At 43.0% G+C, this 238,638-nt stretch overlaps 5 protein-coding genes and 2 long non-coding RNA genes across 12 annotated transcripts in view; 3 read left to right on the top strand and 4 right to left on the bottom strand.

Annotated features, from left to right (window-relative positions):
• LOC133223256 (putative neutral ceramidase C) overlaps positions 1-9,536 on the bottom strand; it is a 22,667-nt gene extending 13,131 nt beyond the window's left edge. The window contains exons 1-10 of the mRNA XM_061373794.1: positions 9,374-9,536; positions 7,537-7,715; positions 5,753-5,832; positions 5,206-5,355; positions 4,460-4,636; positions 3,970-4,097; positions 3,213-3,290; positions 2,045-2,165; positions 516-641; positions 33-119 (exon numbers count right to left, since the gene is read on the bottom strand). Coding sequence (XP_061229778.1) covers positions 33-119; positions 516-641; positions 2,045-2,165; positions 3,213-3,290; positions 3,970-4,097; positions 4,460-4,636; positions 5,206-5,355; positions 5,753-5,832; positions 7,537-7,705 — 1,116 coding nt within the window. The 5' untranslated portion in view covers positions 7,706-7,715; positions 9,374-9,536. The remainder of the gene's footprint in view (positions 1-32; positions 120-515; positions 642-2,044; positions 2,166-3,212; positions 3,291-3,969; positions 4,098-4,459; positions 4,637-5,205; positions 5,356-5,752; positions 5,833-7,536; positions 7,716-9,373) is intronic.
• A 9,998-nt stretch (positions 9,537-19,534) lies between these two features.
• Positions 19,535-122,688, bottom strand: SGMS1 (sphingomyelin synthase 1). Of its 5 annotated transcripts, XM_061373848.1 has the most exons (8): positions 122,567-122,669; positions 98,998-99,038; positions 54,694-54,996; positions 33,848-34,681; positions 28,634-28,751; positions 25,195-25,348; positions 24,277-24,443; positions 19,535-22,008 (listed from the first exon to the last, which is right to left on the bottom strand). In XM_061373848.1, exons 4-8 carry the CDS (start codon positions 34,462-34,464, stop codon positions 21,829-21,831), a joined length of 1,236 nt encoding a protein of 411 aa, XP_061229832.1. In that variant the 5' UTR covers positions 34,465-34,681; positions 54,694-54,996; positions 98,998-99,038; positions 122,567-122,669; the 3' UTR covers positions 19,535-21,828. The 5 variants fall into 5 exon arrangements, with proteins under 5 accessions (XP_061229832.1, XP_061229833.1, XP_061229834.1 ...); XM_061373849.1 differs by lacking the exon at positions 98,998-99,038 and having other exon boundaries at positions 122,567-122,688; XM_061373850.1 differs by lacking the exons at positions 98,998-99,038; positions 122,567-122,669 and adding an exon at positions 73,224-73,557.
• A 133-nt stretch (positions 122,689-122,821) lies between these two features.
• Positions 122,822-124,317, top strand: LOC133223298 (uncharacterized). The gene is made up of 2 exons (XR_009728517.1): positions 122,822-123,069; positions 123,382-124,317. It is a non-coding gene; the product is annotated as an uncharacterized LOC133223298 (long non-coding RNA).
• An 8,806-nt stretch (positions 124,318-133,123) lies between these two features.
• On the bottom strand, positions 133,124-144,360 carry LOC133223300 (uncharacterized). The gene is made up of 3 exons (XR_009728519.1): positions 144,048-144,360; positions 141,084-141,174; positions 133,124-133,878 (listed from the first exon to the last, which is right to left on the bottom strand). It is a non-coding gene; the product is annotated as an uncharacterized LOC133223300 (long non-coding RNA).
• Positions 144,361-145,953: 1,593 nt separating this feature from the next.
• MINPP1 (multiple inositol-polyphosphate phosphatase 1) lies at positions 145,954-167,560 on the top strand. Its single transcript, XM_061373804.1, has 5 exons — positions 145,954-146,564; positions 146,823-147,011; positions 147,907-148,004; positions 150,319-150,452; positions 164,016-167,560. Exons 1-5 carry the CDS (start codon positions 145,985-145,987, stop codon positions 164,413-164,415), a joined length of 1,401 nt encoding a protein of 466 aa, XP_061229788.1. The 5' UTR covers positions 145,954-145,984; the 3' UTR covers positions 164,416-167,560.
• Positions 167,561-182,098: 14,538 nt separating this feature from the next.
• Positions 182,099-211,265, top strand: PAPSS2 (3'-phosphoadenosine 5'-phosphosulfate synthase 2). 2 transcript variants are annotated; one of them, XM_061373803.1, is made up of 12 exons: positions 182,099-182,212; positions 196,606-196,711; positions 198,820-199,055; positions 199,800-199,938; positions 200,202-200,320; positions 200,444-200,557; positions 201,006-201,117; positions 204,482-204,687; positions 206,275-206,410; positions 207,218-207,486; positions 208,179-208,408; positions 208,645-211,265. In XM_061373803.1, the coding sequence occupies exons 1-12, from the start codon at positions 182,192-182,194 to the stop codon at positions 208,784-208,786; spliced, it is 1,830 nt and encodes a 609-aa protein (XP_061229787.1). In that variant the 5' UTR covers positions 182,099-182,191; the 3' UTR covers positions 208,787-211,265. The 2 variants fall into 2 exon arrangements, with proteins under 2 accessions (XP_061229787.1, XP_061229786.1); XM_061373802.1 differs by lacking the exon at positions 182,099-182,212 and adding an exon at positions 182,311-182,606.
• A 2,197-nt stretch (positions 211,266-213,462) lies between these two features.
• Positions 213,463-230,150, bottom strand: ATAD1 (ATPase family AAA domain containing 1). The gene is made up of 9 exons (XM_061373801.1): positions 229,975-230,150; positions 228,309-228,407; positions 227,910-228,030; positions 226,141-226,341; positions 224,874-224,980; positions 221,520-221,609; positions 218,441-218,491; positions 215,491-215,627; positions 213,463-214,966 (listed from the first exon to the last, which is right to left on the bottom strand). The coding sequence occupies exons 1-9, from the start codon at positions 230,134-230,136 to the stop codon at positions 214,846-214,848; spliced, it is 1,089 nt and encodes a 362-aa protein (XP_061229785.1). The 5' UTR covers positions 230,137-230,150; the 3' UTR covers positions 213,463-214,845.
• Positions 230,151-238,638: the final 8,488 nt, after the last annotated feature.

Below are 238,638 nucleotides of genomic sequence, written 5' to 3'. Positions count from 1 at the left end.
CATGTACACTTGTAAAGTAAAATATCACTTACCCTTGCTTTTGAGTAGATATTTTGCCCTATAATTCTTGTACTGTCAAACATGTCATTGCCAGGACCCATAGCCATGCACATCTTTGCCTGTTAAGAAATTTGTTTAAATGCTAGTGATCAGTTAACATGCAGAATATGTGGCACTGCAAAGTGGATGAGTTCACAAGTGATTGCCATACTGTGGGAACTAACTGCTTCTTGCTAGGCATCTCAAATTCGGGCACTGGGTTACTACACTAACCTTTGCAGGAAGATGAATTTATGTTTGGGCTGAATGACAAGGAAACAGGGTGAACGAAGACAAGACACGGTAAGCTCCTGAAAGAGGTGTCAAGGATAGTCAAAAAAAAAAGGTGATTTTTTTTTTTCTTGTGTCATCCTCATTCACAATGGTCCACCACATGGCTCTGTATTTGCTGTTCCGTCCCTTCCCAAGGTTTATCTGCATCGGAAGGTAATGTAGATCAGGTAGGACACACTTACCCCCCCCACAGGACAGGTGCTGTCTGGGTTATTGCACGATTCCCCCGTGTTTATGCAGAAAGGGCCTTTGGTGTTGGGTGACACATCTCCCAAGTTGGAGGATGCAAAAGCAGCAACAAAAGAGCCCTGCCAAAACCAGACACAGATGAATTTTAGTGCCTTACTGGGGTTGGAAATGTCTCCTGCAGCTTTCCCCAACAGTCAAGGCTGGCATTACAGCCAGTTGATTAGCATGTGATGCTGGGAAACATTTCTGAAGTGACTTGGAGAATTGGAATGGGAATTTAGAAGTGTCCTAAGAGCAAGGAAGAATAAGATACACAGGATGCCACTTCAGGGGTCACCCGCTTTGGTATCCAGACAGCATTTCTTCATCTACCTCTTCAATCTCAGTGGCAGCTTACCCAAACTCCATGTCTCCAGTTGCTCATGTTACTGATCAGACGTTAATGGGTCATTGTAGCACTTTGCACAGGATTCTTTTTTCCTGTCAGGCTTCATCATGATTGATTACATGGTGAGAGCTATTGGATTTGACTGCAGGAGTTAACACCAAGCAGTACTCATCAGAAACAAGGCTGGTTAAACACTGAGTGTTAGCTGAATTCAACTCTCAGATAATCTATTATTTTCCCCTAGTTATAGAGAAGAGATGCATCAACACAAGACATTTTGGTATTATGAACAACTCATAAGCCATTTTGTAGTGAGACTGCTGGGCATAGTTTGTAACTATGAAGCAAATATTGAATCCTGCAAATACTTCTTAGCTTTGCACAGATGTGAACTTTCACTGACTTGCACCCATAACTATGCACTAGAGTCAAGTATTGTTAAAAATGTTTAGATAATCCACTATAAAAAGAAACATTTGCAAGGAAGAATTAGGTAGAGTTCCTTTAGTTTCTGTCTTTGGCATGAACTGCACGTGTTCCTCTGCCCAGAGTATTAAAATAGGATTTGGGCACCAATTTCAAAGTTGGAGACACACACAGAACACCCTCTTGATCAACTCATACTCAAAGTACCTGTGAAACAGGTCCATGTCCATATTTACATTTCAGGTGAAATAATGCTTTTTAAAGGAGCTGTGCTTGCACTCCAAGGATGACAAATCTTTCAGATAGATGAAAATCAGAAGGCAGAACTGGCTGGAAGCCATAAGAAAGAAGTAGGGCTGACCACACACCTGATGCAACACTACAGCTGCAGTACATGGATCCCACACATCTTTCTAGCATTTCCAATAGTTAAATCAAAATAAATTTACTTTATTCCTAAAGTCTAAATAAATGCCACTGATTACTAGTTTGGAAAGACAAGAGCACACCTTGCAATTTATCTTCTCTGGAGGAAGTAAGTAAATAAATCAAACTGATCAACTTCTTCCTCATTCTTCTGTGTTTACCCAGCTGTCCTATTTCACTATGTGAAAGAACCTGCTTTGGCCCATAGAAAGCACCAACCACCCTCTTCCTGTTGTGGCATTTTTGTCCCCATTATTTGCAGTAGTCTGAAAACACTCCCACCTCTCCTGGAAGCATCCCCTCGTTCTTCTCCTGTTCGAACAAGTAAGATGCATAGCCCATGTTGTCGCTGTTCACAAGACGGTTTGTGTTGTTCATGCTGACCGGGTGTACAGCAAACCAGCTGAACAGGAGTCAGAAAACACACACAGGAAATGCACTGTTCAAGCTACATGTAAGCAATTGACGTGTTCAACCTTTATATTTCCCATTGACTTATGGGAATTTTCTTTGGGTCAATACAAACACAGACTGTTTGTAACAAGGGATGGATTAACAAGGGCAGAGTTATTCCCATCCTCTCCCTTCCTGGTGAGGAGGGCTCATGGATATGGTGGTACAGGTCTTTGGGCCAGGAATTTGGCACTATATCTAGTAGGGCCACCAAGAGCAATTTCAGACCTCAACTGACTTTTTTCTGAGTCCAGGAAATTCTATTTTGGGGGGATTTTTATTTTCTTGCTTCAAAGAAACAAGAAGTACTCGATGCAAAAAAAAAAAAAAGGAAAAAAGGAACTGTCATTCTTACAAAACAGAAAACCCTCCTCTTCCTCTTAGCATAGTCAGACTTTTGCTTGTGACTTCTAACTGAGGAAAACACAATTATGACTTTGTTACTGCACATTACTTCATCTGCCTGGCCTTGAGGTCTGAACTTCATGCAGCTGAACAGTGCCCTGCAGATCTGTTTATAGGACAGGCACCATAAATGCTGCCTGTGGGAATGGCACACTTCCCATGGAACAGGAGGTGTTAAAGACAATAACTAGAACAAGAGAAGCTCAAAGACTCCTGAAGATGCTGGAGCTGGGATCTGCTTGGAGGGGCACAGCGAGACCCCCAGAGAAGGTATTTCTGCATTACTACAAGGGAAGACCAGCTATGGGCATCTTCCCCAGATGCCTTAGGGTCATGCCAAGACATGTGCCCAAGCTGTAGGTAGGCCAGGTGCTGCTGTATCTTCCAGAGTAGACAAGGGACGGTGACCTGGTTTATGCATTTATGGATTCTTGCTTACTTTTCCCTCAGAGCTCTTCTGGTGACTAGATGGGACCAGTGCTCTATGGGCAGTGGTCAGTGCTGAGAAACAGAGCTTGTGCAGGCAGAACTGCTACAGAATTGTGGTTTATGAGGATTTGCAGAAAAAACATGTTACTTCAGAGGCCTGTACCTGATAAGGCCTAGCTCCTGTCCATTCTCATCTACCATCTTCAGCATCACCATTTCTTTATCTGTGTTGGATGAATACCTGGATGAAAACGAAAAGGGGAAATCTCATTAACACCAGAGTTCTAGTCACACTCTGCATTGTTCAGTGCATTGTTCTGCATTGTTAAACCTCCACCAGGTTGAGTAAGGAAATGAAGAGGTTATTACAGATATTATCAGAACACAGTGAGACTTCAGAGGAGTATCCGAAAATAGCTGTGAAGATAAAGGAAAAGTTAAGGTTGTTGCTGACCTCAGGCACTGTTTCTCCAGGGAATGAAGAGGGGAGCCCTCTCTGGGTACAAATTTGTGCACCAAGGATGAGACTTCAATACCATCTGACTCAAGTGCTAACTTCTACTAAAGAATACTCTTTCATAAAATAAAATAAAAACCCCACCACCAACAACAAAAGAAACAAACAGCAAACGGACAACAAAGCATAAAAGTCACAAAAAAAGTCTCAACTTTAACCAATGCCTCACACGCCTGGATGGGGCAACCACAACTTTCAAGTCCAATCTTGCAACTAATTTTTGGGGACACGAACACCCAAGAGTCCAAGATGGCAACAGTGTCATTCTGCCACAGTCTTGGCTCCACATATTCAACCACACCATAAATGACCAAAGCCACCATCTGCAAGACGTCTGGGTCACAGTCCCAATCAAAAGGTCCTCTTGAGGGCTCTGCTTCTCTCCCACTTGAGGAGATTTTACCTGCTTCGTTCAGACTCTGGATTCTCAAGATAGGAGAAAGGGCTTCGGTTGATCTGGCTGTTTTCTACAGTGCCTTTGTTTATAAAAAGCCTTCCTCTCTTCATGTTCTGATGTGCTATATCAATGCTCTGAAAAGCAAGAAGACAGGGAACATTAGCCAAGCACATAAGGCATATGTGAGCCCTGTCCTGCAACCCTTGCTTAGAAATTTGGGGCACTTTTTGTTAAGTAGTCTAAAATTCCAGAAAATTGTAAAACATTGTGAAGCCACCCACAATTGACTTTTCCTAAAGAAAGACTTCAAAACTTCTGTGTTTTGATCTGATTTCACTGGTAAGCATAAACCCACCTTGAATTGTGCTTTAAGACTGGAATATTCAGAGGTGCTACCATGAGCACCACAGCAAGATCTCCGGTAGTCACAAACATATCTCCCCCCACCTTTTCTGTGCTTATGGGCTCTCATGTCAACAAACTGGAAAACACTGACCTTTATGATGCCATTCACAACAGCATTGAGGGATGGCCTGATTAGTCCTTTGCTAGTGATCCAGAAGAGGGTGTACTGGAAGTAGCCACCAGGCCCCGAGTGCGTGTGGGTGCCACTGAGGATGACGTTGTCGTGTCGGTACAGCCCACCGTACTTGCTCTTCAACTGCCTGAGCACCTAAAAGGAAGGGGGTGATCTTTAAAAAAACATTTTCACACCCAAAGTCTACAGAGGTTTGTATCAGCCCTTGCAGAAAAAAACAGCCATTCATTTTCCTCCTTGTTCTTTTTCTGCCCAATACTCCCATACTGGTAGATTATAGCTTGACTTGGCAAGAGACTTAAAATAATGAAATATTGTAAGTGAAGACCTCTATGACCAATTTACAGTGAAGCCCAGATTACCCAGAGGTACCCTATTTCTCCAGCGTCTTTTTCCCTCCTCTGTGGTGCTGGAGATTCAGCATTACACAAGCAGCAAGTCAATGTATTTATGATTCAGCTGTATGTGTGATATTTTTTTTCTCTTAGGAAAGCGTTGTCAAAATTCATTTGATTCTTCAGCAAAGTCATTTGCTAAGAAATCAAAAGCTCTCCTTCAGAGGAGACACATTTCTTCAAGATCATACTGCAAAGCAAATGGCCAATGTGCTGCCATGTGTGGCATTATTTAGCGATGACTACAACCCTAACGCTAACACCATTGACAACCTAAACTGTGACATTCTTTTCTTTCCAGCCACATACCTCCAGCCTCACTCTCTGAGACACCATTCCTATGTCAGCGCTGACAAACACTACTCGTCTGGAGTCATCAAGTTCTGCCACGATGAAGGCTCGGCTGTAGAGGCGCATGAGAAGCCCACCACCCACCTGGTCCAGCTTGGCATATCCCATCTGAAAGGAAAGAGCTCCATCAAGACCACACAGCCAAAATATGGAGCAACATATTCATTTGTATGTATTTTTCTATGTAGATTTGCCAGAGGGTGAGAGGACACATACAACATATGAACACTCAGAGCTGCAACCATCTTGCCCTGTGATTGCAAGAATCATTGAATCATAGAATGGGTTGGGTTGGAAGGAATCTTAAAGGTCATCCAGTTCCAACCCTCCCTGCCATGAGCAGGAACACTTTCCGCTAGACCAGGTTGGTCAAAGCCTCAAAGAAATTTCACATAATGGTTGAAGGCAACAACCATTAGGTAAGGCAGAGCCTCTAAGCCAGAAGCCCTGCAAAAAACACTCTGAGATTATTTTGCCAACCCCATGTTCAATTCCCCCAGCTTACCAGAGGAATTTCTGCCACAGGTCCCGTGCAGTCTGCTCTACCTACACCCAGTAAGTAGTTTGCTCTTACTTTGTGGAAATCTATTGTAAGAATAAATAGTAGATTAGTGGACACATGAGAAAGAAGAACTAGGGACAGAAGAGACAACCCAGCCTTTTTAAATGCCTGAAACCTGCTTGATATCCCCAGAGGCCTCATCAGGCCTGTGGATAAGGGGATCCAGCTGATACTGTCTGCTTGGGTTTCCAATGGTCTGTCAGCATGGTCAAAGCATGATGAGGCTCATAAGGCATTCAGGGTGGTAAGAGCAGGTATGAAGAACTGCAGAGGGATCTCACAAAACAGGGTCACTGAACTGTGTAAAATAGGTTGTGAGTCACAGCAAGGGGGAGGAAAAAAGCCCAGCTTCACGGATTAAGCTGTCCAAGCCCACCACTACCATGCAGGAAACAGATCTGAGTGTGTAAGAGCTGTTTTCACGCAAAAATATTCAGCTCAAAAGCAGTGAGAAAAATATGATGGAATGTCAGAGATACTGGGAAAGCGCTAGAGAAGAATATGTCACCCTGCTGCCTCCAATATGTCCCATGTCCAGCACTGGTGCTCTGGTCTCAAAAATAATCACAGCAGAGCCAGCAGAAGTTTGAAGAAGGAAAGAGCAGCACTGGGCAATGACCTCCAGGCAAGTGGTGAGGAAAAGGACTCTTGAATGAGTTCATATCCCATCCCAGGCACCACGAAGGTGCAGAAGTTCTGCAGAACAGACAAAGCACCTAGGCAAACTCACAGAAGAAAATCCACTGAGGGCCATTAAATGAAAAATAAACATTAAAAAAAATATCTGTGTCTCAGGAAATCCAAGAGCCACAAATCACTGGAGGCTGAGATAACACTGTGGGAAAATATTTCTATGTGCTGGATCTATTCTCACAGCCTTCCCCAGCCAGCCGCTGCCGCTCAAGGCAGGGCATCAGGATAAGTGGACACATGGTCTTTCCAGTCTGGTCTTTTCCAGGCTGTCACTTAAACCAGAGAAGTGAAACACACTGGATACAGACTGACAACAGGATGCTCGTTTCATTAAAATGACATGAGTGAACTGGGCTACCACCCATTAAAGCTACTGTTCCACATTCTCCAAGAGTTATGACACAGAGAAAAATTGTTTCTACTAAACTCTTAGGTGTTACAACCTAAAAGCATGAAGAAAGCGCGAACTACATCCAATTTGAGACAACAGTCTGGAAATTGGGAGGTCCCATTGCTGACATGTTAGATGATACCGCATCCAAGGCAGGGGAGAGCCCTGGCTCTGGGAACAGGTTCCTGTCCTCTGGAAACACCTACCGTTTTCCAATTTTTTCTTTCTCCATGAGACTTTTTCCCTCCAGAGGACAAGCATGGGGTGCATTAGAAGTGAATTGAGAGTTAACTTCAGGCAGTTCCTGACACCAACGCGCCTCATGCCTGGTCACGGGCTTGGAGGTGTAAAAGGGCTATAATGATATTGCAACAGCTGTGAAGCCCTTTGGTGCAGTGCCAGGAGCAAAGAGCTCCTGGGAAAGGGGTTGTCTGGGTCCCTGGAGCCAGCCTCACCCACCAACCCTAAGGCTATGCATCTACACCCCGAGGGATGCTTGCACTGGCTTTGAACACAATGCTCCTGCTACAGAGGACAGCAACAGCACTGTGTGAGCAGACCACGTGCAGAGAAGATTCTTAAAGCTTGGCAGTGGCCCTCTACCTGTATCCGTTTAATTTAAATTACTGCACTGGACACACACTTGAGCAGGGTGTGATGGCGGGACTGAAATATCTCAACTTGCCGTTGCTCTCTTTGGCAAGAAAGTGGAGGACGAGAAGCACCACTGTCACCACTATCATCAGCACCAGGCAAACGATGAGGATCACCTCCAGGCGGGAGAAGCAGCACCTGGTCCTCTTCCAACACATGGTGGAGGCACTGTGAAAGCAGAAAGCAGCTCATGGGGAATGCCGGCAGGACAGCCCAGGTGCTGGGCACTTCCACTCAGAGCAGCACATTACACCCTCAAAGAGCTGGTGACGGCTTGTGTTCCCCACCCCAGTGGCAGCAGCAGTGATAAGGATGGGAAGTGGAGACTTATTTTTCAATCTGCTTAAGACTGCAAAACTGTACCTCCTGTGAGCAGTGATCAATCCCTGCCATGGGGCCCAATAGGGCAGGGTGAGCGGCCTTGAACTACCAATCCCACATTTCCTAGGACACTTCGCTCGCTCTTTTGAAGAAGTCTTCCACCAATACATTCGTTGAGCGGACAAGGGGGGTGCTGCTGTCTGAAGACCCACAGCTTTTCTGTTGCTTGCATGCTCAGAGCACATCAGAAATGAATACTGTCACCATAATAAAGGTCAATTTGGGAAACTCAGAGTGAAAAAAAGCACACTCCACTGCATGCTCAAGTGCAGTTCTCTCCTGCCTGGAAAAAGAAGTGGCTGTGACAGCTTTCCAAAATAAGACCTGTGTATAGATGCCAGCTTTCTTCATCATATACAGAGAGCTCATTAGGTTTGCTTTTTGAATATTGTCCTTCCTCCTAGAATGGAGGTTTATTTTGGGTTAAAGATTAACAAGAAACATTATTCAAAACATGGCTGTGGTAAAATATGCTATTTTGTCCTCTAACAATAGCTCTGGTGACCTCTGATTTGTCCTGCTCTGGCAACCAAGGCTCACATCAAGGGCTTCAGTTTTGCCTGGTGGGAAGTGGCACTTGCAGCAAAGATGTGTCTTTTGCCCTTCTTGTAAGCATCTGTACAGGGTAGAAATAAGCCTTTAAAATAACTTTGGACATTTCCATGTGTGTTTAGAGGTGTCAGTAGATAAAACTTACTGCAGATCCCATTTCTCTGCCTGTGACTAACCACATATCATCTGCCCTGTTTAGAGCAGGTCAGGAGTCTCCATCCTTGGGAATACTCCTGACTCACTTGGAAATGACCCCAGTAAGTCTGCTGCAGCTGCGGCATTGGCCCTGCTGGAGCCAAGCTGTCATGGGAGTGAAGATGGGAAAGGATGGACTTGTAATTAGAAAGAGTGAGGCAGAGCCTGTAATCTTCTTGGAGGTAACATTTGCCTTATGGTGAGTCTGGCATGGGGCTTGCTAAAGCTCATGCCTGGACTATTCCCTGAAGGTGATATGCCCTGGAAACAGATAACCTGCAGAAAACAACTGCTGAAATAAGCATTTATGGGTTTGGAAAGGCTGCAACATTGAACATCACAAGAGAGCTGAGTGGTCACCCAGGCTTGCTATAGGTGACCTTCCTTATTGACTGCTTTTGCTATGGTAGCCTACAGCAGTCATGATAATTGCTGAATTTCACCAATATATTCTAGTGGCTACAAATCTAACATTACAGGTTTCCTTCCTCCCCTTTTTTACTCTCAAAGCATGGCATTGGCAGCTGCAAAACACTGCATCCTGTCCAGAAAACCGACATTACAGCACCAGCCTTAAGCACGCCTGCACAACACACTATTACAGCTTTGTTTTCCCAACTGATTAAAATGCTGAAGGCATACTAACAGAAGCGAACATGAGTCTTACGAAATTCGAGTGAAGCCTCATGCAAACTTACCTGAGATCCCTCTTGCGTCCCACTGTCAAGAGGAACTTCTTCAGCTCGAGACCTGTTTCAAGCTGAAAAGTGCAGCTTGAAAATTATTGCTGTTATAGCCCTGTGAGTCAAGCACTGCACAAGATAAGAAGAATCAATAATTTATACTGCATAAGGAGGTGATAGGGTTTTTTTTCCCAGTGTGTTTGCTTTAAGTTATGAACTGTGCCTACCTCTCTACAATAACTTTTGGGGATTGAACTGATCAGCTCTGGTGCAGCTCGATCTGCTTGTGTGACAGCTGCTGCTTCCCGCTGGGCCATGACTCCTAATCCTCATGGAAGATTAGTCATCAGGGTTTCCAAACTCTACTAGAGGAAGAACTTCAACACAAGTTTGTATTTTAAGATGCAAAATATATCTTACTAATGTGTTTTTATTTGTTAAAAAAGTTTATTTATTGGAAAGCATCTTTTTCCATCTGTTTTCCTAGGCGTTGCAACATCCATAAATTCACCAGCTGCTAAAGTATTCTTTATGTGAAGGGTTTTGACAGTTTACTCTTTCCAAACAGGACAGGACCCATCACATTTCCTCAGAGGGAAACTGCTTGCCCTTCTGGCAGGAAAGATGAAAGCCCTCACTAGCAATACCTCTTTGCTTCCACCACCAAACTTATACTGTGGTGGGATTTAAGGCTGGAACCACCTCCAACATTTTCCCTCTCACTCAGCTTCCAAAGGCAGACATCTCAGAAGGTTCAGGCTTTGTCTTTCATCACTGTTTCTTTCATGCACCCGAATCCAAGGGTTAATATTCCAGCTAGCACCAAGCACATGCAGTCTGAGTCATCACTTCAAGGTCACGTTCAGTATTGCCTTTTGACTCGGTGATTTTTGGACCAGCTTGTGGGGAGAAGCAAGATTTATCTCCTCGCTGCAACACCGGAGGAACGCGCTTGCCCTTGCCGCTGGTGGAGAAACAACCTGTGGGTTGACAGGTACCAGTGGTCACCTCTGTGTTGCTGGGAACACCCTGTCTCGGGTTGCAAGGTAGCCCCAAACTCTGCATTGGCCCTGGAGGTAACTGAAGAGTCTCATTTGACAAAGCCATGAGCAGTCAATTACTCTGCTGAGAGGGGAGAGGTCCTGGGACAGAAACGAGCCAGAAATAAGGTGTGCATTGGCAGGAAAAGCAAGGGCTCTTCCTGAAGGTGCTATATTTGCTGGATTGCCTTGAAAACTTAAGAAATTGAATTATGAGGAGTTGGTATAGTGATAGTGTGTCCTGCCAGTCTCACCCCATGATATGCAAAGAACTGAGGAAAAGACCTCACCATGTCTCTGTGACTCCAGAAAGGACAAGTTAGCTGTTGCTGGGGCTGGAAGAGGAAAGCAGCTTGGTAGCAGCTCAAAACAAGTTTTGGGGAATATCTGAAACATTTTTCCTTTTAAAAAGGCTGCTTGATGAGGTTACGGGGAGCTGTGGGTCCCCATCTCCCCTGGGTGGCATGGCCGCATCCATCTGTCCTGGCCCAGGACTGCAGAAGCAACAAGATTTTTGGTACAGAAAAGGGACTTCCTGGACTGCAAAGACTTCAGCTGAAGCACTAAGAACTTGGTAAATACCCTTGAACTTCTTCCTTCTTGGGGAAACACAACTCTGTGTCTCCAAAGAAGGTGAATTACGAAGATGGTATCCTGGAGAGTGCTTACTGAGTACACAGAGGTCATCACATGGCAGTGCAACAGGTACCGTGAAACACCTCAGAGCCACCGTCAATCTAGTGAGAAACAATTAACTGGCTCAAAAGAGAAGCCCTGGAATTGTTTCCAGCACTTCTCAGGAGAAACCATCCCTACTGGCATCTGCACCCTCACATCCACTTCCTCAGACAGGTTTTCAGCACAGCTTCCACAAGGGAGGACTGTGGTCCCACTGGAGGCATGATGCTTACCCCCAGTGCCGCCACACTGGAGCACCTAGCCTGAAAAATAAACCCCCCTGGAAAAAGCTGTCCTGTCAGGGGTAGGATGCTCATGGACCTACTCATTAACCACTGATTGTTGAGATCAGCAACTCTGCAAGATGCAGGCTGGAAGGAAACCAGAGCCCAGGAAGCAACAGTAGTCATGGTTGGAGGGGTCAGGACATCCCTAAAGTTATATTCCATGCTGGAGGTGGGAGAAAACATGGGATTCGAAAGCAGGCACATGTGAAATGCATGCAGGCTCAGGAAATTTCCTCTGGGAGGTAATTTTCCAGCACTGTCTGGATAGCCTGGGACTACACATCAGTCTGGGCTGGTATCAGGTCATAACATGTCACAAGATGAAATTCTCATATAGATATGTATATGCGAAAGATATATCTCAAAGATAATATTCTCATAAGAAGAAAAGGTTTGCACAGATCATCATCTTCCCCAAGACCGAGAGTCTTCCAACTTCTTCCCCTTCTCATTTTGTGCTAAATGAGACCAAAGAAAGTTGTATTTTATTTATAATATTTATCCTACTAAAACCATGGCTTTTACGCGTAACTGCTATCACACAATAGCAATTTGTACCCTTCCCAGATACACCCAGTAGCTGCAAACAGCACAGGATTTTCATTCTCAACATAACACAAATGCTGCAGAGAACTATGAGACAAGCCAGCAAAGCCCTACCAGGCCTACTTGGTTTGATGCCACCACCCAGCCACTCCTGGAAACACTCAGCTGTCTTGACTTTCATGGTGGATGCTCTTGGTTTCTCATATGACACCAGGTACCAGGTTTTAATCACTTGATGATATTTGACAAGGAGCATTCAGGAGATTGTGGATCCTCTTAGTGGGATTAAACGACACTGGTTTAGAACAGCTTTGTAGGTAAACCATGTAAAAGAGACCTCAGAGGACAAAATGATGCTCTTTTTTCTGTCTTAAAAAACTTTTCATACATTTGGAAATTCAGAAAGATAAAATATTTTAACGTACCCTTACAGAAAAAAAGAACTTCTAAAGCCACTCATGAACAATGGATCCATTGATGCAGTAAAGCAAGAGAAGAGGAAACCCAGTAAACAATCTGCAAACGTGCATTTCCTTATACAGCAAAGATTGTGCTTCTAAATAATTACAAAAGGGAATTCAAAGCACATCCATATTTTAACTTCTAGGGAAGAAAGAAAAAAAGAAAAAAAAAAAAAGAGGAAAATTTTCTTTAAAAATACAAACCAGGGACGCGCTTGCTTCCCCTTCTGCTCCTTATTTTGTAGTTTCTCACCACTCCAAATCATTTCAGAGAACTGACACTTTCCTCCAGCATCCACATTTCACTTCAAACCCAGCCTGCGTAAAACCATCACTTCCTGGTCAAAGCCATCAAAGCTGAGACCATATGAAACACAGTTTTTGCCATACAAATGCATAGGAGACCACAACCTTCTCAGAAAACCTTCTGAAAGTGGATTCCTCCATCCTGGTCTTCCAACATCAGTGTGCAGGAATGGTGACAGGGAAAATCACCAGAGATAAAGAGGGAAGGTACACGTGGGACACCAAGGACGTCCAACATGCCCTGGGTCTTCCAGGTGCTCTTCCCATGAAAAACTTAAATTTAAGTAAAAGTCTCAGAAGTAAATAGAGTACTTATTCATCTCTTTTGCCCCTTTGCTTTCCTTCCTTTTCTTTCCATCATCATTTCAACCCTGAATTTATCAGAGCACTGGCTTTCCCACAGACTGTGAAAGGGAAGGATGTAACACCCCATCAGTGGTGCTTCACTGTTGCCCACCCCACTCAAGAGAAACAGCCTAGAGTCTGGCTGTTTATCTCTTCCTCCCCTCTCATTTTCATGGTCCTTCAAGTGGTCCTACAGCAGTTTGTTCCAGCTTTAATACTTGCTCTTGTCTGAGCTCCTTCCAAATGGGGGCTCAAAGTGGCTTCACTTGAATTTGGCAAGCAGTAGACATTCATTCAAAGCTGCAATGCTTCTTGCAACAAGCATTTTTGGATAACCCACAGAGGTGCACGAGGTTTCCATGGGCCAGCCAGGAATGCAGGATGCAATCACAACAGGAGGCAATTTGTCCCCACCAGGAACAGGGCTATTTGCCATGTCCTATCTAAGCCAAACAAGCAGAAAATACCTCATCTGTAAAAACTGTAAATAAAAGTAACGCTTTAAGCAGTGAGGCTCAAAGGAATGGCTGCCTTTGCTACAGAAGGAGAACAAAACCTTCCTCTAAAGCTTCTCTGCTTTTCTGAGATGGCTTATCATACTGGGACAGCAACCCAACCATCCCATTTTCCCACTCTCAAGTGAGTTTTGGTTGACAGACAGAAGACGTCTCATAGTGGCCCAAAGTAAAAACTCACGTTCTTTTGTATTTTAACAGAAACTTATTTCCTACCTGTAAGTGCAGCCCCATGTTTGGGGTGAAACACCCACTGCCTCATACAACTATCTGCTGGATGAGGTGTGGGGTTCTTGAACATCCTCAAAAGGCCCTCCTGGAGATTCATACCAGTTCTACCGCCTTTCTGTTAAACTCATTATAAAAGAAGTCCAGAAGAGACCCACCTGCTGGTATCACTCACCTCATACACAGAGCTGGGAAGAGGACAGATCTGCTGCATAATCTGGATGAAGTTTTGTTTGCCTCTGCTGGAGCGTATCAAAAAACAAAGAAATAGCACTGTTTTGCCAGGCTTTTCTATATTACACTCTAACATTCTGCACCACCTTCTACAGAACCAGAATTCCAGCAGGGTATCTGCTGCCACTGCATTGATCCAGTGTCTTTCTAGGGTGCAAATCTTTTTTTGCCCTGGGAAGCCATTTCAAATACCCCATAACAGTGAGCAATTCTCCAGTGAGGTCAGACATGCTGCAGGCCTCGTCACTTGGAGGACAGAAACCTTGATTCAAGCCTATTTGCTAAATACTTGCTTCCTAAGCAGAAAATTGAAACCACCATCATCTAAACATGGGCATGTTACTTGTACGGACCCACAGTGTTCAGTAAAGCTGTGATCCTGGATCCTGTGGCCTCTTAGATAATGTTGTTTATTTTATGAAGAATGGCCAAAGTCCTTTTTACGTGGACACAGGAGGATACTGATGGCAGAAGATAACGTTTCTGCACAGAGCTGTCAGCAAAAAGCTGCTCAGGCTTTGGCAGGGACACAACAGGAGTTGATCGGGAAGCTATTCATGAATATCCTTCTCCACCTTTCCTGGTTAAAACACTCACACACCTGCTCCAAGCAGCAGCAGGTACCTCTGTCGGCTGAAGGGCTGAAGTCACAAACATGACATGAACATGCTGGCCATGCTTGAGTCCAACCCCATGACCAGGCTGGCACACAGACTGATCCAGAAGCACCAAGCAGTAGCACCAGATCTCTTCTCAAACTCTGGTTGGTTGCCCAACACTTGGGTCAGTGGTTTCTTTCTGGAACATCTTGTGCCTCCAGTGGCTAATGCAGAAATCGAGGTGTTTCACCAAGATATCAGCTATTCAAGTATTTGTTTTGTGAATGGCTCCAATGGCTTCATTAAACCTCTAGTTCTTCTGGTAAAGTCAAATCTGCCACCCCCATTGGGAGAGCTCATCCCATTGGGTTCAACAAGAGCTTCAGACATGCACAAGAGTTTTGCCTGCTCACAGAAGCTGTTTGAGCTTGGGCTTCAGTGACACAAGGGAACATAGCTAAAACCAGTTCTAAACACATCACTGAGGCTCAGAACCATTTTCTGTGGGTACAGGTAGAACCTGAAACTTCAATGGAAAACCAAGAGGAGGACAAAAGTGATGCCAAAGAGAAAGAAGACCAGAGCAGGCCCATAAAGAGCTGCACAACAAAAACATGCTGCAGACCCAGCACTGGGCTCCCTGGCATCCCTTGAGGTTTTCAAGCACTGGCCCTTGCACATGTGCTAAACAGTTGTTGGGGACAGTGAAGGTATTTTCCAGGAAAGACACCAACAGCTCTGTGGGATGTGGCATGTGGGTACTTGCAGCTTACTGGGAGACAGCACCCCATGTTGTGGAATCACCGCGGGTCCATGGCATGGCTGAAAGATGCTCCTAGTAGCAGAATCAGACCTGTTTGTGGTGATAAACGGTGATTTTCCTGCTAGACAACATGGCTGGGAGCATGCACAGGAAGTTTAGGAAGGGCAGGCTGAATGGGGAGAAGGCCTTTTGCTAAGGTAGTAAAACTGGAACAATTACAGTTTCTGAACTCAAGTCATGTGCAGACCACTTGACGATAGCCGACCCAAAAGGGGTATCTACCCAACATTACTAAAATCCTGTCCTGGGATGTGGTATGAGTAAGGACCTTCTACCCTTCCAGACAACCAAGTCCTGGCAATGGTCTGCTGCTGTCTCATACTTGGTTGATGTTCAGACGTGGAAACACCCAAAAGCTCCCCAGATCATATGCCTTAAATCCAACGGGTTAAAGCTTCACCACAAATGAGAAATATTTTGCCATCAATCACCTGAAGCAGCAGCAAAAGGCCAAACACACATTCCTTGTCTCATACATAATGTTACTGCTTTCAAAGCTGAAGTACCTCCCTTACTGCTCCCCTAGCCTGGCTGAGGTTTCCCACAGGTTAAAGTGCAGAATGACCTCATGAAGAGGCCATGTGACAAAGCATGGGTCAGTCATTCCTTCCATGGGAATAATATGGGGTAGAAATGGACAGATGTGGAAAAGCACCAGGTTTTCATTTCCCTGAACAGCAGTACAAACCAAATGACAAGGAGGGCACTGAAGCAAGTATCAGAGTCTGTGACAAAAAAAAAAGGTAATTGTGGATTTAACAAAAAGTAACCTGGCTGCCAGATGCAATGGGAAGGTATGTTTCAGTCACCCTGTCAAAATGCAGGCAAAGCATGGAAGTACACCAATGGGCTAAAAAATAATGAACCAGAGCATCTTTCAGTGCTGGAAGGTAGAGACCTGCATCTTCCAGCCAAGGGGGAGACATCAGTGCAGGGAAACAGGTGATGGCCTGAGCTCTTTGCCTACTGCGCTCTCTTTAAGACTATAAAATATTAAGTGGAAAAGGAAAAACAATCACCTTGTGGGCTCACTCACCCAGCAGAGGGCTGCCTCGGCCAACATTCCAAATGCAAATCCTCACTTTGCACTCAAGACTCGCAGCTCAGACTCGTCACACCCAACCTGCTCTGTCTGCAAGAAGCTGAAATGAACCAAAACCCCCAGAGGGCTGCTCAAATCACTTGTCTGGCAGCGTATCTTTCTCCCAGGGAAAATGAAAATCAGCAGTTATGAAATTCTACACTGTGACTGGTGTGTGTTGCAGCTGCAGGTAAACAGTGGAGAAGCCTGAGCAGAAGCAATTATTAGAGTCATGGAGTATGCTGGCCAAAGTCACACAGTGCATCATAAATGGACCCAAAGGAGAGACCCTTTGTCACTGCAGATGCTCTGCAAAGCCTGGGCAGGGAGATGCATTAAAACATTACATGGGCAAAAGCAGAGCTTGAATGGTTTTGACCCTTCCAGGGAGTGAAGGTACCCTGCGGGAAAGCTCTTGCAGCAAGTTGTCCCCATCATGTTAAAGGGGATGGAACCAGCCCCAAAGCAGCTGGACCCCACAGTAATACCTGGAGGATCATCCTCATCACCAGGAAGGGGTGCTCAAGAGAGACATTGTTTTGACAGAGGTCTTTTGAGAGCAAAATTGTCTCAGATTTCTATGTTTAAACTGGCAGCACTTTCAGTGCTCAGGACTGTATGAGATACCAGAAGAAAGACTACAGAAGCCAACTTTGGCTTCAGACCACCATTTCCTGGCCAAAGCACATTCCCCTAAGCTAACCCATTCCCCCTTTCCCCTTTCACCAACCTGCAACAAGATCAATTGGCAGCAGGACACATTTAGAAGTATTTGTTGGAAATGCTTTGGTGGCATTAACTTAATTCACACCCAAAGCTGCATTTATCAGAGCCAGTCCCAGGCCCTGGGTGGATGTTTTGCTCAAAAACACACAGCATCAGCCTCAGCCTCAGCCTCAGCCTCACAGGCACAGCACTTACCTGAGATGTGGGAGAGCATGGGGAAAACATCGCTCAGAAGAAGAGCCGAGGAAGAGCCAAGCAGCATGTGCAAAGCAGAAGAGCTCTGGCACAAGACACAGAAAACCTTCTTACTCCCTGGGCCCAGAGACTGAAAAAGAGCAAAGCAGAACTGGGCTGATCCTTTCCAAAATAACTCCCACTGGCTTTTTCTGGGAAAACTCAGGCATAAAATGAACAAGGTGGGCTGCTCTATGCCCACCTATGCCTACATGCCAACCATCTGCCAGCAAGAGTAACTAGCAGGGCTGAGACACTGCTGCTGAAAACCACCTGCAGTCAAGTTGGGGGATTCCCACCTCCTCCCAAACTTCACTAGTGACGTGCTTACTACTGAAAGAAGGCTGCACAAGGGATGTGCAGAGTGTCATGGCCAAATCTTGGTGCTCACCAGCATTCCCTGCCAAGCCTACGACATACACAAATAACCAGTGATATAAATTACATTAAGATGCACCAGTGCTAGAAAATTTATGTTAATTTTCTATAAGGAAAACATGTATTCCTGTCAGGTTACAGGAGATGCATGGGAACACTATGCTGCATGACGCAGTGTTCATCTCTATTTTGGGCACATGGTTGTGGAAAGAGTCCTTATGAAATGGTCAAAACTCAGCCATAAATCCTTCAGAAAACATTTGCTTCCAGTACCTGCTAAATTTGATAGTAAAAGTTGACAAAACAGGAACTGTAGTGGCTTGTCTTAGGGGAGCAGTCTGATAGCCCAGCACCAGAACAAGGATAAGCCAAAGGGCAACTGAGCTGTCTTGAATAAAGGAGGGAGGAGGTTGATAGGGATTAAGTAATCTTTTCAGAGTACAGAAAAACAAAGGGATCATGACCCTTGCTTAGCTTGTGCTCCTCAAAAACTTCCCACCCTTGTAGATTAAGCATCTTGAAACTTTCTCCATCTGGAAGGACTAAAAGCTAAACTAGGTGGATCTCAGCAACATCAAAGTCCACCCTCCTTGCAAAAGTCTTGGTTTCTGTTTGTCCAGGACCCAAGACAGTTGCCAGGCCCTTCTCTACTTCAAGCAGTCATTTTCCATCATTCTCTGGTGGAGGTCCCTCTTTCAAACTTCAGCCTCCTGGAATCTGCACAGGACATGTTAAGGTTTACCCCTCCACACACAAAATAGGCTCCTATCATCCTACAAATGACCTTAAACTAAACAATTCGATGTTCAATTACAATGTCAAGAGAAGGTGGCTTTACCAGCACAATGTGGAAAAAGCCATTAGCTGTTTGCTTTGATCGAGGCAGCACACAACCAGACGTCAGCTCTTTTACTGACTTCTTGCTCTACACTAGCCCGAATCTGCCATGCTCACTTCTCTGATGGGGATCAATAGCAAAGGTCCATGTGTGCCCAAACAGCACAAGCTTGACTTATCAAGGTAGATGCGCACTATGCACTCATGCACCAGTGCAGTGAATGATGTACGTGGTGGTTCAGCCTCTAATTGTAAATAGGATTATCCCTGGAAGTTGCCCAATGATCTCACCCCAGAAACACAAAGTTCAAAGGCAAGCACAGGTGTTCAAAGCCTCCAGAAGACCTCCATCACCCATGGCTATGCTCTTCCAGAAAGCAAAGGCTGAAGAATCACTGTACACGCACCACACCTGAGTGGCTTGCGGAAAATGCTGCTGAAGCGCTCAGCGGTGGGAAATTTGAGATCCCCAACCATTAGCACCATGCTAAACAATGAGCAGTTGCACTCCACGCACTGATCCCTGCAGCACTGGTGCCATCACAAGCCATTACCCATCTTAAAAAGCTGGTGCTGGTGAGCAGGTACTCACAGGGGAGGAAATCAAGGCAGCACAAGCACCACAGTCTTGAGTTAACACTGATGCGCAACGATTTTGTCTCATATATATTGCCTTGGTCCCCTCCTCAGATCAGGCTGCACTCAAAGCAATGCCACACTGCTGAGCTCCATGTCCCTGCTTGCCCAGTTATTTCTCAAGATAGCATGCTTTACCAAAGCACAGCTCTGCTGTGAAAAAAACATGAAACCACGTTTAGCAAGTAAGTCATGCAGTAAGTCAGACACTACAATGCAGAATTCAGCAGATTCCATTTAATATCATGTGCATATATCCATACATTTACTTATGTCAATGGTTTTGATGTGCGTGATGCCAGGTCTTGAAAAATCTACTAGCTCATTTACTTCTGGGAGCATGAATTCTCTCTTGGGGGGTTTGCTTTCTATTTTAAATCTACTTTCAACCATAGAGTTGCCAAGATAATACCATCAACTGAAGGTAAAGTGTGCAGAGCTGATCCCTGGAATTTGCAGGCAGCTCTGCAAATACTGTTGCAAAGGGTTTTGCCAAGAAACATGTCCCCTCCCTCCTAGAGAGAGAACTGATAAGAAATGGGTTAGTCTTGTTTAGCATCCCACGCAACAGTGAGACAAAGCAGCAGAAGTAACACCCCATAAATTCTCCAAGGAAGTTTTTGGCCATGACTGAGGAACAGTGCAAAGAAGTGGAGATAAACCCAACCCCCCTCCAAAAAAAGAACTGGCACTTTCACTTCTTTTTTTTTCCTTTCTGTCATTTAAGTGACAGGACCAGTAGATCCTACAGTCATGGATGTTTACCCTGCAACATGCTCCGTCCCAGCAGTTTCACAGTAGATTTTTCAAGCCCTGGTGATGGCTCCCAGGAAAGCTTCTCCCATCTGCTCCCGGCCCCCACACGATCAGAATCTATTGCATAGCATTTATTTCAGATAAGGCACTGTTTTGCCCAACGCGAACAGCAATTCAAAACCAATGCAGTTTCCATACAGTCCAAATTTGATGGCCTACAGTGCAATAACACATAAAATTAAAGGCAAGGTTTGGAAGAATAAACCCAGCTTTCAATTTAAACTTAATATTAAAAAGATAAAGGAAACTACATTTTTCAAAAGCCTCTTTATTTTCCTTCACCATTGTTGTTTTACAATACAAATATCACCTTGTGAATACACAAAAACCCTACAGAAGATAACTCTGCTTCACGTAAAATACAGAATGGATATATATATATTTATATATATATATTTTCTCTTCTTCATTCTTTAAAAAAAACTATTTTGCTCTGCACATTGGCAAGTTTAGGATAGAATTCTTCCCCAAACATACAGTATGTATGGTAGGAGTGAAACTTATAATTACATGCAGTTTCTGCACAAGTATTTTAAAGAAATAGAATATCTTTGTTGTTTTTCAACAACATTTCAATACGGGATGGAGAAACCATTTGTAGTTCACTCAGTGATCATTTGTAAAGTTCTTAAAAAACCGGAATTCATGGCTGTTTTTCTTTTTAAAATACAGCTACCAAGTAGACAATAAAGTGATACCTTTTAGTGTGACCTGCCCACAATGTGTGAGCAAGATCGGACCCTTTTTATTTGTTTTTTTCCCCTATACATGGCATTTTCAACATTATAAGCAAATTTCCAGTTTAATTTAGCTATAAATGCAAAAATTAGTAATTATACAGTATATATAATTCTGCTTTCATGGAATATTTTATATTAAATAAAAACATTTAAGACTGCCTACTGACCATACAATCAAGACAAGAAAGGCACTAGAAACATAGACAAATCTCTCTCTCCCAAGAAGCATTTTCTTTAAATTTTAACTCTCTATCCTCTGACATGTAAAAATCTTTTTAAATTTAATTTTCATACACATTTTGAAAAATAAAGTTAGGAAATACTTAGAAAACCACTTTACAACTTTTTTTTCTCTTTTTTTTTTTTTTTTGCACTTTTTGACACAGTCACTGCAGATTCTACAAAATCAAGATTACCAAACCTTCCTGTGTCTATCACCTTATTCATAGCGTGGTGCAACAGGTAGAAAGATTTCTTGATTTTTACCCAAGGCAGGTATTTAGAAACCTTCACATAGTCATTTGTTAGAAAATGGCTTACAGCCCAATCTTTGGGGCAAGAGATATGAAAAGTATGTTTTCCCAAGAAAATAATATGCTTTATTTCCAGACATGACTGGAAAGACCAGAACTTATGATATAAAAGCTTTCATTTATGCCGTCGCATCATATACAAAGGAACATGGTGATGGGTAAATGTAAATCCCAAATCTATTAACAAGAAATGTATAGCAGTGCATGATAAGTCAAATTTTCTTTATTGTTGTCCAACGCAGATCCTTTGGAAAGAAAAAAAGATCACAGTGCTTACCAGGTAACTGAATAGGTTAAGTCAAGGGAACCGTTGAAAGAAAGGGTTAGGGAGCAGTTGATTTTTTTTTTTTTATGGCATCTTCTCATATGGAGTTCTTAGCACTTGGGACAGGTCCTTTCCCCCCCGCTTTTGTCTGTCGACATGCTGTTATGTGTCATTCACCAAGCGGCTGTACTTCACCTGCCTGCCCCGGTGCAGCACCGGCCAGGGGAAGGGCCAGTGGTAGGAGCGAGGTACAATTCCTTGGACATTCTTTTCAAAGTACTGGAAGGGCTTGTACCACCAGACCCTTGCAAGGAGGTTAGTTTGGGAAGCTTCTTTTAGCACCTGCACAAAGATAATCAGAAAAAAGAGAATTACAAAAGAGCACATGACTTACTTGCGCAACTTCATTGCACATCACTTGCAATCAGTTCATCAGTGGCGTCTTGCTTACAGCTGCTTCCAAAAATCTCTTAATATCTAGACATACCTCTCAAACAGACCTGCAGGGACAAAGACCAAGAGAAGCCAAGCTACTTTTTCCACAGCCTCCCTGTGCTCACAAGGGAGGCTCACCCTTGTTTCTAAGACCTCAGCTGTTCAATGGTTCCATAAGAAAAGAACCAACAGCCCAAAGGATTGGGGTCTCCTTTCCTTTGGGAATGAAAAAACACCAACCCAACCCAATCCAAAGCACAGCTGTTTGCATAGGTATCTCTGAAATTACATGTAGCTCAAGCATACCTTTGGAGCCTAGCCGTGTGCCTACAGAGCTATGAGCAACGCATGCCTCAGCCCATTTGGAGGAGGTAATGAACCCTGCCCTGCCCTGCACATACTCTCAAATGGTCCCAATCCACCCTTTCACTTCTCCTAGTTATGCGCAAGCCATAGCTGAAACACAAGGAGTGGGCAGGCACCAAGGGAGTTATCCAGCTACCCAGCTGCACATTTTCAATGTCAGAGCAGGGAAGCATTGTATCAGCGCGCCAGAAAGCACATGCATGGGGTTTGTATGCTAAGCTTTCTTTCCATGTCATGAGCTCACATGTAAAATAAGTTAACTTTAGCCCTAGTGGGGTGTCAGACACAGGCCACAGCCACCTGCAAATGGAGCGGCATCAGGAAAAAAAACATCACACAAACGTGCTCAGGTAAGGATCCACGGTTCAGCATTTCCCAACATCTCAGCAGCTTACGGGAGCAATGTTGAGCAATCTTCTAAGTCACACCATGCAGTAAAACAGGTACATTTCCATACAGTAAGGCAAAGGGCTTTTCTGAAGCAAGTCCTCATTAGCATTCAAGGCAATCCTGACTTTAATTGTTTCCAGCTTGGATGTTCAGCCACTTAGCACCATTGTTTTGAAAGAGCCCAGAAGCAAATGCAAAGTGCAGAAGTCAGTCTGATGGTGTATGACAAGAGTCTGGGCACAGACTGATATCAAACATAGTGGTTCCCAAACTGACTGAGCAACAGAGTGCATTCCTTGCAATTAGGCATTTGGTGGTAAAAATGTACCACAGGGTCTGACTGTAGCTTACTGCTTCAAGTAGCATCAAAACCACTGGAATAATATGACATAGTAGCTAGAAGACCTTGATATGATCTAAAACTCTGCACCATCATATTATTAATTAATTTCCTACCATCATACTGGGTCTTTCTTAAACATAATTAACTGGAGTCATAGACAACAGATAAGCAAAGTATCTTTTTCCAGAAAATATTTAGAAACCAATTTGCTGTTACAGACCTAAGTTTCTCTTAACTCATTAGGTCTTTCCCATGGATAACAGACTTGTGCATTTTCTCTCACATTCCTCAGCACTGTAACCTCATTTCTTATTGATCTAGTTCACCGGCAGGAAAGTAAGAACTGACAGGAGACCTCATTGAGACTTCTTCATATGACCTCTGAATCGTTTACCATTGCTCCCTGGTTGATTATTACAAATCAAGTGCTGCCCCTTCCTAAGCAGCTCCTTGCTCTCAGTATTTCCCTCATCACCCTATTTTCCATGCCTTCCCAGACTTAGGCCTTAGGACAGGAACAGCCTGTTCTCTGCTGCAAAAGCAAAACATTTCTCTTGGTCAAGGGATCTTACTGCCACTTGGAAACACTTTGGAAAACTGGTTCATTTGTAGTGAGGCCTTATAATATTCTTCAGGAGATATGCCATCTAACTAAAGTATACAAACCACGGAATTCCAGGAAAACCCAGCTGGCTTCAACAAAACAAAGACAAAATAAACACCAAGGCACAAAAAAACCCCCCACTATATCTAAATGGTTTGTTCTGCTATCACAAAACTGGCCAACTGGTGCAGATTCAGAAGGACTTCAGAAACTGAGGTTACACAGCAAAAGCAGAGAGGCCTGCCTGTGGGAAGACCTTCAGATATTTTTTCAGGCATAACTCAAGATGAACCCAGCTGATGACGCCTTTTTGTTTCCCGCAAACCCTATGTGAAGTGGGAATAGAGGAATGTTCCACAAGACACGGGTGAGCCCACTCCTACTCCTGCAGAAAGTCTCAAAGTGTGGAAATTCATCCACCACCACGCTATGGCAAGTGGAACCACTCAGCTCCAAAGACTGAGAAACTCACTTGCTGGTTGGCCATTGTGTGATACCACCAGAAAAGTCTTGTAGTGATGTAGTAAGCCACCACCACGTCCACAGTGTAGTGGTCATGAGCAAGGAGGATGCAGAACATCCCAACCATGCTGAGCGCCCAGCAAAGCCAGTGATACCACCAGAGTCGCCGTGGGGAATCTGGAAAGAAGCACAAGCAATGATTATTTCAAAAAGTGATGTTATTGACATGCAAGACTACTGCTGTAATTAGCAGAGGATGCAGACTGCAATCCTGGGTGGGTAATGCAATGCCTGCATTAAAAGTAGGAATGATGAGATCACAAAATAAGTATCATTCTCTTAAGGTGTAACTTAAAAGTTGTGCTCAGGGGTAATCAGGTCCTTGGGAAATAGAAACATTATTAAATCTTTGAGAAACAAGCCCAATACATACATGATAAACCTAGGTCAGTAAAAATTAACTTATTTCTATTTCAGTACTGATTCTACATAGAGAGCAATCCTTTCCTTTTGCCTTTCATAAAAAATAAATGCATATACTAAGGCTTGACTCTTGCAAAATGAGAAACCTTGCATTGAGCATGGCATTCATCTGGAGTCTTGAGAGACTAGGAAATACACAGCTGAAATACCATTCATCAGGCAGGGTGCAATGAAGGTTTCAATTATATTCTAAACGATTTTGGTTTGGTTGTGGGTTCGTTTTTTTTTTTTAATAAGATGCTTAATTCAGTCATCTACATGGTAATGTATGCTAACTTGTTTCCAAGGTTTTCTTTTCAGTAAGCCCTGTATCTTCAAAGCACTATTATTTTTATTTAATTTGAAAAGCATGCACTTTTACCTTAATTGTATTTTCCAACAATAATTCATCAATTAGCAAAGACTTATACAACAGGAAATTCCACATGAACATTAACGAACTTACACTCTTTGATAAATAAGTATGTAAGAGTTAATATGACGGTGTGACCGCTGTACAGATAGTCACCGCACATGTTGTGGGATCCTGTGATGGACAATCCTCCGCCAGCAATCAATTTCATTATCCTTCGCAGATGAGATTCCCAGTCTCCAAAAAGCTGGTAGAAGAGTAAAACATAAAAGCACAGTATGTTGTTTATAAGTACTTATTGCTCACACTATGTAAAGGCATAATCTTTCTCCTAGGTCTTCTCAGCAACCTTTGTTAATGTTCATGGCTGTGCAGGAAAAATATCTCTACCAGGAATCTCCAAGCACAGCTAATGGGTTCAGATCTGGCTTTATTCATTATATTCTTCCACTGGGATATACAATGGGCATGTGTATATATATATATAACTCACATATATACAGTGAGGTTTAGAATAATGACTCTTGGAAAACCTACAAATTCTGTAATACAGTCTCAAAAATCCAGCCTCACCAATAAAAAGGAATTAAAAAGTATTTCCAGCTATAGCTAGAATTTTGTCATGTTCTCTAAACATCTGTTTTTCCTTCTGTTCAAGAGGCAATGCACTCCAAAATAAATCAAGCTTAATTTAATGCATCTTGTTTGTAACAGTACAGGCCCTAGAGATGATAATCCAACAGTAAAGAGGATGAACTGCCCAAGCTGTACAGCCAGCTGCCGAAACCTAGATCCAACACACAGAAGAAGAGAGTATCTCATTCCAAACTCTAAGGCCTCCCACCACTCTGCTTTGGAAAGTCTTCAAATTGTTTCCATCCACTTCACATTTCAAAAGAGACATATATAGTGTTTGTCAGAGGACAGTGCCAAACTTTAGTGTACAAAACTTGGAGTACTGCGTACAGTTCTGGTGTCCTCAACATAAAAAGGACATGGAACTGTTGGAACAAGTCCAGAGGAGGGCCACGAGGATGATCAGGGGACTGGAGCATCTCCCGTATGAAGACAGGTTGAGAAAGTTGGGGCTGTTCAGCCTGGAGAAGTGAAGGCTGCGTGGAGACCTCATAGCAGCTTTCCAGTATCTGAAGGGGGCATATAGGGATGCTGGGGAGGGACTCTTCATCAGGAGTTGTAGTGACAAGGGGCAACGGGCTAAAACTTAAACGGGAAGTTTAGACTGGACATAAGGAAGAACTTCTTTACTATAAGGGTGGTGAGGCACTGGAATGGGTTGCCCAGGGAAGTTCTGAATGCTCCATCCTTGGCGGTGCTCAAGGCCAGGTTGGACAGAGCCTTGGGTGATACAGTTTAGCGTGATGTGTCCATGCCCATGGCAGGGGGCTTGGAACTAGATGATCTTAAGGCCCTTTCCAACCCTAACTATTCTATGATCCTGCACTGGCTTTATCTCACACAGTGCATATGAACAACAGGTACATTCCTGTACACCTGACGGATTTGCTCTGACCCACCTCCAACCCATGACAAGTATACACTCAGAGGGTATTGCTGAAAAAACTTCAATTTGCCTTAAGACAGCTAAATCAAAGTAAACCAAGTCCTTCTGGTGAAGATGCCTCTCTCCCTCCTCCCAGCTGACCAAAGGGCAGCTGATACTTTCCCAAAAATTTACTTTTGCTGCTCTCAGCTCAAAACCAAGCCCAGGTGTTAAATCCACAAAGAAAATGTACATCATGGGACGAGCACAGCCAGGACATACTGAGCATCTCTGGGACCCAATGGGAAGCAGGAACCACATGAGCTCAAAGGAGCAGGGCTAAAAGATCAACGCATGTGATTACATGTGCTGCATCCTTACATTATTTGATGAAGTTTTAAAATCCATGCTAACCTTTTAACAGTCAGAAGGAAACACAGATTCACATGGCTGGCTATTACAGGCATGTTCGTTTCTGTTAAAGCTCGGTCTTGCTTTAAGAAGTAGAAATCATTAATTTCTGATTGATTTACACAGGGCCTTTGCAGCAATTTAACATTTCCTGCTAGCAGTTCCTTATACAACATTAAAATGCTCCTCAGAGCCTACTCCTCACAATGATATATATAACTCATAAGGTGTTAAGAGGTTATTTTTCCCACCGGTATATTTATAGCTTTCAAGAAAGCCCAGCTAATCCTTAATCTTACTGGGTCAACGGAAGAGCACAACATAGGGTTGCCTTTACTTATAAATGAATAATGAGACAGATTTACCAACACCGTAAATTTCAAAAAATGGCAGATTTACTCATTTAAACCCATAAATACCTGTGTTTTCTTTAATTTCATAAATTCATAAATAATTCTTTAATGTCAAATACCATGTTGACTCCTCTCTCTTGCTTCTCTTTGCAAAAGACCTCAGTCTCAGCCACGAGGCATGGCAAACGTTCTGCCTTGTCAGACAACTGGTGTAGTACATTCATTGGCTTTATTTCCTGAGGAACTGAGGCATTTTGGCTTTGTACTTACCAGCAACCCTTACCAAAACAGCAACAGCAGGTGTACCAAGTTGAGTCAGTATTTTACTACCTGTAAATCAGTGATTTTACTACCTGTCATCTAACTCCTGGCTGTGCACACAAAACTGTTGAACTGTGTGTATAGTTAGCGCGGAGCAGATAGTTCTTCCCCCCCCCCTCCTGCTTAAATCAAGCTAGAGGACAAACAACTCCAGGAGGGGCAGGGAGACAAACTGCTATGGAGAAAGAGCACTAGTGTCTAATACATGCAACTTGTTCCATACTCTAGAAGCCCAGTTTGTATTAGACTGGATTTCCCTACCACAAACAGCACACTGCAGTAAGGACCACAGTTAAACTAATGTTTACATATAAAGAGATGGATGCAACAACACAATCCCTGTCCCATCTCCACCCTGAGCATGTGAATTACCCTTCAAGGCTGACTACAGTAGAGTCTTGCCTAAGCATCTCTGTTGTAGTAGCTTGGTTTCAGCCACGGCTTTTGCAAGCCTAACAAACAGAAATCAGTGCTAGACTGGGGAGGAGGTGGCAAGCCTTTGTGCTAACACAACTGCAAAAACCATATATAGGGACAGACAGCTACAAAGGAGACAGTTTTACCAGCCTTAACCAGTCTCCTTGGGCCATTTTCAAACGGAAATCATACATGGATTTGACACCCTGAAGTGTTTAGAAATAAATGATTCACACATGCACCTCCGCAGATTGCACATGCTGACTGTGCAAATTAATTGAAAGGGCTACAGAAATTGCATAGATTAGCACTTTGAAAAGGGTGGGAACACCTGCACTGCCCCAAAGCAACCATCAACACCTTCACCAAGAGGGAAGAAGATCTGCAGACAGACGTCCCCATCATGCCAAACTGGTATTTCCAAATTAGTAACAATTACTGAGAAAGTGTTGCTCATATTTGTGGTAACAGCAGGACAAGGGGAAAACATACAGATTAAAACATGGAAAGACAGCCAGAAAAAGTTTACCTTTGGAGAACACTTGAAATGCATGCCAGGTACTGGGAGTGTCGTCACATACATTGTAATACACCGATACAGGTATAGTGTGCCAACTATACAGAAAAATCTTCTGCTAATTATAGACCTAGAAGGGAAGAGAAAAAAAAAAGAGGAAAAAATAAGGATGTCACTGAATGCAAACAAAACATAAGAAGGTAAATAAACTACCAACTGTTCTCTTCTGGATGCTTTTGAAACTTGTGATAGTATCATCTTACACCTGAATACTGAAATACTTTATAAATATTCTCACACTTTAAAGGTGAGAAACACAAGAGCAACTCAACTAACATTACACACGAAGGCGATTACAGGAAATGTAAGGATTAGAATACAAAAGACTGTGCAGATTTAGTGTTGAACACATTAAAAGGGATTCCACGCCCCACACCCCACTCCATTAGCACTGAGCACTTGCTAATTTCTGATTCAAGGCAGGGGATAAAGTTACAGTATTTTCATTATTAGATGAAAAGGAGTAAGTCTATTTCAGCTGACACACACATTTAGTACTTACAAAGGGCTGCTTGAGAAGAAATAGCTTGTATGACCCAAACAACTAAAACCACATCTTTTCCTGAGCAGCATTAAAGAGGAATCAATTCACAACAGCAGCAAAACCTTCAAAATACAAATTCAGAACTGCTCTGGCTACAGGACAGGGCATTTTCATGGGAAGCCAAGCACAGCAAGCAGCCACAGCTGCAAAGAGATTTATTCATTGAGGCCTGACAGCAAATCTCTTGATGTAACAGAGGTGGCAGAAGCAATTTTGGGGTACCATGATGCAGTTCTGCAAACCAGCAAGAACACCTGGGGTAAAGAGCCACAGATCAGACTCAGGAGTAATAGCCAGCCCCAAAACTGGCCTGTTGAGTTTCACTGCTACATAACAGCTAACAACATCACAAGGAAAGAGCTACAACAACTAAACACCTTTGGAACATCCATGAGGGTGGAAACAACCTCTATTTGAGCTGGCCCAGAGTTCAGCAAAGAGGAATCACTACCAGCATTACAAACATCAACGGCAAATCCGGTTACAGCAGGTTCATAACCTTAACCACATCAATGCTTTGCATCCTGCGAGTTACAGCCCCGTTGGTTTCAGTTCATTTTAAATCATTGTCATTTACAATTATGGTCATTTGGGAAATGCAAGGGTTATAACACAACCTGCAAGTTCTGGCATTCATCTGTTGCTATTTTGAAGTATTCACTTTGAAATAAAAAAGTATGTCTATCAAGCTGAGCTCTTACAAAGCAAAAAAATGGCCATCTTTTTTATTTTTAATAGCTTTTGGCAGAATTATTAAGCTGTAGTGCTCCTCTCTCAGAGTATGACTTTACAGTGCCAGATCAACAACAACTTGAGAGTCTGCATTTATCAGAAAAGCTTCTACTATGACAGTGCAAATGCATTCGCACGCCAGTACTTACTGCTATTGAAACACAGTATTTTGTATTTTTTCCCCCTCTTGATGTAAACATGGACAAAACTGGGAGTCAGAAGTTATACTTCATTAACTTAGCTCCATGGATGGAAATTTAAGAGTGTAAGGCACCTCGCCATTGGGGCAGTGGTTTTCCTGTGTTTTGTATTTCTCTCTTAGAAGGGTGATGCAATAAAGATCTCAAACTTGGGCCTGGCTTTAAAACCAGACATAAACTTGCTTTTATTTAAAACATGGTTTGAAGATAAATGGGGGCTAGGGATTAAGGACTGAGCAGCGCTGTATTTTGAGGCTGAAGAAGCAGCAGTGGTTTATAAGCACAGAACTTTCTTTTTTTTTTAATTAAAATTCCCCATGACCCTACTTGGTATAACTGGATTTAGCACATTTTAGCTTAGGAAAGTCTGAAAGTGCTCTGTACTAGAACATGTATTTTTTAAAAAATAAAAAGCCTCATATTTTCCCTTCTCAAAAGGATTTGTGTGGGTGTATGATTACAAGCCAGCTACAAAGTATAACTTCTAAGCTTATTATGGCCAAGACAATGCCTATAAAACAACTCTACAGACCTCACTAACATGAGGAGCCAGCACGCTGCTTTTTCAATCCCATGAGCGTGCAGACTGAATTAGATATCAAATATGGCCAAACCCCAGCATTGTACTTGTCCCAAAACATCTGGGAATGCTTCCCAGAGAAGTTAATTCTGCCTTGGCAGGTTGCCTGAACTTCTCAAGGTCCCCATGGTATCTGTGGAAAAAGGCCTGGGCAGCCTGGAGCCCCCAGCAAAGATCTGCACAGCCACCCTCCTCCTGCTTTCTGGTGGGAAACCAGTGCAATGCCATGGGCAGTATTCTATATGGAAACTCAAAGAAAATTGTCACTAATTTTCTTGCACTAAATGCAGTACCTTGCCCAAAAGCCAGCCAAAAACTCCAGTCTCTACCTGAAGGTAAAATGAATTTTCAGGCAAGAGAGCAATAACAAGAGCCAAAGGGAAACCCTGCACTGTGGTTAGCCGGACAGACAATGCCTCCTTCTATTTTGGCCCAAACTTTGCCGTTCAACACAGAAGACACATAGATCCATCATATTTAACATCATCATCCAATCCCTGGGCTAAACAAGACGACCTGAGTGATCAGTATTATGAATGACGACACTACTGTACGTCACTGCTTCAGAGAACAGCAGGCTTAGACTGGATGAAATCAGGTTACTGGGAAATAATGACCTGGTAGGATAAGCAATAGGAATGTCACTGCTTGGCAAGGAAAAGTGTTTCAAAAAGTTTGCCTCCTTCAGCCAAAGGTTCAACCCAGGCACTGCCTGCAATTCAGCTCATGGGTAACAATGCAGGCTCGTTCACTGGTGACCCTGAGCTTGCACTTGGAAACATCCATGAACAGCACCTCTGTCACCTGAGTAAGCAAGAAACGATGCTCATCCTGCCCAGCAATCACCTGGTTTCACATCTTCAGATCTCAAATGTAGTGTGGCAATGATACCATCAGAGAACACAGAAGTGAGGAAGGTCTAGCTGGCATAACCTCTCTATTCTTGTTTCAAAGGGAGATGATAACCCATGACATAAAAGTAATTCCATTCTTTTTATAGCACTTAGTGGTTCACTATCCAAAGCCATGAGAATGAGGTCTTCCAGATAAATCCACCTCACTGGGCTCCTTTTCCCACAAGCATCTCTCCTGTTCTTCCCTTTCTGCAGCTTACAAACAGATTGGGCCTCTCAGACACTGATACCTCTGTTGACATAGAAGACAAATTTTGGTCTCCAAAGCATTACATGACCATTACATGCACCGACCAGCACTGACCAGCTGACACCAGAAAGAAACCTTGTAAAGCAAGTAGAAAATGAACACATCAAACCAAATGGTGACAGGGTAAGAGGGTACAAGGGGGAATCTTCACATCTATCAACATTACCAAACTACTTTATCATCAACCAATGTCTCAATGCTTTGAAATCTCCAAGGACTTAATGGATTCTGCTGTTCTTAATCTAAAAACTGCTCAGTTCCATTATAGGGCATCTGATCCTTCATACTGCCCTATTAACCTGCTATCCTATTCTTGAGAGCAATCTCATACCACCTCCTCTACGTGCTTCCCTCAGTTTTGAACATTTACGCTCAGAGACCCACGAAAGTTAATGTTCTCCCACATTCACTATAGGGAGCAGGAGCAGTGGGGAAAGAAGCGGGAGCGCAGCGGGAGCGCTGCCAGCACAAGAGGAGAGTGATACTGAAGCTTACAACCATAAATAAAACAAAGAGGCCAAGCTAGGGGTAAATCCTTTCTCCTATACATACATGCACATAAAAAATAAAAACAAAAAGGGCAATTCCACAGTTTTTGCAGCCCTAGAATTAACTATAAATTACCCATTCTAGAAACACTCCTCTAAGGAATGCCATCTCAGAAGAAATGTAAAACAGTTTTAGAATTTTACCTGATAAAATTCATTAAGTAGTACAAAACCATCAGGAAAGATGAATAAACCATCATCTCAGTCTTGTGAGTTACTTAAACATCTGTCACATTCCTATGGAAATGCACAGCTGTACTGCACTAGGGCGTCCTGCCCCAGCTTAGCAATTCTCTTTTCAAGCTGCCTGTACCTTATGAATTGGGTGAACCACATGCTTACTTTTAAGTTTTAATGTTTTTCTCCACTATAAGGGTGAGCGATCCACTGGACTCTTATCTCTCCTTTTACAAAAAAGGGGTAAATCTGTAATTCTAAGGTCATTAGAAAGTCCTGTGAACTGAAAGATCTTCTATTTCATACAGTGGGGCTAAATTACATTCCTTCCTCAGCTTCCTACACAGGAGTCACAAGAGTCAGTGCACAGATAAAGAAGGAGGAAACCCACTTTGGACTGGGCAGCTGTGGGGACATGATTGTGCCTAGGCTTTGAAAGGAAAGGTGATATGCCAGCTCACAGTAATTAATGCCACTTGATTCTCAACACTTTATTCACAGCCATGGCAGCACAAGGCCTTATATCAGAAACTTACTATAAGACAGCTCAAGGGATGGATTTACAGCAGTATAAATACCCTGAATTAAGCATCTGCACACACTCTGTAGAGGGTACGCAGCAGATTATTTCCATTGGCTGACAAATTCACCCTTGCAGTTCTGACTAGTATGAGCAAGGAAGCAAACAACCACCAAGACTGTGAAAATTCATTATATATCAATACTTCTGCATACTTTATGATTAGCTTGACATATTTTGTGTCTGACATTACCTGTCCCATCTAATCTCAAGCAAAAAACATACTTCAACACTTTTTCATGAAGCACTGTTTAGGTACATGAACTAAGCCACTGTCTGCTGGTTTTATCCACCATATCGTAGTCTTTGGGTAGGTTTTTACATCAGGCAAACTACAGAGACACTAACTGATCCCAAGTTGGTTTGCAGTTCGCAACAGCGTGAGCTGTGCCTCCTCTGAACAGTCAACTGAGCTAAGAACACTGTTACATCTAATTCATGGCTTTTCACACATGAAGAGGGTTCAAGTCAATTCTGCAGGCAAACAAGACCAGGGCTATTTCTTAGTTTCTTAGGTGACTGTTGAACTTCTCAATTTTGGAAAATAAAATCAGAAAGATTCACAAGAAGCTTCATTTTATTTGGATGCAAACTAGTATTTGACCTCCCTAGCACTTACATTTTCAAAAGGTTTTACTTACTTGTATTTTAAGAGCAGCCACTGAACAAACCACAGTCCTACAAGGATCATGCCATTGATTTCACAAATAGAAAAAGCCCATTGCACTCGATCAAAACGATCAAAAAATGCATCTGGTAGGGGAGGCTGCACCTCCTTGGGAGGCACTCGTTCATGAACGACTGAGATAGTCACTGTAGTAAAGATGAAACAAGAAAGTGCATAAATAAAAGCCAGGAAAGTCTTGCCCCATTCCATAGGATACTGTGAGCGCTCTGGCTCTGGCATGGGGATCTTTATCATCTCCTTCTTAAACCCATTTGGCATCCCGTTCAGCTTCATTTTACTGCTAAAGCCATTCTCGCGTGTGGTGTTGCTGATGTGGATGTGCCCATTGACGTGCCCATTTTTGTGAGCCTCCATGTGGTGAGCCATTTTTAAAGTTTCAATCATGTGCAAAAGCCGCTGTCCGCTGTCAGAAGACACCCGAGAGAGAGGCGTCTTCTTAAAATCTTCCTCTGTGAGGTTGATCAAATCCTGCCCAGTGAAGCTTTTCAATGGCTCACAATACTCCGGCACAGCATTTTCCGTTAGCCAATTCGTCACCTCCTCGGGTGACCACAACACCACTTCTTTCATCTCGCCAGGCAGCTGTGGCACAGTCTGACATCGATTTTAAATTGGGCAGCAGCCACTGTGTCTCCAGTGCGCTGGAAAGCTCCTCCTTGGCATCATCTTGTCCTGTGAAGCAGTTTGGTGAGAGGCAAGTCCCTGTCTCTAACCATCTGATATGAGCATCCACGCACTGTGGCAAGCATAGAAAATGGTTCACTTCATATTCGTGTTGGCATTCTTCCTGGGGAGGAGAAAAACCCAAAACCAGTCATTAAGACAGCATTTACAAATAGTTTGCAATTCATGTTTAAAGAAGAGATTGCTGCAAAAGAATAGCTGGACTCTAGCATGGAAAAGACTAACTGATTTGAGCTCTAGCCTTGTATGCATAGCACTGTCCTTTCTGAGCTCACTACCGATTTTCTCAAGAGCTTTAACAGTTTTGTATTTTAAACACCACTTCACAGCTGTGGGAAGGACTCCTCCTGCTCTATATTTGTTAAATTTTCTATTACCATGCAGCTCCAGTCCATAACCAGTACTCAACCCGTATTTAAGGATCTACAGAGCAAATGTTTATTTAGTGTTATTGATGTCAGAAACCTTTTCTCCCCCTTATCGAGTATCTTAATGCAATCTGTTGCAGTTACTTATTGAATAGGAAGCCTGATTATTGTTCTGCAAGGCAAAAATACCTAGTGTACCACAAAAAAATGCTTTTCTACAGGTCAATGACAACAAAAAGACGTAGGTAAGCAGGATTATACTCTATGGGCCAAAGCACCAGCAGGAAAGATCAGTGTCCAAACAGGTTAGCTTGAAAATAAACTGAAGCATTTAGGTTTGCAAGATTCCAGTGGATGTTTAGCAGCTCTTCAAGATAGGTTTACTGTTTCCATGGTATACTGCTACAATTCAGATAAGTTTGTCATCAGCTAAAAAACAGGAGAAAAATTAAAGTGAAATTTTTTATTTTTGAAAAAAGGAACTATGTCATGAACTTAAATATCACATTAATTACAAAAAGCTGTTCACTTCCAATACAAAAATTACTGGAAAACAGGTATTACTAGCTGGAAGCTCTTCCTGCATTTCTGAGACAGGAGCAGCATGAGAAGGTGATCATGTGGCAGTGAATGCCACTAGCAAAGTCCCAGGTTTGAGATGTTTATTAAACGAACAAAGAAAACACAGTTGTGGCCCAGAGCAGAGAGAGGAAAACAGCAAGAACCCCTGTCTCCAGCCTGCAACCTGAGACCAAGCATCTCCTTCAGGAAGCTGCAGTATCGTAAACACAAACTGACCTGAAGAAAATAATAGCATGGGAAAAAACGCTTCATATTTTCAGAAGTCTTATCATGCCTTCATCAGCTTAAAGAATATATTAAGCCTCTCACAAGCTACCAGATGTTTGTGTTTCATCACAGGGAGCAAGTTACCACTAACAAAAACCAAAATAATCTACACTACTGGCATGATTTAAGCAGAAGCTGTATAAAACAGATACAGAGGTATGCTTCTACGCGAAACGTGACTGTGCTGCACATAAATATGTTCTTTGAGCCGTTACCTCTAAACTGAGCAAGAAACACAAGGTGCAGGTTTTAATCTGTTTCTCTGTGGAATGAACCAGGTCTGATGATTGAGAAAAGAAAAAGCTTTGGACAAAGGACTCTCAGCACTTCGCGTACACCACCTCTCACTTGCTGGGCATACCACGCATACATACACATTTAAATCCATGCGGCAAACAGCGGTGAAGATGAATATTCTCTCTTGTGAATATCCATGCTATTTCAGAACAGCAGAAGAGAGGATGGAGCTCTATTTTCTTTCTTTCTTTTTTTTTTTTCAGTGGGATTATATGTACTGAGGAAGGCTTTTAGCCAATGATCGCTTCATTATTCAAGTTGTGTTTAGCAAATTGGTATTTAGTTACACAGCTCTGAACATGGTGGGCGGAGGGAGAGAAAAAATTGATTGAATTATACATGTTAACCCACATTAGAAACTCCTACCACACTTGACTGAAGGAGAGCAGCTCAGCTCTTCACCACGCTGGTCTCAACTGTAGTCACTGTAGTCACATTATCACAGGAGCACCTGAAACCCAGAGTCTGGCACCAGCCACAGCACAAAGCTCAAGCATGAACCCTGCATCCTTACTGCATGCCAGTGACACTCTATGCCAAGGAGAGTTGGTGTCACCAGCAGTTATGGGAAGATGTTTTGCCATCAGGTCCCTGTCACCTGGGCATTAAGGGTGATGTCAGCTTTCAGCTACCTCAAGCCTGTGGCTTGACTTGGTCACTGCAGACCAACAAGGTGGAAACACCATCACCTTCGTGATGTCCACAGTATTTCAGTCTCAAGCAGTGCACCAGTAATTCACAACCCAAAGATCCATATCTGTGTGAAGAAAACCCAACACACTCTCACACTTGTCTTCGGGTCGACATTCAGGTTGTAATCCATGAGATGCAGCACCAAAAACTGCATGGCATCAAATTCACAACTAATACTAATGGACCTCTATGGCCTTGCTGTTTCCCAGGGTAGCACCTTATAATCTTGATAAAGCCTACATTATTCTTTTAATCCTGTTACAACACCTGGGCTCTTTTGTCTGCAGCAGGACCTAATTTCCTCATGCCATTTAACAGCTACATCAGCTGCCTCTCCAAGTTTTGCTTTACACATTCAGCATGGATTTGGGGTTGCTGCAACACTGTGTACACCACAAGGTAGGGCAATATTAAACCTTTGCAATTTTAAATGCTGGAATCATTGAATCACTTCCTGCCAAACCACTCAAAGGAGGAAAGCGGACCTTACACTGTTACCCTCCTGACATACCAGCTTTTTTGACCTGATAATTCACCACAAGCCTCCTGCGTGTTTAAGGATTCAAGATCCCAAAAGACACAGTGCAAAGGAGACCGTAGCCAAGCTTCAAACTACATCTCCATTGCCAAGGGAGGTTTAGATTGGATTTTCAGAAACAATTCTTCACCGAAAGGGTTGTCAAGCATTGGAACAGGCTTCCCAGGGAAGTGGTGGAGTCACTATCCCTGGAAGTATTTAAAAGACCTGTAGATGTGGCACTTAGGACATGGTTTAGTGCTGGGTTTATGGTTGGACCTGATGACCTTAGAGGTCTTTTCCAACCTAAAAATGATTCTACGATCCCTTACCATGCAATATAACATGTCCTCTTTTGCAGCTAAGCTAGTAAGTTTTAAGATGAGCTCTCTGGGGAGCCTAAATGAACAAAAATTGGTTGGCAGCTGCAAACTCTACTCCACTACTGGCACACATGTCATAATAGGCTGGTGGAACCTCATGATGCCTGGCCTTGGCAGCATTATGAGAAATAGCAAATGTGTGTGTCTTCAAGCAAGTGTGTGTCCAATCCCAGCCTACTGCTATCATATCACCAGTGTGTAAATCACTATTGAGTACCTTTTGTAAAAGTACAGTAACTGATACTCATAGGAGGAAACCTTAGAGGAAGATAATACTCTGCCAAAGATGCAGGCCATGCAGCTGTTTTTGCTGAGAGTTAAAACAAACACACATACCGTGCAGAACTCTATTTCACAACCTGTCTAATGGGAGAGGTATAGGAAAAAAAAGCCACTTTACTAACACCTTCAGCTTGTCACATTAAAAATATCTTGTTTTCTATCAAAGCTTGATCAGGTAAGGTTGTCAGAAACTCATGGGAGTTTATGGGAGACTGAACAGACTCTGTTAAGGAGACTCTGGTCCCCTTGCTTCCACAACAGTCATCTTTTGTCCGCAAAAGCTGAGGAGAGGAGGCAAAGATGGGCATCAGCTACTGCCAGGCCACATCCCATTGCCCCAGCAAGGGCACAGGGATGGGCAGGAGGATGGGTGCACACCCAAGCCTCCCCAGCTCTCATATGGGTTGTCAGCCTGGGCCAGGCAACTAAACCACTCCATCTACAGCTGATCTGCTTCATTAAGGAGCCTTTATCTGATACTGATTAAAAGTAACAATGTGATTATCAGAATAATACAACTGCATTATGAAAACAATGCCATGTAGAACTGGTATCTCAAAATACCCATACACCACAAACCAAGCTTGATGAAGTAACTTCAGCAAGGGCTCTAGTCCCCACCTCCCCATGTTTCCATGACTTTGCTTCCCCTGTTACCAACAAACATTAAAGTGCTAACTGAAAACTTCCAGATCCTTTTTCACTTTCCCAACAAGAAGCATTTCCCTCCACCACCACTACAATCTGCCTATATAAGGGTGTCGTGGTTTAACTCACAGCCAGACAGCTCGTCTGCTAAACCCAGGACAAAGGGTTGTTAAACAAGTATTTGAGAGTGCACTATACAGCCTTGCATGTCAAGATCTGTTCTCTTTTGCATCGCTTTTTCAAAATGTGGTTATGCATAAGGACTGAGCATGGGAGCAGTCATCTTTCTGATTAAAGGACAAGATAATCAGCAATAAAATCATCAGCTGACTGCACCTTCACACTTGATTTAATGACCAAGGTGCAGAAAATTTTACAGTTTTCTGTTTCTAGGTCTGCTTGAGGGTAACTAAGCATTCATACTGGACACCACTGTTTAAGATTTCGTTTCTCAAATTCCATGGGCTGGACATCCCCAGGCAGGCAGTGTGATTTGTCTGGCATGGTTGCCGGGTCCATGCAGCAGTAACTTCCCTCCATGACACCAGCACTGGTTTACAGGTTAACATGCTGTTCCCCATTACTTCTAAATTTACAAGCAGAAAGCAGTACATCTTACAATTAACACTGAGGAGATAAGCACACATACACCTAAAACAGCAAAAAGAGACACCCCCCCCAAACCAGTTTGTTCATTTCCAGTTTCCTCCTAAAGCACCCTGAAACCAAAACAAAGAAAACCTAAGTCTTCCCCAATCAAATCATGCCTTCCTCATGTTTGTACAGTGCTTTTATTCTCTAAATGAGGACCTTTGCTGCCAAGGCAACAGTCACTATAGAAATAAGTTAAACAACCAACCATTTCAGAAACCGCACTGAGTTCCTCACCAGCAGCCAAGGAGATTTTCAAATCCTTTCCGAGGCGGTGGGTGTGTTTGAGTTACAACACTGAGCATCCTTCCCAAACACCCCCGAAAATTTGATATGACAAACGTATTAGTAAAAAAACAGTGTTAAAATGAGCAAGGACGAGGGAAACCACAGTCTGAAGACATCATAGTGACATTTTCCTCCCCTTTGGAAAGCAAATGCTTAGATTCACCCCAATTATGTGTGCACACATGTAAGCAAGAAAAAAAAATCACCTACTGTAAGGATTGAAATTTTAATGCTTGAAAACCAACCCACAAGTGAATTCCCCAAGCCCCTGGTAAGCAGACATTACACAAAGACCGAATACTCCGGATGAAAGCTGGAAGCTCTCATCCTGCATTTTTACAGCACAAAACAAATTGTAACAGCAGGGTCTGAGTCACCACTAGAGTCACCTCCTCTACAAGCATTTTATCATAACTAACAATAACGCTCCGGCACCTCAATAACTGGACATCCTGTACTTGCAAGGAATCTCTGCACACCAATTTGTGAGGAAAAGGCAATGCCTGACACAAATTATGTGCTGGACCTCACTAACACTAACAAGCTCTCAAGCAATGTACCAAACTGCTTCACTCCAGGATAACTTTGCCTTGAAACCAGAGACAGCCCCTTGCAAAAGGCTGCACCGCTAGCAAACAAGAGATTGTTGCCATTTTATAACATTACAATAAAGCTGGGTTTGTGCTGCACATACAAAATATCTGTAAGTATAAAATCAAGGTACAGATGAGCTCAAAAGTTTCACAGAGCTCCAAGATAAGTTTCCAAGGTGGTAAACATGATGCTAAACATTGTCCTGTGAACAGAAAGTCAGAGCAAGTAGAATTACCATTATGAAAAGAGGATGAAGTAAGCATGTGAAGCAACACCCACATACTCAGAGTAGCTACTTACACAGCTTCAGAGAGAGAAAAAAGATTGCCTGCACACTACATAAATCCCAGAGCAGCCTGTTTTTTGTAAATTACTCTATAGGAAGAGAAAAACAAATCCAATAAAAACCACACCTAAACCCCTCCCTGCCCCCCCAAAAAAATAAAAAAAAAATAAAAAAAAAAAAAAACAAACCAAAAGACAGATCATAAGTCTCCTATCCGAGTTTAACAAGAAAAGAAGGAATGGCAATCCACTCACAGGCAGAGATCTCTCAGTGTGACAGCTCTGAACCCAAGCCCAGAGTTCAGTGGCAGATTTCAAAACGAAAGTACTTGCATCATATCTGAATAAACAAACAGCTCATCTTCAGATGGGAAACACTGCTAGTAAATATCTCTGCTACAAAAATTCACCATCTATACTGCATGCATAGGTAAGTGCATGCACACGTTCTGTGCTAGGTAATAAAGACACTTTTTCCCTCCAAACCTGATGAAGCCTCATCCCTTTGCTTCTTTGTAGCCCTACATCTTTCTGCTCAACTTTCTTCCTTCCCTTTCTTCTTCCTTGCACTTTAAAGTAGTTATGGAAACCAGCAAGCACTCATGAGAAGGCTTCACCCAACCAGCAATCTCATCACGGGAACACCTGCTAAGCAGAGCTTTTGTTTTGACACTATGGAAATCCTGCTTTGAGTGATCTGGGGGTGGAAAGGATGGGGTGTGAAGGGGAGGGCAGGTCCTGCCCTTAGACAACTATTTCAACCTGAAAAGTCTCCTCAAACACAGGAGGGAGGGCCAGGTGCCAGGACCCCAGCTGGCTCCTGCAGGAACAGGTATGAGCTTTCCACCTAGGCCAGGGATAACCCAAGTGCACATCTCATTTTGTAATGCACACCAAAATCCTAGTGTCTAAATTCTAAAGTAATGTAACACCTGCAACATAAGTGGGATGAATATTAGCCTGTTTCTGAATGGCTGCAATAGGAAACCCACCTTCCAACTTGCCACCCAAAATGCTCTTAGTTCTGTGCAAGAAAGATGCAAGTAACACCACAAAGTTAATTTGCAGAGGGGGAAGGAATGAACCAGACAAAAAACACAACAAAACACACCAAACCCACAACAAAGAAAAGACCAACCAACCAAAAAAAGCCCCAACAAAACCCACAACTATACTCAACTACTAAAATATTATCTTTGATAGAAAACCGGTTTGCACTATTTCAGCCCTTCACCCACAAATAGGTGCATGAAAATATTAACAGATCCTCACAAATCCTTACACAGAGATAATTTCAACACCAGGATCATTAATTGGGCAGCAGACTTCTACAGCAGGACCCAACCCACCCATGTCACTTTACCACATACAAACAACCCTCCATGGACACCCCAACACACACTGTGCTCAAACCTTGCACATCTCATTTCTGGAATGAAGCAAACTCAAGGTGGTTTTGGGCTCTGAGCTCAGGTAGCAGCAAACTGTGGCCATCATCTCCAACACAGCAAAACACACACGGGTGTGGGATCTGGGTCAGCCAAAGATAGGGCAGAGCTAGAAATAGATCCTTGTGTCCTCATGCAACCCCTGAGCTAACTGTTACTAAAGAGCATGAAATGACAGTTGCCCTCCTCTTGACACTATCTAAACCTCCTGGTATTTATAAACAAACAACAGAAAACCTCCAACGGAAAATAGATGAAACACTGAAAACAAGCCAAAAAAGTGGTTCGCCCCCTACAAGGCACAGAAATGGGGAGAGGATGGGATAGGGCAGAAGGACAGAAACAAAAAAATAAGGGGAACAAAAGATTTGTTACATACTCTGTGTTTTAACTTATTTTAACCAAGTGCAGGTGTTTTGGGTTTGGGTGATTTTTTTTTGTGTTCTTGGGGTTTTGGGTTCCTTCTTGTTTGTTTTGTTTGGGTTTTTTTTTAATTACCTACATTAAATACCTAGAAGTCATTTACTATTAGAAACTCGAACTTGTGGTGACCCTCTGGGAATGCAAGTAGAATGAAGAATAAAAACAAGAAAAAAGAAAGAAATAAAAAAAAGAAAAACAGAATTAGGGAAGTTTTGCTTAAGGAAAGTGAGGGCAATCTTGTGACTAATGGTTAACGCTGATCTAAAATACATACTACGGCATGTTTTGCCAAATCAGCCATACACATTGGGTAAAAGAAAGCTAGCAGAAACTACAGTGAAAACAGAGCCTCACTGAAGGCTTAAATCAATCAATTGGTTTGGATTTTTTTGGATTAAAAATTATTTCTGGTGTAAATAGTGCTAATTCAGTTCTCGAACACATAATCTTCCTCTTTCCAGCAATACCTGTTCAGAGTTGTACCATAAATCAAATATTTAGGTTTGGAAGATACATATCTGTATGAAGGGAGGGAAAGACTCATTGAACAGTCAGCCTAGAAACCAGAAAGCCACAGAATGCTAGAAGAAAAAGAAAACAATAAAAATAAACAGCCACAAACACATTTCTGATTGCTAGTGAGTTACAGGTGTACGATCTCCATGATTGGAACTTACCATACTAGAGCCAGATCTACTGAAAATTCAGATGAACTGCCCTGGCATCTTCCTTTTGTGATTAACTCTACAAGCAAGAAAAAACATCTCGGCTTTCTAAACTGCAGCCACCTTCTTTACTCTCTTCACTGCCAGTTGCATAGATGCCAAATCTCACTGTTTGCAGTGGAGATCTGCCACTGTTGGCATTGACACTTCATGGCAAAAACATGCTCATGTTCATTCAGCAAAATCCACTGTGGCTGAAAGGACAAATCCTCCCCACTGCCCACTCCGTTCATTTTGCATCTCCTTCTTTGAAAACCACAGTGCCAGAAAGGGACAGCAATTCAGTCCAGCTCTGTTCCCCTGTTCTAAGGGTCCCTATTTTTTTGCCTTTTCTAGGTAATTTCATGATTATCGCTTGGTGTTTCAGGACTGATGCTGCTGCCACCAAATAGAGAGATAAGGAAAGATATAAAACGTGTATCTTGCTGTCTGTTCTTGAAATTATGAGTATTTCAACAACCAACTGAAAGCCTCAGTACTAAGTTCCTCCTGCAGACATCCAATTACCTTACATTTTTTTTCTAGTGGTACATTTGATGTATATGACATGTGCCTGCATCATGCTGTCCTAAGATCTTTATGGAAATGTCCATTAGCCACCCAGCAACTCTGGTTATGATTCCAGGGAGTATCTCAGGCAGGGTGTCTCTCAGCCATCCTTTCTTCTGCAGGTAGTGACTGTAGTGACTCCACTATTTGGCACACCAAACATGAAAGACTGGATGAATGCATAACAGATTCACATGCTGAACTGGTAGGTTTTGAACACATCAATTAAATCAGTTCAGAAAGTAACCTGTAATTCCAGCCAAACAAGAGAATCTCAACTCCAGGTACTGGGTAAGTACAACTAGCATGTATTCATATCATGGAAATTAGGTTTGGAAATACGTGCTACCTCCTCTTCCGCCACAGAAGAGATGGAGGAATCAGATCCAGCCTGTTACCATCAGCACGACTGCCCAGCTTCTAGCACAAGTGTGCAGCCTCTAGCAAACTCTGCTTACTAGTCTAAGCATTTTCTTTTAACTAGAAGGCAGCAAACCAAGCTGTACATTACAAACTGTAGGATGCACTTCCCAAAATCTGTTTCCTTTCATTAAATTGTACATTAGGCAGAAGGAGTTAAAGGTTTATAGCACAGTGACAGACATAATACCACTTCCATGATCCACCCCAACATAAGTGTCCAAGGCCTACGTCACAGCGCATATGCTTTATTGAGCACATAACTGTAGCTCCCTGTGACAAACCATCCACACACTGCTCGCAGCACACAAATCAAAGTGCTTTAGATGATTTTAGTTGGTTTAGAAAAGCTGCATCCAACTTCAAAAAAAAAAAAAACAAAAAAACCCAAAGCAAACCAGCATTCCGTACCAGAAAGTAGAATTAACCATTGAACCAATTAAGGGATGCCTGTTGCTCCAAAAGGATCACTGAGCTGCTCACCTGCAAAAAAACAAGACTGGGCCTCATAGCCCAGGAGGACAAGCCCTGCTTGTTTACAGCTTTTGCAGCAGTGAGAAACTGCAGAAACCTGGTGCCACTATTCTTGTTCCAGCTACATAAAGAGGAATCAAAATAAACTGCAGGACAGGAAAAAAAAGAGGGAGAAGGAGAAGGATTTAAATCTGTGATCACATGCACACCAAAGCTTACTGCAAGCAGATGGGTGAAACCCAGATTAGTAAGGTATTAACAAAAGCAAGGCAGTAATGCCAATGAGATGCAGCTTGAAAATAGCTGAACTCTGACCTGCCTTACTGAGTGGAACGCAGGTCTCCTCTTCCAGACAGATTGGCGTCAGCCATGAAGACATGGCTCTGCTGACTGACAGGAGCTCAGAAGAGAAGAGCATGCTGGAAAAAGCTGCTGAGGCTGAAGCTAAATGATGAATGGCAAAGTAGATAACGAAGCAGCAGCCACACAGGAGAGTGCAATATACTCCTTTAAATCAACCTCCAGAAGCAACATGCAAAAGGTTCACTGCAAATAAGCCCTTCCTGTAGGTAAATACTGAGAAGATGCACTCTCTAGAGATGTCTAGCAGGATGCAATTTCCATGTTGCATGCCTGTGCAAGCAAGCAAAACAAGGGAATAACAATTACACTGATATTCCTGTACAGGGGCTTATCTGAGCAGAAGAGGGCTTCAGATGCTATGGTACTGCAGAAACTCATCTGATGAGGAGCCCTTGAGAGCTGGACACTGGTAAAACCCCATCCAGCCACCTCATAACAGGCTCCGTAACTACACAGCACTCCCCTCAAGGCCTGGGAAATGTATGAACGACTCCTGAACGCATTAGTAAAGAGAATATTCTAAGAGTGCAAAACCAGTAAGGGTCAACCTGACATAGCTGCTGCTTTACCTACCCATCCCATAGTCAGACTTGCTCTACAGGACTATCCTTGAGGTGCACTTTGACATTCATTTTTGGAGTAAATCCCAACACCTCCAGATTGATAAAACACAGCATTTTAATAAGAGGCCATTAAAAAAAAAAAAGTAATAGTCTTCTATGTAGAAAGATCATGAAAATTCACCATCAGTCCTCTGGTAACACCAGTGCTGCTTCTGCAAGCAGTACAGAGCTGCTGAAATGACTGCTGACAGGAAAAAAGTACTATTTTTGGAAACAATGAAGTACTGCAAAGTGTTCATATCAAAAGATGTTAAACAGTCACAGTACTCTGTGTTTGAGGTTTGTTGGGTTTTTTGTTTGGAGGTTTTTTTGCTTGGGTGGTTTCTGTGTGGGTGAGGGTGGGGCTGCATTACCAGAGACTGCACAGAGCACCAATAACACATGAAATTTGATTTTAAAAGCATCATTTATCTGTCCTTAGGCATTCCCAAAACTTTTCACTGGGTCTGAAAACACCTACATTCACAAATATCTAATGTGGGCAAGGGGATAACAGTACTATGCCAGAAATCCCAATGAAATACACAGCTCACCCTATGTAACACCACAATAGCACTGAAAATGAGTGTATTATTACAGGTTTTATTTATTAGTCATTAGTGTAACAATGTATGGACTTGATTTAATTTGATCCTGAAAAAAACTTTTACTGCGTTGAACTGGTCTTTGGCAGCCAAATTCTAAAAGCCTGACCTTACAGGAACAGCCCAGGAACTGCCATAAGGTACAGGCAAACAGCAAACACAACGGCTGGCACATGAACCAGTCCAGTCCAGATGCAGCACACACATGCACATGGGTAATGTGTTCCCAGCTGAAATGCAAGACATGCCACATGCGGCATCATGTGAATTAAGATTTAAAGGGGAAAACACAAAAGCCAGTAGCTACAGCACAGCACAAGGATACCACATCCCTACGTGTCATGGGAATTTCTCGCTCTCCCCAGAAGGCACAACATGATCTGCAGGAGACAGGTTATCAACAGCAGGGCTGAAAGCTCTCCTCACTTTCTGGAGGAGTAAGGAAGAAGAAACAATACTTAGAAAGACCCTGAGAAAACATGGTACAGCCACAGGGGAGGGGAGCACCAAAGACAGCAACAGCCCAAAAAATCAGGAAACGTGCACTTCCTTAGTTTGCTAAAAGCCAGTTTTTGCCAAGTAACCAATTTCTGTACACTCTTCATTAAATAAAATATGAAGGGCAGGCAGAGATGTAAAATATAAATGCATTCACTTCCATAAGCAACAGGCCCTATTATTGTACGTGCTGCATAAATCTTTAAGGACAATGGGACTTATGTCCCCTAATGGAGGGCACAGAATTCAAGGTCAGTTAGCAGGCAAGGAACTTTCACATTAACAAGTGTTGCATTTATATTTGTGATCCACGCTGCCTAGAAATGGCAGAAACCACTTCAGTTTGTGTATTATTTAGTTAGGCCAAACAGGTAAAAGGCAGACTCAAACCTCAAGAGAAACATCATGTGATTTTGGTGTGGATCTCCACCAAATATAACTTGCAATGGGATGGCAGGACACTCACCAGTTTGGTAATTAAGGCAGAATGGCTGAAATGATCCTTCCAACAGACTTCTCTGCAAAGCTGCCCGAAGCAATGGGAGTAGTTATGAACTGCCCTATTGAAACTGGTTGCTGTATCTGTTTTCCTGCACTTTACCATGCATGTGAGCGCAAACACAATGTCTTTACAATTTCAAGTGTTAGCAGGTGGAAGTATTGCTTTGTCAAATTTCCCTGGGGAAGAGTAATAGCTACCTATAGAAGACTTGCCTCTAATCACCGCCTTTTCTTAGTATTTTTTATTTCAGGCAACTGACTGACATACTATTGCAGTGCTCCTGTTTACAATGCACAACATCTTTCTCTTTTTGTATTCGCAACATCTGATTCAAAAAGCACAGCAGCTTCCAAACAACTGGTGGCTGGCTCCTCAAAGTTCAACTGTGAAAACTGTATCCAGCTGAAAACCACCTTTCACCCTGAAAATTAGATATGTCATCTAAAATACTTTCAGACTACCTTTTTACTGCTCCGTGTGTACAAAGTGGACTTGAGGTGGCCTTCAACTTGCAGCCAGATGAATGAATTCAGGGTGAAGACTGCGCTTAGCTGTACAAGCAGCTTCTCTAAGGACAGGACATGGCAACCTTTCACGCTACTCTTTTCTACCATACAGGCCTATGAAGCTCAACGGGTCCCTGCTGAAGCTCCAGAAATAGCAGGTCTGCCTCAAGCATGGGGAAAACCCAAAGCTCATGGCTGCCTTCTCCTCTGATTATTCAGAGGTTCATAGAATCATAGCATAGTCAGGGTTAGAAAGGACCTTAAGATCATCTAGTTTCAGCCCCCCTGCCACAGGCAGAGACATCTGGCACTAAACCATGTCACCCAAGGCTCTGTCCAGCACAGACTGAACTGAACAGAACTGAAAGTCATCTTCATACCCAAAGTGATTTCTGAGTATAAAATCCCTTTTGCTTATTTTGAAAGGTACTTACAGACAGAAGCTACTCCCTATTTCAAAGCTCTGCTGGATTTATTGATGCAGACCCATGATTCATCAGTACAGCAAGCTGTAGGAGATTAACTGTATTATGCTAGAATCTATTAAAATCAGGAAGAAAAAAAAATAAAAATCAGGAGTATTCATCCCAAACTGACACCTAGGCCAAAAAAAAAGTGAGTGTCCATGACCTCCAGCTTTTTTTCTTACTTTTCTTTACACCAGCAGTAGCATCTTTCTTCCCTCCATTCCCCCATCCCCTGCAGCTTGTGTTTCAGCCCTTCATGTCAGACCCTCCCCAGCCAAGCTGCACATGCTCCAGATTAAAGGTCAACCCGGTTAGGAGAAAATTGGAGCTGCTGCTAAAAGCAGGGCAGTGTGAAACCATCACCCGGAACAGAGGGCAGAGTATTTCAGATAACTGTGACAGGCAGCAAAGCTGGCAGCCCAGTGAGCCCCAGCAGCTTCCTTGTCCTCCTCCCCTTCGAAGGGTTTTTAAAAGGAGAATCAGTCTGAAGGGATGGAGAGAACTGTAAATAAATTATGGCCCTGCTCATCAGTTAGATCAGCTGCACTGAAATGAAAGCCACAGCAGGCTTAGTAATCACTCAAAATAAACTCCTCTGACCAATCACTCCTGTGCTGATGGCTCAATTACGCCTGGGAAGACCATTACAGAACATTAAACATTAACAAAAGCCTGAGCCTGTATTACATCTCTCCCAGATAAATCTAAATCAGTAACTGAGTGCTTTTAGCTTAAGTAATCCTGAATTACTGGATCAATTCTTTTCCCACCTTTTCCTCACAAGTTGCAAAAGCCAGACCACCACATACATGGAAAATGCTTGCAACTAGCCCCTTTGCTAGACAGTTACATTTTTATTATACTGGGAGAATATTTTCACCATTTTAAAATATATATGGTTTGGGAGAGGGTTGTTTATGTAAATACAGTAGCTCAAATCAAAACAGGGGCCAACTGTTCTCCTGGCTTTATGAGGGTTTACTTTAACCTCCCTAGAAGTACTTCTTCATTTCTCTAACAATCCAGCCCCTTAGCAAACAGTTGCACCACGTATTTCTTCTGCAAAAAGAACCATGAAGACAAAAACACTCTTAACATAGCTGAGATTTGCTTTCATTTCTCATTTTGCTTTTGCAATACATTGTTTGCTTTTCCTAGCTTCAAGTTTAATAGGACTAGAGACACCCTTGCTACCTGAAGCGTCTCTTCATTATCTCTGTAACAGTACTAAAACAAAAATAATGTTTCTCAAGGCTTGCCCAGGTCAGACCTTTGCTGTTCTAACCAAGATACACAAACACATTGCCGAAGTCTCAACAATGCCAGGATTTCACTGCGGATTTAGGTAGGGTGTGACTAGTTTAGAACAGATAAACCAAGTCCCCAAAGAAAAGCACGTGGCTGAGATTAAAAGAGAAAATTCAAAACACAAAAAGGCTCAGAAATAATAAGGAAAAATACCAAAGAGCTGGGGACAGTAGGAAACTAAAATTAAAGATGTACCAAAATAACAAGCTGGTGGTCTTCTTACCAAGTCCTCCTCATCCTCAATGCTTAATACTCACCAGTTGCAAAGCACTGGCTTCCCAGTATAAATAAACTGGATTTAACTGAGTTCAACATTTCAGTTTTTAAAGATGAATACAGTATAACAGTGTCAGCATTCCTACAGGTGGAAAATTTGCTTGACTACTTAAGTGCTCTTTTACATTTATACATATCACTGGGACCAACAAATTTTTACTCCAGGTAATATGAAAAGCAGCCTAGTAACAAGGGACAAAGCATGTTGAAACATTTTGAAACTTAGCTGAATAAAACAGGCTGCTTGTCTACAGAATTTTAGTCCAGAGGCTGAAAGAGTAACTTCAATTCTTAAATTAACTTCTAGAAGACAGTAATTCCAGTTTCACAAACAGAGAGGTAAAATTTGACTTTATACCAAGCTCTCAATATGCTTTCATCTACAGCCTCTTGAAAAGAATAAATGCTGTTTGTATTCAAGTTATTTGCTCAGGTAAAGTATTACGTTACAGGTTTTCTGAAATAAGTATTAGATAGCTAAGTATTATTTAGCTATGTTTAAGTAACTGCTATTTTCCCTCCACCATGTCCTGTGTAAGGAATTCCCTATACACATCCTGTGGTACAGTGCACTTACTGGTTTTTAGGGTCCATCTAGGGTGGGTATCTGAGGTATCTGAAATGCCCCTGGATATTTCCTTCTTCATCTGGCACTGAACTGGACTGTTCACTGGTTACTGACATGTGGCTAAACCAAGAGGAGCTCACCTGAACCAAGGAGCAACTTGAGAAATCACAATGTTCTCAAGACTGACAAAGAATTAAAAAAAAATGAAAGCAAACAAAAATACACCCGGGCCCCAAAACCAAAGACAAAAAAAAGAATCAGGAAACAAACTTTCTAGTAAAGAAAATAATGGTTTCCTTAACTGGCTTTTGCCCTTACTTTAAGAAAGGCAACAGAAAACATATCCAGACCAGTTACAAGGACCAGTGATAACCACAAGGAATAGCAATAAACACTGAGTGAAGAGTTGCTGACAAAGCACTGCATAATGGCCACTTCCTAAAAGCAACTCTTAAAAAGCCTGCTGCTTGCAAAGCACACAATATATTTATCTTTGGCTTGTCTGTTGATTACCTTTCTCCTGACACTTTACATGCTTACTGCAAAATAGTCTAAGACTGCAATATTATGACCAAGCAACACATTTACATTTACTAAGTGAAATTATAGCCCCAGTACTTTTTATGTGGGGCTGTTTTTTTTCCCAACTACTCAAACTCTCCCCATAAGCTATCATAATATGAACAAACAGCGAAGTAAAACTCCTTTGCTCTTAACTTGGGTAGACTAACCTGAATTAGCTCAGCCCCAGCTAGAAGTGGCAGCATGCATGCTGTAGCTGTGATTTTTAAAGCCAAGCTGAGCACACAGGAGAACTGACATACAAAGTGCTAAGCTGCTTACCTGAATTCAGCTCCAACTCCTGTGCACCTGAACTTGGGTTGCTTGCACCAGCAGAGTTCAACAAGCCTTTTCTTGGAAGTATCCCTTCCCTTCTGTCTTGTATCCCCACCCTCCTCCCCTGTGCTTGCGTGACTGCATGGGAAAAATTGCTTTTCCTGGTTTTCGTCTGGGTTGTGTGGACAAAGCAGCTGGCTGCGCAGTCACAAGAACATAAGCAAGTCCTTTCCCTTTCGGTGGCAGCAGCGAGTTGTCAGAGCAGCTTGGCTGTATGTTGAAACCCTACCTCGTTTCTTAATCTGCCTTTCTATTATTAACCAGTCATTTCCCCCACCTTCTTTGCCATGCAGACAGCTGCAGAAAGCAGCTGGAGACAACCGAGTACTCCATCAGGCTAATTTTCCTGGCAAAAAAAACCCAAACCCATCCACAGGCCAGTGGTAAGTGCACAAGGGGCAGCAGAGAGAGTCTCAAACACTATCCTGAACCGCTAGCACAAAGTACGTGAGAATGAACAGAACTGTATTCCTTTTCCCTGTCCCTCATGGCTTGGCGACCTGGTTGTCCGAAGGGCTGCTGCTGTCCAGGCTGGCTCTCCTAGGAGAGAGACGCCTTCTGCAAGCCAGCATTACCACGTGATACAGCATTTGAGAGCACTTGCTCCACTACAGAGACCTCCAACAAACTCACGCATCTCTTGGGGAAACATCTGGATTTATATTCTCCTCCAGGTTTGGGTATCTCCTCCAGGTACTTGGTACTAGATGTAACACAGACATGCAGCAAACCCTGAATTCTCTCCTCACATGGTAGAACAGCTTTATAAAGCTCAGCTTTTAAAAGATGATATGCAGCCACCCTGTAAAGTTAGCCAAGCAAAAAGGGCACTTTCCCGAGCAACAAGAGCAGTTTTGAGCTTTCACCAGCACATGGAAACATGGGGCTGTGCAAAGCACTGAGCCATGTGGAATAGCACAAAGCAGGCTTTTGGCTTTGGGATGTGTTGTTTTATTTTTTCTTTGTGTTTCTTTTTTGTTGTTGTGGTTGGTTTGTTGTGGGGGGGGTTGTGTTTGTTGGTGTTATTTTGGGTTTTCTTAGTGTGAGGTCCAGGTTTCAAGACTGTGCTCTCAAGACTTACAGGACCAGCTATACTCAGGAAGAAAACCGAAAATCTCCTTGTAGGACCTTTGGCATCAGACAGCCAGGCTGAGAACTTGGCACCTAAAACAACACAGCTTAGGGAATGCAAAGCCTAACTCCAAGGTCAATTTAGGGAGCTTAAGAATTTAGCTGGAAGTTTTGAGTCATGGGCTTGGATGCAGACAATAAGAACAGCTTAAGCCCTTCTTGAGCTAAGTCCGTTCTCTTTTTTTCAAGCAACAACTTTAAGTACTGCAAATGAGGCTACTGTTGCTGTTCTCCATGATGTGTTTTCATATGCTACATATTTTCTGTATTTTGAGTTACCTGCACATATTTTCTGTACTTCAACTTACTTGCACAAAATAGGCTTACTGCAAACGCAGACAGGCCTTTACATATTATAAGTATCAAATGCCTTGGAGAAATCCATTTCCTACATGCCTACAGAAACAAGTGTCAGGCAAAACAGAAGTCTAGTGTAGAATTAAGCACAGCTAGACCGACAGCAAATCTTCCAAGCTCAAACAGGTTTGAATCCCAGGAAAAAACGATGCTGAGCAAAACAGCCTATTAGCCCTAAACCCATTTAAAATTAAGTTTCATTAAATGAGTTGCAGCATTTACAGGTAGGCATGTGGCAGAAACTGATGTGATTCAGCAACTGCTATGCTGCTGCTGTGGCCAGGGGAGAGAAACCCCACCATGAACACAACGGCCCATATCCACACTCAGCACAGGTGGCAGATAGGTATAAAAACCTGTTCCTCACTACGCACACTAGCAATGGCCCAGGAAAGTACACTGCTCTTGTCAGTTTGTGGATAACCACACATCTTAGTCGCTGGTTTCTGCAAAAATATTCCTGGCCTCAAGTTACTTTAATGAAGAGCTGAATACTGATTCCCACCTCAAGCTGCTTCACAGAACAAGCTTCTTGCTCACATGAAATAAAAGCATCATCTACCTATGGTTTCTCCAGCACAACAACAATGCATGAGCTGATCCCACCAAGCAGCCTGGCATGCTGGGTTCTTTCCCTCTGCCTTAGCTGTACCTGTTCTCTTAGGAAAATATTCTTTACGCATGGGGAGGTGGTCCTCTCCTGTTCTTAATCCACTGAACTAAATTGCTTGATTAACCAGTACAGAAATCACAACAGCAGCAAATACCCGCACATGAAACAAGATCTGCAAGTAACTTGACTTCTCACCTCTGGAAAAAGGGAGTTTCAGAGGTCAAAAGCCTCTTTAGCAGCCTTTACAAGAACTGTGACCATGTGCTAATGATTTACCAGACAGTACTCTAAGCAGGTATTTCATAAGAGTGTGTTTTGTTATGGTCTGCTTTCCTGCCTTCATTTGCACAACCAAATCAACATGCCTACTTCACAAAGGAAGTAGGCATGGTATTACTTAACAGGAAAAGAGGAATTTAATGCTCCTCTAAGCTTGCTTACCCCATCCTGCTTTAGAAAACAACTTTTTTTATATATATACACATACACAGACTAAAAAACAATGCCTGCATAAACACAAACACAGATACACAAAAATACACAAAGAGATGAGCTACTACATGCACAGGGGTTTTAATTTCTTGCCCAAAAGTTGAATAAAAAAAACCAAAACTCAGATTAAAGCATTCAGTTCAGAAGAGATTCACAGTGAGGAGAAAAGGCATCTATGCCAGAAGCACACAAATAGGATCACATACCATGGAGACACCCAGATGTGTACCTAAGAGCTTAATGATAAAGTCATATTCCTCCACCTGAAGCACATTCAGCTCATCAAAAGGATTTCTGTGTTTCCCCATGACTACTTACTGTGTTCCTCTACACGCCCAGGGCCACCCTCCTCTAAAAGCAAAGTATTCACATTTGGGGGCAGTGGGTAACACACATGCGTATCATCACAGTTGCTTTGTACAGCTGCTAAAAAAAAACCAAAACAGTTTCTTGCTCTTACTGTTACTCTCTGTTGCACTCACTGCAATTGCCCTGGGGATACTGGCAGCAATTAAGGAGGGGTTGGGAGATGTGCCCAAGATGGCAAAAGGAACAGCAGCTTGTCCCTGAATTCTGTTTCTGCAAGCAAGCACCACTGCCACACCACATAACTCTGATTACCTCGTACTGGTATGTTGCAAAAAAAAAAATCTCAAAACCCAGAAACCATGGAGAGACTTTACCATGCCTCAATGTCCAGCCACAGTGAGATATGAACCTACTTGACAGAGACATGCGGGACCCTGGACATAATTTGGGGAACAAGACTGGGGTACTTACCAGCCATGTAACTGCTGCCCTGGGTGCTGGCAGCGTGGCTGGCTTTAAGGGGGAAGTGAGGGGACGGAGGACAACCACAAGCTTGAGCGTCACCTTTAAAAATAAATAAATAAATAAATAAAATGCCCAAAAGCCGTATTTTAGATCTTACTGTTGTATGCCAGTCCTCCTGCTTGCTTCCAACCTAGCGCTTCACGAGCAGTTAAACATGCCTCTTAACTAAAATGAGATCATCCAGAGCCAGAGAGATACTCACCTATGGAAATCACGCAGCAGGTAACAGCAGCCAACTTTTCCCAGCTACCAGCCAGACACGATGTTTATGGCAAGAGGAAAGGGAGACAGCAGCGAGGCCTCTGCAAGCTGAAGCGTTTTACGACCCCTCCGCTGCTTCAGCAGAGCGACTCCCGGACCTGAGGCTCCCGCTGGCGTCTCCTTCGTGAGCCGAACTTCCTTCAAATTAAAAGTTGCCTTTCAACTTTCCCGGCACAGGCAGTGTCACACCAGGCTCCGCAAGTACTCCTGTCCTCCCTGCTCCCCAGTCCCGCACAGGAAGCGCCTGGAAACGAAAAGCACGAGAGGTAAGCGGACCAGCACCGGCCACGAAGCAAACGCCCTCCCGCTGCCGCCGCTCCCTCCCCGGCCATAGTGTCTCACCCCGCCGAGTGCGTCAGCAGCGGGCGAGAGGAGGAGACAGAGGAGGAGGACGGACGGGAGCACCAGCCCCGCTGGAGGGCTGCAGTTTCCTACAGCTGACGGCGCAACGCCTCCCAGGAGCTCTGGGTTTTACCAGCAATGTAACAGCTGAAACATGAGGAAATCAAATCATCACATACATTCAGGTCTAATGATTCTTAATGTGTGCAAGTGACCCAAAGCAAAGCCTTGTATTAGTATTACTTTTGAAAGCCTCAAGATGACATTGTGAATCTGTGTCAGTGCAAGGAGAAAGTATTCAGTTTTCCAATATATATAAACACGAGATGTTAAGTCCCACCCTATCCGTAAATAAATAAACTCTACAACAAAACACCACACTAAAACTAAGCAAAATAACAAATGAAGTTTTTGGGCACATCCCACTTTGCAATGAAGTTTTTGGCCACATCCCACTGCTACCAGCAGCGGCAGAGTCCCTGATTGGGCAGCATCACTTGTCCCTGGGGGCATGTACTCAGCCTTTATCCCAAAGATGAACAAAGGACTAGAAACGTATAGGACCAAGAAAGCTACCCCCTGGCAGAGATGAGCTGGAAAGGAAGATGTGAAGCATCCCCAGTGAGCATGACAGGGAGTGGAGGATGTCTACTGGCTGCTCCCCTTGGGACAGCAGGGAAGTCCACATTGAGTCAAAACCACAGTACAAAGCAGACTGAAGCCACATATTGGAAAGACTGATGATCTGAGCAGCACTAGCAGAGTGTTTTTCAGCAGCTTACATGAGAGCAAGGACTCTATGCAGTTCACTGGCTGCTGCATGAGATACTGTCCAGAAGTGAACTCAAGAGGCATATAAAGTGGCCTGTTTCCACTCCAGAGATGAAATAGGGTGGAGGGGGGAGGAGGAAACAGACACTGGTATTAACACATAGTACACCTGAACATCCCTAGAGAGGCAACCTGTTGTCAGTAACACTGAGGAATCTGCAGGGCCACATGGAAGAAATATAGGGTGGAAAAGTCTTTTCTGAAGCCACACAGAGAAATCCTTACATACCAATCTTGTCATACAGAAAAGAAAAAAACAAATGCTTTTAAGGAGCAGTTGGTCTGGGTTTGTGGTTTTGTTGTGGGTGTTTTTTTTAACATATACAATGCCCCCTGAGTATGGCCCACCAGTCCTTGTTCCTAAGACATGTAGACAGCTACGTATCAAATGCAACATGTTCATGAGCAGCTCCTCCACAAAACCAAGAAGCCAAAACAGTCCATGGGTTTGTCAGTAACCTTCAAATACTGGTGAGGACATGGGTGAGGAGCAGGTTTTGATAAAGGACTCTGAACATCAAGTTGTATGTCTGCAAGCACCAATTCAAGGGGAACAGTCAGCATTCTGTTAGTCAGAGTACCCACCCAGTTCGATTGCCTTTTATTAATTTTCTAAGCCTTTTGTTTTAAAGATCAACAAAAAAGCAGTTTGTTTAAACGTCCAACTTGTTCCTTTCTCAAATACTTTCTTTCCTAATTAAGAGTTAAAAACCATAGACTCATTCTCCTCCTGCAGATCACCATTAATATGGGAGATGGCAGACTCCAGCTGAAGTGAACCAACCATTGGACTTCCTTTTTCATAGCTCTTTTAGGAAGGATCTTAACTGTTAAACTGTACCTCCAGAAAGCCAGAGACAAGTCCAACTCAGCCCACTTTATTTAAAAGCCGAGGAGGAAATGCTGATGAGGCACTAGTGAGCTCCCTATGCCTTTCCCCCCCCCCCAACAGTTTTAAAGTAATTGAGCTCTGTAACGCAAAACAGATGCATCTGCCCAACCTCGTCCTACTTTCTAGGAGGGATTCTGGAGCTGAACTGGTAATTACTCAGTACCTAAAGATTTCTTACATGTAATTCAATTGGTATCAATTCTGTAAATTCCTTCCACTGAGCATATATATGAGGAATTAAAGGTTTAATTAGGAGACACAGTACAGGCGTGTACGTGTGCAGGTGACACTTATGTCTACTTTGGACCATTACAGACGTCATGGGACAGCAGAAGTCACCTGGTAAGGACAGAGGCTAACTTAACTACTTACTTCTGACAATAAATGCATTCCTATTTTACAAAAATGCCCTTTTATTAATCCAGCAGATCTTATCTTGCATTTCCCCCACACACACTCCCCATACAGTGATCCACAACTGTATGGGTTAAGTGACCTCAAGGCATGTAATGAAGCCAGCCCTGTTTTCCCACAAGTAAGGTGGGGCCAGAAGGGAGAAGAGATGACAGTTTGACAAGTATTACAGGTACTTAAAAGTGAGCTTTGGGAACAGCTTTTCAACATGTTTAATCATTATGCATTTAAATATTGTATGTGTCCAGACAGATACAACTTAATGCCTGATAAAGTCCTAAGCAAATAAAAAGAAATATACTTAAATTCTTCCAAAGTACATGCAAAGGATTTTTTTCTTCTACACAATTTGACCAGGACATATTTAGCCTAAGGGCTAAAATGGAGAACAGCCTGAACTGATTACATCATTGTCTTTCTATAGGTCTGAACATCTGGGAATGCTGCTCTCAGTTTCATGGCTGCTGTTCTGCTTCATCTCCATCTTCCCATATCATGCTTCAATGTGAGGATGACTATCCACATAAAAATGCCTAAAGAAGAGAGATGACCACCAAGTGTTGACCTGCTTGCTTCATTACTGATGAGAACATGAGCTATGTTACATAACAGTAGATTTAAGATCGACTGCTGGCACCTAACAGAAATAGCTTCTACCAAGCTTCAGTGCCAACGTTTCTTGGTAATTCAAGAGACGCAGGTACTGTCAAGAGAGCAGCCTTCCAGCACCTAAAAGTACAACTGATACACAGAGAGTGGCTTTACCTTCTCCCGTCACTGGAGCAAGAAACATCGTAAACCAGTGACAACTTCTAAAGCAATGCATTTCTTTCTCCTTAAATTAGTAAGCAGCTGTCCCTCCAGTGCAAGGCTTTAAGGAAGGAATACATGCTTGCCTTTTCAGGAGGCATTTCTGCAGGACTCAGCAAGGAGGTATATGGCTTGCTGGCTCCTGAGGATCACTACCAGCACAAAAGCGGGTACAAGTTCAAAGACCAATTACCAATTCTTAGGATCAACACCTATCAGAGAAGACACATTCATATTGCTTCACATGAGCATTATAAATCCATACATCCACCACACATATCCCAAGAACCTTTTAAGCTGTTTGTTTGTTTGTTTGTTTGGGGGGGGGGAATTGTTCATTTGTTTGGGGCTTTTTTGTGTTTTGTTCCTTCAAGTAACTTGATTCTGGTCACTGATATAACAGGGGAAATAAGTGCTACAGCAGCATTAAAAAGCTACTTTAACCGTCATTTGTTTCAAAACACTTTAAAATACTACATTCAACAACAACAAGGACAAATTTTTAAAAATTATAAAAACCAGATAGCCAATTCCCTTCACAGTGAAGCTATTTGGTCTTAACTACAATGCTCATTTGAGAGGATACATTAGCAATTGCACTGTTTGCTATAAGCATCAAACCTTCTACTTAGGCTTTAGAATCACAATATGCTGAACAATCCATGCCATTCTAAAATTGCTGCTTATTACTCTTTCAGCACTTTCACCCCACAAAACAAGTGACCTAGTTTATAGCAAACTCACTGTGCAATCTGTTACACAGATTTATCCAGAGATGCTGTGAATGTAACAAATCCTGTTGCTTATTATTTATATCAAGTTTCTTACTCCTTCCAGCTCCAAGCTGGGATTTTTTAACCACCTTTCTTAAGCTGAAATGTCTTCACAAACAAAATCTTCACACAGAAAACTGAGGACATTGCTATGTTTTGAACAGCTCTGGCAGAGACCTTCCAGCACATCTGCTTTTTGATCCAAAAATGAAGCCCTTTTTATTAAAGATGCAAAAATCAGTCATTCCTAAAACAAACCTGTTCTGGCCATCAAGGCTCCACCATATCTTTTGCAGGTTTTCAACCAGCAAATATATATTTTCCTGTTTGATATAACACATCATCTTGAAGGCCAGAAGCTTAAAAAAAGGCACAGTGGACACTCCCCCACTCTACTACCTTTCCTACTGAGAAATGACCTGAAATTTGATTACATCTATGGTATAATAATAATTTATTATTACTACATCTGTATTACAGCACTAACAGCCATTGCAACTTCTTATGTGCAAGGCTGTTAAGAATGGGCAGTTGCTTTTCAAACTGAAAAAAATGTCATTAAATTTCCTGTAATGGGCTTCTGATATATACTCGAAATACTAAAAGGTTGAGTTTAAAATCTATGAAGTATTAATAAAAAAATTTCTAGAAATGCCAGGTTAAGTGTTTAGGTGTATCAAGCACAAAGGGTGGTTCCAGGGTGCAGATGTACTCATCAGCTCCAGCAATTAAGCTTCCATGGAAAATGCTGTGTCATGTAACTTGTGACTCGTGGAGCAATGTCTGGAGGAAACCATACTTCTCTTTCTTTTCCTATAGAAAGCTCAACCTGCTTTTGATTTGAACCGTATTACCTGAACAAAAAATCTTTCCTCCGACAAAGAAGCTAATTTCATCATCGCTTGTGTGAGCATGCGTACAAGGACAAAGGTGTGTTTTAAATCACTTGCAAAGAGGATGATCATGCAACTTGGTAGCAAACCACTGTCTTCTGGAAACATCCCCTGCTCCTCCTTCAGAAGTGAATTAAGAAACGTGTCACGTTTTATTTTAACGCATGTTTGTACTTTGACCTCAAGTCAGTTTTGCAACCTCCCAATGCTTTGGCTCGCTAACCGACTCCTAGGCAGCTCCCAGTTCACTCCCCTTCTGCATATGACCCTGGGCACAGTCACAGGACTGCACCATGTTGCAACAGCTCTAATGGGTCACACATACACATGCATTCCTGTGCACTCACTGTGACTAAAATCCATAAAAAGGATGGCAGAAATATCAGTGGGATCCCTGGAGGTTCACCAGGACATGAGACCTTTTGCTACTGATGAAGCGATCGATCCTCCATGCCACTTGTGTTGTCCAAGCCACGGAAGCAGCTTAAATCTCTGGGGTTGTTGTCTAATCGGCATCATCTTTCTAAATGGATAAAAATCATTTTGCTCATCATATGTGCTTCCCTGGGCTACAAGGTGTGTACACCCTTATCCTGGTTAAACACCATTGGCTGCCCTTTAGATAGAGAAGAACTAAGATCTTCTCATTAGCAGCTTTGCCATTAGAAGCTAAGGCTGCCCTAAAAAGTCAAGCTCCCAGCATCTCTTCAGAAACAAGAGAAAAAAAAGGTAGCACACTGTTACGGCAATTCACTTTCATACAGGAGATGTGCAATCAGATACCAAGTTGAAAACAGGTGTTTAATACCACTGGGATCACATTTTAACCTAGAAGAGTGAAGCTTTCCATAAAAGAGAAAAATATAAACAATACACCCTTTTCAAACTCACCACCTCAACTGGAAGTGCATTTTGCACACAGCAGGGCGTTATTCACACGTGACTATATGTCGCATCCAGCTACAGCACTCCCAGCTTGTGAAGTGCCACTCCTATTCTCTGTTCCACTTATTTTTAAGTCTCATTATCCAGCTGTGTCAAAATGCTCTGGTTAAAGTCACTGCCTCAGAACATCAATTTGGTTGTATTTCTTCCAAACCCCAAATTGCAACCCAAGGGCCTCTGTTTACAGAAAGGCAACAAATACCGTAATGGGACACACAGGTAGCACCATTGATTTTTCCATCATAGGTAGCACCACTGACTTTTCCATCAAAGAGTTAATTCCTTTGTTATTTGTCCCATATCTTGCTACAATGTTACTGGTTTTGTATACCAGTACTTTGGCACCTATCAGCTGCTCTGGCTTCTTTAAAGCTTTTGACAGATCCAGTTGGCCTTATCCAGAAACATGGCATGTAGTGATGGATGCCAGTTGCTGCTGTCATCCAAGAATCAATCAAGAACCTTTCAGGAAAATACCCTTGCTCATTTTAAGTATGGCTGGCTGGATATAGCAAGTCACTAATTTATTATGCATAAAGGGAGCCAAAATACCCATACTTGGGTACTGCAGTCACTGCAAGCAAAATACTTCTCCTTTCATGAAAAAAAAAATAAAAGGAAAAGAAAAAAAGGAGTTTATACTGAATTCACATTTCATGAACTCACGGTACCACCGGTTTGTAGGCCTGCCCAACAATCCCTATATTAAATGGTTTAATATTGTATACAAGGTTTAATATCACACTAATACTGATCTTTATGCCATGAAGGAGCAGAGATAGAAGATCTGGTGATTTTCTCCCCATTTCCTCTATTTTGCAGCAGCAGCACTGTGCCCTTCTTCAAATACCAACTTCATGCTCTGCTGATGCTATCTCTTGCTCTTCAAAGAAGGACCTAAAAGAAGCCAACACCTTCCAGCACAATTAGAAGCTTCTTACAAAAAACCCAAAACTGAGGAAAAAAAAACCCAAACCACCCCCCCTCCACAAAAAAAAACCGAAGAAACAAAAAACCCAAAGGACACCTCCCCAAAACAAACAAAATCACACACACACACAAAAAAAACCCACACAAACAAAAATAAAACTCCAAACAAACAAAAAACCAAGCAACCAACAACAACAAAACCGTGAGTTAATAGGTGGCCATGTTTCATGCTAAAAATCAACAACAGGTCTCCTGGGTGTGGAGGGCTTTTTTTTCCTGTTAAACATAAACTAACCCAGTCTCCACACCCTGAGTATTTCTTTGCACACCGTGAAGACTCACACAAAATACAAGCCAGAGAGAAATCCAACTCCTTAATTTGCAGTATACTTTTGCAGCACCTCAGTAGGACATTTCATTATCCCAAACACACAACCTGTACCTGCTGCTCATGCAATGACCATTTTCTTTCCAGGACCCAGTTAGGAAATCCAGAACAACATATATGCTACTCAAAGACTTTGAAGATAAAACACAAGCCAGTTATCAAATAATCACTGCTTCTGTCTCCCTTCCCTCCCCCCCAAATAACTGAGAGTATTCACAGGTTAAACTGCACTGATTCAGACATATTCACCTATCCAATACCTTATTAATAAGCATGATGTGGATTAATACTGCAAATTAGGGCTTCAAATATATACTTTCTTCATCCCATGGGCAAAAGGAACAACACTAAAGAGACAATAAGGAGCTATCTCTGAGGACCACAGGGTGTTTCATTCCCAACATCCTGTGTCAGTGCAATGGGTGTTATCACCGCTTTACACATGGGTGAGCCCTGCGATCCCTTCATTGCAACACACATCCTCCTCTTGTTACATAGTGAGTGCTACAAGTTTACCTGGGTTCAAAGGATGACCAGATGAATTCGGAGCAGTAAAGGAGAAATGACGCTCAGGAAGCCTGAGCCATTCATCACTAGAGGCTCAAAGAGCTTACTGGGAAGTGTGTTTATATATACCTCTTTAGGCCCCTCCCAACAAGAAAGGGGAACATACAGCAGTGCCAACACAGGCGCAAGCTGGTTTTGGAATTAACTCAAAATCTAACTGTACTTACATGATCCAACTGTGATAAAAATGTTCCCAAACCCTATTTTCAGGCACTGGCCCATTACACCTTGTTTTTATAACCTTAGCCTCTTTGATGTATATGAGAAACAAGAAAGGATAAAGACCAAAGTGCTCCCTGCTTAGCACAGGTTTTGTGCTCCAGGCCCACAAGGCTTGGCTGTCCCATAGGGCAAGCATGTAATGCTTCTGGTGGGAAGCATCACTTGGAGAAGCAAAGGGACAGAACACAAAACATGGCAAGGTAAAAAAAAAAAAAAACGAAAATATTAGAGACTGTTACAAAACACCAGCACTATCTTCCACTTCCATCTGCTTGTTTCAAGATGGGACCTTTGATTCATTTATGGGTTTTCCCTCTGGTGAACACACCAGACTGGGAAGTAACTTCCTCTAGCTCAATTTATTCCTAAAGGAAGTACAAGCATCAGCTCTCCATAAGCATTAAAAATGACAGACTGGTATTTCCACCAGGACCATTAAAACTCTGCTTCCTTGCATGTGTATGCCCCCAAAAGATCAGTATTTACTGAAATCCCAATTCACGGCACTTCTTACATGTCCACTTTCCTACAAGCACCTGCATTTGTGTCTGACTACAATGGCAAGCACCAGCTTGAACACGGACTTGAAAGAACTTCATCCTGTTCCCACCAAAGCCAAGTCTCAGCAACCACAAAAGGCATTGCGCATCCAAGGCAGAAGCTGAAGCCCATTTTCTGGCACATCTTGAGTTCTGCTTAGGTGCAGCATGTACCTGCATAGGATGAGGCTTGATGCATATCAATTTCTCAGTCTCTTTGGGAGTTATGTACTTTAGAAGAAAAAAAACACAGAGATTTAATTTGCAAGTAAGCAGCAGATTTCATGTCAACTCACTTTCTACTGATACGGTTAGCTTTAATGACCAAGGATATGTCCACAGCCTATATATAGCCTTACTAGAGAAACTACTAGGTGTTCTCTCAATACTAAAAATCCCTATATTTACAATGTAAAATGCTGCAGCATACACAGAGCAGCAACTGCTGAATCAAGCCATGGCCAAATACCTTCTCCCTGGCATTCATAAAACATATTTTGGCTGGCATTTACTGTGTTTACACTTGCATTTCTTTTCTTTAGACCAGTCACAACAAAAAAGGCTACATACATCTTTTCAAAACCTACACAGGAGACCAACACAGCACTGAACCTAATTAGTACCCATCCTGCAAGTCCCTGTATGATCAAAGCATAAACGATACCCTGCTGCCTCTTGTTTATTCCCAAAGGATTATGCAAACTCAGAAATAACTGGAGCTGACTCTGTGCAAACTGGGTGGAGTAGATGGGTGTATCTAATTGTAGACACCACCATCCTTCCTGTGCTCTCAGAATCCTGAGTCAAAGAAACCGCTCGTTTCTTTTTAAAGACCTTTCTTAACTACTCCCAAAGGATGACGTTGGATTTTAATTGTGTTGCACGCTATGATTTCCTAGAGTAAGGAATTAGTTTCTTCCCAATCCACACATAAGAGAACTAATCCAGAATAGTATTTCCACAGACCTTCCGCTGACTGTTTAATGTTCTGTTTCATAAAAATCCATCAGAGGTTTTACCCCTGCAGTTACAGTTCACAAAAACGCAACTCTGCAATGAGTTTAAAATATCTAACAGGGACTACAAAAGAGCAAAGGTAAATACTTGAGCTTTCTAGAGAGGTGGCCTTGCTTCCTTTCCTGTTTATTTATGCAGTAACTGTTAGATTTGCTTGGTGATTGGCATACCTGCAAAAACACAGCGCTCACACATGCTCAGCTTCACACTATGCCCTCAAAAAACCTCAAGCCTTGAAGTAGTGCTACTTTCTGTATCTTTTACAGCTCACAAGTAGCAATAAGTAGCAAAGGAAGCTTCAGACCTCAGAAAACTGACGCTTAAACCAAACAGGCCTTATTTTGCAAACCATCTTACAAGCAGAATATAGATTACTCAACCTACATCTTGACAAAACTATCATCCAAATTCATTTTTTTAGATTTAAACTGAGCACATCTCGTGGTTTAAGCCCAGCTGGTAACCCAGAACCACGCAACTGCTTGCTCACTCCCCCCCTTTCCTCCCCCTGCTCCCAGAGGGATGTCCTGCTGAACCCAGGACAGTACAATAAAAACAAAGTCTTGGTAAGGTTTTGAGAAGCCAGACCTCCGAATTGCTTAGAAAGCCCAAGATGAGTTGAAACTCAATTTTACCATACTGAATGTAGTGCAGTAACAATATTTGGAGGGTGAGAAGAAAAAGCCTGTCTGCATCACCTATGTAAATCGCTGTAATTTTAACTTTGCAGCAGTACCTTTCAAATGTGTGTGAGGGGGGATGCGCAGTCCCTGAGCACTGATGCTGTGCATGCAAGCACTGATGAGATCCACCCTTGCTGGATTATCAAAGAACCATTGTCTTCAAACCTAAAAGTGTTCATCAATTTGTTTCACAGGTCCTACCTAAAATACTAACCCAGTGTTTAACACCTCTGCCCCCAACACAACACTGTAATTAGAACTCCCAGTTTTGTGTGGCTGTTTGTCACTAGGTTCAACAGAAAAAGGCCTCTTTCCTTCACAGGCTTCCTGTCCTTCCCAGGTGATAATTTTCTATCACTCTTTACAACCCCTCTCCCCTTCTCACTAAGAGGAGAAGAACACCACCTTGTGTATTTGGTTTTGGTTTGGCTAAGAGATTGCTTCCAAAGTGAACACTCCTGCAACATCACAGGGTATATATATATAGACACAGGGCAGGAGGAGAATTAAAAAAATACAGCCCTTCTGTAGGTACTCAGTTACATTACAAAAGATGCAAGTAGGGGAAAGTCTCAAAAGTCTTGATTTTTCTAAAGCCACATGCACAATGTTGACTCAGACACTAAAGCCAGGTTTAACAACCCAACGAAAAAATTGCATCCATCCAATAACAGGAAGTTTCTCACATATGCCTGGCTTTTGCCAGAAGACATGATATTTCTGCTTGGCAAAGGCTGCCAACCTGGCAGCTCATACACATTTTTGCATGTCCAACTAAACTTCAGGAAAGCCACTTTTGATATCTGCTGAAGAAACAACACAGCATGGCAGAAGTTGGTTGATATTCAAGGACCACCTACTACAAGCTCAGGAGTGTTGCATCCCAACCAGAAGGACGTGCAGCAGGAGGGCCAGGAGACCTACTTGGATGGATAAGGAGCTGCTGAGGAAACTCTGAAGCAAAAAAGAGGCTTATAAAAGCTGGAAACAAGGACAGGCAGCCTGGGAAGAATACAGGGACATTGTCTGTGAAGCTACAGACCAGGTTAGGAAAGCTAAGGCCCAGTTAGAATTAAACTTGGCTAGGGATGTTAAGGACAACAGGAAGGGATTCTAGAGGTACGTAGTGAATAAAAGACAGACTAGGGACAACACAGGCCCCCTCCAGAAGATATCAGGAGAACTGGCTACCCTGGATTTGAAGAAGGCTGTAGGAGGTTCTTAATGGCTTCTTTACCTCAGTCTTCACTGTCAAATGCTCTGACTGCACCACCCAAGTCTTGGAAGGCAGACGCAGGGACTGTGAGAATGAAGACCTTGGGCCCACCATAGGACAGGATTTGGTTCAAGACCATCTTAAGAACCATCCAGAGGGACCTTGACACACCTGTTAGGTGGGCTGATGGCAACCTTATGAGGTTTAACCATGACAAGTGCAAGGTTCTAGACCTGGGTCAGAGCAATCCCAGACACAGCTACAGGCTGGGCAGAGAAGAGATTGAGAGCAGCCCTGTGGAGAAGGACTTTGGGGTGCTGGTCGATGAGAAAATGAACATGAGCCAGCTTCAGTGTGCACTCACAGCCCAGAAAGCCAACTGTATCCTGGGCTGCATCAAAAGCAGCGTGACCAGCAGGTCGAAGGAGGTGATCCTGCCCCTCTACTCTGCTCTCCTGAGACCTCATTTGGAGTACTGTGTGCAGCTCTGGTGTCCTCAACATAAAAAGGACATGGAACTGTTGGAACAAGTCCAGAGGAGGGCCACGAGGATGATCAGGGGACTGGAGCACCTCCTGTATGAAGACAGGCTGAGAAAGTTGGGGCTGTTAAGTCTGAAGAAGAGAAGGCTGCGTGGAGACCTCATAGCAGCCTTCCAGTATCTGAAGGGGGGCTATAGGGATGCTGGGGATAGACTATTCATTAGGAACTGTATTGACAGGACAAGGGGTAATGGCTCCAAATGTAAACAGGGGAAGTTTAGACTGGATATAAGGAAGAAGTTCTTTACTGTGAGGGTGGTGAGGCACTGGAATGGGTTGCCCAGGGAAGTTGTGAATGCTCCATCCCTGGCAGTGTTCAAGGCCAGGCTGGACAGCCTTGGGCGACATGGTTTAGTGTGAGGAGTCCCTGCCCATGAGAGGGGGGCTGGAACTCAATGATCTTAAGGTCCTTTCCAACCCTAACTATTCTATGATTCTATGATTCTACTCTAAGTAATCAGAGAGGTTTCTGGAGTGCACTGGTGACAAAGACATTTTCCTAACAAATGGTTCAGGGAGCCAACCAGGAGAGGTGCTCTGCTGGACCTCACACTTACAAACAAGAACTGATCAAAGATGTGAAGGTCACGGCATCGACCATGAGATGGTGGAGTTCAGGACACAGAGAGGAAGGAGCCGGGGAAAAAAACTCTGTCACAGCCCTGGACTTCAGGAGAGCATACTTCAGCATCTTCACGGATGTGCTTGAAGAATCAAATGGGATACAGCCTTGCAGAGGAGTCCAGAAGAGCTGGTTGATATTAATGGATCATCTCCTCCAAACTGAAGAAGACCTCATCCCAACAAGCAGGTAATCAAGCTGAGGAGGCCTACACGGAGGAGCAAAGAGCTCCTGATCAAACCCGAGTGCAAACAAAGTGCAGCAGCAGGGACAGGTGACCCAGGAGCAATCTGGGAACACTGGTCATGCAAGGATGGGGTTAAGAGAGGCAAAGCCCATCTGGAGTTGAATCTGGCAAGGGATGTGAAGGGTGAATGTAAGATTGACCTTCAGGAATTGCAGGCCCCTGAGACCACAGGGGAAGCCCAGAGCAAGAACCCTTACTTACCCTTCTACTTACCCTTAGTAGAAGAGGAACAAGTTAGGGAACAGCAGACTGGACATACATCATTCCATGGGACCCAACAGGATGGACCCATGAGTGCTAAGGGATCTGTCTGATGACAGTGAGAGGGCACACTTGATTATCTTTGAATAGTCAATGCCAACTGGGAGACGTTCCAGATGACTGGAGGAAAACAAATGTCACTCCTGTCTTCAGTAAGGGCAAGGAAATGGATCTGAGGAACTACAGGTCAGTAAGCCTCACTTTGTCCCTGAGAAAGAGCAGCTAATGCTAGAAAACAGTTCCAGGCACTTTGAAGGACAAGAGGGTGATCAGGAACAGTCAGCATGGATTTATGAAGAGGAAGGAGCAGAGAAATCATGCTTGACCAGCCTGACCTCCTCTTACAACCAAACAACTGGCTTGGTGGATGAGAGGAGTGCAGATGATGTTGCCTATCTTGACTTCAGCAAGACTTACAACACCAGATCTTATTCTCAGACAAGCTGGAAAAGTATAGACTAGGCAACTGGACACTGAGGTGGACTGAAAACTGGCTGAATGGTCAGGCTCAGAGGGTTGTGATCAGTGGCACAAAGTCCAGCTGAAGGCAAGACACTAGTGGCATAGCAAGGGTTTGATAGGAGAGCCAATATTGTTTAACCTCTTCATTAATGACCTGGATGACTTACAGAATGTACTCTCAGTGAGTTTGCCGATGACAAAACTGGGAGGAGCAGCCAGTACACCAGACGGTCGCATTGCCACTTGGATGAACTTTGACAAGCTGGAATAAAGGGCAGACAGGAACCTCATGGTGTTCAAATAAAAGAAAGGCAAAGTTCTTCACCTTTGGAAGAATGACCCCAAGCACCAGTATAGGTTAGAGGTTGACAGACTGTAAAGCAGCTTTGCAAAGAAGGACCTGTGGTTCTGGATGACAAGGTACCACAAGCTAGCAATGTATCCTCACAGCAAAGAAGGCCACCAGCATCCTGGGCTGCATTAAGAAGAGTGTTGCCAGCAGATCAAGTAAGGCGATCCTTTCCCTCTGCTCAGCACTGGTGAGACACACCTAAAGTTCTGAGCCCAGTTCTGCAGTCCTCAGCGCAAAACAGCCATGGGCATACTGGAGAGAGTTTGGCAAAGGGCCACTAAAATGACTAAGGGACTATGAGGAAAGGCTGAGATTACTGAGACTATTCAACTGGGAGAAGGCTCAGGAGGGATTTTAATCAATGTATACAAATGCCTGAAGGGAGGGTGCAAAGAGGAAAGAGCCAGGCTCTTCCCAGTGGTGCTCAGCGGCAGGACAAGATGGCAAAAACTGAAAGACATTGGACCATAGCAAAAAAAAAAAAAAGAAATTGTTTTACTGTGAGAGTGGCTGAACACTGCACCGGGTTGCCCAGAGAGGTTCTGGAGCCTACATCCTTGGAGATATTAAAAAACCGACTGGGCATAGTCCTGAGCAATCAGCTCTAGATAACCCTGATTGATGAGGGCAAGCTGGTCAAGATGACCTCGAGAGGTCCCTGCCAGCCTGAACCTGATTCTGTGATCATTTTGCCTGTCCGTTTGCACACCCACCACTTACAATAAACACAAGCATTCAGAAGCAGCATCTCAGTCCTGTCTAAGGTACCACCAATGGCAGAAACCCACAATATCACAGTGTTGACTTGACAGATCTCACACCAGCTCAGCAGAAAATAACTAAAATGTGCTGTATCTCTCTCCCTCTTGAGGTTGAGGTTCAGTTTCCCATAGCTGCTAGCTCACCATTGCTATGGTTTGGCTCAAATTCTACTTTCTCAATGCAACAGAGGGGTCAGAGACTGGAAACATTAACAGGCCATTAGGTGTTTCAGACTGCCTGGTATTATCAGATTCCCTAAAGCTCTCTTACAGTCTTCATCTCCTTCAAGCTTTGCTTTAAAACAACCCCTCAGCTCTGCCAATGCTCCGTATCACCTCTAAAAAACAGAGGATGACTCTCCTCTTTTGTAACAAAGCAAGAAATCAGACACTCTAGGTTTACTAGCTAAAATCTTCATTGACTTGGCAGGTACCTACTTACTGCTGGTGTAAGAGAACAGAAGTCCTAAAGATTTTTATTTTAAGGCCAAGAGATAAAGTAAAGTTGTAATTTCTTTAGGTCTCCAACATATCCTGTTTCCACAGCTGGAGGTGGTGTGGCAAAAAGGGGCCACTGGAAGTTACCAGTGATGGAGGGAAGTACAAAACCAATCCTATCTACTAAGGTTTCACCCTAAAAGAAGTTCAAGAACAAGAAGTCTCCATGTGCCATTTAGGTTTTTGTCCAAAAGCTCAAGATAAAACATGTTTCTGTCCAACCACTGTCCAACATTTGTCTTGACTGGTTCTTAGTTTAGCACACTTCCTCCTCTTTTACCTCTCTTTGCTGAGGTGAGCATGCTGGAGGGCTGAGCAGGCTGAGAATGAGAGCACAGCTGAGATCTACCATGACAGCTGTCACATTTGTGGCCAGAGCATTTGTGGTCTCTCCACACGGCAAAAAACAACAACACTACAATTTTAAATTGACCTAGTGCATGCATCTGCTTCACAGGGATTTAAAGGGCATCCACAATCCTGGCTTCTTGCCATGGGTATTTTTCAACTTTCACCTTGTGTCATCAAGTCTAGTGCTGAGATCCACAGAACATGCCAGGTCACAAGGGACTTCTGGAGGTCAGCTAGACCAGCCCCTGCTCCAAGCTGGGCTAGCTCTGCAGCTAGGTCAAAGGTACATTTTCCGGTAGGGTCAATGGTTCTGCGTTTCACACTGGAGCTAGGGAAGGTTTTTATGGACTATCTAATTTGTAGCTGCCATGCCAGATTTTAGTGTGGCACAATATATGGACAAAGAGACAGCCCTGCAACAACATAAATTCGCTGCACTGATCTCCTGGTCCTAATAGGGGCTTAGATTCCCACCTCACTTACAGTTTTGTCTTTAAAAATCCCACAGCTGTGAAAATGGAAATTAGACCAGCATCTAAAAACACAAAAGCAACTCTTCCTAATGAGGCTAAAGAGTTAGTTTCTTTACACTTGCAGCACTCCTAGCACACAGGAAATCCCATGTAGATGGTACTTATATCTTGGGTGGTATAAGCTACTCTTTCTTACTGAATTAAAGCCAGTAACACAGAACCAACTAAACACAGAAATAACTACAGAACCCTCCCTGGATTTGCAAGGAAAAGAGACAATGCTAATTACAGCCTAAATCATCTCCTCACTGCTATAAAAGCATTAGCAACCCTGTCTTTATAATATACATTGGCACTGGGGTTTTATTAAATTGGAGATTTTGTTTCTCATGAAAGGAGCTGGAGTGGTAGCAACCCCAAACTCTCTCTCCCCTGAGAAAGAGTGAAGATAGGTTGTTCTCCATAACCAAACCATTCTTGATTACTCCAAGGCAATTAATCTGTCACTTTATCTCACCACTAGCAGCCACCAACACTAGGAAGCCATCCAACTTAGGCTGTAGACAATGGTGACAAGCCTGAGCGGGACTGCTATTTATATCTAGTATTTCCATAAGCTACTTTAATGAACAGTGTATTTTCTTGCCTGAAGGCTAGTAACAAGGAGCATCTACATTTGCTTCATCTTTTCTATACTCTTGCCATTCTATTTAGGTAAAAAGGAACTCAGAGTATTCCCAGGGAACACCATGCAGCAGGTGTCAGGGCTATTTACTGATTAAAGGACACACTTGGGTCCAGACACATTAACCTGCATGCAAAGTCAGCTGCCTTCCATAGTAACAGAGGGGCTCCTCTATAAGAGTCACATTCAAGTTGTGAGACAAGAGACTGCATCTGGCATTCCAGCAGTGGCTGCTGCAAAACTGAGTGGGATATTAGAATGTCCAGGACATTACTGGTTTGTTAAGTCCACCCATCAAAGCAGGCTGTGCTGCTGTTGCTAGTACACAATAATGAATGTTTTCCTGAAATTTCAGGGGTATCTGAGGAAAAAAAAAGGAAAGAAAACAACACAACCACAAAAACAAAGCATGAGCGGTAAGGGAGCCAGGACTCTGGCTACAACCTGCCCCCCATGTGTATCTTCTGAGTGGTCCTGAATCAGAAAAGCATAAACTCATGCCCAAGGAGCATCCGTATTACCAACACACAGTCCATGAATGGTGAACAACATAAACCCAACATAGCACAGACAGCCTTTTCATTATAGGCTCACCCAACAGGAACCTCACTATAGTTCTGGATCATTCACCTAGAGACAAAAATAACTGCGTTACTTCCTTAAATACACTGTGAAACAGGACAGCATGACTAAGACAAACACAGTAGCTTTTCCTCCTGGTAAGAAAGACTTTCTGTGATCAATGATGTTATAAACTCAAGATGATTTTGGCAGAAAAGACCTACATTATTTATTAATTTCTTGCAATATCAAGATGTTCACCTCTGACTCACTGCACTGCTTAGTTGCTCTTCCTGTTAAGAGTGAAGGAAAATTCTTCCTGAGTGAAGGAAAATTCAAGTTTCAGAGCCATTATGCATCTCTAAAATAAAATGGTAAAAAAAGAGCAAAAACCTAACAAGTTCTGCTAGACTCCCCAGTGCCACACTGAAGAGCTGTGCTTACTTGGTTTGTCTCCAGCATTCAGAGATGGACCACAGCCTTCCAGTGCTAAATGAAAGCTGACTGCAGAAAATCCATTGTTAAATGATTATTAGTGGTTGCCACTCTAATTTTAAGCCAACAAAAAAATAAGACCAAAACCCATGAGACCATAAAATCCATGCAGGGATTCTCTCCTACCTATGCTATTTCAAAAGTCATTTTGAGATTCAGGAATATTTTTTTTTTCACTTTTTTTTTTCCCTTAAATCACTGTTTAACTTCCTGTTAATGCTTGGAAGCATTAAATTACACTATAGCCTCAGACCAGACTGCAAGAAAGCAAACCTCTTAGAAAGGAAGGAGACATGGAACCCTATGGGAAATAACAGTTTCCAACACAAATATTTCACCAATATTATAATCCACACTGGGGAGCAGAAATCCAAGTTTCTTTGCATTTCTGTGTTGAAAGGGATTCTAGGAATACAGAGGAGTACCCACACCACTGTATGCTGTATAAGTCTTTCTTCAGGCTCATATGGGCTCTGTCAGTCCCTGCAAAGCTGTTTCACTCATCTAGCCTTTCCAGAAGGGTTCAAAAAAAAACCCCAAAACTCCAAACTTCTCCTCAAGCCTTAATTGCATCTTCACACATCAAAACCAGACACACTATCATGGTTCAACAATAATTTTCCTGTCCAGGCCCACTCCTTCCACTTCTACCAGCAGAAGATCATAAGAACCTTAACACAGGCAACAGCTCAAGCCTACCTTGTGCAGGCCAGACTGCTCACCTATCAGAAGCTCCAGGACAGACTTGTGCAGCTGATATTACACGCAGATGCTCATCATGGTGGTACATGAGGTCATACCATAGACTAGAACTATTCCAAGATCTCCAGGTAGAAGCACAGATGCAGATCTTCTGGACAGCAGATGTGTTCTTCCTTATTTTTTTTCCATAAAGTTAATTTCTTAGGTGCAACCCAGACACCCAGTGGTGTGTTCTGGTAGTTAGGAGGCCAACAGGAAAGAGAAGAAAAAGAGAACAACAAAAAAATCCAGTCTCTGGGGCAAGCAGCTGCCTGCAAGGATAAACTTCACCTGCGGAGGAGTCCCCTGCTGTTGCCAGGAAAGGATTTCCCCAATAATTATGACCATGTCCAAAAAAAGCAGTGAGAGCAGTATTTCTGGGTCTCTTAGCTCTGGCACTCTTGGCTGTACTATAGCCTACAGTCTTCTCTCCTTCCAAACTATTATTAGTCCAAGTAATAAAACTATTATTAGTCCAAGTAATTTAGCTTCCCTCTTGACCCTACAAGCTCACCACAGACTGATGGGAGTCCCATAATTGGAATGATCTGTCCTTCTATACTTTCTGAAGTCAGACTCTTCAATTTAAGCCAGATATGCTGCCTGTTACACGAGCTCCTACTTGTTTTGTTCTATCTGCTATGTGAACAAGCATTTCCTTGTAAAATAAAAGCTAAAGTCCCCCACTGCAAGTCTGCAGGGTGTGCATAAGGGCAAAGCAATGGCAGATAATGCCTTTCCCCTTGACCTGCTCAGAAGAAGGGAGTAGAGTTTCTTGAGTTTCTGAGTTTCTTGATTTCAGAAAAGGGATTATCTTTGTGGAACTCATCCCTGCCTGTATGAGTCCAAAGAAGTCCTCGCCTCATCTCACTACTCCAAAAGGTGACAGGTAGCCCTCTGCCTTTCTCATCCAGGTGCCCTGCACCACCTCTTCCCTGGATATCCTCAAGGCCTTGAATAAGGCACAGGGACAGTATAAGAAGTATGGGAACCTACAGATCCTTATGGGATCTCTACACTGCCATTTTGCAGCTAGACTCAACTACAGCAACACCACAGATGTACTCAGGGGCAGATCTACTGGACTCAGTGGAAGAATACAGTGGTACCTGCGACTTGGACATCTCTAAACCCAAAAGCACTGCACACTATTCCCAATTTCACAGCTGCTCCCAGCACCCAGAGTGGCACTACCATAGGAAACCATCTAACAAGATGATAATGCTGGGACTAACAGAACTGACCGCTCCACTCCAGGATTTCCCTCTGACACAGTACTTCTTTAAAAAGGGAAGAGACCATACTTTCCCCCAGAGAATGTTAGCACAGGATGAGCTGCTGAGGACATACTTTGCTTGGTTTTGAAGGCCCTTTCCCCCCTTGTTTTTATTTTTAACCATAAACACATGTACCCATATCTCCGAAAATAAAAAGCTATGTCAGACAAAAACCTTCACAACACAGCAAAAACTTAAGTACATCATCAATACAAAAGTACTTTCTCACCCAATAATTCAAAACCTCAGCAGTACCAATGAAGTGAATTAATAAAATCTTTAAATGAGCCTAGGTCGTTAGATGAAATACCAGTTCAAAGTTACCTACATGACAAGTTACAGGCACTTGTTGGGGAAAAAAAAAAAAGAGTGCCCACTGCTCTCAACTTTTCCTCAGTTAATACAGGGATCTTAAATTTAACTTGACACATGTCACAGCCCTCCTCTCCCCAACTCCAACTTTTCTAACTATCACTGTCACCTCCGGTTTCCTCAGGTTGTTTCTGTACAACAGGTCTAAGACTTCTTAGCAGTGGCGTAAGTATTTTGCATAAGATTATACAGAGGAAATAGTTTACTGTTAACCATTTCAAGATTGACTCAGAGTCAGCTGTTTAGAATGTAAAAGCAATCACAGGCAGCTTACAAAATAGCTGGTAATTGTGAGCAGTGAGAAATACTGGAGGTAAAAGGCACAGAGGAGTCAGGCTTTTGTTGGGAAAAAGAAGCAATGATTTACAAGGCGGCTGATAGGTTTTGACCTTATCTAGATGAAAGTATAATCCAATTATTTACCTATTAAATATTCCACACTTAAAATTATTAAAATGGCAAACATCTGGTTACAGAGTAGTAGTCCTCTTACATCTAACCTATGAACACACAAATATTCCCATATTCAAAGGACATTAAACCACCTGCCTCTGATTTTCTGTCCTGAAAGGCAAGCTTGCTATTATTTGCTTTAATAATCTTTAGTTGTGGACTTTAAACTCCTCACCTTTCTTCTAACACTTGTTTTTGTTTCCAACAGAGTCACAAGCTGCATACACTTAATATTTGCATTACAGCAGCTTGCCACATCATACTTGTATTATGTTGATTTCTTTATCAGGATTCCTTCTGCTTCTTCCTGCTGCTGCAAAAGCCTGGCCTGTTTGGGAAGGGCTCCTGAACTCTCTGCTTCCAACTAGCAGCTGCAAGGTCAACCGTATTATCCAAATGAGAACAAAAAAACAAACCAAAAAGCATTAGATTATTTTTTGGTACTGACCACGCTAGAAAGCTACCACCAGCAGGTTCTACTGAATGAATCCTTAATTCTACTTTTTTTATTGAAGTATTTCATAAATGTTTGCTCAGGAGACACCCTCACAGACATGCACAAATGTACTCTCAAACAGTTCTCTCATACACAGTCATCCTCAAAGGTACAGCATTTCTTCATACCACTAGTCAAAGCTACTGTAATCAGTAACTAAAAGACAGGCCAAGTGCTTTTTCTGCCTAAGCAATTTATGCTTAAATCATCATAATCTATGCAGAAAATGCAGAGGGGAAAAAGTAAAATATGACTTAATAAACTTTTGCTGATTTCTGCTGCAAACAGGCTTGCTTTTTCCTGCAATTACAGAAGAGGGATTTTTTTTTCCCCCACCACCACTTTCAGTTGCCACAAGCAGCCCATTGTTTGGATTTAACCATGCAGCACTCTGATGCAAACCCACAGCTCATGCTAGCACCATGAACTGCACATAACTAAAAATTAAACAGAAGGCAATTCAGTCCCATTACAATAAGAACAGTGCTTTGTACTAAATACTTATTCAGAGCAAACAGAGATACATACCCTACTTGTGCACAGCTAGAGAAGACAGAGCCAGCCCCATGCATACCAGAGAAGCCTTTCAATACTTCCAAATATCCAGGTGCCTTTAGGTATGTTGTATATCAACTGAGAGTTTAGTAGTCTCTCAAGAGCAAACATCAAGCAGATCAATTGCCCCAAATCCAGGAAGCCAAAAATTGGTCAAGATATCATCTTTATGCCTGCCCCCCACACACAAACACCACAGTCACATCCTCTTTCATCCAAAAACTGATTCCAAATCCATTGGACACACCAAAATTCGTCATCCCTGTGCACTGGTACCTTAACTCTGAAAACTTCTGGCTCATCCCTCCACTGAGGGAACCGAAATGACATAAGCTCACTTGTAGCTGCAGCAACAGCAAATGGAAATCCTGCCACATTGCAGAACTTTACCAGTCTCCTCTCCAGCACATGTGAACTACCTGTGAGCAAAACTACTTTTTTTTTTCTCCCCAAGCATAAATTTGGTTTCTGAAAGCTGTTGCCTACTCTAACGCAAAAATAAAATCAGCAGGGCAAAATTTAGCCAGACTTACAATGCTTCAGCAGGATTTGCACCAGCTGTGCTTTAAGGCACTTAGGAAATGTACTCAAAAGAGTTTGGAAACAGTGCAAGAAATTCCAGGTGTCTCGTGTACAACTGCAAAGACTATACCCACTGTTCAAATTGGGTGAGGAGCTACTGTATTTGCACCCTTGAGTTTCAGGATGACCAGATCATGCCACTACTCTTTTAATATAATAAAGTCAGCTGTGTATATTTAGGGTTTAAGTGACACTTTTTTTTTTTTTAATAATCAGAAATCTAAAGAATATCAGCATATCTGAATGCAAAACCTAGAGCTTTTCTTGGGAGATATGTCAGATATTTCTAATTAAGATGCATCCAGTACCTGCATATAACAATCACAGGTTAAAAAAACAGCTGATGGAAGGGAGGGAAGAGGAGAGAAAGAAATAAGTTTCATCACCTAGCAAGTTTCTAGCAGCAAAGCCTGTGTGAGCTGTAAGACCTGAAAGGCAAATTTAGCTTTGGTGAGAGTTTTACCTCTAACACATGCTTGCAGGATATTTACATGTAGTCTGCAAAAACTTTGCAGATGAGCTTCAATATTCTGAATGGCAAACAAAGAGTAAAAGCCCCAGTCGATGCTTCCTGCATGTTAAGAAGGTTAGGGTAGGGAGTTTCAAGTTTTCTGGGTGTGGTGGGGGTGTCAGTTTTGTATCAGAGTGGGGGCCGTTTGCTTATTTTGGGGGTTATTTTAAAGTGTAGTTTATACTAAGGTGTAAATAATTTAGAGACTGAAAACACTGCAATCTAACCTTCACCTACATATGAGCAAAGCAAGTCTAATCCCACTGTCAGGTTATTCTATCTGGTAGCAAAGCAAATGAGTTAAAAAAACTAAGAAAACGGAGAGTTACCATGGGATACCAAGATGCGTCACTTCTCTTGGCTCTTTTTGCACCACGTGACATCTCAGCCATGAGTGAAGAACTCAGCAGATGGGATAGAAAATAAATAAATTTAAAAAGGTCTCTAGATTATAGCAAAGTTTAGGCTTTTAAATCCATTTTGCAAACTGCTTATGACTACAGAAATACAGGCAAACAATATTTATCTATAAACCAAACCATCTGTAAATCTTTTGCCACTTGTGCAATAAATACATGCTTTCCTTTCCAACAGTTATCATCTACACTTTTCAGTTCCTTACGGTAAATTTAGTCCAAGCACATTCAGAAATACTGCCCTTGCCATCTTCAGTAAGAACTATCACTTGCCTTCCTGAGAAAGCAAAGCAGGTCCATAGTTTCAACCTTGCTCATAAACGCAGAAGCAGCCACTTCACAGCAACAGACACTGCACGGCAACAGACACAAGCAGTCAGAGTTCAAGAGAGATCAGAAGAGCGATAAATCACTATGAGTTTACTCTCAGCATTATCACACAGGTCATTAAATCCACACCTACAGATGGAGCCCACTGAATAAAGACTCTTAATTTTCAAGGTACCACTGTTTGGCAACACACCACTGCAAAGGTGCCACGTGCGTGTGCAGCATGTGAGCTGACCCCACCACATCCTTACCTATACCTTGATTTTCACCCCACTCAGTATAAATTTTTAAACATCTCCCATACAAGTCTTGCTTCAAAATCATACAGTAGTTCAATGTTTGGTATTTTTTTCCTCCCCTTTTACTTTTAGCTGCCAATTTCTTTCCAGCACATCAAAACAGCTCTGATTCAAAGGACGTGATTCCACCTCCACCCTCCTACACCTCCTAAAGCCTCTTAATACCCACATGCTGCTGAGCACCAAATTCTCCTTGGAAATTTGGTCCTTTCATACAGCAGCCAAGCAAACCTTCTCTGTAGTAAAAGCAATGTACAGTGTTAAGAAATCTTCACTCCCGAAGCCACCCCAGTGACTTCAATGGTGCAATCCCAGAGTTTCAGCTGCACTCAAATATTACATCATGCTGAAAATAGAGCTTCCAGGGAAATACTGAAGCCTGTCTGCCTTCAGTGCATCACAATAACCCAATCAATACTCCAGGCACCAGTTGGCAAGCTGCCACTCCAACTCACCCAGCTATTAGCTCTCTCCTATTAGCTCCAGACTGCAAAATTTGGTGAAGTGACACAGCACATTACCCAAGACAACTGCTGCTACAATCTGCTCTGAAACATCAACTTTTTATTACCCGAATGACTTGCTAATATGTGCCTGTTTCCCACTAGCTACCAAAACCAAGCAAGAAATCCCACATTTAATTTGCTACTCCAACCTGTAGCCCCTGCAGCAGCATGCATCTACCTGATGTGGCATTTGAAATCAGCTGAGCATTATTTATTGCCTACTTACAACATGAAATTTCGTATTTCTGGAGCAAGTTTAACACAGATGGTGTTCCCTTCTTCAAATCACTGCTTTAATAACTGGTCCCTGATGCAGGAGATAGTGCCTTTAATAAGCCATGGCTAGGTTTTATCCAGGCTCCCTTGAGCCTCTTAACCTTTCAGCAACATCCTGCAGCAGGGAAAACCACAGCATAACTGTGCACCACCCAAAGAAAAGCATTATCTAAAGAAAAACTTTCCCTTGTTATAAGCTTGTTGCTTCCTTCTTTTATTTGACACTATTTTTTTGAAGGAGGAAGACCTGGGTACAGTCATCCTCTGCTCACACTTTGCATGACATTCCTCTTCTCACTTCCTCCCCTCACAATCATCTCTCCTCTACACTGTAGAGTCAAAGTTTATTTACCTCCTTTTATACAACAGCTGCTCCATGCCTTTGATTACCTTCATCATCCTTTCCTGAACCTTTATCCAGAAAGGAGATGCAGGACCAGCTGGCATTCAAGACACAGGGAATCATGGAGAAGAGAGGGTGGGGTTGACCAGTTGGTTTTTTACAGTAGCTTGCTATTCTGTTCTCTATCCCTTCACAAATAACATTAATTCATTTACTACTTTGACTTTAAAGTTATTTTCAGTGTTTGGATCTCCAATTTAAGAAAAAAATAAAAATCCTCCCAAGTGCAGAACAAAACAAAAAACTATTTTTGCATCCTACCAGTGCTGCACAAACAAGCATTACATTTCAGAGACAGGGAAGGGCCTGAAAAATATAGTAATCTCTTAATCTCTCACAGTGGCTGTTTCCAAAACTTCATTTCAACCAGAGCAGCACAGCAATGCATTAATCACATCCCCGTCTGTGCATGAAGAAGCCTTTCTCCATCTTCTGGTTTCCCTCTAGTAAGGCACTCCTCTTCTGCTGCTCAGGCAGTGTGGGAACCACCCATTTCTTTTACATGTTCCAACCCAGTGTTCTCCACATCTTTACAAAGCACCCCAACCCAATGGGCACCCAATTCTTCTTCCATGACCAGAGAACCAGATAAGCATTCCCCCCTCATCACATGTATTGCTGACCCCTACTCTGCACTACTATGCTCAGACTTACAGACACGTAATGTGTCTGCTGACAGCTCAAGCAAGCCATGGAGGACAAGGAGCAAAAGCATCAGTGCTTCACAGGTGCCAAACCCAAAAGAACAGGGAGGATGGCAGCAGTGGGAAGGTAGAAGCATAGATCTCTGGTTCAGAGCAGACAAACCTGAATTCAGAGCCCATGGGCTCCATATAAAACAACAGGATGCACATCTTGAGCTGCTTGTGCTTTGTATTTATTATTTCCAGATTCAGTACCTGCAAAACTACCCCTACTGAGGCCCATGGGGAGGAACAAACACCTGCTTTTTTATTAGTAACCAATTGCTGCTTTACAGTTTCACTGACCATGCATCACATACCATATTCCTTGCCTCACCTATGCTGGACACATGCTTGTTTTCTCCTTTCATGTGGAAACAGAATATCCCATATTTTTTGTGTCATTAACAATCATAGTACACCAAGGGGCAGAGCTGTATCCTGAAACTTCTGCCCGCTACACAGATTTTTTCCCCCCAGTTTTCAGCACCTCAAACTCCTCCCAACATAGGATGACAATACATATTTGCTTTAAAGTGACCATTTTCACTCCACCCAAAATTACCACAGAGAAGCAGATAATGGCTGAATATAAGAAATTTCCAGCTAAAACTAAAGAATCTGTAGAAACATAAAAAAAAAAAGAAGAAACAAACCCTTAGGCAGGCAGTTTACTGATAAAAAATGGGCTTATGAATGCACAGATAACAAATTTCAGATTTAGCATGCCTTTTTGCAGACAATGCATCTTGCACCTGCAAGAAGCAGCAGGATGCAGCCGAAAATTTGCTGTTCATGTAAGTTCACTTACAGAAACAATTTTCTAAGTTTTCAGATCTTGCCCTTACAAGGGTGTGGGGTAAAAATGAAGCTCTACCTTGGAACAACCTGCCAGGTACTCCTACTGCACTGTTTTGGATGCTGGTTGCAACAGACAGGAAGGATGGGTTAATTTTGCTTGTGATGATAACTAGGCTTTCATTCAATTAAGCATCTAGCACCCCACCTTGAGAAGAAAAAGAATCAACAGGTCCAGGACAGACTTTCTTGGGTACACCACCTGGAATTGCAGGTTTCAAAAGAGTTCTCGTTTGTAGAATTCAAACTATATTATATGGTCTCTGAAACAGCACTCCTTTGATGGAGGCTACTCCTCAGGCACTCAGGCTGTTGTATGCTCTGTTCCCTTCTTTTTTCAGTGAGCCACTCTTCTCTAGATCACTTGTCCATTCAAACTTCACACTGTACAGTGACACCCTCTTGCCCATCCAGAATACATTCCTGAACAGAAACACATGCCCATTGGCATGAGATTTTGACAAACAGTTCTCCTTACAATAAGGTATCAAATCTTTCAATACCTGAATAACCTTGTCCCACTGTTCACCAAGTGGATCGCGATCCTGAAAGGTCTCGGCTGTTTCACTGATATCTAACATATATCCTTCAGTGTGTTTGTGCAGCCTCTTTCTGAACAGTAAGATTTCAGCTGTCAGAAGCATTTTTTTCGAACACCCACTTCTCATCCAGGTCAGATCAAGCAAAATGAGGGTGAAGGACATGAAAAGCGTATCAGGGTGGTTTGGCAAGATGGGTATTTAAATGACATGCAATGGCTCTCCAAAGCTATAGACAGAAAAGCCATGAATGGCCAGGTGTTATTGCACTGTCACTCACCCTCCACTCCTCCTTGAAACTCCCTTATCCTGAACTCTTCATGTGTATTCTTTCCGTGCCAAGCTCAGCTCTACTCACATTTTCATCTCAGCCTTTGGGTCTCCCTGATGCTATTCCAAAGACTCAAGACGACTACTGAAAATCCAGTAAAACCATACTGTGTTTGGTTTTCCCCTCCAAAGGGGGCAAAGTTGCAAAAAAATGAGCACTACCCTATAAACAGCAGAGAGGATCTCCCTTTCCTTACCTTAACCCTGATACACACAGTGCATGATGTCAGAGGAGAAAAAGGCTGATGGCTCCAATCCCAGACCAGCCAGAAGTACATCTCTCACACCATGCTCAGAGGGATGTACTTTCCATGAAACACCATTTTTAGGAGGAGCATACACCATGCCAAACTACACAGCACCCAAACGACACCAATTTAAGACTGCTGAATTCAGAGTGCTGCAGGTATCACAACATCATAGGCCAATCGACATCAGAGCTCTTGAATTAACAAGTTGCAACAGCAACCCAAACAATCTGCATTTGGTTTCTGTGGAATTTTAAGATGACAACCCCAGAAATCATTAATTTAAGTGCTAACATTTTGATTTGTGTCTGGACTAGTAGTTAGCAATGCTTACTGCATAAGAGGCTCAGAATAAAAAGTTTCCTAATTTAAGGCACTGCTTTACAGCAAAGTAATACAAACGACTATCTGCTGTTGCCCCTTGTCTTTTGGCTAGACAATTCTGTGTGCAAACAGTGATGCATTTCAGTTGTGAAGCTGAGTATGCAACATATTTCCCCCTACACACAGAAATGATCTCACTTTCATACTGGCTGCTTCAGCTGTGTAAATAAAAGCTAAAATACTGCCTTTTATATATATATTCTGTAAACTAAATCCTACAGAAAGCAGCCAAGTAAGAGTCACAGAATTTTTAAGCTCTTTATCCTTGTGGCATCCTCCTTTATTTCATAATTTTTATATAGCGTTCACTGAAGACAACTTCTAAAATTCAACAAAGGAGCAGGCTGTTCATTATAAAACTTTTCTTGACAGAATGCTTCAGGAAAACCTTGAAGAGGATGGGCATGAAATCAGTGTATTTTCATGCACCACTTGCAATTTTGTGACTAAGTATCTTAGGACACTGCACGCGATTTACTTGTTCAACTATTTCTCCAAAGCAAGTCAATGCAACTAAAGAATCCAGCCTCAGCTCCATGATGTTACCACATTGCTAATAAACCTGAAATCCAGCTGGCTGGTGATGCTTCTGAGCTAGCAGTGATTTAAGGACGGAGCTGTCCTTCTGCTTTGACAGACTTGCCCATAGCGTTAGTCCTTGGGGTTTATAAGTAGAGAGCTCACGTTGGCTTTGAGGAAACAGACATCCTCACAAAGCACAAAGACAACCTCATGCTGAATACTACTGGAGTATGAGAAAAATCATGCAGAGAAACAGCAGCTACAACATAGCCATTTGCCTTCTCTCCTTTCTAAACAGGTTTGAAACTGCCTAGTACAGCTATGATCAAGGAGCAGCTGGAGACGAGAAGAGACATCCTCATAACTGCTGACAGGTAAGCTTATTTGAGCTTCAGCACAAGTATTTAAAGATGAAGAGCACAACAAGGATACTGACAGACAACTGACAGCTTGAGGAATACACACCAGTTTTCAAATAATTTCTGTGATGTAGGGTAATGTTCATGATCACAGCATTCACTGGGAATTAGATCATCCATTAAGCAGCAGGTTTGCTAGATCAACTGTCTGGGGACTTTGAACAGGATCAGCAAAATCTGTAGAGCACTGCAAACTGGAGTCAGTGCCTTTGCATTCATGGTATTCAGCTGCCTTCCCAGAGGAACTTCACAAAAGACTAAAGCATTGGGGGGAGGAAAGTAGGGGAGGGGAAAACATCACAAGGAAGAGCAAACTGGGAAGTTGTAAATGCTCCATTCCTGGCAGTGTTCAAGGCCAGGCTGGGCAGAGCCTTGGGTGACATGGTTTAGTGGGAGGTGTCCCTGCCCATGGCAGGGGGGTTGAAGTCCTTTCCAACCCTAACTATTCTATGATTCTATGATACAATTACAGGATTCAGGAAAGTTGCATGTTGTCCATGTTGACTGCTATGCCCAGATCTGTTTAGTCTATCTCTGCCTTATGCCCAGATCTGTTTAGTCTATCTCTGCCTTACCTACAGTGCTCCATTTTGCATCTGCTGCTGGCTTCATTTAAATGCTTTGTCTGCAGAATTATTATTTCTGGAGCACGCAGTTTGACAAACCAGTACTATGGCAGGGCAGTTATGCTGTCAGATGTATACCATTTAAATCTTCAGCAGGGGCAGACACAAGTAGCTGCATTGGGCTGAGGAGGGCATCAGTTATTTTGCATCAGTGACAGCACTTATGAAGCATCTGAAGCGACCATGAAAGCACAGTTAAAATATCCTAATAATAAAACCAGCATTCCTGCATTCATTTTCACCTAGCTGTTTCAAAGCCCTGTGTATCTCCAAAGATGCTAAAAGGTGTCTATGTGCAGTTAGGACCTTGAAGGTCCTCTTGTGTTGCACTGTATGCTGCACTCATCTTTAAGTAACACCTGAACAAAACAAGGTGGAAAAAAGCTTTTGATATGGAAATGTCCCATAAAGCCTTATAGTGAGGTGAGTCATATCTGTTTTTTACAGGAGTTTTGGGGGAAAAAAACAGAAACTAACAAAAAACCCTAATAAAGCAACATTTTGAGTAGATGAGTTGTTCAAAGAGGAAGAACTTGGATGTTTTTCATAGTGAGACTATTGATACTAGTTCTTAAAGATTAGAAAGCTCTTTCTTAATAGGTATTGGCAAATGTTGATACATCTCTGTTGTCACCTAATAAAAAAATAATTGATTTTATTGTCACCTAACAAAAAATGAAATTTGAGCCATAGAGGAGAACATACCTTTCCTGTGTTACATGGAAGCTTTAAACTGTACTAGAGAAGTTTGTGCAATGTGGTTTTCCATATGCTGTTGAGACTTACAATTAACTTAAAATCTTTCCTTGTAGTTCAGAGTTAAGGGTCCTGTATGTTGTAGAATTTGTCAAGGAGGGTTTGTGTCGGTAATTTCTGGGGACTTCTTTATTTCTCACTAAAAATGGTCTGGATTTAGATGTTAAAGACCAGCCCTTTTGCCGAAACTCATTAGTCATTTTTATCTTGAACTTGAAAAATTGATGGTCAGGTTTGAGATCCTCAGGACAGTGAGAAGAGCATGCAGCAATCACAGTATCACAGTATGTTAGAGATTGGAAGGGACCTCAAAAGATCATCTAGTCCAATCCCCCTGCTGGAGCAGGAACACCTAGATAAGGTTACACAGGAACGTATCCAGGCGGGTTTTGAATGTCTCCAGAGAAGGAGACTCCACAACCTCCCTGGGCAGCCTGTTCCAGTGTTCCGTCACCCTCACTGAGTAGAAGTTTCTTCTCAAGTTTAAGTGGAACCTCTTGTGTTCCAGTTTGCACCCATTTCCCCTTGTCCTTTCATTGTTTGCCACTGAGAAGAGCCTGGCTCCATCCTCGTGACACTCCCCATTTATATATTTATATACACTAATAAGGTCACCCCAAAAAGTCTCACTGCCCTGGACTTCAAGCAGGCAGACTTTGCCCTCTTCAGGAACCTGCTTAGTAAGGTTCCATGGGATATAGCCCTACAGGGCAGGGGGGCCCAAGACTGTTGACCGATATTCAAGGATCACCTGCTACAATCTCAGGAGTGTTGCATCCCAACTAGAAGGAAGTGCAGCAGGAGGGCCAGGAGACCTCCTTGGATGGATAAGGAGCTGCTGAGGAGACTTTGGGGGAAAAAAGAGGCTTATAAAAGGTGGAAGCAAGGTCAGGTGGCGTGAGAAGAGTACAGGGATGTTGTCCCGGAAGCTAGGGACCAGGTTGGGAAAGCTAAGGCCCAGCTGGAATTAAACTTGGCTAGGAATGTTAAGGATAACAGGAAGGGATTCTACAGGTACATTGCAAATAAAAGACAGACTAGGGACAATGTGAGCCCTCTCTAGAAGCTGTCGGGAGAACTGGCGACCCTGGACATGGAAAAGGCTGATTTTCTTAATGACTTAATTGCCTCGGTTTTCATCCGCAAATGCTCTTGACCACACCACCCAAGTCTTGGAAGGCAGAGGCAGGTACTGTGAAAATGAAGAGCTTAGGCCCACTGTAGGAGAGGATCTGGTTCGAGAGCATCTTAAGAATCTGAACGTGCACAAGTCCATGGGACCTAATGAAATGCATGGGTCCTGAAGAAGCTGGCAAATGAACTTGCTAAGCCACGGTCCATCATATTTGAAAAATCACAGCAGCCAGGTGAAGTTCCCGACAGCTGGAAAAAGGGAAATATAACCCCCATTTTCAAGAAGGGGAAAATGGATGACCCGGGGAATTACACACCAGTCAGTCTCACCTCTGTGCCTGGCAAAATCTTGGAGCAGATTCTCCTGGAAGGCATGCTAAGGCACATGAAAAACAACAAGGGGCTTGGTGACAGCCAGCATGGCTTCACTAAGGGGAAATCCTGACTGACCAATTTGGTGACCTTCTATGATGGGGCTACAGAACTGATGGACAGGGGTAGAGCAGTTGATGTCATCTATCTGGACTTGTGCAAAGCATCTGACACTGTACCACAGGACATCCTTGTCTCTAAATTGGAGAGACATCAACTTGATAGGTGGACCACTCGGTGGATAAAGAACTGGCTGGATGGCTGCACACAAACAGGTCAATGTCTCAATGCCTGGCTGGAGACCAGTAACGAATGGTATCCCTTAGGGATCGGTGTTGGGACTAGTCTTGTTCAACATCTTCGTCACTGACATGGACAGTGGGATTGAGTGCGCCCTCAGCAAGTTTACCAATGACACCAAGCTGTGTGGTTCCGTTGATACGCTGGAGGGAAGGAATGCCATCCAGAGGGACCTTGACACGCTTGTGAGGTGGGCTGATGCCAGCCTTATGAAGTTTAACCATGCTAAGTGCAAGGTCCAACACCTGGGTTGGAGCAATCCCAGACACAGCTACAGGCTGAGCAGAGAAGAGATCCAGAGCAGCCCTGAGGAGAAGGACTTGGGGGTGCTGGTTGATGAGAAAATGAACATGAGCCAGCTTCAGTGTGTGCTTGCAGCTCAGAAAGCCAACCGTATCCTGGGCTGCATCAAAAGCAGTGTGAGCAGCAGGTTGAAGGAGGTGATCCTGCCCCTCTGCTCTGCTCTCCTAAGACCTCACTTGGAGTATTGTGTGCAGTTCTGGTGTCCTCAACATAAAAAGGACATGGATCTGTTGGAACAAGTCCAGAGGAGGCCACGAGGATGATCAGGGGACTGGAGCACCTCTTGTATGAAGACAGGCTGAGAAAGTTGGGGCTATTCAGCCTGGAGAAGAGAAGGCTGCGCAGAGACCTCATAGCAGCCTTCCAGTATCTGAAGGGGGCCTATAAGAATACTGGGGTGGGACTGTTCATTAGGGACTGTAGTGATAGGAGAAGGGGTCACAGGTTAGAACTTCAACAGGGGAAGTTTAGATTGAATATAAGGAAGAAGTTCTTTACTGTAAGAGTGGTGAGGAATTGGAATGGGTTGCCCAGGGAGCCTGGCAGTGTTCAAGGCCAGGTTGGACAGAGCCTTGGGTGCCCTGGTTTAGTGTGAGTTGTCCCTGCCTATGGCAGGGGGGTTGGAACTTGATGATCTTAAGGTCCTTTCCAACCCTAACTATTCTATGATTCTATGATTTGTGCAAAGTGCGTTCCTTACCTTTTCTGCCTCTCGCCTTTCACAGATACGGCATACAGCTCAGGGAGCTCCCAAGGCTATGTTTACACCAGCTTTCCAATAAACTATTAGTAAATCTTGAGGAATTTAGTGATGCGTCAGTGTCTGGAGATGGCTGCAGTGAAGCTCCACAATGCACAAAAGTGCAAAGAGGAACATAAAAGTAGGAGCCTGCTCTAGACAAGATGTTTAAGTCTGCCTAGATGAAGCTTGGATGGGTACATGATGTGAACAGCTGGGAAGAGTCACAGAGTACTTCAGTGACAGAGCAGACATCTTCCATTAGAATTACAAAAACTCTCAGCATTTTAATATCAAATAATCTATCCAATATTTGCTATATACTTACCACCATGGAGCAAAATATATTAGATATAACATTTTGTCTTCCTAGTTAGTACACAGAAACCTGTCAAAACAGTAGCTGACAGCATTTCAACTCTTCACTGGAAATGGAGACAGCAGAGGGAGGGGGAGCACAGGCGGGGTGTGGGAGCTAAAAAAAAATTAAAAACCCCATCAAATCAACAACTTTTTGTTTTAACCCATCTTGAAAACAAATCTATGAGAACAAAGAAAAACATTTAACGAATTAACTGAAACAAAGCATATTGTGCAAGAATCTCAGTAACTGTATAATCTGTGGAATAATAAAACTGCAAAACCATGGAGTAATTTAAAACAACTACATCTGTCATTCAAATAATGAACGAACTAGTCAGTACTTATCCAATAAAGAGAACGCTATTTAATAGGGTCTAACACAGGAACAGAGCCTGTTGGATCCATGTAATGACGCTGGGGGAAAAGAGCCCATTAATAACGCAGCTTCCCAAAAGCCACACAAAACAGAAGTATCGTAATCAGAGCCTACATCACCTGGGTCTAAGGGGATGCCCAGATTCATTAAATCCTTCAGCTCAGTGAATACAGGTTTGCTGAATGCAAAGAAACCAGACATAAACTAGAAAGCAAAACAAGATTAGAGATCAGCAAGATGGCATTCCCCATGTGAATACAAATAAGCAAGACATTTTGAACTACTTCCAGCATGACTTCAGCATGAAGTAACATTTGCGTTTCAGCGTAATAGCTGATCTTTCAACTGCATGATAAGAGCTACAGGGACAGACACACAGTAGCCCCAGAGCTTTAGATCAGCTACTCGGCCTTCAAAGGAGGCGAAGAGAGTTGCATGAGAGCTGTGCTGTATTTCAAAGCAGAAACTGCCTTTCAGATAAACACTAGATGTTTCTATGCACAGTTTTCAAGGACTTGAACCCTAAGTAGATTACACAGGCTGTTTCAGTATTTGCTAGGTGCCCTGTCCCATCCCCAGGCCTCTCAGGTAGATGTGACACTCTAAAGGAGTTGGGATGGCACTAGCCACCAAAGGCCAATGAAATCTCATGTACATTAATAGTAAGAATTACGCCAAAACAAAAACAAGCACAAGCAAACAAGATGCAAAGGAAGACAGAAAACCCCTTTTCTGCTTGAACACGTGTGAGACCTGGTGAGCACACCCTTAGAGGAAATCCTGTTACTTGGGTCTGCAAATTATGAATGAATCTCTAAGTCAGAGCCTCAGGAAAAAGGAAAGGTTATTTTCTGATTCAGTTAACAAATCTGGATATGCTCGTTCTGGCTGGGGTAGAGTTAATTTTCTTCACAGAAGCTGGTATAGGGCTATGGTTTGGAATCATAACACAGGGATGTTTTCCTTTTTGCTGAGCAGTGCTCACACAGAGTTAAGGCCTCTTCTGCCTCTCACCCCACCAGCAAATAGGCTGGGGGTACACAAGAAGCTGGGAGCAGAGACAGCTGGGACAGCTGATTCCAACTGATCAAAAGGATATTCCATGCATTATGGAGTCATGCTCAGTATATAAAGCTGGGGGAAGAAGCAAGAGGGGAGAGGAAGGGGGGAGAAGTTTGTAGTGATGGCATTTGTCTTCCCAAATAACAGTTACACACAATGAAGCCCTGCTGTCCTGGACATGGCTGAACACCTGCCTGCCCATGGGAAGTGGTGAACGGATTCCTTGGTTTGCTTTTCTTGTGTGGACAGCTTTTGCTTTCCCCGTAAACTGTCTTTGTCTCAACCCATGAGCTCCCTCATTTTTACCTGTCTGGTTCTCTCCCCCATCCCAACACAGGGAAAGTGAGTAAGCGGCTGCGTGGGGCTTTTGCCACTGGCTGGGGTTAAACCATGACACTGGAAAAGGAAGATTCTCTCCTTGGATTAAGGATTAATCAGCAGCATGTATGGCCTGTTTTCATTAACTGTGTTGTTTCCTGCTAGCACATCCTTTGCCTTTTCCAAGAAACAGGGAAGCAACTAGTGTCTAACGGCAAACGAATTAAGAGACAAGAGTGAAATTAACAGCAGCTACCTGCTTTATGCTACTTGCTTACAAAGATCCAGCCAAGCTATTTAATAAGCAGTAATGGCTAGGGAATCTACCAAAGTTGAATTTGATCGATCCAAACAAACTGAGCACAGGGCACATACAATATCTGCTCCAAAACTCAGTGTGGGGTAAGCACCCAAGATGTTAACAACATTGGTTCTCTACTTGGGACTACTCACTACTCTCTTGGTATAACAATGACATGGGAGGAGGCAGCAGCAGCACATGAGACCACAGCCCGGACCCAGGCACTGCCAGGGGACTGCACAAGTTCACTCTTCATCCTCCTCACTTTTAAAACATAACCTGCAGACTCTGCGTTTTTACCAAAACCACCCATCATTGGCAACTTCAAGCACAAGCATTCCTAGCAGCAAAGGTATTACTTAAAAAGTCAATGTCCCAAGGAACTTATGTCCTACAGAGGATACAGTAAAACTCTAAATCCACATTCAGTTACATAGGTGATTAATAAATTTCCCCAAAGGTGCTTTTACATGTACAAGACAACACCCAGAAACTAGTCACTGCATTTAATGGAGATTATCTCCTATGCATTTGACATTTCACAGGGTGGTGGTGTATTTTTGTTGGGGCTTGTTCGTGGGGTTTTGGAGGGGTGGGCAGGTTGCTTTGTTTAAAAACCAACACAATCACATCTGCCCTAGCCGACTTTTGCCCATTTAACTGGAAAATATGATGGCTGAAAATCTCCGTGCCTGTTAAATTAACAAGTAGTCTGCAAGTCTGCACTGGAATTTTAATATAACCATTCCAAGTTTCGCTGTTTTAATACATATTTTTATTTCTGAACACGCAACTTAAGTAAAAATATTTTCAAAATACACAAAACATGCTGAGGCTCTGTTCCCATGGAGTTAAATTTTGTGTATAAAAGCATACCTGACAGTAACAAGCTTACACAAGAATCATTAAGAGATGCAGAAATTGAGTTCCAGCCATAAACCACAGCCTTACACCGCACTGTCTGCTTTAAATAATCACTATTACATTGTCATTACACAGCAATCAGTGTGTTTGCTTTGCCTTCCGAGTCCAGACAGCTGCCATGGTCAGAACCATTAAGTGCTATAAAAAAGTAACACTCGGTTTCTCCTTTAAAGCCATTGAAGTTTAAATTTAAAGAGAATTCAAGCAGCTATTTAAAAGCACACAGAGTGCCAAGCCGGAGGATGAGTATATTTATATAACAAAAGGCTTCCTGGATTATTTTAAGGCTCTAGCTCTGTAAAGCTAACAATTGAGGAAAGGGAACTTTTCCCTTTGTTTAAAAAATAGCACTCAAACTAAAAAGAAAAAAAAGGGGGAGGGAAGCCATTGAAAAGACAACAGTATCTTGATAGTGTACTCAGATCCCTAGATCTCAGGAACAAGACATCCATGTGCTTTGTGACCTCACGAGTTTGGACATATGTTGCCATATACTGAGACAAGCACACAAAAAAATAGAGAGGTGTGAAGTACCAAAGCACCTGCAAGTAGTATATTTACATAAATTACAAAGTACGCCACACACCCAAGGGTATTCGGTTTGAATGATGTTCCATGGAGCAAAGCAGCCTTGTACCTCTTGTACCCGTTGGTGTTCAACCCCTATTAAACCTGCATTAAATTTTAAGTAAAAGATTACTACATTATTCATCATGTTTGTGTACTGGATCCAGGGAAAACAAAAGTTGAATCAATACAGTGACATGAGCTTGTGGTGTCTGGTAGAAGTGTCTTCCACTCTTAATATCCATACAGTTGAAGGAGCATACAGAAAATAGAATTTTTTCATGACTGTGCAGGGTTTGGCTGGAGTAGTTAATATTATTCATAGTAGCTGGTATGGGCTATGGTTTGGATTTGTGCTGCAAACAGTGTTCATAACAGAGGGATATCTTCCTTTTCACAGAGCAGTGCTTACACAGAATAAAACCGACTTCTGCCTCTCATTCCACCTCAGGTAGGCTGAGGGTGCACAAGGAGTTGGGAGGGATGCAGCTAGGACAGTGACCTCAACTGACCAAAGGGATATCCCATGCATTATGGAGTCATGCTCAGTATATAAAGCTGGGGGAAGAAGAAGGAGGTGGGGGAAGTCTATAGTGATGGCATTTGTCTTCCCCAAGTAACAGTTATACTTGATGGAGTCCTGCTGTCCTGGGCATGGCTGAACACCTGCCTACCCATAGAAAGTGGTGAACGAATTCCTTGGTTTGCTTTTCTTACATATATGGTTTTTGCTTCCCCTATTTAACTGTCTTTATCTCAACCCACAAGTTCTCTGACTTTTACCCTTCTGATTCTCTCCACCATCCCAACATGGGGAGATTGAGTGAGCAGCTGCACAGGGCTTATCTAGCACTTGGGGTTAAACTGTGACACAAGCTAAATACTACAGTTTGTCCAGAACAGCTATCACATAGATGCCAGCTTTCAGAAAGCAGCAACTGCAGAAAGCTAATCATAACAATTCACCTTACAAGGGACACAAAAATAAATAAATAAATAAATAAACCCATTCCCTAATTTTCAGCAGCATTGATACTTAGTCATGACTTTTTTCATTATTTTTAATTACTGATGGTATTTATTAAGAGTATCTGCAGAAGCACTACTAAACATCTTAACTGTACAACACAAGATTTAGAGGAATGCAGTACTGTGACATCTATAGGAGAGGGGCTAAAATCAACTTTCCAAAACCAAATTTGCCTGGGGCACCTGCAGGAAGAACTTCAACTGCATTTAAAGAATGACAACTGAAAGCTGCTTTTCTGGTCTGTCCCTTTTCCCAGCCTCTCAGAACAGCCAGTTCAGCCTCAATAATATTAAAGAATACTTTGAGAAAAAGGCAACAGCTTCCCCAGCTGGGACAGGAAGGCCTTGGTTTGTTCAGTGTGCTGGTCAAGCAGGTTACAAACAAATAAGTAATAGTTTTAAACACACACTCTTTCCTAGAACCTCTGTGCCCAACAGTTCCATTTTTATTCTCTGATTCTTACAACACCCCTCTAGCTCCTACATCAGTCATGAAGCTTTCAAAGCACAGAACAAACCCAACAAGACCAGGAAAATCTCCCACGACATCTTTCAGTAAATCCTTGCAGTTTCAAATGATTATTGAAAGACAAAAGCATAACTACAGGCAGCAAGAAAGGGCATATGCCCCATTCATTTTCTTTTTGCAGGTCATTCTCTACATCTAATGCAGAACTAGGAACAGAAACCAGGTATTCCAGCTGCCAGACTGGTTGTCTACCCTACGTATCACTCTAGCTTCTACAGCCAGAATGGCAAAGATTTACTAAGAAGTAAGGGGTTGGAAGCATCTACACACAAACTGCATCTTCTTTGCCCTAATTGTCCTTACCTGGAAGCAGGACTCAATTTGGTCCAGGGTACCACAGACCAGAAGTCATGTATTCACAAATTCATGGGAATCTCAGTGTTTCACTCTTGAAAGCCATACCCAGTTCCAGTGATATGCAGAGCACCTTTTATTTAACAAAAAGAGCGATCAGGCAGAACAATTCTTGAGATACACATTGCCACTGGAAGCATAAACTAAAGAAATAAATCTCAATGTTTTCTTTGAAGTGAGCTGATAAAAGTCACCCAGGCTCTAAACCAAGCAACACACAAGACAATAGGTTTTGCTGACAAATAAGCTGCAGGGGGAGCAGAGGAAGAAGTCTGAAAGCCTTTTCTGCTATTCTTCAAGATAATCAACATCATTTACAAGAGAGAGGAAGCGCCTGCACCAAAGCAAAAACAAAGTGTAAAAAAAAATCAAAATGCATTTGACCAAGATCCCCAAGTGGCAGCACGCAGGTAACAGGCTTCTCTTTATCCCTGTTACTCAGCTTTTGCACAGCCAAACATTAGAGTTGGCAGCAGTAGACAAACCACAGAGCCTTGTGGCTATGAAGCAGATACACTCTTCACCCAACCCTCCAGCTTTCAAGGGAGGCAAAACCAGGGGGGAAATTTGAAAGAGAACCAGCCGCCTTTTGCAAGGCTGTTTAAATTAACTTTTGGGCAAGAGAAAACCAGATGGTCTCCCTACTCCACTCACATTAGTTAGAAAACTGTGATTCATACACTTGCATTCAAATACTAGTTGGGGGATGGGGTAGGAAATCAAATTCTGCTTGCTGAAGCAAAACCAAATCCAAATAACTGACTGCTGGGAAGCAAGCAACCTTCATCATCACAATTCTGCTTTCTTGGACTCCTTTTTAGCTATATTTAGGATTATTTGGAAATTCTTGCCTCATCCTCAAGATTAATCCATCAGAGTGCTTCAAGGAGGGCGCCACGAAGCACCCCCTGCTAGAAACACCCCTCTGAGCACCCACCAGCCCAGACTCCAGTGGCCAGAAGATTCTTCTCTGCTTTTTGTTGATCCAGATGAAGCCATGGCACACTGCCAGCAACAAACCCTGCTACCCTGCCCTGTTTGCTGTAAGATTGCACTAATAAGAGCTAATGTCCACAAAATGAGTTATCCGTCCCATGAACACCTACCGGCACGTCTTCAGTAAGGAGGAAGGCCCTAGTTCCATAAGTAACTGTGCTATTATCTCCTAACAACAGCCACCCTCCCAAACACGTCATACTCCCTCTGCTCACAAAGCACTCACTCATCTTGCAAAGTTTTATGAAGTACAAGAAGCCGCCCATCTGCTGAGAGCAGCATCGGCATGAACAGCAAGAAAGCCAGCCTGGTGTCTCCCTCCCTGCATCCAGAGGGAAAGCTCCAGATTCTGCGTACCCACTCTTCTAGGAAAGATGGTGTCCCCTGTCATTCCCCCCCACCCCACCCTGATCCAAGACATGGTAAAGCATAAACTGGCTCTCAAACACAAACTCACATTTTAGTGTGAGGTGTTCCTGCCCATGGCAGGGGGGTTGGAACTTGATGATCTTAAGGTCCTTTCCAACCCTAACTATTCTATGATTCTGTGACTTTTGATGAGCAAATCATGAATCAGCATATGCTGCTGAACACTACAAGCACTCCCAAGATGTTTGACACTAGCTGTAGACTCTCACTCTCCTGTACAAACAGCTTTAAGGATGCCCCTTCTGCCACATACAGAATTATTTCTGAGGCAGTTAGAAAAAAGTTACACTGACAGCAGAACTGTATGGCAAGGTTTGATAAGAGCTCCTTCCTATCTTTCCTGTGGCACACATAGCGCTTCATTATTTTTTAAAAACGCTAACATTTTTTATATACTTCTCAGAAAAGATCCATCTTATCTAAATCAATTAGCACGTGAGCCAGACTCCTCCATCCTCTGCTCCTTCCCCCAGAGTAAGGCCCTTCTGCTCACACAGCAGTGGCTTTTGCCCTGCTGGAGTACAGACTGCCAAGTTCAGAGCCCAGTTTCCTTAAACTGCTTGCTACTATCTTTATGGAAGTAGTTCAGCTTCTCGCACTGCTAAGCAATACCAAGCCATAAGAGCACGAGAGAAGCTCACTTCTATTTTAGCATATAACATGACAACACTCAGCTCTGTCAGGTTTAAGAACCTGAATGTACACAAGTCCATGGGTCCTAATGAAATCTATCCACAGGTCCTGAAGGAGCTGGTAAATGACATTGCTAAGCCGCTGGCCATCATATTTGAAAAATCATGGCAGCCAGGTGAAGTCCCCAACAACTGGAAACAGGGAAATATAACCCCCATTTTCAAGAAAGGGAAAATGGATGACCCAGTGAATTACAGACCAGTCAGTCTCACCTCTGTGCCTGGCTAAATCTTGGAGCAGATTCTCCTGGAAGGCATGCTAAGGCACATGAAAAACAACAAGGTGCTTGGTGACAGCCAGCATGGCTTTACTAAGGGGAAATCCTGCCTCACCAATTTGGTGGCCTCCTATGATGGGGCTAAGGAACTGATGGACAGCGGTAGGGCGGTTGATGTCATCTACCTGGACTTGTGTAAAGCGGTCGACACTGCCCCACACAACATCCTTGTCTCTAAATTGGAGAGACATCAATTTGATGAATGGACCACTCGGTGGATAAAGAACTGGCTGGAGGGCCGCACACAAAGAGTTGTGGTCAATGGCTCAATGTCCATCTGGAGATCAGTAACGAGTGGTGCCCCTCAGGGATTGGTGTTGGGACCGCTCTTGTTCAACATCTCTGTCGGCGATGTGGACAGTGGGATTGAGTGCGCCCTCAGCAAGTTTGCCGATGACACCAAGCTGTGTGGTTTGGCTGATACGCTTGAGGGAAGGAATGCCATCCAGAGAGACCTTGACACGTTTGTGAGGTGGGCTGATTCCAACCTCATGAGATTTAACCATGCCAAGTGCAAGGTCCAACACCTGGGTCGGAACTGCTACAGGCACAGCTACAGGCTGGGCAGAGAAGAGATTCAGAGCAGCCCTGTGGAGAAGGACTTGGGGGGGTTGGTCGATGAGAAAATAAACATGAGCCAGCTTCAGTGTGTGCTCACAGCCCAGAAAGCCAACCGTATCCTGGGCGGCATCAAAAGCAGCGTGACCAGCAGGTCAAAGGAGGTGATCCTGCCCCTCGTGAGACCTCACTTGGAGTATTGTGTGCAGTTCTGGTGTCCTCAACATAAAAAGGACATGGAACTGTTGGAACAAGTCCAGAGGAGGGCCACAAGGATGATCAGAGGACTGGAGCACCTCCTGTATGAAGACAGGCTGAGAAAGTTGGGGCTGTTCAGCCTGGAGAAGAGAAGGATGCTTGGAGACCTCATAGCAGCCTGCCAGTATCTGAAGGGACCTACAAGGATGCTGGAGAGGGACTCTTTGCTAGGAACTGTAGTGATAGGATGAGGGGTAATGCTTAAATCTTAAACAAGGGAAGTTTAGATTAGATATAAGGAGGAAGTTCTTTACTGTGTGGGTGGTGAGGCACCGGCATGGGTTGCCCAGGGAGGCTGTGAATGCTCCATCCCTGGCGGTGTTCAAGGCCAGGTTGGACAGAGCCTTGGGTGACATGGTTTAGTGCAAGGTGTCCCTGCCCATGGCAGGGGGGTTGGAATGAGATGATTTTAAGGTCCTTTCCAATCCTAACTATTCTATGATTCTGTGTCTGTGATACCGCTTGCTCTAACATCTGCAGTGTTTCTTTCATGCAGAAGCACGAGCTGAGAACAATTCTGATGGTTTTGATGCCATTAATATTAACGTCTGCCAGTCTTGTTCTCCCTATCACAAGATGGCTAAGAAATACCAGTCATTGTCAATAGCACCCAAACATCCTGTACTGCATTGCTAGCTAACTCAGAATATATGCACCATTTTATAACACGTCATCTAATAAACCAGCAAAGCCTCAAGCTTAGGGCAGGCTTAGAGTAGAAGCTGCATCTCTGGTGAATCTATTTAAATAAATTACAGCTTGCAGAAACCTGCAGGATTTCCAGAAAGAGCACATTCCTTTTATTAATATTTAAATGTTTTTCAGATGAACACTAACATCCATGTCATCCCTGCAGAATTATAAGCTAACCAACCATCTGCACGATTTAGGAGAATATATATCCATATCTAAGGGCAACTTTTCGAGTCTTTACAGAATTAAAAATGTCTTGTCTGTCCATCAGCTGTGCCTGAAAAGCACAGACATGAAGCTGTTGAGGATTCTCCTCCACCTCTTTTCCTTTCCACTTAACACATATATACAAGTGGCACTGTTGTAAAACGAGGAAGTGTAGGCTGCTGTCTTACTTTCTTATCAAACATAAGCAGCAAGGATCAGGAATGTCTGCAAAGCCTGGGTTAACCAGCTACCAAACGTGGCACCTCATGATTACAGCGGCATTTTCATCTTACACCCTAGCACAGTAAGGCAGGCACATTTCACTGGCATCTTTGCTTCTCATTTGCCAGACACACCAAAGTACTTTTTAAAATACACTGGAGAAATTCAGCTTAAATAGATCACTTGCATGAGCTGGCCAACCCAGTATGCTTGTGGATTAAAGAAGCCAAATTAATTGATTAAAAGACAACGTAAGGGATTTTGAGAGAAAGTTTAGCCAATGTCTAAGATGTCATTTTAATCCTCCTCACAGTTAATTCTTCGAATTTAGGAAGCCAGTAAAATTTGTGATGCACTTCTGACACAGAAAACCTCTCCAAAGGCATGCTAATCATGAACTATTTTGCAAATTGCTCCTAATCTACAGTTGTTTGCCTGTGCACACTTCCTGCAGGGACAATAAAATCAGGCAGCAATAAGGTAGAGCTCACTCCCAGTGAAAGGGAACGACCCTGATTTGTTTTATGTAGAGCTGCAGTAGGGAACCATTACCCAAATACTTCCCTCTCCCACCCCAGCTTTTGCTGTTGTATTTTAGAGTAACTTCCATTTTACATTTTTTTGTCTTTAATTGTAAAAAAGCGTAATATTTTTAGATTCCATTTCTATTTGAGAAAGATTTAGAGATAATTCCCCCCTGCCAGACACACCGCATTGTTAACCAGTGCTTGGTGAAGCACTAAAGGAGGCAGCCCATTTCTTGTACGGAAAGATCGTAGCCAAATGCTGCAAACTCATTCCTAGTGTCCCAAAGACCTGAGAAAACTGTTATCACCGCTGACAGCAACATAATTACATTAATTCACAAGATTTATTTATGGGATTACCTTTGTGAGTTCTTCCAACATGTCATTGACTGAACAAGACTCTGTGAACAAAACAGAGGGGAGGAAGCTCAGACTTCAGTGACGTATGAACAAAACTGTTTGCAGCAAGCACACCTTCTTCACTATTAAAATTTGCACTTAGCACAGAAGTACATAACTGTGACCAGTCTCACATTTAAGACACCTGTGTACTTTCTGCACTAGACTGTAAAACACCAGCTTTGACTTTCATTTTATGGTGTAAATAGGGTGAAGTATAATTTTTAGAAGGGGGGAGGGGGAAACTGTATGAGCACCAGTTAAGATGACAACTTTTGAGTTCTCTTACTAAATAATTACAGGAGAGACAGGAGATATAACAAAGGAGGAAAGCCACTTCCAGTGAGAAACAAACAGATCCAAAACCCCCTTTTGCCTGTTGCCTGGATTTATTTTTAGGTCATGTCACTGGAGGTCTAGCACATGACTACACAACAAACAGCAATCCCATTTAAAGGAAAATGTCTCTTCCCCCCATTTCTAAAATAGTAATTCCCCTCCTCAGACCTCCTCACCACCTTGCAGTTCAGCCTTCCAAAAAAAAAAAAAAAAACCTCATAGGACACACACCTCTCCACAAATCTGACCCCAACGTTGCCGAGTCCCTTTACCACTTAGGGTCCCAGCTGCCCAGAGACACTTGGAATCTTTACAATAGATGAACACTAAGACACTGTGAAGTAACTTGGTAGACACCAACATTTTCAACTGCCCCTGCAGGGTGAGATGCTAAAAATTTCCAATACTCACCAGAAAATAATTTGAAGATAGATAGCTGAGATGAGTTAACTCTAAACCAAGCAAGCTATTATTAGGCTAGAAAACATTAATAAAATGAAACACACTGCAACTAACTCATAGTTAGGTCATTTTCAGGATATCAGCAGTCAGACCTATCTAGGTAATTTCCCCTGGTTATAAAAACCCTTGGTCTGGTTATTTAGACGGATAATACTTGCTGAATCATTATTTAGAAGGAAGTTTCCACTATTACATATAGCTCCCACTAGCAGTTTAATTAGTGCACATACACATATGTATGTATTATAAGGACTTTCTTGAAAGCCTCAGCTTTGTTCATAATCTCAAGGCATACTGTTACAACATTTTTCTGAATGCAATGCTGTCTGCTGCAATATTCGCTTCTGAAACACATGTTCCTTCCTTACTGGCAAATCCACCAAGGACTGCTTCAACCTGTAATCAGCAAACCTACTCATAAAAGGTCACATGCCTCTTCCCGAAAAGCAACTAGAAAATGACAAGCCTTCCCTTCAGCTGGTGACCTTTCGTACTATACCTTGTGAGCTCATTATGCAAACATGTCATTGATAAAGAATGCACAGTACAAACTGGGATACAGACCTCACTGTCAGTCTTGCAACAGATAGTAACAGGAGCAAAGTATCCTGTTTTCTGCCACCAATACGACCTACTTCAAATTGCTTACTATACTGCTTATTTTTACTGATCAAACTGGTGTTTGCCATCTCATGGATCATTTTCCATTGACTGGTAGCTATTGTGGCTTTACAGGAGCTGGAGGAGAATGGGATGAAAACAGAGGAGTCCATGACAAGCACAGCCTACATGCTTGTGCTAAGGGGACAGAGACAGAAATGGTTCACCTCAACCTGCAAGCAACATCATGTGTCATAATTCACACTATATTTAAATACATGACTTCACACACAAAAGCCTTCCTTGTCAAGTTATCTACTGACTCGGAAACTAACCACAGCAGTTTAAATTTAGCTCTTCCCATTTTGCAAGTGCTTTGAAACAAGAAGCCCTTGTTAGACATATTCCACCTTTCCAAGCATTTTTTAAAAGTAATAGCTGATATAAAGCTATTACAAAAAGAGGAATCCAAATAACTTTTTTGGTAAAAGGAGATGCACCCTTCATTGACCAGAGAGTTGAGAAATTGTTGGGATTTTTTTTCAGCCTCTAACATGTGAACAGTTACCATATGAGACTTCACTAGCTGGAATATGGTTCCTGCAGAGTAGTGGTGATGATGGTCTGGGAAGAATGGGAAAACTAAGATATATGCTGGTACGCGTACATGCAGATCTCAAAGGAAGGACAGGCAGAACGGAGAGACAAGGTCATTTACAGACTCTGCAGTCGGTAGAAATTAAGGCAAGTAAGCAGAGCACAAAACCAGATCTGTTGTGTGGTTTTTTTCAGCTCCGGCAGGGTTAAGAGCATTAGTTCAGATTTACTTCTGAAACTCGATACTCAGCTGGTGACTGAATGTCTCCTTTGTGCCCTGCATCAAAGGCAAATACCAGCTTACTCTGGTCTTGCAGCTCCTCCAAGGACATGTGGTGCATTGCGTGGCGTGCACCGAATTCCAGAAGCTGGTGCATTGCATGGAGTTCATCGAACTCCAGAAGCTTCAGTGGATGTTAATGGTTCTCCTGGGCAAGGTCAGGAGATACTTAGTAGGACAGCTGGAAACATGCTGACAAGTTTTGAGCCCATTGCTCAAGCTTTTCAAGCAAGCTAAAACCAACTGGCTTCATGAAGCACATTAAAACCTTCACTGGAGAAAAAAAAAACCAACAAACCACCACACAAAAACCAGTCAAACAAACAAAAAAACCTAAACACATTCTCCACTCATCTGGCAAATGCAACTCCAAATGTGCCCAAGCAGCTCACCCTACATTACATCAGCAGTTAAAAATATTTTGAGTACGTAAAAATGTGCTGTTAGCAACAATGACATTTATAAAGGATGTTTCTTTAAACCCTTTTAAGCTCTTAAAATATCATTTAGTACTTTGTATGTGGGTCTCTTCTACACAATTTACAAAATAATTATACTGCTCTTGTAACAACAAATTGCCTTGTATGCCCGCACGGGCAGCTGTCCCATGCTATTTTAACCTCCTTTTCAGTTCACCTTACTGTCCAGCAAAACTCAATCAAAGAAAGGCTGTGAAATGGAAAAACAGAAGATATCTTTCCCATAACACCTCTGGGCTGAAGCCAGAATATCCAAGTTCAGTGACCACCTTCCACAGAGATTCCCTTCAGCATTGTCATCACACAACTAAAACCTTGGCATTTGCTTCCACTATTACAACCCTCAAATTCAGTCACTCCAAGCTTCAGGGTTTTTAAGTTAACACCATCCCCATGCAACAAAAAATAAAAATCAAAGCTGCTCTGCTCCGTAAGTTGAATGAACATGTAAGAGCAGCTGAACAGCGTACCTGATGTCTGACAAGGCTCTCTCTGAGGCTTTGACTACCTTCAGCTCCAGGAGTTTCTTAAAACTGTATTGAGGTTTAAGGGGATGAATGCTTGGGAAACCTCTCATCCAAATACTTCTTCAGCTTCCCCACCCTCCCACACCAACTCACTTATCCCTGCTAAACTTTGCATCCATAACATTATCTGGCAAGGAGTCCAAACACATCCATTGCTGTGCAGAGAGGGGACTACATGCCATTTCCAACTCCTTGGGACTCCAGTTACTGCTGCATCCCATCTCCCACACAGATAAGGTGGAAAGAAATTCTTGTTTTTGGCTTCCAGGCTATTTACAGATTAAACAGGTATGTTTACACTGCTACCACCTAACTTCTAAATTGTCACAAGGGTTTTCTCCCTCAGCTCTTTCTCCTAAATATATGTCAGGTTACAAACCACAGATTGAAGACACTTCTCTGTAATAACATATGGGAGATGTTTTAGAAAACCTTTACTGTAAAATAACAAATACGAGAAATGTGCCTTTTCTGTGCAAGAAAAAATATACAAAAATAGACTTCATCTCAAGAGGCTTCTTCATGATTCCTAAGATGTCATATTAATATCTTCAAGTGGCAGAACAACTGATAGTTACATTCTTTCATGAATGTAAATCATCTCTGGTAAAGCATAAATATCTAAATATCAAAAAAGTTTGGCCTCTAATGCTGCTAGCAACATTCAACAAATGACAACAACATACTACATATTTTCTTTAGTATTTAAACAGCCTACAGAATAAAAGGACAGAACAGCAATTCTCCCAACAGGTGACAGAGCTGACCATGAATGACAAATGATAATGCCACTGGTTAACAGTGGGACAATACACATCTGCTAGTGTCAGTGCTAAACCATACCTACCAGATTCACTTTCCAATGCTTTTCTGCCACCACTTGAGGTCTATTTTTCTGCAGTGGAACCTGATAGAGCTGGTGTTAAGCCAGCACTCTGCAAATGCATTTCTAGTTGCTGCAACTTACTACGCAGCAATGTTCAGTGGCAATTCTGGTAAGAAAAACTACTGTGAACTGTTCTATAAATAAAAATTAATCTGGTTACAGATGCCAGTAATTTTTCATACTATAAATGGTTTGGAGTGTGATATGCTCATCAAAATTAACATTTACATACGACACTTTGCCCTGTGACATCCCAACCCTGGCCCTCAACTATGCAGAGGTCCTTGCTCACACTGCAACGTTCACAATGGCTGCATTCCACACTGTGGGTGAAGGTTGCCTTTAAGTGGTTTACACAGAAGGCACAATGCTTTTTTCTTTTTTTTTTTTTTTCCAAAACAATATTTTGGCTCCAAGAAATATTAAAGAAAAACACAGGTTTCATCATTAGCACAGTAAAGAGCTGCAACTGCTGCAGTTATTGCCAGGAAATTTATTCCTTAAGGCTTTAGAGCTATAAAAGACGATTTTGCTAAAGCAAAAAGCACAAACAAAAAGCAGAGTAGAATGCTCTTAACAGATGCTAAAGAGGGTCGTTATAACGTGGTTGAGAACAAGCAGAGGAGGAAGCAAGGGGACCATCTCACTCTGTGTTCAGAGCAGCCCACTGCATCATCAGCAGGAAAAAACTGATGTTGCAACAGAGTAATATAAAACTTAGGGGGTCTTCCCGAGTAAGCAGGCTATGGAAAACCACTATAAAAGTTTTCCCTGCAACCTGGTCTGCAATTTAACTTGCAGTAGTGAAATCCAGCTGGCCAGCAGATCTCTTATACTTAAGTCTTACAATTGTCATGCCCACCTTAAAAACAAAACTACCTAAAGCACATTAGTTAGGCTGCTATTTGAGACAAGAGGAATTAGCTACATATTGGTCACCAGAGACAAAAGCATAACAGTCGACAGAGAAGATTTTAAAACAATCACAATTCAGCACAACTCACTTATCCCAGGGGTAAAGAACTGGAAGACAGGCATATTAAGAACATTATCATTCAAAAGAGGCAAAGCATCTCCTTTTTTGCTCAGAAGTCACTCATTTAAAGACATGCTGTAGACATGCTCTCAACGTATTTGATTCCCGATTCTTGTTTTAGCAGAGGAGAAAAAGCTCAATCAGATGAGGTGTACCTTCTTGCTAAGGCCAGTACACCTAAGCTGGGGGGTAGGCAAAGGGAAAGAGGGATCAGGGGACAGTTATCTCCAGCACTGGTTCTGTAATAGTTATTTTTTAGTTTTTTCTATACTGTCTCCTTTTTTAACTCTGCAGGTTTGCCAGCCTAGAGCTCAGGTGCACGTTTTCCTTGGGTTGTGGTTTTGTTGTTTGACCCTGCCAGGGAATTCCCAACCACAAGCTGGTTCTGCACCAGTTCCTCACTTCCATAAACTGCCCAGTTAACCAATGAACTTCACTCAAGCTACATTACAAATGTAGCATTAACCAAATATAAACAGGGGAAAAGGGAAAGAAAAAAAAAAAAAGAAGAAAAAAACTTTTAAAACAGTGACCTGCGGGTAAGGAAATGTTTTCCTGCTCTGTTTAATTCCCTGTATGAACATTTACAACAAAGTAACACTACATATGTTACATTTTTATGTTTAAAAACACTAGGAGATTCTAAGCTGGGGTAGCAAAACGGCAAGTTACAAACAAATGTATGCACAGAAAAATATGCCCTATGGTTTGATAAGCCGTCTTGTACTACAGAAAGCGTGGACCTTCACATACGTCTTAATCATACTGCCTTAAAAGTTGCAATTCACCCGGTGTGGTCAGACCTTACACAAACAGGAACTGAAAGCAGTGAAACCCAGACAATCCAATACACCAAAAAAACCCCAAAAGAAATAAGTTTGAATAAACCTTGGTCGACTTGGTGCTTACCCTTTATGAGGTTAACTTCAGCCCCACAAGATTTGTTCGAGACTAGTCTTGCATAACACTTAAGTATAAAAATATTAGATGAGTCTCAAGCAAGAGCTAGCAAGTTTATTACAGGTTCCTGACGAGACCCTTGGCACTAGCATGCAGATTTTATGTGTGAACACAGATAATTTCAGTCTTGCTCCAAAAAGCAAAAAAAAAATAATGCATTATTGCTTAGTACTGAACAAGTTGCAAGATAATGAGCACATCACAACCATCACATGACAGTAAAACCAGACAGACTTCATTTTCCAGTTTTTTTTTCAGACACTGGAGACAAAAGTAGCTAACATCAGGCCTATTAAGAGCCAAAATTAGCTGGTTTGCTTAAATGCAACATACAAAACTATCGGCTGTACTTCCTGAGGTAGGAACACCAAAAGCAGCCAAGTCACACAAGATTTTCAAGTCCTAGTTAGGGGGAGGGGGAGAGAAAATAAAGAAAAGGGGGAAAGGAAAAAAAAAATAGAAAAAGAAAAAAAAAGGGGGGGGGAGAGAAAAACTATACTTCACCTCTGAAAGCACAGGAGAGGCAGAAAGGCAGGCTTCTCAGATACAAAAAGGATCACGCAGCAGCTCCAGGTTTTACAAGACAACTACAATCTTTAAAAATGAGATCTCATTCTCTTTCTCCACAGACACATGCTTACAAACCCACTGGGAGAGAAAGCCTAATTCTGAAACACATGGAAGTAGGCGTGCAAACAGCACCTTTGCTGTAGCAAGTGTCAAGTGTGTCAAACTAAAAGCCACAGAGATCTTACCAGTAAGCACAAAGAGCAACAGGCAAAGCTACCTTGTACCATTGAATTTACATGTCATGGATTGTAAAAGTGACCGTCAGCCTCCCTGTCCACTCAAATTCTTCTCTAAACATTTGGAAAAAGAACAGCTATCCTGGTTATTTCAATTAAGTCATCTGTCTACCACAGACAGACCAAATATTGCCAGTGACCTATCAGTGTTTTAAATCAATGGCATAACAGTTTATCACCACCTCACCAAGAGACCTTTCCCAGTCAATGCATAAGGATAGTGACACAGAAAACAAATCCATTCTCTTTCAGAGATCTACAAGGGTTATGCACACCTCAGAGAAATTATAACAACCTTCTGCCTTCTTCAATCTCCCCTTTCTATTTGGGGTTTGCATTAATTACAGGCCGAAGAGCAGATGAGCGTTAGCTCAGTCTCAGTTGCACAATGAATGGTCTGAATTACTCTGACCTAAACAGACTTCACTAACCAGAAGAAATCCTCTCGCACAGAGCGAACACTGGTCCAATGAAAGCTGAAATCTGTCATACCATCTCGTTTCCCATTCCCCCCACACAACACATTTTATTTTTAGGTTATAACATCTCATGCAGGAGGGAAAGAAAGGATGGGCACAGGCACAATAGCTGAAAACAAACTTTAAAACGCCAAACATTCCATTTCACATTTACTTACATCAGCTACATCTTCAACTCACATTCAGCATTTCTGGAGTCACAGTCGCAAGATTTATATTGTCACACTGATGTCACCCTCACGTGTGATTTCCCCATAGTCACAAGCCACTCACAAAGAGCCTGTCACCATCCTCATGAACTAGACTAAATGCTGCTTTTTTGCCTCTTGCTTAATAGGGTATCACAGTTTAACCCCAGCTGGCAGCTAAACCCCACACAACTGCTCACTCACACTCCCTACGTCGAGATGGGGGAGAGAATCAGAAAAGCTAAAGTGAGAAAACATGTGGGTTGAGTTTAAGACAGTTTAATAGGGAAAGCAAAAGACATATATGCATGAAAAGTACATGCAAGGAATTCATGCACTCTTTCCCATGGGCAGGCAGGTGTTCAGCCATCTCCAGGACAGTAGGGCTCCATTGTGTGTAACTGTTACTTGGAAACACAAACGCCATCACTACAAATTTCCCACACACACTTCTTCTTCCCCCAGGTTCATATGCTAAGCATGACACCAGAATGCATGGAATATCCCTTTGGTCAGTTGGGGTCATTGTCCCAGCTGTGTCCCTCTCAACTCCTTGCCCACCCAGAAGTGCAAGCAGAGCCTGACACACTGAAGCTCTGCTGCAGTTCCTTCTTCTCCTTTCACAGTGAGGCATTTTGGTTTGTTGGTTTTGGTTTGGTCTGGTCTGTTTTTTTTTAAACTTATCCAGCACATCTCACCAGCCTCTCATACTCAAAGTCTGAGATTAAGAGCAGCTGAAGTGAGACAGCACATCTGCTATTACACTAGCATTGTCTTACATGTTCCTTTTTGCTAATTCTATTGGTGCCACAGTTATCAATGAGAAGGAGGAATCTGGAAGGCGGCTCTGTTCACCAGAGCAGCATGATACAGGTAATGGCACAGTAATTCAATTCATACTTCCCCCTTGGGAGTATTAAATTCCATGGCTGGGTCTGCAGAGGAGCTTGGTGACCCAGCTGAGGTGCAGCCTGTTGCCAAGTCTCACAAATCATGACTGTTTGTTAGGTCTCTGAAGGCCAAGCAAGCAGAGGTCCTGCCATCTGTGTGCTGGAAGTGGTTTAATCCCTTGTGGCTGTAAAATACAGAAGTTCAGCAGCAACCCTTCTGACAATATGCCATGTTCAGAGGAGCCACAGTCCTCAAACTCCCAGCAAGGCTCTACTGTCATCTTCTATACACACCAAATTCAGCAGAAGCTTTTTTCTCCTGCGAAGTGAAGTTCTTTTCTTCTTTTGCTGCAGTGGCCAGAAAAGACACCTGCTTTTCTTCTTTTGTTGCAGCGGCCAGAAAAGACACCTGCGTATATATGAACTGCAGGAAAGAAACTCAAGATGGATTTGCACTTGACTAATTCACAGCAAGTAAAAACCAAAGTTACAAAGTGACACCTGGGTCTTTAATTAGCCTACAAAGCCGTGTATAAGAGTGGCTGATTAGCAACAGTCATCCTGTGTAGAAAATCAATACATCCCTAATCTGATGCAAATGATATCTAAATCTCAGTAACAGTGCTTTTTAAGTGGTCTGAACACACGCATTGACAAGCGGCAGATGACTTCCTAGGGGGCAGGGAGGAGTTGAGAGGTCACTGGAGGGCGGCACAAAGTGTCCATAAAGAAAGTAATTCAAGTTTCACAGCAACAAAGCACAGCAGAAATTTGTTTCTCATACTTAAAAGTTTTCTACCTTCTGTCTTGGCCTAAAAGCCATCGACTTGGAAAATGAATTTTCTGGACCACAGCCCTCTCAGGCTAGGGTAATTGGTTTTTAATCTTGCTGTTTCTGCGCATTAAAAAAGCATCTGCAGCAAAATCCCTCATATGCAGTTAAAAAAAAAAAAAAAAAAGGTAAGAACGGTTACTTCCCAGGCTTCTGTGAAACGACGACCGGTATTCATTCAGAAATTCCTTACAAAAGAGAGACACTTTCACAGTTTGCTTTTAAGAGCACTATGTTTGCTAAGCTTCTGCCTTCAAGGCAGAGCAAAGAGCCCTGTACGATAAGCAAACCCGGGCGGGGACCACAAAAGCAACGGAGAAAGACGCACTTTGAGGCTCCTGCACAGCTACTCGGCACCTCGCAAAGCCTCGGTTATTCCGCAGCAGCCTGAGAATCGCTACCAATGCAGTTAACGGATACATACCTTGAGTTCAAAAACCGGCTGAGAAAGTTGGGGCTGTTCAGCCTGGAGGAGAAGGCTGTGTGGAGGCCTCATAGCAGCCTTCCAGTATCTGAAGGGGGCATATAGGGATGCTGGGGAGGGACTCTTCATTAGGGACTGTAGTGGTAGGACAAGGGATAATAGGTTAAAACTTAAACAGGGAAAGTTTAGATTGGATACAAGGGGGAAATTCTTTGCTGTTAGGGTGGTGAGGCACTGGAATAGGTTGCCCAGGGAGGTTGTGAAGGCTCCATCCCTGGTGGTGTTCAAGGCCAGGTTGGACGAGGCCTTGGGTGATATGGTTTAGAGCAAGGTGGCCCTGCCCATGGCAGGAGGGTTGGAACTTGATGATCTTAAGGTCCTTTCCAACCCTAACTATTCTATGATTCTGACTTACCTTTTACCACTTCCAAAGAGGAGCCACAAAACAAAAGATCCCTCCACTGCACAAACCGAAGGTGCGGGTCTTAGGAAGGCACAGCCGTGGCGCTGACAGACACAGGGCAGCTCTTCGGGACGGAGGAACCACTGTGCCACCCTCTCGACACCACCACCATTACTTCAAAAGCCTCAGGCACCAAAGCCAGAAGTACAACCAACCTAGTTTTGACCTGCATGAGCAACTCACTCTCCTCAATGTCTCATCTGTTAGTCCTCACCCTCTCTCCATTTTCACTATGCAACCTCAATACTTTTACACTTTGAAGAGTTTTACTGTGGCTTTTACGAATTTAGCTCTTGCTGAAATATTTTTCCTCTGGCAGTTTCTGTGGTAAACTTAAGATACCACACCCAGTTACCAAACTGTGGTTTTTGAAAGACAAGTTCCCCGAAGAAACCAAAGTACTTCATTGGAGAGAGAGGAAGGAATTCCCTGCTCTGGTCTATTCCTGTTAAAAATACTAATAGCCTGAAAAAAATCAGCAGCCTGAAAACTGCATTTGCACAGAGGTGAGGGGTTTAGAATCTCTTCCAAACAGGTTTGTCAACAAGGAAAACATTAGCAGCTTTTGTATCACTTCCCTTTTTGAGAGGCCATCTCCTATAATGCACGTGTTACTCAAGTTTTCCGTTAGTTTTATAAACACCAAACAGCCTCTTCCAGTTTTAACAGTTAATCAAATTATTTATGAGAGGTGCAAACACACTAAATTGTCAGGAAAGAGAAAACCGGAGCTCCAGCAATGTATCTGCAAATTCGGCCAGGACAAAACAGCATGTTTTCTATTAAAAATCACAGAAAAGACAGAGGAAACTTGAACTACATCTTCCTCAAAAGGGAAAAGTGCTGCTAGGGCTACAGAGAAATTTTACGCTTGGGAACAAGGAGTCACTCTGGAGAAAGGATCTTCCCCTATATGAACAGAAGACCCCACGATGCCTTGTTCAAAAGGCAGAACAGTAATATAACACCAAAAAGAGCAGTGGTACCATAATAAATAAATAAATTAATAAATAATTAAAAATAATCACAACATTAAACAAAATCATCTGAAAATGGCTGTTCTTGACCATTCCTGTTGCACAGCCCAACATGATACTAACTCACCAGTTCTGCTTTACAGGATTTGATTTTGGATTTGCTTGCTCTCTGTTTTCAATTCAAGAAAAGAAAAAAGAAAACAACAATTATGTGCCAGGAGCACCCAGGTCCTTAGATCTATCAGTAGTACAACATTTTCCACTTCTCAGCAAAAGAAACCTTTATCCTGCAGATTTGCCTCGGATCTGACAAAAGCATGTTTTTTGCATCTACCTCCCCCCCAGCCACAGGCCCCAAAACTAGACACACCTCAGGGTCAGGAGAAGGAATCTGTTCCACCCTTCTAAAAGTCATCTGCAAAGTCCTGAGGCTTGCTAAAAAACTGCCAATTTCCCTTGATTGCTCGAATGGGATCATCCCCTCCACGGGGAGGGAGGAGAGGCAGCCCTGCACAACCAGAAATTGCAGCCATCTCTCTCTCCCCTGCCTTGCCGTACTCTGCCCTCGGGTGATGCTTATCCCTGACTCCAGCCTTACACATACGTTTGCTGGGAAAAGCAGATCTTGAAACTAAAAACTGTCATCCTGGTCGAGCTTCTGGATGTAAACATGCAGGCTGATCTCTCGCAGAGCAAGCACGGCACAAGTGGCACGTATGACCTGGGCGGGAACATAACTGGGATGCCTTCAGTGGTTAAGTTTTATTCTGGTTTATCACACGCAGCTTGGTGAAAATCCAAACACACACACTTGCAAGAAGCAGGATGAGGATCCTCCCTCTTTGCAGCTCTACACACTGCTTTTTGGTTGTTAAAAGAGGGGGCAGTAATCGTTGCAAAGCGTCCTCCCATGCTCCCCACAACTCCGTGCTTGGAGGGTGCTTGCTGAACAGCCTGACTGGGGGAAGGGTGAGAAATAACCTGAATGGCACAACAGAATTACTGTAATAAGTTTAACTGCTGAGCTGGTACCTGCAAAAGGGATATCTTAAGTCCCAAAAACACAAGCAGATTCTGCTCTCATCAGACACAGGCATGGGTGTTTCTATATAGGATTAAAGATGGATTGACACACACGGCAAAAGCAGTTTCAGTAAGGAAAAAAGGAAACATTCTCTATGAATAATATACAAGAAAAGCAACACATACCCTAAATTTCTTATGCTGACCTTACCAACACAGGTTTACTTTCCTGCTTTAACACCCATTCAAAAAAAACAGCCCACACTTTACACTTGATCAGCTATGGATTATTACCAGTTGTAACATTTTCATCCCCTCCCTGAAATTTTTAGGAAGTTAATTGCATGTGAGCATGAAAAGGGAATCTGAGCTTGGCAATGCGCTTGCCAGAACAATATTCCTACATTTGAGTATATAAACAACACACACAAACCTGGTGACTGATCCAGCAAAGGCAGCTGTTGATAACTATCAAGCTCTCATTCCCTTGTCATCTTATCAGAAGCCCCAAACACAAGGTCCCCATCAGCAAGTCAGGAGTCCTTGGTACCTACACCATGTGTTCCAGTGGGGCCATGACTAACCCCTTCTGAGCAAGAGCCAAGGCACTCTCCTTCCACAGCAGCAGATGCAACTCTGTGACTGGGCAGTGGGTTTCAATTTCCCCCATGCACTCAGCTGGGGCTCCCTCACAACCCACTGCTGTTCCTCCTCTTATGACAAGCAGTTGGAGAGACCAGGTTTGTGTTTCCTTCCACATGCCCCTCAGGTTAACAGCCACCTCTCAAGGATATCTGTGAGCCCAGGGGGAAGGTGGTGGCAGCACAGGTCTCACAGGACACGGCAGGGGCTCGAAAAGGTGTGAATGGACACGAGGAGGAGGAAGACACGCAGAAATCGTGAGACCAGCAGTCCAGGAAGGCCAGAAGGATACTCTAATAAGTGATTTGAAAGTATATGACTGTAGTCGCATTCCTGAGCCTTGTACAAACCTCTACCCACCTTGACGACAGAAACCACAACTGGCAGATTTAACTTGGGAATACTTGCAAAGTCATGCTGAGAATACTTTCATTAAAAGTTGTGCTTACAAACAAACACTCCACTCCTCTTCCTCCCTGCAGTTAAAACTAAGCCACTTGTCTAAGTGCACTTGCCTAAGCCACTGGAGGAACAGTGCTGCCCTCATCCTGTGAACGTAAATCATAGCAATAAAAGTGCCAATTAAAAATAAGGAAGGTACTTTGTTCAAGACAACCTAACATGGCCTGTACAAAACCATCTGTCTTTTAAGAGACTGACTTGAGATCCTAGTTTAAAAATAAGAACAGCACAAATAAAATATGTAGGTTATTATTAAGCATGCAGCCAAGTCACTTTATATAAATGACCACAGAATAATTCACCCCTGCTTTATAAAAAGTTAAATGTTTTTAAAGCAGTCCTTGAAAGGACACAAATCCTCAAATTCAGAAGAGACTAATACTGCCTCCAGAGAAAGCAATATAGAGATCACTCCTCTTTATATTTATTTTTATTTTCCACACACTTTTAAAGCTATAAATACAGAAACATCAACATTATCCACTCTTCAAATACTTAGTCATAGAATCATAGTATAGTCTGGGTTGGAAAAGACCTTCAAAGGTCCTTTCATCTACTCCAAGTCACCCTTAAAGATTCAACTAGGTAAGGTTGCCCAGAACCACATCCAGCCTGGCCTCAAATGTCTCCAGGGATGGCACATCCGACACCTCTCTGGGCAACCTGTGCCAGCATTTCACCACCCTGCTTCAGGCATTTCACTTTGAAGTGTCTGTGGAATTAAGAAGATGTCTTCTTTCTAATAGGTGAAGTTTATGTTGCCTCTTTTATCAACTATTAGCAACACTAAGAGCAAAGATGAAAGGATGCAAGAACTAAACCTGGAGCACATTTATACCGACTTCAGTTTAGTCTACTACAGACACACAATTGCCTCTCATGGTGTTTTCTCAAAAAAAAGGGGGGGGGAATAAACCACAACTCAAAACCACATCAGTCATAAAGAAAGTTTGTTGATGGAGTCAACACAGTCATTGCAGAAGTTATTCCACCTCAGTGATGCAGAGATTGCCGTTGATATTTTGCATGACACAGACCTGAAAGAAAAGTTAGTTACTACAGCGCTAATGAGAGCAGACAATGTGGGCATGATCCCACGTGCTGATATTCAGTGTGTTACTATTTCCCTCTTGATAAGGTCCTACTTTGCTAGGTAAACCACAACACACTTCTCCAAAACCTCGTGGGACACCCTTTAACACTGGCAACTGGGGAGCTGAGGAGAAGGGGGAGAGGAAAAAAAACCACAACCAACAACCAACCAGCTCCATGACAACCATGAATCAATTCAGCTCAGAAAGCTCACTTTGAACAGATCCACCTGAACCTTTGGGAATTGAACCTGCAGCCTTTCAACCTAAAAGAAGAGATTTAGTGATAGGGATCACAGCTTACAGCCCCAAGTCATTCATATCTCACCTAGGTCACTGAGTCAGGGAAGCCTCTGCCTACCACAAGCCACCCTGCCACCACCAGCCCAGAGTAATGCACCAAAGAAAACTAGACTCCCTCACTGTAGAAAATTCAAGCAGTTCATCTCCAGTGAACATCTGGACTTGATCCACATACTGAAAACATCAAAAAGATTTTCATTGCTACTTAAATGAAAACTCGCAATAAATCAGCTAGGATCCTTTAGAAACTAGCATGCCATCCTTATTAGCATTTGCATGCACATTAAACACCCTGCAGTTAGTCAAAGTCTTAATGATAACATCTGTGCATGAACTTACAAAACAGATAGGACCGAACTGTGTGCCCCATCTACGCCTGAGTAACCAGGACTATGAGGTGCAGTTACTTTTTCTGTTGTTCAAAAAGGGGTAAGGTGTATTTATTGGATTGTCCAGTTATATATTCAGCTACTTTGAAATTACTTCACCCTGTAAGGTCCAACTATGCACAACACAGCTGGAAACACAAGACAATTACAAGCAGTAGCACCTTACCTACAAAAGATATATAGGCTTCACCTTGACACAGGTCACAGAAAAAATGAATCCTTCTCACACAGTATAAAAATTGTCTTTCCAAACCTATTTGTGCTTTAAAGTATCCAGATATAGTTTATTAATTATATTTATTAAGCAGTCTAAAACTAGATTTAATTTTCTTGAAATCAGGTAAACAAACTCAAATGTCACTTGGATTTTCATAATTATCAAGCTGTTCTGGCTTTTTAATTCGCTATGATGAATTATGCACATGCTGAGAGACCTGACTTCCGAATCTTCACCTTGAAAAGGCTGGAGCTTCAGCATCCCCCCAGCTGCATGTGACAGAAACACATTAACAACCAACCCCATTCTCAACGTGTGCTGAAAAGCACAGCTAAACAGAGGCAGCAAAGCATTATCTGCTTCGCAATTTTGTAAAGCTTGTAGCAGAAGGGCCAAACCCTGACTGGGTTATTATCCAATCTTCAAATAAACACAAGTAATTAATTTAGTAGCATGGCATTGCATCTTGCAGGTTGAATTTCAACACATAGGTATTACAGTAGAACCACTTGAAGGAATAGAGCAATTCCTTATGATTTCTAGTGTATACTCTGCTTTCAGGCTACAGCTATGAAAAGAACAGAAAGGAAGTCCTGAACATGGAAACAAGATTCCCAGATCATTAATGAATAAAATACAAAACCATCTATAAAGCCAATAAACATTGTTTGTAGAGTGAACAACTATTTAAAATATTTGCTCATATCCAGCTACGAATGGACAGTATTAAAGCACTATTACCAGTGTGAGAGGGATTACAAAGTTAACGCAAACAATTCATTTTTAACCTCTTAAGTGCTTTGTGCAATATTAGCAAAGAAGTCTTCTAATGGGAATAATGATAAAAGGATTTTTAAGATTGGCAGGCACTCAATAAAATGGCTAAGGAAAGTTCCCTGTAGGCAGTTATAAAATTACTGTCAATTCACTTGTGCCATGATGAAATGAGAGTTAAGCAGCATCATTCAGAAGTCAAGATCTTTAAGGAGTGACTGGTAATCCACTGAGAATGTCAGCTCAGTTGGACAGGCACAGGGAAGAAAACAGCTAATGGCTTTTTCTACCAATTTATTTACATTTTGAAAAGGAGAAAAACTGAAATAGGAAATTGCATATGCACAAAACCAAAGGCAGTATCTGACAAGTCATTTTGTTAATTTGTGGCCAATTGCTCATTACTGCAAAATAAGGCTTTTGCACTATTTCAAGAAGAAACCCTAGCCCGTTACTAAATGTTGCTTTTGGCAAATGCAAACTTCTTCTAGGACAGCGAATCTCCATAAAAACCGTGTTTCCATTAAATGCATACGCTGGCATCCCAAAAGTACTGGTGGAAACAGAACAAGATGTTCTCTCAAGGCGTTTCGTTGGGACCTACATATGCTTTCATTCACCCTTTTTTTGCCTGTTCTTGTGTTGTTCACAGTGCTGCTCTGAACACCACCTACCCCCTACACTGCTTCTTCTCAGCACCCTGCCCCACAAATGACCAACTTCAGCATTCTGAGAAGAACACATATGTTCCTCTTCCTTCCTCCAAGTCTTGTTCACTTAACTATTAGAGTAACACTGTATTCCCTAGACACTCAAAATCCACAGAACATTGTCACTTTATTCATGCACCCTCTGTAAGTGGCAAATCTCACCCTGAGCTGCCTATTGCCTGACTCACCTTCTGGCACTGGATTTCCACTCCCATTTAAAGCAAGTGGATCTTGAGCCCTGATGCACCATCACTAGTCGAGCTGGCCAACAGCACATGCACTGAAAGGTGGCCATCTTGAAGTTACTACATCAGTGAACGGTGAGCACACTCTGAAAATTGTATGCAGTTAGCATAGCCAAGCAGGTATTTTTGCAGCAACTGCCCTCAAGGCACTTTCCAGGTCTTTTTCATCATTGTAACAGCAGGAATAATTTTTAAGCCTTCAAATACCCTTAATTTAACTTCCCTGACAAAGTTTTCCAGAGCAATATAATCTGACTACATATAACTCTGTGCAGAAGAGCAGGGGCACAAGGAAGACAAAGTACAGACTTCAGAGCAGAAGAGACACTATAGCTCGATCTAGATGGAGCTGTTTCATTAGTATGTAGATTTAAAGCCATTCCTATTCAGTTACTGAAGTGCTACCCAAGCCTTTCTAGCAAGCAAAAATGTATTCTGTGTACAAATAGGGCTTTTATAGCTTGGCACAGTGCTCAACTGCAGAGTCAAACTTTCAATGCCTGGTAAATTTTTTACTTGAAAGTGGCAGGAGAGCTCATGCCAGAAGCCCATGTGAAATGCAGCTTAGTGGCAGAAGGTCAAAGTGTGGTATCAAGAGATTTTATGAAAGTGTTTCAAGACAAACTTCTTAAAAGCATTATGCTATCTAGGGAGGCATAGACTTATACTACTAAGAAAGCCTAGTAAGAATCTTTATGACTCCTTCCAATAATGGGTAATATCTACCTTGTGCAGTAGGATCTCCTGTAGGTGGTGAGAGCTGTCTCTCTATCTAATCCTTGGTTCTTTTGCTTAAGTTATGAATGAATAAATAAAAAGTGTTAATGCCAGAGTTTTTTTTGTAGACTGTCTCCTAAAGAGAAAAAACAACAACAACAAAAAAAAAGAACAAACCAACAACAAACAAACAGACTTTCAGGTGCAAAGGGTGATACTTCATGCATTAAAAAAAAAAAAAATCTGGCCTGCAGACAACTAAAGAAAGCACAAAGGAGTTTAAGGACCAACAGCTTAAACGATTACCCTTTCTCCATTAGTACCTAAAACTACGGCTACAGAAGGATAAATTTAATTTGAACAGAGGAAGGCTCCATAATCTACCATTTTTATAAAAATATTTAAAGCCAGTGTTAACAATGACCCTGAACAGATGTCAAGCATGAAGACTTTCAACATACTGAATCTTGCCAGCTGTCACCACACCATAATAAAACAAAAAAAACAAATAGTAAAGCCCCACTGAAACCTAATCTGTCTGCTCAGCATCTCCCCATGAATCTGCACAAATGCACTGTTAGATTCACCTACAAGAGCAAATTCGCAAATGCTTATACACCCTCCCATTAAAGTATTTCAATTGTCTGAATCTGCCATTTTAACAATTCAGGTATAAGACTTTAAATTCAATTAGCAGAAGTCTCAGTGCTCCCAACATAAAATTTGCAAGTGACATTTAATGGCATTCAACACATACAAAGCTAAGCTAATACACTAATGGACCAGCAATGAAAATTGTAAGACACTCTGAAAGGCAATACTCTTTTTTTGGTCAAGGAAATTAAAGGTGTACACTGCACTGGACAGGAAAAGATGACAGCTATTAAAAATCCTTCTGAAACCAAGGCTGCAAAAGCACCACACAGCTATGGCTGCACATAATTTGAGAGCAAAGAAGTAAAGCAGCTGCTCTGTTCAGCAAGATCTCCTTCCAAAAGGCTAGGTTTTGGGGGTTATACACCTAATGTAAGGCTGTTTCAGTTCTTAAGATGGGAATTACAACCTCTTCTGCTGTTTTTACTTCTGATTCCTCCTACCTCTTTTTCTGATGAACGCTTAGGCAACACAGCCCCACTCACCACCATTCTGTAGTCCCACACTAACTGATGCCCACAGAAGCACTAAGTTTTCCAAGCCTTGTGTCCCAAATGGCTAAGGACACAACAGTAGACCTCAAGAAGCCAGCCCAACGAGCAGACCTGAGGAATTCTGCTACTGTGCCTCCCCACTGCACACCTGCACCTCACCAACTTGCCAAGAAAGCTGCAAGTTTTCACACAGCTATGCCTCCTGCATTAGAAAAACCTAAGATACTGGACTTTAGGGATCCCTTTAAGTCTTTTTTTACATGTGGCAATATGCTTCACCTTAATTCCATTTAAATAAAGCAGGCTACCTCCGAAGAGCTTCAAAAACTCAGGGAGACAGAAGGCAGATCACGCTGGGAAGTCTGAGAAAAAACCTCTAGAGTGATGATTAAGCAGAGGGAGATTTTTATATATTTTTTTATTTGCTTAAATATAAACAAATTAGCACAAGCAAAACCTATGGTTAGTGAAGATGCTTTTGCAATAAAGATTTATTTTAGTGTTCTTCTCTGAATATGGATGTGCAACTGGATACCAGGGCAGCACTCCACAGACCAATGAAAGAAGCATCAACAGGACGTTCTGCTTAACACAAATCTTGCTCCTGTGATTTGGATGAGTGAACTATAAAGACCAGCAACAGCAATAACTACATTTTAAAAGCTGCATTTCTTTAAGAGAGTTGTTGTAGTCTCTTAAATTCGACTTTTTTTTTTTTTTTTTTGACACTCTTGGTTAAGATCTGTAAGAACAAAGCTCAGGTGGTAGTTTCATGGATGTTTAAATATTCACTTATGTTAAGACCTATACAAAGGACAGGGAAACCAGTTACACCTAGTAGCTTATTAGGATATGTTCATTTCATCAACAAAAACCAAGCACAACTAACCTGACCCAAACACAGCCTCTGCCAAGTAGATTTTCAAAAGCATACAATATATTTGGGATGAAAGAGCCACAAGATGCCAGTAGGTTTCACACTTTCTCCAGTTTGCTGCATTTCCCCCAGCCTTCTGGGGAGCAAACGGGGCAAGACAAGGAAAACTTAATTATTAACTTGAATGATGCCACACACTTTGGGAATACAAAATGTATTAAAAGCCAGAGTTTCCAATCCACAGCACACGAGTCATGCAGTATCTCAGCCTTCGGAAGGCTGCCTGCCCCTATCTGTGTGCTGGTGTCCTGGGTGCAAAAAAGGCTCCAATAGCAACAAATCCTTCAGAAAATCATATGCTGGGCTGCAGCAAAAGAAGCATGACCAGCAGGTTGAGGGAGGGGATTCTGCCCCCCTACTCCACTCCTGTGAGACCCCACCTGCAGTGCCGTATCCAGCTCTGGGGCCCTTAACATAAGGAGGATATGGACCTGCTTGAGTGAGTCCAGAGGAGGCCACAAAGATGCTCCAAGGGCTGGAGACAGGGCTGAGAGAGCTGGGCTTGTTCAGCCTGAAGAAGAGAAGGCTCTGGGGACAAGACCTTACAGCAGCCTTCCCCAACTTGTAAGGGGGCCTTCACCTGGAGAGGGACTTTTTACAAGGGCCTGCAGGGATAGGACAAGGGGGAATGGCTCTGAACTGACAGAGGGGAGATTTAGATTAGATATTAGGCAGAAGTTCTTCCCTGTGAGGGTGGTGAGGCACTGACCCAGAGAAGCTGTAGCTGCCCCATCCCTGGCAGTGTTCAAGGCCAGGCTGGATGGGGATTTGAGCAACCTGATCTAGTGGAGGGTGTCCCTGCCTGTGGCAGGGGAGCTGGAACTGGATGAGCTCTAAGGTCCCTTGCCTTCCAAACCATTCTATGATCCTATGAAAACACTGACAGTACATGGGAGCTCAGTTCATGAACCTCTGATTGCTATTAAAAAAACAAACAAAAAAACAAAACAAAACACACACACAAAATCATACCACTAAAAACAAAACCCACCAAAACCCCACCTCTCAAAACCCAGAGTTTTGAGCTTATTTTAAGCTCACCTCTATTTTGGAGCACTTTTTCCATGTTCCATTGGCTTTGTTGTGCTGCACTTGAATCATTCAGGTGCTCTGATCTATTTCAACAGTGGATCTACCTCACTGTGAAGCCTTAAAAATCCTTCTTGCACAACATGTGTCTCTGTGAACCACACCACAAGGGAAGGATCTCATGTCACATTCAACAAAAATGACCATGTACAATTCTCTTAGTTTGGGGTTGGGTTTTTTTTGACAGTGTTACACCGCCTTTTTTTTAACTCCAAACAAGCTGGAGAACAAGGATCTGGATTATTTTTGTTTGAGCATTTTTTACAGGGTGCCCCATTGCCCCAGTTAAAAAGCCTGTAATTCATCAACCATTCCTTACAGCCAGGCTGGAATAGCTATTAAATCTAAGTCCCAGGCCACCCATTTTTAGCACACCAATTAACCAGCACTGAACAACACAGAGCAGCAGCAAACAGAAGATGGGAAGCATTTTTAAGTTGTCATCACCCACAGCCTATCTGTTTTTCCTCCGTATGTTCAGTTCAAGAGAACTCAATAATTATTTAATTAAAAGCAGCACCTATTCAAGCTGGACAGGTGTTGAGAGAAGCAATAATATACATGGAGAACAGGTCTGTAGAAGGTGCTATTAACAACCCACTGCCTTTTAAGGGTACCGTTAACTCTGAGTAGTCAAGTAGTATTCATTAATACCTCCAAGTCTTGAAAATGATCCACATACTTTGATTTATTTAATTTAGAAGTGTCACAAGTTTTCATTAAGAGGTAATGAAACATGTGGAGGCATGTTGCCTCTGGGTTGATATGTGAAAGACAAAAGAGTGAGAAATTATTTGGCAATCACTGTTTGTTAAAAATCAAACACAGTTTAAATGCATCTGAGCTAAATTTAATTCTGCTCCACATACACAAACCCTGAAAATCAAGGCAATCTCTCTGTATTTAAAGGAGTTTTATTACCTTTATTGTAAAGGTAGACTTTATCTTTTGTCTCCCACCATCCAGGGTTCAGTTTCTAAACTCTGAACAACTCCACAAAGCTAAAGCAATTCCAATACCCACCAAAATAATACACAAAATAAAACAGAAGCACACATTACCAGTGGAATATCCGCTCCTCAAACAAACATAGACAAACCCAAACCCACCAAGATCAACAGTAGAGCTTACACTGAATTCCACTGTCAGGCATCACAGGCATTTGTATTCTATACTGGTTTGCAAACAGGTATGAAAATCAACAGAAATCACATTCATGAAGTGGCAGACATGAAGTGGCAGAATGGAGTCTGAAGGAACTACTACAAAACCTGTCATCACATTACAATGTGTTGATACTACCGTTAGTGCAAGTGACACAAGAACATTCATGGACATCCCATTTCCATCTCTGCTAAGAAAGGTTCCATCCATCAGGAAGGCTCATCAGCATGACGTCAACATAGCAGAGCTCCCATTTTTACAAATAATATTCTCCTCTCTCTCTCCATCCTTGCCTCATGTATTTACAGTGCCTTCAGGCACCAAGGCCTTCTTTAATGAGGTTTTAACACAAGACAGAATAAATTAGAAACCCTGATCAAAACAGGGCCTCCAGCAGGAACACAATAAAAAGATCCAAGTAAAAAATCCAAGTAATGCAGTGCATCAATCAGAAGCAATTTCACAGTCAGCAAGCAGCTTCACAAACAGGGAGCACACCTGCCTGGCAGGTTGCCACTGATGGTGAGGCCTCTCTCACCCTTCATTCTGACTTCCAGCCTCTTCATCCCTGAGATACTCGAGCCTTGGTCACCCAGCAAGCCTCAAACCCAGGGTGGTGGTGCAGCCTTAATGCCACCACTGTAGCCCTTTAAGTCATCAGATAGGAAAGATCTCCCCACTCACTGTGGACTTCTCCAGCTTCTTCTGGAGTGAGAAGCAGTCTGCCTTTGCACCTCAGAGAAGTGAGGGTACCAGGCAAACCCTGGACTGAGGGGGGGGCCTACTTGAACTGAGCAGATCGGGTTCAGACCCACAGTCCCACCTAAGCTGAGAAGACCACATGTCCCCAGGGCCCTCTGGGGCTTAGGGGACTGGACCCTCCACTACAGACACCCTGAGGAAAGGAACAGACCTGACCATGCATCACAGCTGACGGGACCAGCGCTTCAGGGGGAGCAAGGAAGCTGAAGTCTCAGTCCCACCAGCTCAGGCGGCTGTAGCCCTCTCAGCCTCCGGGGCCCGGGAGGTCTCTGGTGGGGGAGCTGCAGTCCCCTCAGTGCTGAGGGGCCGAGATACCCCCAAGCTGAGGAGACCACACTTCTCCCAGGGCCCCCGTGCGGAGCGGACCCGAGCTCCCCAGAAGGGAGACCCCTGGGGCTGAGGGGGCCTGGACACCCTCCCGGGATCCTCCGGGGCTGCGGAGGCCTCCGCCAGGCTGAGCTGACAGGTACCCCCGAACCGCTGTCCGGCCTCGCCGCTATACGGCCCCGCCTCGGGCGGCCGCGGCCTCTTACCGCTGTCACCCGCTGCCCCGTCCTGCCACCACCCCCCGGCCTGTGTCCGACCTCCCTGCCCGGCCCCACGCTGAGGCGGCGGCGCGGGTCGCTGCTCACCGTGCGGCGCAAAGCCCCGCTGCGGAGCTGGTCGGGTCGAGCCGGCACGGCCGCCGAGCGGGCGGATCCCCTGGGCGGCGGCAGCGGCTGCTGCTGCCCTGTGTCCCGTGCGGCGGCGGCGGAGGCAGCGGGCGGGGCGGGCTGCACCGCGCGTCACGTGACCGCCGTGTCATCCCGCGGCGCCATCTTGTGCGCGGCGGGGGTGGGTGTTCTCTTACGGTCGGTGTTGTCGACAGACGTGTGTGTAGGGGGTGGTTATCAGCAAGCACAGTGCTCCTTATCGCCCGGGACACGGGTCGGGACGCTCGTCGCTGTCAGAGCTACTGGTTTTCCGTATAACGTTGTTCCTAGAAGCCTTCTGCAGGCATGTAACCGAATAACAAACCCCAGAACAGCCGGCATCAGCATCTTGCTGCGAGCAGATAAGGGGTGAAAAGTTCTCATGCTAAATCTGGCTGGCATCCTGACGGAGCTGGGCCAGGCGTAACCTTGACCACCAGGAGGTGAGGTTGCGCTTCACGCTGGCATGAACGGAGGTCGTAGTGAGGAGGGGTTTGGTCTCTTCACCCAAGTAATAAGTTACAGGACAAGAGGAAATGGCCTCAGGATGCACCGGGGGAAGGTTTAAACAGGAACAATTAGGAACAGTTTCTTCACCGAAAGGGTGATCAGGTATTGGAACAGGCTGCCCAGGGCAGTGGTTCAGTCACACTCAAAAACTGCAGATGAGGCCCTTACGACGTAGTTTAGTGGTGGACTTGATCATCTTACAGGTCTTTTCCAACCTACCTGATTCTGTGATTACCCTTCTGCAGGGAAAATGTGATGCAGAGCTGGAGTGCATGCATCCTGCCCTGAGAGCTGCAAGACCAGAGAGTGCAGTGTTGGTGCAAACTTGGACGTCTGCTTTTATTTCGCTATCCAGGGGCTCTTCTTGGGCATTGGTCTTCACATTCTTTGTTGTAATATCAAGAGTTCTGGAGATGTGAGAAGTCAGATGTTACTAATAAAATCTTAGTTAGAATAAGAGAACAATTCAGCTTGGAAGCAACCTGTGGACATCATCTTCTCAAGTTAGAAAGATTATAAAATTTAGTTTTATGAACCCTGTTGCCTCACACCCTATTTCATACCTCACATTTCACAAACTCTGCCTTGTTAATATGAGAACACTGGGGTTTTTCCATACTAAAAGGTCAAAAGCATTTTGTGGTGCCCACAGTGGCTGTGGGATACCTGTGTGCACTGAGTCTAATTTCCTGTGGGTCTGTTCCCCAGTGTGGGAAGATCTGCAAGGTCTGATTAAAGCTGTTCCCACATTTCAGGCATTCGTTATCTCCCCAAGGTGGGTGCTAGCCAGCAGATCAGGGAGATAGCAGAGCTGCACCGCATCCAGCTACCCTTCTCCCACACAGTAGGAGGATGAAAACACACCTGGGAGGGACTGGGTGTGCCAGTATGTCATAGCGACATCGAGCAAGAGACAGTTTTTGCCATGTAAACATATCAAAATCAAAAAAAAAAAAAAAACCAAAAAACTCATGACTTACCCTAATCAATGACTGATTGAAAACATTGCCCAAGCTAAAACAAAATTAAGCTTGGATAAACAGTAATTCATGCGCTGGAACAGGTGAAACACAAAGGTGTCCTGGTCCTCTATAAAGAAATACCAAATACTGCAGTTCCTTAAAATGTCGTTTAGCCCTTCAGAGGGAAAATTCCCCATGTAATAAAACTCAAGTTTAGAATCTGTGAAAGCTGCATTTGAGATCTGCCATGACCAGCAACTCTTTACACTTTTTCATCACTGATAATGAAGAGGGAATGAGTTTTGTTTGACTTCAGGATACAGGCAACAGCTTTCACATGTGCAAACCGCTTAGTGTTTAGGAGGGAAAATAAGAATGGAAGAGGATGGCTAGGAAAAGGGTGCTGAGGAAATCCAGCACAATATTTCACTAGACTTTTCTCCCAGGCAGATAATCCTCAATCTGTTGTTTCTTTTTCCAGCTAGTTGTCTGTGTGCAGCACTCATGGGTCAAATCCAAATGAGTCTTTTTCATCTGACAAGGAAACCAGAGTCTGAGTGTTGTATTGGCCACTATTTTACTACTCTTTGCTTGACATCTCCTCAAAGTCATAGTGGAAATTAAAAATGCAGGTGCCATGTTGGGTCTTTCATCAGTGCTGATCCAGTCATACAAGCAGAGAAGGTTTTCTCCAGGCAAATAGACAGGAGCAGAGTCCTCCTAAGCCAGAACTGCTTGATCTTCTCCCATAGTGCAAGAAAGTGCCTTGTAAACCATCTCAGCTAACAAAATGGTGCCTTAAACAAGTTTTCAGAGCAGCCAAACCCCATGTGTATCACTGGCACATCCTGGAAATGATTCTCCCCTCCTGCCTGCTTTGAGGCAGGTCCTTTCTTCTCCCTCGCTCTTGCTGCCAGGATTTTCATTTTGCCTTCATTTTGGGGGGGCAGGTTGTTGGCTGAAGACAACCCAGGCATCAATGGCTTAGATTCTTTCATCTCAGGAGGGATTTATTTGTAAGCTTTACTCTTTCCCAAACTGACCAAGCTTAAAATATTCTTCTTACAAAAGTTTTGCAAGACTGGCTTGCGTGAGTGTGGTTGCACCAAGAACAGTTTAGGAATATGGAACTGGGCCAGCTCACTGTTCTCTCCCTCATTTCTCTTTGAAAAACAGGAAAGCTGATGGCAAAGACAGAAGGGACCTGTTGGAAACAGTGCCAGCCTCCACCATTAGAGCAGGCACTGAGCATCCACCCAGCCATGCCAGAGATGAAAAGGCTTGTTGAGAGTCCTGATGCATCTTCTTTGGGGCAGTGGAAAGGGCTAGGGAGGACATGACAATCCTCATTATATGTACATTACGTCTTTCTATTTGCTCCCATTGTGTGATGCTATCAACACAGGGACATTCCTAATAGGGGCTCCTGCTTTTTGGCAGGGTCCTGTTTTCTCCGTATCATTTCTTGCAACCCTGTCCTACTAATTCTTTAATAGGATTAATGTTGCTGACACTTCCCCCAGGGTAATTGTATAATAAATTCCCATTTTCTAGGATTGTTCCAATAGTATGGGCATTTTCCAGCAAATAATATGAACTTGAAGGCTGTGCAAATTGATTCCCAGGGAGCCTGACCTCCCTTTTGGGAATGACAAAGGGCTGTCAAAAGGCTTAGCAATAGCTGTCCTTGGCCGCTGCATGGGCTTAATCCTGCTGAGCCAGTCTTGTTCCTGCAGGGCTACAACCAGTGTCCAAGCACTGAGAGTGGGAAAGATGCTGAGAGGGTGTGCCAGTACCAGGTAGCATCATTTTGGGGGCCTCCCTGTGGGTCAGTGGTGCCCTTGCAGGAGCAGGAGGGGACGACCCAGTGCTCTGCTCCACTGGGGGTTTCTTCTGATGGCACTCTGAGTAAATGGTTTAATCAAAATCAATGTACACATGAATGAATCAGCAGTAAAATGATAATAGATCACAATAATCATGAGGCATTGATCAATAATAAATAATTTGTTTCAAGATATAATTTTTTAGATGTAATAGACTTACTATTAGCACACTAATACTTTATTAATGAACTAATATTAAACTAACTTAAATAAAATGTCAATAACCTTCTTCATCCTACCACAGTCACTGTAAGTACATCTTTCAGTACAGCAACAACCATTTACATAGTAACTTCATTTATGACATCACTTGATACCATATGGCATCATTTACTCACTGATGGTATTTATGACATCACATCAGGTGACATCATTTATGTAGGTTGCATCATTTACTTAGTGGCTTTATGCGTGATACTGTTAAACGACAATATCATCTCAGTGCCATAGTGATATAATTTTTGTATCATTTTGACACCATATGACATCATTTATTCAGTGACTTTATGCTAACCCTGAAGTTAGATGGGGTTGCACTGACTGCGACACTTTTTAAAGCCTTAGAAATAGGATTGGCAGGAGTTGACATTACTCCAAATTTGTACAGCACATCACAGTCCCACAGGGCTTTGTCCTTGTCTCCTGATGGTGGCAAGTGGTGTTAAGGACAGCAGCAGCAGCAGCAGAGCGAAAAATAAGAATTTAGTGCATCATTAGTGGAGTCAAGCAAAGGGCACATTGCACTCACATGCCATAGTTTTAAGAAACTGCAGAGCAGAGCTCTTAACTGCAATATAAATGGTAAAAGAGACCAAAATATCGATTTCCAAAGGATGCAGTAGATTCCAATACAGTTATTTTATTATTCAAGCAAGAGATTAATGGTGAGGTGGCATCATCTTCTCAGATCAGCAATATTTTCCAGTGATCTGTTGCAGACAAACAGCATTATACATGCAAGATTGTAGTTTTCTCCTGTTTGTTTCAGATCATCAGAAAAATATGTAAACTAATTTATTTAATTGATCTGGTTTTAATGGCTGATTGCTCCTGATTAAAACAGCATGTGTCTTTGAGGGAAAATGCATCAAAATTTGAAATAAAAAGAGAAATGCTTAACAGAGGTAGGGCAATAGCAACCATGCAATAGCAGCCATTTAAACAGAAGAAGAAAGAAAAGTTAAAAAGAGGAGTGAAAGACAGTAAAAGAAGGAAGAAAAGACAGCTCAAAGGAGCCAACAGTTATAAAGAGAGGACCAGCCACCAGTTATAAAGAGAGGACCATCTTGGCACTGGGCTGTCATTGACTTGCCCAGGGCATCCCACATGCAAGCGGAGTGTTCCAGCCATCCTGGGCTGCTGCCTTCCCCAGGGTCTTGGGGATAGATGTGTCCGCGGGCTTCGGGATCAGAAATAGGAGAACCCATGGCAACACCATGGGTTTTTGACACTTCAGTGGATCTGTATGGCATTTCCTTAAGTGCCATGTTAGGCATTTCCCATCGGATAATGAAAGGGGTAGGTAACAAGAGATCCTGTAAAAATGGCTGGGGAGTAAAAGCTACAGCATAGACTTGTGGCCACACAGATGCATATGGGAGATAATGAGTAGCCATGGGGCTGAGAGTAGGACAGAGTCGATGGCACCATGTCTCCCGCAGTAGATATTGCTGCTCCCGGCACTTTCAGCCAGTGACTTGCTTCTCGCCAGCATCCTGAGGGGACCCCCATGCACAGCACACAACCACAGGCAGTTATTCTCTTCCCTATTTCTATCATTGCTAATGGTGTTTGCTGCTCTTCTTAGAGAAGAAACATTTTCTTTTCAGGCAGCAGCGTATTTCCTGAGAAGAGCAGTTCCCAGGCTTTTCATATCCATCACCGCCTTTTCCCCATTACCCTTGGTTCCAATGCTCTGTGCTCCCTCCTCTTTCAAAGAGTGAGCACCCAGTCCTGATAAGGCTTGTCAAAAACCCACATTGTGCATCACTCCTCACCAGAACAGTTCCCAGTGCCACCTTATGGGGCACATTGTTTTATCCATGCTTTTTGCCATGAGGATTTAAATGCTGGCACTGGCATGCATTTTTCTACCCTTTTGCTGAATCAAAAAGGAGGAGCACAGCTGATGGAGGGCACTGTGCTACCTTCTCTGTTGTCAGAGGGTAGCAAGTGATACAGGGCAACAGATGCAGCAGCATAATGACAGGAGCTCAACAGGGCCATTATCTCTGTTATCTTGCAGGCTGTGATAGGAGTTTTGATGTGATCTGCTTTCAGACTCTTATTGAAAACACCTCACATGCTGCAGCCCTTGTTTTTTCCCACAGTGCTAGTGCTTGTCATACAAAAAGTTTTGGGTTTTTTTGAGGGGGTAACCCTAACATATTTGCTAATATAATAAAACATTTATTTAACTGTAAATAAATAAACAACTGTAAAAGCAGATTTGAATTGTTGCTGTGCTGCATGTCTGCTTGCCCATTTCCTTTTAAAACCTGTGCTTATCCCTGAAAGGGTGAATTGCATTTTTCCTTGCATATACACACGAGTGGGACTCAGCTGAGACTGGACCAGAGCAGACCTGCTCTCAGCCAGCACCGCTGCGTCCTCCTCCCTGCAGACAATGCTTGTGTGCTCAGGCAGGTCTGGCAGCACAGAGCTGTATAGCAGCCCAAGAGCTATAGATTACAGGATGGTTAAAACTCAGTAAGTTCAACCAGACTGTTGGCAGGACTTAGAAGAAAACCTTGCTCCGCAAAAGCAGCAGCAGCACAAAGGTGGGATTTCCCAGGGGCAGTCACTGCAGTTGACTTGGGGAGCCCCAATTAGCTGCCAGCTTTCAGAACAGAAGATTAGCTTACGATGTTCCTTGTATTCACTCTGCCAGCAGGTTTATGCTGAGAGCAGCATGCTAAAATTGTGGAGGAAATGGCTTTGCAAGTGCTCAAGGCTAATTTGCAGCATGGCAGAGGCTGGGAAGAGGCATATTTCTTGGGGCAAAGTGGTATAACAGTTGCATTGATGAAAGAAGAACGGAGACTGAGTGTTTCACTCACAGATGCAGAAATGCTGCTCCTTCCTGCCATAGTCAATCAGAAATTTCCTGGATCCATCTGCTAGGAGTAGTTCCCTGGCCAGCACAGAGCTCTGTACTTTCCAGCAAGCTCTGGAGATGGCCACCTAGAAACTAATGTCCCACAGTGGGGTCAGATGTGCCAGGCTGGAGATACCCTGGGGTGGTAAATGTATAAATATATTGGTATTTTATATATTTATCAATATACAAAAGTAGAGAAATCTATAGAGTACCAGGTTCTCCGTGTGAGTATAAGCATCAAATGTTATTCCAGACTCAGTGCAATACAGTTTTTACTGTAACAGCCTCTAGATAGATACAATAATCTGATGCTGTCTTTAGGCAAGGGAGAAGCAAGGAAGAAAGGAGAGAAGCTGATGCTAAGGCTCTCATTTTGATAAGTATTTTGGTAACTTGAAGATTTAAAACCAAAATCCAAGTGGAGCTAGCATGCATTACTTGAACTACAAAAAAGTATAAACCATATAAAACTCAGAATCATATAACTTCCTCACTACTGCCAGAGTGGGAGAGAGAGTGTAACCCGTTTGGCATGGCTACAGAATTTTATTGGTTTTAAAAAAAGATTTATGCTTCTGCTAAAGAAAGAAAAGTTCATTTGTCCTATAGGTGGTTTAGGTATTACCATGGGTTGGACCTCTGTTGCTTGGGCTGTGAGTGCCTTTCAGAGGAGGTGATAGCAGAGGTTTTGCAGGAAGAATGCGGGAAGTAGAGCAGCTCCCATCAAATTCAACAGGAGTTTTGATGCGGAGCACCACTCAGACGTATCAATCCTATTAGTATTATTCACGGGTCACAGCACAAGGGCTGAGGGTTTAATGTGTTGGTTCTGCAAATTGGACTAACATTGTGAAGACCATAAAAGAGGGTATGTAGCAGGTTTGACCTCTTGCTGGTATCTAAGATCACAGCATATTACATTTCCTTGAAATTACATTAGTTCAGATCCAATTTTATGGTAACTTTCAGCTAGGAAAGACTTCAATTTCATTAATAATGGCCACCATCTTTTTAACATTTAATACATCATAGCAAATCATAGCAAAAAAATTTTTGATCTTGATTTGGTATGAGACAGCTGTAACAAGATTACATCTGAAGCCCCTCGAGCTGGCCAGGGCATGGGCGTGCTCCTGAAAGGTGCTGAACATCCAGGTAACATGGCAGCCAGCAAAGTGGCAAGCTGCACTGAGTTTTTGGATAAAAATGCAGATCATGGAGATAGCATCGCAAGAGGTTATCTAAAGCTCAGGTTAACATATCAGCCCTCTCCTAAAACAAGCTGTGAGTGGCTTAAATGCCACAAATTTCTACAGATTTTGAGCCAGAGACTGTCACATGGCTGTACCAAACACGATTACCAGTGTGTCAGCTTCGCTGTCAGACCTCTCTGTGATTGTTTTCTTTGCTGCACTCACTTTTACTGTGACAGAGCTGCCGTGACACACCCCAGTTGCACCTCTGTCCCTGGCTAGAATCAATTATCTCAGCAGCAGTAATTTGATTTCTATGTTTCACCATCATTGGGTGTGCCTACCACACATGCACCCTTGGTGCAGTAGGACATATTAGGCATGATGAATAGCACCAGCAAATAGCTCATCCAATGTCACCCACTGTCACACATCCCCCAGAGCTCAGCCTTGTACACCAAGTGTTGCAAATATCCTTTGAAACCTGCTTAAATAGACAGCAGTAATAGCACAGGGCTTATAATAACAGTAGTAAGATGAGCGCTAAAACATGGGGAAGCTGTTTTTTAACTACGTATTTTTGATGCAGGAAGGATGTTTGATGTAAATGTTGCAAGAATAATTCATATTAGGTATGTACATGAATATAGATGTGACTTGGATGGCACCACAGGATGTTTAGAAATGGAAATATCATTACCCTAGTAGTAATTCAAGGCTATTATGGGGAAACTTGGCATCTTTAATCAGTAAGACTGTATTAGCATAACAAAGGTAATTGCAATAAAGTAAAAGATACTGACTAAAGAACATTTTTCTCCACCTGAGACGTGCTACCTATTATATGCAAAAACTCAATGGGCCAAATCCTGCCTCTGATTTGCTGAAATCTTCCCCTTCTCTACAATTCAAATACAGAAAAGGTGGGTTTGTCTCCTGTAAGGCTGGCCCCCAAGCTGCATATTTTTGCCTCAGTGTCACAGGTGAAGGAACAAAGGCTGCTCTGCTTCCTGCTTCTGCTGGTGAAGTGCAAGTGCCCTGAGACCAGAGGCTAAAACGCTGGGTGAAAATGAGCAGCTCTTCTGCCTACTGTGACAAAACTCTGGCTGGAGAAAATAGGAGGGCTTGGCCCTGCTGTTACAGTGTTGTGCCCAGTCTCAGGAATAGCCTAGGTTAATACCTGCATGACTTCTTTTATGGAGCTGTAGGAATAGTGACATCTCATAGGGCAACTGTCCCTCCCAGTGACAAGGGCAAGGGAGGGAACAGCCCTGGGCCTGTAACTGAGACCACAGACACTCTTGTCCCTGCTAATTTTCTCCATCACAAACATACAATGCCACAAGCTTAAATTTGCAATGAGTTCTTCTTGAGCAGCTGTTACCACGGAGTATTCTTGATAAGGCATTTGGAAAAGTATCATTAGTGCTTGTCCTCTGCAAAGATAGATTACACATGTTGTAGTCAGGGCAGTGTTGCTTATATCCCTGCAAAATATCCAGGCATCAAACAACTCGTTCATTCTAGATTATTCAAGATTTGGACCAGAATTATGCAAGAAAACAGCTTTCATAGGATCAGTGTCACCACAATGCTGAACCTCTCAGGTTCCCCCCACTTGCAGCAGGAGTCACCTCCCATCTCATTTTGGATTGGGTACTTCAGACCCTGACCTGTTTGGCATGAGCAAAGCCAAGGACACATCCATTTCTGTTGGAAAACATTGTGTCCTTCCCCTTAAATATGGCACACTGGGTTTGTTCCCTTACAAAGGCACTTCTCTGGATTATTTTAAAACCCACTGATCCTGAGAAGCAACTCTCATTGTCTCCATGCCCTGGAGGCTGTTCGGCAAGAATTGTGGCTGAGATCAGCAAAAGGCTGTAAGTGAGAGAACCAAGTTCACCATTGCAGAGATTTCCTTCTAAACTAGGTACAAATAAAACTGCATCTATTCCTTGCTCAGAGTAGGAAACCTTGCTGGGAGCTCTACATGCTATTTTTTAACTTTTGTTGCCACTTGAATTCTTTCTTGGATGTTGCCTTCTCCATCTGATGCTCAGACCAGAACTGTGCTTAAGGATGCAGCTACCAAAGACATCTCAAAATAAATCTCTTTATTTAACTGTAATTTGTTCTGAAATTGTTGATTTGGGAAGATCATTGGCTTCACGCCTGGCTGGGTACTCCTGCGAGGTCTCTAGTCACAGTGCTCCCTCTCAGCTGACTCATCCAGTTCAGTATTAGATCGTCTCCTTGGAAAATGTGGCCTAATACGGTAATCTTTCTTCTGGCGATGACCACACATTTCTCAGGGTTAGTCTGCTTTGCCTTCAGTTTGGGTACAAAGACCTCAGTACTGGCTGTATCATCATGGGTCTAGCTATCCTCAGCTATTTCTGGGCTTTTCCACAAAACCTCCTGTATAACCTTTAAAAAACAGATTAGAATAGATCCCTTCCTCCACTGTATACAGGTATGGTGACCATCTCTGTGGAGAGCAGAGAACAAACAGAAGCAATTTTGCTGACTCCTAATTCTCCTTTCTGTCTCAAGAAATACCTCTTTTTCTTTGTTTCTAAATAATTTGAAAAGGGGTATTTAAAAAGGACTACTTATCTTCTCTGGGTGACACAAGGGCATCTAGTTCATATAGGAATAGACATACGGTATCAGACCTGAAATCCCATATGTCTCCATCAGCATGTAGGAGCACAAAATTGCTGCAGTGAGACTTTCCTGGTGCGTGCTCAGTGACACAGGGCTTCTCACAGTTTCTCTCTTTATGTTTAATAGCCCATGATTATTTTGAACTAAAAATAATGTGCTTTAAAGTCTTGGAAGAATTAGCTGGCTTTCCTACACCAAGAAGCACTGACTTTCTCTGTCAGTTCAAAGTTATTCTCAGTAATGAATTAGCCCTTGTTCAGACCATACGTACTTTAGTGGGCTCCTTGACTCTGCCTGCCTTGCTTATGGCTGCTTCAGAGGCCAAATGCCTGAGTGCATATTATATACTTGGGAGTCAAACACATAGTGCTTTCATCTGGGAAAAAAACTCTTATCAATCAACACTGCCAAATTATCCAAGAGGATAACTGGATGCAAGAGGACATCTCCAACCCTGGCTGGCATAACCAAAGCTTTTGTAAAATGTGTTTTTTCATGTGCAAAATGGGTAGGAGCTTAAAATCATAACATGGTAGTTTCAAATGCAACCCTAATTTCTTATTATTAAATAAATAACTCAGAAGAAAATACTTGTTCATTAGCAGGAAGGTTTATAGTGGCTACAGAAGCTACAAAAGGATATTCAGGCTGCCATCAGTAGCTTTGGTATGACCAGAAAAGCCTGGGTGGGATCTTTAAACTCACAGGCCACAAGTAGTTTGTTCTCTGTGTTCTTAAATCAGAGTAAAAATGCACTGGCTGAAGAGCAGGTTGACTTTAAAAATTTTCCACCAGATAAAAAACAGCTTTGCCTAAGTATAACCAACTGAATTCTGCCTTATGAAAAGTTCAAAGGTAGTTTTGGCATTCAGGGGTGATGTAAGGGTGGCACAAGTCACCATTTCAAATGAGCCTGCTTTGTAAACTTGCTCTGCAAAAATAGGCAACGTCTGTTTGTAGTAAGACCGTCTGAGTCAACCTCAACATTTAGCTGGAACTTCTCAGGCCAAAATTACAGGGAAGATAAACCAGAGGTTTTGTGAAAGGAACAAGTTGCAAACTTTTTTGTGGAACAGGGAATATTTTACAGACTCAAATCTGACCTTTTTTATTTTAATCTTATTCCAACCCTATGATTTTCCAAAAATAGATTCACTCACCAGGAATGTCATGTTCATCTTGATTCAGGTAATGATATTTATACTTTTATATGGGATGGGATTAACTTTCCTATCCTGTTAATGCAACATGTGATTAGTACACGTCTTTACTGCACACATAGATGTATATTATCTGTATCAGAAAGGAAAGCAACTGGCATTTTAAATTACTGAATGATAATTGTAGGTGTCTGCTTCTCATAAAGATTAAGGAATTCTTTTCAACATGATAAATAGTTATAAGACTCCCTTTTATACTAAATCAGTTCAAAAGTGAATGTATCCAGCAGTCATGGGTTGTGGGTCTATTGAAGAATTTTTTCCACCCCTCAAAGGCATGTATGTTAATGTAGTGCAAATATGTAGCCTCATATTATGGAGTAAAGGTACTGAAACGTCCCAAATTATGATTTTCGGTACTAACACCTTGTACAATTAATGCTACAGATCAGATCTAGCCAGATTTTAATAAGGCTTATTTCACATCCGCATCTAAAGAAGTGCAGTCAGTGCCTGAACAAAAGGGGATCATGACAAACACTGAAGCAAAGTATATTATTATCCTGGCATTTTAAGTAAAAAGTTTTACAAAGTCAATATGCAGCCATGCAACACTGACATATCAAATGCAAAAGTGAATTCCAACAGAGAAAATCTGCCAAAAAGAAAAGGTTTTACTCTGACATGAGTGATAGAAACACAGACATGCAATCAGGGTAAATGTCAGAAATCCAAAAGAAATAATAACTCCTATTCTGCACAGGATTATTTCCTCAATCATAAAACCAGTGACTTAAAAATGAGATTGTGATGCTTACAACACTCTGAAGTGTGACTTCAACCCTCCTGAATGGACCAGCTCATTGCCTTCAACAAAACCACAGCAGACCTCATAATCCCCCAAAGAAACCACAAAGACAAATGCTGGAGTTTGACCATGTTATCAAGCAGCATCCCTCAATGTACAGCTTGTTTCTGTACAAGAGCATGCACAAAGATTTGTTTCCTCAACCATATCAATAAGAACAAAGAACAACTTGTCTGGACTGCTATTTTTGCCTGGCATGCATTCTGAGGAATTTGAGTCAGACCCTCTCCTGTTTCATTTCGAAAGAAGCTTTCCCTTTCCTTACACACGGGGTCCCTCATTCATGGGCTGCTTCAGGAGTTTCCCTGACCCTGCGTAGGATGGAGACTGTTTTTCTGGGGACCTGTCCTAGCGCTGCTATCCATTCCGGGGGAAGGTGTATTATTCCCTGTGTGTTGCACCCCCTTTTGCTGCCAAAGAAGGTTTGACTGATCTCTCTGTAACCAAACAAACTGCAAATACCCAGGAATGTGAAGAGGGGTAAAACATCCCAAACATTTTCTAGATGAATCTTTCCTTCCTTTCTCTTTCTTTCTCTCTTCCTTTGTCTCTCTTTCTTTCTCTTTTTTTTTCTCTTTCTCTCTTTCTCTCTTTCTTTTTTCTTTCTTTTTTCTCTTTTTTCTTTCTCTCTATTTCTTTCTATCTCTTTTTCTTTTTTCTCTCTTTCTCCTTCCTTCCTTCCCTCCTTCCCTCCCTCCTTCCTTCCTTCCTTCCTTATTTATTTATTTTTCTCTTTCCTTCCTCCCTTCCTCCCTTCCTTCTTCCCTTCTTCCCTTCCTCCCTTCCTTCCTCCCTCCCTCCCTTCATTCCTCCCTTCTTTCTGGATTCTTCATACACATATAAAGAAAATAAGACGATTTTCACAGCCTTTCACTTTCAGCATGAGACTCAAAAGGCATTCCCAAAGCAGGACATGTTAGCACCATTTCTCTACCCTGCCTCTCTCCTAGGCCCATGCCCCAAACACTTCAACCCTGTATAAGAAGAGTAAATTAATTTCCTTAATGAATTGTAAATCCAACCTGCAACACCCTTTTCCTTTATCCAAGCTAAAAGCATTACTGACATGAACTGATTTTGAGGGGCAAGCAGACAAAAGTTTTTAATTTGTTACCAGACTTCAATGGGGAAGTTAAGGATTTTCTAGACAAAAGACTAAGACCCAGTTAACTCCAGCTGAATGACTCTTTCTTTTCATTTCCCTTTTGTGCTGCAATTGCTAATGGTGCTAAAAGAAAGACCCCAATGACTGACATGCTGGTTCATTCCCGTTACTGAAATCTGTGCTCTGAAACACAGCCAGGATCAGCTGAGCTGTGGGCAAAGCTGCAAAGCAAATCAGCATCTTTCCTCTGCAAAGCTCTGTTTGCCATCAACTCTGGTTTTGGGTGAAGCAAAACATTTCCAAAAGCACACATGGATTATACAGTTTGTTCACAGCCCATGCTGCCTGGAAAACATGAAAACAGCTAAATATGCAAGAGCTAAAGCTAAACTGTGAATGCAGAAAACTGATTTGCAGTCAGTTTGAGTGTGAGACATATTGACAGCTGGTATGGATTGCCCTTGCAACCATTATCGTGATGTACTTTTGACATGGCTGCAGACGTTGGGGAGGACAGAAATAACATGTCTTCATTTTAGCAGTAAAGGGATCTACGAGTTAATTCTTGATATTTGCTTCTCCTCTTGTGTCAGAGTATTGGCAAGTACAATGTCTGCAGCTTCCTAATGCCTCCCTATCTTTCAAATATAGATGAGAAGAAACCTAAGCTTCACAAAACAGGGCAGTGAAGAGCACACAGAGAAGAAAAGTGACCCAGCAGTGGGTTGTTACCTCCCGTGGAAATAAAAGAAAAAGTGATAAAGTTAACTAGTCCAGATAAGAAAGAAGCTTTAACTGGAACTTAAATTGCCCCCAACTTCTTGGAGTCCCTAAGAAGTATCTGTAAAACAGCCTGCTACATCCATTGGCAGATAAAAGTTGTCTAGGTGGTCTAGGTTTTTCTAATGATAATATGGGTGAAAAACACTTTCTTAAAGCAAAAAAAAAAAAAAAAAAAAAGAAAAAAAAAGAACAGCAGTAGAAAATGTCAAAGGAATTGAAAAGCAGTATCATAAGGATAACTTATAACTGACTGCCTTAGGATTGGAAGAAATGTTACTACACAACATTCTATTTACTGAATCTATTAAAAAGATTGCTTGGTCATGAAGAAAATCTGTCTTAGGTGAGTGTTTTAATTTTAGAAAGCTGCTGATCAGCCGTAGCTCTACAGCTGCTGAATAAATTGGCAAACTGCCCCCGTTTCCAGTTTTTCATTCCAAATGACTTAGCGAGATGTGGCTTTGTGTCCTGGTTTGAGCTGTAACAGTTACTTTTTCTTAGTAGCTCCTGCAGTGCTGTGTTTTAGCTTCAGTCTGAGAACAGCACTGATAACACACCACTGTTTTAGTTGTTGCCAAGTAGCGCTTACCCTGATCCAAGGACTTTTCAGTCTCATGCTCTGCTAGTGAGGAGGGGCACAAGAATCTGGGAGGAAGCAGAGACAGGACAGCATGTCGTGCACAGCATATAAACTGGGGGGAGTCACCCAGAAGGCCCAGATCGCTGCTCGGGTGGGGATGGGTATAGGTCAGCCGGTGATGAGCGGTGGTATTGTGCATCCCTTGTGTTTTCTGATCTTTCTTTTGTTGTTGTTGCTGTTCCCTATTATTCTCATCAATACTGTTATTGTCAGTATTATTTCTATTATCACTATATTGTACTTTAGTTTTAGTTATTAAACTGTTCTTATCTCAATCTGCAGGTTTTATATTCTTTCGATTCTTCTCCCCATCCCAGTCAGGTGAGCGAATGGCTGAGTGATACTCGGTTGCCAGCTGAGTTTAAAAAAGTCACTTTGCATGCAGTCTGATAGAGTTTGATTAATTTCACACCAACTCCTAAGGCTGACTTTTTCTGAAGTTCTTTCAGAGCTTTTCCATCCCTCTTTTCATGCTGGGATGGATGGCACTGGGCAGGGAAGGTCACACTCTTGGCACTGTCACAATAACATCCCTGTTTTGTTGGGCAAGAAGTTTGGTCATAAAAGTGCACCATAGGCTTGAACCTCTGGTCAGAAGCAGAGTAGGACAACAGGGCACAGGACTGAAGCATTGTGTCTCACCAAGCTCAGTATCTGCTATTAGAGGCAGATAAACCACCTCATTCTTCTCACCATGCTTGGTAAGTTTATCTTAAGGTCAGGTACGTCATTTCCTTCTGGAAGGCTGTTCCCAATGCTGCCCTTTCCAGATTAGAAACCTCCTAATGTTCAGCCCATATTTACTCACATCTGGTTTGCACTCATCTGCATGTCCTCTCGTAAGACACGTGTCACGCCAGCAGCACTTCTGTGCAATTCTGCACCTGAGTGAATGGGACTGTGGATGGCCAGCACTGTGTATGCAGCTTTCCAGATACAGCTGCAGCAATACACATGGTGGGTAGCATTAATCTTTCCTTATCTCTAGTGATAATGTCTATTCTGACTCATATTTGCCATAATGTGGCCATGCTCCATAGATGGCTCACAGTTGCCCAGAGATCAGTCAGACTGCTCGAGCCTTTCTCTCCCTTTGTTATTCTGAGCTGATGAATTTGGAGTAAAAATCACTGTCATTTGGTACAAGAGCACAATTTTTCACTGTTAATTTTCTGCCCATCTCTGGTTGTTTTCTGCATTGGATCACTGTCAAGCTTCGGGCTGTCAGCAGACCTCATTATTATGGCTTTCTTTTGGCCATCCAGGCCCAAACCCAGCTGACAGAAACATTTAAAAAAGGGTTGTCAGTGAATCAATTATTACATTTGCCAATTCTTTCATGATTCACTGTTGTAACTAGTCCCTTGCCTTGAGCATGTCACAATCTTTTGAGGTTTTTTTCCTACCTTTTATTTGGTGAAAATACAATGCAGAAATGTACCTTTTCCATATACAGAGCACACATTCATATTGTGTATTTTCTGTCCTCCTCTTACTTATCTGAAGAAGGAAACTGTTAGTATTTATTTTCACTCTTGGAAAACCCAGTTTGGCTGCATTTTGAGGTGTTCTGAGTTTATGTCTGCATTTTTCCAAGCCATTCCATGTCCTGACTGTGTTTGTTGTGTGTGATCATGCTGCTCAAGTACTGGAAGGGCTTGACATGCTTCAGAAAAACAAGCCACATAATTAAGGTGTCGACATGTTATGGAATTCCCCACACAGGGTGAAACCACACTGCAAGACTAGAAACTCTACTTGCAATGAGGTCAAACCACTTAGCATCCCCAAAGGTTCCTATATTTTCTGGGAGAACAAGCCATATGACACACAGCCTCATTACGACATAGCCATGCTGATCAAGTCATGCAAACAATACCATACCAGCAAGGAGACCATGTTACAGCACTCAGGGTTTCCGAAAGCACCGTGTTTCCCATACACCACCAAACATGCCTGATATTTCAACTGCTGGGTGGCTAACTGAAAAAGCAGAGTAGCAAAAGGCCGTGAGAACAGAGCATGTATGTAAGCATAGTTATGGAGATGCAGTTGTACCCAGGGTTAATCAAGGTAGCAAGCAGGTACTGGCTCCGCCGTAATTATACACCATTCAAACAAACCAGCCAGATGGAAAAGCAGGCCCTAAGGTGCTTGAGAAAGGACTTTGACCCAACCTCAAGGGAGTCACACTGAGCAGCTTTAGAGCAGCCACCCTTTGCAATGGGAGGGAGGGACCAGAAAGGTGATCTCCAGACCAAGCAGCCCAGTCCTAGACCTCTCATTTCCAACTGTTGGTAAGTCGCGGTGCGGCAATTCCCAAACTGGAATGACATGCAAGGCAGGTAGCAACCAAAAGTATTAGGAGTATCTCTCCATTAGGATAGACTGGACAAGATCTGAATTCAACCCTTTCTGTGAAAAGCAATAGTCATCAGTGGATGTACTGTTTCTTTTCCAGTTCTCTGTCTGCTAACCAAAATGTGGCATGAGCTAAGGAAAACACCATTACTTTACATATGAGCAACGAATGTGTTCCTGCTCCCTGCTTATATGTATAGAGGACAAAAGACTCCCCAAAAGAACAGAAAGTGCCTCTGAAAAGCCTAGGTGTCAAAAGGGAGCATTGAGGATCTGGCAGTGCCCCAAGATTAAAGTGATTTTGCAACTACAGTACAAAAACATCATCCAAAATGGGCGCCACTCTGCTGACATGGCTTTGCACTGGAAGGCAGAGATGTGATGCCAACTGACAGAGGATCAACAGCCTGGGTTTCTGGATGCCACTATCTAGCCCAGCAGCAGCAGCAGATCAGCTTTGCTTGCTGTGCACAAACACAATTGTGAGGCAATATTTTGCGAGCCAGTAAAGTTTGCAGGGAATAGGGTTAACCTCCCTGTGGGAAAAATGAAAGCAGTTATCATTGATGTTACAGAGTACACAAGAAACTCCCAAGCTCATGTGCTGGTGCATCGTCTCCAAGTGTGAAGACATGACCCAAAAGCAGGCTGAGTAGCTCCAAGCCCACACCCTTCACCTCCTCTGAGTCTCCACCATACCCTCTCATATTTCTGACCCTCTTTATGCCAGATCAAATCCACCATCAGGCTGTCTCTACTCTGCCTCATGCCATCTGCCCAGGCCAAGAGTCAGAACAGTAACACATGTTTATGTAGATCTTCATACCCGGGCTATTATCTGTGCTTTGGCCAGGCTGAGCCTAGCCCCAGCCTGCAGCCCTTCCACTGTTGCTGAAAGCCATCAACTTCATGTGTGAAGGGTTCATCCAGTTGAATAAGATGAAATTTGGTGGTCTGGAGCATGCAGTGCCTCTGGATATTGCTTTCTTTGCTTTCTGACTTCAAAAGTTGAAACTTGCTTGCTTACAGAGAATAACTAAACACCACATGAATAGAGGATATCCTTCTGCTCTGAGCTACCCCTGCTGAAGCTTTTCAGGTCTTATTCTGAAGATGACACACCACAGTGAGACCAGGATGTCCAAATACCACCATTCCTGTGTTTCTTACATTCCTGTTACTTTAGGACTGTGAAGCTCAAAGGCTGACAAAAACTTACCTTATTTCTTCTCTTAAAACCATAGCTGGCCATCAGATAACAAGGAATACTGCCAGTCAGCAGGAAGAGATCTGTGCTTGGAGATCTGTTCCTTGAAAGTAAAGAAAATGAAAGGACAGGTTGCATGAGAAAGTAAACTGAACAAAAATTAGAGGCCAACACTTTTTCCTCTCTGGACCATGTAATTACTATCACTGGTTTTAAAAATGTTATACAGAGAGCTGAAACCTAGAACCTTTTGTTGCTTCTACATCTACAGGCAGTGAATTTTGTACTATATAAATTATCTGAATGCTCAGATTGGAAACTGGAGCATTTATTTACTCCTGAAAAGACCAGCAAATAGCATACACTCAGCTGGGGACATATTAATATAATGTTTTCTCTGCCCTTTGACTGCTAAAGAAATGTATCATCATTAATTACAGGCCATCAAAGTACTGAGGAACAGGAAGGCTTTATAAGAAAAAAAGCGTTTTCAGAACAGGTTAGTGAACTGACTTTCTAAGTTGCATTTCAAATATAGCTTGGTTTGGAAATCAGTGCACCTCTAAGGAAAACCCATAGAAGAAGCATAAATAAGGAAATTATTCAGGACATTTCTTTGAAACTGATTTCACTGCACTCTAAGAGAATAAAAAAGTGCTAGTGAATGGAAATGTGACTTATGAATTAACCATCCCCCAGCATCACCATACTTGAGGATGGAAAGAAACAAAGATAAAGGAGAACCAAAGAGAGCAATTTGATATGGCTGCATTTGGAGCAGGCGTGTTTGTACCTTTTTTTTTTTTGGCCTCTAATTTAAACATAAAGAAGACACATCAAGGACCAAAACAGGACATCACAATACTTGCAGAGGGTGAAAATTACAATTTGCCTGCTATGTAAATGCTTTGTCCCGAGTTTTGGGGTATGAAGTGGAGCTGTTCTCCAGAGAAAAGGTAATGCTCTATGAGAGGAAAAGCTTTGAAGGGGATAAAATGATATTTTCAGCACCCAGAGGCTGCATTTGACTAAGCAGCATCAGGCAGGTTGGTATCTATCCAATTTTTAACACACTTGGCCTGTTTGTCTCTGTTGATCTGAGCAATCATGTTCACATACCTCAACTTAGGCTGCGTAGGCACTATGCATCTGAATCATCTGGTCTTTCTTTATTTCTGAAGGTGACAAACACGATGCACAGAAATTCTGAAAAGAGCCTGGATTCATGTGCAACCATTCAAACAAAGCAACATTTTCAGCTGAGAGCAGTGTTAAAAAATTTCCTGTGTAACCAGTGGCCACAAAGGCCTCTATGGACTCAGACTCCATCAAATATGAAACATGATGTAAAAGCAACTCTTTTTCTTGATGTTTTCAAATATTAGAATGGGAAATAGAGGAGATTCTTCACTGAACAATATGTGATGGATAACATTTTCTCCATCTTAATAGATACATAAAAAAAAATTTGTGAAAGCCATTCAAGATACATAGCTGAATGTGATATACTAAGATGTGGCAATTTAATATGATGTGATAGAGCAAGTAAGGGATCACAGTGGGGGGAGACTGCCTTCACTTGACAGTTCAGGACACAGAATTCCATAGAAACTGTGATCACAAATCAGTTTTTATTTAATTGCCTTTCAAAGTCACATTTTTAAAATCTAAATATTTATGATCTTTAATGAAAAACCGTATGAGTTATTTTACTCCCTCACACATATAAGCTCATGTACACACTGCTGTAACATGCCAAGTCATTTTCCTACTAAAACCAATTACAGATTTGTTACAGTGAATAATTATGCAGAAGATGGAATTTATATTTTTCTTAGTATTTTATAAAATACCCTTGATAGTTTTCAAAACAACTTAAAATAGTATTTTCTGAAAACTGCACTGTGCACTTTTGTGCTGCTTTTGTTATAAAAGATGATATGCTAGAAATTACATTAAATGGTTAGGTATGCCTAATGTAAATTAAAGAAGATCATATGAAATGACAATGGAGTATTTGCATTTTCCTCACTCTGAAATTGGGGAGAAAATTACTCCAAATTACTTAGCCACCAGGAAACATGACAATATAGTCTTGCACAATATCACTGGGAGAGACCTAAGTCACACCACCACAGAGAGCCCTTAACTTTGTCCAGAAACTTTTAAACACATACTTATACTTTTATTTCCCATTTCTCTCTCAGCTTTAGCTTTGACTACCCTGTTCGCACATTATCATATCATTACATTAACACCTTGTTTCAGTTTTTAATGAGGTGGAATAATAACAATTTTGTAAGAACAACTTACATCCAAAAGAGCTGTACTAGACAAATGATCACAATACTTTTGTTTGTCTCACTGGTTTTGAATTACCACTGGTTTAGAATAGACAATGTCCTATTTTATTAAACAATAACTACTTATTAGCCTCACCTTGTTGCACAAACTTGTATTTTTTATGTTTAACCTGAGCCCTTTCCAGCAGAGCTCCATAACCAGTGAAATGCATATGCAGTCATTAAGAGTTTATCTGCTTAATGGGTTAGCAATTAAAAAGAGGCAGGGTGGGTGTTCCACCTCTTCTGAATCATCATGGGATTGTCCCCCTTCCTTTCAGATCCTTTAAGGTAGCTTAAAGACAGCAGTAGGGTCTTGTAGGGTCTTGGACTGCCAAGTGCATCAGTTCCTGAGGAAGCTAGTAGATGCTGTCCAGGAGCATATTCCATATATCCAGAAATCCTTCCAGAATGCTGGTGTAAAATCACCTTGTGCATGAAAACACTTCTTGGAATATTTTAAATACAAAATAAAAGTCTAGGAACGGAAACACACTGGTTGGTTGTATGTGTTTGTTGTGTGTTGATATAGAATCAGGCTTTGATCCTCTTTCCTGAAGTTACTGATTAGAAGACTTATGTTACGAGTGCCAAACCTGTCTGCCTCTCAGCGCTGTATTTGCTTGGTACTTACCTACAACTGCCTCAAGATCCCAGCACAAGAAAAGCAACATGCTGTGGAAGGCTCAGATGAACAGGCCACAAAGGGCGACAGAAACAGTGAAGTGCTTGGCACTACACCCACTAAACCCCAGATGCAGCTCAAACACAAGTCCCAACAGAACAACTGAGTGCATTATCACTGAAGTGGAATTAATCAGTAGACAGCTAACATACTTGCTGCTAGGTATGAAGAGATCACAAATCCAGCCCCTTATTAGTTGCATCTCTACGAAACATACAGAATAAAATTCTCACTGCCAAATTTTTTGCTATATACCCTGAAAGTCTCCATTATACATGGTAAGACGTAACCTTTCACACAACAGAGGACCAAGCTAAAGCCTTCAGCGAGGCAGTTTAGTTTGCATACTGTACTGTTTCCTTTCCCAAAGCACTAGGAAATATGACAATGTAGTCATGCACAGTATCACTGGAGAGAGCTAAGTTACACCACCATAGAGAGACCTTAACTTTGTCCAGAAACTTTAAAACACATACTTATACTTTCATTTCCCCTTTCTCTCTCAGCTTTAAAGGTTTTGCTACCCTAACTGTTTGTACATTGTCATATCATTACCTTAACACCTTGTTTCGGTTTTTACTGAGGTGGAGACAGATTTTAGTTGACTAAATATATCATGAAAAACTTTATTCAATGAAAATTCTCAATTGTATGCACAATAGCCTGACTGTGTAGGCAGGGTGCAAATTAGCTGATCTTTCTGTATATAAAACATAGGTCTCATGAGGACATGCTATAGGTCAAAAGCCAAGCCCTCTTCCCAAGACTTGAGATGCTTTTGTTAACCTCAAGCCTTGGTTCTCTTACAAGTCACTCAGTTTCCTTAGCTACCTATTTAGTAGTGAGGGTTTTCTTTAAAATGGGTATCATCAGCACTGGGGATGGGGTTTTTTCTTGCCTTTGCTCAAAGTGTTTTATAACCATCACATCACTGGCAGGCTCAGGCTTTTCCACAGGATGCCTTTGCTTTTCTAAGCCTGTCTAAGCTTTTATGTATAGGCCATTACAATGCCATCACACTGTGCCACCGGTGATGTCAGTGGGAAGTGAGGATTATAAACAATACTGGTGTCTTTCTGGACATGACTCCTGATTGGAAGCATCCCTGGCTGCAAACTTCACCTCCCACATGTTCAACTTTGCCACAGCTCCCTATTTCCACATGAACTCACTCCTGCTGGGAACACATAAACCCTGTTACAAAACCCTGACATCCTGCACTGCCCTTGATCTGCAATGCCATCCCCAGCAGTAGTGACCCACAATCCTCCCCCCGGCTCAGTAATGCTCCCTAAACTGTTAACTGGAATTTGTCAGCTTTGGGGCAAAAAGAGAAAAAAAAATGCCCTCAAAAGCCCCTTCTTAGCTTTGCTTACCCAACTTATTGGCCAGTGTGGAGGATGATGCACCCCCTGTTGAAGGCCAAGCCCTGCCAAAGCAAGCACAAAGGGGTGTGTGTGTATGTGTGTGTGTGTGTGAATATTGGGGTCTTTAGCATCATGAGGGCCATAAATGGATCAAAAAGGCTTTTTTTTTTGCACTCTCACTCCTATGGGGAGCTACCATGACCTGAGGGAAGCCGCCACCTCCCCGTTGCCTCACGCCTCGTCTGGCTGCTGCCCACCCAAGGCAGGCAAAAGAGTGGGGGTGAGAATCGGGGTCTTTAGCATCCTGAGGATCCATAAACGAGTCATAAAGGCGGGATTTTAACACACAGGTACAGCCCTGAGAGACCGAGCCCGGCCGGAGGGTACCCGCCGCTCTATACGGGGCCCTCCCCCCCCATCCGGTTGCTAGCCCGCCCGGCTGAGGCGCGGCCCCTCAGGCGAAGGGGAGGAGGGCGGTGCATCTCCGCCTCTTCCTGCAGGAGCTGTGCAGTTGCCGCTATGGCGTCGCTGCGGGTGGGAGCTGCGTTCCTTTCTGCCGTTCTCCTTTTGCTGGCGGTGGCGAGCGCGGGATTGAACGGCTACTTCGGCACCAAGTCGCGCTACGAGGATGTAAACCCGTACCTGGTGCGCGACCCGCTGTCTCTGGGTCCCGCCGCGGTCGGGTCAGGGCTCCCGCCCTCCTGCGCTCCGCTGCAGCTCCGCGCCTTGCTCCGCCACGGCACCCGCTACCCCACGGCCGAGCAGATCCGCCGCCTGGGCGACCTGCACGCCCGCCTCCTCCGCCACCGCCCAGCCGCTGACGCAGGGTCTGCCGCAGGGTCTGCCGCAGCAGCCTGCCCCGTCGCTGCTGACCTAGCCGCCTGGCAGATGTGGTATAACGAGAGCCTCGACGGGAGGCTGGCGCCGCAGGGCCGGCGCGATATGGAGCACCTGGCCCGCCGCTTAGCCGCCCGCTTCCCCGCTCTCTTCGCCGCCCGCCGCCGCCTGGTGCTGGCCAGCAGCTCCAAGCACCGCTGCCTGCAGAGCGGCGCCGCCTTCCGCCGCGGGCTCGGGCCGTCCTTCGGGCTCGGCAGCGACGGTAAGACCGGGCGCACATCTGCCCCCCTGCCTTGAGCGAGCCTTGCTCCCTCCCTGACCGACCCCGGCTCTCGCTGAGGGAGCCCCCACGTCCTCCCCGCTGCCCCGGGGCTGAGGGAAGCCGTGAGGCCAGCCCCATGTCCCGCCTCCCCAGGCTGAGGGGGACCCCGCTTTCCCCCTATAGGAACACCGCTGTGGAGGGTGGACTGCCCCTGGGGAGGTGTCTGACTGCGTCCCTGACACCTGTGTTTGCTTTCAGAAGCAGAGGTGGAAGTTAATGATTCCTTGATGCGATTTTTTGATCACTGCGCCAAGTTTGTAGCCTTGGTGGAAGAGAACGCCACGGCGATGTGCCAGGTGAAGGCCTTCAAAGAGGGGCCAGAGATGAAGAAGGTCGTGGAGAAGGTTGCAAGTGCCTTGTGTTTGCCGGTGGAGGAGCTAAATGCAGGTAATGAATGCCTGTTACAAGTGGCTTCTGCTTGAGAATGGCTTCCAAGATGTGTAGTTATGGAGAGAAGGTAACTTAAAATCATGATATAAAAGGGAGATAAAGTCTCTGATTAATTGCATAGGCAGTAAATATATATTGGTATTGCAGTAATGAATGCTTGTTAGTGGTCAGAAGAAAAAGGTGTTTGAAAATACCTTTTCTGTAGGTGAAATCAACTTTTCCTTTGCTTGGAGGCAAATCAGTGTTGTCATTCTAATTCTGCTTTGTTGAACAGGTTTAGCTTTTTTAAAACCTGTTACAGTTCAAGCACACAAATAACCTCAGGAAAAGGTGGACCTGTGTGTCCGTGTGGTAACTTCACTTGTCCAGAATAGAAGTGCTAAGTTTCACTGTACGGTCAAGTGACGAGGGGATCCCCCCAAATAAGTGTTGCTGTTGCTTCTAGCATGTCCCTAAAGCCACAGTCCCAAAATTGCAGCACACTGCTGTTCAAACTTAGCTGGTAATGTGGATGGTAGAGTAGTGGTAGTGAAAGACTGCTCTGTACTGAGCAGACAGATCTTCTCCGTGTTGACTTTCTCTGTCTTTTGTGGTGGTGGGGACACACTAGTAGTTGATACGTATAGCATGTACATCAGCAGATGTGCAGCATTTGGTGTGAAATGCCGTTGTTTTCCTCTTGTAGCATGAAAATTGGAGTCCAAAATTAGGACTTTCAGTCCGGTTGAAAACAGCTTATTTTTGGTGTTTGGCCTTTAGGCTGGCGATTATTTGTTGGCTTACATTGTTTGCATTGCTGAATTGTAATTACATTTCATTTTAGAGGCAAGTTGAAAGTTGCTAGTTGTGTGGCAGTGGTTTATCCTTTGCTTGTTTGTTGGCTTTATTGCAGATCTTGTTCAAGTGGCTTTTCTCACCTGCTCATATGAGTTAGCTATAAAAAATGTGACCTCCCCATGGTGTTCACTCTTCAGTGAAGAAGATGCCAAGGTACATGTGGCTTTGAACAGCCTGGACTAGCAGGAGGGGTCTCAGCCCATGGGAGGGGGGAGATGATATTTAAGATTCCTTTCAACCCAAACCTTTCTATGATTCTATACATGCTAAATGGGAGAGATACTTGAGAAGCCTTCAAAAGATACCATAGTGTTCAGCTACAACTTCTGACTGTGCAAGGAGTTGTAAGTTGTGTGCCCTATAATTCCTCAACATAATGAAACACTTTAGCCTCTGTCGTGGTTTAAGTCCAGTCAGTAATTCAGAAAAACCACATGTAGCCATTTTCTCACTCCCCGTTCTTCTTCCCGCCCTGCTCCCAGAGGGATGGGAAGGAGAATTGAAAGAATGTAACTCCAACGGGTTGGGATAAGAACAGTCCAGTAACTAAGGTATAACACAAACCACTACTGCTACCACCAATAATAATAATAATAATAATGATAAGGGAAATAACAAGGGGAGAGAATAGAACCGCTCACCACCCTCTGACCGATACCCAGCCTGACCCAAGCAGTGATCTAGCCCTTCTGGGTAACTGCCCCCAGTTCTGCATCCTGGGCATGATGAGCTCTGGTATGAAATACCTCTTTGGCTAGCTTGAGTCAGGTGTCCTGTGTCTGCTTCATTCTGGCTTCCCCTCCTCCCTGGCAGAGCACGAGACTCAGGAAGTCCTTGGTCAGACTAAACATTACTTAGCAGTAACTAGAAACATCAGTGTTATCAGCACTGCTCCCAGGCCGAAAGTCAGAAACACAGCACTGCACCAGCTGCTGAGAAGGAGAAAAATGACTGCTACTACTGGACCCAGGACAGTCTCCAAAGACCTTTGGACTAATTGAGCAGCAAGACTGAAATATCCTTCTTTATTCAGACTTCAGTACTGGTGCAGTCTTGATATGTCTGATTAAAAATGTCCTTTCCTGTTGTGCTTAATTCATATAATGCTTTTATTTCTCTAACATTTGAAATGCTCTAGACAGATTTGTTTTGTAAAGGATAATCGTGAGGTAAAATGCCTTGATTCTGGAAGACATCAGATGAGGTCTTCTGGGTCCTCTAAGACTTTTTCTATGTTTTTAGGCACTATCAGATTTCTAAATGTAACGCCTGTTAATAAACCCAGTAGAGCCCAGATAAATGAGACATATGATGGTTCCTCTTGTTTGAAAAAGTACCTGATGTTCCCTCTGATGTTCAGCAAGTGGTTGCCTAAAGCGTAGGCAATAGAGTTAGGGGTAAATGCTGTCATCTCAAAGAAGACTTCTGCTGAGACATGTGCTTCCTGATTATAGGGGAGGTACTTAAGGTAGTAAGAATCTGGGGCAATAAGAATTGAGAGGCTTTGCAGGGGGACCCTGTGAGCGTGAATTCCACATCAGTACAGGGGCATATGGCATTCACTGTGGAGTGATGTGTATGGAGTAAGAAGTTAAAACTTCATATACAAGTTGGTGATATCTGACATAAATTGTACCACTGAGAAGTGGAATTCTGATGATATATATCCATGAAAATGTTGGCTCAACTACAGTAACTTAATGAGCAAAAATCAAACATTTAATGTTAGGAGTCGTAAGAAATGGAGGAGAGAACAAGGAGTGCATGGTGTGCTCTTACATAACTCCAAGGCACAATTCTGTCTTTTTGAGACGTATGCACATCTCTAGAACGTAGAAATAGACAAACTCAGTTAAAAGTACGGGATTGCTTCAATCTGAAGAATGATTAACTAAGCAAAAGAACTTTGACCTTCATAAGGTGAAATCAGAAATGCTTTAAAAAGCAGTGGATAGTGATGGTCTTGTCATGTGCAGGTACTACATAAACTAGCAGCAGGCAGGTTCACAATATGCTTTATTTAACACAGCGTATAGCCAAGCTGCAGGGTACTATTAATGCTAAAGCTTGGTAGGTTCAAAGGGAAAATTGAGTTATTGTGGGAGAGAATCCACCAAAGTCTATTAAATTTGTAGAAAACCATCTTGGGCCTCAAAATCCAGAGCTGAAAGTTAGTGGAGTCTGGGAAAGTACGCCTGCTGCTTTCCCTAGGCCTGATTGTAAGTGTGATCAGAGATAAGATGCTGAATTTGGTGGCTCTTTAGTCTTTGTGGGTTTTCTTTATATTAAAGCAGCTTCATCTGGAGCCTTGGATGTTTGTTTGGTTGAGAGTGTTTGTGTCAAAGAATTGTTGATTTCATGCAGTGTGTGACAGTGTCATTGCTCCAGTTCGGGGGGGGGGAGGGGGGTTAAGGCTTGTTTTTATTTTCCCTTTGTGCACTAGCAAAAACCTGTGAATTCTAACTAGGTACTGGAATACCTGAATGACCTGAAGCAATACTGGAAGAGAGGATATGGCTATGACATAAATAGTCGCTCCAGCTGCATTTTATTCCAAGATATCTTCCAGCATTTGGACAAAGCAGTGGAAGAGAGCAAAAGGTAAATAAAAAGGCTTTTGTGCTTTGGCTACAGGCTTTCTGTGGTCAGTCATGAGTTGGATGTCATGTGAATAGAAGTACTTCTAAACTTAATAATGTTAGGGAGAATTATAATGGAAAGAATAAATTTTTTAATAGAGCAATATTATGTTAAGGAGGTTGGTTTGTTTTCAGGTGTTTTTGTGGTTTTTTTTCTTTCCATTCATGTGTTTATACCTAGGTAATGTGTTTCCTTTTAGCTTACTAATACACACAGGCCTTCAAGGGACAGCCAACTGCAGTCTGATAATGGTGCTCTCTTCCTGCACAGTTTGAGAAGAAGCCATTGAGTTAAAACAGTTGTTTAAAATGTCCTTGTTAAGAATCGTGTAACAAAAATGGAAGACTGGTTCAAAGCATCCCCGTGATACAATCTGTTGTCTGGTTACTTAAGCATTTCAGTGTGTAGCCTGTCTTTCTGCATGTGCTTGAGTGTCTTGCATTATTAAAGCTTTCTGTTCAGATTAAAGGTGTTTGGAATGTGATTGTGGAAAAAGAGTTATTACAGGGCAATCCAAACACATAGTGATTCTAGCCCAGAGCAGGCTGTTGCAGGATCGAAGAGGCCAGAGCTCTAACAGCAAGCCAGCCTTGTTGTTACAAACTTGCTTTGTCAAAACTAGGGAAGGACGGACTTGGATCAGGATGCGCAGTGATCTGTTAGACCAGAATAAAGATACTTTCGTCCTGAGGTCCTTGTAAATCCCTTGATTTAATACAGGCAGTAGTTCAGCTGTCCAGTCCAGCAACTCTGGCTAGGATATTTAGTTTCCTATCCTTATTCTTTTGCAGCAAAGCTGTAGTTTGGGAAACACTGTAGCTATAGGAATGTATTAGGCCTCACAACCAGCTACTAGTAGGCTTGAAGATACAATAGCCAGGTGTCTTCAAAGGATGCTGGTCTGATAAAGTGGGTTTTTTTCATCTATTGACATGATTTGACAACAGTAATTTTGTATCAGTGGAAGAACAATAGCAGTGGTGCCCCAACCACTGAGTTGCACAGCCCTTAAAACTGCCTTGTAGTGTCATGGATTTAACCATTCTTATACCTTCTTAAAAATTGGAGATATCTGTGCCATTTTTGTGTGGTGTTTACTCCTGTGAGCTGGTGTCAGTCAGTAGTCATGATTCATTATCTGTTTAGTGTTGATCTTGCCTTGTGTGCATCAGTATGATGGGGAAAAGTAAAATAGGAATGAAAATGGGATCTATTGGGGCATGGAGAAAACAGGCTTCACTTACAGGTTGATGTATTTGTGTCACAATCACCTGCATTTGCTTTCATGTGCTAGTAATATTTTCTGTTTATTTGCTTTGAGAGCTGCTTTAGGCTTAAGTTCAGTGCATTCATATGAGCGTTAATTTGCAACCTGTGTGCTTGTTCCTCAAGCAAACCGAAGAACTGTAAATTCATAGTTTAGTGATCAGTCACTTGAATGAATACCTTGGCAGATTAAGTGTGGAAATGTCTGTAAAAGCACATGGTATCAAGGTTATGATTGCAAGATTGTATTGTGCTATTAAATACTTAATAGAAACCAATTTATAAGTAACAATTTGTCTTTGCTGTTGATACATAAACATCAGTTACATGTGGTGGATGCTCTTGCATTCTTAGCATCCTTGGAGCTTCAATTCTGTAATCAGTATATTAAAGTAGATCTACTCTACACTTAGCAGAATATTCATAGCATCAATATATCAGAAACAAAAGCATGAGTCATCGATCTTTGAGGCTGGCTGTAAGGGTTTTTACATGATAACCCATTGGGAGATGTTTATTTTTTCCTTTTCCTTGCAGACTGAAGTTAGAAGTAGCATTCATATTTTTGGAGGAATGATCCATAAAGTTGATTATAATCATTTTATAGTAGAGAAGACAGCAAAGAAGTTTTGTTCCTGTAAGAGTTTGCTGACTGAGGATCCAAGTTGGACATCAACAGTAGTAGAGCTGTGTGTTAAGTCAGTTGAAGTGTAATTCTGAAACAGTCAGTTGGCTTTTTTTGCTGTTTAGTGCTGGACACAGAGAGACCCTGTATTCGTCACTGGAGTTCTGAGTGATGAAAGAATGTTGAGGTGATGTTTAATACATTTATTTTCTAAAGGGGAGTCATACCTAGGTAAACAGTAAAAATAGTCTTTATCTTAATTACTTTTGTGATTCACCTGGAAAACCTGACTCACAGATCAGACTTGTGTGTTTTTAGCAGTGTCAGCTTAGCATACAAGAAAATAAATGCGTTGAAAATTAGCCTTTGAAATGTACACATAGACTTTCTCAACAGTTGCATCGAGATTAGTGCGTTGGTCCTGCTGTAATGATTATGTGAGCAGAGGGAAGGAGGCCATGTAGGGCTGGCAATGAAAGCCAAGAGTGGGAGTATATATGACCCTGCATGGCACTGGTAGTCAGGGGCCTTTCTGAATTTTACTTGTGCTGTGTGCCAGCTGGCACAAAGGAGGCACCTGTGTTCATTTTGCCATGGATGTGTTAGTACATGGCAGTTGAAAACAAGTAAGTTTGGCTTTGGGGAGGAGTTGCTGTGGAATGACTGAAGGAAATGGTGATAGTGACCCCTCTGCAGCCAAGATGGCTTAAGAAATTGTGTTGTTATTTGGTCGCTCTGGTGTCTGGAAATTTAAGGCTTGTGTGGGAGTCTGTGATACCTCTCATTTTAATAATGGTGGAGTTAAAGCAATGGTAGTGACAGATCACTGTTTAAATAAACTACACTGCATCCTTTCTTCAGCTTACCAGAGAACTAAATGGAAAATACATTAGGGCACAGGTCATTAACACGTGACTGTGAATAGATTAACAGGCATGCTGCTGTGATTGCCTCTGTCATGTGCTGTGTCTGTCTCTTAAGAACAAAGTGAGAACTGGGAATGAGAGGTTGAAGAAGACCCATGGGTTAACAAAAAGACAGCAAGGCCCTTAAGGCCCTTGTACTTCTGAAATCTGAAACAACTTCTAAATGTAGCTTGACTCCTGTAAGGAGAGTGGCTAGTTTTGTTTCTTTTTAGTGTCATTCATTTTTTGAACAGTGACAGCCTTTCAGCCCTTAAATTACGTGCACTGGTTGCAGTTGCATCTACAACTGCATGCAAGATATTCCTGTAAGTTTAATAGAACCCCACCCAAACCCAAACCCAAACAAACCAAAAGCTGTAGTTGAAAAAAGCTGTATCTGTACTTCTGATTTATTGAGAAATAGATCAGCAGTCACTAAGCAGAGTGGAAGAGGTTTCATGGGGAAGAGCAGAAGTCTGAGGCAGAGCATTAAAGGACAAAGATAACTTCATCCTGTCTTTCAGTTTTGACTGCAGAAATTATTTGCGTGTGTGTAAAAGATCGGGACCCTAAAAATCTGGGCAAGTTCAAAGCTGGGTGAGCGGCCTGTGTAGTTAGCACCCTGAATGGGAACCGAAAGCTTCCGGACTGTATTGCCTTGCACAAAGGGAGCATGTTATTTCATTCCACAACGTAAGGTGGCAGTCTCAAAGCACTGAAGACTTGAGTATAATCTGAATCGGGTAACCCGGTGCACTTGGAAACACATGGAAATCTGCCGCTGCCCATGTATTGGAACAGCTCCTGTCCCCTGTGATCTACAGAGCTGAGGTGCAACTGATGTTTTCTCATCCGGGATAAGAGAGACTTATCCCGGATCCTATGGCAATAGGAATACAAATAAAAACAAAAAAAATGCAAATAAAAGTATATGCCTGTGTTAATACCAGAAGGTATTTGGTTGTGCCTCTGTGGGTGCATGAGTAGCTTTCTAAAATTATTCTGTTGTATTATGTTACTTCAAGGCAACAGATTAAACACTTTGCAACAGTTGATTACTTGAAAAACGAACCTTTGTGATGATAAAATGTCTTTTAGTGAAATGTTATTTCAATTTAGCAATGTCTGACATGGATTTGTAACTGTCTGTTTACCTTAAAAATTTAACAACAACAAATTCCAGAGCATTATCCTTGCTCCAAGTTCTCTTTTCTTTCTGAAAAGCTTAGGCTTGGCTATGCAAGAGCAGAAAGGGGAGAATTTGTGTTCCAGCAAGAAGCTGAGGGATCTGAATTGTCTGTTCTGTTAAGAGGCTTGGCAGTAGAGAACAGTGTTTTTATATTCAATAGCTTTGTCCTGGTTTTATTATCAGTTTCAGCTGAATTAAAAAATATAAACCTTGCTTTTACTGTAACCCTGTTTCTTCCATGAAGTGATTTTGGCCTTGCAGTCTGATTGCTCAGTGAATTTAATTGCCTTACTAGCTGCCTTGTTAAAGCTCACTTTTTCTTCTGGGAAAAACATCCTCTGCTGATTAATCTATCCTTAAAGTGATTCAGGTGGCAATACCTACTGCCTATTAGTACCACCTTCAATTTACAGTGCAGAAGTTTCAGACATTTTTAGGATCTTTCATCATACGAATTCCAGTAGAATCCTCAGTATAAACTAGCAATGGTCTCTCCTGTATAGGTCTTACTGTACTGCAAGATGGTTATGAAGCCTGTGAAATGGATTTTCACTATAGGATTGCTCTTGTCAACTGTCCCAATCAGACAGATGGTGGAAAGATGCTGGAATATCTATTCAGGAACATGGGTCTGATATTGAATTTATGAACAGCTGGTATTGGTGACCACCTGCTGTTAGCACACCTGTGCATGGACCCTGTTCTTCTACACATTCAGTATCAATGAAATATAAATGTCTAATCAAGGTTAATTCTTCAGTAGAAAACATCTATTCTTTGAGACCTAACCACAGTTGTAGTGGGCCTTTCAGGACCACATTCCTCCATACCTTCTTACCAGTCTGCAAGTAAATGTCATGGGCACATTTCTAGGGAGAATTTGGGGGCCAGGACTCTGTATGTTCCATACACATTTTCTTAATTACAAAAAAAGCCAACAAAAAAAAAAACCCAACCCAAAACACCCCAAAAAGCCCCCAAAAAAACAAAATAATTATCACAAGAGTTGAATATAGATTTAACCAGGTAATTTGTTGTATTGAAGTGGTATGCTTGGGCAGTTGTCTTAGTCCATAAGGCACTTTATTTTTGTGAAGACTTAAGAATTTCATTTTTCCCCAAGTCTTCCTGCTACAGATAGAAAATGCAGTCAGGGTATGCAACTGTGTCGTGAAGAAGCTAATGGGGAAACACTGCTCACTAAACTGTTGGTTTCCCTCCCACTGGATTCTAGGGCTTACTGAAAGTGTCAGCGCGCTTCCTTATGATGGTAGAACTGCCAGGTAGTCATACATATGTGTATGTTCGCTTGCAGTTGGGCTGCTAGGGAAGAATCCTCGAAAGGCTGCTCTTACCAGCCAGTGATTGTTTAAACAGTTAGAAAGTGTTCCATTTCCCAAAGCTGTGGTATTTAGAGATGCTTCAGTGTTGGGGTGTAGAGGAGCAATCAATGAGCATCACCTTACCTCAGAAGAAGCAGTGAGGCATTGCTGTTTCTGAGCCACAAAGCTCAGATGTATTCTTAGTGGCTCATACATGGGCTACAGCTAGTGACCAAAACCTAGTATGTTATCTCCACACACCAGCATGGTGCTGATGGTAGGAATAACCTTGGAGTTGATGGGCCTTCATCCTTCCTCAAGAGGCATATCTGGTCTGTGTGTTGCATGGGACTGCCAGCAGAACTCCATTGTTCACTGGCTTCTTGCCTAGGCACACTGATCTTGGGAGGAGAAAGGGGAAACATTACCGTGGCAGGAGGAAGCTCCTGTTGCTGCAGCACAGGGTATGAATCTGTAGGAAAACTGTACATAGAAGGCTTAAAGATATGTTACTTTTTGGCTTCAGGTTTCTGTGACATGCCCAGGTAAGCCTTACATCTGTGATCTGGAGGTGCTGTGCTGCCAACAGGAACTCTGTGTACAGATGAGAAATCCATGTATTTTCATAGCTAATGAAATAGGAAGCTGCCAGTCTTACAAAAAAACCCCAAAACAATCTTAACAGCTGCACATGGGCAGGGGTGGATTTGGAAATCGGTTGTGGCACACTTCAAGGATATCAGATATTCGTTAAAGCTGTTTTATGTCTTTTTCTTCTAGCTTCAAATGTGTAACAAGTCTACCCTTCTTGCTCTTGAAAGAGAGTATGAAATTCCTGTTAATACTTTACATGTACTGTCCGAGTGGATTACCGTAAGGCTTTGGAAACTAGGAAGTGCACTTTGTGTAGCCATTTCAATATTTAAAGTATGTGGCTAATGACTGAAAATACTAACCTAGCTGCACATACATGTTGAGTAGTATTTGGTTGTTTCCTCTGAAAGTAAGCAGGTTCAGACTAACTTGAAATTGGATGTAGTTCAAGATCAAGTGAAGGTGATCTATGTAGTTATACCAGGCTAAGCCATATGGTAAACAGCTCAATTTGCCAATTTGTCATAGAATCATAGAATGGTTTAGGTTTGAAGGGACCTTAATGATCATCCAGTTCCAATCCCCCTGACATGGGCAGGAACACCTTCCAAAGGTGTCTCAAAGCCCTGTCCAATCGGGCCTTTAACACTGCCAGGTAGCTTTTGTTGTTTCATGTAATTTGCATTCCTCTTTGCAGGTAAGTTTACAACCTTTCTGTAGTCATTTACTGCTAACTAGTAGCACTTAGGAGTGACTTAATCACTCCTTTCAAGCCTGTGACTCAGTACAAAAGAATTCAATATGTGATGTAAAACCAATTAAGTGTTCGAAACTATCTTTTTATAGTACGTACAAAGGGAACAGAGCAAAAAGCTTCCACGTATGCAGTAGAAGAGATATAATTGGGTTAAAAAAATTCAGATCCAAGTTTTTTAGGTATTTCTTTTATTAAACCTGTCTTTGCTAGAGGGATCCCATCTTTGCACAGTGCAGGTTCTTGGTTATTTGAGTGCATCAGCAGGTTCAGAATGTCGTGTGGTCCTTGGTGGGGGTTGTAAACCAGTGTACCTGATCACCCACTGGAGAATAACCTGAGCTATGATGTGTAGATATGTAATTGGTGTTACTTGAAGTGTAGAATGGTTTATAGCCAGATGTGTACTATATGGGCTTACTCTGAGGTATGGAGTGGCTCTTATAGAGCCAGGTCAGAGGCATTGGTACTGCGCCCCCCAGTCACCTTCTCAGAGAGCTTGAAGGTGTGTGTGACTCTATAGCTTTGTATGGGGCCACTTTAGGGATGTCCCCACTCTGTCCCCTTGATGCTTTGGGGTACTGGGGAGTGCCTGTGATGATAACTTGTGGACCAGGTGCTTGTCACCTCTGCTAATTACTTAGTGATATGTAACTTAAGGGGGGAGGGAATAAAAACTCTACTCCACACTGTGTGTTCAGAGGGGAGGGAGTTGTGTATGTGATGGGTAAACTGATCCATGTAATAAGGTGTTCATGTATTCACAGAGTAATGTGCCAGCTGTACAGCTCAGTAGACCACACAGTTTTATAAGTACACCTGAAAAATATACAGGTCTCCATTTCCAGAAAATCAGAGACTTACACTTATAAACTGCAAATATCTTAAGACATCTGTGTCATATTGTATAGTCAGTTTTGGTAGGTTCATCTTTCAAGGATAGTGCTTCTGATGTGATTAAATGGTGCTTTGGGGGAAACCAGATAGAGGTACAAAATTCCCCACAGGTCCTTGTAGCATGTTCAGCAGTATCCCTGTATCTGCATTTCTGAAGTGTGTGTGCATGTGCTGGCTTCTCTCAGATACCTGGGCAGTCCAAGGGACCTCCCCTGGGAATGTATCTTTTCATCTCTCTGCCTAGAACCATGTATTTCAAGTGTTGCTTGTGCCTTTCAAACCTTCCAGAGCATACTTAATCTTTCATATTAACTACCTATTATTTGCTTGTTCAGTATTGCTCTGGAAAGGTATCTCAGCAACTTTCATAGAGTCATATCCTTTTATCTAAGGAATTAAGAACCTAAGCAAAACAGTATCTAGGCAACTAACATACAAATGAACGGATCTATCAGTATTCACTTTCCACAGGAAGAGTTTGACCCTCTTGATTTGGTTTTGCCTCATTGTGGTGCTACAACATTTAGCATCATCAGGATGCTGAACAATAATGCATTTACTCTCTGAGATCTGCAAGAATGTGAGAGGTGGAATCATTCAGAAAAGAGCCTTTGAAACTGCAGAAGCTCTGAAGTGAAATGCAATGAAGCCTTGTTAGCTTTGGGTGATAAACTCTTGCAAGACAAAGAAAATCTTGACAGTATTTGTGGTGGCATTTTGTTTTGTTGGTGGTGATTATGGAAATGAATGGGCACAGCTGTCTTCTGATGTACTATTTAAGGTGGAAGTTTTGACCGAGGACTTTGGCTTAATACTGTTTGACAGCTGTTTTTTATTTTGTTTTCTCCTCAGTTGTGCTAACACCCTGAGCAACACCACTGTTAAGTATTTCTGCTGTCTTCCAAGTCCCACCACTGAGTTCCCCAATCTCTGCAAGTTCCATTGCAGATTTAGGGTTCCTCCAGCTGTTTTCTCCAGAAATAAATCACAAAGGGGTGTGGGAGGGATTCTTACGACAATTCAGCCCGTATATGAGAATTCTTACCATAGCTGAAAATAGAGGAGTTTGAGTTCTTTGTCCTGGCTTTTGTACTGGGGAGGAAAAGGACAGAGTGTAGTTTAAGCTTGCTTGTTTAGCAGTTGTTAAAACTTAATTTATTTGAAGCTGTTGGAGAGATTTTTTGCATGAGGTTTAAAGGTTGGCCAGTTAAGCTTTGCTGTAAGGAATGTTTTTTCTTATCCCACTGTCTCCTGGGATTTGGGTTTTCTCTAGCTGAGTCACACTGGTGCTTAGGACAATTCAAGGTAAACCCAAATCTGCTGTGATTAAGAAGTAGAATTTGCCTGAATGATAAATCCCATATCTGTGCGTCTCCATGGTGAAATTTATCTTTCAGGGCTGTGCTGATGTATTGTTCAGTAACTTCATTTTCAGGTGCAGTCGGATTTCCTTAGAAGGTTATACCAATGGGCAGTTCAGTAGCTGAAGTTGACACATGTCTTCAATGAGCCCTGCTTGTGTTCTACTTAGGGACAGCCACTTCTGCTCCCATAAAATGAGCATGAAACGAGTCACCAGCAGTCACGTTCAGAGAAGCTCTTAAAATTTGATGGCACAGTTTTATTCACAGTCTCTTCATCTCCTTTTAAAGTCAGTAATGAGATATTTTTCTTTTTCTACTGATCAAAACTTTTAGTACTAAATAGAAGGGAGAAAGTGAACTGAAATAGCATTGGCAGGTGCCAGAGTACAATGTTGAGAACTTTAGTGCTTCTATGTGATACTGAATCATTATTGATCGTAAAGAAAGACTGAGTGTGGAAGTCTCAGGCCTTCTGTTTAATAATCCATTAGCCTGTGCTACTGTTCGGCGTTTATCAGTGTTTTGCTTATTGTGATTTGTGCTCCTGTCTTTATCAGAAATGTAGGGCCAGTAGTAACCTTTGCCTGTGTACATGCTTGGAAGAGGCAGTCTTTTGTGATTTCTCCCATGATTAAAAGTATTACTGTCACTGTTTAAACCTTCATGGTGATTTTTATTGTCGTTGTTAAATGATATGAAACTGCACATGAACTGGAGTCATAACCATAGATACGGAACAGGGAATGCTTGAGTAGTCTTAGAAATCAGACATTCGGCACTGGTGAGAAACCCAAGTATACTGTTTTGAAGAGACTGTTGAAAACTAAGGATTGTGCCACATAAGGAAACAGTTTTTAATCCTTGTTAAAGTAATATGGTGGGACAGGTGTGAGAGGGAGAGGTTGGTTTTGTCTCCCAAGGTGGTTTGACCTGTTGGCATGAGGATTTAATGAGATTAAAGCAGGTGAAATAAAAACTCAAGTTACAGGTGAGAGTGGGCACCTTGTTTATTCCTTCTTTTGTCTCCATGAGATTTTCTTTTCTTGTTCTTTAAAAATCTATGGGTGTGTATGTCTATATGCTATAATTAATTTCCTGTTTTGGAAACTTACGGTTGGGGGGTATGGTGAGTGAAATCCACTCCCTATGGAGTGAATAATGCCTGTGTAACACTTGTTTTGGAGACTTAAGGAGCATATTCAAATTTCTAGCTTTCTTGTTTAGTAAACTATAAAACACAGACCACCACATTTGGAAACAGGCATGTGTTAGAAGGGCGTGCAGCTGGGACCAAATAAAACTGTGCTGAGTTGCTAGAGCTTGGTGATAATCTTCCAAGAGTGCCAAAAGAACCTTAATGAAATAGCTGAAATAACAGCCAGCGTGTGTTGGCTTCAGCCAGGAAGCTTGTGGAGGTTGGCAGGTGTGATGATTTAAAAACAAATAAATAAGGGGGGAGGGGGGGGGGGGCGAAGGAAAGGAGAAAACCCAGCTCCAGGGGAAAATCAGAATTACAGACCAGTTTAATAGAAATAACGATTAACATTGATGAGCAGCTTGAAGAATATGATATACCAGAGTGCTGCCAATATGGCCCTGTGAAAGGAAAACTTACCTCTTGTTTGCTTATGGATCTTTTCCAGGAACTACAAATAGGGTGGTCTGGGTGACACAGTCATGATTTCCAAACATCTTTCTACAGGTTGTTTCCTTATCAAAAGAAATCGAGCAGCCAGGGTTAATGGGAAGGTCCTTACATGGGTAAAAAATGAAAAAAAATACAAGAAATGGAGGTAGGGTAGCTGATGGTGGTTTTTTTCCCAGCAGAGGCAGGTTGCTAGTGAAGATAGATCTGCAAGGGTCTGGACTGCCCAGCATGTGGAAATGACCAGGAAAAAGAGATGAGAAGTGTCATTACAAGTGCAGCAGTTTTACTCAAGATAAAAGAAGAAAAATAGTTTCTACTAGGAGGATTGTAAAAGGACTTTGCGAGACTAATTGGGCTTGAAAATTACACCTTTTTGAAGTAACCCACATGGTAAAAATAGTCGCATTGTTATCTGTCAGGTAGACTCTGCAACAACTTGCTCAGGAACTGAGTTTTGAGGTTATTAAAGTTGTCTGGAAGTATCTCAGACATCTGTAAGCTGATGAGAAAAGGTGTTAGGTGTCCTGAATTAAAACAGCATCATGGATGCTGTGTGGATTTACAGTGTAATTTGATGTCTTGAGCATTGTGCATTTCTACTACTCTGATCTAAAAGGACATAGCTCACTTGGAAAAATTGTGGGGTTTTTTTTTACTAAGGGGAGAGTATGTGCATGTCTATGGAGTATGGTCAGAAGAGCTGCAGGCTCACCAGGGAGCAGAATGGTGCAAGACATGTTTCAGACTGCACAAACACCTGGCTATATATGGCTCATTGCTATACTGAACTGGTAGTAGAGCCCATCATGTCCCCATACTGAATTCCTGCTTATCTGAGCAAAGTTTGAATGTATAGGCAGATCCCCTAGCTAACCATTTTTCAGTTGCTTCAGACTTTAGGTTGGAGCGGAGATAGAGCCTTCTTTTCAGGCCAGTAGAGATGTGTCTTAACTGTGGGTGGACTTCACTGGCAGCAGGAGTGTTGCCAAACATGATCTCTTGACTTATGAAAGCTAAACATGTGTTTACATGTGCTAAATAAGTCATGTGGGCTTCTGAGTGACACTTGGGGATGGTCCCAAAATTCATCATCCTTCTCTGGAACAAGGGGTGGATTTTCATCTTGGCTAATGCTGCTTCTTGCAGCAAACCAGCTCTTCCCTTTGGTTGAACGGTATGTAACCTTGTGTTGTGCAAGCTTAGTTTTAGGCTTTGTTTGTGGTATGAATCAGTGGCTCAGTTTGCTGGCCTGTGTGCTGAGGGAGTATAATCTTTTCAAGTAGTTGGTGTTCTTGAGAATAAGTAGTAATGGACTAATGAACTGTGGAGGGACAACTGTTTTCCTCCAGTGACTGGATTGCTGTCTTCAGACTAAACTTCGGTGAGTGCTGGTGTACCTTCCAAACAGCTGAATAGTACTGGGGGGGAGGAGGAGGGGAAGTCAGTTTTTTGCCTCTCAGGGCAAACAATTATCACAGTATAGAATGACAGAATAGTTAGGGTTGGAAAGGACCTTAACATCATCTAGTTCCAACCTCCCTGTTCTTGTATTACACACAGTTAAAAGCGTGGGTGATCATAGAGGTAGGCAAGAAACACTCCTTAAAACCCTGCACTGGTGGTTCTATGTCAGGGAGGGAAGCAGTTTGTGTGATAAATCAGTAATTTGCCTGCTTCTGCAGGTAATCATATGGTTATAGTTAGGTCAGAGGGTAGTAGCGCTTTACTGTAGTTTCTTAATGTGCAAATAAGTTTGTACTTAGACTTAATTTTCATCTTGAAACTGAGTTGTCACTTATTCTTTATTACAGCAGCTGGAAAAGGTTTTGATCCTCAAATCTAGGAAAGTTAATGCTGAAAACATAAAAACTTTCCAGCTCTAAAATGATGATTACGTGGGGGCTCTTCACAACACCTTGGATTAATTTAGGCAGAAGCCTATTAGAAAGACTTTTAGAAAATCTGTGTTGTTTGAAGTATGTAGCTAAAGCAAAAGAGTATGTTTTAATAATAACTCACTGGGCTTTGTGAAGTGGACTGTGTCCTGGATGATCTCACCTGATAGTTCATTATGCTTTGTCATTTGAGCACTTTTTGAATCTGCCAGAGAACAACAAAAAAAATTACTGACTCTAATCAATCCTATTAAATACAGCTCGGTGTCCTGAGAAAAGTTATTATGTTTTAGCTGTAGGTTTGTACTAAAGGAAATCTGTGAAACACGTAGTAAAAAAATGTATTTGGTTAAAAAAAAAAAAAAAAGAACGTGTCTGAGTTTTTCCAAACAGCCGGTGGCGGGGGAGTGGTCATATGTATTTGCAGTGGGTCTGTTAACAGAAATAGTAAGTTACTGCACTGTCCATGAGCCCTTCTGCATGTTGACAGTGGAAGGGGACTCAGTCTAACAAAGGGCTTGACTTGGTTTGTGACTTAGCAGAGCCTTGTAGCTGGTTTGGCAGTTTGGTACTTTCTCTCAAATTCCTGATGGAAGGAAGCAATGCTGTTTAGAAATCTTGTATTTAATCCAAACCCGGTGTACTAACATTAGCACGGTCACTGGATTATCCCATACCTGGGTATAAAGCACAAGCACGTAGGTTCACGCAGGAGTTGGAGAGATGTACTGAATATATGGATGCACACCATTAGCTTGTTTCTTGCTTTTGTTTATCATACTTATATTGGGCTCTAGCTGTAGCCCAACTGCATTTATTACAGCTTCTTGCATTTTATGTAAAAGCTAATACCTTAAATTAGGGCAAAGTTTAGGAAACTTGGGTGCTTTAAAACAAGTCTGTGATACACTGAAGTTCCCAAAGAGGGTTTTGAACTTGTTTTACTCCAATGCCCAACAGAGTCTACTTTCTGAAGCCTACATTGCTGACAGTTGTGCAATATGCTGGTGTATTTGTTTTAAAGCACAGGCTTTTGCTCATCCTTCGTATATTTCTCTTTTTCAGTTCAAAACCTATTTCTTCACCTGTGATTGTACAAGTTGGACATGCAGAGACACTTCAGCCACTGCTTGCCCTTATGGGTTTCTTCAAAGATGATGAACCTCTCAAGGCAAACAATTACATCAAGCAAGCGCATCGGAAATTTCGCACTGGCCGGATCGTGCCTTATGCTGCCAACCTGGTGTTTGTGCTTTACCACTGTGATCAAGTGAAAAACCCTGAAGAAGAGTATCAAGTACAGATGCTGCTGAATGAAAAACTGATGTTGTTTCAGCACTCGAATGAAACCATCTCTACTTACGCAGACCTCAAGGACTATTACAAGAACATCCTGGAAAACTGCCACTTCAAAGAAGAGTGTGAATTGCCAAAAGTTAATAATACTGCTGTTGATGAACTTTGAGGGAATGAAATGGAGTGGGTGTTCTGAAAATTGATCTCGGTTCTGTTTGACAGATGTTGTGAACAACCACTTTTGATGATTTGCTGCTGCCGTGTTGACTTTGAAAATTTGTTGATTTGATGGGTTGCTTATGCAAATAAGTAATTTCATTGGTCGTTCCTCTTATGAATGTGCCATAGATGGATTTTAAGAGCTGGGGCAACTTCTGTTTTATCAGGCGTTGGATGGATTCACTATTGCTTTGCTCTGCCTCTTTTGCTAGCTGCTTTTTTCCTGTGGTGGGCATGAAATAATTTGAACCTGTGAGCTTTTTTGCTCCTTTTCCTGTGCTTCTAGGAGGGAGAGAGTACATAGTACTTCTGCACAGCTGCCTAGTATCTGGCTGGACAGTACCATGTAACCATCTTTTTTGGGCATTTAAAGCAGGCAAAGTTGCAGTGTTTCTGCATTCATCATTGATCTACCCTGCATAGCAAGTTAGCTTCCAGGGTAAGTAGACTTAAAGTGAGGCAGTGGGAAGATGTTCTGGGAGATGCACCAGTTGTTCTCTGAGTAATCTGGTGTGTCTTTCACTTGACACCATCAATTTCTTGTGTTAAAGTTTTGGGTTAGGGCATTCAGATTAGGCTCTGCTACGTGTCTTGGTCCTGATGAGGTACTGACACTTGTCCTAGCCGCTCTGGTTGGAAGGGACCTCTGGAGGTCTGCAGTCCAGGCTCCTGCTTGAAATGGGATTGTTGCTAACCCTAAATCAAGGCAGGTTTTGGACTGTAAAAAGGAACTGAGACTTCTGCTAGCTTTAAGGCACCATACGCGGTGTCACTTACGTAGGACTTACACATTGATGTGCTGCCTTGTTCTTGAAATTAAGCTCGTCTTAAAGAAATTAATTGCATACAAGTACTGGTGATTTTTAAAGACAACTGCACTTCAAGTAGGTTCACTTGCTGCTGAAAGTTGGAAAGTATTTTAGAGCTCTGCAGTGTGACAGAAAAACGGGAAAAGAAGATAATTGTTCAGAATGTCTGAAAGTAAGTCAGATAAAAATTCCATCATTGCCCAGGAAAGAATGACTCTGAACAGGCTGCCCCAGAGCAAATGAGGGTATGGATTTATGGTCTGGTAGCTCTTGAAGTGTGTATTCGTACCCTATAATGAATGTTACAGAGCTTGCGCCGTAAAGTGAGACTTAGTTTGCTGTGTTTACTGGAGAGGGGGTGAAAGGTTGATCTAAGTGAATACCACAGGGTGTCAGGTGCACTATAAATGTTTATACCCTCATTTGCTGCAGGGTAATTTCTTTTTGTAGGTTCACCTTCATAACTGAGAACTTAATTGCTGCAAAAACAGAAAAGAGAAAAACAGGCTGAAAGTTGAGGAGTTAAACTTGGTGTATGGTGGTCTTCTGTTTTGTTTTTCTTCAGGATTTAGGCTTTTGTCACTTTTTTTTTTTTTTTTTTAATATGGCTTGTAAAAAAGCACTTAAAGTTTACATACCTGTAAGTTAAGGAGCAGTCCAGAAACCTGGTTTGTACTGTTTTACTGTTAAGGGCTTTCCCTTATGTTGGGATGTAGTGCCCTGTTTTGTTAGTACACTAGTATCTATGGAGACCAGGGTTCTGATCACTGAAGGTACTGATTGAAAAGGGTGGATATTTCAGCATTAACATCCGAGTGGAGTACTTGCCTGTGTTAGCTCTGCAGCAATTTTTGTGACGCTAGTGAGACGGTTAGGGAGGAGTATCAGTGCTAGAAACAAATGCAGGGATGTACGTCAGGATACTTGTCAGCCCCAGCATATATCAGCTTGGCATGTCTCCTTTTGACATGATCCTACCTTGAGACTAGGTCAACAGATAGTAATGACTGTGACAGATGCCTGTTACGAACTTTATTGCAGCATTGAGGCAAGCTACAAAGACATTAATCTTTCTTTAAAGGCAGTTAAGTTGGGTAAATAGCAGATGTGAGAGTAAGAAAATCCACCTTTGGATAAATATATTTTTTTGTGAGTCAGTCATCCTGTGATGATTCATGATTCGAACAGAAAGGATGAAAGCCTGACAACTGGAGATGAATGGAGGATTTCTGTTGTCAGTTCAGTGAAACCGATTTTTAAGACATCGTTTGCTAAAAGATAAATCCTTCCGCATGGAGGAGCAGTATGTTGCACTTAACTGCATTTTTAATTATGTGCCAAATGAGGTGGAGGAACCAAAAAATTCCTTCTACAGTGAAGCATCATTTGCTTATGCATTACCAAACTGATTGTATGCTTAAATTGTGTGCAAAGGGCTTCAAGGATGACTCTTCAGAGGCTGTGTTCTATTATGCCTTGGAATACAAGTCCATTGTAACTCCAGCATAACAGATATATCTTCAGTGGCTGTCAGCAGTTAGCTGAAAAGGAAAATGTACTGTTTCATTTCTGACCTGTGTTTAAAGGAGGCACTGACTCACTCCTTTGGCAGAATTAGAGGCTGAATGTGGAAACTTGCACAGTTGTAGCAATAGAAGTGTTTGGGCATATAATGTTTTAGGCATTTGTTCATGTGGCTGATTCTTACCACAAGGGAGGTGACTTCAGTAGGACCCTTTTATTTATTAAATACATCTTTGTGTACTATAAATGAAAGCTAAAGTGCATCAAAATACATTTTTGATCACTGAGATACTTGAGCAGTAACTCAGTGAGCACTGTTTGAACAGGCTGTCATATCTCATGGCATTGTAGATGACCATCTCCTGAAAAAGTCCTGCAAGAAAAATAATGCTTTCTCTTCCTTTGTGTGGCTCTGGACAGAACACCTCATTTCAGTCATCTGTTGAGAACTCTGCAACCTTTCTCAAACTGGAAGCTTTCATTGATGAAAATTACCAATGGTGTTCATGGACACTGATCTTAAATATGTTTGAACTGCATTTTATTTTGTTAAATGTCTAAAGCTTAACTAATATTTCTGGCAAATTCCATTTTTTTTCCTCCTAGTAAGTACTGCTGCTGTAATTCTGGTTAGCATTGAGCTGTCAAATCGCTGGATGCAATGTAGTAATATGGTACTAACTGGATGAATTTTGAGAACTTTTGGATTTTGAGAAATTTTGGATTTTTAGTGCTGTGAAATAAAACTGCATACTTTCTTCATATTTCTTATGAGTGGTAGTAATGACATGATCTTTAGTATCATAGCTGTGTTCTGCTTCAGAATGCATTTGGTAAAAGTTGTTACAACTTGCATTGGTGTGTCTGATTAAATTCATCATGTTGCTTGGTGATTAACATAAAACACCTTAGTTTTTTGCTCTTGTATTTTGAGGTGAGTGAAAATTAACTCATGTTTCCGGGAGCTTTGGTTTTAAAAACAGTGATAGTTTCTGACAAGTTTTTCAGATATTACTGTAGAATACAAAATGTCTGGAAGCATACTGCATTTTGAAGAGGAGTGAAGGTTATACGCATGGTTTTGTGCAGTCCAGAATCTGCTGCAGTATTGTTTTTCTAAACATTATCACTGTCAGTAAGAGATTGACACTGTTGATTTGATATGCAATATGCAATATTGCAATACTTCCTAACCTGTCATTTCTTGTAGGTATTTGGCAATAGATTGTCATTATTAAGTATTGATTAGCTACTTTGTTAATTCTCTAATTACCTACATGTAAATATTAAGCTTTGGCTGCAGCGTGCTCATGAGCTGAGGATGCAGCACTTCTAAGTGTGTTGTGCATCATCTTTGATCAAGGGCTGTTTCTTCATTTTTCAGAATTATTAGTCTGTAAGACAGTTTGAAATACGAAATGTCATTTTGTTAGTTGTCTGTCTTTTCAGATGTTAGCTTGCAGTTGCTGGTATAGCAGAAATAATGGCTTATTTTTGAGTTGTTAAATTCTGTTTTACTGGGCTTGAAGTTATAAGTTACTTCTGATTGTCAGAGTTATTTCAAACCTGCCCGTCCTAAGGACTGACCTTACTGGGCTGGAGTGAAGGCCTCTTGTGTCCCCTTCATAGCCTTCAAAGAAAAGTCAGGACCATCAGAAGAAGAATTGCATGCAAATGCAAACAGTATACATCGGTAAGTCCATGAAAGCTTAGTGCCAGGAGCAGGTGAGTCAGAGGGAGCCTGGAACTGTAAGATTTCTGAGGGGATTTTTCTCCTCACCCTTCCTCCTCCTATGAATTTGTTGTCTTGAGGCCAGCCACACTTTCATTACCTGTGTTGTCATAGTGAGGCCATACTTTGCTTTAGTGCATGGTGTAGTTGGTTTCTTTAAGAGTTCCACATCTATCTTTTGTGTTGTTTTGACTGATGGGGGTGTGTGGGTACATTCTGTCTTTGATAATCTGCCACTTTGAAATTCATCATGAAGACTCAGCAACTCCTGTGTATCCGGTTCAGCTTTTGCATGCTGTTTTACTGCGTGATTTCTCAGGATTTCTGGTCCAGTAAGTAGAAAACTATTTTGCAACTGCTTTGTTTCTGATGTTGGTAAGATTTTTGAAGAGGGTTTTCATTGACTGAAATACATGCCAGGCCAGAGCTAGGTTCTCCTTCCAGATCTGATACGACCTTTACAAACATCTGATTGATGTTTGCAAAGGTCGTACAGCTTTATTTTCCCCTCCCTAATTTGCTTCCAGAAGTGGAAAATTAAGATTATATATAGATTAGCCTGCATTTATGGCTTTTTTTTTTTTCCCTACGTAGTTCAGTATTTAAGGAGAAAGTTCATTATTTAAAGAGAGACTTTTATTTAAAGCCAAGATAGAGGAGGTGGGGGAGGTTCAGGATATGATCTTCATGGTGGTGGATTTTTTTTTTTCTTAAGTAATTCCTTTGAAAAAGGGTTTAAAGCAAGCATTGTTCTTCTGACATTCTGTTGAAAGGTTTGGACATACCTCTTACTGTGTTGAATTAACAAAAACAAATAATGGGTGTTTAGGGAAGGGATTGAAGGACTAGGATGGAGGGAGCTAAAGGAATTACTGATTATTACTACTATTATAGAGGGGGCAGAAAAGCTCTGCAGACTTTCCCATGCTAGCAACCTGTAGATCTCAAACTCTTCACTGGATGTGATGATAAATACTGAACCTCTTACAGAAGCAGAAGGTCCTCAGTGATCCTGGGCAGCAAAGTATGCACCCCAGTGGGATGAGTTCAGTTGGATCAGGCTGAAGGTCCTTTAGCCTGGTGAGCTATGGCATTTGGTAAGATGTGGTGCCTAAACAAACATGTAGGGTTAGAGCAAATACTTCCCTATACACTCTCGATTACCAGCTGTTTGTGGCTACAGGGCTGATTGAGGTTTGGTTTTTTCCAGTTAAGGGAAGTGGGTTTGTGTTTAGCTTTGTGGATGGGTGTTAATGATTTTCTTTTCTACCTGTGTCTCCTGTTACTTTCCAAACCCAAAGCCTTAGATTTGCTTTGTGATGGGATGTGGTGGATGTTAAAGCTCTGCTGTAGGCTTTGTGAAGATCCAACTGTGTTTCGTTTGAGACCGCCACCTGCTAGACTGGAAATTTGGGCACGTTTTGAGAACAGTAATAGTTTCCTGACATACTCAGGAGAGTTACCATATGTAAATGCTAAAGCTTGGCATGTGTTCTGGAGCAGTTCAGTCATTTTGTGTGATACAGATCTTGTTTCAGTGGCGTGTTTTCCTGAACACCAGCAGTTCATCTGATTCCTTGGCACATGGGAGAAGAGCTAAATGCTTGATCTCTTTGCATCTTACCAATGCTGCTTATGACTTGTATTTTCTTTTTCCCACATGGGAGAGGCCCATCTTGTTTATTTGTTTCTTGTGCTTAAATCATTCTCCTAACTGTTATCCTTGCTACTTCAGTTTTTGGGTGGGTTTTACCCTGTGCCTGTAAATACATTTACTGGACCAAACTTGCACACAGTACTCAAGGTAAGGCTGCACAATTAACTTGAAAAGAGGTGAAATGATAATTCTTGTAAAGTTGTCTAGATGTTTTTCACACCTGTGCCACACATGTAGCATCCCGTTTCTTTCCTTGATAGGTGATGAGCATCAGCCAAATGTGTGTATAACTCTTTACTGGTTATCTCCATATCACTCCTGACAGTGTTTGAAAGTGTCAGCAGCCAGTGTTTTATGGTGGTTTCTCAAAACACTGTCCTCCGTGTATAATGTATTCCTTGTTGCTATTGGAGGCTATTTACAGCTCTGAGTATTTTGATTATGTAAAAATTTGATCAACTAATGCTTAAGAATTTACAATATCCTATGTTTTAATTATGGTGATTTTTTTAAAATGAGTAGTTCATTAGAATAAATTTACAAGAACCAAATGGTAAAGGGCATATTTTCAAACAATCAGTGGCACAGCTTCGAAGCTTGGCATTATAGGAAGATAAGGTAGGAAGGAGTTTTTGACAGGTCCTCCAGTCGATCTGCCTGCCCTCTATGGACTCTGTCCTGCTGATGGTTTATCAAGGGCATTTTTTGTTCTCATCTGTTATTCAATGCATCTGCTTACACGTACTTGGCCTTGTTGAACTTCACGAGGTTTGCACAGTCCCACCTCTCAAGCATGTCGAGGTCCCTCTGAATGACACTGCTTTCCTCCAGTGTGTCAACTGTACCACACAGCTTGGTGTCTTTGGCAAACCTGCTGAGGGTGTATTTTATTTAATACACATGAAGCATTACTGCTCACGTTACAGAAGTAAATGATGATTCTTGGTCAGATGGAGAGTAGCATTTGTTCTGAGTGACACATCACTGTTGTCCTTACGTTGCAGGGGAGGAGGTGCCCTAAGCTGTCCCCTGTCCTCTACAGCCACAGTTTCACGGAATGTTTTTCTGTATCCACCTATTGAATTTTTCCTTTTTTTTTTTTTTTTTTCCCCCCACCCAAACCCTAAGCCACCACTTCCTGGTGTATCTGCCACAGAGATTTGAAAACTTTCATCTTCTGATTTCCAGCCTATAACTTTATACTTGGACTGTGTATCCCAATTCCATTTTCCAGCATATGCTCATTGACCTGCCTGGTACCTTTGGAGACGCCACGTGCATTTCATTTCAGTTGTTGCTTTACCAGATCTGATAAGTTGATCTCTCTTTATCTCTCTTCCTGACTCTCCTCCTCACCTAGCTTATTTCTTCTGTGTACTGGCTTTAGTTCGTTTGAATATAAACAACCACAATTGTACTCCGGTTTTCCGGATGAGGTCTTACAAATAGCTCGCTGGCACTGAGGTTTCCCTTCTTGGAAAGGTTAATCATTATGTAAGTGAGGTCTTCTATATTTATTTGGTTGGTCGAGGGCTGTGTTCCATGACACTATGGAGGTTTTGTGTTCTGGCTCCCAACTTTGCTACAAAACATTTTCATCAGGTGTCACAGGTCATTTCTTCTGCATGAACTTGTGTATAACAGATTTAGTTATAATATAAAGGGTATTACTAATTATATTCTGCATTTCTCTATTTGCCTGCATGTCGGCTGCTCATATGATCCAGTACTGCTGTATATAAAACCCAGTGCCTGGGGCCTTGTGCTTCCAGCCCTCTCAAGCATGCAGCATATTATGCAAAGTCCTGCTGTGGCTTGGCTTTGTAGGAAAGCCTTTGGGGTTCAGATTTCATTTCACATAACCCAGAATTACAGGGCAGTTATTCAGCCCTCACAGGCCTCTGTGTGGCAAAGAATGGCATGTCTGTAGGGAATGTAGGTTCTGCCTTGAATCAACAAACATGGATGCTTGGGTTTACAGCTAAACTCCCCAGGGATTGATTACCCAGTGCCTCAACAGCTATCAGAAAGTTCCTCCTTTGCCTTTGTTTTTCTGGGAGTGAGGGCAAGATACTCCAGTGTTACCCTGAAGCAGATCTCCCCTTTTGGCTTCTCCATGCTTTCTGCTTGTAAAACCTCCCTGTGCAAAACTTGTAGTGAATGTCACTGCCAGCATGACGTGGCCTGACTGACCTGCTTGTGTGTGCCCTGTGTCCCTGCTCAGACAGGAAAGACAGGGTAAATCAGATGGGGTTTTGCCAAGTTAAAGCCCTTTTTAGGCTTGTTTGCTTTTTGGTTTGGGGTGGATTTTCTTTCTTTTTCCTCAGAAGGTGCTGCATCTGCTGATTCAAACCAACTTTTGGCATCAGGCTAGAGATGGGTGTAAAAGCCAGATCTGGATGTGGTGCTTTGAGCTGCAGGCTTCAAGCTGGATGAGGCAAGACAAAATTAACTGCAGAGGCTCATGTGACCTACTTCTTAAGCTCTCACATGCAGCCTTTAGATGAGAAAACTAAACAAGAGGAAGCAGCTTTTATAGTAAATGAGAAATTGTTTCCATCCTGTATGACAGTGGAGAGCTTTCAGGTTAGTTTTAATTGTATCGTGGTTATTGGGGCCTCTTAGTTTGCTGTAGCATGAATGTCAACTGATATTTGATCCTGCTGAAAGTTAAAAGGCTGTTAACCCATTTTGACAAAGTGGCTTTTATTTACGTCCTGAGGTTCTTCCCAAGGAGCTCAGTCTTCCCAAGCAGCTTAATCCTGGCCAGAATAGGTGTCTGTGCCAGGTGCTCCCAGTGCCCCAAACTCATTTTTCTCTGACACTGACATGAAACAGTAAGTCAAGGGTAGCACAAGACCTCAGCTGGCTTGCTGTGGAAGCCCAGTAGCTGTGCATGATGTTGGACTTAGGATGAGAGAAGGTTTCTGGAGGGAGTAGGAAAGAAGACTTTCCTTCAGGTCAGGAAAGCATAATGGAAGGGTGCTAAATAGATGTAGATGCCTCAAAAGCTGAGCAGAGGGTGGCCTTTGCATAGAAGAAAGGAAGTGTCCACTGTGGTCTGCACCTCAGATGGAGATGGGCTGAGGCCTGAGCTAATGTCTCCACAGATGCCTGTGGAAACCCCTGTGGAAAGATGAGGGAAGCAGCATAGATCACGTTACTGAAACAAGGCAGGGTGAGCAAATAAATAGAGTTACCTTCTTTTTCCAACTCCCTTTTATTTATACTGAGAACAGGGGTTGAGTGGCTGGGTCTGAAGTGTAACTCTAGGTGAAGTGCTCTGCTGAAGCCTGGATAGAACTGAACTCACCGAGCAGGAAGGCTGCAGTTCAGTAAAGTCTCTAGGTGTCTTTTCAGCAAGCAGAAAATGCCTTATAGCTGTTCCTTTGGTTCAGTGCTTTCAACTTTTAATGGCTTTTTAAAGGTGGACTGTGAGGGTGGGGAGAGTGGATCCCCAGACGAATGACATCCAAGTCTTAAAAATGCAGTGCCCTCCACCACCCAATTATGATTTGTTTTAGAAATTGAGCTGATTTGAACCACTGAACTAGTCTCATCTGCCTTATGGCTGGACCTGGGGCAACCTAACAGACAATGGTATGTTGAGACATACCCACAGCCCTTCATGTCCGGGTAAGATGTCAGTTCTGCTGGGCATGGCCACTACGAAATAGGATGTTCAGTATGTCTCTTCTCCCTCATGACATCCGCTAGTAACTGCTGCCAAGACCAACATGGTTGTTTGGTCAGCTCCACAGGATTGCAAGTGCTGAAGATGTGCTTGTTCTCATTGCTGTTTGTTTGTTCCTCCTTTGTTCTGGTGATTCAGCTGATGTTTGAAGTTCATAGGAGGAGATAGCACTTGCTGTTCTTCGCCAAGGCACTGCTGGCATACAGTTAGCAGCATGGGCTTGGGCATTTTCTTAGCGACTTGAGGGAAACTGCTAAGAAGAAAAGGAACATTATTTTACAGTATTTCCTTGTATTCAATATGCATTTGCAAAGACACTGCTTATCATGTAGAAAATTGGTGTGTTTGGGTAAAGCACCCAACATGATTCACAAGCTTATTGCCTATAATTAAGGATGGCTTTTCTAGGAGAATGGTAAAAAGGTTTCTCTGCGCTGTTCTAAAAATTACAAACTTGAGATAAAGTTCATCAAACCTGAAGTCTTGCAGAAGTTTTCCTTACCGTGGTTTCCTGTACAAATAGTTGTTTATCTTATGTGGTGGCAGCATATGTGTATCTGCCTTGGTTAGATAGCTTGCCTGGTAACCTGTGTAATAAATTACATTAGGAAATGGCACAGAGAAAATGTGATAAAATTCATTAGTGTCTTGGAGTTTCTAAATAATGTCTTTGCACAGGAATAGAGACAGTAAACCATATGAACAGCAAAGCCAGTGAACCATAGAATGGTTTTGGTTGGAAAAGACCTTAAGATCATCTGGTTCCAAACCCCCTGCCATGGGCAGGGACACCTCACACTAAAACATGTCACCCAAGGCTCTGTCCAGCCTGGCCTTGGACGCTGCCAGGGATGAAGCATTAGTGCTTGGTGCTTGTACCTGCACAGGGTCTGGAGATGGAAGGAGTGATGTGTAGGAGCTACTCTGATGCAATGCTAGTTTCTTCATAAAAGGATTAGGATGAACGTAAGCATCAAACTGTTGTGACAGGAGCTGACTGCTATCTGCCTGTGCTTATCCAGCTGTAATGCTATCTGGCCCTACAAGGGCTGGGTTTCCTTGGCCCTTCTGTTGGATTTTGTTCTATTGTGACTGCTTTAATGACAGTTTTATCTACAAAGATACCAGACTGGGTATCTTATCCCTTTTTCTGTGGTGCCTGGTTTTGGAAGAAGATATTTGTGGCTTTCAGTCTCCCTGCCAAAGCTTCCAGATTACAGCAGTCTACAGGGAAAGTGAAAATGAGCCTTCACATAATTTCAGGAACCGAGATCTTTATTCCAGTATTGTAAAGGTGAAAAGGTAGGGATACAGGCCAAAGTCTGCGATAGAGACAAGAAATCACATAGGGCAAAGGCAAGGGATCTATAGCAGAAAATTACACACAATAAATAAATATCTTTACTGCAATATGACACATCACAAAATCACGTGAACCTCACCTTGCTTCCAAAGAGATTTGTAAAGTTGACAGTTCCTAATTCATCATTCAAGGTGCTTACAAAGAAAACAGTACACTTTTATGAGTAGAGCAAACTGCAGCAAAGACTTGCCTTGGCTGAGCTCCTGCATGTTTAGGTCTACAAGCTGCTCTGACCAGTATGGAAAGTCAAACGGAAAATGCTGGCTATTTCTGTTTCCATTTCCCTTACAGAATAGAGTTACATTTTACACTTGTCTTGCTGACATTCAACCTAAAGATGAGGCTGTGCTGGCAGACTTCAGGCCAATAAAATCCTCTTAGATTCTCATTCTGTGCTTGCCCAATGGCTTTTTGCTCCATCCCCTGCACTGTCTTTGCATTGCATCTTCAAAACCTCAGTCTGCATGCCGGCATCCCAAGATGAATGTCAGCTCCTCTGCTGTGAAAGCAGCCATTGTTTGAACATCTCCATGCGAGCTCACTAGGTGAAGCATTCACTTGGACATTGATCCATTCAGGTCATGTTTTGCAGCCTCACATCTGCCCTAGCTGGGCAATGGTGTGGGTTTGTAATGCACTCTGAGTTGGCTGAACCTTGGAGTAAAATCCTTTGCTGTCCTGGCTGCATCACTCATTGCTGCTCTTGTAGCTGTGGTGGACGAGCACAAGGAAAGCATGCAGTCTATGCGCAAAAGGGAGCTGAGGTCTGAGATTGCTCTGGCTTTTGCAGAGGTGGCAGAGAAATCTCTAGGGCACTGTAGGTTTTAAGACAGGAAAAGGAAAAGAAGAGGAATATGAATAAGGAAAAAAGAAATAAGAATGAAAAGGTGAGTAAAAAAAAATCAAGGACCCCTAAGTTGAAACTCAGCTTAGAGATCTGGATGTTGAGCTGTGCTTGGAGGGCAGGGCAAATGTTTGTATTTGCTCGAAAAAGGAGAGTGAAAGAAGTGGCTGTGTGATTGTACAGTTTTTATCATTGCCTTTCTCTAATAATTATGAGGATTTGCTAAATACGAGCCTGCTGCATGGGGATGCCATCCCAGTGGCTGGACTAGTTGCACTGGGAACCTTCAGAACTGTCAGTTACAGACCAAAGGGTGTGTAGGAAAGTAAGAGCCCGAAGGTGAGCATTAGTGGTTGTCCCCCCAAGGCATCATGATTAAAATGCAAAAATACCTAGAAATCCCCAATTTGTTTTATTTAAAGTGAGCTCTGAAGCAGTATGAGAAGTTGGTAGGTAGATGGGAGGCAATGCATGTGGCTGTCAGTGGAAACCGTGTGGAGCACTGAAGGTGGATGTTAAATTGTCCTTGGAGGAGAATACAGTTCTGAAGATAGCAATTTGTTAAAAGCTCTCTTTTACCTTTGTTCTTGTCACCCTTGTTCTGCTACCTGCTGGTGAGCTACAGAAGGGTGCAAAGATATCTGAATGCTTAAACTGAAATTATCTGCTGCCTCAGTGATCAGAAGATGCCGATTGTTACAGTATTCTTCTCCTACCTTTATGCTTCTTCATTCCTTCTTTTTTTTTTTTCTTTTTTTAATTCTAGAATGAGAGCAATGTTTTCTGACTTCTGGACTGTGCTTTAAAGATGCAAAGACCCACATAGTGCAAAGCTTATTCCTGGTTTGGGATAGTTTCTCCCGTTGTGAAATCTTGGCAAACTGGTTTTGAACTTACAGTTTCTGGCTGGCTATAGCAGTCCCCAACAGCAGTGGGTGTTGCCAACAGTGAAATTTTCGTGGCTGATTTGTTGTCACTTCTGGAGCTTTTGTTAATCTCCATTAGAACAGAACAAGGTGAAGAAAAATATTATTTCCAGCTTTCAGTAAAAGGCCCAATTGCTTATGCCAGCAGTTAGTGCCCTACCAGCCTGTATTCTGGTGCTTGCAACATACTGTGCTTTCCCTTTGTACTTTATTTCTGATTTGATGTTTCATGAGTGGGGTTTTAGGGCTGCAGATCCAGATTTGACTTGCGCATAGAACTCAAAACTCTTGTGAAAAGGCACAGGTGAAAGGGGAGGTGGATAAGCTGGACCTGCTTGTTGGGGCACTTCAGTATATTTGTGGGCTGATGCCAAAGATATTATATATGTTAATTTGTGGGATATTTAATTTTCAAAGGTACCGATCAATGCATTTGTTGTTCGAGCAGAATTTGTTAGACTCGAGGAAATTGAAGGATGCTCCATTAAGGTGGGGTGAGAGACTTGCCTGGAACTTTGTTGTCTGCATACGACCAAAAGCTGCTGAGCCTGGGTCTGCCTTTCTCAAGTTTCTGTCCACTCACTTCTCCTGTAGGCTCCCTCCCCAGAGCCGTCTTTATGTTGCTTGTCCTCTGCAGGATCTCTTCTCCACTGTTTGCAGGTGGTGAGTGAATTTGCAGAGGAAAGCTGTGGTGCCTCCTGGAAATCAGGGAAGTGCAGACACTTCACTGATCATGTAGGAAAATGCCATCCAAAGCCAGAGAAGCTGGGAAGAAGTGGAAATGAAGATGACAACTTTGTCTCCATCACTTGCAAATCTAAGAAAGGCACTGATGCTGCAGCTTTCACCTGCAGGTTCCCAGATGCCAGGAAAGCAAATAATGCAGAGCATGGGTCTAGGAGTGGAGTAGTTTGAGTGCAGGGGGGATCACTCATCTGGCTAACATAGCCCTGGCACACGGGAGAACTTGCCTTCCATGGCACACATTCAGTCTTGGCCACCCTTACCACTTCTTCCAGCCTTTGCTCCTGCTTTATCAAACATACCCACAGAGCAAGTGGGAGCCATGGAGGGAATGATGTCACTAGTAACACTGCAGCTGATTTTGGGCTGCTTCTCAGGCTGTGATGTTAATTTGGGTGATGTTTTTCCAGATAATGTCAGCAAGGCTTTGCTTGCTGTCATCTCATTTTTATAAGGGAATTTGTGCAAGGATTTGAGAGTATATAGTTGAGCAAAATCAGGAAAAGATACCTCTCTATCTTTTATGTGGAAGAACATTGCAAGGGACGTCCTTTTTCCATGATACTTGCCCAAAGGCTACAGTATTTCTGGGGCTGATATCATCCTATAAGCAAAAATGATGTGGCCTGTTTGTTTCCACATCTGCCACCTTGCAGGTGGGAAGAGGGCTGTGAGTGACATTTTGTTGGTGGTAAACTTGTTATACTAGGCATGTCAAGGTACATATGGAGGAAACCAGCAGTCATGCCTGGCTTGCAAGCATTCATGTGAGTCTTGGCACTTTGGGGTAATTTGTTGAGTTATGTTGGGATAGAAATTTTGATTAAGAAGGGGCTGCAGTGGATTCCGAAGTGGGAAGATAGATGTAGCAAATGTCTCACAAGGAGCTGCTTAGTAGGCCTGTTTGGTGGAGTTATATATAGATTTTACTCTCTGTGGGTCCTGCTGGTGTAACAGTAAGTTGCACAACTGGCTCCTAAGAGAGCTCTTTGTCTAGAGATTTGTTGCTTCTTTTTGATCAGACCGTCCAAGGAAGTGCTGAATAATCCCTATTCTGCTTGCACAAGGGCAGATACCCAGAGCATAACTTTCTTTTGTCTCTCCAATTAAAGAGAATGGAAGTTTCCAGTCCTGTAAGCAGAATGAGAATACCTTCAAATAAAACTATTCCCTGTAATGCTTTAGTATATGTAATAGGACCCCAAAGTTGCCAAATCATTCCCGAAGCTGCTTTTTACCAAGCAAGGAGGCTGTTCAAGTGCCTTTATTTATCCGTCTGGAGAGATTTTTGACCCCCTGCCTGCTTTGCTGTGGTGCTGCTTCTTTCCGCAGCTGGGCTGGGCTGAAGCTCATACAGCTTGTTAAATAGCCAAGAAGTTCTAAATGGAAATGAATTGAGTGTTTCTAATTTGCATGTCTCTTGAGAGAAGCAATTAGATTTTTTTCCTTTTTGCTTAGTTTCTGATTGTTTCATCAGTTATGTCTTTGAAAAGCACACACAGATTAAAACTTGGGGCAACAGTCATATACATTATTAGAAATTAATGTTACAGAAATTCATACCATTTTCTGTGTTGTGCTTGGGAAAATACGGGGGGGGGGGGGAGAAGCTTTAATGTTTTATACACAAAATGTTTCGTATTTGCTTGAATTCTCAGGCAGGTTATAAGTAGTCAATTCCTAGAAGGGAGACAACTTCAATGAAGTAAGAAATGAAGAATGATGCAACAAATGGAGATAATGTTGACTTGTTTTCTGTCTCACTGATAGATATCTAGGTGAAACATGGAGGTGTTACATGCTGTCAGTGCTATTTTTGCTGTTAGTAACACAAGTTTTCTGTCTTTCCACTGACCTTTCTATTGCTCATTTTTAATGAGAAAGAACTGGTTTTCCTGCCAAAATGTCTTCACTGGAACTAGTTGTGTATCAGGCCAGAATGGTTTATAGTAGTTCGTGTTCACAGAAGCTCCTCTTTCTGCCTTTTATTTTATGCAGACCCCTTCTTGCTGCTACTCTTTCTTCAGTAAATGTATTTCCCCACTTGTTTTGGTCTTTCAGGCATGTTTTCACCTCTTTTTTTTACTGAAGATACACATGGTAAGGGTGAAAAGATGGGAATTTAAAAATCATCCTGCAGAAGGAGAATATTAAATGCTTTTATCCAACTCAACAAAACCCACAAAAAATACTTCTAGAAATTAAGATGTGCAATTAACTAATCAGAGATAATAACAGTCTCTCCTATGCTGCAGTAGAGCAGAGACACAAATACAGTGACAGCCAAGGTTAACCTGTAATCACCTGTATTTTCCCTGAGATTGTATATACTTCTCCTGCCAGGCCAACATTAACTGAATCAGTTCCGAAGCTCTCACATTAACAGATTCACCCAAATCTGTGTGCACAGAAAAGATGAAATGCTGAATCTGGGTGCTCTGATTTGGGCACGGCACAAAGTCTCTCCTGAGCGGCAGCTCAACAGACAAAGCAGCCTTGGATAATGCTTGGATGCCACCATGCTTGCGGGAAGGCCGAGCCCCTCATGTCATTTTGCTGTGCACTCGCAGACTTTGTCATTTAACGTGTCCTTCTCCTGACGCCCTCCAGGGGACGCGGCGTAGCCTGCGTCATGGCTAGGCAACGGCTGCGGGAGGGTTCCCTGCACCAGGATACTCTTCTCCAGCGGATAATGTGTTCAGGCTTGTTTGCCTGTTCTTCCAAGCATGCTATATTGGTTTTACAGCAGGAACTTAATCTGCAGCTGGACAATCAAATAACCAATCTAAGGAAAGGCACGAAATGAAAGATGCTAAAAGGTGACTGGGGTATTATTTAGCCCAAATGTAATAGCGTGGGTTTAACTGGAATTCTGCTGAGGATCAGTTGATTTAATAGCACTGTAATGGCTTGAGGAGTTGGGTGAACAGGTGCTGCTTGCCTCCTTCCAGCCCCATTCCTTCACACTGTATCTGTTCCTCCTTCCCTAAGCTGTGCCCTGTTCTTCCTCCAGCAAGACTGGAGGAACCCCATTTATTCCACTGTATTTCCTTTCACCTCTCCTTTGAGGCTTCACATGTTTTATTTTAAGAGTCCCTGTCCTACCTATCTCGGGGAGCTTTGCAAGCTCCTGCCATCTTTTTTTCCTTTTTCCATCAAGGGGCGTCTTTCAGGGCACCAACATTTTAAACTTCAATGGAATGAAAGATAGAGATGAAATGGGAGTATTTTTATGGTGAAGGACATGCATGGTTGCTGGTGATTGTGATGAACAGCTGCAAAGAGATACCCACAACTCCCATGCTCAAAGCAGGCTGTGCATGTTGGACCTAGACAGAGTGCTTGCTCTTCTAGGCATGAAGAGAAATTAGTTCTCTCCTTCTAGAAAAGAGGTAGCACTGTTTTCATGGCTGTTCTTGTAGCCCTGGGCTGGATTCATAGATATATGGGTAGGGATCAGGAGAAAGTGGTCAGAGGACAAGTATCATGCTCCATCAGGCAACGCATCCCCAGGTGCAAATTTGCACATCCATGGGGAACATTTCTTCCTTTGCCACTAGCTGACAGGCCATGCCAAGGGTGTACTGTGATTTCCTTCCACCTGTCCAGGCTGTTGCCTGTCCTCTGCTTCAGCAATATTCTGGGATGTGGGCTTTTCCAGTGGTGAAAAATTAGAGAATTAGGGGCACTGCTGTAAGGCATGGACTTCTGATCCCCTCACCTGTTGATCTTTATCTAGCAGTAGACTCTGAGTTTCTTCTAACCTTTCTGGCATTTTGGCCACCCAGCTGGATGCCAGCATACAGCATCGCTTTTTTAAGCCATTATTATCTTCCAGAGGTGATTTTTCAACTTGTTTTTTTTTTGTTGTTGTTGTTGTTGAAACCCCTTCCTTCTCTCCCTCTGCTTATATTCACATGTGATTCCTTGCCTGGATCATGCCTTTTACCCTAGGTGCCATGCAGCTTGGCCAAATGTCCCTATTTCAATCTTTCCCCCTCTCTGTGCCTTGGCAGGGGAGAAACCAGCTTGCCTGTCACGTCTGTGTCTGTAGGCACCATGCCATAGCTGAACCCAAACTCGAAAGGCAAGTCCCAGATAGTGAATTTCAAGGGACGTTTAGATACGCATCGTTAAGCCATCGGGCTGGGAGCTTTTGTCATTGCCTGTTAGCCCCTCGGTCGGGAGATGACTCGTCCTTTGCGGGGGCTGAGCCCCGCACTGTCACGATGCTCCCCGGGACTTGCGCCCATTCCCTCGGAGTCGGGCCCCCTTACCCGCCCGGGGGTTGCCGGCCTCCCTTCGCTGCTGACCGGGGCAGAGGAGGAGGTGGCAGGGGCGGGCGCAGGGCGAAAGGGGCTGGCCCAGGGACTCGCTACGTGTCGCGGGAGCCCTTATAGGCCCGGCGCAGCGCGGCCCCGCCGCCCGTCACCATGTCGAGCCGACAGCAGACGGTAGGACGGGGCCGGCGGGCGGGGGGCTGCGGCTGCTGTGGGGCGCTTCCAGCTCCCTGCGAAGACAAACCCATTCCTCACGCTCCTGACATTGCCGCTTTCCCTGCAGGGTTGCGGGCTCTCGCCGAGGCGGGCAGTGCTGGGCAGACGTGGACTCCCCAGGGGGATCGACCCCTGCGGGTCCCGTCGGCGGCTGGCGAGCGCCTTCTGCTCAGCGGCGGGGCCGGACCCATCGTTCTCCTGCCGGGGTGCACCGATTCCCTCGCAGGAGGACGTTAAATCCGCCGCGTTACGGTGCAGGGCGCTGAGGGTGAATGCTGTCGCCGGGCGTCGGTCCGCGCTGGTGTAGATGTGCGAGCGGTGCCTGCCCCGGGCACAGCCCGGCTGCCCGCAGGTGAGCCGCGCACCGCCCCGCCGCACCCGGCAAGCGCGGTAGCGGTGCCCGGCGCAGCCGGTCCTCCCGGGGAGCGGCGCCCCGGCAGCCTCCAGGGCGAGGCCGAAGGCTGAGTCAGCGAGAAGCTTGTCGGGTTTCTGCCCAGGTCCCACCCGGGGGGAGACGCTGGTGAGACAGCCGCCACCAGCACCCGGCGGCTGCCAGCGCTGCAGCAGGAGCCAGCGTGTTCCACAGAAAAGCTGCACAGCAAAGACAAATAGCAATATCCAGAGCGTAGTTCAGCTGGAAATGAAAACTGCAAATCGCAGGCACAGCCAGAAATCGTTTTCCTCTTGCTAGCTGCCCTCTCTCACGTCTTGGATGTGGGATGTGAGGTCTGGGTCCTTCTGGCTGCATGTACACTTTCCAGGGTTTAGATCAGAACCGTAAGAAATCTTGATGCAACTCCTTTGGGCTGCTTTGCTGGTCCATTTATTTATTTATTTTGTCGTAAACTTTTCAGATGGATCTAGTGCATTTTGAGCACACTGGTAATCTGTCTGGGTAGGAATGCAACCAAAGCCACGCTTAACAAAGCACGCCTGTGTGGCAGGGTGTTCTTGGAAACATGAAAACCTGTGGTTTAGGGATTATTTCTGTGAGGGGATGCAAGACTTGAGCTGTGTAGGGGGATTTTACTTATTGCTGTGATAGGAAGGAGGCATTAGTGAACTTCCAGAATAATCCCTCTCCTTTGCCTCCACCCTGGGCTGAAAAAATGACCTTTATAAGCAGGATTGTGGCAGACCTTTGTACTGAGACTGTCAAAACAGATGCTATCTGGTTGACAGTTGTAGGCTTATTTTCATGGGCTTATCTGCTAGGTAGCTGATAGAATGGGAAAAGGTATGACTTCACTAATCACAAGATGTTTTGATAATTATGATGAAATGGCAGTGATACTCCGTTAATGATCCTCCTGGTCTATGGCTAGGGACATGTGTTGAACGGAGCATAGGTGAAGTTTTTGCTCCTAACACAGTCCCAGTGTCTCAGCTTTACCTGTCTCAAGTTGATACCAAAGGACTGGGATAAGCATTTCACTTTGATAGGGGTCCCTTGATCAGCTCAGTTATTAGCATACACAAACAGACAATTGCATTTGGTCTCCGTGCAATTACACGGTGTGGTTCAGGAGGGTTGAGGCATTGGCAGTGCATTAGAGATTCTGCCTAACGAAGGAGCAGGTGACAGCACGATGTGCTCCCACAAGTAGCAGTCTGAATGTTGTAGCTTAGAGGAGTTTTAATATGGTGGTGAGTTTTTCATGACACGTTTTGTAGCTGCAACGGCCAAGACGGTGCCAGTGAAGATGGGGTGCACGGAATAATTTGCCCTACTGAGATCCCTGTTAGAACCACAGCTTGTCCTTCTGATGCTCCTTACTTAATCCCCATTTTTCATTCTCCCAGTAGCATGAACTGTTATGACTCATAAAAATCCTTATTACTAATGAAATGTCAGGGCTTACCACTTCTCCATAATGTGGGTGATGTGTGAATTTTTCTCCCACAGACAAGGTTTTGTGGGGATGGTTGCTTCCAGCATTGTTCTCTGTCCTAGACTATGTCCAAAATGGGTTTTGCTGGTGATGTTTGTTAGCTGTCAGCTTTTCAAGGGTGCAGTAGTGGGAGCTGTTACAAGATGGACTGGTTGTGTTATTTGACAGTGCTCCTTGTTTTGGATATTGAGTAATTGTACATGAATTCGGTCTGCATGTTCTCTGGAGTTTGTGGGTGGTTTGAGGATATTTTAACCGCACGTCCATTTATTAATAGAAGCTTATGGTAAGGTACAAAGAAGAAAAGTGATTTTTTTTTTTACTTCTGCATGTGTTGTCCTTGAAAATGAACAAGGCACCTTAATTCTGCTGAAGACCCAAGACTTGTGTGCAGGAATCTTTGGCTGGTTAGTATGGAAATGCTCCCTTCATTTCTGCTCATGGTGTTGCAAGAAGTGCAAGTGCTGGAAAGCGTCCTTCAGTTCACAGACCTCACTAATAGCATTGATTTCTGACCAGTTTCAGGGCTGACTTCTGGGGGACAAGAACAGTCTTTAAGGATGACCTTAAAGACTTAATGTTCTTTAGACAGGCCTCCTGTGTGCCCCAGTCGTGAAATCCTGCTCTCACGAGTAAGTACACTGTAAAGTAATTGCAGTGAGTAGCACGGAGCTGTGGGACTGCCCTTGTTTTTTGTGTGGGCTCCTGCACAGCGCCGCATTCAGGGCTGAGCAGTCCTTTTAGCCCTGTCAAAACAGCAGTTTGTTCTCTCTGCATCTGAGGTGTCACTGGTATTTCCGTAGCTCGTTACTTCTCCCCACTGAGCTGCGTTTTCATACCAAGCAGGAGCATACAGAAGGAGCAGTGTGCTCAGTGGAAGCGGCTTGCCATGGAGCACAAGCCTATGGGCATGGCCCTGCCCTGGAAGGGCTGGCCCCTCACCAGAGCGACTGGCTGTGTGGCTTGCATGTCCCTGTGGGTGCATAGAAAATGCAGCTCAATGCATGTTGTGAGGTGGAGGTGTTCAGAGCTGGCTGCCAGAGTCCGGCCCCTGGCAGTGGGCGAACATCATCCTCACTGGCTGCTTCCAGTGAGCTTCTCTTAGTGGAGGGAAGGGGTGCTTAGGGGAGGAAGAAAGCCCAGTACTGAAGCTGCCCTTTTTGGGGTGTTACAGGTTTGTCATCTGTCTGGCCTTGTGAAAGTATTTCCAGGACTCTGAACCACATGGCATGTGGCATCCCTTGCTTTCACTGGGATGTTGTTTCCATAGCTCAGGGGATCACAAAATGGTAACTTCTGATAGTTCCGTTTTGCTTGTGTAGAGTTTATGTGCACAGTCACAAATTATGTGGTCTGATTTAAAGATAAATTAACATGTACAAATAATTTAATTTTTTTTTTAATTAAAGAGAAAAAAACCCTACAGATGACTACCCTGAGAAAATAGGAAAAGGCTTAGTTTTTTTGCCTAAAAGCTATTCTCATGTTGAAAAACTGCAGGCACAGGGTGGACCAAGTGATATCACAGGCTGTGCAGTAACATATGTATAGCTTCATAAATTTAATTGCAAAGCAATGTAAAATAAAAAATTCACTTAAAAAAACCCTAAACAAACATGCATTCATGTCCTCTCACACTTATTCTTTACTTATGTTTTGCACATAAAGACCAAAACATGTTTAGGGACGTTTATGTTCAGAGCAGTTCAGCTCACAGGCAGCTACATCAGGCAGCAGAGCTGTGATTTCAGGGAATTAGTGTGGCTTGGTCTGGGTTGAATTACTCAAGACAGTGTTTCTGATGTTTTATCCAGTGATTCAAAAGTCTCGCATTTACAGCTGTGAGTTATTTTGTGAAACACAGTGCCTAACTCATTGCACTGTGACAGTAAAGGGTGATTGGTTTCTAGTTGCTCATTGCATACTTAGTATACTGGTATATTTGGTATATTTTCTATCACTTTTTTTGCTTTATATCTCTCTTTTTCAAAGATCACAGAAAGGTGAGCAGATTAACTATCTTAATACACAGTTATTTCAACTTCTTTTGTTTCCTATAGCTCTCTCCCTTCTTCTCCCTGTTTCTTCTGGAGTCCTTTGCTATTAAAAAGTTACCTTTCCAGTCTGTTGCCCCACCTTGCTGTTTCCTTCACTTGCACTGTTTTGCGGGGCTGCCAGTTGCCAGACCCATGTTTATTAAACATACTCTGCAAGAACCAGGGTGTTCCATTTGGGGAATTTCAGTGAAAAAAAAGCCAGAAAAAGTTGCAGGCTCCTAAATATTAATGCCTCTTTATTTCTGTGGTTCAGAGAGGCTGAGCCCTTCAGAGGATGTGGAACAAAATAATCAACTTGGTGTGGTCCAGCCCCAGAAGCTGCAAGCTGAGGACCCTGGTGGACCTTCCTGAAGTGCAGGGAGGCTTGTTCTGGTGTCCCCTGGTACTGCCATGGCAGCAGGAGAAATAGGGCAAGTTTCCCAGGAAGCTGCATGGTCAGAGCATCTCCTGGGGCTGTAGGAGGGTGTGTACACGGAGAAGTGGAAGGAAACTTCGAAGGGTTTTTCTCCTTGTCTTCTCAGGAGACAGGCAGGTAGGTCAGGCCTGATGCCTGCTCATGTGCTCGGAGGTTAATCTTCTGCTTTCCCAACAGGACTAGCGGCTCTTCACAGGATTTCTTCCTCTCCCAGGGCCTGGTTTGGAGAGGTGCAGCTGAGCACCACTGGTGATGGTGGTCGGCATGGTGGGTGCCATCTGGGGTAGTGGCCAGGGCACCTAAACCCAACTGTGATTTTTCCAGCTCTTGAGTCAAAGCGCTTTGAGTCAGCATGTTGTTTCCTGTCCTGCCGCTGGACTCCTGGATAAATACAGACTCCAGCCTCGTCTGGTTTTCAGGTTGCACTGATGAAGTCACACAAATCTGTGCCAAACCCCGTAACTCAGGCATAGGTTTCTATCCATGCTGTCTTTGGGCAGCATCAACAAGTGGTTTTAGGCGAGACAGCGAATGATTTTGAAGACCCAATGCTAACCCAGACATGTGCACTGCAGCTGAAACTTAGGTTGACGCCACAGGGATTTTGTTTTTCTGGAGAGTTTTCAAGATAAGCAGTGGCATACTTGCATTTGTTTTTTTTACTGGTCTGATGTTGATCCTGGAGGGTGTATTTAAATAACCTTTAAAAATGAAAGGACCTTGCCTATCTGAAACCAGGTGTTTTAGATAACCTTGCAGTCGTACATGCCCACAAAAGATTAAGTGGTGTGCAGGGCATGTATTAATGGTCCTAAAGGTATGCCATGTCTTGAACTTGTACTTTGATCACAGTGCTTGTACACTTTAGTATCTTTAAAGTCCATTAAGAGAAATGCCATGTAATTCAGGTTGCTGTTTATTAATTTACTATTATTGTGAGCAGGGTGACTAATGGTTATCTCTGATTTAACTCTGAATCAGAGCTGTAGGAAGTGAGAAATAGTTCCTTAATGGTCTGGCAGCTTAATAATTTCTAAGTGAAAATTTACTTGGAGTGTATTATTAACAGAAGGAGAGATGCAACAGAGCTTGGTCAAAGCATTTGGCATGGATGTGCGTCACAAAATGGCACACTGGAAGTTAGGATTTTGCCCGTAAGACAAAATTAGCTCGCTGTAAGCGCTGCCTCCTGTCGCTCTCAGAGCGGTCCTTTTTCGTTTACTTATAGCTTGGCTCAGTTACAACGATATGTGTGGAAAGCTTTATCTACTGAGTGGGTGCCAAAATGTGTTGGCCTGTTTGGAGAGCACAGCCTGAGAAGGGAGCCAGTTGGCTTTTTTTTTTTCCCCTCTTTTTAAACGTGTCTTCTCTGTAGATGCAGCTCTCTGTAGATGCAGGGTTTGTTGAGATGGGCTTTTCTCACGCATCTTTGGAAAACAAGCATTTGTACCTACATTTCCAGGACTTTCTAACCTTGAGGTCTGCACAGCCTCTGGCAGAACAAAATGTTTTCTTCAGTATCAAAATGTTTTCAGCTTTCCATTGTAGTGCAAAAAAGTGTGTCAGTGGGAGGTCATTTTTCAGGCCTGCCCAGCCCTTCTGATGGGGAGATCAGTTGTTTGTTGCTAGTGGGTGTGGAAGAGGGAAAACTCCCTCATTTTAGAGGAGGTTTCTGCTGCTGCAGGAGACTTCATTGTGTGCTTGCCCCTGTCCTGGCCCTTGGGCATGATGCTGGACAAGTCACCTCAACCATGGCCGGGGCAACTCATTGCATCTGCCCTGATCTTTGCAAAGCTGGTCTGCGACCATGCAGGTGGATATGAGGAGCACTGAGCTCTTGGAGGTGCAGCCTGAAGTCTAGGGGAGCTGCTTTTCAAACATGCCATTTTTATAGGGTTTAAGTATTGTGGGAGCTCAGGTCTTGATCTGCTGTTTGCTTTACTTTGTGCTATTCTGTGCCTGTAAAATTGGGGATGGTGCCACCCTCAGGGGATGGTGGTGCCTGTGGATCAGCCCTGTGTCTCTGACCTTGAATCCTCAACTGGGCTTGTCTCATGCAGCTTGTTGCATTGGGTGGCACGCTTAATCATATGACTGTGAAAGCAACTCTGCCTTCAGCCAAAAGAAAGACCAAGGAGACTGAGTTTGCTCGGCCCTGTCTGCAGTCTCCAGCAGCAGCTGAGAGTGGGGGCCAGGGAAGAGTTTATGGCTGGGACACTACAGTGCATTGTCCGAACTCCTACTGATTTACAACTCGAGATACCAGAGGCCCTGCCTTTCTTCCTGATAGTCCTTGATGAACTTTCCTTCCATGAATTCATGTTTATGATATTTTCCAGCCAAGTGAACTTTTGGCCTGCCCAGCCAAGTTCTCCCATTTAACCATGTCCTGTGTGGTGTTTCTGGCTGAGCTTTCCCGCAGTCCTTCCTCCTGCTGCTTTTGCACTTTGCAAACCTCAAAAGGATCACTGAGGTGGAGAGAGATCTCATGTCACTAGCAGCCATTGACCGTTGCAAAGTCAAATGCATGCGGTTCAAGACTGCATGTCCATCCTGGATACTGAGTGGGGCAGGGAGAGGCACCATGTGGCTGTGACGCTGAGCCCCCGCCAGCCTGAGCTAGTGTCCAGCTTTATTCTTTCAGCAGGCTGCCACCGTGTCCTGTGCGGATGTGATGCAAGAGGATTAGTTCTTTTACAGAAATATGTATTTTAAAACCTGATGAAGCTGCTGGAAATGCAGATCCTTTGTGGTTCCCACTAGAGCTTTTCAACAGATACAGGATTTCTTTCCTGAGAGGGATATGATGAGCATGTTAAAAACAGGTATCTTGTCCCCTTATTGTTGTAAAGACAACATGGGCTCAGGTCAACCTGTGCTAGCTTGGAGGAAATTCTGCTTTCTCACTTAGCAGAAGATGGAGCTGGTGTCCCACCTGCGGGCTCATAGCTATGGTTAGATGTTGGCTTCCAAGTTTGAAAACCTATTGCAAACTGAGTTAATGGGGACACACAACGGTTGAATGTGACTCACTGTGTTATGTGTTAAAGCAGTGGTAGTTCAGCTTTTTTAAAGGTAGGTTAACAGTGGTCCTGGTTTGTTGAACTGATTTGTGGAGCAATCAAAGGGAACGGTTTTGGTGAAACGGGATATTGCCCTGACACACTGGCTCCTAGCGCCCACTGGAGGACCCTCTGAGTAAGCCAGTGCCATGTGGCATCTCTGAACGGCAGGGCTTGTGGTTTTGATTGTATCTTACAACTGAACAAAATTTAGGTCAGCTGACAATCTCCACACTGCACATCAAGTTTTAACTTACTTGGTATCTGGTGGATGAGTCCTGTCTGTCTCTCTGTTCTATTTTAAGGGATAGGGTGCCTCCCTTGGCATGGTAAGAAGTGGGACATTTACAGTGGTTTATTTACCATAGGGAGCCACAACCCATTAATTAATTCCTAAATCTCATATTCAGGAGAAAAAAATAAAATTACATGTAGATACAATTCCTACCTGATTGGTTTTGTTTTTTTTATACTGAAGTTAATGTGTAGTCACAATATGTACCCTTGTCCTCCTTCCCTCTTCTCCCCGAATCTGAGGGAGTCATTCTCAGTTTACCATTTCTGTAACCTTATAGTTTGCTCCAAAAGAAGATAAAGAAGCATGGTCTTGTGTACTCGGTAGTTCTTGCTAGTATGGGAATGGTGTTGTGCTGCTCTGTTTTGGCACAGCATTTCTCATGCAGATGCCTTTGCACTGTGCAAAGCAGCTCAGCTGGCTGTTGGTCACAGCTCTGTGCACCGCCGGGCATTGCATTTGGCAGTGGAGGTCATGGGGCTACACCATCTCTGTGTTTTTTAACTGGTCACCTACCTGCTGGTCACGTAATTCCCTTCTTTTTGGTATTCTCAGAGGTTAGATATTCTTGATCACTTTCTGTGGGTGTTTAATCACAAAACGCATCTGTACTGCAGTAAGAACATAATTTATGTTCCCTCCTTTGGCAAGATAACCAGTTTTGCATTGAGTGTGGTCCAGCAGTCTTGGCACGATCCAGAGCAGCCTTGTAACAAATGCCATGCATCAAAGCAAAGCAGTTCTCCTTTTGCAGTGTCAAACCTATTGTTTGCAAAATGAACTCAAGCTAAACAGCTTAAATGGGTTCATTTAGAGGAGGTAATTTAGCAGAGCTGCACTGAATATTAAAAATAGGGCAATCATGGAAGGATTTATTGTTTAAATTGATATTTTTGTTAGCAGCTGACAAGAGGCTTTGTTTGTCAAATATTTGTTGCCCATGAGGGTGTCCCTTGTGATTTCTGGAATGCAGATGGGAAGATTGTCTTTAGAACATCTGTACCGGCCTTGCAAATTCATCCCAAAAATGTAGGAGTGCAGGATGACTCACTAGCTTTCCTGTGTCAAGGAAATTAGAGTAGTGACATCATCTGATTCAGAGATAAAGAAATGCCTGATCTGGGTGCCTTTAGAAAGGCAGATCTTAACACCCAACTTGCTGATGTGAAGTCACACAGTCTAAAACTCAGATTCTCATTTACAAGATGACTGGAACATAGTCCTACTATAGTTGTGGGTTTGGGGTGGCTGTTTTTGTTTTGCCAGTACTGTAATGCATCGTCCGGTGCTTGAGAAGTCCCACTTCCCCATCTGGACCTGCCAGCCAAGTTCTGTGCCACAATGGTGGAATTCCTGGTAGTGAAATGGGCAAAATTTCCAGGGTAACTCCGTCTTGGTGGGGATTTCCCCTGGGAAAGAATTAAGCTGATTTTGAAGTATTTACTGCCTTAGTCCATTAAATGAATCAAACAGAAATCTATAGGTTTAGGGTTAAGAGAGCTAAATCGGGACTTCAGAGAGTCTGAGGTTTCTGCATCATTTTTCAGTATGATCAAATCTTCGGTTCCACAGGCAAAAGCCCCCTCTTTCCTCTCTTCCTCCTTTCCTTTTTGCTTTTCTGCACCACAGAAAATCCTTTCACAGAAGGTTTTTCCCCTTTATCAGTGATGAATACTTTAACTTCTCTAGGTCAGCTTGCCCATTTGCAAGTCCCTACATGGGACTTGCCCTGGTAGAAGAAAAGCATTATTTAAGGAAAAGCCCATGAACTTAATTTTTATGCATCAAATTCAACTATTAGGACAAAAGTTAGGGTTTTTTTGTTTCTTTTGGTTTTTTTTGGTAAGATTGCAGGATCTGGGAGGGGATTTTAAGCAGTAAGTTAGATCCACCTCCAGAGGCAAGTGTTTGACTTCAAACTTGAAATCTTCTTGATCATGTTATAATTTTAAAAGCTTGTTTTACCATTTGCAAATATTATTAGCTGAAAACATCATTGATAACATTTTGAAAGCCTTTTTTCCCCCCTCCTGGAGAGATGTCCATGCTGCAGTACCAAAACAGGGCTAGGTGCTCGTCTAGAAAAAAAAAGGAATCATATTCCTGATTACGTGAGATATTTCTGTGAATAAAAATGCAGCTGGGGGAGTCCTGACCCTACCCTCACCGTTGTGTCTGGGTTTCCCCAGGGCTGTGAGTCCTGCCAGCTGTCAGTCGGTTGCTAACCATGTTCCTACAAAGATGGCCCTCCTGTTAAGTGAGCCAGATGTGTGACTAACATGTGCTTAATAGCACTGCGCTACAAGAGTGTTTCTCCACTGGCTTCATTCTTGGCTGATCCGTGCTGTGTTTTCAGGAGGGAGTTCCTCTCTGGAATGGGATGCTGCTGCAGCCTGCCACGAGCTGTGCTCTTGGACAGCTTCCCACCCTGCCTGTGCCAGCTACAGCAGGCAGAGGTACTACCTCAGCAGTGGAGGGAAAGTAAGGGCGCAATAAGGACATTGGTTTAGACCTCAGCGGGCTCTGTGATGACCAGCACTGCTTATTAATGGCAAATCTTTCCTTCTGCAACATTGGAGAGCTCTGCCTTCTATGGATGGCTGAGCAGGAGTTGTCCTGAGGGAGCTGTATGCACTTTGAGGACCTTTTGAATGTCCCGTTCAGCTTCTGGCTCTTCTCCTTTGTTTCCACCCCTCAGCATAGCATGTGGCACTTGCACTTGTTTCTTGCCCTGACCCCATTCGTTATGGAGCCATGGAGATGCTGACTAAAGAAATGGGCAGGCAGGGTAAGGAGGAGATGCTGCCTTCTGTCATAAGGACCAGAGTTTATACATACTTAAATTTCAAGTGGAAGGTGGCAAATCATCCATGTAATTCATTGGAAGAAGCCTAAATATTCTTCTAGGGTGCTTTCTATTAATCATGCAGTGGTTCTGCTCCTAACAAATGTCAGCAATGGTTGGGAACAGTCCCCCAGGCATTTAGCTATCAGATGAGAGAAGAAGATGCTCCCTGCCCTACCTCTTGTGTGGGTAGTCACATGCAACCTTCTATTTATGCGGGCAAGCACAGCTGTTCCTTTTCAGGGCCAAATACTTAACAAAAACCTGAGGTTACTTTCTCAAACACCATGAACTGAGCAGTGGTAGCTCTCAGAGCAGAGGTCACTGATGTTTCCTGATTTCCAATAGGTCTATGCTATGGTATACTCTCTTGTCTCAGGGGTCCATCTTTTTATCTGAGAGGAGCACCAAGAAAAAGCCTCCCGCCTCTGCTTGCAACCTGCTTTCACAAAGCAGAGGAGCATCTTGTACCACTAGTGGGGAAAAACTTGTTTGTTTAGGAAGCCAGGCCAAGAGACATTTGGAAATAGCTCAGTCAAGCCTGATCTGAAAGACATCTGAGGTCTTGGTGTCTCCCAGTTTGTCAACCTCATGGAAAGGTTCACTAGAAGGGAAGGCCAAAAGCAGACTTAGGATTTGGCTTCTTGGTCTGCTGCATCCGTGGTACAAGGTTTGGAGCCATGTCTTTATTCTTTGTCTCGTTTCCTGGATGAGGTAAGGCAGGGTGGGCTGAGTGCTGAGGTCATGCACATGTGGCCAAACAGTCAATTTCCAAGGAAAGCAGAGGGTGTGCCAGTGTCCTTAACCATCTGGCTGCAGAGCCTGCATGGCTCTTTGGAGACACTGCCGGGTCGTTTAGAGAGCCTTGCTTGGGGCTGAATTTTAGGTAAGAAGTTCCTCCCCCAAACATCACACCTTTGATCTAGACTATTGCAAGAAATGCTTTCCAATGTCCCTAAATTTTCCCTGCCAGGGGCCCTATATCCAGGAACGAGTGTGTTGTGATGAGAACTGGATTATCTGAGGTTAAACTATGGGAATAAAATCAGTAGGACAGCCCCGGATCTGATTAAACCCTGTCCACCAGTTATCTCTGCCTCCCAGCTGTCTTGCAGTACATACTTGTTCAGATGAAATCTCTCCAGGGTTTGCTCTCAGGCCATTGATGCTTATTCTGAGTGGTGCCTTCACTCTGTTCTGATCATGTTATGGTTCTGGCTTCCCAAGACATGTCCCAGCTGGGGGATGATTGGGCAGGAAGGTGATGTTTCCAGCCAAACAAGCTGCCATCCCAGACATCTGCTGCTTCCTTGTGTTTCTCTGTCTTGCTTTACCTGTGGTGTATCTGGTGACCAGAATTTGAGTTGGTGTGTGGCAGGCGGCTGCTCAGACTTAGGAAGAGTTTACCAGCAAGATTATTGACATAGCAGAAAAATCAGAGGGATTTGGTACCAGCTCGCAGCAGATCAGAGAGGTTTGACAGTGTTGCCAAATTGCAAAAATGCCCTCAGTGATGTGTTCCCAAGCTCCAAAAGATGCCAGCATGCAAAATAAAAGCTCTGAGATACACACACTGGGAAGATTTATGGCACAGCAACGTGTACTTATAACAATCTCGTTATGTCAGGCATGTAGGAATGGTTTAGTTCCTGCATCTTCCCACGGCATGGATGTTATCATAATTCATCTCCTGCAGGACGGATCCAGCAGATCAACATTCTGCAAAGGCAGCTGCGTAGCTGGAGTTCCTACTGATGCAGAGGCTGTGACAGAGAGATTCGAAGCATGCATGTTCATTTCTCCATGCAGAAATAATCAGTCTTCTCTGTTGTGGTTTGCAAACAAATTGCAAAATAGATGCCTTGTGGTTTTTGGGGTGCTGCACTTGAGGAGTGTGTGATCACGGGGCAGGCGTTAGGCTGCAGCAGGGGAGGTTTTGCTGCAGGGCTGAGTGGTGGCAGGCTGCTGGGAAGGTGAGTTTGGGCACGTGTGCTGTGCTGAGGGTCCTTGGCTAGGTGATGCATAATTTCAGAACAGTGCTAGCGCTCAACCGGTAGTAACCACAGCAGGAGCACACCTGTGCATCCTGGGAGAAAGAGTTATTTTTGTCAGCTGGATCTTCAGCATATGAGCATTTAGTCTCTGCCCAAGTCGGAACCCCTGGGGACGGGTGGAAATTAAACCTCTTGTGGTGCTGGCTCACCTTTGCAAGCTCAAAATGTTCAAACAGACTTTCAAGACCCCTCTGCAAGAAACCCCAAACAAAATGGAGTGAAACACAGAAACTAGATCTTTTATTTTCTGCGTCACCAGGAGGCATTGAGCTCACTCACTTTTCCAGGGTCAGATCTAGAGAGGTTTTGTTTCTTTGGTTTTGTTTCACTGCAGTACCCAGACTCTGTGTTTCAGATAGCATCTTGTCCATCCACTACACTCCAACTCCCAAATAATTGATTTTAACCTTTGAAACAACTGCAGAAGGGGGAAGTGATGTCAGGGACACGCTCTGGTTGATGTGGCAATGAAAATGGGAAGCGAGAGTCCCTGGAGTGAGAAGATGCATTGCTCAAGGGTGTTGAGAATAAAGTCCTGAAAATCATGCTGAAGTGTTAATGACACAGCAAGCAGAGGGGAATAAAAACAACAATCAGGCTGTTCTGCTAACGCATTTTAAAAGGAACTTTAACTTTATTTTTCTCCCATTCCTTTTTTCTGTTTTTCTTTTTCTTGTCAAAATTTTATGCTTGGACAAACGAAAGATGATCACTTCTCTGCTATGACCTCAGATGTGGAAATATTTATATAGCAAGATGTAAACCATGGGAAAGGCCAGACCTGCTCTTGAACTGATGATAAGAAACTGGGGATAAACCTGTGGTTGTGCAGAAACAGTCTGTGGAGAAAATATTTATATCCTTGTTCCTTCCTGAGGATTTTCCTTTGGATGCCTCAGTTGGAAATTCTCACTATTAATAAGATCTTGTAGATCTTATATGTGCAAAAAACCATTGTCTAAGTACTATTACTAGCACTGCAGGACACAAAGAGGCTGGTTTAGATTGCATCCCAGTGAAGAAGCTGAGGCTGCTCTGCCCACAACAGGTCAACATTAGGAAGCACCAAAATTCAGGCCTTTGACTCAGCACTGTGCTGACCCCTTGTTTGCACTTGGAAGCGCAGGCATATGTGTTAGGTATTGTTTCCTCTGCCTATCCCACCATGTTTCCCATCTCGGTCCTGGTTTCGCTGAGCTCAGCCCTGCTGCGTTGCCGTTTCGTGCCCCAGCTGCAATTAGCAGCCGTGTCATGTTGAACACACCAAGTACATCAGCAACTACGAAGTTGCTTTTGTTTTGCAAACCTAATTAAAATAATAGGCGAGTCTGCCTGTATTTTAAAATGCCGAAGAGGCAGGGAGTGTGCTGCCTGTACCTCTGCACAGACTCTTATCCCATGCCTGCCTGCGGGTGTATCAGTCACCTGGCAGTGCTCCTGCAACAAAGCAAATCACCTTCTGCTACTGCTGGCAGTGGCAGACGTGAAGGCACTGCTTCCAGAGCACTCTGAGCAGAGGGAAATACTGTCTTCAAACAACAAGTCTGTGCTGTTCAGACACAAATCCAACTTACAGCAAACTGACAATTTGCTGAGGTTTACTGTAATGTCTCATGCAGATTTTTAGTGGATTTGCGTTTCTTTCCCTTATGTTAGTCCCAGATGAAGTTTTCTTTGGTACAGAGAGCAACGAGGTAACAAAATTGGTTTGTTTTGCTTTGTTTTCATCAGGGATCAACCAACGTGGTTTACCAAGCCCATCATGTCAGCAGGAGTAAGAGAGGTCAGGTCGTCGGCACCAGGGGTGGATTTCGAGGCTGCACGGTTTGGCTAACAGGTATTTTTGTCTGGGCACAAAAGCACGGCTTCATGTGTGAAACCCGCTTGCATAAATGAGCATGGCTCGTAGGTGGGGATTTGAGATCTGCAGGAAACATCAGCGTTCCGTGTGAACTGGGAATTGCAAAACATTTACATGAGGGAAACACCGACACACAGTGCTAGCACAGCAAGATATTCTCTCTGCCAGCTTCTGCCTGTAACTGATGTTTTTATGAATTTCACAGCTGTTATCAGCCTCCTTTGAAGATGTCAGAAGCCCTTAGGGTCACACTTGTTGTTCCTAAGCGTGTGGCTTAGAAAGCCTTGGCTCAGATCCAATGCAACATGCCCAGGGTTGTCCAAGAGAGCATGCAGATGTTTTAATTCTGGGTCGGTGGGAAGTTTATTGGGGCACCTAGGTTTACTGTGTTTAAAGCGACCTCATGAGCAGCAGAGTAAGGCAGTTGTCTTGTCTGAAGAATAAATACTCCCATGAATTTATTCTCTGGACAGTGAGTTGCACTGGAAGCAATTACTTGCACAGCCGGTGCAGGTTTCTTATGTTATTTCTCATTTCATATGCCTTCAGGTGTGTTGGCCTTCTCTTCTGCTTTGAAAGATAAACTCATTGTTCAAGGATTAGGGCCTGCTAGAAATGGCAATTGCATTTCTTTTGCTCCCTAATATATACACAACCCTATCTTCTGAAAGATGTATTTGGAAGGCTTTGTAAAGCCATTCTGGTTTGCCTTTGTATCAGCTTATGTGCTAGATGTTGGATTAGAACATATTTCTGTTTTGTTCTCCTTTTCAATTTTGAAAAGAAGGTCAACACTTAATCTGCTTTAACATAATTTCTGAGGCCAAAAAACCTACCCAGGGTAATTTCCTTCTTTTTTGATTATCACTCAGAAATCTTGTGTCTGAAAGGTAGGTTTGTGTTTCTCTGGCTGATGATTATTCTTTGAAATATCTCCTAACTTTCTATCAATTTAATTTTAAGAGACTATATAGAAAGACATTTTACTACATGGACTACGTGGATTAAATGGAAGGGCACTTAAATGCCCTATGTTGCCAGCTCAGGACAGCTATCGGTTACTCTGTTGTACTACAAAAAAACAAAGGCACACCCAGCAGGGTTCATCTCTTCCCAGCCAGGTTTCCTCTCCAGCACAAACACGGCTGTTCTGCATCAGACCAAAAGTCCACCTCACCCAGGGTCTTGTTTCCATGAGCAGCCACTAGTAGGTGTCACACAAAGGGTATAGAAACAGGTGGGCAGATGATGCTGTCTCCATAGGAGATTCTCCTGCAACTATTTCCTGAGACAAATGTGGTGTTTGGAGTTGTTATCTCTCCTAAATCAAGGTCCTCTTCCATCTCAAGAATCTTTTTCAACACCCAAGGGAAAGGAGGAGGTTCACGCTCCAGGTGCACTTGCTCCTTTCTGCTACAGCCAGTAGCAAGTGTTTTTTCTTCAAGTGAATGGAGCTGGGATGGGAAGAAGCCACCTCCTTTTGCACTGTTGTCTTTCTGGTTAATGAATCCAGGAGATGCAGACAGCTGAAGATGCACTGCTTGTCTACCCAGCCATCCTGCTCTGTGCTCACACAGATCTGTGGGTGCTGCTTTGTGGTGTCTGTGGATACAGACCAGCAGTTGCTGCTGGAACCTGTCCCACTATTTGCACGAAGAACCTCTCCTTGGGTTCAATCTGGGAGAACACTTGGCTGTTCATAGGGAAAACAGGAGGAGAAAGATGCTGAGAGACTTACAAGCAACAGCATCTATTCAAGCTTCCCCTTTTTACTGATACTTATTTGTCCCACCATGGCAAGAGGTGTTTTTGTAAGACTACTGGAGTGAAGCCCTCCAGATTTTGGGGTATAGCAGCTTTTCTCATGACATTAATGCCACCCCTTCAATAAGAAAGGTTGACCAGAACTCTGTGGTGGTAACTATGTGCTAAAAAGGTGAATCCAACTTCCCCACATCATTCCTTCCTAAAACAATGTAAGACAGAAGGATTTTTGTTGCCGGTGTCCTAGGAGGTATTGCAATACACTGTCATTTTTGTTCTTTTGACCTCAAACCTGACCCTCGCTTTTCTGTCTTCAACAGGCCTTTCTGGAGCTGGCAAGACAACCATTGGCTTTGCTCTGGAAGAGTACTTGGTCTCTCATGGCATCCCTTGCTATTCCCTGGATGGTGATAATGTTCGGCATGGCTTGAATAAAAACCTGGGTTTCTCAGCTGGGGACCGCGAGGAGAACATCCGCCGCATTGCAGAGGTGGCCAGGCTGTTTGCTGATGCTGGGCTTGTCTGCATAACTAGTTTCATTTCTCCATTTGCAAAGGTAATCTCACTGCATCATATTCTGCTCTTTGCTGGGCAACCTAGATCTCATGAATGTTCTTAGGGAAGAGAGAGTTACGTAGAGGACTTCTTACGTATGCTGTCAGGTGTTCCTTTTAACTAAAATGCACCAATACACAGAACGACATGCCATCAGTACAAATTTCTGGAGGTCAGTTTGACATGACCTTTTTGAATATATTCAGTGTTACAAATCAGTTAAAAGCTGATTAAAAATCAATTAAAAGCTGAGAGAGGTTTAAAATCTCCCTACAGAAGCTCCTTCTGTTAACTCATTAGGAGGCAGAAAAGAGGCATAGAAGCAGTAGTCTGTCATAGAGCTATCGCTGCTTTGTTTGAAGAACTACTGATTGCGTTTTTATGCTTCCTGAGAATATCAAGTAGCTGCTGTTATCAGGCTGATGCAAGCAGTTCCTTTTTGTTTTTTTGACACAGGACAGATAACTATTCACATTCTGAAGTTCTGCTGATCTCCTTCATGAAGGGATCTTCTTGATCTTTCAGATGGAAAACACTGAAAACAGATGAAAGTTGTAGAACTCTTTTTTTAAAGTATCTTTGAAGAAAAGGGGGGAAGGGAGATGAAAAATCCTCATTAGAATTAATTTATTAAATCTGTATCAGAGATGTATCTATATGTGTTGAATCCCGGGGCACGTCATATGGTAGGAAGATGCTTGCTGCAATTCAGGCACATGCGATTTTCCCATCTTTCTTCTAACAGGATCGTACAAACGCACGGAAAATTCATGAAGCAGCTGGACTTCCTTTCTTTGAAATCTTTGTAGATGCTCCCCTAAGTATTTGTGAAAGCAGAGATGTGAAGGGCCTGTACAAAAAGGCAAGAGCTGGAGAGATCAAAGGTATGGAAGAGTGGGCCCTTATTTTGCCTTTTGCTTTCCAAAGCGTCGAATATCTTGTCATTGCAGCTCTGCACATAGAGGTGGGTTACTAAAGGCCCTTTGTAGTGGGCAAGGGTATCCTGTTTCCCCTAATCTTTCTGTCACAAGTGTCACTTGCAGTACCCAGCACGGTTGCATGCTCATGGTTGTTTGTACAGCGTTGTTGGCTCTAGGGCACAGAGTATTACATTAAACAAATTTAGTTTGGGTTTAATTGTCCGTAGGATTCACGGGAATTGACTCAGAGTACGAGAAGCCTGAGTCTCCTGAACTAGTGCTGAAGACGAACGTTGCGTCAGTGTCTGAATGCATTCAGCAGGTTGTGGAGCTCCTCCAAATACAAGTAGGTCATTTTTATGCCAGCGCCGCTAGCAGCTTTGTAAAGCTGCTTTCGGGTACAGACTTTTTGGTGCGCGCTTGAAAGCCAGTGTGTTGCTTACAATTGCTGTCTGTCTCTCTCTTTCAGAACATCGTGCCCCACAGCTCAGTTAAGGACATTCTTGAGCTATTTGTGCCTGAAAATAAACTCAGTACTGTACAAGCTGAAGCGGAGATGCTACCATCTGTAGAGATCACTAAGGTATCATCATGCATGGATAATGTGCTGTGATTCAGTCATTATTTAGCTGTTTGTAGGGTAGAAGCTTTGATGGGGATGTTGCTAAAGGGGCTCTGTTCCTCTGATAGCTGTGTCCTTTTGTGGCTGAGGTTTATGGTGAGCTGAAGTGTGCTCCTAATCCTCAGCCATTTTCTGCTGTGTCTCCACCCTGTGCTGTAGCAAGCCAGGGGTGTTAGACCCCTTGGTTGTGTTACTACAGACCTGCAGGCAGTTGTGCTATGGAAGAGTGTGAGTCTGGCTTGAAAAACAACCCCAGTCTAAACCCCTCACAGCTTTCTCCCCCTTTATGAATGTCCTCTATTTGAGGCAAAACAAATGAGAGCACTGAAGAAACAGAAGGAGAAGAGAAGGACAAGCAACCTCTCAGTGTGCCCTGGTGACAGGAGTGCCATTTGGGTTTGTTTTGCAGCTGGATCTGCAGTGGGTGCAGGTGCTGAGCGAAGGCTGGGCCACTCCGCTGACCGGCTTCATGCGTGAGGCAGAGTACTTGCAAGTGATCCATTTTGGCACCCTGCTGAATGGTACGAACCCCCACGCTTTGCATTAACGCTGGCCGGCAAGCAGCTGCGCGACGGGATGCTTACCCAGTGGTGTCTCAGCAGGCAGCCACACAGAAAAGCTGAATGCTCAGCAATGCTTTTCTCCTTCTTTACTCTCACACGTTAAATGTGAAGGACTGTAAAGGACTGTGGGGGCCAGTAAGCTGTGCTCCAAAACACACCAAAGGTTACAGAATGCGACAGCTTTCACTGCGCTAGGCCTGGTGCTCAGGCACACAGCTTTGACATCTTGCATGGTGCCAGTCAAACATTTCGGGAGCTATTGTGTAGCTCTTTTCATGCTTGGTTGTACTAGGGTAAATAAAGATGCAAAGCCAAAGCCAAGTAAGCAGGGAGGCTGCCAGGCTGAATTTGAGGTGGGAGGACGAGGCGGCTGTTCCTTGGAAACAGGAGCAGAGCCTGATTTCACTTTTCCCCCCTATTTTCATGATTATCAATTACTGTGACTTAGAAGAAATCAGATTTATCTATTCATTGGCAACATGTTTGAGGTGCTTCACGCCTGGAAATGACAAAAAGTACTCAGGCAGTGATCGTCTACAGCTGAGACCAGGGTGGCAGATATTTCTGTCCTGTTTCTCAGCTGTGGATGCTGTTGCTGTGACTTCACATGCACAGCACTCACTTTGGGTTTAGTAGGCCTGATAATGGTCTCTGGTCTTGGGTATTTGGGATCTTGGCAAGTGACTCCCTTTGAGTCTTGCCCTCCTTCTAGAGGATCTCATAGTCATGCAGTAACTTGCTGCTATTAGGATTTGGGCACCATGCAGCAGATGCAAAGCTCAGGACTGCTTGCTTTGGCTCAGAGGAGTGTCTGTATGCAGGCTTCTGCCTTCAGATGTGTCATAGCCTTTTACCTTCCACCTAGTGTGCAAACAGTGTTCAGAAGCACATGTCCTTGTTATCAGACCCTAGTCTGTGGTCTTTGAGCTACCTGTTGTGCCTGACAAGGTACAGAGGCACCCTGTAATGACTGTGCTGCTCCAGAGCTCTGTACTTTGCACTGGAGGCTTGTCTCAGCACTGTTTTTGGGGTGCCCACCCCAAACCTGTCAGCTTCACTGAATGCAGGTCCTCTGGGGTCTGTGGGCATACATTCAGGATTTGCAGGGCTCTGTGGGGTCAGAGACAAAGCCCAGAACACTGGCTTTTGCTGGGGAGATGAACACTCCAGAGCAAGGTCTCTGTAGTAGCATCAGACCCCAGTCCACCTTGTCTCCTCAGAGGTCTCTAAATTCAACATCTGCATGGTCAGACCCACAGGGTGACACCTGGGCAGGAGAGAGAACATTCCTGGTTTGCTTGGATGAGCTTTAGGGAACAGTGGAGAATTTCCATCTCATGGTGTTCAGGCTTGGGTGCGGCAGCATTGCCAAAGAGAGATTTGAGGCTGGTCTTTCAAGAGTCATTGTTCCAGCCCTCTTGCCCTGGGGTGCGGGTGATGGTTTTGGCAGCTCTAGCTGTGCCTGAAAGGGCTGCGATAGTTTTGGTGGACTTGTGCAAGTTAGTGCTCCTTTTGCTCAGACTTTGAGCAGTAAATTCCACCTCGAGTTGGGCGGATTGAGGTGCTTTGTGTAGGGGCATGATGGCCACCAGGAAGAAAGGTGGATCTGTGCATTGTATGGCAACAGAAGTGCCCTAGAGTCTCCAGCACTGCTCTCCACACCAGTGATGGGTGCCTCTGCTGGGACTGGGTGACAGCAAAAAAGCACAGGTGTTGTACATCGCTCCCAGCCAGTATAACCCGTGTTGGATGGGTGAGTGCTGGAGAGGCTGGGGCAGCACCATGGAGGACGGCAGCCATGCCAGCAGGCACCCTGCCTGTGGTTAGGTGCTGCTTGCCAGAGGTGCTTTGGTTCTTGCATTGATTGCTGCAACTGGTGCATGTGGGTGTTAATTGTGTTAATTGTGTTTGTATTCTCCCAGGAAGGAATCGCTCTGTAGCTGGTATGTATATAACTATTCTTAGGTTGTACAGAAATGACTTCAATTTACATTTCTTTGCTATAAACTAATTTTCTGAGATTTTAAAAAAGAGGGAACAATTATTAAGACTCCCATAAACTGCCACAGCCTGTTTGTGATTCAGCTGGTTACGAAGTGTCACGGCACATCCCATGGCCTTTCAATTGATTTTATAATTACCTTTGCTGCAGTGATTTATTTGTTTTTAAACTCTGCATCTTGCATTTGGAAATGGAGCATGGAGAGTTTTGGCTACAGCATCATCTGTTGGTTTCATAATTCAGCTTTTTCCATGCTGGCTTTATTGACTAATCACTGAGTAACATAATTTAAACGTATGAAGTTGACATTGATTGGATCCCATGCGACTATAGTGACGATTATTCATGAAGGTGCTTGAAAATTGCTGCCTGGCAGACAAATGACACCTAAGTGTGAATTAAAAGCAAACACAAACATTTTAATAAAGATTTTTAAAAAATCTACATCATAGATAAAATCCTCAAATTAAGATTCTCAAGGGTCCAAAGCGATTTCAGTCAGATCAGAACAAATTGAATCAATGATTTGTTTGTTCTTGTTTGTAAATGGAAATCCATGGGAGAGACTGATTCTCCTTTATTAATGCTCATATATCAAAGAAGAAATGGGAGTACCTTAGTGGAGGACTGGGAAATTGGGAGAGTGGGGATAAAACCAACATGACTCCAGTTTGTCAGGGACAGCAGTGAAATTGGAAACTACACGTGCAAATGTAGACTCACTATATACACACAGAAAATAGATTAAAAATGGACTCTGCAGAGATACAAAGGAGGAGGAATAATAGTATAGAGATATCCAGGAAAATAATACAACAGAGAAACAAAGCGAAGTGTGACAGTGTTTTTCCAGTTGGAAGAGGCAGTTCAAGAGGAGGTGGGCAAGGAATGAGGTGCCCTAGGGAACACCAAGTTGGAGCCATCTTAATAGAGATTGTTCTCCTGGTGGAGGAGGTAATATCCAGGGTTGCATTTTCCCAGTACAGTTAAATTTTGTGAAGAGACTTTGCAACAGACTAGCTGAAGAAGAACCAGCCTTTCCACGGAGATAGAGAGTGCAGAAAATAAGTAAATGCTTCAGGTATCTTTGAGCCATCTCTGGCCCAAAGGTAAGGAGTTTTCATATTCCACTAACATCATTATTTGTTAGCAGTGCAGGAGAAAGTGGGGCAATGAATGAATTTGCAAGACTGATGGTGAATCTCTGAATTGGTCCTGGAAAACTTTGCTCTCCAAAGGGAGAATGTGTGCCTCTGAAAGCCTCTGTTTATTCAGTGCCCAAGGCTGGAGTACATTAAAATCCTCCATCTCTCTTGCCAGATGGCGTTGTCAACCTGAGCATCCCCATCGTGCTGCCAGTCTCTGTGGAGGACAAGGAGCGGCTGGAGGGCTGCGAGGCGCTGGCACTAAGCTACCTGGGGCGGAGGGTGGCGGTCCTGAAGAACCCCGAGTACTTTGAGCACAGGAAGGAGGAGCGCTGTGCCCGCGTCTGGGGCACCACCTGTGCAAAGCACCCGCACGTCAAAGTAGGTTTGTCCCTGCACTGCTCTGGGAAACCTGGCCGTTTCTAAGGTTCTGAGGGCCGTGTGTGCCCTATCTGCTTTCCAAGACCAGCTCCTCAGTGGGAACCATCGTGTCCCAAGCAGACAGGATTGAATTTTTAGGCTTGTGAGTTAATGTTGTGCTTGCTGTTTAAGAAGAGCATCTGATAACAAGCACAAAGTGAGAGGAAGAATGAGCATGTGCTGAGGAGCTGCTCCTTTCATCCACTCATCTTCACCAGCGTGCCTACATTCAAACATTTTTAGTGTGACTGCCAACTTAGGCTCCAACGTTTTCCTGCATTTGCGGTGTGACAATCACAGTGATGCTGCCAAACACTAATCATAGAATCACAGAATGGTTTGGTTTGGAAGGGACCTTAGAGCTCATCCAGTTCCACCCCCCATGCCACAGGCAGAGACACCTTCCGCTAGACAAGGTTGTGCAAAGCCCCATCCAACCTGCCAGGGATGGGGCAGCCACAGCTTCTCTGGGCAACCTGTGCCAGTGTGCCTCACCACCCTCACAGGGAAGAACTTCTTCCTAATGTCTAATGTAAATTTCCCCTCCGTCAGTTTAAAGCCATTCCCCCTTGTCCTATCACTACATGTCCTTGTAAGAAGCCCCTCTCCAGCTTTCTTGTACTCCCCACTTCAGACCCTGGAAGCTGCTCTGAAGGTTTCCCCAGAGCCTTCTCTTCTCCAGGCTGAACAAGCCCAGCTCTCTCAGCCTGCCTCCATAGCAGAGGTGCTCCAGCCCTCAGAGCATCTTCATGGCCTCCTCTGCACTCACTCCAACAATTTCATGTTCTTCCTGTGTTGGGGGACCCAGAGCTGGACACAGCACTGCAGGGGGGGTCTCACCAGAGTGGACAGAGGGGTAGAATCCCCTCCCTTAACATGCTGGTAATGCTTCTTTTGTTGCAGCCCAAGATAATGTTGGGTTTCTTGGCTGTGAGCTCACACAGTACTAATGCTGCAGACTGCTGACTCATGCTTCTTTTAGCTACGTTTTGCTCCTCAGTTTGGCTGCTTCGTGCAGGCAGCCAACAAGGGTGTTACATTTTTACAGCTTATCTCTTCCCACTTACTCTCTGGCAGTACAAAGAGCATCATCCTTCAGAAAGGAAGAGCTCCAGGTTACGCCAAGTGACTTGAGCTGTCTGCTTAAAAAGACTAAAGCTGAGTTAATTCTGTTTTCCTACCTTAAAATACATCTTTTAATTATTTAACAGCAGTTGCTCACCTTGCATATTCCCAGAAGGAAAAAGCAAAGAGTGAGGTGGAGGAGGGTCTTGTGCCATAACCTGTAGACCTCAGTCTGCCAGAGAGGGGTCCAGCATCCAGTATAGTGGTAAGGGTTCAGTGGCTGATGCTTCATTTGCAGGGTTACACGGATCATGACATTCACTTTAAGTGATAACTGTAAGAACGTTTCCCACCTATGATGTGCTGAAAGGAAACATCACCCTGCAAGCAGAGTCAAGCCTAACAGTTTTCAAAGGAGAATGGGAATAGGGAAAGGAGGTATTTTGCTGTCCCCTCCATGATGTGTGTGTGTGTAATTCACAGATGGTGATGGAAAGTGGAGACTGGCTGGTTGGTGGAGACCTGCTTGTGCTGGAGAAGATCAAATGGAATGATGGGCTGGACCAGTACCGCCTGACACCGCTCGCTCTCAAGCAGAAGTTCATGGAAATGAATGCTGGTGAGTGCCCTGGGTTTCCACTGGTGACATGGCCCTTCTTTGCCCTACCTGGCACTGGGAGATCTGTGTGAGCTGGCATTACTTGCTCTCAAGCTCATGGTACTTACAAATTGCTTCTGTATCTCCCAAAATGGAACTATGCAGGTGGGGTGAGCAGTAAGAGGGACACAGGATATGGCACAAAAAGTGGCGTGGGGTCTTCTTGGTTAAGGGCAGTGTTTGCCATGGGTTGTGTCCTCAGTGGACCTTTCCGAGCATGGCACTGGAAAGCATTGAGCATTGTGTCTTCCCTGGCAAGTCAGAGCCTCTCTTTCTGTACCCTGGGCATTTAAAGCCCTGTGCTGATGTGCCTGGCATTCACACTCGGGGGACAACTTAGATGTCTTCTACCGGGTATCTACCCAGCAGGCTGAAAGGGATGAGACACCTACCCTCCCTCTGGGGGAAGAGTGTCAGCCTTCCTGAAGGTGCCATTAAGCTTGGAGAGGTGGCCAGTCACTTGAGAAGTCGTGGACCTCAGTGGAGGTGTCAGTGGCATGTAAGAACATTTGTAGGAGAGCTGATAGGACTGAAATCTGCCCCAAAGTAAGGCTATGCAATGAAAATAAACTTCACAGAATGATGAAGAGGCACTGTAGATGCATGAAATGATCATCTAAGTTATTTAGGGCTTCACACATGTGAAGATAGGACATACAGCTTGTGATGTACGTATCTTATGACTGTTGAGATGTGTCGTGTGTAAATGAAGCTGCAGGGTCTGATGATCAGCACAAGCCTGTGACCATCTGAATCTTTCCCTTTTAGATGCTGTCTTTGCATTTCAGCTGCGCAACCCTGTTCACAATGGGCATGCCCTGCTCATGCAGGACACACGGCGCCAGCTTCTGGAGAGGGGATACAAAAACCCCGTGCTTCTCCTGCACCCGCTGGGGGGATGGACCAAAGACGACGATGTCCCACTGGAGTGGCGGATGAAGCAGCACGCAGCGGTGCTGGAGGAGCAAGTCCTGGACCCCAAGTCAACCGTCGTTGCCATCTTCCCTTCTCCCATGCTCTACGCGGGCCCCACAGAGGTAATGTAGCCATCAGCTGCTCACTGAGACAAGGTGTAAGGCCTGTCCATGGGCGTGCCTGCTGCCAGCCTGCCTGTGCAGCCCCAGAAGGTCACAGGGAAGGGAGTTGGTATTAGCCCGTTCACTTGCAGCTTACTGCAGCAGCTGTCTACCAGCAGAGCTCAACTCCGTGTGCTCCCATGTTTTCACAAGCTGTGTGGGGACCTGGGGAGAAGGGGACTAGAAACAGACTTTGCTGCTGTAACCTTCTTCTCTGTCAGGCAGGGACATTCATTTATGTTCTCCCAGTGGTTTCCCTTCTGCCCCTAAATCAGTGGGATAAAAGTGCTGAACCTTCCCTGAAGGAGGAAGGAGACGGATGTGTGGATGTGTGGGGCCCAAGGGATGGTGAGCACTGTCCTTGCACATTCAAAAAGCAAACCACTGCCTCTATTAGCTGTAACAAGACCAGTTCCCATCCCCAGTGTTTCTCTTGGAGTATATGTCCATAGGAGAGCTGTGATGTTGCATCAGGTCTAAGCCGTGGAAGGTGTGTCTGGGTGGCCTGATCGCTATGAGAAACTGCAGCAAGGCTGCTGAACATCTCCTGCCTGCCTGCATGGCGATTACTAGGATCTCTTTTGCGGCCCAGGATGGGCATCTCAGTTGCTGCTCAGCCCTCAGCCAATGCTGCTGGTGTCTCTCCTTTGCAGGTGCAGTGGCACTGCCGAGCTCGCATGATTGCTGGGGCAAATTTCTACATTGTGGGGCGCGATCCTGCAGGCATGCCTCACCCCGAGACCAAGAAGGACCTCTATGAGCCCACACAAGGAGGGAAGGTCCTCAGCATGGCGCCAGGCCTGACCTCAGTGGAGATCATCCCCTTCCGGGTGGCTGCTTACAATAAAGTGAAAAGGGCCATGGATTTTTATGACCCACAAAGGTAAAGCAGGCAGCAGTGTCACTGCTGCTTCAGCCTACACAACTCGGGTGCTTTGGGATCATGTCTGGCTGCAAGGGGAAAGGCAAAAGCAGATCATAAACCCAGGCATGAAGCCGCAGACGGGGCTCCACCAGTGCTGGGAGGTTTCTAACCATGCACCTACATGGCAGAAGAACTGTATGGAGAGCAGTCCAAGCTGGCTGTGCTGATTTCTCTCCTGTCTTTGCTCTGTGCAGGCACAACGATTTTGACTTCATCTCGGGGACACGCATGAGGAAGCTTGCTCGTGAAGGTGAAAACCCACCAGACGGCTTCATGGCCCCCAAAGCTTGGAAAGTCCTAACCGAGTACTACCAGTCACTGGGAAAACAGAATTAACACTACTCCTCCTCCCTAGAAATGCTTGTATTAAGAGTGAGCAATGATTGATTGATTCCCTATGACACAGATCAGTTACTTGGCATTTCCAGTGCTCTGCCTGTAGGATTTTTCTACCTAGGTCAGAGTGTTTTTTACTAATCAGAAATAATTTGAGCGTGGTCCTTCTCCCCTGGAAGCTGCCAGGAGCATCCCCATGGAACTGGAAGGGCAGCGAGCCCTGCATTCCCAGCTAAGCGCAGCTGCAGGAAGCCCAGCACAGCCCCTGGGTGGGCAAGCTGGACTGTTCCAGTGCCACCAGAGCCAGGCACCAGCCCCCAGTGCAGAGCTGGGACCTCAGCACCAGGATAAAAACCACGCTTGTCCCCTGTGAAGCAGAAATGAAGAGGTGCCTTTTCTCTACCGCTCAGCCAGCCCTGCCTGAAGAGGAAGGAGCCACTGAAGTGAGGAGCAGCTGCTGCTGCCAGGTTGGAAGAGGGAAACAGGCACACAGGGCTTGGATCCATTCGCAATCCTCCAGGTTGTCCCATAGATCATTTTTGCCAACAAACAGTGGGGTTTTTTTTAACACCCTTTTTTAAAAAGGATTTTTTAAAATCAGCCTTGACCATCACTTGTTCCTTGTGGCTGAAACAGATGCTCACTGTCCTTCCTTGCTTCCTCCTGCTTGACCTCTCTGGTCAAAACAAAACCTGGGCTGAGCATTACTGATGCTCTGAGTTCAGCTTTCCACGGCAATCCTTGTGCTGACAGCCTAGGGGGCCCATGGATGGGGGAAGCTGTTCCTGGGAGGCACCCTAAAGCTCGGGAGATCTTTGAGAAAGTTCAGGGCAGCAGTCAGAAACTGGGGATGGTTTTTACCTGTTTTCATGGGTATCCTCACACCTAGCAGGATTGCATCCGCCCTTTCCTTTGCCTGCGCTTCTCCCATCTGAAAGGCAAATTAAAGGCAAACCAGCAAAATCAGTGTGAGGTGGCTCCAAGAGGCTGTACCTGTTAAACCAGGTGAGAGATGGCTCAAGCACTTGCCTTCATCTGTACCTGTAATCCCACATGGGTACAGGTGGCCTGATTTTACTTAGTACCTGTGTGCTGCGGATGCTGGCTCCTGTGGGGGATGGCAGAGGATGGAGTCCTTGCCATCCACCCCCACCTGCATGGGGTGCTGCTGTGTGAGGGGTGGTGGTGCTGAGCCATCATCCCTCACATAGAGAGGTAGCCAGTGGCTGGTGCTGCACCCAGCTGTGGCTGGTGGGAAGTTACAGCAGCCCTAACCTTTCCCAACCCACCCTCTCTGACACTGATTTTGCTGCTGTGTTGGCTTTTTTACTGACCCACAGCACTTGCAGTGAACTCTGACAGGGCAGAGCAGCGTGACTCAGCACCGGAGCTTTACCTGGCCCCACTCGTGTCTCACTGCAGGCACATGCTGCTGGGACTGGTGCATGTCTCTCTGGTGGCTGAGGTTTGGGTACAATGCCCCACATGGCTGGGAGCCCCTCAGTCACCTCCTGCCCCTGCCTGTGCCTCAATGTCCTGCCTGTGCTGGCTTCCCCAGGGAAAGGGCTGATCCTGCAGCCCTGCTGTGCTGGGAGCAAGGAGCGTGCTGCCTTCCCGGACACCACACTGAGGTGTGAGGTTTTTATTGAGGGGAAGACAGCCATGCACTTGTTAGTTACTGCAGCAAACCGAATTGGTACTTTCTGTACTCATCTTTTCTTAGTAGATGCCCCAGGACCAGTCAGATGTGTTTCAAGTGACATGGAAATAGCACTCTCCTCTTCTTGTACTTCAGTTTTAATTACAAATGGAGCTACACTCAGTAAGAGCAATGACGCTTCTGCTTGTAACTTAGAATAGTGAGCTACATCGCAAGCTGAAACCTGTTTTGCTGTGGCCATAGTACAGTGTCCAAGACTATGTATGTAATTGGGAATACTTTTGCAAAAAGCCTTTTATCATTTGTCAGCTCTTTGGGAGTTATTTTTTTACAAGTTTTTAAAGTAAAGCAAAGGCCCAAACCTGTATTATACCTCAAGAAAAATGCTGCAATGCTCATGTTGGTAGCTCAAACCACACACTAGCACCAGTGCCTTTTACACTCAGGCCCTCTGGCAGGGACCTGGAAGACAAAAGCAATACTCCCATTTATGTTTGCAATACTTGTCATTTTAAAGTAGTGACATAGTGCTGTTGCCACTCATCATATAATAATCAAATGGTTAAACCTCCCTCCCATAAATAAATCCAAATGGTTACAGCAAAACACAAATCTTGTATTATCCTTTTAAAACAGTGTAGTGTACTGATTACCTCTGATCCAAATAGAGTATCTGGACTAGTTTTTTATAGTGTATTTATTAAAGGCATGAGACTGGAATTTGCATCAACTGATGCATCTCATGATTTAATATATTCTGAACTTGATACTCTGCTACAAAACACTCACTTTTAGTACAAATAAATATTTATATACTAACTCTCACCTTGTGGGGTTTTTTTTCCAGTGGAAATCATAACCATGCAGTTTATCTGGGGCTGTGACCAGTTTGTAGTGGCAGGAACCCCCCTGCCACATTCCAGCCTTGCATGTTGAGTGCCTCAGGTAGGGTAATGGCTGGACCAGCCAGCAGAGAAGCTGACTGGAGTCCATTCCCTTTTGGAAACCTCATGTAATTTACTGTTTCCCTGTCTGCGCCCTGTAGTGTTGAAGTCACATTTAGCAAGAGTAAAAATTGGCGTATCTTCTGCTGCCCTGCATTTCTGTGGTGGTTAACCAGCAATTAAACATCTTCTAGCTGCCAAAACCCTGAAGAGGATGATACTGCATCTCTTGGGCTTTTCCTAATAGACCTACTGTAAATGGGCTGTGGGCCTGGAAGGTGCTGTTGCCCCTGCTTCCCAGCTAGCAGAGAAACAAGCAAGAGATCTTGCAAGCACTGCCAGCTTCTGTTTGATGGGGACGGAGGTCCTTTGCCGCTGCCCTGTGCCTGCCCCTATGCAGGGTTGGATGGTGGCTGCAGGAGCTTGGGCTGTGCTCTCGGCTCACCCTGCTGGGCTCTCAGTACTCCACTCAACCAGAGTGGTCCCTGCAGCACCCCAGGGTTCACCCTCTGTTGTCTGGCCAATGCATCCCTGGGTTTCCAAGCAGCAGACAGGGAAAAGATGCCCTTGCCCAAGCCAGTCTTAAAAAAAAATAAAAATAAAAAATAATGCTGTACTTACAGAATGCAAACATGGACACACTGGTGAAGGTTACAGGAAACAGATCAACAGAAACAGAGCAAACAACATATTTATTCACCTAAGACTACTCCACAGGTTTGTGTTTGTGCTGTAGTATTGAACAGGCAAGATTAGCTGCTTTACAGCCCAAGGACAATTTAGGTACAGTCTACTGGTGACTGCTATGGATGAACAGGTCATAAACTAATTACTTGCCTGCTGAGAATGTCTATGCCTCTTCCTGCAGAGGATTCAACCTTTAAACCCCAAGATAGACCTATTTCACACAAGACATTGCATTACAACTCAGATCTCAGTACTGGCAGCTGGACTGGCCTCAGCCCACACCTGTGAAACAACACTCGGTTTGACAACTGGCCCTAGAGCCACAGGAGAGGGGTTAGGCATGTCCCTGCTCTAAGAAGAGGAACATGGACCCCACCACTGGAGACACAGAATTAGAGCGGCCATGTTCCTGCATGATAAACTATGCCACTCCCCCAGTCTTTCCAGCAAGCTGCAAGAATCATAGAATAGTTAGGAAGGGTCTGTTCTTTGCCAAGGACTCCCAAAATGACAGAAAAAGTAGGCAAGTATGGAAAAATCCTTGGAGAACTGGAACTCACGCTGCAGATGCAGTAACTCCTTGAGCCTCTTCAAACCAGCCCCTTCAGCCTGTGACAATGGATTACAGGCACAAAGCAAAGGCAAGATCCAGCCAGCATGTGAACAGCCAGGTTTTTGGAGAAACATGCAAAAGGAGACAAAAGCCCAGCTGGTGAGAGAGGATGCCCTCAGCACCTGCAAACAGTCAAAGGTTTGTGCACTGTTTGACATTTAAACTCTCCTGAGGACACACTTTACACTCAAGTAAAACCAAGTAAGATAGCATTTTCTAGCTGCCTGCACTAGATGCTTACCAAGTAGGAGCACCCCAAACAAAGGAAGGAGGCATAGGACCAACTGCATTATTGCACCAGCCTGGAATTTCTCAGGTGTAACAACTACTGAGAGGGCTGGGGGTAGTCCAGAGCCAGAGCAGGCACTGAGAACAGACTGAGTAGCTAGAGAACTTCATCTGACACATGCATAATTAAACCTTCTGAGAAACCAGCTTCCAGTAACGCTATTTGCACATTTAATTTTAAGGCTGGTTCTTGAACTCAGTCTCTCACAGAACTAGCACTGGCTCCCTGTCACATCTCTTAGATTTCCATAGCCCAGTATTTCTGTATGCCCAGTTTCCTATGTCCTTGTATTAAAGCAATATGCGTTTACCAAAGACTTCTCTCCCCATATAAAAAAAACAAAGCAATTACCAAATTATTTTTAAGCCCACCATGTTCTGTACCCAACGAGACTAAACTGGGTCACACTAAGACCTACAGCACCTACATGTGCCTTAACACAACCAGTGTGCCAGACAAAAGGACACAGTGAGAAAGCTGTGCTTAATGTAAATTGTCATCAGCACCTGATACTGCACCATGGCTGGCTCCAGCTGTTTTTATTTTACTTTGCAGTGCATTTTTCGTTACATCCTTATGGCGCTTTCAATGCTTACCTTCCCTCAACAGCTAGCAGAGCTCTGCTAGCAGCCTGGGGGTTTGAATAATTCTGATTACATATTTGTGTTGAATTAGTGCACAATTCATCATATTAGAAGAAAAATCAAGTTACTGAAAACCTAGTGACATTAACTGTACCAAAACACTTTTGCCACTTACATTTCCAGCTCTTTGCCTTTATCACTACATAACATTACATGAATTTACTAAAACTGTTACCAGCAAGTACAGCAGAACATTGCTAAATCCCATTCATAAACCTAAAACCCATTCTCTTGAGTTTTGTGGATCAAAGCATGTGACAGAGCAAAACATTACAAAATGTCCCCCCACGCCTCAGAGCTATGTATGACACTTCATGGTACAACGCCACAGCGCAGCAGCAGGGCTTCCAGAGGAGATTAAAATAGCAGCAAGTCCTCGTTACAATGCATAATAGATCAGAAGCCACAACTTCAGAGAGCTTATAATATCTGGGACTTTATGAAAGACCAGTTAAGATTCTACTCTAATTACTCACATCAAGGGAAAAATAAAACCAGCATTAATTTAAAAAGCCTCAAAAAGCAGAATTCATATAAAATGAAAAGTATTCAAACATTTTTACAGAAGTTTACTATCATTACTAAATGGCACCAGATTTCAAGTGGTCATGTGCAAGGAAAATCAGTAACATTTCAAATTTTGCCTGAAAGTTATTCTAGAAGCAGAATTCCTATTTTCATACTTGCTGCTAAAAGGAAGAAGTAAATGTGCATTGAGTATCGATGAATCTTTAATCTATACATCTTCTGATTCGATTTGATTCAGTAAGTAGAAAAGATTTCCCATACTCAAGTTATCTACAGATTATGTCTATATATAAAAAAAGGTGTGGATATATACATTTAATACATACACACACGCTCGTACATATATACACAAACTGGTAATATATTGTTTGCCCCCCATACTGGTGACCCGCCAAACCCATGCACCACATCAGAACCTTCTTTAAGGCTATACAGTGTATCGATTATGGGACAAGACACAGGCAGTTGCTCTTGGTCTGGACTATAATTGTTCCACTTATTATATATTGTTACACTTCTATTTGTGCATGACGAAATTTCAATAACTTAGAATTTGTTGTATAAAAACAATTCCAGAAACAGAACTCCCTTATTCAAGGAACATCCCTGCTCCCACCCCCTGACGTTATTTTTGCTAACCAATGACAGAAGTCAACCTAAATCGTATCAGAAACCGCAAACACACTCTTTCGCCTTAATCTAAACTAACATGCATCAAAACATTCTGCAGTGTGGCATCCTTGGATTTTCTCATCTTCTCAATTGCCCTGTGGAGATCCTGCTGCTGCACAGGCCGGATTTCATCTTCATCATGGCTTTAAAAGAAAGAGAGAAAGAAAAAGCAAGCTAATGATTCAGGTGCTATGTAACAGCTAATCAAACAATGAGAAGTAATCACTGAAAATGGCAGCCCTGACATGGATCCAGCGTTACACTGAAAACATGCCCCTGTCCATGCATGTATTACCTCCAAGTATGGGAGACAATTAAGTGGAGTTACACACATGCAAGAGCATTACCAGCATTTAAGCCTGGTAATACAGCGCAATAGTATCACTTGCTGGTTCATGCTACCTCAACCTTGCCACTTCAGGGCAAACACTCTTATTTTCATTGTCAAAATGAATAAAGGTTACTTACTTGGGCTGGATTATTTTTTTTGCTGTATAGTGGCAATCTGTCAAGCAAGAGAGAACCTCCTGCTTTCTGTGAATCGTAACAAAGTTTTTCAAACCTCTCTAAATTTGCAATTCAAACCAGGAAATACAAACTGATAATTGGACAAGAGCATTCATAGCTGCTGCTCAGCTACCAGAACAAGCAGAAAAAAGACACATACATCTCTTCTTCACAGGCAGAATTAACATATTCCCTGACACAGAGGAGTGCTGCATCCCGGCACATTTCTTTCAGATCACTTCCTGAGAAGCCATCAGTCTCTTTAGCAACTTCCAGAAGATCTACATGCCTGTCCACCTGTCAAAAACCAGAAGGTCAGAGCATGAAAACTCTAAAGTCATTTACGTTGTTCCAAGGACAAGAAAGACACCTCCAGTCTTGACTTTGAAAGCTAAAAGAAAATTATTTTGTTGACTTCTGCTCTGAATCGTCCAAGTAGTTCATTTCAGTAAATGAAACTGATGCTTCAACTCATGAAACTCTGCAGCTGATTGATTAACAAAAACAGAACAGGCAATTGAAAGTGAACCAACAGAATGGTATATTCTGTTACTGACAAAGCTCCTGTATTGTTTTGCAAGCCCACTAGATGGCAAAAACTGGATCACAGGAATACCGACCCATTTTCACAAATGCTCACACAAGTTTCCAGTTTCCTGCAATGACACTCCTTTTTTTGGTAAAGGGCTCAATCAGACCATGCACACATCTTTGTATCTATAGACAATGAACACTATCCAATGGGTCTCCTTTCACAGCCCCAGCCCATTTTTTACATTATTTGAAAGAGTACGGTTTGTTTTCATAGGCACATCTTTTGATCAGTAATACAACAAGGCTGGAAAAAGTTAGTCGCATTTATGTTTTCTTGCTGCCACCTTTTAGTGCAGAATAAGAACTTCAAAAGCAGCTGTTCACTATCTCAGCAATTCAGTTGTCTGCTGAATTACTGAACAACTGTGACTTTATACAACCACGAAATGCAGAAACTGGAGGCAAAATAATGTGTCTAACCCCATGCACTGGATCAGACCAATCTCTTTTAAGCCAAGACCCCATATTTATTCAGTCTGTTTACAGAATCTCCAATAACAGCCTCTTCCAGCACATTTTCCAATGCATCAGTATTTCCTTTTCAAACAATTAAAGCCAAACAGGTCTAGTAAAAGGCTGAAATCATGGGATGCCTTCTTCTAAGAGGGAAACTATTCAGTGGTGATGAAGGCAATGCCCCAGGTATAATCTTTGCTACCTCCAGCTACTCCTCCAACCCCTGCACTCCCCAGGATAACCCAAAAACATGGTAACATTCACTCAGTACCCTTCCAGTTCTTCACCGTTCCTCCTGCTTTTCTTAAAGAACAAGGGTTACAGTGATACTGTCCTCTTGGCGCAGATCTTGAGCTTGTACTTGAACCCCAGCTCCCTGACCTAGGACTCAGCATGCAGTGCTTTGGTTTGGGTCTTGAGTGAGACATCTGGCTTCCCAGGCATGGAAATAAATGCAAAAGCAATAGCTGGCTTACACCAGCGTGCCTCCTACGGACACTATGGCCTGGCTGTCTTGAAGTGCTTTGCTTTAAAGCGTGATCCTGCACACAAATACTTAAGCCAGTAACAGTCAGCTACAGATCTGCAATGTATTTGCTCAGTGTGGGGCTGAAGGCCATCAAGAATTGAATGGAACAGCACAACTGGCTAGGAATAAATTGAAAATGGGCATGTTGTGTTTCCCTTTGAGAGAGAAAGAAGAAACGGGACTTTAAGACAGTCAAGGAAAATGGAGGGCATGACTACACCTGTTGTGTGAAGGACTGCCAGGAAGTTTGTCATCCTGGCTTAAAATAAGCTGGGCTTGAGAGATACAATTCCTCCTCATATGGGATAACCAGTATAGGCTGATGTTTTTTTTTTTCCTTCCCCTGAAAAATGTATTTGTGTGGCTGTAATTCACTGCCAGGTGCTTGACATACCTTGCATTCTTTCAGGTCCATACTCAGGAACCAATTTAGGTTTCTGCTGAAGGCCTTAAGGCCAAGGTGCTGAGCTCCCATGCCCAGCTGCCACGGCAAAGGAGCCACAGAGTCCACTTGTGTGTGAGGGCTGGGTGGCTGCAGGTAGGCAGGGAGCCTGTATAAAGATCTACTACTTGGCATACCTCCCTAAGGGTTCTTGAAAGAAATTTGAGTCTGAAATCACCGCTTGCAAAGGACTCTTTAGTTTGTTTGCGATTTTCTGCAGATAGGTCAGCTCTTCCTCCACAACTCCTTCAGCATTTCGTAGCAGTTCTGTTCTTCTGTTTTCACACCTCTGTCTAGTATTTTGCACAAAACCCAACCACATACTAATCCTATACAAACAATCCAAAATGACTACTTGCAAAATAACCTCTCCAGCAGTATCTCAACCACCTGCAATGATGAACTGTAATTTTTAGGCTTCTCAAAAAATGTAAGTTGGTTTTACTAACGATATTTATTAGGATATAGCTCAGCCAAGAGAAGCTTTGCAACATTAACTTCAAGACAGTTAGTGCTGCAGACTAAATTTAGCAGTACCCTCCAGTAACGCAGGTCCCATACCCTGCCAACAGACACCACCAGATGCACTCACACCTACCCCTTCCTCTCACCTTGGAATATAGATGGTAAGATGAACACCATACAATATTAGTAACAACATCCATAGTAGTTTTCCTCTAAAGGAAATATGAAGTATGGATCAAAGTGAAAAAAGCAGCACTGTCAAAAAATATCAATCCTCCTTTCTTGACTTTAGCCAACCGACTGTACATCATTAAAAATATGCAGTATCTCTTCTCCCTGCCTCATGACATCTTGAAATTTCCTTCAGAAAAATCAAAGTGATTTCCAAACACGATTCACGACTGCTTCTCTGACTGAGGCTAATGTTTAAACCAGTATGCAACCTTACTGCTTTTTTTTTTCTAACACCACACTTAAAACCACTAAAGTTTCTTAGGTTCCAATCAGAAATACTCTGGTAGATAATATCTACCTTTCCCCAAAATAGCCAAATACAAAACATAAGAGCTTGCACTCATGACAACAGTAATAAAGCAAATTAACCATTAAAAGAAGTCTACTTACATTTTCATTCTTTAAAATTAACTTCAAGATTGCTTCTCGTTGTTTCAGAGCCTTAAATAAAAGAGACTAACATTACTAGAGTACAAAAATAAATGCGTAACATCCATGTCAATTTTGCACCATTTGGGATTTCCATCACAGTTCAGTGGCACAAGCTGATCTCTCAAACAGGAGATGCAATACACACTAAGGAAACCTATTTCATGGCAAATCACTCAGCAAAATGAGATCTAAGGTACTCTGACTCCAGGAGCACACGGAACTAAATGTTTTTGAGCATGTACATTTATACTAACTACAGGGAAAGCGAAATGCACTAACATTTAGTCTTACTTTGCCCTAAGTGAAAGCAGCTGTCTCCAAAAGATTTCATATCGTCTTTAATAGAAGGCAGACTCCATTTTCAGGCTGGATGTAAGGAAAAAATTATTTACAATGAGGGTGGTAAAATACTGGCACAGGTTGCCCAGAGAGGTGGTAGCTGTGCCATCCCTGGAGACATTCAAGGCCAGGCTGGATGTGGTTCTGGGCAACCTGATATAGCTGAAGATGTCCCTACCCACTGCAAGGGGGGTTGGACTGGATGACCTTTGAAGGTCCCTTCCAACCTAAATGTTCTATGATTCTATGACTCTCTGGACCTCGTGGACGCTTTCAATACTTTGCTAAATCAAATGAAGAGGACAAACTGTTCCACTTTAATAAAAATAGCAAATACAGATAATGCTTGGGAAATTTTAAGCAATATAAACACATACTGTAGTGAGGTTATGAGGTTACTGAAAGAAACAGCTAAGTCCTGAGTATATCCTTGCTAGCAACAGGCAGCGAAGAGACTGGGTTTTGTGTTTGCCAAAACCAAACCTGTCTTAAATTCACTCTCATTGTTAAAAAAGGGGAAAAAAACTACACCATAACTACTTTGGCAGCTGAACAGTTTATAATCTACCTCAAAAAGTACTTCTTCTATTTCCCTCTGCCTTGCAGGTAACTTCTTACAAGTAGTTCTGGGACTTTTCATCTCAAACTTAGTTATAAGATCTGCAAGGCTCTAGGCTACTCTGCAGTGATACTACTTTTGCACACTTCCAATTCACAGCATATAAATTATCTTGGCCCTCAATAAAACAGCTGTAACCAGTCTTAGTTGTATCACAAATTACCACAGACAAGAACAAGAAACAAACAGTATGTTCATAATATGGATGTAGTGGGGTATAGAAAATTACATGCCTGCGCCTGTATTATACTTCCTGTTTAAATTCTAATCCTGGGAGAGGGAACCAACCCTGTAGCATCCTGAAGCACTGTTAATGGCAAGCAATTCATCCTGCTAACAACACTGCTTGACAGAAAGACATGACACCGTACTAAAATATACATTCTTGCCCTTTACTAATTCAAGGAAAACTTTAAGAGGAGTAAGGTATATGAAACCTATGAGCAGCCATCACAGAAAAGGAGTTACAAGACTATAAATGCTTTGTTTCAGAAAGTATCTGCCCACAAGGAGTGAAAGCCAGTTCAAACAAGATGGAACTGGCAACATGACTACTTTCTTGCACAATCAGTTAAGAGTTTTACTCTGCCAATTTTGTCTCTTTCTCCAAAAAATGAATAATGAAGGCATCAAAAGGAGCGTGACCAGCAGGTCGAAGGAGGTGATCCTGCCCCTTTATTCTGCTCTCGTGAGACCTCACTTGGGAGTATTGTGTACAGTTCTGGTGTCCTCAACATAAAAAAGACATGGAACTGTTGGAACAAGTCCAGAGGAGGGCCACGAGGATGATCAGGGGACTGGAGCACCTCCCATATGAAGATCGGCTGAGAAAGTTGGGGCTGTTCAGCCTGGAGAAGAGAAAGCTGCGTGGAGACCTCATAGCAGCCTTCCAGTATCTGAAGGGGGCCTATAGGGATGCTGGGGATGGACTCTTCATTAGGGACTGTAGTGATAGGACAAGGGGTAATGGGTTAAAACTTAAACAGGGGAAGTTTAGATTGGATATAAGGAGGAGGAAATTTTTTCCTGTTAGGGTGGTGAGGCACTAGAATAGGTTGTCCAGGGAGGTTGTGAATGCTCCATCCCTGGCAGTGTTCAAGGCTAGGTTGGATGAGGCCTTGGGTAACATGGTTTAGAGCGAGGTGTCCCTGCCCATGGCAGGGGGGTTGGAACTTGATGATCTTAAGGTCCTTTCCAACCCTAACTATTCTATGATTCTATGATTTCTGTAGCCAGAAGGGAATACTGAAAAACATGACTGAACTTTTTTATAACACTGATACAAAAATGTCTTGTGATATTGCTAAGCATTGGAAGATGATTAAAATTCCTTGAAAAGGATGGCAATAGCAGAATTGACAGTAAGGGTAACCTTGTAATGGCTGGCCTAACTGATAGTTTACTTAATCACTACCTATTTGGCATAAATCATAAGCACAGTTAAACCAGTTTTTCAGATTGCCTGACTGGAAAGGCTTCCGTGGGATGAAGACTTTGATATGCGGAATTCGTTTCCTCTTCTCTTCTTCAGAACTAAATATTGTATACCCAGAAGTTATAAATAGGAGTTAACATGCTCCTGCTCCTTCTTGACACTATCCGACCTGGGTGCCACTCACCCACATAGACAAGGGTGTGCAGTCACTTCTGTGCTTTTCAAATTAAAACTAAGCTCTTTCCCAAGTGCAGCACCTAAGCCACTCCATTTTTACAGATGAAGAAAATGGGTGGGAAGCTCTCAAAAGTACATGGCGTTGCTCCAGATAAAAACCCTAAATAATCAAGACTTCTGTGAGAAACTTCACCTTAAAAAGACAAGTTATATATATGCTTCTAAAAAATTAAAACCAGATCAAAAGAATACAGTATTTCTTTGAAAGAGGAAAAAACCCACAAACAAACAAAAGCAACACAAAACCAACCCCAAAACTCCAGCAACAAAAAAATACCAAACAAAAATACCAAGGAAAGAAACAAAACCCACCACCACCACCAAGATAACACAACAACAAAACCCAGGACACCTTCCTGTAGCTCAGCCACTAGGCACACTGCTCAGGCAAACACGGCATGACTTACAGGTTGGTTGATATGAAACCGCGTCGGCATTCTTCTCATGATTGCAGAGTCAAGATCCTGAGGACGGTTGGTGGCTCCCATCACTATTACCTGTACACACCAACAGGAAAAAACTAGTCAGCCTGAAACCTGCTTTTGAAAACATTGCCATACTGGAGTTTCAAAACCAAACGTGTGACTCTTCCACACTGTATCAAGAACATCAACATTTAAAGAAGTTACATAAGGTTTCTTGGTACAATTTCAGCAACTAGATTAAACAGTCAGCTTGAGAGAGCATTGGTACCACAGAGTATCATCTGGGTGGAGATTTTTACATTAATCTGAATCCTTCCGAGTCCAATTTGAAAGTTCAAACTCTAAGCAATAACCCAAAACATCTGCTTGTAAGTCTTGGCAATGAGTCTAGTTCCTGTGGGTCTGGAAGGAACTTGAAAGGAGATGCTCTGATAAGGTTTAAAACATGTGGCATTTTTGTGCTGTGCTGAAAAAAGAGAGGCAATCAGTTCACCAGGACAACCAAGCTGGCAGCTTTCACATGCACTAAAACGTTGTTTCTTCCTTTTTAAAGCATTAAAAAATAAAAAAGGCCACAGAAGTCAGTAAGGGCCTATATGCACTGACATACTGTAACAGCAGCATATTAGATATGTACACACTAAGTTCAACACAAGGAAGGTATTTACTTAATTTGACTGCATTCCAGTTATTAGTTTAAGAACAAATTTACTTCCTATTCACATCAGCCTTGGTTTTTCATTTGCTATTCTAAGTTATGTACATTGTAAATACCCAGTCACAAAAGTGAAAAATGTCAGGGAAATTAATCTGCTATCAGTACAGTTTCCTGACGTGCCTTTCTCTTTTCTCTAGGGTCACTGTTTGGCAGGCAGCCCTGGCAGCTGCAGCAGGCCCTGGCCAAGGTGGGTGGTGTGTTCCGGAGCAGACTCACCCTGCCACCTAGAGGCTTAATTATACAGTGGCAAATTGCTACACAGAAAGCCAAAAGGCATGTTTTTTGCCAGGGCTCCAGAAGTCTGAATCTTCTAGAAAGCATTATACATGCAAGTGCTTTGTGCTTGCAGGCGCAAAACACAAGCTCAGCTAATGGCTGAGCTGCCTCTTGCAAAGGTGTCACTGTATGAAGCACCTATGCTGTGCTCCCCCGGGATCTGCATCAAGGCCCAAAGTGTTGCTCCCTCTGTGCTAGCACAGCTGAATAGCCTTCCCAAAACCAGCTTTGTATGCAGCTTCTGCAGATGTGAAATGCGACTGTACAGAGCTGCCAGATGAACTGTCCCTTCAAATAGCATAGCTCTGTTTTCCAGGCACTGTGCCCCAAGTTTCTGTCAGACTGGAGACTTTATCCTTATACAACCGTAACACCATGTTTTAGTATTTAAAGACTGGCTATGAAGAAGATGGAGACTCCTTTTACAAGGAGTCACATGGCAAAGACAAGGGGTAATGGGTACAGGTAACTCCTGAGGAGATTCCAACTGGACACAAGGAAAATTTTTTGCAATGAGAACAACCAGCCCCTGGAATTATTTCCCTATGGAAGTGGTGGACTCCTCAGTGTTTGACACTTTGAAAATTCAGCTGGACAGGGTGCTGGGTCATCTACTCTAGACAGAAAAGGTTGGACTAGATGATCCTTGAGGTCTCTTCCAACCTAATATTTTATAATTCTAGAATATCCTAGGGCAGGTTTAGCCCAAATCTGAACACAGTTTTCAGGTGAAATCAACGGAGGAACAAAGTAACATTCATGACAACACTTACTTACAATTTTGTCCTAGCATTTGGAATTTTGTTACCATGCCAAATGCCAAATTTAATCCTTATTCAAAAGAAATTTGTTTGGCAAGAATCAGACAAGCAACCCAAAGCTCCCAAGTAAACATTTGTAATTAACAAAAGAACCCAGCAAGCTGGCTATCAAACTCTGAGACAATGCAAATGTCAAAACTATCACTTCGAGAACACTTCCTGAATTGCAATGACATCACAGTAAGGAGCCTGGAATACCATACTGAAACAAAACATCCTGCTGAAAAACTCGCCAGAAATCAATCTGAGCCAATGCCTGCAGTGTCACCAGCCAATTGTTCATACTGCATTTTACTTGGTGGCTCCCTACCGTGCAGAGGCATACAAATGAGAGGACAAGAGTGACTTGTTCAGGCTCTGCATGCTGAACTTGAGAGATGGCGAGACCACATATTGTATTACTGCAAAGAATGAACAATGTGACCTGCTCCAAAACGTTCTCAGTATATTGAGGGAAAAGATAATGCAAACACTGAAAGAAATGTGTGCTAGCCAGATCATGCTAGCTTCCAGTTAAGTGTTCATACCATTGGCTTCTTAATACTAGTAAGCAAACACTTCACTTGAAAGCTCCTTAGCATATACATTCACTGTGTTCTTATCAGTTTTTCTAAAAAATCAACTCAAAAGAATCTTTAGTACAACCTTCAGACAGAAGGAAAAGCAGATTTTACATAGAACTAATGGACGTCAGAGCATCAGAACCCATGCACCAAAAAACACAGATAACAAGGCCTGAAAATTTTAAAACTGAAGAATATCCTTTCTAAAGGCCTTAGAAAGACTGCTCCAGGTGACAGTTCAGAAACGTACCAAGCAAGCTTTCATCTATGCAACATTTAAGTATTTTATTTCATAAATGGTTTTTGTTTATCAGTAAGAACAGCTTTTGTAATTTTTTTTCCTTTCCAAAACACAATACTTCTGTCCAGATCATGGGAAGAAGCATAGAGGGACAAGATGGAAGCACAGCTCCATTTAACAGAATTTGTCTTTTGATAAGCTCAACTACTTTACCCTTTCAGGTTACCTTCAGAGCCTAGTGCTTGTCTAATGCTTTTAATGGTTTGTTTTTGGAACTCTGATGGATACTCCGATCTTTTGGAACTCTGATGAACACTCAGATCTTTCAATACCTTTCCTGAAATCAAAGATTAACTTCACCTGAAGAAAATATTGTTGACAAAATGTTTTTCGTAACAGTTTAAAGTTCCAGCAGTTCCTAATTTGGCAGCTCAAACTATACAGCTTTTATTTCATTGAGACTTAAGACACTTTCAAAAATAATGCCTCTTAATTAAAACCAAAATACCTACAAACCCAGCCTTCTAAATGAAAAAAAAAACGATCTAGTAGTATAACTCACATCATTCCCAAAATATACTGGTAATCACTATCAGGTAAAGAAACTCTTTTGGCAATTATTACTATATGCAATCTGCTATTCTTCCCAAATGGTTCCATGCACAATGTCTGAGAGGGAAGAATCTCATTACTTTTCTTGTTATCCTTTGTACTTACTTGGCAGTTATAATCTGTGTCCAGTCCATCCCACAGACTCATGAACTGAGCTTTCATCATAGCTGTAGCTTCATGGTCAGAACTCGATCGACTTCGCAAGAAGGAATCTATATTAAATGATTCAGTAAAACTGTTTATTTTCAATCCTGCCACAGAAACTGCTTTTTCAATCTTACTGCAGGATTTTCAGTCCTGCCCCAGAAACTGTTCAATTTCTCGTGCAGACTTGTGCTACTCTCCATCTTGTAAATACTTCTAATAAACATTGTCAACAAATGACAAATACTTCTTACAATAAAAAATAGGAAAGAAGAATTTCACCATATTTTTAAGCACATTTTTAAATTACATTACATGAGTATGTACCTATCATATGAGATTGTCCCAAATCTTATTTTCCAAATTTTCCCTTTCCTTAATTCATGAAAGTGTAACTTCCACCTTCATGCAGAGATGGAAGCAGAGCCTGGCCAGCTAGAAGACACCAAAGCATGGGAGAACAGCGAGCTGCAGGACTGATGTCAAGCAGGCTACACGCTTTGTTATGCGGAGCTTTAATTCTGCTAATAGTTGCCTAAATAATTCCCAACAGCTAGAAAAACACCAAGTTTTCCACACCTATACAAAAGTATAAAAAGCATCTTAAGTACATAGCCCTTTCATAAACCTGAACTATGGAAAGGGTAAAAGCTTTATCAGGCTCTGTTTCTGCAAACTGTACAACTTGTTCTAAGAAGTGACAGCGCTACAAGACAACAAGCAATTTTAACTAAGTTCACATGGACTTAAACACTCATGTGACAGGTCCAAATGCACTGAACTGGCAGCTTTGCTGTCTTCCTAGCTGAAGTTCCCCTCCTACTTCTTCAGCCTTATTACACTATTATTCCTGAGCTCTCCTAAACTTGTATCTTATTTTCTATTATGTGCCCTCATGGCAGAAGCGCTGAAGTGTATTTCGTGATGGGTTTCCTGAATAAGTAGTTCCCTTGACAAATGAAAAGCTTTCCTCATCAGCCACCTCAGCCCCACCAAAAATAAGCAGCAACTTGTTCTACTTGCAATTTTCCTCCACTAACAAGAAGAAATATGTTGGTTTTCCCTCATTTGCCACCATTACTTTACAATACTCTTCATATGATTAAACCTTGTTGCATTATCACTCTTTAAGGAAAAGATGGCCGTAAATCAATATGCCCATCAACCTGAACCTGTAGTTTAATGTCACTGTGCTATAGTTACTTACAGAAAAAAAAAAGATTTTTACCTATCTCGTCAATAAAAATGATGGATGGCTGGAGCTTTATAGCCAGGGAGAAGACAGCAGCAGCCAGTTTTTGAGACTCTCCATACCATTTGTCCGTCAGTGTTGAAGGCTGGAGGTTAATAAATCGACAACCTGCTTCTTTTGCTGTAGCTTTGGCGATCAGTGTTTTGCCACAACCAGGAGGGCCATAGAGAAGTACTCCTGAAAAAGCAACAGTATTAATGCTCTCTGGTTGCTGTACAGAAAACATGCTTTGGTATGGCAGACCTGATAGTGTCCAGGCTTGTATTTTATCCAAGTGTTAAAAGATAAGAAACCAAGTTACGCAGCGTTCCATCAAATACAGTTATTTAAAGACATTCTTATTATAAAATTAAAGTTAAGAATATCTAAAAACAGATACAGTGAAACTGAAGGGAGTTACCTATTGGAAAGATGACAGTTTTATTTACTGTGACTGTAAAGGTTACATTGACAGCCATTGCTTATAGCCAGCTTCAGCCTGGCTAATAAAACTTAGCACAGAGCAGGACGGAGAGAAAAACAGACTACCCTCATTTAAATGACTTCTCATATTTTTTAAACTTGTCATAGTGAAAGAATCCACAGTAGTGTTTTTCTAACATAGCTGTAAAGAAAACAATTTAAAGACAAAAAATAATTAAGTCTAACAGGCCTAAAACACAGAGAATTACTAAGGGTTTCTTTTCTGTTTATGTGACTGATGACCACAGATTACTCTGGAGCAATGACTTCCCATTAAGACACAGTGCAAGCCACTGAGAGAACTGGGGAACCTGCCCTGTATGGAAAGTCTGCTTTAAAAAGATAAATAAAAAATAATTTTTTCCTTCAGCTTATTAGATCATGACATGAAAGCAATTTTCCAGACAGTTTCAATTTGTGACATAAGCAGAAAGTAGCCTGGAAAAACTAAACCAGTTATAAAACTGCTTCATTTTCCATCACTTAGGACAAAAAACTATGATGGTCATAGATACAGGCAGTAATTAATAGTTTTCAGAAAATTTTCAGAAGACAATATTCCAGGCATTAAAGCAGTAAATATGAACTTTGCCATTTTGTCCCACATTTCAGGTTCAAATTCTGCTTGTTTGCAGTCACATAGAGCAAATACAGCTGTAAGCATTCCAGCAGAATGAATCCAACTTCTAGTTTACTGTTCGAAAGTTAATTTGTCACCCACCATTTTCCTTACTGCCTCAATACCGTGCAACTCAACTCCAAAGAAAAATCAAGGCATATCCAGAATAAAATTGGGATCTCTATCTTTTTGAATGACCGGAATTTCTACAGCCAGAAGAGAGAGATGTCTGCAAGATTAGCTTATAGTGATGTCTAATGTTTGTGACTTAGGACTTTATGACACCACAGAAATACTAACCAAGTGTACAGCTGTACAGAGTTATAGCTCACCTCCAAAAGGACAAGATGGGGTATAAGAAAAATATCAACAATTTAGGGAGTTAAAAATGCAGGCTACATAGATTAGTGCACCAAAATGTAACAAGAAACTGAAAAGCAATCATCCCTTCATTATTAAAATAAAACTTAGACACTAGAACTTGATTTCATGGCAAGAGAAGAGGAAGAACTTGCGTGTTTTCCCTTGACATCAGTCATAATGATTGCACTTTGGACTGGCAACCCACTTCATCCCACCTTTCTTGATTATTGTAACCTCTTAACTTTTTTTTTGTTTGTTTGTTTAAGCACCAACATACAGATCCATAGCATTTCTTTCCTACCTTTTGGTGGCTGTAAGAGCCTGGAATTCTCAAACAAATATTTCTTCTTGATGGGCAAAATGACAGTGTCTTTCAAATCTGTAATAACATCATCTAAGCCAGCAATGTCACTCCAGGTTACCTAATACAGAAAAAGTTTTAGAAATGGTCATCATAGTCCCTGCCAACAAAAAAAAACAACCCACAAGCTTAAAAGTAGTACAAGGCCTCAAAAATAAAAAAGCCAAGTGATTAAAAACCCCTCTGTTCTTAATGATGCAATTTTAGTCCTAAATTACAGAAATTTTCTGTGCATTTCCAAAAAACCATATGTGACAAATCATGTAATCCAAAGTCAGAATCAGTATCTTCCCTGTCTGAAGTGTGTTCAGCAGAGTAACAGTGAAAACAATTTCTTACATGCATGCTAAGTGGGTCTACGAGATGTGCAGCAATACTCATTTCGTATTCACTAAGCTTGACATTTTTCACTCCAATTTGCTTCATTAGTTTTTCAGCCTGGGGAAATAAAACACCGAGAAAGACAGAGAAAGAAATTGAGCTGCTATTTGGAGTCTGAAAAGCTTTTCTCAAAGTCACATCTAAAAAGAGGTTAAATCTTTCAGAAGCAGAAGGTTCTGCTATTTTCTAATGCCTTGTCACTTGAGTGAAACTAAGTCATAAGTCTCAGTTCTCATCAAATAAGTGTCACACCAGCCCTCCCACTTTCAAGCCTGAAAAGCAACTAAAATAAACATTAAGACATGGAGTTTGCTGTTCAGAACACACGTAACCTTAGTACAAAATAATTTCCATAATCTCTCACTCCAGGAGTTTCCAAAGCTGACCCAGGCATGTTACACTTAAAAAAATCCCCTTAGCCTTTACAAACTTTGTAAGGGATTCAGAAGAAAGGCTTGAAACTTTTTATTAAATAGAACTCTAGAGTTCTTTCATATGTGTATCTTCATTCAGAACTCTGCAACTAACACACACACACATTTTAATGGAAGATACACTTACGTTATTATGAAAAGCATGCCCCCCAGCCTCCACAGCATCGTATCAGGGAGAGACTAGTGGGTTTTTAAGTAAAAAGAAAATTCACAGAAGCCAGTATTTTTTTTAAATATGTATTCAATGATTTCTTTTTCCCAGTTTTAAAGGCAAAGTCATTTGTTGTGTCAACATGCTTTCACAATTCAGTTTCTCTTTATACTCTAAGTGGCGGTTAAGTCTGACATGCTTTTGGGATAGTGCAACCTTTTATATAATAACTGGCACTAGCAAAGATTGTGAAGTAGGCCTAATTTTTTAACTCATGTTTTCATTAAAAAAGAAAAAAACCCACCCTAAACAGAATTAGGTTGCTCAAAACTGCTGCTTGAATCTATGAAATTTGTGTCAGCCAGAAAACAAAAAGCAGTTGCCACATTTCATTCAATACTTTCCAAACAAAACATTTAACTTTTGGTTCTGCACCTAAATCTTTTTTCCAGAGCATTAAACCCCATGAATCATTCTAGCTCAATGTAAGAAATTAGACTTTTCACTTCTTCCCTTTCCAGGGCATTCTGACTGCTACTGGACGTGGGGGCAGAGCAGAGAGAGAGGGATAAAGTGCAAGCTATTCTTAAAAAGGCATCTGGATAGCAGTGTTCCTCTTTGTCATGAGTAACTACAGTCCTTGCCTTTGCCATTAAGTTGCCAAAAAGCAGCAGAGAACCAAGTTATTTCTGCTCAAGGTTTTAAAAAGCAACCAAAAGGCTGATGAGAGCATTATTTAACTCAACTGCTGCTTAGCAAAGCTGCCAGAAGCAGAAACAACTCTGGGACCACACACTTGCAGATAATTAGAGACAACATCATACTCCAGTTCAACAGTTTTTCCACCTTCTCAAGTTAGAAAATTTGTCATGAAATGTAAGTACTGAAAACACTACAGCCTAGATGCTGAGGTTTACTAAGATAATTCTAGACTTTGATTATTTTGCTAGTTATTTCAATCCCCGTTTGCACATTTCTCTGTATGAATGGTAAAGAACTAGACAACATTTCACAGAAATATTTATGAATAAAATCCTACCTGTTTCTGAGCTTCTACTTTTTGCTTTCTGGTTGGATCAATGGCGTCAACCATCCACTTAATGGTAAAATATGTTACAGCACCAAAAATGGTTAAACGAAAAATTAATCCAACCACTTCATTCCGGCTCAGGGGACGTGAAAATGCTTCAGCATGGACCATTTTGCTTCTCAACACTAAGTGTAAAAAACTGCCGTGAGGGACAGAAAGAAAGAAAATTAAAGCAAAACACCATTCTATAAAAACTTCCCCCCACACACACACGCAGTGGGCATAGTTATAATGAAGTATCTCAACAGTAGCACCATCCCAACATACGAAACTGCTTAAGACTGAAGCACAGAGTGCTGAGTATAATGATGGTTTCATTTCCAGTTTCGGTAAGCAGGGAAGAATTCAGAGGCAGCAACAATTTGAGGCCTTACTTCTGGACTGACTATATATAAAAAGGTTCTTCTTACACTCTTCCTTCATCAAGAAATCTGCTTTCCTTTCATCTTTACAAAACTCTGATAACTAATAAAGATTATATCAGTGCCAAGTTTACATTCCCATTAAGACTGACATTTTGTGGCTGTTATTGACCCAAGAATGCTAAGTCATGGAGACAAAGATAACTGCATTATTTAAACAGGGAGTTCTTTCCCCTAAGAAGAAGTTTAAAGGAAAGGCACCCAATGGCCAGATTAAGAAGTGATCAGCGACTTGTATTTAAATAAAATGAGATTAAGAGCTGAAGTCTGCTGCACCTAGCAGAATATATTTTGAATTATTAATATTCCTAGAAAACTGAAAATGTTGGATGTGGCACACAGCTACCAAGGAAAAAGGCTGGCTGCTGTAAGAGACGAACCCAGAAAGTACAGCACCTTCAAGTTACAGAAGCGTGCTGTAGAGAGGAAAAAAACTCTTCCTAAACCACCAAAAAATTACTTATAAAATTGAGGTCCTCTGTCCTCAATCCACTCTCTCCTCAGCTGGTGGGGTTTCCACTTGAGAATCCCCAAAGCTCCCCTTGTTCACCGCCCTATTTTCCCGCTGCAAGGGCAAAATCAGTGGCAACTCCTCTGGCAGCTTCTAATGCTCCTTGGCTGGTCTCCAAACTAAGCTGTCAGCCAGGGAAAAGCTAGACTACCTACAGCCAAGATATCCTTGAATTCCCCTCACTTGGCTAGCACTTGCTTTATGTCGACTCTGTATTCAACTCAAGGCAATGCCATACCATAGATTCAGTTTACAGGACTGGGAAGACGGGAGAAGCATTGCAACACAAAGACCAAAATATTCCAGTGCAGATCACTAAAAAACAGTTTCATGTTTTTAAACTATTCATTCTCTGTTAGGAAACTGAAAAAAAATCAAGACTGTTGCTGTGCATACTTGCTTGGAAATCAAAATTTCCCTGCTTAGGCATCTAAGCAAGCAATACTGAGCTAGCATATTCTGCATGTTCTCTTAAGCCTGATTTACTAAAATAAAAGGGCTATATATATTCAGTGAACAAGAAAAAAACATTCAAAAAAGCTCCCAAGCCCAAAGATAAAACAACCCACTTCTTATGCAATCCTTGCCCTGAATACAACTCATAAGAGAAAGCTTTAACAGGAGGGAAATTTCAGCATAAACAAAGTTCTGCTTATCCCGCATGAATTTCAGCATTTACTTTCTAGATAAATTGCTGGGATAACGAGGACAGTTAACTGCACAGCAAACTCTAGGTCCGTAAGGCTGCCACCGCCTTTTCCTTTAGCTCGCTGTCTGCATACCAACGTTTCAAATACAAAAAAGAAACCAAAAGGGGAAGCGCTGCTGGTTTCTGTTCTGCTCCCACAACACGGCGGAAAACTTCAGACCCTTGCCTCTCCCCCAGGCCCTCAGGCGAGAGCGACCGCTTCCCTTTCCAGGGCTCGCCTTTACCGCCACGCAGCACACCGGCCGGCGGGGCAGCTCATGAAAGGGGCCGGTTCCGGGCCAGGCCACCAAGACCGACCGCCTCAACGCCGGGGCCGAAGCTAACAGGACGGAAGGGGCAGCGCCGCCCCGCCTGGCCTCCCGGCCCGTCCAGTGGGCCTCAGCGAGGGCAGAAGCAGGCCTCGAGGAGTCCCAAAAACTGCCGAGGACGCGGTGGCGGCCGTCCGGGGTCCTGCCATGCGGCGCGGCGAGGCGAAGGCGGCACCGGTGAGCCGGGCCGGACCTGCCGCCTGTGACCTTCCCGCCGCCCGACAGCTGCCGGCACAGCGGCGGGAAGCGGCGGCGGGTCACTCTCCCGCTGGGTCACTCACCCCTCGGGCTGGCTTCTCAGACACGCAGCCAGCGGGTCGTGACGCGGCGACAACCGCACGAACGGACGAAGACGGTGGCGGTAGCAGCACGGGGCCTGCCTCAGCGGCGGCGCGTCCCTCACTTTCCCTCTCCGACCGACTCCCGCCACCCCGCACGAAGGTTCCGCCCGCCGACATAGCCCAGCCCAGCACGGTACGGCCCGGCCTGGCCTGTATCAGCCTAGGTCAGCTCAGCCCCCGGCTCTCCAGGCCGCTCCCCGCCGGCAGAGGGCCTGGCCCTGCACGGGGTCAAGCATGCCCCGTCACCTGCCTCCTCATAACCACTCTGTCCCCTCACAGAAGCGGCGAAGTAGAACAATAGCTCAAGTTTGGAAAATGCATTACTTGGCAGGCTTGGGATGCTACAGGGATCTGCCAGAATGAAATAATCAAAATCTAAGAATTAATCGTATTTCACCACACTAAGAGATATGAGGGAATAGTTTCCCTATTTCAACTTGTAATGAAAACAGTAATTTCACTCTCTCTCTATAGGAACAGAAAAATGTCTAGGAAAATGTTAAAATAAGGAGATCTCTGTAATAACTATAATTAATCCAAGGTTTTAGCAACTTGTCTTCAACCCTTCAGCTCTTGTGTGAATGCCTTTCAGACCTAGCTTTGCCCCAGGGTAAAGCTTTATCACCAAGTTTTATTCTTACCTGTAATTCATACATTGTCCAGGGGCTTCCTAACAAAATTCGGCCTGCTCAGTGGGGATCATGATATCTTTGTCAAGAGCAGTTAGCTTTTTTTACAACAGTAATTTTATTACAGGTCATTTTTAAACGTCATCCCTTGTACAAAAATGCAGATCTTTCACTCAGCGGGGAGTCTACAGAAAGTATTGGTGGCTATGACAGACAAGAACCTGCAGAGATCTGCTGCTTCTGCTCTGTGTTTTCTCCACAGAATCTGCTTCACCAGCACCACCTCAGGTAGAGAATGTGACATCTAATTTCCTTCCTTCAGCTGATCTGGCTAATGCCAAACCCCATGCGTGGCCTCCAGTGATCCAGGTGGGATGCCATCTACCCTCCCCATGAGTATCCATGCATCAGCACATCGATGGTGTGTAGTGTTTCCACCATTAAACCCAAATGCAAAAACACACGTTCTTAAAGTCCGTATTGATTTACACAAGACCTTCCTTTACTGCTTCTCCTCTAGTCTTTGATAGTAAATAAGATTATAACCTTCTACAGATTTTTTTTTTTCAATCTGCATAGAATAAGTGAGCAATGTCCCTTCAATGTTTTAAAAATGAACTGGATATAACCAGTGATACTGACAGCCTTTGCTATTAGTTTGAGGCTTATACGCATTTTTGCAATCACCACTATTGAATAAAAAAAGGATTATCAATCATCTCACTGTCTGCATTTCATACGCTAGGAAAATGATATCATGTTCAAATCACCATTACTCTAGGAAAATATTTAGGACCCTTCTGTTTTTTCTCCCACTCTGAAAAAAAGTGACAACTGTTTTGCTGCAATTAAGGAGAAATGCAAACGCATACACAAGTAATAAAAACTCAAAACTACATTTTGTCACTGCTATTTCACAGCTGTGGCGGTAACCTTTGAAATAAATCCTCTGCTGAAAAATACTTTAAAAAATTTGATTTTTCAAAAGCTGACCAGGGTCTTGAAGGTGAGGTTGATGCAGAATGCGGAAACTGGACTGGGTCCCAATTTCTCAAGATATTGAGAGATTAGAATTTCTTGAACAAGTATTTCTTAAAAATGCTGAGAAATGCCAAATTCACCTGCGTTCCTAAGTACAGAGTCTCAGAACCTTCACACTGCTGAAGGCTCGACATAGGACTTAACTCGTTCTGGAAGCTGATCCTGCAGAGGTCTCCATGAAGTCTCCATTCCTCTTGCTCCACTTTTCCTGTTCGTACAGAACTGGCCACAGTGAGATGTTGCTTTGCTTCCTTCGTAAGGACATATTTAGAAAGTGGTAACAAAAGTTGAAACTTATTCGGCATAATTTTTTATCAAATTTGGTTTTGCATCTGTGGAAAAAGAACATTTTTGGTCACCTTCTGTTTTGCTTTGTGTTTGTTTGATTTTTAATTGGTGTTGAAAAATAAGATTGCACATTTCCCCCAAACTGAAAAATTTCAAATCAAATGTATGGATTGTTTGGTTGGAGTCTAGGAGATTGCATCTCCTGAATACAGGTTTACAAGGTCAAAGAAAGGACCTAGTGTAGTTAGAAAACTCATCATAGAAGGAAGGATGAAGGCCACACAGTGCATGCACTGTTTTGCTTTTTACTGCTGGGTTCTTTGCTATGAAACATGTTTTTGGTGAACTTAATACTCCAGTCAGTGCAGGATAACCTGAGCTTTTCCAGTGACCTGAACAAGAGCAAGATGGGAAAGGAGTGGTATTTTAACATCAGAAGGATCTATGGTGGTTGGAGGTAGGAAGGGGATTTGCAAGACACGAGGAAGAAAACACAAAGAGAGGGATGAAATGAGATAAATAGAAATCAAGGCAAAGCAGAAAGAACAAAATGAGAGATGGGGAAAGTAGTAAATAAGCTGGAGAAATGGGGAAGCCTAGAAACAACTTTATAATTGGGCAAAAGCATGTAGTTGTTTGTCCCAAGAAGACTTCCAAGTTTCAGCAACTTACAGATCGAAGACTTCCCAAGTCAGAGAATGTGTTATATTTTATAGCCAATTTTTTTCATAAATTTGTCTACTCTGTCCTTAAAAACTTTAGGCATCTGTGGAATTTTGTAGCCAAGTCCCATAACACCATGACACTATCTACTTCTCTTTATTGTTTTGAACCTGTCACCAGTTGGTTCATCTGGAAACCCCACATTTTATATTGAAGAAATGGCAACACAAGCAGTTCCTGTCATAGAACCATAGAATAGTTAGGGTTGAAAAGGACCTTAAGATCATCTAGTTCCATGTGGAGACAGAGTTCTCACAGGAGAACACATAATTGGTACATAAACTGAATAATCCTGAAAGATACAGCAAGGCCGTGAGAGGTCCGAGGAAGCTTAAGCAAGCAAGATAAGAAGACGCTGTAGTTCACTGAGTTAATGAGAACTGTGGACTGTTGGCAAGCTTTCAAGGTCAAGTTCTCACACCTGTGCTTAACCAATTGTGTGTTAGTCGCTAAGGGTCATGTATCCAATCATAATATGCCAAATCACTGTAAGTGCCTGTAAGAAATGGTATATAAGGAGTTAAAGCTTTGTAATAAATTGGCATTCGCTGATCACATTGATCGTTCCTGCGTTGTCCGTGACTCCTGCGTCGACATTTCCAATCCCCCTGCCATGGGCAGGGACACTTCCCACTAAACCATTTCACCCAAGGCTCTGTCCAACCCGGCCTTGAACACTGCCAGGGATGGAGCATTCACAACTTCCCTGGGCAACCCATTCCAGTGTCTCACCACCCTCATGGTAAAGAACTTCCTCCTTATATTGAGGACTTCCCCTGTTTAAGTTTTCACCCATTATCCCTTGTCCTATCACTAAAGGCCCCAGCAAAGAGACCCTCTCCAGCATTCTTGTACGCCCCCTTCATATACTGGAAGGCTGATATGAGGTCTCCACGCAGCCTTCTCTTCTCCAGCCTCAACAGCCCCAACTTTCTCAGCCTGTCTTCATACAGGAGGTGTTCCAGCCCCCTAATCATGCTCGTGGGCCACCTCTGGACTTGTTCCAACAGTTCCATGTCCTTCTTATGTTGAGGACACCAGAACTGCACACAATACTCCAAGTGAGGTCTCACAAGAGCAGAGCAGAGGGGCAGGATCACCTCCTTCGACCTGCTGGTCAAGCTCCTTTTGATGCAGCCCAGGATACGGATGGCTTTCTGAGCTGCAAGCACACACTGCCAGCTCATGTTCATTTTTTCATCGACCAACACCCCCAAGCCCTCCTTTGCAGGGCTGCTTTAAATCTCTTCTCTACCCAACCTATAGCTGTGCCTGGGATTGCTCCAACCTGGGTGTAGCGTGGTTAAACTTCATGAGGTTGGCATCAGCCCACCTCACAAGTGTGTCAAGGTCCCTCTGGATGGCATTCCTTCCCTCCAGTGTATCAACTGAACCACACAGCTTGGTGTCATCGGCAAACTTGCTGAGGGCGCACTCAATCCCACTGTCCATGTCAGCAACGAAGATGTTAAACAAGAACGCTCCCAACACACATCTCTGAGGGACACCACTCGTTACAGGTCTCCAGCTGGACACTGAGCCATTGACCATAACTCTTTGTGTGCAGCCCTCCAGCCAGTTCTTTATCCACCGAGTGGTCCACCTATCAAATTGCTGTCTCTAAAATTTAGAGACAAGGGTGTTGTAGGGGACAGCGTTGAACACTTTGCACAAGTCCAGGTAGATGACATCAACTGCTCTACCACTGTCCATCAGTTCTGTAGCCCCATCATAGAAGGCCACCAAATTGGTCAGTCAGGATTTCCCCTTAGTGAAGCCATGCTGGCTGTCACCAATCACCTTGTTGTTTTTCATGTGCTTCAGCATGCCTTCCAGGAGAATCTGCTCCAAGATTTTGCCAGGCACAGAGGTGAGACTGACTGGTCTGTAATTCCCTGGGTCATCCATTTTCCCCTTCTTGAAAATGGGGGTTATATTTCCCTTTTTCCAGTCGTTGGGAACTTCACCTGACTGCCATGATTTTTAAATATGATGGACAGTGGCTTAAACTTCTTCAGTAACTTAAGATTTTATAAATCTCTAGCTAACTTTTTTAAGTAGGCCATCAACTGCACACAGAGTTGAAGATGGAGGCACAGCACAAATATTAACAGTGACATAATTATGTTCTCTTTCTCTGTCTTACCAGTTGCCAGCAAAGTCCTACAGGCTAGATCATGAGATTCACCAGTGGGTGCTGTTACGAAGATCATCACTCTATGTTGTGATGGAGTATCTGTTCCAGGCCTTGCTGACACAGTGGTCACTGATAGCTATCTACTGCTCAGAATGGTTTTTAGTCTTCGTCTGACTTGGAATTGGGAATCTATCAAAAGGACTGTCAATTCAGACATAGCAACTTCCTAGTAACATGTATGTAGTCGGATGTTAGAAAGAGGAGGGCAGGCTTGGGACTTGAGGACTTTCAAAGATAGTCTTGATTTGCTAGCTATATCTGTATTTGTCTATGGATAACCTCTGAGTCCAGGATGCAAAAGTAGGTTTCATGGGTTCATTCGATACATTTGAAGTTTGAGAAAGGAACAGTACAATCACACTGCACACACACAAGTTGATCCCAAAATAACTATGACCTGCCAATGCAATCACAGAAACAAGACACTGAGAGGCCTTGGGAGCAATGTTCCTAGCAGAGGTTGGAAGGGATTAATAAAATTGTCCTTGATGCTGGCAAGATACCCTCCAGAACACTGTGTGCCACTCTAGTCATCTCTGTTGAAGATAAATAAATAATAATGAAACTGGAGCAGAAAGCAATTGCTGAGATGAGGGAGAGAGCAAAGTTAGGGGAGCTCATCTAGCTTAGCATAGTCAAACAACTGCTAAGGGGGACATTTTTGCCTGTAAGTGCACAAAGAGTAAAAAGGGTAAATGCTATGGAGTGGGAGCTATTTAAGGCCAATGCTGGCACAAGAATACATGGATTTAAACCAGTCATAAATATATATTTAGCAAGAAAATCAGAAGAAGGTTCTGGGAACAGCTTCCCAGTGGGAATAATGGTGGCAAAAGAGCATAAGATGAAACTCGATACATTTATGAAAGGATATATATATATATCATTTGCAAAGGCCGAATGGCTGCAGCAACCCAGGAAATCCCTCCACCTTATGCATCAGTTTATTTTGAGCCCTTACAGGCAAAGAGTAGCATTTCACCCTCCCATTCTTCTTCCTGCTCCAGCCATCTGCAGTCGGTCTTCAGCACCTCTCTTAAAAGCTGTTTAAAGATTGGACACCAAACTTATCTTGCATGCCTGAATTCTGTTTTGCTGTTCCTCAGAAAGGAAAAGTTTAGTAAAGCACTGCCTAATTTATATATGCATAAATTTGTATTTAATAAATCTTCTCATACACGTAAAGAACTATGTTTCATCCAAATTTTCTTACCACCAGACCTGCTTATTAACCAGCTTGCTACAGCATCCAACCAATACGCAAGCACTATTTTTCTCCAGGTTGCCCTGCTGAAACGTATTTGATAGCCATTCTCTGGGTAATGCAATCACTAAGCAAACCTTGGGAGATATCCTACTCATATTCCTGCAAGGGACACCTTCATTGTGTTCCAATGTGTCTAGCAAGTTAAAAAGTTTCTTCAGCAAGGTGTCTTTCCCTGCC

Source organism: Neopsephotus bourkii, unplaced genomic scaffold (genome assembly GCF_033783945.1).
Source record: "Neopsephotus bourkii isolate Nb327-2 ecotype Australia unplaced genomic scaffold, CSIRO-AGI_Nbou_v1 NB_1634, whole genome shotgun sequence".
Lineage (NCBI taxonomy): Eukaryota > Metazoa > Chordata > Aves > Psittaciformes > Psittacidae > Neopsephotus > Neopsephotus bourkii.
Note: the sequence above shows the minus strand (reverse complement) of the source record. Positions and strands in the feature narration are given on the sequence as shown.

Excerpts from the sequence above, each read along its gene's own strand:
- MINPP1 (XM_061373804.1), top strand. The coding sequence starts at position 145,985 with ATGGCGTCGCTGCGGGTGGGAGCTGCGTTCCTTTCTGCCGTTCTCCTT. Across the intron at positions 146,565-146,822 it reads CTTCGGGCTCGGCAGCGACG|AAGCAGAGGTGGAAGTTAAT; the intron begins GTAAGACCGGGC and ends GTTTGCTTTCAG. Across the intron at positions 148,005-150,318 it reads TCAGTGAAGAAGATGCCAAG|GTACTGGAATACCTGAATGA; the intron begins GTACATGTGGCT and ends AATTCTAACTAG.
- SGMS1 (XM_061373849.1), bottom strand. The coding sequence starts at position 34,464 with ATGAAAGAAGTGGTGTTGTGGTCACCCGAGGAGGTGACGAATTGGCTA. Across the intron at positions 24,444-25,194 it reads ATACTTATTTATCAAAGAGT|ATTCCCCACGGCGACTCTGG; the intron begins GTAAGTTCGTTA and ends GCTTCTTTCCAG. Across the intron at positions 22,009-24,276 it reads ACACAATGGCCAACCAGCAA|GTGCTAAAAGAAGCTTCCCA; the intron begins GTGAGTTTCTCA and ends ATCTTTGTGCAG.
- PAPSS2 (XM_061373802.1), top strand. The coding sequence starts at position 182,562 with ATGTGCGAGCGGTGCCTGCCCCGGGCACAGCCCGGCTGCCCGCAG. Across the intron at positions 204,688-206,274 it reads CAAAGCACCCGCACGTCAAA|ATGGTGATGGAAAGTGGAGA; the intron begins GTAGGTTTGTCC and ends TGTAATTCACAG. Across the intron at positions 208,409-208,644 it reads GATTTTTATGACCCACAAAG|GCACAACGATTTTGACTTCA; the intron begins GTAAAGCAGGCA and ends TGCTCTGTGCAG.
- ATAD1 (XM_061373801.1), bottom strand. The coding sequence starts at position 230,136 with ATGGTCCATGCTGAAGCATTTTCACGTCCCCTGAGCCGGAATGAAGTG. Across the intron at positions 228,408-229,974 it reads AAGTAGAAGCTCAGAAACAG|GCTGAAAAACTAATGAAGCA; the intron begins GTAGGATTTTAT and ends TTATTTCCCCAG. Across the intron at positions 215,628-218,440 it reads TAATTTTAAAGAATGAAAAT|GTGGACAGGCATGTAGATCT; the intron begins GTAAGTAGACTT and ends GGTTTTTGACAG.